The sequence below is a fragment of the Oncorhynchus clarkii genome, chromosome 18, assembly GCF_045791955.1.
Source record: "Oncorhynchus clarkii lewisi isolate Uvic-CL-2024 chromosome 18, UVic_Ocla_1.0, whole genome shotgun sequence".
Lineage (NCBI taxonomy): Eukaryota > Metazoa > Chordata > Actinopteri > Salmoniformes > Salmonidae > Oncorhynchus > Oncorhynchus clarkii.
In genome coordinates this window covers 24,586,401-24,874,758 of record NC_092164.1, presented here as the reverse complement: position 1 = coordinate 24,874,758, position 288,358 = coordinate 24,586,401, and the positions used below count along the sequence as shown (strand labels likewise).

At 43.4% G+C, this 288,358-nt stretch overlaps 8 protein-coding genes and 1 pseudogene across 8 annotated transcripts in view; 5 read left to right on the top strand and 4 right to left on the bottom strand.

The window, feature by feature from the left end:
• LOC139373262 (low-density lipoprotein receptor-related protein 1B-like) overlaps positions 1 to 74,715 on the top strand; it is a 201,461-nt gene extending 126,746 nt beyond the window's left edge. Inside the window, exons 42-90 of the mRNA XM_071113574.1 lie at positions 1,924 to 2,113; positions 2,984 to 3,188; positions 3,679 to 3,871; positions 4,643 to 4,768; positions 5,022 to 5,150; positions 5,379 to 5,498; positions 6,212 to 6,325; positions 6,620 to 6,769; positions 6,937 to 7,062; positions 8,461 to 8,580; positions 9,377 to 9,505; positions 10,483 to 10,605; positions 10,699 to 10,839; positions 13,607 to 13,794; positions 14,625 to 14,808; positions 15,501 to 15,586; positions 15,823 to 15,951; positions 19,204 to 19,385; positions 19,871 to 20,070; positions 28,160 to 28,348; positions 28,584 to 28,732; positions 29,561 to 29,654; positions 30,252 to 30,368; positions 30,586 to 30,705; positions 33,901 to 34,020; positions 42,951 to 43,067; positions 43,511 to 43,753; positions 45,233 to 45,342; positions 46,113 to 46,245; positions 47,743 to 47,988; positions 48,460 to 48,597; positions 49,548 to 49,685; positions 50,101 to 50,220; positions 50,461 to 50,702; positions 56,230 to 56,453; positions 56,697 to 56,803; positions 57,057 to 57,173; positions 59,805 to 59,978; positions 60,729 to 60,854; positions 61,852 to 62,016; positions 63,498 to 63,659; positions 63,888 to 64,062; positions 65,363 to 65,467; positions 68,685 to 68,798; positions 69,887 to 69,963; positions 70,672 to 70,762; positions 72,976 to 73,126; positions 73,364 to 73,459; positions 74,175 to 74,715. Coding sequence (XP_070969675.1) covers positions 1,924 to 2,113; positions 2,984 to 3,188; positions 3,679 to 3,871; positions 4,643 to 4,768; positions 5,022 to 5,150; positions 5,379 to 5,498; positions 6,212 to 6,325; positions 6,620 to 6,769; positions 6,937 to 7,062; positions 8,461 to 8,580; positions 9,377 to 9,505; positions 10,483 to 10,605; positions 10,699 to 10,839; positions 13,607 to 13,794; positions 14,625 to 14,808; positions 15,501 to 15,586; positions 15,823 to 15,951; positions 19,204 to 19,385; positions 19,871 to 20,070; positions 28,160 to 28,348; positions 28,584 to 28,732; positions 29,561 to 29,654; positions 30,252 to 30,368; positions 30,586 to 30,705; positions 33,901 to 34,020; positions 42,951 to 43,067; positions 43,511 to 43,753; positions 45,233 to 45,342; positions 46,113 to 46,245; positions 47,743 to 47,988; positions 48,460 to 48,597; positions 49,548 to 49,685; positions 50,101 to 50,220; positions 50,461 to 50,702; positions 56,230 to 56,453; positions 56,697 to 56,803; positions 57,057 to 57,173; positions 59,805 to 59,978; positions 60,729 to 60,854; positions 61,852 to 62,016; positions 63,498 to 63,659; positions 63,888 to 64,062; positions 65,363 to 65,467; positions 68,685 to 68,798; positions 69,887 to 69,963; positions 70,672 to 70,762; positions 72,976 to 73,126; positions 73,364 to 73,459; positions 74,175 to 74,318 — 7,139 coding nt within the window. The 3' untranslated portion in view covers positions 74,319 to 74,715. The remainder of the gene's footprint in view (positions 1 to 1,923; positions 2,114 to 2,983; positions 3,189 to 3,678; positions 3,872 to 4,642; positions 4,769 to 5,021; positions 5,151 to 5,378; positions 5,499 to 6,211; positions 6,326 to 6,619; positions 6,770 to 6,936; positions 7,063 to 8,460; positions 8,581 to 9,376; positions 9,506 to 10,482; positions 10,606 to 10,698; positions 10,840 to 13,606; positions 13,795 to 14,624; positions 14,809 to 15,500; positions 15,587 to 15,822; positions 15,952 to 19,203; positions 19,386 to 19,870; positions 20,071 to 28,159; positions 28,349 to 28,583; positions 28,733 to 29,560; positions 29,655 to 30,251; positions 30,369 to 30,585; positions 30,706 to 33,900; positions 34,021 to 42,950; positions 43,068 to 43,510; positions 43,754 to 45,232; positions 45,343 to 46,112; positions 46,246 to 47,742; positions 47,989 to 48,459; positions 48,598 to 49,547; positions 49,686 to 50,100; positions 50,221 to 50,460; positions 50,703 to 56,229; positions 56,454 to 56,696; positions 56,804 to 57,056; positions 57,174 to 59,804; positions 59,979 to 60,728; positions 60,855 to 61,851; positions 62,017 to 63,497; positions 63,660 to 63,887; positions 64,063 to 65,362; positions 65,468 to 68,684; positions 68,799 to 69,886; positions 69,964 to 70,671; positions 70,763 to 72,975; positions 73,127 to 73,363; positions 73,460 to 74,174) is intronic.
• An 11,885-nt stretch (positions 74,716 to 86,600) lies between these two features.
• LOC139373256 (von Willebrand factor D and EGF domain-containing protein) lies at positions 86,601 to 135,380 on the top strand. Its single transcript, XM_071113559.1, has 35 exons — positions 86,601 to 86,848; positions 93,942 to 94,126; positions 94,729 to 94,957; positions 95,155 to 95,220; positions 95,322 to 95,557; positions 97,714 to 97,803; positions 98,029 to 98,170; positions 98,652 to 98,881; positions 99,474 to 99,547; positions 100,407 to 100,554; positions 103,756 to 103,896; positions 104,946 to 105,148; positions 105,423 to 105,882; positions 106,011 to 106,289; positions 106,544 to 106,799; positions 107,860 to 107,996; positions 109,094 to 109,258; positions 110,028 to 110,132; positions 111,338 to 111,452; positions 113,101 to 113,366; positions 114,127 to 114,346; positions 116,736 to 116,873; positions 119,416 to 119,673; positions 121,517 to 121,696; positions 124,845 to 125,828; positions 126,408 to 126,503; positions 126,887 to 126,982; positions 127,620 to 127,715; positions 130,420 to 130,515; positions 130,754 to 130,849; positions 131,528 to 131,623; positions 132,238 to 132,333; positions 133,081 to 133,176; positions 134,524 to 134,621; positions 134,839 to 135,380. The coding sequence occupies exons 1-35, from the start codon at positions 86,749 to 86,751 to the stop codon at positions 134,857 to 134,859; spliced, it is 6,294 nt and encodes a 2,097-aa protein (XP_070969660.1). The 5' UTR covers positions 86,601 to 86,748; the 3' UTR covers positions 134,860 to 135,380.
• A 6,986-nt stretch (positions 135,381 to 142,366) lies between these two features.
• On the top strand, positions 142,367 to 144,232 carry LOC139373255 (basic helix-loop-helix transcription factor scleraxis-like). The gene is made up of 2 exons (XM_071113558.1): positions 142,367 to 143,098; positions 143,324 to 144,232. Exons 1-2 carry the CDS (start codon positions 142,598 to 142,600, stop codon positions 143,354 to 143,356), a joined length of 534 nt encoding a protein of 177 aa, XP_070969659.1. The 5' UTR covers positions 142,367 to 142,597; the 3' UTR covers positions 143,357 to 144,232.
• A 1,130-nt stretch (positions 144,233 to 145,362) lies between these two features.
• On the bottom strand, positions 145,363 to 156,735 carry LOC139373254 (eIF5-mimic protein 2-A-like). The gene is made up of 12 exons (XM_071113557.1): positions 156,596 to 156,735; positions 155,751 to 155,824; positions 155,468 to 155,644; positions 155,146 to 155,240; positions 153,568 to 153,633; positions 153,276 to 153,411; positions 152,872 to 152,981; positions 148,532 to 148,702; positions 147,329 to 147,475; positions 146,539 to 146,677; positions 146,228 to 146,350; positions 145,363 to 146,119 (listed from the first exon to the last, which is right to left on the bottom strand). Exons 2-12 carry the CDS (start codon positions 155,812 to 155,814, stop codon positions 146,088 to 146,090), a joined length of 1,260 nt encoding a protein of 419 aa, XP_070969658.1. The 5' UTR covers positions 155,815 to 155,824; positions 156,596 to 156,735; the 3' UTR covers positions 145,363 to 146,087.
• A 255-nt stretch (positions 156,736 to 156,990) lies between these two features.
• LOC139373253 (aldehyde oxidase 5) lies at positions 156,991 to 181,075 on the top strand. The gene is made up of 33 exons (XM_071113556.1): positions 156,991 to 157,044; positions 158,022 to 158,079; positions 158,477 to 158,573; positions 158,780 to 158,888; positions 159,012 to 159,138; positions 159,315 to 159,376; positions 159,515 to 159,607; positions 160,462 to 160,542; positions 160,643 to 160,787; positions 160,967 to 161,059; positions 161,149 to 161,300; positions 161,864 to 161,957; positions 162,105 to 162,217; positions 162,481 to 162,665; positions 174,093 to 174,255; positions 174,444 to 174,533; positions 174,629 to 174,798; positions 175,404 to 175,530; positions 175,728 to 175,947; positions 176,043 to 176,167; positions 176,408 to 176,541; positions 176,989 to 177,076; positions 177,178 to 177,264; positions 177,455 to 177,646; positions 177,764 to 177,994; positions 178,486 to 178,710; positions 178,924 to 178,998; positions 179,105 to 179,157; positions 179,331 to 179,445; positions 179,619 to 179,684; positions 179,820 to 180,008; positions 180,223 to 180,390; positions 180,620 to 181,075. Exons 1-33 carry the CDS (start codon positions 156,991 to 156,993, stop codon positions 180,668 to 180,670), a joined length of 4,032 nt encoding a protein of 1,343 aa, XP_070969657.1. The 3' UTR covers positions 180,671 to 181,075.
• A 297-nt stretch (positions 181,076 to 181,372) lies between these two features.
• Positions 181,373 to 219,121, bottom strand: LOC139372279 (aldehyde oxidase 1-like; annotated as a pseudogene).
• Positions 219,122 to 220,860: 1,739 nt separating this feature from the next.
• On the bottom strand, positions 220,861 to 221,839 carry LOC139372542 (ADP-ribosylation factor-like protein 4C). Its single transcript, XM_071112280.1, has one exon. It carries the CDS (start codon positions 221,489 to 221,491, stop codon positions 220,913 to 220,915), a length of 579 nt encoding a protein of 192 aa, XP_070968381.1. The 5' UTR covers positions 221,492 to 221,839; the 3' UTR covers positions 220,861 to 220,912.
• A 9,952-nt stretch (positions 221,840 to 231,791) lies between these two features.
• LOC139372541 (SH3-domain binding protein 4a) lies at positions 231,792 to 258,869 on the bottom strand. The gene is made up of 5 exons (XM_071112279.1): positions 258,735 to 258,869; positions 245,541 to 245,759; positions 243,001 to 245,408; positions 233,483 to 233,671; positions 231,792 to 233,201 (listed from the first exon to the last, which is right to left on the bottom strand). The coding sequence occupies exons 2-5, from the start codon at positions 245,662 to 245,664 to the stop codon at positions 232,977 to 232,979; spliced, it is 2,946 nt and encodes a 981-aa protein (XP_070968380.1). The 5' UTR covers positions 245,665 to 245,759; positions 258,735 to 258,869; the 3' UTR covers positions 231,792 to 232,976.
• A 19,897-nt stretch (positions 258,870 to 278,766) lies between these two features.
• On the top strand, positions 278,767 to 280,541 carry LOC139372540 (S100 calcium binding protein, beta (neural)). Its single transcript, XM_071112276.1, has 3 exons — positions 278,767 to 278,815; positions 279,368 to 279,523; positions 279,803 to 280,541. The coding sequence occupies exons 2-3, from the start codon at positions 279,386 to 279,388 to the stop codon at positions 279,950 to 279,952; spliced, it is 288 nt and encodes a 95-aa protein (XP_070968377.1). The 5' UTR covers positions 278,767 to 278,815; positions 279,368 to 279,385; the 3' UTR covers positions 279,953 to 280,541.
• Positions 280,542 to 288,358: the final 7,817 nt, after the last annotated feature.

Here is a 288,358-nt window from a genome sequence, read left to right as displayed (position 1 = left end):
AAAATTGGGCGTGCAAAATTATTCAGCCCCCTTAAGTTAATACTTTGTAGCGCCACCTTTTGCTGCGATTACAGCAGTAAGTCGCTTGGGGTATGTCTCTATCAGTTTTGCACATCGAGAGACTGACATTTTTTCCCATTCCTCCTTGCAAAACAGCTCGAGCTCAGTTAGGTTGGATGGAGAGCATTTGTGAACAGTTATTTTCAGTTCTTTCCACAGATTCTCGATTGGATTCAGGTCAGGACTTTGACTTGGCCATTCTAACACCTGGATATGTTTATTTCTGAACCATTCCATTGTAGATTTTGCTTTATGTTTTGGATCATTGTCTTGTTGGAAGACAAATCTCCATCCCAGTCTCAGGTCTTTTGCAGACTCCATCAGGTTTTCTTCCAGAATGGTCCTGTATTTGGCTCCATCCATCTTCCCATCAATTTTAACCATCTTCCCTGTCCCTGCTGAAGAAAAGCAGGCCCAAACCATGATGCTGCCACCACCATGTTTGACAGTGGGGATGGTGTGTTCAGCTGTGTTGCTTTTACGCCAAACATAACGTTTTGCATTGTTGCCAAAAAGTTCAATTTTGGTTTCATCTGACCAGAGCACCTTCTTCCACATGTTTGGTGTGTCTCCCAGGTGGCTTGTGGCAAACTTTAAACAACACTTTTTATGGATATCTTTAAGAAATGGCTTTCTTCTTGCCACTCTTCCATAAAGGCCAGATTTGTGCAATATACGACTGATTGTTGTCCTATGGACAGAGTCTCCCACCTCAGCTGTAGATCTCTGCAGTTCATCCAGAGTGATCATGGGCCTCTTGGCTGCATCTCTGATCAGTCTTCTCCTTGTATGAGCTGAAAGTTTAGAGGGACGGCCAGGTCTTGGTAGATTTGCAGTGGTCTGATACTCCTTCCATTTCAATATTATCGCTTGCACAGTGCTCCTTGGGATGTTTAAAGCTTGGGAAATCTTTTTGTATCCAAATCCGGCTTTAAACTTCTTCACAACAGTATCTCGGACCTGCCTGGTGTGTTCCTTGTTCTTCATGATGCTCTCTGCGCTTTTAACGGACCTCTGAGACTATCACAGTGCAGGTGCATTTATACGGACACTTGATTACACACAGGTGGATTGTATTTATCATCATTAGTCATTTAGGTCAACATTGGATCATTCAGAGATCCTCACTGAACTTCTGGAGAGAGTTTGCTGCACTGAAAGTAAAGGGGCTGAATAATTTTGCACGCCCAATTTTTCAGTTTTTGATTTGTTAAAAAAGTTTGAAATATCCAATAAATGTCGTTCCACTTTATGATTGTGTCCCACTTGTTGTTGATTCTTCAAAAAAAAATACAGTTTTATATCTTTATGTTTGAAGCCTGAAATGTGGCAAAAGGTCGCAAAGTTCAAGGGGGCCGAATACTTTCGCAAGGCACTGTATATATATATATATATATATATATATATATATATATATTCTTTTTTTTTCTTACTTTACCATGAAAGAAAAGACTAATCCGCTCACTGTGTTTGACTGTATCACGTGTGTTTGTTGAGCTCTTCTTACTCAAGCAAAGGTCAGATTAGTGTTATTCAGTATTTGTCAATGTTATATTCAGTGTTATAAACTGGGTGGTAGGAGCCCTGAATGCTGATTGGCTGAAAGCTGTGGTATATTAGACCGTACACTACGGGTATGACAAAAAATAACTTTTAACTGTTTTAATTATGTTGGTAATCAGTGTATAATAGCAATAAGGCACTTCGGGATTTTGGTATATGGCCAATATATCACGGCTAACCACGGCTTACTCCGTGTTGCGTCGTGCCTAAGAACAGCTCTTAGCCATGATATATTGGCAATATATCACACCCCCCCGTGACTTATTGCTTAATTATATCATTGTTATTGTTGCCGTGTAGATGTGGGGTCAGTAGAGGGCCTGGCGTACCATGGAGCCTGGGACTCGCTTTATTGGACCAGCTCCACCACAGCCACCGTCAGCAGGCACAGCCTGGACCAGAGTCTCCCCGGGGCCTTCACCAGAGAGGCTGTGGTCACACTGGCAGAGGAAGACCACCCACATAACCTGGCTCTGGAGGAGTGTCAGAAGTAGGTGTTAAACCTTCACTGCTCCTAATGTCTTACACAGGCCCTTAGTGGCCTACATTAGATGCTCACTTGGGTATATGGTTTGTGTTATGTACTCGGTTAGCAAATCTATTGAAAACTTCTGCTATCAGGGGAATGAGGTTTATAACTGCTCTGGGGGAGTGTCAGAAGTGTTCTATCATCATTCGTTACTGATCCTAATGTCTTACAGTGGATGGTTCTTTTATGTTTTCTTTGCCTCCCTTGTATCCCTTATTTTCCTTACAAGAACATGAGATAGTCTTAAAAACGGCACAAAATTATTTTGCTTTAGAATGTGAGGATGGGAACATGTTCATATCTTTAGAAAATAGAGAAAGAAGAAGTAGATTTGCGTTTCCCTTGAGAATGGAAATAATCATTCAGTGTAGACGTTGGATGTTTACTATACATTTGTAATGAACACGAGGGGAGACAAAGCTGGTTTCAAGTGCAGGGCGCAGCAGGTGTTTATTGCAAAGGACCACAGGAGGAGGCAGGTAGCTGGGTCCAGGGACAGGCAGGGAAAAGGCTAGTAAAGTAGTCCGGGAGATCCGGCAATAGGTAGATAACAGGAAATCCGATAAGCTAAAGTACAGGCAGGGAAGAGTAAATCACGGGGAAAAACAGAGCTCTGAAAGACGTGTGTCACAAAACAAACAATACCTCACAGTGATGGGGTGCAAAGAACTGAACTAAATAGTGTGTGGTAATGGCATACAGGTGTGTGAACAGGTGATTGGGATCTGGAGAGTGAGCTGCGTTCAGGAGATCTAGGTGAGATCTAGGTGTTTGAGAGTGTGAGCTTCTGTGAAAGTCTCAATAGTGTTTTTGTTTTCACTGCTGATGCAGCCTGATGTTCTGGACTAACTGGAATGAACTGCACCCCAGCATTATGAGATCCACCCTGTCAGGAAACAATATCCAGAGTGTCATCACCACAGACATCCTCACACCTAATGGACTCACCATCGACCACACCGCTGAGAAACTCTTCTTCTCCGATGGCAGTCTGGGAAAGATTGAACGATGTGAATATGATGGCTCACACAGATATGTAAGGAGAAATAAATATATACAGTATATTTATATATACACTGTATGTTATTCTGAATAGAATGATTAAGTCACATCTTGTACACTCTTAGCAAAAAAAGGTGCTATCTAGAACCTAAAAGGGTTCTTCGGCGTGTCCCCACAGGAAAACCCCTTGAAGAACCCTTTACAGGTGCTTGTACCCTTTTTGTTCCAGGTAGAACCCTTTTGGGTTCCATGAATAGCCATTTGTACAGACAGTTCTACCTGGAACCAAAAAGGGTTATCCGATGGGGACAGCTGAATAACCCTTTTGGAAACCTTTTCTCTAAGAGTGTACCATCAGATTTAGAAATTATTCCAGCTGTCTCATACCTCTTCTCATGCTTGAGTATGTGACATCCAAGTATCTGTTGATGTATTTCAACCTAAATTAATATGACTAAACAAATGACTAAAACATGAGCATAAAACCAATTTAACACCATTTTCTTCTCACGTTCAATCTGTAGGTAATTATGAAGTCAGGTCCAGGAACCTTCTTTGGGCTGGCTATCTATGGGAACTTCCTGTTCTGGTCTGATTGGGTACGGAGGGCGGTGGTACGCTCCAATAAGTACACAGGTGGCGAAATTAAGGTCCTCAGAGCCGACATCCCCCACCAGCCAATGGGAATTGTTGCAGTTTCGAACAATACCAACAATTGTAAGTGAATTCTATACAGTACATCAAAGCACAACTCACTTGTCAACATGGAATCTTCTATACATTGTCTAAAATATACACACAAAATGTGGTATTTTGTGAGTAGACTATTTTGCAATTGTGTGTGATAAAATGTAACTGCAGCCTGTGATGGTTTGCATGTGGTTACAACCCTGTGTAGCTGAGTTTGACCACATTTGGCATGAACATTATGCAATACTTCCTATAGACCCAGCTACCCTCCCTGATTAATTACCACTCAATGTAAATCTGTTATTGAATAAACAACTCCAAAAATCCCAACCTCCATTGCCACAGGCTATCCCATGTTGTCTGGCCTGTGCTTCAGTGGAGCCCAAGCTTGGCATAGTGCTTCAGCTGAATCTGTACCATTCAAGCAGTGAAATATATATTCTCGCTCTCTCTCTCTCTGGAGTGAGCAGACGTGTGTGTGTACTAAGGGGGCATCATGATGGCATGGTTTATAGCTTACCGCTCCATTCCACTGTTCAAGCCAAACAGAGTTCAAAGATGGTCCCCAACAGAGAAGTCTACCTTTCTACCACAACACTGCCCTTGAAAAGTTTTCAGTGCTTGATTTAGAAAAATGTGGGAGCTGAAACTCTTTATGGGAGGCACTGCAAGTAAGAAATAAAGCATGCCATTTGGATTATAAAAAATGAACAATATATTGTCCTGTTTATTTGGAGGTTGATGTTTGTTTTCTGTAACATGATGTACTACAGTACCCACAATGATCTGTTTTCCCAGGTGAACTGTCCCCTTGCACAGTGCTGAACGGTGGATGTCATGACCTTTGTCTTCTGACCCCTCACGGCACAGTCAACTGTAGCTGCAGAGGAGAGAGACTAATACTGGAAGATAACAGATGTGTATGTAAGTCTAGTACCTTGTCTTTTTCCCTCTAATTCATGGGTAAACAGCATCTGGCTCAAAGGGCCATTTGAATGTCTTGCTAATAGACAAATAGACAATAGGCATCTGATGGTGTTACTGTCAGATGAATCAATGAAGATGGGCATTGAAGAAGGATGTTTGTTGGAGACTGTCTGGGAGGGATATAGCAGAAAGCAGACCCTTCTGTTTGGACAAAGAATCCCCAAAAATTTATTTTCTCTTCTTTTTACAGCTGAAAACTCCTCCTGCAACATCCACACTGAGTTTGAGTGTGTGAACGGGGAGTGTATCGACTATCAGCTGACATGTGACGGAATAGCACACTGCAAAGACAAGTCTGATGAGAAAATGAAATACTGTGGTAAGTACCCACCCAATATGCTTTACTGTACTAGTTCACCAGTCCTCAGATGAAAATCCCTACCCCGCGGGGCTCTTGTCCAGTAGAATGAGTTCAGACTCGCTCACTTCCTGAAATCCATGAAGGAGAAGAGAAACAGTATTCAAGTGAATGTCATGTAATTCCTTTGGTAGAATCTCTTCCTGAAGTGTCTTTGTATCACTTTCGATTTTCCTTCCTCTCTTACAGATAACAGAAACTGTAGACGGGGCTTCAAGAGCTGCTATAACCAGCGCTGTGTGGTCAATAGGCGAGTTTGTGACGGGGTGAACGACTGTGGAGATGATTCCGACGAGGTTTATTGTAACAGTGAGTAATAAGAATCTGATGAGTTTACATGCCCAGTCCAACAGACAACCTAATCTGTACTCTATTATTACTGTATAAACAAATAAATAGCTTTCGGGTGAATTAAATTTCATAGAGGAACATATCTCCAAGCAAGGATAATATTATCTATTCTTTTTATTTTACCCCCTTTTCATGGTATCCAATTGTTAGTAGTTACTATCTTGTCTCATCGCTACAACTCCCGTACGGGATCGGGAGAGACAAAGGTCGAAAGCCATGCGTCCCCCAAAAACCAACCAAGCCCCACTGCTTCTTAACACAACGCGCATCCAACCTGGAAGCCAGCCGCACCAATGTGTTGGAGGAAACACCGTGCACCTGACGACCTGGTTAGCATGCAATGCACCCGGCCCGCCACAGGAGTCGCTAGTGCACGATGAGACAAGTATATCCCTACCAGCCAAACCCTCCCTAACTCGGACGACAATTGTGCGTCGCCCCACGGACCTCCCGGTCGCGGCCGGCTGCGACAGAGCCTGGGCGTGAACCCAGAGTCTCTGGTGGCGCAGCTAGCACTGCCCTAGACTACTGTGCCACCCGGGAGGCCAATGTTACCTATTCTTATCTATCTCTTCACCTGACGACGAACCAAAGAGATGGATTTCAAATACAACATATTTTTACCCCTCGTTTCTTAATCTTTTCATTTCGGACCTGTATTTTCTCTCCAGATTCCTCATGCTCCCCCTCAGACTGGCGTTGTCTGAACGGGGTTTGTATTCCGGCCTCGGCCCGCTGCAATCAGATCATCGACTGTCCCGACGCCTCAGATGAGAAGAACTGCAGTAAGATAAGCCTCTGTTAAAGCGCCATACCGTACCTTTGTTAAGGCGCCACACTACGACATTGCCTTTCCCATGTAGCTTTTCCACGTAGCTGGTCTGTAGTCTAGCCTGGTCATGTGTCTTTTTAATGTTAGATAAAAGAGAAGAAGGAACGTCCGCACCTCGGAATTTGAAGTTATTTTTCATTGTTATATCAGGACACTACGCTATTATGGTTAAAACAATGTGTAGCCAGGAATATCAATCCCTAACCTTAGGCTTTGGACATGCCGGTCGAATGCCCACTTTCTCTAGGCAACACAGGCTGCTTGGGTTACTACATGCTGGGGGTGAAGGAGACGGTGTTCGTCAGCTGCAACTCTACCTCCCTCTGTGTCCACCCCTCCTGGATGTGTGATGGAGCCAACGACTGTGGGGATTATGCAGATGAAACCAACTGCCAGAGTATGTTTTTATCCTTCCTTTTTTTCTCTTCTGTGACACTAGTTCTGTCGGCTACTGTTGATGTGGCCGTGTACCAGACAGACACTAGGCCTAGTGGGATGCATTTTAAGATATTTTGAAATTGTGTTCATGTTCTGAATGTGTCTTGGCTTCTGGTTTCTCCCCAGCTCCTTCCCTCAGAAAGAGATGTGAGGAAGGCCATTTTGCTTGCCCCAGTGGAAACTGCATCCACACTGTCTGGCTGTGTGACGGAGTCAAAGACTGTGAAGACGGAGCAGATGAATTCCAGTGTGGTATGATATCAGAGATATTTACTTACCTAATATTTATTTACATGACATTTATTTCAGCAAGCACATTGCACTGATTTGTAGCCACTGCCATTGATTTGAGAGAGAGTCTAAATTATTCAAATGACTCTGTTTAAAGTAACGGTTGGATCATTATGTTGTAGGGTACATCCTGCATGAAATGCTGACAAAGCTCAAGGTGGCCAAATATAATGGAGAATTTCTAGGTTGAAAGATTTCTCCTCTTGTCCTGTATCCCCTGTTGTGTCTGGTCAATACATTCGGTCAATACGGCCAGATAAGAAGATAAGATAACCCAGTGTTGGTGGTTTGTTCATGTGGGTCATTAAATGACGCAGTGAAGGGGTGTCTCCTGCTGAGCCCAATGCTTCCATTCCTGATTTGATCCCTATGTGAAAATCTCCCACAATCACTGTTCAAAGCCTCCCCTGAGGAATAATGATGGGAGGAGATGCTTCACTCCTGCTGTTGGTTCTTCAGGGCAGAGCAGTAGACTATGCTGTTGTAACCCAAACAGAATAGAAATAGCAAATATCCTATTTATATTTGTTGTGGATTTGCTCATCGTCTGTGTATTTGAATGAGTCCCAGCCAGTAGTGATTGGATGCACACACCGTGTTGTTGGTGCCCTCTGTTTGTGTGGCATAGTTCACACCGTGTTGTTGGTGCCCGCTGTTTGTGTGGCTAGTTCACACTGACCTTGTCCATGTAGCCATACAGTTATTGTTAATGGTTGCTCTCTGGCTACCCAAGGAAGCAGCTCCACAGTGTCATCATAAAATTGATGTGAAATGCTAACAAATAAACAGACATTTCTTTCTCTCTCTTTCTTTATGTCTCTCCCTCTCTCATCTCTCTCTCTTTCATCTACCTCCCTCCTCTCTCTCTCCCTCTTTCTCGCTCTCGCTCTCTCGCTCTCTGCTTGCCAAGGCTGAATCATTTTTTACCTCACTTGGCGCTCCTTTACTCCTTTTGTACATGGTTTGAATGTAAGACAAGCATTACTTTGAAAGTGCTTACGACTGAGGGAATGTTGTTTGTTTGTATCTAATTTCACAGATGACATTGATATAGTGATATCATTTCCCACCTGCATTAGAATAGAGACTCCCTTCAAAATTGTTTACCTTTACCTCTGTATGTGATATTATTTTCTTCACCTTTTCTGTTCAAAACCTACCTACCTTTTATTGTATGTGACTTGACTGCAATTTCATATTACTCTATAACAGTTGAAACCTGGGCCCATTTGGACTTGCACACTACCATACTATAGCATTAATTTATCACTGCTCTCTGCATGGTTAATTGTGAAGATGTTTACATGCTTCCTGTCCCAATGAAATACCATATAATGTGTTATATTTCATTTTGTCTAGACTTATCCTGCCTGTGGAACCAGTTTGCCTGCTCTAAGAACAAGTGCATAGCCAAGCAGTGGCTTTGTGACGGAGAGGACGACTGTGGGGATGGATTGGACGAGAGCGCAGAGATCTGTGGTATAAAAACACGCCTGAATTTATTTACACTATGTTGACTCAAATGTGTCAAACTACAGATCCGGGTTCGATCCCGGGCTGTGTCGCTGCTGGCTGCACCCGGGAGACCCATGAGGCGGCGCACATTTGGCCCAGTGTCGTCTGGGTTAGGGGAGGGTTTGGCCAGCTGGGATGTCCTTGTTCCATCGCGCTCTAGCGACTCCTTGTGGCAGCCCGGCAGTGTTTCCTCCGACACATTGGTGCGGCTGGCTTCCGGGTTAAGCGAGCAGTGTGTCAAGAAGCAGCGCAGCTTGGCGGGGTCATGTTTCGGTGCACACGTGACCTTCGCCTCTACCGAGTCCGTACGGGAGTTGCAGCGATGGGACAAGACTAACTACCAATTGGATATCATGAAATTGGGGAGAAAAAGGGGTAAAAAGTGCAACAAAAAGAAAGGGACAGGGAAAGATTCAGTTAATATATTTGAAATTTTACGAGATACATCCTTGGTGGAGATATATAGATGAGCAATATGCTACAGAGATGTGGATTTCATGTTTTTCAGTAATATTTTCACAGACTGTTCAGAAAGTCTTGTAAATATCTGTATTTCTATTACTGTAATTGTGCAAATTCTGTATCCTGATTGCCAGTCTGTTTTTGCTGTCTTGCCAAATCAGTATCATAGCAAACATGTTTGGCATGGCAATTCCTTAAGGAGTTGGCAAGAGAGCTGAAACAGACTGGCACTCAGGCTACAGATTCTTCAGTTCGGTAAAATAATGTTTTGACCAGGAATCCTATTGTACATATCCAGGTACGGCTACCTGTGGCCCAGGGTTGTTTAGTTGCCCAGAGTCGTACGGCTGCGTCCCCAAACACTGGCTTTGTGATGGGGAGAGGGACTGTCCAGATGGGAGTGATGAGCTCTCTGCTGCTGGCTGTGGTAATAATATTGTTCTCCAACTGAAATCACAGTCATAGTGTAGTCACTCCCTTTTCTAAAGCACATATTATAATGATAATAATAAGGACATGTGTCTAACAGTGTAGTCCAAGTCCCTTGTGTAAAACACAAATGTCTCAATACATGTCTGTCATAGGGTATTGCCTTCTGAAGGCCTCCAGACAGAAAACAAACAGCAGACAATCATAGCGTAGTCCCATTTGTAAAGCAAAAATGTCTCATTACATTTCTGTCATTGTGTATTCAGAATCGCTATTGCAAAGCAAAAATGACTCAATACGTTTCTGTTACAATTTTTTTTTTTTACAGTGCTGTAAAACCATATTTCACCTTGACACACACTCTACATTACCAAAAGTATGTGGACACCAACTTGTCGAACATCTCACTCCAAAATTATGGGCATTAAAATGGAGTTGGTCTCCCCTTTGCTGCTCTTCTGGGAAGGCTTTCCACTAGATGTTGGAACATTGCTGCGGGGACTTGCTTCCATTCAGTCATGAGCATTATTGAGGTCGTGCACTGATGTTGGACGATTAGGCTTGACTCGCAGTCTGCGTTCCAATTCATCCCAAAGCACTTACAGTTGACCGGGGCAGCTCTAGCAGGTCAGAAATTTGACGAACTGACTTGTTGGAAAGGTGGCATCCTGTGACGGTGCCACATTGAAATTCACTGAGCTCTTCAGCAAGGCCATTCTTCTGCGAATGTTTGTCTATGGAGATTGCATGGCGGTGTGCTCGATTTTTATACACATGTCAGCAACGGGTGTGGATGAAACAGCCAAATCCACGAATTTGAAGGGAAGTCCACCTACTTTTGTATATATAGTGTACCTTGTTAACAATGTCCACATTCCTATAGAAGTTCAGATCCTTTTTGAGAGAGGTGTATGATATGAAAAAATCTCAGGTATTTCTTTAACAAATTGTCCCTGCACATATTTCTTATCACAGCCCCCAACAACACGTGCATGGAGGGAATGTTCCAGTGTCGTAATCAGATCTGCATCCCACAGCGGTTCGCTTGTGACCGTGACGATGACTGTGGAGACGGCTCCGATGAGACCCTGGAATGTGGTAAGAATCTCTCTCTCTCTGTCTGTCTGTCTTGTATTTCCTCTTGTTGCGTTCGGACTGCACATCCCACCTCTTGCCTCCTGTGTCCTACAGAGTACGGGTCCTGCAGTCTGGGGGAGTTCCGCTGCACAGATGGCCGCTGTTTACCCAGAGTTCAGTGGGAGTGTGACGGCCATCCCGACTGTCTCGACCAATCAGACGAGCTGCCACACAACCCCAAGTGTTCCGCTGCAGGCAAGCCTTTCATCTGATACAACACAAGTGTGTGTGTGTGTGAGAGAGAACAGACGAGGTACAGACCGCCCCAGTCTCACCATGTTCCGGCTGGTTTTAGCCTATTACAAACACATTTTGTGCTCATAGACCTGCTGGGAACAGACCTTTCAGGGTCCAGGTGATTTATCTTCAATGCTCTTTACAATATAATATTCATAATCTTCTGAATCATGATATATGGGCTGGCTGGCTAGTAGCTTGTGTGGATATTTTTAGTATATGGTTGTTAGATCCGGCAGATCACCTGTGATACAAGTCATTATTCGACGTCCATCCATGTCTGAGGACTTCGGGAGATGCCGTGGAAACCGGCCACTAGGGGCAACAGTGAGCGCTGTTACCTTCAAGTAGGCATAATGGACGTGGATGGCAGATGGGCATAAGCATCCGCCTCTGGTTCCAAAGAGCCCAAAGGATGCATGTTCAAATCCACCGATATGTTGTTTTTCATATTTTTATTTTACGAATTCGGAGTTGATGCCTAAACTTAACCTTGGAACGATACGGAGACGTAATCAAACTCTTCAAAATTTGTTGTTTGGAACAACTTCGAAATTTGACGTTTCAGAAACATGGATGAACGTCTTAACTGCCTCTGTTGCTGCTGCCATGACACTCGTGTGCAACTCCCGACTGAAGAAGGGATGGAGTTGGGTCAGAGGGGTGTAGATGCAGCCGCTCCTCTCTGTCTTTCTGCCTCTCTCTGCTGCACGGAGGTTAACAGCCAACCAGGCAGAATATTGATGATGATGTAAATCAAGTGTTATCAAGTGTTAATCAAATGTTATGCTGCTGTAGCAGTACTGTTGATATTTAAATTAGGTACTGTAGCTTGCGCCTTGTGGTGGAATTATTGTAATCAAAAGGAGAGACTTTTAGATTTCATCCAAACAATCAAACTTTATTGTTTAATTACTGCAGTAATGGAGCTGGTCGGTAATCAACCGTGGGGGTGATCACTGAGAACTCAACAAGCTGGTTTGAGCCACGGCATTTTATAGAAAAGTCCATTCTCCTTCAGTCTTGATGACAAACAACAGATGTATGGAATGGGTCACAAGGTTAAGATTTGTATGAAAGATATGTATAATTCAAAGCAGACAGTATCTGCTGTAAAAACTGTCCTCATTGTGTAGAGACCAGGGTCTGGCCGCCCAACTCGATACTGGAGCCATCTCCCGCTGGTACCCCAGTACAGAAACATTAACCCATGCTCTGGAATGCGGTATCACCTAAAGACATCATAAATCTTCCAGAGGCCCATCCTCAGTAGAACATACACAGATGAGCATTCTAACAACCCCTTATTCTGTTGCAATAAACAACCATTTGATGCAATAACAGCATTATAATATAATCTTGTCATTTCCCCACCATAGCCTCTCAATTGGACACCACAAGATTAGGGAGAGAAAGGGGTAAAAGTATACAAAATTATAATAATAATAATTGGTAGCTTGCTACACACACTCGACCTGTGACTGCGTCTCAAGCCATTGTTGTGTCTTTGGCATCATTAAAGTCAAGACTGTTATTTTATAAAATCAATTCTCTGTACTTATTATTTCATGATTAAACTAATCATGTAAATGTAATTAACTAGGAAGTCGGGGAACCAAGGAAAATCTTCAGATTACAAAGTTATAATTTTCCTCATATAACTATTCAGAAATTTTAATATCTGATCAATTAGTCTTCTAATTCATTAATTATTCTTTACCTCATGTTAGTCTCATTCCAAACGTCGTAAATTGTAAGTTAACTGCACCAAACTCAGCCTTTACTATGACTCATCCATACATCAATTGTCTTAATAATTTATTTACCAACTAACTAAATAATCACAGAAATGCATAAACAAACAAATGGTAGATATGGTTACAAGGAAATGATAGGGGAGGTTCCCTAGTGGGCTAAGCCGATATGACGGCTTGGTGGACAAAGGGAAGTGGGTGTGGACTGAGAATGTCAGGAAAGACAAAAAAAGTCACTACACAGTTGATAATTATATGAATTGAAATGCTAATCCTTTGCACATGAACGCTCACTCATTTTGGGAATAACTGCAATCAACATGTATTTACCCAGTGTGTCGTCGTGATCTCTGATGGAATCGTCAGTCCATCTGTTGGAAAGTTCATCCGAGCGTCTCTCTGCTTCCCTAAAGTCTTACGTGGTTAGAATGGGTCCTTCAGAGTACCATTCAGAAATCCAGAGTACCGTTCAGAATTCCACGATCTATACCCAGAAAGGGCCACATCATGACACCATACATGTTTGGATACTGGGTACGAACTCCATACAGGGCCAACAAACAGGCGCAACCAACCAACTTAGGGTGGCGAACTTGATAACATCACAACGAATTTCAAGCAGTGGGTTCAGAACAACAATGTCAAAAACTGTGTACAAAAATACATACAAATACCACCACCCAAAAGGGTAGTTGTTGAGAGGGAGGGCAATGGGGCAGGTGCTCTGAAACAGAGACCCCTATGTGTACACGTTCCTGGTTGATAGAAATATGTTTATTTGACTGTTTCATTATGTTGGCCGGTTCCCCAGACCCAGATTAAGCCTAGAACTGGACAACAACAAAATATATATATACTGTATATATTTTTTATCTAGGACTAGGCTTAATCTGGTTCTGGGAATACAGAAATCTTGCATTCCTGGCTTTCACAGAAAGTTCAAATCTAACACTTGCCACTTTGTTCTGTAGAAAGCTTGTGCAACGGCTCTTTCTTCATGTGTGTCAACGGCCGCTGTGTCTCGCTGGCCAGCCTGTGTAACAGGAGGGACGACTGTGGGGACGCGTCAGACGAGAGGAACTGTCATGTCAACGAGTGTCTGAACCGCCGAGTCAGTGGATGCACACAGGACTGTGAAGACCTGCCTGTAGGGTACAAGGTAGGAAGGTACCCCTGCTTGCTTTCTCAGAACTGCACGCACACACACACACACACACACACACACACACACACACACACACACACACACACACACACACACACACACACACACACACACACACACACACACACACACACACACACAATCACAAGTCATGAACTGTACAAGGTTATTTTTCTCAGTATCACACACACACACACACACACACGGTATGGTAAGCCCACTAAGCTCTTACAACATAAAACTAAGGCTCAGCCGCTAACTGTTTATTGATGTTTTGCAAATGTCTCTATAATGATAGGATTTCTGTGTGATGTCACCAGGGTTATTACATTACATATATTATCATGTTTAACAATAAAACAAACAGAACCTAAATCAACATACTATGTGGACATGATATTTCTCAGAATGGAAACGGTTCTGTTTTCCAGAACATTTAGCTCCTGGCTAACAATACGCGTTTGTTTGTGCTATTCATACTCAATAACCATGACCCTGGTACATACAGTACAGTATGTATGTTGGGATCTGCCTGGTTGCTGTAAGCTATAGGCTGTCAGAGAAAAATGTATTTAAATCCATACTCTGTAAGATGTTCATACCGTCAAAGAGTGGTTCGCCAACAAAACAAACCATGGATTTTGCGCTCAGAACCTATTAAATCCCTTTGTGTCATAGTATCCCTGTATAGTCCATAGTCACTCCAACCCAATGGCGACAGTACCCCATCACTTTTCCATTGATTGATTCCGTGCCTCAGTGCCCACACATGGATTCTGTCAGAAAAATAATGGCTCTCAATTTCTCCCTCACGTCCGATCCAGTGCAAGTGTTGGCCGGGATTCCGCTTGAAGAACGATGGCCAAACGTGTGTTGACACTGACGAATGTTCATCCGACTTCCCCTGTAGCCAGCTCTGCGTCAACACATACGGATCGTACAAGTGTCTGTGTGCAGACGGTTACGAGGCGCCAACTAAGAACTCGCAGATCTGCAGGTCTCTCTCAGGTATACCTCTTTCTCTACCTGCATCATTTTCTCTTCTGTTATTTTTCTTGTTCTCTCTCTCTCTCTTCTTACTCACCTGTCCTTGTATCTGTGCCTCTGCTGCTTGAGGTACCCCTTTCTCCATCTTATATTCTTCTGTCCTTTCCTTCTCTCTCTCTTCCTTCTTACCCATCTGCCCATGTGTCTGCAACTCTCTCAGCCACCTTACTCTTGATTTCCTTCCTTTTTTTTTTTAAATCAGGGACTTCTGGAAATCACAGGGGAATTACCTTGAATCGGAACGAGGATTCTGATTGGTTAAAAGAGAACACTAGAATATGTCTAAAGTAGAACTACTTGTTCTATCTCCATGGGAATGTACCTGTAGTGAGCCCAGTCAAATAATAGCCTGTGACAGTGATATATATACTAGGGCTTGGAGCTAGGGAGGAAATCAGTGGTTGTATAAGACTGACACCTCCAGAGCCTCTGACTGTAACGTTACTGCCCCTGCAGTACGATAATGAGACGGTGCATTAAAAGTAATGACTTACGAGTAATGATGAGCCATCTCTGAGAGCGTACTGCTACAGCCACCCCTGCATAATCATATGTGACTCTTTAGGACCATCACTATCATCACTTTTTCTGACTATAATGTTAGTCATAGGAGCCATGGTGTATTATAATTTTTGTTCTTGTATTTTCTTCAGCTGAAGAGCCCTTCCTGATTCTGGCCGACCATCATGACATCAGGAAAATAAGCACTGATGGATCCAATTATACTCCTCTAAAACAGGTAAGACACACAAAGGGAAGTGTTCCTTTTTTCTTGAACCAGCTCGATATTTAAGGATGGAGAAGGTTTCTTATGCACAGAATCATTTCATTGGTCATCTCACTTGAGTACATTGAGTATATCCTTTTATATGGCCTGTGTGTCTCTCCCCAACCAATTATGCAAAGCAATTGCTCAATATGTTTTTTTTTTTGTAACAACAATACTACATGTTCCATGATGATTTTGTCCCACAGGGCCTCAGTAACATTATAGCAGTGGACTTTGACTACAGGAAGGAGTTGATCTACTGGATTGACTCAAGCTCTCCTGCTCTAACCCAACGGAGGATAAACAGAATGCGACTGAATGGGAGCGACCTGAAGGTACAGTAGAGCAGCAGCTTACACAGCAGGGTTCATGTAAATTCCAATTGAAGTTAGTCAATTCAGGAAGTGAACAGAGATTCCGATTCGAAAATTGAAAAAGGGCAATGACTTCTCCAAAAAACAGAGTTTTTTCCAAAGTTCTCTCTCTCTCTCTCTCTCTCTCTCTCTCTCTCTCTCTTTTTTCTCCCCCCCCACAGGGCGAGATTATATGGCTGGAGATGAGATGTTGAGGAGGTTTTATAGGTGCTTTATAAATCTATAATTTAACACCATGACTGTGTACCGGTTTAAATGTGACTGAAGGTGACAGTCTTCCCTGGCTGAAGGTTGAGCCGAGGCACATAAAACAATGGCATTTATTCTATATGAGGGTTTATGGCCATGTAGTGCCTAATGCATTCCATTATGTCATAAAATGTGCAATATAGAATGTGAGTGTGTGGATAATTCCTTAGACATCTTTGTTTTCATTATACCTTGGAAATACCTCATTGTTTTGGACCTAAGCCACCTGCTAATAATGCACAGCATTATGTAGTTGATGGCTTACGTGAGTATTAGTTTATGGTGTTTGGCACAGAACAATGGCTGTTGGTTTAGGTGCAGCTGTATTTTATGAAATGTTTTGTTTTTGTCGTACAGTTCAAATAGAGTGTAACTGAACCCTGTTATGATCATGTTATGCACCTTAGATACAGTACAATACTAAATGTTCTTCCTTTTTTATTTTGGGGGGAGGGGGGGGGGTCAATTTTCCACTCCTAAAATCAGTGACATTGGCACACAGAGGCAGATGACACAGTATGTCAAGGATACAGTATCAGTGTGGTTGTATATGCTTGTATTTGCTTCCTTGAACATGGCTGGTCTCCTATCATGGTTCCCCATTTAGCTTTGCAAAGGTCAGAGCCAGAGTCTGGGTGAGGTTAGAGTGCCAACAGAACCTGAGTACCTAAGGGGGCTCCCCTTGGCTCGTTATCATTAATACAGGGATAATGACTCATTATAGCTTTACTGTACCCAGGATCCCTCCCATCTGATTCGTACTTTAGCTCACTGCTGCCAAAACTCTTCAGAGTAGAGACCATTTCTGTAGTTATTAGACCAATGTAATCACTATAAAGGGCGATATTAGAACTGTTGCAGTGCAGACCCAGAGAAGGCTGTTCTGAATCGTAAGGGCTTTTCACAATGTATCTTCTTAATTTGGGGTTAAAATCACACCAGGGCTCGCTTACCCTCCATTCACACGACCAATTGTTAACACTGGGGTAACTGAACCCAACTGTCTGGAGTAGAATGTGAGTGCTCCACATAACCGGTTACAGTGATTTTCTGATTCATCTTGAGTTGCTTTAAAGGCCCAGTGCAGTCGCAAACATGATTTTCCTGTGTCGGTAGCCATGAAGTTCTTTGAAAGGCTGGTCATGGCTAACATCAACAGCATCCTCCCGGATACCCTAGACACACTCCAATTTGCATACTGCCCCAACAGATCCACAGATGACACAATCTCAATTGCACTCCACACTGCCCTTTCCCACCTGGACAAAAGGAACGCCTATGTGAGAGTGCTGTTTATTGACTACAGCTCAGTGTTCAACACCATTGTGCCCACAATGCTTATGACTAAGCTAAGGACTCTGGGACTAAATACCTCCCTCTGCAACTGGATCCTGGACTTCCTGACGGGCCGCCCCCAGGTGGTAAGGATAGGCAACAACACGTCTGTTACGCTGATACTCAACACTGGGACACCTCAGGGGTGTGTCCTTAGTCTCCTCCTGTACTCCCTGTTCACCCACGACTGCGTGGCCAAACGCGAATCCAACACCATCATTAAGTTTGCTGACAACACAACAGTAGTAGGCCTGATCACCGACAACGATGAGACAGCCTATAGGGAGGAGGTCAGAGACAACAAACTCTCCCTCAATGTGAGCAAGACAAATGAGCTGATCGTGGATTTCAGGAAAAGGCGGGCCGAACAGGCCCCATTAACATCGACGGGGCTGTAGTGGAGCGGGTCAAGAGTTTAAAGTTCCTTGGTGTCCACATCACCAACAAACTATAATAGCCCAAATGCACCATGACAGTTGTGAAGAGACTGAGGAGACTCAGGAGACTGAAAAGATTTGGTATGGGTACCCAGATCCTCAAAAAGTTATACAGCTGCACCAACAAGAGCATCCTGACCGGTTGCATCACTGCCTGGTAGGGTAACTGCTCGGCATCTGACTGTAAGGCGCTACAGAGGGTAGTGTGTACGGCCCAGTACATCACTGGGGCCAAGCTAACTGCCATCCAGTACCTATATACTAGGCAGTGTCAGAGGAAGGCCCAAAAAATTGTCAAAGACTCCAGTAACCCAAGTTATAGACTGTTTACACTGCTACCGCACAGCAAGCAGTACCGGAGCGCCAAGTCTAGGACCAAAAGGCTCCTTAACAACTTCTACCCCCAAGCCATAATACTACTGAACAATTAATCAAATGGCTTTCGGATTATTTACATTGACTCCCGTCCCGTCCCCCTCCTCCATTTTGTTTTGTACACTGCTGCTACTCGCTGTTTATTATCTATGCATAGTCACTTCTCCCCACCTACATGTACAAATTACCTCAACTAACCTGTACCCCCGCACATTCACTCGGTCCGGTACCCCCTGTATATAGCCTCGTTATTGTTATTTTATTGTTAGTTTTCATCATTTTTTACTTTAGTTTATTTGGTAAATATTTTCTTAAGACTTTCTTCAACTGTACTTTTTGTTAAGGGCTTGAAAAAGTAATCATTTCACGGCCAGGTCTACACATGTTGTATTCGGCGCATGTGACAAAGTTTGATTTGATTTGTATATATACATCCGCACTGTGAAATTGTGAAAATGATGATGTCCTTTTAGTGTAAGAGCTGTTTAAAAAGACTGGCAGACATTTTAGTCAGTTTTGGTGGGAGGAAGATTTGGCCTGCCCGGTGACTTCACCAGGGCAGTAAATTGGTTAATAGACCAATTAATGTATTTCCTAAGGTTCTGCCAATAACAGCTCAGTTTTCCCCTCCCCACTTCGAACAGCTCCTAGACAGTCCTGGCAAAATTCTTTCTTGAGAAATCGCTCTTTGCTAAGTTTTCTTTTTGCCAAATTGAATTGAAAACAATCACAGTAAGGTACATAATTGTTACCCAGGAAATGATTTGACATTGAGATAAAAATGCCCCCTACCTGTTTCCTCTCCTCTGACCCACAGGTAATCCACAGGATGTCTGCCCCCAGTGCTCTAGCCGTGGACTGGATAGGAAAGAACCTATACTGGTGTGACATAGTGAAGAAGAGTCTGGAGGTGTCCAAGGCTAACGGCCTCTATCCTGTGGTATTGGTCAGCACTGGTCTGGACAACCCTACTGACCTGGCTTTGGATGCTGACACCGGGCATGTACAACACTCCATCTTCTCTGTCTGTCTCTACAACATGCTAGACTCTATATCTGTCACAGTATAATCTGGAGAGGATTCAATCAGAACGGGATTTAGCTATGTCTGTTGAGAGAGACAGTACCACAGACTCTCAAAATAAATACTGGCTAATCAGTATGTTACTGTGTAAGTGTAACTATGCTATTTTGTTTCTGAGGCAGCCAACTTTCTGCTCAGGCTTTGCAGTCTAGTACTCTTTTTGATGTTGAATTTGATATCTCACATAAGCCATCCATAATGGAAAGTAAACACAGTTAAATTTACATGACTTTTGTCATTTAGGAGACACTCTTATCCAGAGCAACTTACAGTTAGTGCATTAACCTTAAGATAGCAAAGTGAGACAACCACAGTTCACAGTTCATATAGCCCATTTGACCAAGGGAGTGGAGAAGTGTAGCTTAAGGTATCTAGCTGAAAACTGTGTCATTCCTCTGTAGTTATGTGTTCTGGATCGACAGTGGAGAGTATCCCCATATTGGGAGGATAGGTTTGGACGGCAGCAGACGGACGCTGATCAGCGATTCAGACATATTCAGCCCTGCAGCTCTCACCATCGACTACACAGCAAAAAGACTTTACTGGGCTGACTCACATCATATTCTCTTCTCAAACATGGACGGTTCAGAAAGACGCAAAGGTAAGTGACAGTGAATTGAGGATGGCCCTTGGTCTCTGTCTGTCTGTCTGTCTGTCTGTCTGTCTGTCTGTCTGTCTGACTGTCTGACTGTCTGTCTGTCTGACTGTCTGTCTGTCTGTCTGTCTGACTGTCTGTCTGTCTGTCTGTCTGTCTGTCTGTCTGTCTGTCTGTCTGTCTGTCTGTCTGTCTGTCTGCCTGTCTGTCTGTCTGTCTGTCTGTCTGTCTGTCTGTCTGACTGTCTGTCTGTCTGTCTGTCTGACTGTCTGTCTGTCTGTCTGTCTGTCTGTCTGTCTGTCTGTCTGTCTGTCTGTCTGTCTGACTGTCTGTCTGTCTGTCTGTCTGACTGTCTGTCTGTCTGTCTGTCTGTCGGGTTCCCTGTCTGTCTGTCTGTCTGTCTGTCTGTCTGACTGTCTGTGTATTTATTTTATTTATTTATTTAACCTTAATTTAACTACACAAGTCAGTTAAGAACAAATTCTTATTTACAATGACGGCCTACCAAATGCAAAAGGCCTCCTGCGGGTACGGGGGCTGGGATTAAAAATAAAAAAACAAAATATAAATATAGGACAAACACACATCATGACAAGAGAGACAACACAACACTACATAAAGAGAGACCTAAGACAACAACATAGCAATGCAGCAACACATGACAACACAGAATGGTACCAACACAACATGACAACAAATGGTAGCAACACAACATGGTAGCAGCACAAAACATGGTACAAACATTTTTGGTCACAGACAACAGCACAAAGGGCAAGAAGGTATAGACAACAATACATCACGGAAAGCAGCCCCAACTGTCAGTAAGAGTGTCCATGATTGAGTCTTTGAATGAAGAGATTGAGATAAAACTGTCCAGTTTGAGTGTTTGTTGCAGCTCGTTCCAGTCGCTAGCTGCAGTGAACTGAAAAGACGAGCGACCCTGGGATATGTGTGCTTTTGGGACCTTTAACAGAATGTGACTGGCAGAACAGGTGTTGAATGTGGAGGATGAGGGCTGCAGTAGATATCTCAGATAGGGGGGGAGTGAGGCCTAAGAGGATTTTACAAATTACCATCAACCAGTGGGTCTTGCGACAGGTATACAGAGATGACCAGTTTACAGAGGAGTATAGAGTGCAGTGATGTGTCCTATAAGGAGCATTGGTGGCAAATCTGATGGCCGAATGGTAAAGAACATCTAGCCACTCGAGAGCACCCTTACCTGGCGATCTATAAATGATGTCTCCATAATCTAGCATAGGAAGGATCATCTGAATCGGGGTTAGTTTGGCAGCTGGGGTGGAAGAGGAGCGATTACGATATAGGAAACCAAGTCTAGATTTAACTTTAGCCTGCAGCTTTGATATGTGCTGAGAGAAGGACAGAGTACCATCTAGACATACTCCCAAGTACTTGTATGAAGTGACTACTTCAAGCTCTAAATCCTTAGAGGTAGTAATCACACCTGTGGGGAGAGGCCTTTGTTTTGGAGGTGTTCAAAACAGGGTTAAGGGTAGAGAAAGCTTGTTGGACACTAAGAAAGCTTTGTTGTAGAGCATTTAAAACAGAATCTGGGGATGGGCTATAAGACTGTATCATCTGCGTATAAATGGATGAGAGAGCTTCCTACTGCCTGAGCTATGTTGTTGACGTAAATTGAGAAGAGCGTGGGGCCTAGGATTGAGCCTTGGTGACAGGCAGTGGCTGAGACAATACATTTTCTGACTTTATAAACTGCACTCTTTGAGAGAGGTAGTTAGCAAACCAGGCCAAAGACCCCTCAGAGACACCAGTACTCCTTAGCCAGCCCACAAGAATGGAATGGTCTACCGTATCTGCTCGGCTACGCATGCCTCTCCCTAATGTCTTGTCCATTGCTGTTTTGGTTAGTGATTATTGTCCTATTTCATTGTATAGCCTCCAGCCATGCTCAGTATGCCTCAGCTAACCCTCTTGTCCCACCTCCCACACATGCGGTGACCTCACCTGGTTTAATTGATGACTCTAGAGACAATACCTGTCTCATCGTCACTCGATGCCTAGGTTTACCTCCACTGTACTCACATCCTACCATACCTTTGTCTGTAAATTATGCAATGAATCTATTCTACCGAGCCCAGAAACCTGCTCCTTTTACTCTTGTTCCAAACGCACTAGACGACCAGTCCTTATAGCCTTTAGCCGTACCCTTATCCTATTCCTCCTCTGCTCCTCTGGTGATGTAGAGGTGAATCCAGGCCCTGCAGTGCCTAGCTCCACTCCCATTCCCAAGGCGCTCTCATTTGTTGACTTCTGTAACCGTAAAAGCCTTGGATTCATGTATGTTAACATTAGAAGCCTCCTCCCTAAGTTTGTTTTATTCACTGCTTTAGCACACTCTGCCAACCCGGATGTCCTAGTCGTGTCTGAATCCTGGATTAGGAAGGCCACCAAAAACCCTTAAACTTCCATCCCTAACTATAACATTTTCCGACAAGATAGAACTGCCAAAAGGGGGCGGAGTTGCAATCTACTGCAGAGTTCTGTCTTAATATCCAGGTCTGTTCCCAAACAATTTGAGCTTCCACTTTTAAAAATACAGCTTTCCAGAACCAAGTCTCTCACCATTGCAGCTTGATATAGACCACCTTCTGCCCTCAGCTGTACTCTGCACACCATATGTGAATTGATTGCCTCCCATCTATCTTCAGAGCTCGTGCTGTTAGGTGACCTAATCTGGGACATGCTTAACACCCAGGCCATCCTACAATCTAAGCTTGATGCCCTCAATCTTACACAAATGATCAATGAACCTACAAGGTACAACCCCAAATCCGTAAACACAGGCACTCTCATAGATATCATCCTAACCAACCTGCCCTCCAAATACACCTCTGCTGTCTTCAACCAGGATCTCAGCAATCACTGCCTCATTGCTTGCATCCGTAATGGGTCTGCGGTCAAACGTCCACGCTCCCTAAAACACTTCTGCGAGCAGGCCTTTCTAATCGACTTGGCCCGGGTATCCTGGAAGAATATTGACCTCATTCCGTCAGAAGAGGATGCCTGGTTATTCTTTAAAAGTGCTTTCCTCACAATCTTAAATAAGCATGCCCCATTTAAAAAATTTAGAACCAGGAACAGATATAGCCCATGGTTCACTCCAGACCTGACTGCCCTTGACCAGCACAAAAACATCCTATGGCGTACTGCAGTAGAATCAAATATCCCCCGTGATATGCAACTTTTCAGGGAAGTTAGGAACCAATAAAGACAGGCAGTTAGGAAAGCAAAGGCTAGCTTTTTCAAACAGAAATTTGCATCCTGCAGCACAAACTCCAAAAGGTTCAGGACATTGTAAAGTCCATGGAGAATAAGAGCACCTCCTCCCAGCTGCCCACTGCACTGAGGCTAGGAAACGCTGTCACCACAGATAAATCCACGATAATTGAGAATTTCAATAAGCATTTTTCCATGTCTGGTCATGCTTCCACCTGGCCACCCTTGCCACCCTTACACTGGTCAACAGCCCTGCACCCCCCACAGCAACTTGCCCAAGCCTCCCCATTTCTCCTTCACCCAAATCCAGATAGCTGATGTTCTGAAAGAGCTGCAAAATCTAGACCCCTACAAATCAGCAGGACTAGACAATCTGGACCCTCTCTTTCTAAATGTATCAGCCGACATTGTTGCAACCTCTCTGAGATCCCCAAAGATTGGAAAGCTGCCAAGGTCATCCCCCTCTTCGAAGGGGGAGACACTCTAGACCCAAACTGCTACAGACCTATATCTATCCTACACTGCCTTTCTAAGGTCTTCGAAGGCCAAGTTAACATCTCTAGGGTATGTGGGATGCTAGCGTCCCACCTAGCCAACATCCAGTGAGATTGCAGAGCGCCAAATTCAAATACAGAAATACTCATTATAAAAATTCAGAAAATATATAACTATTTTACATAGGTTTAAAGATTAACATCTTGTGAATCCAACCATGGTGTCAGATTTAAAAAATGCTTTACGTTGAAAGCATACCTAACAATTATTTGAGAACAAAGCCCAGCAGACAAATCATTACAAACATTAACCAACCAAGTAGAAGAGTTACACAAGTCAGAAATAGAGATAAAATGAATCACTTACCTTTGATGATCTTCATATGGTTGCACTCAGAAGACATTCATTTATTCAATACATTTTCCTTTTGTTCGATAAAGTCTCTCTTTATATCCGAAAACCTCCTTTGTGTTCGTGCGTTTTCTTGAGTAATCCACAGGCTCAAACGCAGTCACAACAGGCAGACAAAAAAATCCAAATTGTATCCGTAAAGTTCATAGAAACATGTCAAACAATGTTTATATTCAATCCTCAGGTTGTTTTTAGCCTAAATAATTGATAATATTTCAACCTGACAATAACGTTGTCAATATAAAAGGTAAACAAGAAAGACACTCTCTCGGTCGTACGCATGAAAAAGCTCTGTGAAACGGCAGGGTCCACTCATTCAGACTGCTCTTACTCCCTCATTTTTAAGAATACAAGCCTGAAACAATTTCTCAAGACGGTTGACATCTAGTAGAAGGCATAGGAACTGCAATTTGAGTCCTAAGTCAATGGATACGGTAATGGCATTGAATAGAAAACTACAACAACAACAGAAAATCCTACTTCCTGAATGGATTTTTCTCAGGTTTTCACCTGCCAAATCAGTTCTGTTATTCTCACAGACACTGTGTTTTGGAAACTTTAGAGGGTTTTCTATCCAATATACCAATTATATGCATATCATATCTACTAGGACTGAGTAGAAGGCAGTTTAATTTGGGCACACTTTTCATGCAAAATTCCAAATGCTGCCCCCTACCCTAGAGAAGTTAACAAACAGATCACCGACCATTTCTAATCCCACCGTACCTTCTCCGCTATGCAATCTGGTTTCAGAGATGGTCGTGGGTGCACCTCAGCCATGCTCGAGGTCCTAAACAATATCATAACCTCCATCGATAAGAGATAACACTGTGCAGATTTATTCATAGACCTGACCAAGGCTTTCAACTCTGTCAATCACCACATTCTTATCAGCAGACTCAACAGCCTTGGTTTCTCAAATGACTGCCTCGCCTGGTTCACCAACTACTTCTCTGATAGAGTTCAGTGTGTCAAATCAGAGGGCCTGTTGTCCGAACCTCTGGCAGTCCCTATGGGGGTGCCACAGGGTTCAATTCTCGGGCCGACTCTTTTCTCTGTATGCATCAATGATGTCGCTGTTGCTGTTGGGGATTCTCTGATCCACCTCTACGCAGACGATACCATTCTGTATACTTCTGGCCCTTCTTTGGACACTGTGTTAACTAACCTCCAGACGAGCTTCAATGCCATACAACTCTCCTTCCGTGGCCTTAAATGCAAGTAAAACTAAATGCATGCTCTTCAAACGATCGCTACCAGCACCTGCCCGCCCGCCCAGCATCACTACTCTGGATAATTCTGACTAAGAATATGTGGACATCTACAAATACCTAGGTGTCTGGTTAGACTCACATTAAGCATCTCCAATCCAAAAATAAATCTAGAATCGGCTTCCAATTTCGCAACAAAGCATCCTTTACTCATGCTGCCAAACCTACCCTCGTAAAACTGACTATCCTACCGATCTATGACTTTGGCGATGTAATTTACAAAATAGCCTCCAACACTCTACTCAGCAAATTGGATGCAGTCTATCACAGTGCCATCCATTTTGTCACCAAAGCCCCATATACTACCCACCACTGCAACCTGTATGCTCTCGTTGGCCGGCCCTCGCTTCATATTCGTCGCCAAACCCACTGGCACAGGTCATCTACAAGTTTTTGCTAGGTAAAGCCTCACCTTATCTCAGCTCACTGGTCACCATAGCAGCACCCACCCGTAGCACGCGCTCAAGCAGGTATATTTCACTGGTCACCCCCAAAGCCAATTCCTCCTTTGGCCACCTTCCAGTTCTCTGCTGCCAATGACTAGAATGGATTGCAAAAATCACTGAAGCTGGAGACTCATATCTCCCTCACTAACTTTAAGCACCATATGTCAGAGCAGCTCACAGATCACTGCACCTGTACATAGCCCATCTGTACAATAGCCCATCCAACTACCTCATCCCCATACTGTTATTTGTTTTATTTTTGCTCCTTTACACCCCAGTATCTCTACTTGCACATTCATCTTCTGCACATCTATCACACCAGTGTTTAATTGCTAAATTGTAATTATTTTGCCACTATGGCCTATTTATTGCCTTACCTCATTTGCACACACTGTATATAGACTTTTTTCTATTGTGTTATTGACTGTATGTTTTGTTTATTCCATGTGTAACTCTGTGTTGTTTGTGTCGCACTGCTTTGCTTAATCTTGGCCAGGTCGCAGTTGTAAATGAGAACTTGTTCTCAACCAGCCTACCTGGTTAAATAAAGGTGAAATAAAAAATGAAAAATTAAATGAATAGCAGCACAACATTGCTTAGAATCAAGGGCAATGGTGACTTCATTGAGGACCTTTAAGGTTGCAGTGACACATCCATAACCTGAGCGGAAAACCAGATTGCATACCATAGACATCAAGAAAGGCAGTCAGTTGATTATTGACAAGTTTTTCCAACACTTTTGATAAACAGGGCAAAATAGAAATAGGCCTGTAACAGTTGGTATCAGCTTGATCTCCCCCTTTAAATAAAGGACAAACTGTGGCTGCCTTCTAAGCAATGGGAACCTCCCCAGAAAGGATGATATGGGCAGCAATCTTAAAGAAGATAAGGTCTAAACCATCTGACCCAGATGTTTTTTTGGGGTCAAGTTTCAGGAGCTCCTTTAGCACCTCGGACTCAGTGACTGCCTGCAGGTTGAAACTTTGTTGCGGGGAGGGGAAAAAGAGGGAGAAGCATCGTTTAGTCGCATTAGAAGGGGTGGGAGATGAGGAAGTGTTGGACGAGCAAGGAGGCATGGCTGAGTCAAATAAGAATCCTGACTTAATGAAAGTGGTGAGTAAAAAGCTCAGTCATGTGTGTCTTGTCAGCAACAACCACATCATCAACTTTAAGGGACATGGGCAGCTGTGAGGAGTAGGGTTTATTCTCCAGGTCTTTTCCAGAATTTCTTGGGGTTAGACCCACAGAGAGAGAACTGCTCCTTAAAGTAACTAACTTTGGCCTTCCGGATAGTCTGAGTGCACTTATTTCTCATTTGCCTGAACGAGAGCCAGTCAGCCTGAGTATGCGTGTGCCGAGCCAAATGCAGTTCGGTCGAACCAGGGGCTGAACTTGATTTTAATTCTAATCTTATTTATGGGGGCGTGTTTGTTAATAATACCACTGAAAATATAAAAAAAGAAGGTCTAAGCTGATTCTATACCATTTTACATTGTATCTATCTCTCTCTGTCAACTCTCAAAATGTGATGGCTCAATTGGCTTTGTAAATAATGGTTGGTGCAGCTTTAAGGTCCGTTTGTCATTGATTGTACTTTTTCAGACTTTAGATACTGTATAAGCCGTGACTTTACTGTGAAAACGTTTGTGCGTGATTGATTCAACTCCATAGAAGCTGAGTGTGAGCCAAGTCATTATTATGCCTGTTCCATACACTTCAAAACAAGGTGTTAATTGAAATGTGTCTCTGTCCATCTCTGGCATTCAACCTGTGAGAAATGAGAGAAATGTTTTTCTCACCTCTTTTATTCATTTGGTCTAACACAATTTCCCCCCCAAAGTACTATTTGGTTGACAGACAAAACATTATGTTATTAAACGAGGCTTGAAGTGAAGTCATGACATTCTCAACCTATTTTTATTGTTAATTTAATTTCAGTTTTTCATCTTCAACAGCCAGTTTGTGATTAGCTGTAATACTTATTATAGTATACTCCTTTCTCTACTAAGCCATGCTGGCAGACAGACAGTCCATTTAGTCACGTCTTTACTCCCATTTACCTGCAATAAAACACCCCAGAACCTGGCAGCTTGTCACAGCAATTACTCAGGGCGAGCTGTGTGTGCGCCTGCATGTGTGTGCGTTCACGCGTGCATGTGTGTGAGATCTGGCTGTGTTCCAGACTCTGATTAATCAGTGTGTATTCCATTCCAGTGCCTAGTCAAGACATCCGGGAGGTGACAGGGTTGACTCTGTTTGAGGATGTCATCTATTGGACGGATGAGAAGTCCAAGTCGCTGAACCGGGCCCACAAGACCTCCGGGGCTCAGGGAACAGAGCTGCTCAGATACTGGAGAGCCATCCACAACATCAAGGTGTACCACCCCCTCCGCCAACCCGATGGTAATCATCTGTGTGTGAGTGTGAGTGTGAGTGTGAGTGTGTGTGTGAGTGTGTGTGTGAGTGTGTGTGAGTGTGTGTGTGTGAGTGTGTGAGTGTGTGAGTGTGTGTGTGAGTGAGTGAGTGTGAGAGAGAGAGAGAGAGAGGTTTCTTTTTAATTGTAATGAGGAAATGTGCCCTCAGACTAATGATGCTCTAGCTGTGGATGTTGGTTTTAGCCTCCCTCTCTTCGCCGCAGTGCCCAAACACCAGTGTCAGGTGACCAACGGAGGCTGCAGCCACCTGTGTCTGCTCTCCCCCGGAGGAAGTTACAGGTGTGCCTGCCCCACCCACTTCTACCTGGCTGCAGACAACAAGACCTGCCTGTCCAACTGCACAGCCAGCCAGGTCAGTGGCACTTTTCTCCTACTGCTTACAAAAATATTTGACATAGTCATTTAGCAGACGCTGTTATCCAGAGTGACTTAATCTTAAGGTAGCTAGGTGGGACAACTACATTTCACATTCATAGTAAGTAAATGTTTCCTTAGAGGAGTGCTTATATTTGACCTGTTACACACTTGCTTATCCCAACTCCCCCTGAGACACCCATAGGGAGTTGGGTCACCATTATCCACCAGTTAAGTGCCTTGCTCAAGGGCATAGCGGCAGATTGTTCACCTTGTTGGATTCAGATTTTCATTATTTTATTTGTTTTACCTTTATTTAACTAGGCAAGTCAGTTAAGAACAAATTCGTATTTTCAATGACAGCCTAGGAACAGTGGGTTAACTGCCTGTTCAGGGGAGAACGACAGATTTGTTTGTACCTTACCTCAGGGGTTTGAACTTGCAACCTTCCGGTTACTAGTCCAACGCTCTAACCACTAGGCTGCCCTGCCGCCCCAAATTCAAACCAATGACCTTTTGTTTACTGGCCCATCTGCCACCCAATAAAGCAGCTACCAGCTAAGTCCATGCCAGTTGGAGGGGAGTGGGGGGGGGGGGGGGGGGGGATAATTCAACATATATTAAAAAGTACCTCTTAAAAATGTATTTTTGGAAAATGGGCATGGACCAGCAGGGGCTTTGACATTAGTATTTGTAGTTTCAAGTAAAGTACTTTAGTTTTCCCACAATCTTCCTGAATGATGATGGCGATGATGATGATGATGATGATGACGACGCTGATGATGATGACGATGATGAAGCTTTCTGCTGTTGTTGTGTCCTATAGTTCCGCTGTGGGACAGATGAGTGCATTCCCTTCTGGTGGAAGTGTGACACGGTGGATGACTGTGGGGACGGGTCGGACGAGCCTCCAGACTGCCGTGAGTCACACACACACACATACACTTGACAAGGTCCCATTAGGGCCTGTACATTTTCTGTACACACCAATTCACAATTACTCAATCAATTCACAGCCCCCTGGTGGAGCAGGACACTAACTGCACAGTACAGTACAGAAAATGTTACAACGATTTTTTATCCATAAAAGGAAGTGGGCAGAAAACAAACCCCTTTTCATATTATTTAAGATAGAATTAAAATATTATTTTGAAATTATCAGTAAATGTAAAAACAAAAAGCAATACGCCCCATAAAAGTATTTAACAAATTGAAAATTCATCTTGATATGTACATCTTGTGTATTTCTGTTTTTTATTTTTTATTTGTTGTGTTCATAATAAAAATGAAAAATAAATTGGAAAAAAATGATAAAAAATATATATATTTTAAAATTAAGAAAATGTTACAACCCTTTTTCCTGGTCTTGTTTACTAGCTTTGTGTGTGTGTGTGTGTGTGTGTGTGTGTGTGTGTGTGTGTGTGTGTGTGTGTGTGTGTGTGTGTGTGTGTGTGTGTGTGTGTGTGTGTGTGTGTGTGTGTGTGTGTGTGTGTGTGTTTTCTGTTCTTTCTTCACAGCTGAGTTTAAATGCCAGCCAGGGAGGTTCCAGTGTGGGACTGGTCTCTGTGCTCTGCCTCCGTTTATCTGTGATGGGGAGAACGACTGTGGGGACAATTCTGATGAAGCCAACTGTGGTAAAGACCTTTTATCATAATATACAAATTTCTTCACATTTCTGGTCGTTATTGTAAAAGACAATGCATACTCATTACTTACCTGGTTAAATAAAGGAAATAAATGACACTCTCCATCCTATTCTGAATCCGCCCCAAAATGTTTCCCACAACTAACAAATACTACATTGTAGACTACCTTGGCTAAGGCTAACACCTTTGTTCATACTATCTACAGAATCCTACATCTGTCTATCTGGACAGTTCAAATGCAGGAAGCGTCAGAAGTGCATCCCACTGAACCTGCGCTGTAACGGACAGGACGACTGTGGAGACGAAGAGGACGAGACAGACTGCCGTAAGAATCAAATCATCTGTAGATGGATCTCTATAGATACGGTCTTAAAGAACAGTGATGAAAGTTTGCCAGCTCTGTATGTTTTATCGGGAGATTTCAATTTCACTTGGCCATGAAAAATGAGCCTGCGCAAGACATAGATAATGAAGTATTGAAAAGACTTTTGTTGTTAGCACTCTGGTCATTTCTTTAGCGGGAGAGACAACCCTTTTGGTGAATGACAAAAAAAAAGAAAGGAACAGTAGAGAGAAACTCAGACCCTGAACGGACAGACTGTGACTTCCCCTCTGATTTTTAAGTCTTGGTCAATGATTCACCCTGTTAACAATTCTCTTTGGATTATAGAAAGCCCCCAGCCTTCTATGTTCATACTGCCATACCTGGTTAATTCTGCTCAAAGACACAAGGAAGGTCCATTATTAATAAAAGCCACATATCCTTGTTATAACACGAAAAGGATGCGCATTTCTTTTCAGTTGACCTAGTTTGACTTCGCTGTGGAGTTTGATTGGAGTTTCATCCCCTGCTTGTTATCCCTCTAGCTTGACATTTTAAAGTTCCGAACTTCTGGATGCTTCTTTCGCTTGTCTGAAATGTACAGTACCAGGTAAAGGTTGAGACAACTCCTCGTGTGTGAGAGAGACAGAAAGAAGGGTCTTAATAAGTACCTGGAATCACACCTGTCTGGTTGTCATCACGAATCAAAGTGACAGCTCTAAGATACACTGGAGCAAGGTCTCAAGACACACACACACACACACACACACACACACACACACACCATCCATGAACACCTTATTAGATCCCAGTGATGGGCTAACGACTCATCTCACAGCTCCAGCCCTAGAAGCAGTCTAATCTCCCTCCCCGCACCCCCTGAGCCCCTGTCTCTGGCTGCAGTCACATCCAGCCCCAGCCTGGCTCAGTGGTTGAGCTGTGTTGCCCTGAGGCCACTGGGAACAGAGTGGGAACATAGAGGAAAACACTGGTAATTGCACCAGCAGGGGGTTGAGCCATGCTGGCAGGCTGGAGGGAGGGAGGGAGGGAGGGGAAGGATGGGGAGGCTGGAGGAATGTACAGCACCAGGTAAAGTGTGTCTCTGTAGGCTCTGTTTGAACAAACCTAGCACAAGTGTAAATCTAAGCGCTGGCGGTAGAGCTGTAGGTTGGGGGGGGTGTCAGAAATATTTGTTGCTATTTTCACAACCAGATTTATGGGCGCAGTTGCTGGCGGTAGCGCGGAAGGGCTGGGTTTTGATTAATAAACAGGTTGAAGGTGTATCGAGACTTGACCTCTCACTGGCCAATCAGAACATGCTCCATGGCTAAATATGTGGTTGCTTCAAGTTGTCAAGAGTTTGGGATTATAAGGTTCTATCTGCAAAAATAGGATTCTGCAATGATTGGCATTAGAATTCCGAACCCGGCGTAAGTTCTTAACCTCTAGCTTCGAGCAATCCCGTATCCGGGAGCGTAATCATTGCCTCCAGCTCATTAGCATAACGCAACGTTAACTATTCATGAAAATCGCAACGGAAATGAAATAAATATATTAGCTCTCAAGCTTAGCCTTTTGTTAACAACACTGTCATCTCAGATTTTCAAAATATGCTTTTCAACCATAGCTACATAAGCATTTGTGTAAGAGTATTGATAGCTAGCATAGCATTAAGCCTAGCATTCAGCAGGCAACATTTTCACAAAAACAAGAAAAGCATTCAAATAAAATCATTTACCTTTGAAGAACTTCAGATGTTTTCAATGAGGAGACTCTCAGTTAGATAGCAAATGTTCAGTTTTTCCAAAAATATTATTTGTGTAGGAGAAATCGCTCCGTTTTGTTCATCACGTTTGGCTAAGAAAAAACCCCGAAAATTCAGTCATTACAATGCCAAACTTTTTTCCAAATTAACTCCATAATATCGACAGAAACATGGCAAACGTTGTTTAGAATCAATCCTCAAGGTGTTTTTCACATATCTATTCGATGATAAATCATTCCTGGCAGTTTGGTTTCTCCTCTGAACCAAATGGGAAAATGCACGCAGCTGGAGATTACGCAATAATTTCGACGGAGGACACCATGCGGGCACCTGGTAAATGTAGTCTCTTATGGTCAATCTTCCAATGATATGCCTACAAATACGTCACAATGCTGCAGACACCTTGGGGAAACGACAGGAAGTGTAGGCTCATTCCTGGCGCATTCACAGCCATATAAGGAGACATTGGAACACAGCGCATTCAAAATCTGGGGTACTTCCTATATGAAATGTAATCTTGGTTTCGCCTGTAGCATTAGTTCTGTGGCACACACAGACAATATATTTGCAGTTTTGGAAACGTCAGTGTTTTCTTTCCAAAGCTGTCAATTATATGCATAGTCGAGCATCTTTTCGTGACAAAATATCTTGTTTAAAACGGGAACGTTTTTTTATCCAAAAATTAAAAGAGCACCCCCTAATGCATAACTGGTTTTAAGGACACACCTCAAATATTTCCACCCCTCCCACCTCAGCGCAAACCAGCTGACATTAGACAGGTAAATGGACAAACCTGGCGTTAGGGCAGGAAAATGCCAGTTCGAAATTATGTTAACTAACGTGCGTTTGACACTTGCGCCTCCTTACCGCCAACCGAAAATAGAGTATCGTGTGTGTTTGCGTGTGAGCGGCAGAGAGACACAGACAGGGTATTCCAGGAGCTGAGTCTCACCCAGGGTGCAGATTAGGGCAGACAGAAGGTGGTTTAGCCTGCGTCTGAGGGGGATGCCTTTCTGAGACAGAGGGAGGTTTAACCAGGGCTAATCATGCTGGGAGGGCTGAGGGTTTAGAGATGCAGCTGGAGCTCTAACCACCTCCATCCCCCTCCTGCTGGGAAAGAGGAAGCTGTGCTCTGGGTGTCAAGGCACTGTGGCATAAGGAGGGGTGCAGAGGAAAAATGAATTTGACTTTCTCTATTGCTCCACGCCCTAGTTTTTGTATGCCACATATAAAACAATTTGTGTGGATTTGATGTACCTACAATACATGTGTATTGCTATTGTTTTTGGTCATGTCTTTATCATCTTGGTACCTTCAGTTGCCGACAAGTTTTGCAATTTTAGAACTGTCCGTTATTGTAAAGCTCGTGATGGCGTCTCTTTTCACCTTTGCCCGCCCTGTTTATCTCCTGTGCCATCGGTTTCCATCCCCAGCCGAGAGCACCTGTTCTGCCAGCCAATTCCAGTGTAAGACCTCCCTGCACTGTATCTCGGCCCTGTGGTTGTGTGACGAGGACCCGGACTGTGCCGATGGATCGGACGAGGCCGACTGTGGTGAGTTATACTGTTCTATGCTATTGTACCTTCAGAAAGTAGGCACACACCCCTTGACCTCCCCACACATTTTGTTGTAGCTTGAATTTAAAATGGTTTAACCTGTTGCGACGAGCAAACCCGGATCCGGGATCCTATTTATAGCCTCAAGCTCATTACCATAACGCAATGTTAACTATTCATGAAAATCGCAAATGAAATGAAATAAATATAGTAGCTCTCAAGCTTAGCCTTTTGTTAACAACACTGTCATCTCAGATTTTCAAAATATGCTTTTGAACCATAGCTAAACAAGCATTTGTGTAAGAGTATTGATAGCTAGCATACCATTAAGCCTAGCATTCAGCATGCAACATTTTCACAAAAACAAGAAAAGCATTCAAATAAAATAATTTACCTTTGAAGAACTTCAGATGTTTTCAATGAGGAGACTCTCAGTTAGATAGCAAATGTTCCGTTTTTCCAAAAATATTATTTGTGTAGGAGAAATCGCTCCGTTTTGTTCTTCACGTTTGGCTGAGAAAAAAACCCGAAAATTCAGTCATAACAACGCAAACCTTTTTCCAAATTAACTCCATAATATCGACAGAAACATGGCAAACGTTGTTTAGAATCAATCCTCAAGGTGTTTTTCACATATCTATTCGATGATAAGTCACTCCTGGCAGTTTGGTTTCTCCTCAAAATGGTTCAAAATGGAAAAAATGCGCACACCTGAAAATTGCGCAATAGTTTCGACGGAGGACACCCAGCGGACACCTGGTAATGTCACGACTTCTACTGGGGGTAACTCCTCTCCCTGTTCGGGCGGCGCTCGGCGCTCGGCGTCGCCGGTCTACTAGCCACTACCGATCCCTTTTTCTTTTTCTGGTTGTTTTGTCTGTGTTTCTTTTCACACCTGGTTTTCAATTGCTTTGATTTCTGTGGGTATATAGGGCAGCTGTTACCTGCCGTAATTCGTGCAGGATTAGACTTGTGTGTATTGCGTTCGATGGTATTTGATGTTTGTTGTTTTTTCGCATTTACGCACGTGTATGTAAAGTGTCGGAACTGTGTTAGTTCCTCCGTGTGTTTGCACGATTATTCGAGAGCGTAGTTTTGGGATTTTTGTTCTGTGCCATTTGCATTGCTGGACTATTATTAAACACGCTCCTCAGACATCCCTGCTCTCCTGCGCCTGACTCCTACACCTCTCACCAAGACGCATGTTATCACAGAATCCTGCACCAATATAATTATGGAGTCAGCAGGAGCGGACGCACTTCCAGGGTCCGTGGAGGAGCGAGTTCAACACCACACGGCAGTGTTACACCGACTGGGGACCGCCATGGATCAGGTGATGGCGACGATGGAGAGATGGGAGAGAGGTGGCCTTCCCACACCGTTATCAGCTACACCCCAACCAGTACCACTACCCTCTCCTTCATTGCCTGAGCACAGTGGAATTCGACTCGCCCTCCCGAGGGAGTATGATGGGACGGCGGCCGGGTGCCAGGGCTTCTTACTCCAGATGGACCTATACCTGGCGACCGTTCGTCCGGCTCCTTCGGGGGGTGAGAGCGTGAACGCCCTCGTCTCCTGCCTCGCAGGTAAAGCCCTGGAGTGGGCCAACGCGGTGTGGAACGATCCTGACTCGGCGAGGGACCACTACCCAGAGTTCACCCGCCGCTTTCGGGCCGTGTTTGATCACCCACCTGAGGGTCGAGCGGCGGGTGAACGGCTGTTCCATCTGAGGCAGGAGAGGAGGAGTGCTCAGGACTTTGCTCTAGAGTTCCGGACCTTGGCCGCTGGCGCGGGATGGAACGACAGGGCCTTGATCGATCACTATAGGTGTAGTTTGCGTGAGGACGTCCGTAGGGAGCTGGCCTGTAGAGACACCACCCTGTCCTTGGACCAATTGATCGACATGTCCATTCGGTTGGACAACTTGCTGGCGACCCGCGGACGTCCAGATCGGGCTCTGTCAGTTCCATCTCCCAGCTCCACCACTCCAACACCCATGGAGCTAGGAGGTGCTTCAGCGAGGGCGACCGGAGGAGGGGGCCTTTCCTGTGCCAGCTGTGGTCGCAGAGGGCACACTGCTGACCGGTGCTGGGGGGGCCCCCCCGGGAGTCGAGACGCCAGGCCGAGCACTGCCCGGACACCTCAGGTGAGTCGGCACCAGGCTCACCCAGAGCCCCCTGTTGGTCACGTGTATGTATGGATTGTTTTTCCTAAATTTTCCCCTCTTTCCCGGCATAAGGCGCTAGTAGATTCAGGCGCGGCGGGGAATTTTATTGACCGCGGTTTAGCGAACAGGTTAGGGATTCCCCTTGTTCAGCTGGATAAACCCTTCCCAGTGCACGCCTTAGATAGCCGACCATTAGGGTCAGGGCTAGTCAGGGAGGCCACGGCTCCACTGGATATGGTTACGCAGGAGGGTCATGAGGAGAGAATTAGTCTCTTCCTCATTGATTCTCCTGCGTTTCCGGTGGTGTTGGGGATCCCCTGGTTGGCCCGTCACAACCCCAGGATTTCGTGGCAACAGAGGGCTCTACAGGGGTGGTCGGAGGAGTGCTCAGGCAGGTGTGTAGGAGTTTCCATCGGTGCTACAACGGTGGAGAGTCCAGACCAAGTCTCAACCGTGCACATTCCATCAGAATATGCCGATTTGGCTATCGCCTTCTGTAAAAAGAAGGCGACCCAATTACCACCTCATCGACGAGGGGATTGTGCGATAAATCTCCTGGTAGGCGCTGCACTTCCCAGGAGTCACGTGTATCCCCTGTCACAGGAGGAGACGGTGGCTATGGAGACATACATATCGGAATCTCTGGGGCAGGGGTTCATTCAGCCCTCCATCTCACCTGCCTCCTCAAGTTTCTTTTTTGTGAAGAAGAAGGAGGGTGGTCTGCGTCCGTGCATTGACTATAGAGGTCTAAATTCCATCACGGTGGGGTATAGTTACCCGCTACCTCTCATTGCCACGGCGATTGAGTCATTTCACGGAGCACGGTTTTTCACAAAACTGGATCTCAGGAGTGCATATAACTTGGTGCGTATCCGGAAGGGAGATGAGTGGAAGACGGCGTTTAGTACCACATCCGGCCATTATGAGTACCTCGTCATGCCGTACGGGTTGAAGAATGCTCCAGCAGTCTTCCAATCTTTTGTGGATGAGATTCTCAGGGATCTGCACAGTCAGGGTGTGGTGGTTTACATTGATGATATTCTGGTCTATTCCGCTACACGGGCCGCGCATGTGTCTCTGGTGCGCAGGGTACTTGGGAGACTGTTGGAGCATGACCTGTACGTCAAGGCTGAGAAATGCTCGTTCTTCCAACAGGCCGTCTCCTTCCTTGGATATCGCATTTCCACATCGGGGTTGGTGATGGAGGATGACCGCATTGCAGCCGTGAGTAATTGGCCGACTCCAACCACGGTAAAGGAGGTGCAGCGGTTCTTAGGGTTTGCCAACTACTACCGGAGGTTTATCCGGGGTTTTGGGCAGGTGGCTGCGCCCATTACGTCACTGCTGAAGGGGGGGCCGACGCGTCTGGGGTGGTCGGCTGAGGCGGACAGGGCTTTTGGTCGCCTGAAGGCTCTTTTTACCTCGGCTCCCGTGCTGGCACATCCGGACCCCTCTTTGGCATTTATAGTGGAGTTGGACGCATCCGAGGCTGGGGTTGGAGCCGTGCTCTCCCAGCGCTCGGGTGCGCCACCGAAGCTCCGCCCCTGTGCTTTCTTTTCTCAGAAGCTCAGCCCGGCGGAGCGAAACTATGACGTGGGGGATCGGGAGCTGCTAGCTGTTGTCAGAGCCCTGAAGGTGTGGAGACATTGGCTTGAGGGGGCCCAGCACCCTTTCCTCATCTGGACTGACCACCGTAATCTAGAGTACATTCGGGCAGCGAGAAGACTGAACCCTCGTCAGGCAAGGTGGGCCATGTTTTTCACCCGATTTAGGTTTACCATCTCCTATAGACCAGGCTCCCAGAACACTAAGGCAGACGCACTGTCCCGACTATATGATACGGAGGAGCGGGCCATTGATCCTGCGCCCATCCTCCCGGCTTCTTGTCTAGTGGCACCTGTAAGGTGGGAGGTGGACGCAGACATTGAGCGAGCATCGCGTGTTGAGCCCACTCCACCACAATGTCCAGCGGGACGGGTGTATGTTCCGCTGGAGGTTAGAGACAGGTTAATTTGGTGGGCTCACACATCCCCCTCCTCTGGTCATCCGGGGATTGGGAGGACGGTGCGATGTCTTAGTGGGAAGTACTGGTGGACCACTTTAGCCAAGGACGTGAGGGTTTATGTGTCCTCCTGCTCAGTGTGCGCTCAGTGCAAGGCTCCTAGGCACCTGCCCAGAGGGAAGTTACAACCCCTTCCCGTTCCACAGCGGCCTTGGTCACACCTGTCGGTTGACTTCTTGACCGATCTGCCACCGTCACAGGGCAACACCACAATCCTGGTCGTTGTGGATCGGTTTTCTAAGTCCTGTCGTCTCCTCCCTTTGCCCGGTCTCCCTACGGCCCTACAGACGGCGGAGGCCCTGTTTACTCACGTCTTCCGGCACTACGGGGTGCCTGAGGATATTGTTTCTGATCGGGGTCCCCAGTTCACGTCCAGGGTGTGGAAGGCTTTCATGGAACGTTTGGGGGTCTCGGTCAGCCTGACCTCTGGGTTTCACCCCGAGAGTAATGGGCAGGTGGAAAGAGTGAACCAGGATGTGGGTAGGTTTCTGCGGTCGTATTGCCAGGACCGGCCAGGGGAGTGGGCGAAGTACATCCCCTGGGCGGAGATGGCCCAGAACTCACTCCCCCACTCCTCTACGAACCTGTCGCCCTTCCAATGTGTGTTGGGCTATCAGCCGGTACTGGTACCATGGCATCAGAGCCAGACCGAGGCTCCTGCGGTGGACGATTGGGTGAAACGCTCAAGGGAAACCTGGGAGGCCGCCCATGGGTACCTTAAACGGGCCGAAGCACGGCAGAAGGCCAGTGCCGACCGCCATCGCAGCGAGGCCCCGGTGTACACACCAGGGGACCGGGTCTGGCTCTCGACCCGAAACCTGCCCCTCCACCTGCCCTGCCGGAAGCTGGGTCCGCGGTTTGTGGGGCCATTCAAAGTCCTGAGGAGAATAAACGAGGTGTGTTATAGGTTACAGCTCCCCCCTTATTACCGTATTAACCCCTCGTTTCATGTGTCTCTCCTCAGGCCGGTGGTGGCTGGTCCGCTTCAAGAAGATGAGGTGCGGGAGGTCCCTCCGCCCCCTTCAGTACCTAGTGGACTGGGAGGGGTACGGTCCGGAGGAGAGATGCTGGGTGCCGGTGGAGGACGTACTGGATCCTCCTATGCTAAGGGAGTTTCACCGCCTCCATCCGGATCGCCCTGCACCTCGTCCTCCGGGTCGTCCTCGAGGCCGGCGTCGACGCGCTGCGGGAGCCGCGCGTCAGGGGGGGGTACTGTCACGACTTCTACCGGGGGTAACTCCTCTCCCTGTTCGGGCGGCGCTCGGCGCTCGGCGTCGCCGGTCTACTAGCCACTACCGATCCCTTTTTCTTTTGTCTGTGTTTCTTTTCACACCTGGTTTTCAATTGCTTTGATTTCTGTGGGTTTATAGGGCAGCTGTTACCTGCCGTAATTCGTGCAGGATTAGACTTGTGTGTATTGCGTTTGATGGTATTTGATGTTTGTTGTTTTTTCGCATTTACGCACGTGTATGTAAAGTGTCGGAACTGTGTTAGTGAGTTAGTTACTGTGATTATTCGAGAGCGTAGTTTTGGGATTTTTGTTCTGTGCCATTTGCATTGCTGGACTATTATTAAACACGCTCCTCAGACATCCCTGCTCTCCTGCGCCTGACTCCTACACCTCTCACCAAGACGCATGTTATCACAGGTAAATGTAGTCTCTTATGGTCAATTTTCCAATGATATGCCTACAAATACGTCACAATGCTCCAAACACCTTGGGGAAACGACAGAAAGTGTAGGCTCTCTCCTTGCGCATTCACAGCCATATAAGGAGACATTGGAACACAGCGCCTCAAAAATCTGGTTTACTTCCTATATGAAATTTCATCTTGGTTTCGCCTGTAGCATTAGTTCTGTGGCACTCACAGACAATATCTTTGCAGTTTTGGAAACGTCAGAGTGTTTTCTTTCCAACGCTGTCAATTATATGCATAGTCGAGCATCTTTTCGTGACAAAATATCTTGTTTAAAATGGGAACCAAAAATGAAATACTGCCCCCAGAGTTTCAAGAGGTTAAATTGAGATTTTGTGTAAATGGCCTGCCTACACACAGTGCCCCGTAATGTCAAAGTGGATTATTATTATGTTTTTTATGTTTACAAATTATTTTTTAAATGAAGAGCTTGAGTCATTAAAGTATTTAACCCCTTTGTTATGGCAAGCCTAAATTAGTTCAGGAGTACAGATTTGCTTAACATGTCACATAAGTTGCATGGACTCACTCTTTGTGCAGTAATGGTGTTTAGCGCGACTTTTGAATAACTCCCTCATCTCTGCACCCCACACATACAATTATCTGTAACGTTCCTCAGTGAATTTCAAACACAGATTCAACCACAAAGACCAGGGAGGTTTTCCAATAGCTCACAAGGAAGGGCAACTATGGGCAAAATAAACAAAACAAGCGGACATTGAATATAGATATTAATTACACTTTTTTATCAATACAACCAGTCACTACATAGATATAGGCGTCCTTCCAATCTCAGTTGCCGGAAAGGAATGAAGGAGCTCAGGGCTTTCACCGTTAGGCCAATGGTGGCTTTGAAACAGCTACATAATTGAATGGCTGTGATAGGAGAAAACTCAGGCTGGATTAACAGCATTAATCTAAATGACGAAGTGAAAAGACGGAAAATATTCCAAAGCATTCATCCTTTTTGCAATAAGGCAGTTCAGTTATACTGCATAAAATGTGGCCAATAAATGTAATTCATGTGCTGAATACAAAGCGTTATGTTTTGGGCAAATCCAACACAACACATCACCGAGTACCACTCTTTATATATTCCATCATGGTGGTGACTGCATCATGTTATGGGTATGCTCATCTGCAAGGATTATGGATTTTTTTTTAGGATAAAAAGAAACAGAATTGAGCTAAGCACAGGCCAAATCCTTGAGGAAAAGCTGGTTCACTCTGCTTTAAACAAGACACTGGGAGAATTCACCTTTCACCAAATTCACCTTTCAGCAGGACAATAACCTAAAACACAAGGCCAGATATACACTGGAGTTGCTTACCAAGACAACGTTGAATGTTCCTGAGTTGCCTAGTTACAGTTTTGACTTAAAATGGTATGAAAAAGTATGGCAACACATGAAAAAATGGCAACTTGACAGAGCTTGAAGATTTTAAAAAATAATAATGTGCAAATATTGTACAATCCCATGTGTGCAAAGCTCTTAGACTTACCCAGAAAGACTCACAGCTGTAATCGCTGCCAATGGCGATTCTAACAAAACATAATACAGCAAAATGTGGAAGAAATCAAGGGGTATGAATACTTTCTGAAGGCAATGTATGTTATATTATATTATATTCTAGTCTACAGTCTACAGGTTCCAAACGGGTTCTTCGGTTGTCCCCATAAGAGAACCCTTTTTGGTTCAAGGTAGAACCCTGTTGGGTTCCATGTAGAATCCCCAAAAGGGTTCTACCTAGAACCAAAGGGGTTTCTTCAAAGGGTTCTCCTATGGGGACAGCCGAAGAATCCTTTTAGGTTCTAGATAGCAACTTTTTTAGTCTAGTCTTTTGTAGTCTAGTCTATTGTAGCAGTTTTTGATCACAATGGAATGGCCTACTCTAAGGGGACATTTGTATCTCGACTTTGTGCCTCATTGCACTACATGCAAGCTTTGGCAGGTAAACGCAAATGTGTAGACTTAAACTGAATGTGATAGATAACGTTATGCAGACATCAACTGACATTTTTTTTACTGGTGACCACCTCATTAATGCTGACTGCTCTTCGATATGCTCATAAAGCACTTGTTAATATGGCCAGCTCCAGAGATTAGCTGGAGGAGGTTAAGTCCTTTCACTGGCTGTTCCTCTCATCAAATGGACTGCTAGGGCTTGACCTTGGCATTTCCACTGCTGCCTGTGCATTTAATGGTGACATTTCGGGAGATCGAGGGGATGACAGTAAGTTCTCTCTGTGATTTGAGTCGTTCTCTCTGGTTTTCAGTCAGTGTTCATTTTTTTTTTTTTTTTACATTTTCTCTATGGGTCATATTTAAAAGGTTTCTTCTCTTACCCATGTTATCCCGACAGATATTAAGCATGAGAGGAGACGTACACACTTACAGAACATATTGTATACACCCACTGGCTTTGACTTACCTTAATCGACGAGAGGCTACAACTTAGAGTATTTTTCTTTCTTAATTCTAGAATGTGATATAAATCTTTCAGGCATGGGAAGGAATGGATTTAGTATTCAACCGCAGCAGTGGGCTCAGGTCAAGTTTGAATTCTGTTAATGTCATACTAAGTTTGGTAATTAGCTCTCAGACATGGTACTGTGTGATTGTCAATTAATAATGCATGATGTATTTATCTATTCTCCCCATAGTTCGATTTAAAAGTCTGACAGGGAGATGAGAGGATATCACTTTGCTGATTTTACAGTGTTGGGACACCATGTAAAGACGGATTACTAGGTTGTTATTTTAGACAGAAAACAGCTCTTCTAGTCTTTCTTGTTGACAGTAGCAGGCGTTTTATATGCAGTATGTAATGTCTTACTCTTCATCGGTCATCGCCTCGTCTTCCTTAGAGGAAACTCAAGGGACCGGCGATCACCATCACACACACCTGGCAATATGCAAAAACGTCAACATGGATCCCGTGTCGGAACACTTTGCTTGTTTTACGCCTTCATGGACTGTCTTGTTGTTTCTGTGCCTAGATGAGAAGACATGCGGTCCTCATGAGTTCCGGTGCCAGAACAACAACTGTGTCCCGGAACACTGGAGGTGTGATGGACAGAGTGACTGTGGCGACAACACAGATGAACAGAACTGCAGTAAGTCCCTCCCTCGTCTTCGGTCTGTTGTTCACGCTGGAAGGAATGACCTTGGAATTAACTTTTGTGTAGTACTATATAACTTGCTCACTCCCTGACACAAGAACTAGAGCCTTGTGTTTTGCGCAATCATGTGACGTAGCAAAAGGCTATCTTGTATGTGAAGCCTTCTCCAGAAATGACAATTGCGCCAAAATTGAAAGCGATTGTCTTGAGTATGATGCTGGATCATCTGAGACACAAAAAAGAAAGGGGAATGTTCAATGAAAACGCTTTAAAGGTTCAAATCCAGGTCAGGTTACATGACTGCGCAAAATACAGCGACCTAATATGACTACCAACAAATACTTCTGCTTGGTATGATGAGGAATGTCCTGGGGAAACATGCCTCACTGTCCTGCGCCTAAAATCCCTGTCATTCCTTATTCCCTTACACCTCTCAGAGCCAGCCACCTGCCCCTCCAGGGACTTTGTGTGTGACAACGGAGAGTGCATCTCGGCTCGTTTCCATTGTGACGGTGACAGGGACTGTGCTGATAACTCTGATGAAAAAGGCTGTGAGACGCGCTCGTGCCCCGCGGACCAGTTCCAGTGTCTCAATCACCTCTGCATCTCCAACAAGTGGCTCTGTGACGGCCAGGAGGACTGTAAGACGGGGGAGGACGAGAGGAACTGCCAAGGACCTGGTATGAGCTCACAGACACGCTCGCACGTACACATGCACACTTGATTACTTACTGCATAGCTGTTGGGTATATGTTGGATAGCTGTTGCTGGCTGCGGCTGTAGGTGGGGACTTGCTTTCACTGTCTCACTCAAAACAACCGTGTTGATACTGCCCTCCGTTGGAAAGCATGCTTGTGTGTCACACATCTTGTGATAGGGGGACTGTTTGTTCGTCTGTGTTTGTTTGTGTTCAGCAACAGTTGCAGTTTTATGATGTCACCAGTAAGCGTAGATACAGTTGGCTTACTGTCTTGACATCTAGAAAATAACCCTTAATGCCTTTAGAAACCAACAGAGGTATTCCCACACGTGGACCAATTCTCCGTCGAACAGCAATTACAGATTTCACTCCACTCTCGTATATCCTGACATTCACATTTATTCGAAGATTCGTAATCCCTTTGTGCTTCATTGCATGAATTGAATGTATGCCAAACTTGAAGTCTTGTGGAGGAATAAATGCAAGGCCAGAGCAGCTTCAAGGCACTTCAAATCTCGAGCAGATGGTTCGATATCAGCAAGCTGGTCTTCTCTCCTTCTCTCCTGCTAACCGAAGGTGTGAAATTAAAATGAGCTTTGTCTCTCTCACCGAGATGCCTCTACCTGTCTGCCTGTCTGCCTGCCTGCCTGCCTGCCTTCCTGCCTGCCTGCCTGCCTGTTTGTCTGTCTGTCTGTCTGTCTGTCTGTCTGTCTGTCTGTCTGTCTGTCTGTCTGCCAATTCAATTGCTTTATTGGCATGATTTAACAATGTACACGTTGCCAAAGCATACTTTGGCAATGGAATGATTCATTAACAACATCATCAAAAATCAACAAGATTGTCACAAAGAGGAAAATCACTAAGAACAATAATCAAGGGTGTGGTGGATGGGGTTGTATGAGAAATATAAATCGCTAAGAAAATAAATTACACGAAGGCATGTGCAGGTTTGTTGGTCTGTCTCTCTCTCTTTCTCATAACAACTCGTTTTTTTACAAATATTTTAGCTGAGTACTTTCTTTATGTATTGATATGGTAAGTACCTGTGGACAGCTGTGGCTGCACTTGCACTGTAAATTCCTCCAATTGGAAGGGCCACACTGTGACATGCATGAAAAAAGCTTTTCCCCCTCTCTCCCAGTGAGTCCAGATGGGAGCGAGACTGAATTGCTTTGATTGGTCCAAAGTGCTCCAAAACATGCTAGGAATAGCACTCAGAATGAACAGTGTTGCACTTGTATACCATGTGGTGTCGTGGCCAGTTGAGAAGTATTTTCAGCACAGGTTTAATGGGGATTGTCTATGTCGTCAGCTTCTTTTGTCTAATGTGGTCCTGCGCGGTTCGGTTGGTAAGAGCGTGGCGCTAGCATCATCAAGGTTGTGGGTTCAATAACTACGCGTAATACGCTCACTGTACTGTAAGTGATTTTGAATAAAAGTGCTATGTTACCTGTTTCAGCGGTCCTTCCGTCCTGCGCCCTGAGTGAGTATGAGTGTGTCGGGGGAGGCTGTGTGTCGGCCCGCCTGAGGTGTGATGGCCAGAGAGACTGCTCAGATGGATCTGATGAGGTGAGTGCTCTCTGATGGAGCCCTGATTGTAGTCGCTGAGCCTCATCTGTGCGATAATGCAGGATACCTTTAATGTCTGTTTGCCTTTAATGTATGCCATTTGTTCTTAAGGTCATCAACATTGGAAAATGTGTCCTAATTATCTTGCGCCATATTTTCATGGAGAATCCCCATGAAATGGTGTTGAATGATGGCTAGCACTACTCATCTTTGTGTAAAATGTAAAGCCTGCTTTTGTCAATCAACATCCTTACATCTCAAATACCTGGATACAGATAGTTTGGTCTTTTTTTTGCCCGTTTCCTCCAAACATCAGGGTCCCTTTAGGAGCTCAGTGTAATTAAAACCATGCTCTTGGTTCAGAGTCAGTAGTTCACGTCCATGCAGTGGCAGCCTACCTTTTTTAATAAGGTCTTTCTCCACAGCCAACAGAGTCCCCCTGGAGAGAGCAACGTCATCCTAGACTCATGCATTATATATTAAAGCAATTTCCCCAAAGGCCAAGTACATGTTGATTAATTCAACCCGTAACTCAGAGTTTGAAACACATCATTCTGTCATGTTTTGTAAAAAATAAAATGAGCATTTGATCTGAAAATGACAATGGTCATTCTTCGTCTTCGTCTTCTTCTTCTACGCATACATCATAATGTAATGTTAAGGCTTGGACAAACCTTTTTGAGACCTGGCAGTGGAATGGCTTGGTGGCAGACAGGGGTGTATGTGTTTGTTGTTCTTGAGGTGTGTGTGTGTGTGTGTTGTGCCGACAGGTAGACTGTGTGAGGGAGTGCAGGGAGGAAGAGTTCCTGTGCCTGAACCGAGCTCACTGCATCCCCAGCCGCTGGCACTGTGATGCCCTGCCTGACTGTGTGGATCACAGTGACGAGCATAACTGTGTCCAGGGTGAGCCTAGAACACACACGCACACACTAACACACACACACACACACACACACAAACACACACACACAATGTTCTTTAAAACATGTGTGATGTATTATTCACTCAGTCTGTATTATGTTAAAACTGTGTGTCCATTGCGGTCTCCCTTCAGTCAGAGTGCTCTCTGTAATTGGGAGGAAAGGTTGATGGGTGCAGTGGCGTAAAAAGTACCCAATTGTCGTACTTGACAAAATGAGTCATGTTAAAGTGAAAGTCACCCAGTAAAATATTGATTGAGTAAAAGTCTAAAAGAATTTGGTTTTAAATATACTTAAGTATCTAAATAAATAATTGCTAAAATATACTTAAATATCAAAAGTAAAAGTATAATTAATTTCAAATACTTTATATTTAGCAAACCAGACAGTACTGATTTCTTGCTTTTTTAAAATGTACGGATAGCCAGGGGCACACTCCAACACTCAGACATTTACAAGCAAAGCACATGTGCTTAGTGAATCTGCCAGTTCAGAGGCAATAGGGAGGGATGCACTTATCTCTTGATAAGTGCATGAACTTTCTATTTTCCTATTCTGCTAAGCATTCAAAATGAGTAATTTGGGGTGTCAAAGACAATGTATGGAGTAAAAAGTACATTATTTTCTTTAAGAATGTAGTGAAATAAATGTACATGTTATCTAAAATATAAAAAGGAAAGTAGAGACCTCCAAAAACGACTTAAGTAGTACTTTGAAGTATTTTCCACCACTGGATGGGTGAGGCAAGTAGAAAGATGGTTGCAGTATTAATCAATATAATGAGAAACAGCTGTTACCACATCTTCTCAGAAAAGCATTCAAGCTCAACATATTGCAGAGGTGTGGACTCAAGTCACATAACTCTGACTCGAGTCTGACTCTAGTCACAAATTTAATGACTTGAGACTTGACTTGATAGAAAATAAAATAACTTGAGACTTGACTTCGACTTGGAGCCTCAAGATTCGGAACTCTGACTTGAGACTGATGACTTTAAATTATCTGGCCAGGTTTGTCAGTCATTTTGAGTCTTAGTGGTTTACTTTCCACGCAGTTAGACACAGTAGTCGCAGCATCGCACTTTCAAAATAAATCAACCGATTGGAACCGATTGGCTGGTGAAACACACACACTGTCCACTGATTGGACCAGCAAACGGTCAATCAACACAGGTTGGATGAGCTAGTGAACAGATTGCTAATTTGCTGTACAGCTATAGGATCGGGTGCAGCGCAGTGTCAAATTGTAGGGGGAGAGGATTGCTATAAATATGCAGCTCCCCAAAAAATTTTGATAATAGAGAATATAAACTGTTTATTGGGCAAGCACACCATCAATGGGGCATCAAGCAACAATTACTAGAATAGGCCTACTGGTCTTTTGGTATGTCAATCATATTTATGGGACACATCTTATTTTTGGTGAAAACTTATTTAGTGGAAAAAACATTTTGTTTCCTACTAAATTGTTTCTCTTGCAGCAGCCCACTCTTGCCGTGCGGATGAGTTTATCTGTACCAACACACTGTGTAAGCTTTACATCTGGGTGTGTGATGGAGAGGATGACTGTGGAGATAACTCTGATGAAGACTCGGACATGTGTGCTAAACTTCCGTGTCCACCGAGCAGACCCTACCGCTGTCGGAACGACAGGGTGTGTCTGCGCTCGGAGCAGGTGTGCAACGGAGTCGACGACTGTGGGGACAACTCCGATGAAGAGGACTGTGGTGAGTTCAATCATATCTGTTCACTTTTGAACTTAATCATTCAGATGATCACAAATTACCCAGGATCACAGAGCTCCTCTGTTTTGTCTACATTTGTCTTTATTTTAGCTGGGAGTCCCTTTTAGACCAATATCTATTTTACAAGGGAGTCCTGTACATACACAATTTACAAATATAACATCATACAAACATACAAGATTACAAATCATACTCAAGAGAAACAATCCCATTTGTTAACAAAGAGGTCCCCAATCAATCGTTTGAACTGCTCGAGAGGCACCATTACATCTAGTTATATAGCTGACTAATAGCTATTGTGTGTGCACGCACAATAGTCCATGTCCATCGTTGTTAGTGTAAAAAATGGATATAGCAATAGCCTAGCTATGGTGTTAAAACATGCCTGTTCTGTCTTTGGCCCCATGGCTGTTACCTTCTCCCCCTGGCTTGTCCTGTATCCTGGATCTGAAGATGTGATGCAGACCCCAAGGCCCTGTGGTAAGGTGGAGTTCACCTGCGGTAACCATCGCTGCATCCCGCAGGAGCTGCAGTGTGACCTGTTCGATGACTGTGGAGACGGGGGCTCGGATGAACAGGACTGTAAAGGTGGTACGTGGCTTCTTAAGTCCCTCGCTCTTCCTTTGTCTCTCTATCACTCTTTCTATCAAAATATCCCTCCCTCGATATCGATCTCGATCTGTCTTTGTCTCTCTCGCTCTTTGTCTCTCTCGCTCTCTGTCTCTCCCCTTCTCTGTATATATCTGTCTCTCTCTCTCTATGCCTGTCTGTCTCTCTCTGCACATTTCAGTTCATGTTCAGTTCATTTCAGTACTCCCAAGAAAGATTGTATAAGGAAAGAAGGCAGGATAAGTCCTACAAAATCTTCCAAATAAATGCTCTCTCCTGGATCGAACATTCTGAAATAAAAACAAAGCTGAAATAAAACCGTAAAATAATGCATTCTAGCCCCTGATTTTGGGCACTGTCAGCATTTGGGGCAGCAGGTAGCCAAGTAGTTAGAGCATTGGGTCAGTAACCGAAAGGTTGCTGGATCGAATCCCCGAGCTGACAAGGTAAACATCTGTTATTCTGAACAAGGCAGTTAACTGTTTCCCAGTAGGCTGTTGTTGTAAATTTGTTCTTAACTAACTTGCCTGGTTAAATAAATAAAAAAATCTGTGCACTCAGAGTATGTTTATTCCCAGCACGTAGAGTACTCTATTTACAAAAGCTGAATGAGAGAGAAAAGGGCTGTGCTAATGGATGTTTTTACTATTCAAATCACCATGTTACACTCTTAGAGAAAAATATATGAAAGGGTTCTTCGGCTGTCCCCATAGGAGAACCCTTTGAAGAACCCTTATTGGTTCCAGGTCGAACCCTTTTGGGTTCCATGTAGAAAACCAAAAACGGCTTTACCTGGAACCAATAAGGGTTCTTCTATGGGAACAGCCGAAGAGCCCTTTTCGGGACCCTTTTTTTCTAAGAGTGCACAAACAGCATCCAATTTACACCATATAATGAATGATGTGTTATTGTGATGTCCGTGTTTCATACAGTGGTTTCCGAGGAAGGAGCATGTGGAGAGAGAGTTGGTCTATGTGGAGATGACGCATTCTGCAATGATACAGGAACCGATTCACTCTGTCAGTGCAAGGCTGGCTTTCAGAGGAGCCAGACGACGAGGGAGTGTGAAGGTACAGTACGGTGATGATGTCGCCTTTGACCTCCTCCGTCCTCGGGTTTTCTTTTGCATTCACTTGCTGCTGAGAGTTTTAAACGTTACGTTGCCTTTCGAAATAGAGAGCAGACAGCGAGAAGGCCACACTTCACAGTACATGTCTGTGGTTATCACTGCAGAAAAGCTCTGATCGCTCCTGTTCACCGGACAACGGCAATGCGCAGCGTAGCTACTCTGCCTTTGCTTTCTTTTTGATAAATGTGTCGGGCGAGTTTCAGATATGAACCATCAGAGATAGAGTTTGTACTACTCGTAAGAGGTTATCCCTGTGTATTGAAGGACAGAGCTCAGACAGAATTATGGCGAAAGCTCTTTTGATTATTTGTGGCTTGATGGGGATTATAGCCTTCGTTCTTTGTCTTTTTCCTCAGAGATCAATGAATGCCTTCAGTTTGGCACGTGCTCTCACTACTGTACAAATACTAAAGGATCCTTCAAATGCACGTGTGACAGTAACTTTAAAGAAATCGATGGTGAATGTATAACCAAAGGTAGGAGCTTACCATTACTATTTTGATTACACATACAGTACATAATCAGATGCATGACAATTTGATGTGCACACATCACATCGAAATTCTACCTAATTATGCGTGACGCATCACAATTATTCTGATTGCTATGATCTGTTTTGATTAAAATATGCTAATTGTGTAGTCTGGAATGTACACTCTTTATTTATATGATTTCCTTTGTGTTTTTTCTTCTACCTTAATGAACTCGACGGGCAGGACCAGAGGATCAAGTGCTCTACGTGGCTAATGACACTGAAATCCAAAGTTTTGTCTATCCGTTTAAGCAGAGCCACGGACAGAAACTGCATCCTCGCATCGAGGACAATGCTAAAATCATTGGGATGGACGCTCTTTTTCACCGACACAAGTTTGTCTGGGCCACACAGTTTAACCCTGGTGGAATGTTTTACAAAGACATCGTAGACAGAAGTCTCACTAAGTCAAATAGCGGAATCATAGTAAGTAAAGGGTTTGAGTGGGCTAGCGGAGGGTTATTACTTAATGTAATCATTGTTATTACTGTATCTGAATGTTTTTGTTTTTGTATCTGTTAATTCACACTCTAAATATGCTCCCAACAATTTAGTTGTACCAGTTAAATTGTTGGGAGCATCATTTAGTATGCGACTTTATTTTTTTATCCAGTTTACCCTCAGTCAGCACCTCTAAACATTTTTGGGTTTGCTTTAACATATTCATCTGTTCCATATTAACAGTGTTGGGATTAGTTACTTGAAAAGGTAATATATTACTTTGTGGAAAGTAAATGCATTATATTACTCGTTATAGTACTTTCATGATACTTTCATGAAAAATATCTCTAACTCTCGCAGTTTGTTTGACAGTCAGAGGGAGCAAGGCGAGCCGTTCTACGTACTACCAAATATAGGCTACTTACTAACTCAGATTTGATCACTAATTTCTCATTTCATCTATGGCGATGCTTTACTTTTTTGTTGTGAACAATAATTATTCTGTTTCTCTTTCAAGTCCTAGACAATTACAGTTTCAAGATACCAAACATACCAATATGTACATACCAATATGTACAGGGGGAAAAGAAACAAACAAGATATACAAATTTTAAAAAACATACAAATAAAAAAGAACAAAACAGATTAAAGACGTGTTTCAGTGTTTACAAATGCAGTCAGTCTATTCATGTTTGATTCTCAAAGGCTACCAACTCAGAGCCACATAGGAAAACAGATTGTTTAAAAAGACAGAGAAGGACAATGCTATCTCCCATCCACAAGACCAAACATTGTTGTTAAATTAGCTCTTGCAAGTGGGACATAGCATGTTACCAATTGACCAGAGTTTCAGGCTTGGCCCCACACAGTCTGGCAGTGGCTCTTTCCAGCTGTGCAATGTCCAACCAAGTACATAAGAAACCAAAATCTGTAAAGGGCAATACCCTGCTCAAACCAATTCCTTAGAATCGTTTTTTTTTTTGCCTGCTGTTTGTTATTGCAGCCATAACAATCCGCCTCTCTTGATAAGATAACGAAATGCTAGGGCTTACAACCAAGCAAGAGGAGGGATGGTATGGCAGGTATGTTCCTGCCTTGAATAACATTTATAATATTAACAACATGAACCCAAAGAGTCTTCTTCACTGGTACACAGCTCCAAAACCTCATGCATATAATTGGCCACCTCAGATTGGGGACATTTATTACCTCAATTATTTCAATAAATAGTGGTAGCCTGGTTTATGGTCCTGTAGGTTTTCAACACTGTACGGAGTCTTAAAGATATTAAATACATTTGGTACCAAACAGTCAATTTGGTATCGGTAGATTATTGTTAATCTAACAGCACTGTCCCATTTACAGTAGCTATGACATTGAAAAAATACCAGGCTATTGTTTGAGGAGAGTGCACTACAAAAATCTTATCACGGCAACTGGTTTGATACTTTCACATCTGAAGGTAAAATAATGTACTTACCTTCAGTAATATTGCTCTGATTTGTCATCCTGAGGGTCCCAGAGATAAAATAAATTGTTATATTCAAATGTAGGAACATGGTTCTACAGTTTGAACCTCTGCTGCCCCCCGATCTAGATGTGTGAAGGTTACTGTCTTTTCTGTAGGCAAGCTAATTATCCATAATTTATTACATTCCTGGGAGTGTGTAAACTGACATGTTTTATTGAATGTTCTCTATAGTTATGTACTTGAAAATGTATCAGTTGACCAATTCGGCACATTTGCGCAGACTTGATACAACATTCTGAACAGTAATGTAATGGTTCATTGGATCAGTCTAAAACTTTTCACGTACACTGCTGCCATCTAGTGTCCAAAATCTAAATTGAGCTTATAGTCTCCTAAGTGATCTAATGGCTTTTCTCTTGCATTTCAAAGATGAGGGAACAAAAAACAAATATTTACAACGCATTTGTTTCTTTCTTTGTATTATCTTTTACCAGATCTAATGTGTTATTCTCCTACATTCATTTCACATTTCCACAAACTACAAAGTGTTTCCTTTTAAATGGTATCAAGAATATGCATATCCTTGCTTCAGGTCCTGAGCTACAGGCAGTTAGATTTGGGTATGTCATTTTAGGCGAAAATTGAAGAAGAAAAAAAGGTCTGATCCTTAAGAGGTTTTTAAGAGAAAGGGAAGGAAGTTCCTAGGAATTTAAAAGGGCAATATCTTCCTATAGTCTTTAGGAAACTCAGAAGTATCCTTCTTTGAATAAAAAGTAGTGAAAGTCTGATTCATTTGGGAGGGTACAAAGTTCACTGTTTATTGTCCCTAATGACATCAATAGATGACAAATGTTTAGTTTGCTTCAGTTTCATTGCCAAGTGCCTACTCAGTCTATTCGCGTTCTCATAGTCATTCTGTCTCGCTTTCAAATGAATAAATTCTGCCCTAGAACTAGTCACCATCTTTTTCTCAGGTTTAAATGGGGTGAGTTATCTCTGCCCATCTTTGTTACTTCCCATAATGTATGTGGGCCTACCCCTGGTTGTGCATTAACCTGTAAGAAATCATTAATGCCAGTCAAAATGTAGTTTAAGAATTACATACCACCATTTCTTAAAACTTGTGAATCCTGGAAAAATCTCAAAATAAATTGATAATGGAGAATGGTCAGATAACAGCATAGCTAAAATCTCTGCATGTGATGTACATTTCAGAAAAACAGGGGAGGTGAAGACATAATCAATTGGTGAGAAAGACTGATGATGGGGAGAAAATAAGATCATCTCTAGTACTAGGATTTCTTAGGGGCCAGGCATCCACTGTGTTCATGTCATCTAAAAAGGTCTTAATATAATTTGAAGGTGCCCAGAGTGCCAAGATATTAGCACTGGTGATATTAATAGTAGGATCTAGAGTCAAGTGAAAATCTCCCCCAAGGATGGTCACTGAGTCTGGGAAGTCTAACAATTTAAGCTTCAGGACTTCATAAAAAGGATTTATCAAAAGCATTTGGTGCGTAAATGGCGGACAAACAACATGTAGTGCCATTAATAGTAACAGAGGTATAACAATACTGTTCATCAATGTCTCCCCCACAGAGACCCCCACCTTCATATTAAGATTCCTCTTAATTACTTCGGTTTTGTTTGGGGCACAAGAGTAGGCTATTATCTTATAAAATATGTTCTGAAGTCTATTGATATCAGTGGCTTTCAAATGGCTCTACTGTAGTAGCCGAAATCAATATTTTTGCATTGTAAGTACTCTAAACAAGTTAAGATGAATCAAATCAATACAAAATGTATTTGTCACATGCACCGAATACAACAGGTGTGTAAACCTTACAGTGAAATGCTTACTTACAAGCCCTTATCCAACAATGCAGTTTTAAGAAAAATAAGTGTTGAGTAAAATTATTATTTTTTTAAATAGTTAAAACAAAATAACAGTAGCGAGGCTATATACAGGGGATACTGGTACAGAGTCAATGTCACAGTTTAGTCTATCCATGAGTCAGCTTGAGATGTAAATACATCCAAGAGCCAGACATTTGAAAACACTTTGCACAGAGTTGAGATAGAAATACTGTTTAGACAGACACATAAATTAAAAACATGGCATAAACCTCTAAATTGATCGTGCAGACTACAATTGTGAATGCATACAATTCTATAGTATTCAAATGTATTTAAATGAAACAACATATTTTTTTTTTGAGAAAAGGCCAGTATGCCAGGAGTAGACCTGACTTGGCAGTCCCTTGGATGCTGACACAATATGTGGACGCCATGTAAACCTTTCCTGTGCTAGTCTACAAGTGTTGCGCTATCATATGGGCTGCTTAATTATCCATATATACTTTAAGCTAAACATCTGTAAAGATTTCCTATCTTTTCATTCAAAATCTTTCTCTCGAGCCACCAGTTCTGGTTATAGATCGCACATAGGCTACACGGACCCATAGAGATGTATTATTGGCGGACGTGCAATCATTGGAAAACAAACTGGACGATCTACGATTAAGACTATCCTACCAACGGGGCCATTAACTGTATTATCTTATATTTCACCGAGACGTGGCTGAACAACGACATGGATAATATAGACCTGGCTAGCTTCTCCGTACATTAACATGACAGAGCAGCTACGTCTGGTAAGACGAGAGGCGTGTTTGTGTGTCTACTTGTCAATAACTGCTGGTGCGCGATGCCAAATATTAAAGAAGTCACGAGGTATTGCTCGCCTGGGGTAAAAGACCTCATGTTAAGTTGTGTACCACACTATCTACCAAGAGAGTTCTCATCTATATTATCCGTAGCCGTCTATTTACAACCACAAACCAATGATGGCACTAAGACCGCACTCATCGAGCTGTATAAGGCCATAAGCAAACAGGAGAATGATCCTCCAGAAGAGGTGACCCTAGTGGCCGGAGACTTTCATGCAGGCAAACTTAAATATATTGTCATAGATTCCAGTCACCCAAGTCATAGACGGTTCTCCCTGCTACCACACCGCAATTGGTACCGGAGCACCAAGTCTAGGACCAAAAAGCTCCTTAACAGTTTCTACCACCAAGCCAAGACTGCTGAACAATTAATCAAATGGCCACCTGGACTATTCATATTGATACCCCCCCCCCCCCCCCCACCCACCCACACCCACCTTTGTTTCTACACTGCTGCTACTCTGTGTTTATTATCTATGCATAGTCACTTTACCCCTACCTACATGTACAAATTACCTCGGCCAACCTGTACCCCCGCACATTGACAAACTTGAATATATTACATTAGTTTTGATGGTAGCTCATACGACAGCCATGAGTGTAGCAAAGCGAGACGATTTCCTCAGTGGGTCTCTATACTCCTTAACTGCTCTGCCTATGAGAACAGAACAGGATCTAACAGCCACTCAATATCTCTGACATTAATTGGTTTGATTTGAGCCCTGGGAAAGGGAGTGAAGGGGACAGAACACAGGAGCCCCCAATGACTTTAAAGAGGACTGTAGCACTGATTTGACACTTGAACTGTAATTACACTATATATACAAAAGTATGTGGACACCCCATCAAATGAGTGGATTTGACTGTTTCAGCCACACCCATTGCTGACCGGTGTATAAAATAGAGCACACAGCTATGCAATCGCCATAGACAAGTATTGGCAGTAGAATGGCCTTACTGAAGAGCTCAGTGACTTTCAACGTGGCACTGTCATAGGATGCCACTTTTCTAACAAGTCAGTTCGTCAAATATCCCCCCCCCCAGTGGAGGCTGTTATAGCAGCAAAGAGGGGGGACCAACTCTATAGTAATGGCCATGATTTTATAATGAGATGTTTGACAAACAGATGTCCACATACTTTTGGTCATGTAGTGTATTTTGACAGCGAGAGAGAGAGAGAGAGAGAGAGAGAGAGAGAAAGGGAGAGAGAATGTGTGTGTTTGCCGGCATGCTCTAAGTTTGTAAATCAATTTCCAGGTAAGGAGTATGAAAGTCATGTCAGTAAATGTGAAAACACATTCTTCTTCTCCAGTGTTCTGACTTCAGAAGGCCCAGGGATATATCTGCAGATTGGGTGACCGGCAACATTTACTGGACAGACCACTCCAGGATGCATTGGTTCAGCTACTACAACGCCCACTGGAGGAGGCTCAGATATTCCATCAACGTGGGCCAGCTGGGAGGGACAAACTGCTCTCGTCTCATCACAGACATCGCCGGGGAGCCTTACTCTATCACTGTTAACCCGGCTCGAGGGTAAGGTTAATCCTTACATTAATTACATGTTAGTCATTTAGCAGATGTTCTTAGCAATTGACAATTAGTGCAATCAACTATAGTTGCTAGGTAAAACAACCACATATCAGATTTGCCCATTTTTGGACTATATTTTTCTCTTTGGGCAGATGCACAACAAATTATGTCTGGCCCTCTGCCCTGTCCTTATTACATGCTATAATTACCTATTCTTCCTTTACTTACTTCCTGTACTTCCTATAGGATGATGTACTGGACAGTGGTAGGAGACCACTCCCTCATTGAGGAGGCTGCCATGGATGGGTCTATGAGGAGAATCTTAGTGGAGAAGAACCTCAGGAGACCCAGTGGTAGGTGCTCTCAAACTTCTGGTCCTGTGACATATAACAAGTGGTGCTTCAGGAAGCACCCACACGCAGGATGTATGGAGCGGTGTACTTGTCTGTTCATTTTCTACACATCATATCTATTCTAATCAATATCCTGTTTCTTTTAGTGTTGAGTGATACATTTTGATAGAAAGCACCACTTGTCAGAAGGAAAGTTTGGCTGCACTTTACAACGGCTCACATAGAGCGACTAGCATGTTTTAAATCTTCACAGGACTTGCCATCGATTATTTCAACCAGCGTCTGTACTGGGCTGATACAGAGTTGTCTGTGATTGGGAGCGTTCGATTCGATGGATCGGACTCTGTGCTGGTGGTGAGCAGTACACATGGTGAGCGAAGCACAGACTAACACAGAAGACATGCATGTCCTTAACCCTTTACACTCGTTGAAATGTGCCTATGTGGATGGGGCTGAATGTAAATGTTTCCTAGAGGAAGAAATATGGAGAGCATATGCGTAACCATGGTAGCAATAAAAAGGGAACAGTTTGGGGATTATGGGGAAATGATTAGACTAATGGTGATGACACAACAGTTCACCTAACACAAGACTGAATCCATTACCCTGTTGAATTTATGTGCATTTTACATTTTTGTTGATAACTAAATCTGAAAATGCTCGGGATACGTTCAGTAACATGATAAGAATATTGGTAGAAAATCTGGGGGTAGGTGCAACATAGGACAAAAAAATGACGGGTTTGAATGAGAGGTCTTACTGGTGTTTCCAAGTGGTCACACACCTCTCCAAAGTGTGCACAGATCCCAAAGTAGTTTCAATGAAGTCAAATAAGGCCTTCAACTATAAGTTACATTTTCTGAGCTCTGCTAGCTGTGCCGTTGAGGAATTAGAGCAAGCACACTTGTAGTTGTTTTGTTGGGAACACAGCCCTGCATCCCCACCTTTACACAATGACTGTTGTTTGCACAATCCAAAAAATTGTCAATTTTATAAATCGTAATCTGAGTCCGTTGGGCATGGCTGGTTGAAAGCTTGTTCTATTGCCAACATGACTAGCTAAATTATAAAATACGAGCGTGCAGTGTTAGGCTTTCTCCAAGGCAATTCAGAGATGCAGGTCATTCATTTTGGCGGGCGTAGAATGGAGTCATGAGTGCATTGAGATGCGTGTGCCGCTGCAAATTCGCCTCACAATGCAACAAACACAGGCTCAATCGATTCAGGACAACCCAGGGTATGATGCCATGTCATCTTGTAACTCTAACGTAGTGATCCTAAACGTTGACAGTGTATATTACATGAGTTTTATGATATGGAAATGTGAAGCTCGCATTTGGACTCGCGGGTGTTTGGCATCAAAGCAGTGTTTTAATCATCCTCAACATCTCGTCTTTCAAACTACATTGAGTCATCTTAACTCATGGCGTTTGCCTCGCTCAGACAGCCAAGAATGTGCTGAAGTTAGCGGGAGGGATGGGGGTGAAATATCGCGTGTGGTGCTCAAGTTTCAGAGTGGCTGTCAGTCAGCCCCCATACAGAGCTCTGATGTCATGTACTGTATAGCATGTTACTGTTACTGTACAGCCTGTATAGCATGTTACTGTTACTGTACAGCCTGTATAGCATGTTACTGTTACTGTACAGCCTGTATAGCATGTTACTGTTACTGTACAGCCTGTATAGCATGTTACTGTTACTGTACAGCCTGTATAGCATGTTAATGTTACTGTACAGCCTGTATAGCATGTTACTGTTACTGTACAGCCTGTATAGCATGTTAGTGTTACTGTACAGCCTGTATAGCATGTTAATGTTACTGTACAGCCTGTATAGCATGTTACTGTTACTGTACAGCCTGTATAGCATGTTAATGTTACTGTACAGCCTGTATAGCATGTTACTGTTACTGTACAGCCTGTATAGTATGTTACTGTATTGCCTGTATAGCATGTTACTGTTACAGGACAGCCTGTATAGCATGTTACTGTTACTGTACAGCCTGTATAGCATGTTACTGTTACTGTACAGCCTGTATAGCATGTTAATGTTACTGTACAGCCTGTATAGAATGTTACTGTACAGCCTGTATAGCATGTTACTGTTACTGTACAGCCTGTATAGCATGTTACTGTTACTGTACAGCCTGTATAGCATGTTACTGTTACTCTACAGCCTGTATAGCATGTTACTGTTACTGTACAGCCTGTATAGCATGTTACTGTTACTGTACAGCCTGTATAGCATGTTACTGTACAGCCTGTATAGCATGTTACTGTTACTGTACATCCTGTATAGCATGTTACTGTTACTGTACAGCCTGTATAGCATGTTACTGTTACTGTACAGCCTGTATAGCATGTTAATGTTACTGTACAGCCTGTATAGAATGTTACTGTACAGCCTGTATAGCATGTTACTGTTACTGTACAGCCTGTATAGCATGTTACTGTTACTGTACAGCCTGTATAGCATGTTACTGTTACTGTACAGCCTGTATAGCATGTTACTGTACAGCCTGTATAGCATGTTACTGTTACTGTACAGCCTGTATAGCATGTTACTGTACAGCCTGTATAGCATGTTACTGTTACTGTACATCCTATATAGCATGTTACTGTTACTGTACAGCCTGTATAGCATGTTACTGTTACTGTACAGCCTGTATAGCATGTTACTGTTACTGTACAGCCTGTATAGCATGTTACTGTACAGCCACTTCTTTCCAATGTAGGCGCTTATCAGAGTCCAAATCTGCCATTTTCAACCCTTACAGGTATGAGGGGATAGGCTGCATCTTCTTTAATTGTCCATTCCCTCAAGTTGTTGTCATTCTTATCAAATGCGCTCGGCTCATCCCTTCAAGGGTGGAGGGTAGAGCAATAGAACATTTAGCTAAATATGGTTTTATATTATTTGGAATTCAGATGAATTATTGAAGGACCCACTTTCTCCCGTACTAGTCTAGTGTTACTGTTGTTACCACTTGTTCTGTCCCAAGGTCTTTCGCAGCCTGTACGGATTGATATCTTTGAGGACTATATCTATGGGATCGGGATGAGGAATGATGTCTTCCGGGTCCATAAGTATGGAAAACAGCCAATGGAACGGCTCCATCTGGGGGTAGAGAGACCCTCCATTATCTTGGTCCTCCATCGATTCAAACAGCAAGACGGTAGGCTTTATCAATCACTTTCTCTTTCCCTATTTTCTCTCTTTCTGTCTCTCTCACTCTCACTCCGTCTGTTTGTGTCTGTCTGTCTGTCTGTCTGTCTGTCTGTCTGTCTGTGTCTCTCGCTCTCTCTCTCTCTTTGTCTCTCTCTTTTTGTCTCTCTCTTTTTGTCTCTCTCTCTCTCTCTCTCTCTCTCTCTCTCTCTCTCTCTCTCTCTCTTTGTCTCTCTCAATATCTCTGGCTCCCTCTCCCTTTCCTCTCCTTTTTCCTCTCTCCAATGACTGCTGGCAGTTGTTTGTTTACTGTCGTCTGGTTCTGCGGGTGCTCTGTGAGAGTTGAATGACAATGTTTGGTGGGAACCGTACTGCATGTCTCTGTATGCCACTCCTAAGGGCCAGTTGAAGCCCTCCCCGATGCATCATTATCCCTAGCTCCAGCTCCAGCCCAGAGGATCACACTGTTATTCTCTCTCAGTTAAACACAATAAAAAAGGATCTCATGTTTGACTTTGAAAAGCTTGAGCCTTTCATAAGCACAGAATATGATTTTCTCTCAGTGTGTGTCATCTTGATATTCATTATTTTGTTGTCTGTGTTACATAGTGTATTGTGTGCTGTCTGTGCATTTCACACCTACTGCAACCAGCCAGGTCCCCACAAACAACACAGTGGTGCGGAGCACAGTCGTCTATGTGCTACACTCCACAAACTCACACATCCTGCTTTCTAACCTTTATCCCATTGGACGTGTCAGTGTCCAATCCGTGCCTAAGGATGGACTGTGATTTCCTGTGTCTGCTCAACCCTGCCGGAGCCAGCTGTTTCTGTCCTGAGGGGACCACGCTAGTAAACAGGACTTGCAGGGACACCAACACATCAGGTACATTAAGACACCAATGTGTTCGGTATAATACTCCTTCCTGTCAACCAGCTAGCTATGCAATGAGAAGGGATACTAACATCTCAGAACAGTAGACTGCAGCGACACTAACATCTCAGAACAGAAGACTGCAGCGACACTAACATCTCAGTACAGTAGGCTGCAGGGACACTAACATCTCAGTACAGTAGGCTGCAGGGACACTAACATCTCAGTACAGTAGGCTGCAGGGACACTAACATCTCAGTACAGTAGGCTGCAGGGACACTAACATCTCAGTACAGTAGGCTGCAGGGACACTAACATCTCAGTACAGTAGGCTGCAGGGACACTAACATCTCAGTACAGTAGGCTGCAGGGACACTAACATCTCAGTACAGTAGGCTGCAGGGACACTAACATCTCAGTACAGTAGGCTGCAAGGACACTAACATCTCAGTACAGTAGGCTGCAAGGACACTAACATCTCAGTACAGTAGGCTGCAGGGGCACTAACATCTCAGTACAGTAGGCTGCAGGGACACTAACATCTCAGTACAGTAGGCTGCAGGGACACTAACATCTCAGTACAGTAGGCTGCAGGGACACTAACATCTCAGTACAGTAGGCTGCAGGGACACTAACATCTCAGTACAGTAGGCTGCAGGGACACTAACATCTCAGTACAGTAGGCTGCAGGGACACTAACATCTCAGTACAGTAGGCTGCAGGGACACTAACATCTCAGTACAGTAGGCCTGGTCACCCTGCAACACTTTAATTTGATCCACCTCCAACTGAGACTGGATCTTTCATATATATCTTTCCTATGCTGAGTAAATTGGAGTGAAAGTGAAGGTACCATGCAAGCAGTCCTGCATAGAACAGTCAGTACAGCCCATTTGAGTTCCAGCCTTTTAGAAAGGTGGATTAATCTACTCGTTAGATATTAATGGGAGCAGGTCAAGGTTGCCATGGTTTTAATCTTAACACGTGGGCCTACATCATTTGCTTTCAGGAGAAATGTGTCACCCTGCCTGCGAGAACGGAGGGCGATGCATCACCAACGAGAAGGGGGAGCTGCGATGTTACTGCTGGCCAAATTTCTCCGGGGAGCGCTGTGAAGTCGACCACTGTAAAGACTACTGTCAGAACGGGGGCACATGCTCAGGCTCTTCCATAGGTAAGCCTCTTCTGCTACGTGTGTGTGTGTGTGTGTGTGCGTGCGTGCTCCCTGCTCTTCCACTGGGACCTCCAGGACAGGAGAGGGCGCTCATCCATCCGTGACTATGGGAAATGAGCGTTGGGACCTGGTTGGGACCAAGGCCCCTGTCCTGTCAGCCAATGAGATCCTTCCCACAGATGCCAGTTCTGCTGTGACAACTTCTGGCTTCATGATTGATAATCTGCTTCTAAATAACTATCGCTCTGCGTCACATGTGTCAAACGTATTCTATGGAGGGCAGAGTGTCTGCAGGTTCACTCCTCTGCTGTACTAGATGGATCAATTAAGGTCACTGATTAGTAAGGAACTCCCCACACCTGGTTGTCTAGACCTTAATTGGACACCAATCTAATGGAAATAACTCAAACCAGCAGACACCCCATTGAATGAGTTTGAATCTCCTGCTTTGTGTAGTTGTTGATGGGACATTAGTGAGCATTTGTGCCAGTGCTTCCCAGTGTCAGGGAGCCATACGAAAGTGCAGTTAAAACCCCTTCGTTTGACTACCCCTGAGAGCAATGCCCCACTTTGGTATTGCATTAGCGAAGACGTCAGTACCACCATGAATATGCACGGCACGCTTCACGTGTGGCATTGCTATCTATTTTTGAACAGTTGTTAAAACACATTCAAGTCCCCAAAGTCCAGGTTCCGTTACAGTAAATGCATAGCAAGGTTTTTTTTTTCTCTCTTCAGAATAAATCATTGAGAGTGGAGATATAAATAAATGGCATGGATCAAGCTTCTCTCTTTTCTTTCTCTTCCGATGACATTTTTTGGGAGGAAATGAGGTGGTCAAATATTTAGGCGTGGAAGAACAGTTCAATGTTAGTGTTGGCATGGCGACATCAGTGACAACTTACCTCTTACTAGACAGATGGAACATCAGGGGAAAGAACTTCAGACACACACAGTAAGTTTCTATTCATCCCAGTCAGGAGCGGGCAGCAGATTGTTGTATTTCAGATGTAAGCTCTCCAAGCGGTCATAGGACCAGTGTGAAACCAGTTCAAATCCTTCCAGTGCAAATAGACATGGCGGTTTAGAAAACATTGGACCTTGGGGGGTCTCATTGTGGACATCACCTTGGATGGGAATTGGTTTTGAATCTCTTATATGAAATGTGAGAGAAATCACATCTGCCTTGTGTTTGCTTGCTTTTCCATTATGACGTTAGACAGAGGACATGCTTGTGATTATATTTATATCAGCTACAGAATTTGGAGCCAATTTCAATAGATTGTCAAATAAATCAAACTACAACCCCCCCCCCTCTCTCTCTTCCTCCCTCCTCCTCATTCTCGCTCTCTCCTCTCTTATTTCCCCCTCCCTCCCTCCCTCCCTCCCTCCCTCCCTCCATCCATCTATGTCTCTCTCTCTCTCTCTCTCTCTCTCTCTCTCTCTCTCTCTCTCTCACTCTCTCTCTCGATATCTCTTAGGGAGGCCTACATGTCGTTGTGCTGTGGGGTTCACAGGGCCGGTCTGTGAGAGGAAGGTGTGTGACAACTACTGTCTGAATGGGGGCACCTGTGACGTCAGCAGGGGGAACCAGCCAGTGTGTCGCTGTATGGCCGAGTACACTGGGGAGCGTTGTCTCCAACGTGAGTCAGATACACACACACACACACACACACTAAGATTGGCCTGTTTTAGGACAAGCAATCAATCCATATTACGTGTTGCATTCAGTCTCACTTCAAAAGCTGCTTGCTTGCAATGGCTCAATATCAAGGGCTGAACAAATAGATTTTGCACTGATTGATACAGTGGAAGGCCAGGAACGTAACACGTGAAATAAATAAGCTTGTTTACCTCCACCTTGGTTCCAGATATCTGCCATCACTACTGTGCCAATTCGAAGGCTTGTACTCTGTCGAGCAAGAGCCACGTGGAGTGTGTGTGTTCAACCAGATATGAGGGAGTGAAGTGTGAAGTGGACAGATGTCTCCAGTGTCGAGGGGCACCGTGTATTGTCAACCCGGAGACAGACAACGTGTCCTGCAAGTGAGTATCATCTGAGTAGAATAGGTCACACTTGATTTAGATAGTCCAGACAGTATGACCATCTGTAAAGACGGACTATCTGTTGATAAGCAACTGCTTGCTAAGGTTAGGGTTAGAACAGGGGTTAGAGTAAGGATTAGTTTAGGGTTAGAACAGGGGTTAGAGTAAGGATTAGTTTGGGGTTAGAACAGGGGTTAGAGTAAGGATTAGTTTAGGGTTAGAACAGTGGTTAGAGTAAGGATTAGTTTAGGGTTAGAACAGGGGTTAGAGTAAGGATTAGTTTAGGGTTAGAACAGGGGTTAGAGTAAGGATTAGTTTAGGGTTAGAACAGGGGTTAGAGTAAGGATTAGTTTAGGGTTAGAACAGGGGTTAGGGTAAAGATTAGTTTAGTGTTAGACAAGGGTTAGAGTAAGGATTAGTTTAGGGTTAGAACAGGGGTTAGAGTAAGGATTAGTTTGGGGTTAGAACAGGGGTTAGGGTAAAGATTAGTTTAGTGTTAGACAAGGGTTAGAGTAAGGATTAGTTTAGGGTTAGAACAGGGGTTAGAGTAAGGATTAGTTTGGGGTTAGAACAGGGGTTAGAGTAAGGATTAGTTTGGGGTTAGAACAGGGGTTAGAGTAAGGATTAGTTTGGGGTTAGAACAGGGGTTAGAGTAAGGATTAGTTTGGGGTTAGAACAGGGGTTAGGGTAAGGATTAGTTTAAGGTTAGAACAGGGGTTAGAGTAAGGATTAGTTTAGGGTTAGACCAGGGGTTAGAGGAAGGATTAGTTTAGGGTTAGAACAGGGGTTAGAGGAAGGATTAGTTTAGGGTTAGAACAGGGGTTAGAGTAAGGATTAGTTTAGGGTTAGAACAGGGGTTAGAGGAAGGATTATTTTAGGGTTAGAACAGGGGTTAGAGTAAGGATTAGTTTAGGGTTAGAACAGGGGTTAGAGGAATGATTAGTTTAGGGTTAGAACAGGGGTTAGAGGAAGGATTAGTTTAGGGTTAGAACAGGGGTTAGGGATTTGATATTTAGTTGAAATGTTACTGATACTCTAGCGATATCTAAATAAAGTGATACCGAATAGAATTACTAGAATGGAACATTTGACTGACACCCATTACAGAACAGTCACTTGAAAGGAATATCCGTTCTAGTAATTATATTTCTGTGGATGCTGCCACATGTCAGCATTCTCCTGTCTCCATGGTTCAGGCCTTACGTCATTAGAAAAATGCACAAGGTTTTATTCATGCGTTATAAATGTGCTTTGCAACACTTTATGAAGTCATTGCCATATTCCTTTCCTGTCCTTACAGCTGCAGTAATGGCAGAGTGGCAGCCACCTGTCAACTGTGTGATGGATACTGTTACAACGGAGGAACCTGTCACCAAGACCCTCAGACCAGCCTGCCGTTCTGCCAGTAAGTCAGCACAATTGTTTTTGTATTTCTGTTGATGATATTTCTTTCAACTGAGTAGGTTGTCATCGTCAGTTGTCATCATCAACTAGTGGCAAAAGATCCGAATTGGACTGCCTGTGTAAACGCAGCCATTGTGTTTTGTCTTCATTCTGCTTTCAGTTGTATCACACACACACAGCACTGATGCAGTACAATTAGTGGTATTGAAAGTGGTTGTGTGGTTTTGCTGTGCGAGACAGAGCGAGTACTGTAGTAGAGACGGGATTAGACCCAGGATACTAAAATGGGAACGTAGTTGAAGACAATGAGGTCTCACCCTGAGGTGGCTTATTTCCACGTTTTTCCCAAGTTTCAGTTTTCCTTTCTCTCTTGCAAATTGTATGATCTCCTACATTCAAGTACACAAAGGCTTTTGGTTGTGTTTGTTTCTGGGGCTGGCATCACTCACAAGAGGCTTTTCAAAGTTGATCAATCCTTAGTTGCGTCATCCATTTTTTTTTTTACTTTTGGAATGAATCATATTCAGTATTATACAGTCTGTATAGCCAAATTAAGAATATATACCCATTGATTCAAGAGGACCACAATGGAAATAAGTCCCGGACTTTATTGTGTGTTATCCTCGATGGTTTTATTCATGTGCATGTATGGCTTTTTCAAGTTTTTTGTGTGCTTGTTTTGTAAAATGGTCGAATTAAGAAACTAAACTCTACCTAAAGATTCTTGAATAATATAACGTATAAATGCCTCATGAGCTTAGTTCAACTGTCCTATCCCATCAGAACCCAAAATGTAATCTTATTTTACTCCGAATGCTTGTAAACAATGTAAATGTAAACAAACACTGTGTATCCTTAAAACATTGTTAAACTATAATTGGGATATCATGGACGGCCAGCCCGTGCATCCGTAGCTCTGTCTATCAATTTGAGAGTGGTTACATTTCTCCAGGCCCACCCCTCAGCCTATTACCAAAACAGAGGTGGGGTGCAGCTTTGTTATTGTTTCAATTAAGGATTCTAGCTTTAAACAGTATGCCTAGATGCTGTTAGATAACACCGCCTCCAATACTACAGCTTTGAATGAGCGGTTTCCCTTTTGGGAAAAAAAATAATTAATAATAATAATAATAATAATGTGTGACCTTGTTTAGTTAGTTTTTTGCTTTTATCTTTGTCATCCAATTGCTTGTTGTATTGGGTTGGTGGTGGAGAAAGACAACACGTACCTAGAGGGCTTTACACTACCGGTCAAAATATTTTAGAACACCTACTCATTCAAGGTTTTTTTCTTCATTTAGACTATTTTCTACATTGTAGAATAATAGTGAAGACATCAAAACTCTGAAATAACACATATGGAGTCGTGTAGTAACCAAACAAAGTGTTAAATAAATCAAAGTATATTTGAGATTCTTCAAATAGCCACCCTTTGCATTGATGACAGCTTTGCACACTCTTGACATTCTCTCAACCAGCTTCATGAGGAATGCTTTTCCAACAGTCTTGAAGGAGTTCCCACATATGCTGAGCACATGTTGGCTGCTTTTCCTTCACTCTGCGGTCTGACTCATACCAAACCATTTCAATTGGGTTGAGGACGGGTGATTGTGGAGGCCAGGTCACTCCATCACTCCCCTTCTTGGTAAAATAGTCCTTACACAGCCTTGAGGTCTGTTGGGTCATTGTCCTGTTGAAAAACAAATTATATTCCCACTAAGCCCTTCAAGATGGGATGGCGAATCGCTGCAGAATGCTGTGGTAGCCATGCTGGTTAAGTGTACCTTGAATTCTAAATAAATCACAGACAGTGTCACCAGCAAAGCACCCCAACACCATCACACCTCCTCCTCCATGCTTTACGGTGGAAAATACACATGCGTAGATCATCCGTTTACCTATATCTCACAAAGATATGGCTGGTGGAACCAAAAATGTCAAATTTGGACTCATCAGACCAAAGGACAGATTTCCACCTGTCTAATGTCGATTGCTTGTGTTTCTTGGCCCAAGAAAGTCTCTTCTTATTATTGGTGTCCTTTAGTAGTGGTTTCTTTGCGGCAATTAGAGCATGAAAGCCTGATTCACTCAGTCTCCTCTGAGCAGTTGATGTTAAGATGTTTCTGTTACTTGAACTCTGTGAAACATTTATTTGGGCTGCAATTTCTGAGACTGGTAACTCTATTGAACTTATCCTCTGCAGCAGAGGGAACTCTGGGTCTTCCTTTCCTATGGAGGTCCTCGTGAGAGCCAGTTCCATCATAGTGCTTGATGTTTTTTGCGACTGCACTTGAAGAAACTTTCAAAGTTCTTGAAATGTTCCGTATTGACTGACCTTCATGTCTTAAAGTATTGCTGGACTGTCATTTATCTTTGCTTATTTGATCCGTTCTTGCCATAATATGGACTTGGTATTTTACCAAAATTTTACCAAATAGGTCTATCTTCTTTATACCTTGTCACAACAGAACTGATTGGCTCAAACGCATTAAGAAGGAAAGAAATACCACAAATTAACTTTTATCAAGGCACACCTGTTAAGTGAAATGTATTCCAGGTGACTACCTCATTAAGCTGGTTGAGAGAATACCAAGAGTGTGCAAAGCTGTCATCAAGGCAAAGTGTGGCTATTTGAAGTGTAAAATGTATTTATATAAAATATATTTAGATTTGCTTAACACTTTTTTGGTTATTACATGATTTGATAGTGTTATTTGATAGTTTTGATGTATTCACTATTATTCTACAATGTAGAAATTAGTAAAAAATAAGGAAAAACCCTTGAACGAGTAGGTGTTCTAAAACATTTGACCGGTAGTGTGTGTCATTCTATAGATCTCAAACAACAATCTGGGGCTATTCCTGCAGTTGAACCTATTTTGCTCCCACTTGGCGTGACATTAGATGGATTGCTTGCCATAATGCTTTGCTTTCTCACCTGAACACGCACACATCCTATGGAAACACTAGGATGAAATAGGGCCTAGCCCCATCTGTTCGATTTCATACTCCGTATCCTCCAATGGCCCGAGCTTGTGGTCTGTGTTGTGCTCCTTCTTTTATCTATGTGTCCAAAATGGCACCCTATTCCATATGTGGGCCCTGGTCAAAAGGAGTGCATTATATAAAGAATAGGGTGCCATTTCAGATGCAGACTTTGTCTCTGTGTTCCTCAATATATGATTCGTTCATGTGGCGATAATTTCTCTGTGCTGCAGCTGCACGCCTGGGTTCTTGAACCAGCGCTGTGACCAGCGGGCCAATCCATGTGATAACTACTGTCAGAATAAAGGGATTTGCACGTTAACCGCCTTAAACAAACCCCAGTGCAAGTAGGTCTGACTTTTACCCCTCCTCTCTTCCCTGGCTCCCTTCCCCTCCTTCCTCCTCTCCTCATCTCCTTCCCTCCCCCTCTCCTGCCATTTCCGAGACCAGCCCTCACTGTCTCACTATCCGGCAGCGTCCACTCTGTACATCACTCCCCGACTCAGAATCTCACCAGTACCTCTGTCTGTCTGTTGTCTAACATATTGTACAATAGAACCCGTTACAACACATGTTCCTCGTTCCCTCATTCACAGCACAGACACGCCTTACGTTTCTCTCTTTGCCCTAGCCTCTCAACGCATGTAGTGAAAACAGGACAATAACGAAGTCTCTAAGTGATCGAGAACAACTTTCTGCAGCTAAGCATATTCCCAAGCAACCAATGGTGTGATTTATATAGGTCAGCTACAAGCTGTCATGCCCTTCAGGACTATGATTCATGTGGTACCTGCAGTGAGCCACAGTCCCTCTAATGAAAGTTTGATTAAATGCTGCTTACAGTCTATTTAATATGAGCTAATATCATTTCATCATCATGCGGTCCCCCTTGTCAGATTACATATAGCGTAATTGCATGTCTTACTCTCCTCTGGGCAAGGGAGGGGAATGAGAAAATGGATCATTGTCTCTGGATTACATCCAAACCTTGATGGGTCCCATATGGCACCCTATTCCTTACATAGTGCGCCACTTTTGACCAGATTCCTATGGTCCCTGGTCAAAAGTAGTGCAGAATCAAGGGGAAAGGGTCCCATTTGGGATGCGGACTTCGTGTGAGATTATGCTTATTTTCTTTAACTCGATGAGGGAATGAATTATGCATGCATGTTCCCTGAGACTTTACCAAATGAGGAGATGAAATTAAGAGATGTGTGTGCGTGTCACAGGAGACTGCTGAGGGGAGGGCGGCTCATAATAAGGGCCGGAACGGCACACCTGGAAACCATGTGTTTGATGTATTTGATACAGTCATTACCACGAGCCCGTCCTCCCTAATTAAGATGGCTATAGTGTGTGTACACCATAGCCTTCTTGTTAAAGAGATTTGGTTAGACCAACAGACAGCTATTCATACTCATTGCGACTTTTCTAGGTGTCCAGCTGATTGGTCAGGTACACAGTGTGAGAGACCTGCCCCCAAGAACAGTCTGTCTGGAAACATCAGCGGGGGTGAGTAGTTATTGGAAAGAGTTGTGAAGAGACTCTCTCTCTCTCGCTTGTTTGCTCGCTCGCTCGCTCTCACAAACATACAGATGTAAAATCTTAATTTGATCACTATTTTGTTGCTTAGAATGTGCAAACTTGTGGTGTATTTGAGTTTAAAAAGGCTTCCGTCCACTACGGAAAATGTATAAACCCCTACAAAAATGTCCATTAATTATAATCCAAGTGATAATTCATATTTCCTGTTGCTGCAGGATTCATTTCCTGTTGTAGCAAACTGGCTCAAATTAAGATCCTGCATCTGTACAGACACACACACATTCACACACACAAACATAGACACAAAATCCTACAAGAAAAATACAGTCCATTTTCACTTCTAAAAGTGCTATTGTCTGGATTTGGAGACCTTTTCAGACTCTTTTAACCACCCTACCCTCCCAGAGATTGGTATTTCATCTTGGTCTGCAGTCTGAAATTTCACTGTCGACTTGCTCTCAAGGCTTAACTGTGCAGACTGAGCCTTTTACCTCCATAGACTGACTTTAACTTTAGCAGAGCCATAGAAATGCAGTCCCCATATGTAGAACCTTGTTGGAAAGTTATTTTTCCAACCCCTGGAGCTTGTTGGATGTTATCATATTGTATTGTTTCACTACAGAGAGGAGGGAAGTATGTTACGTATTGAACATGTGTGTTATCTGTGTGTTACAGGAAGCATGGCCATCATTGTCCCACTAGTTCTGCTGGTGATTCTCATCACTACCATGGCCTTTGGTGTTTTCATATGCAAGAGGAAGCAAAGGTATGTCTTTACTTCTATGTAGACAGATTCCAAAAGATACCCAGTCACTTCATACTACATACAGTGCCTTCGGAAAGTATTCCGACACTTTGACATTTTCCACGTTTTGTTAGGTTACAGCCTTAAATTGATTAAGTCGTTTTTTTCCCCTCATCAATCTACACACAATACCCAATAATGATGAAGCAAAAACAGGTTTTTAGAAGTGTTTGCTAATTCATTTTAAAAACATGTAAAACTGAAATATCACATTTATTTAAGTATTCAGACCCTTTACTCAGAACATTGTTGAAGCACCTTTGGCAGTGATTCAAGCCTCGAGTCTTCTTTGGTATGACGCTACAAGCTTGGAACACTTTGGGAGTATTTTTGGGAGTGTTATTGCACAGCTTTTTTCAGGTCTCTCCAGAGTTGTTCGATCAGATCATAGTCCGGACTCTGGCTGGGCCACACAGGGACATTCAGAGACTTGTCCCGAAGCCTCTCCTGTGTTGTCTTGGCTGTGTGCTTAGGGTCGTTGTCCTGTCTGAGGTCCTGAGCGCTCTGGAGCAGGTTATCATCAAGGATCTCTCTGTACTTTGCTCCTTTCATCTTTGCCTCGATCCTGACTAGTCTCCCAGTCCCTGCCGCTGAAAAACATCCACACAGCATGATGCTGCCACCACCACGTTTCACTGTAGGGAGGGTGCCAGGTTTCCTCCAGACGTGGCATTCAGGCCAAAGAGTTCAATCTTGGTTTCATCAGACCAGAGAATCTTGTTTCTCATGGTCTGAGAGTCTTTAGGTGCCTTTTGACAAACTCCAAGTGGGCTGTCATGTGCCTTTTACTGAGGATTGGCTCCCGTCTGGCCACTCTACCATAAAGGCCTGATTGGTGGATTGCTGCAGAGATGGTTGACCTTCTGGAAGGTTCTCCCATCTCCACAGAGGAACTCTGGAGCTCTGTCAGAGTGACCATCGGGTTCTTGGTCACCTCCCTGACCAAGGCCCTTCTCCCCCGATTGCTCAGTTTGGCCGGGTGGCCAGCTCTAGGAAGAGTCTTGGTGGTTCCAAACTTCTTCCATTTAAGAATGATGGAGGCCACTGTGTTCTTGGAGACCTTCAATGCTACAGAAATGTTTTGTTACCCTTCCCCAGATCTGTGCCTCGACACAATCCCGTCTCGGAGATCTACGGACAATTTCTACGACCTCATGGCTTGGTTATTGCTCTGACATGCACTGTCAACTGTGGGACATTATATAGACGGTTGTGTGCCTTTCCAAATCATGTCCAATCAGTTGAATTTACCATAGGTGGACTCCAATCAAGTTGTAGAAACATCTCAAGGATGATCAATGGAAACAGGATGCACCTGCCCTCAATTTCGTGTCTCATAGCAAAGGGTCTGAATACTTAGGTAAATAAGGTATTTTTGTTTTTTACCAACTTGTTTTCACTTTGTCATTGTGGGTTATTGTGTGTAGATTTCTGAGGATTTTTATTTATTTGAATCCATTGTAGAATAAGACTAACGTAACAAAATGCAGAAAAAGTCAAGAGGTCTGAATACTTTCCGAAGGCACTGTACATGTTCTGTTGTGTGATTTAATGGTCATGCGTATCGTAGTAAGCAGTCATGAAGGTTTATAATGCTCTCCTAACCTCGATCAATGTTATCATTTACAGGGGGAAAATAGTCCAGCGGCAGCCCATGGCGAATGGTGGGCTAAACGTAGTAAGCAGTCATGAAGGTTTATAATGCTATCCTAACCTCCATCAATGTTATCATTTACAGGGGGAAAATAGTCCAGCGGCAGCCCATGGGGAATGGTGGGCTAAACGTAGTAAGCAGTCATTAAGGTTTATAATGCTATCCTAACCTCGATCAATGTTATCATTTACAGGGGGAAAATAGTCCAGCGGCAGCCCATGGGGAATGGTGGGCTAAACGTAGTAAGCAGTCATTAAGGTTTATAATGCTATCCTAACCTCGATCAATGTTATCATTTACAGGGGGAAAATAGTCCAGCGGCAGCCCATGGCGAATGGTGGGCTAAACGTAGTAAGCAGTCATGAAGGTTTATAATGCTCTCCTAACCTCCATCAATGTTATCATTTACAGGGGGAAAATAGTCCAGCGGCAGCCCATGGCGAATGGTGGGCTAAACATAGTAAGCAGTCATGAAGGTTTATAATGCTCTCCTAACCTCGATCAATGTTATCATTTACAGGGGGAAAATAGTCCAGCGGCAGCCCATGGTGAATGGTGGGCTAAACGTAGAGATCGGTAACCCCTCGTACAACATGTATGAGGTGGACCACGACAATCACTCTGATGCTGGGAATCACCTTCAGCCAAGCTTCACCCTGGACCCACACAAGGTCTGGAAATGCTTACTCCTGTATCCTCTCTTTTCCCTGAGTTACTAACAAGGGCTATGCAATACCCACACTGGCGTGCTACATAGAATGCATGCCCAATACATTGATTCAGTGTTGTGCCAGTGTGGATATTGGCATGTAGCCAATAGGCAAAGATTTATTGTACTCTATTCTGGAAGGTTAAACTGTAATGGTTGTGTTGGTGTGTGATGTTAATGTGGTCATTATGTGTTGTAGGGTTGGTGTGTTGGTGTGAGGTCTAGTCACCTGCATACTCTGTCAGTTCACCCTGACAGAGTACATCATCTCCCTAAGGAGATCCTTCCTGGACAGGTAAACTCCTTGTGAATTTACTGTCCTCTCTGGGAGAGATGCTGTATAAAAGCCTACTGTATATTGATACAAAGCCAAGGCCATTGGGTTCCTAGTAGGGTTTATGAGACAATCCAGGATCTCATGTTGTATTCATGAAAGCTACGGTAAAGGCTTCCTCCAGAATGTTTGTAATATGTGTTATAATTAAGCAATATGGCCCGATGGGGTGTGGTACTGCATGTAGACCGTATACCACAAACCCCTGAGGTGCCTTATTGCTGTTATAAACTGATTACCAACGGAATAAGTGCAGTAATAATACATGTTTTGTCATACCCATTGTATATGGTCTGGTATGCCACTGCTGTCAGACAATCAGCATTCAGGGCTCGAACCACCCAGTTTTATAATTGAAAGAAACCATCTGCTGGTGTTCCACATGGCTAGAGCTTGTCTACAGTCACCTGGTGGGATGTCAGCAACAGTGTCCTTGTCTTGCTTGTTAAGCAACAATAGGCTCTGGACTTACTGCAAAATATTTTTATTCACATTAACACTGTCAATTGTTGTTTATACCCAAATAGGCTGGGCATCTGAAAGATATGAGATACTTTAATAAATAATGAATCTAATTGAAATCATGCTGGCCTATGAAATGGTTATTAGCTCATCCGGGCCATGTTTAGTGTAAAAGTAATACTCTCCTTGGGTTTTTGTGCTTTTTTTCCCCCAGGCCATGAACTACTCCAACCCAGTATACGCTAAGTTATACCTTGATCAGGGACAGAACTGTCGGAAGCCCGTCATCAATATTGAAGAGAGAAGAGAGCCACTCCCAAAGAAACTGGAGGCGACTATACGAGAGACAGTTGCATAGCCTTTTACAGTACGCTATTGGGATAATGTTTTATATGAGCTGTATAAAATGTACAAAATGAAAAGAAGGATTTTTATATGTCCATATCACACTAGAATGTTCTGTTTTCATGTTATGTTCGAGGCATCATCAGGCAACACTGCGATGTGTATCTTTTGCATTGCACTGAAAACGACTTTCCCTTCAACACTTTCCTTCAAAGGAAGTAGTACCTGCTATGATGCTTTGAGCTCGCAACTGTTACCAGCTGATCACTAATCAATTGCTAATCAATGTGTCGCAAGGATAGGACAACAAAAAGAAAGTGACTATGGTGTCACAGCCTACATTCATGTATACCGTATTTACCTTCTCAAATGGCGATGAAAAGATGTAACAGACGTTTTATAATTTTATATATGATTTATATATGTCCAGTTTGGCTTGTATTTTCTGACAAGATATTACGCGTCGTACTTTTATACAAAACTGTACAGTGCATCGCTATGTAATAAATGGGGGGTTTCTTGGCCTTTCAAGTACACTACTGCTCATCTATATACATTTATTGTGTTGCTGTTTTTATATAAAAATGTATTGTTGTATGCCTCTGGCTCCCCAATTTGATTGCAAACCTCTTGCTCAGACTTAAAAACATTGCAACTGAGTAAACATGTCTGGGACCAGTTTCCCGAAAGCGTCTTCAGGCTAAGTTCATCGTTAGAACAGTAGCATCTGGGCCCAGGACTGTTCCTTCACCTGCTGATTGTCTTTGGGGGTGGTAATTGTTGGGTCAGTAGGGGGCACTATATGTCTCCTAAGTTTTGCGTCACTGCATTCTTGCAAATGTCCTATCTTTCACAGTTAAGCCACAGCACCAAAACCAGGGATCTGTTGTACATTATCACGTTTTGGGATATGTTTCCATGACCAGATATCTTCAAAAGCAACAGAGAAAAGTAAATGACTTAAACGATAGGATCACTCATGAGATTGTGTGGGGCACCACTATTCAATGTACTGTATATCCTTGTGCTCAGAATGATTTTCAGGCTCTACATGCACATGGATTGTGTTTTCCTTCGGGGAATGAGTCTCACAGCTCCTCTGTCTTCTACTAGGCAGGGTTTAATTCCACTAGCTGCTCCTTATCTGAAAGCACACCTGCCCGCACACACTGCAGAGGGTTGGTTGTGTTGTCAGCCTCCCTGTGATTTCCCCCACCCTCTCTAACCAAGGGCCACGCAGAGTATCCAGATTGAAAAGGTGAGAGAAACTCATGGCTAGCAGACACCTTATTATATAATATACATTGAAAGTAGCTTATTTGCTGGGAGCCCTGTATTGCTGTATGGAATGCTACTCTTGAGTGATGTCTTGATTGTCTTTTCATTGGTTGGTGACGCTCACGGGAGTCAACACTACTTGAAAACTGTCAATCATAGATGGATAGGCTCATCCCTTCCTTTCTAACTAACAAGAAATCCATCAACATGGATTCATCTCTCAATCCACCCATGCCTCTTTGTAAATCACTCAAAACAACAACACTTGCACAATTGGCATCCAGTATGTTGCAAAATGCTGTTATCGACATTCCATTCTTCAGTCCCATGTTTTCTCACAGTAAAAAGCTGTGTGACATCTGGTATTGTTCAAGGTCTAGCGTTAGGCCTGGGAGCTCCGATGTCGTTCTCAGGGAGCGAGAGGACATCAATTGGCTTCTAGATAATGCCTTCTCCCCTGCAAAGTTAGCTTTTAACTACTGTGAGTAGGCTACTACTTTAAGTGCCGCAGTGGAGAGGAACAACGTTTTTCAAAGGCACAGAGAGGGAAGTTAAGTATGATGATACAGGACTTCTCATTGACCGGGTCTATCCCCAATTAGGCTTGTTAACAGCATTTTCTCCTTCTTTTGGCGGCTATGTTTAGGTGCAACAAAAAAATGATTTGAGCAATGCGATGAAACATGGTATTACTAGTGCCTGGCCACAATAGTGTGTGGCTTCACAAGATATCAGCTTTGAAGGACACATTGATTTTGCCTTCTGATGAGAGATAGAGAGAAGGGCGAGGGAGAGACAGGTATTGTTCGAAGACAGGAAAATGATTGCCATTAAATGGTCAATTATATTTCAACGTTTCTTGTAAAGTATCTCTTTAAATGAAAAACCTTACCTACCTACTTGTAGTCAGTCTGAAATAAATAAGCTATTATCACACAAACATGGACGTAAAAGTTTGAATTAAAAGGCTAGGAACACCTGCGTTTTGTCATGGGCCCTGTATTTAGACTAAAGACATCTCTTTTCTAAACCATCCACAACACACCTTATACTTAGTACTATTCTCCTCAGCCAAGCAGGAAGCCTACAATCACTATTTTGCCGTTAAGTGATAATACTTGTTTTGAGAATACGTCTCTCCAGTCTATAACTTCATTTTGATCACTAATGTGGATTAAAAAAGACAGAGCCAGAACCTCCTCTGGAATATATTCTCGGGAACCCAGAACCTGGCCAGCTAAAATGAAAGTTGCAGTCTTTCAAAGATTCTCTTGAATATAACCTTTAGGAATACAAGAAATACACAAAAAAAAAGGATGAAAAAAAAAAAGATCTCCGATATCTGCCTCAGTCGAACATCCTATTCACCTCAGATCACATGGGGTGGCTATGCTGCTCTGCTTCCCGATCCTCTTTCAGAAGACCGTCTCCAGGAATGTGCTCTAGTGTATTATGGAAACATCCGCCCTTGCTGTGTTAATTGGCTGCTGGTATGCAGACTGTAAAATCTTAACCCAGAAGTAAGATCTTGTGCAATTTGGTCAGCTGCGCAGAATCTGTCCACGGGAGATTATGCAGACGGTGAGTAAAATACAGTTACAGTCATGTTCTTTGCAATGATATTTTAGTTCCCTATTATAATGTAATAATTGGAGTGTAAATTGACAAGGCTGGTAAATATTGTATAGGTCACAGTTAGTGAAGATACACCATTAGAGAGCACCAAGTCATAGAAAGCCCAAAAGTGTTACAACCATCCAAGTCTCCCCTACTTAGGCTATGTAACAGGAAAGGTAACTGTCTAAACAAACACTCAAGAATGGACCTCACAAGTGAACTAATGAGGAGGGTACGTTCATTTCTTTGAACACTACAGGAGCTGACACTTTGAAAGGAAGTAGGCACAGAGTGGGCACTGGGTAAAAACCTGCCACAACCTTCTTGTTCTGTTGCTCATTCCAGTGAGAAGTAGCTTTGGCATAAGGTAGGAAGACCCACACAGTAGGCTACAGGAGGAAATCTGCTGGAAATCAGACACCTTCTTTGCTATGAACAATTTATGAAGTTCCTTCTCATGGAAATCCAAAGCAATATCTTCAGAGATGTATGGAGATCTGACAGACAAGGGTCTAATTTGACATTAGCTAGACATCGGTAGAATCCGTGGTTAGGAACTATAGCAGGGTTCCCCAAACGGCAACCTACTGATGATATTATTTGGCCCCAGAAGTGTTCTAAGCAGGTGAAGTCAGAAGTTTACATACACCTTAGCCAAATACATTTAAACTCAGTTTTTCACAATTCCTGACATGTAATCCTAGTAAAAATTCAGTTAGGATCATCACTTTATTTTAAGAATGTGAAATGTCAGAATAATAGTAGAGAGTGATTTACTTCAGCTTTTATTTCGTTCATCACATTCCCAGTGAGTCAGAAGTTTACATACACTCAATAAGCGTTGGTAGCATTGCCTTTAAATTGTTTAACTTGGGTCAAAAGTTTTGGGTAGCCTTCCACAAGCTTCCCACAATAAGTTGTGTGAATTTTGTCCCATTCCTCCTGACAGAGCTGGTGTAACTCAGTCAGGTTTGTAGGCCTCCTTTCTCGCACACGCTTTTTCAGTTCTGCCCACACATTTTCTATGGGATTGAGGTCAGGGCTTTGTGATGGCCACTCCAATACCTTGACTTTGTTGTCCTTAAGCCATTTTGCCACAACTTTGGAAGTGTGCTTGGGGTCATTGTCCATTTGGAAGACCCATTTGCGACCAAGCTTTAACTTCCTGACTGATGTCTTGAGATGTTGCTTCAATATATCGACATGATGCCATCTATTTTGTGAAGTGCACCAGTCCCTCCTGCAGCAAAGCACCCTCACAACATGAATGCTGCCACCCCCGTGCTTCACAGTTGGGATGGTGTTCATAGGCTTACAAGCCTCCCCCTTTTTCCTCCAAACATAACAATGGTCATCATGGCCAAACAGTTCTATTTTTGTTTCATCAGACCAGAGGACATTTCTCCAAAAAGTACCATCTTTGTCCCCATGTGCAGTTGCAAACTGTAGTCTGTATTTTTTATGGTGGTTTTGGAGCAGTGGCTTCTTCCTTGCTGAGCGGCCTTTCAGGTTATGTCGATATAGGACTCGTTTTACTATGGATATAGATACTTTTGTACCTGTTCCCTCCAGCATTTTCACACTGTTGTTCTGGGTTGATTGCACTTTTCGCACCAAAGTAAGTTTATCTCTAGGAGACAGAACTCATCTCGTTCCTGAGCAGTATGATGGCTGTGTGGTCCCATGGTGTTTATACTTGGGAACTACTGTTTGTACAGATGAACGTGGTACCTTCAGGCATTTGGAAATTGCTCCCAAGGATGAACCAGACCAGAATTTTTTTTCTGAGGTCTTGGCTGATTTCTTTTGATTTTCCCATGATGTCAAGCAAAGAGGCACTGAGCTTCAAGGTAGGCCTTGAAATGCATCTACAGGTACAAAGTAGATGTCCTAACCGACTTGCCAAACTATAGTTTGTTAACAAGAAATTTGTGTAGTGGTTGAAAAACAAGTTTTAATGACTCCAACCTAAGTGTATGTAAACTTTCGACTTCCACTGTATGCTGAATATATATATATATATATATATATATATATATATATATATATTTGTAATTTACAGTACCAGTACTAGTTTGGACACTACTCATTAAAGGGTTTTAATTCATTATTACTTTTTTCTACATTGTAGTTTCATATAGTTTCGTTTTTCTGAAAAACTGCTGTACAATGAGTCTACCAAACATTAGGAGCAGGGCACGGACTCTACAAGATGTCGAAAGCGTTCTACAGGGATGCTGGCCCATGTTGACTCCAATGCTTCCCACAGTTGTGTCAATTTGGCTGGATGTACTTTGGGTGGTAGACCGTTCTTGATACACAGGGGAAATTGTTGAGCAAGAAAACCCATCAGACACAAACCAGTGGGCACCTACTACCATATCCCGTTCCAAGGTACTTAAATCTTTTGTCTTGCCCATTCACCTTCTGAATAGCACACATACACCATCCATGTTTTAATTATCTCAAGACTTAAAAATCCTTCTTTAACCTGTCTACTCCCCTTCATCTACACAGAATGAATTGGATTTAACAAGTGATATCCATAAGGGATCATAGCTTTCCCCTGAATCGGAATCCACGCTTCAAGATTGTTTTGATCACACAGACTGCGATATGTTCTGAGTAGCCTCTAAGAATAACATTGACGAATACACTGATACGGTGACTGAGTTTATCAGGAAGTGTATAGGAGATGTAGTATCCAGTGTGACTATTATGATCTACGCTAACCAGATAGCGTGGATAGATGGCAGCATTCGCGCAAAACTGAAAGCACAAACCATCATATTTAACAGTGGCAAGGTGACTGAGAATATGGCCGAATACAGTGTCGTTATCCTCACCATAAGGTAATCAAACAGGCAAAAGTCACAGTGTAGAGACAAAGTGGAGTCGCAATTCAACAGCTCAGACAGGCTCTACAGACAATCATGGACTACAAAGGGAAAACCAGCCATGTGGATAGATGGCAGCAACGACGTTGTCCGGAAGCAACGATGTCTTGCTTCCGGACAAGTTAAACACCTTCTTCGCCCACTTTGAGGATAACACAGAGCCACTGACGTGGCCCACTATCAAGGACTGTGGTCTCTCCTCCATGGCCGACGTAAGACATTTAAGCGTGTTAACCCTCGCAAGGATGCCGACCCAGACGGCATCCCTAGCCGCATCCTCAGAGCATGCACAGACCAGCTGGCTGGAGTGTTAACGGACACATTAAATTTGTCCCTATCCCAGTCTGCTGTCCCCACATCATTGTTCCTGTACCCAAGAAGCAAAGGTAACTGAACTAAATGACTACCGCCCTGTAGCACTCACTTCTGTCATCATGTGTTTTGAGAGACTTGTCAATGATCATATCATCTCTACCTTACCTGACACACTAGACCCACTTCAATTTGCTTACTGCCCCATTAGATCCACAGATGATGCAATCACCATTGCAGGGCACACTGCCCGATCCCATCTGTACAAGAGGAATACCGAAGTAAGAATGCTGTTCATTGACTATAGCTCAGCATTCAACACCATAGTATCCCTCCAAGCTCATCATTAAACACGAGGCCCTGGGTCTGTATCCTGCCCTGTTCAACTGAGTCCTGGACTTCCTGATGGGCCAACCCCAGGTGGTGAAGGTAGGAAACAACACCTCCACTTCGCTGATCCTCAACACTATGGCAACCCACAAGGATGCGTGCTCAGCCCCCTCCTGTACTCCCGGTTCACCCATGACTACGTGGCCACACACGCCTCCAACTCAATCATCAACTTTGCAGACAACACAACAGTAGTAGGCCTGATTACCAACAATGACAAGACAGCGTACAGGGAGGAGGTGAGGGCTCTGGAGAAGGTGGAAAGCTTCAAATTCTGAAATGGTCCACCCACACAGACAGCACCTATTCAACCTCAGGTGGCTGAAGAAATTTGACTTGGCACCTAAAACCCTCACAAACTTTTACAGATGCACAATTGAGAGCATCCTGTCGGGCTGTATCACCGCCTGGTATGGCAACTACACCTCCCGCAACCGCAGGGCTCCCAGAGGGTGGTGCGGTCTGCCCAACTACCTGCCCTCCAGGACAACCTACAGCACATGATGTCACAGGAAGGTCAAAAGATCATCAAGGACAACAACTAACCGAGCCACTGCCTGTTCACCCCACTATCATTCAGAAGGCGAGGTCAGTACAGGTGCATCAAGGCTGGGACCGAGAGACTGAAAAACAGCTTATATCTCAAGGCCATCAGACTGGTAAACACCATCACTAGCATATTAGAGGCTGCTGCCCCATACACATAGACTTGAAATCACTGGCCACTTTAATAATAGAACACTAGTCACTTTTAATAATGTTTACATATTTTGCATTACTTATTTGATATGTATATACTGTATTCTATGATATTCTACTACATTTTAGACTATGATGCTCTGACACTGCTCACCCAAATGTTGATATATTCTTAATTCCATCCCTTTACTTTAGAGTTGTATGTATTGTGTGTTGTGTTGTGAAATTGTTAGATATTACTTGTTAGATATTACTGCACTGATGGAGCTAGAAACACAAGCATTTCGCTATACCCAGAATAACATCTGCTAAACACGTGTATGTGACAAATACACTTTATTGTATTTTATTTGAATTCACCTGATTAGTCTATGTCATTGAAAGAACAGTATTTACTTTTACTATAAGTCCATATAACCTACTATAAGACCAGTGGTGTAAAGTGCTTAAGGAAAAATACTTTAAAGTACTACTTAAGTAGTTTTTGGGAGGTATCTGTACTTTACTTTACAATTAATATGTTTGACTACTTTTACTTTTACTCCACTACATTCCGAAAGAAAATAATGTACTTTTTACTCCATACATTTTCTCTGACATTTTGACAGGAAAATGGTCAAATTCACACGCTTATCAAGAGACCATCCCTGGTCATCCCTACTAGCTCTTATCTGGCGGACTCCCTAAACACAAATCTTAGTTAGTCAATTATGAATGTTGGTGTGTGCCCCTGGCTATCTGTAAATTTAAAAAACAAGAAAAGTGTGCCGTCTGGTTTGCTTAATATAAGTGAAATGATTTATACGTTTACTTTTGATACTTATATTTTCGCAATTATATTTACTTTTGATACTTAAGTATATTTAAGACCAAGTACTTTTAGACTTTTACTCAGGTAGTATTTTACTGGTTGATTTTCACTTTCACCTGAGTCATTTTCTATTAAAGGTATCTTTACTTTATCTTTACTATGTTTTCGTTGCAGGCCGTGTCAGTGGCACTGTATTGTCCTCAAAGCGGGCAAAAAAGTTATTTAGTCTGCCTGGGAGCAGGACATCCTGGTCCGTGACTGGGCTGGATTTCTTCTTGTAGTCCGTGATTGACTGTAGACCCTGCCACATGCCTCTTGTGTCTGAGCCGTTGAATTGAGATTCTACTTTGTCTCCGGTGTGTTTACGGACATATTCAATCAATCCCTATACCAGTCTGCTGTTCCCACATGCTTCAAGAGGGCCACCATTGTTCCTGTTCCCAAGAAAGCTAAGGTAACTGAGCTAAACGACTACCGCCCCGTAGCACTCACTTCCGTCATCATGAAGTGCTTTGAGAGACTAGTCAAGGACCATATCACCTCCACCCTACCCGACACCCTAGACCCACTCCAATTTGCTTACCGCCCAAATAGGTCCACAGACGATGCAATCTCAACCACACTGCACACTGCCCTAACCCATCTTGACAAGAGGAATACCTATGTGAGAATGCTGTTCATCGACTACAGCTCGGCATTCAACACCATAGTACCCTCCAAGCTCGTCATCAAGCTCGAGACCCTGGGTCTCGACCCCGCCCTGTGCAACTGGGTACTGGACTTCCTGACGGGCCGCCCCCAGGTGGTGAGTGTAGGCAACAACATCTCCACCCCGCTGATCCTCAACACTGGGGCCCCACAAGGGTGCGTTCTGAGCCCTCTCCTGTACTCCCTGTTCACCCACGACTGCGTGGCCACGCACGCCTCCAACTCAATCATCAAGTTTGCGGACGACACAACAGTGGTAGGCTTGATTACCAACAACGACGAGACGGCCTACAGCGAGGAGGTGAGGGCCCTCGGAGTGTGGTGTCAGGAAAATAACCTCACACTCAACGTCAACAAAACTAAGGAGATGATTGTGGACTTCAGGAAACAGCAGAGGGAACACCCCCCTATCCACATCGATGGAACAGTAGTGGAGAGGGTTTTAAGTTCCTCGGCATACACATCACAGACAAACTGAATTGGTCCACTCACACAGACAGCATCGTGAAGAAGGCGCAGCAGCGCCTCTTCAACCTCAGGAGGCTGAAGAAATTTGGTTTGTCACCAAAAGCACTCACAAACTTCTACAGATGCACAATCGAGAGCATCCTGGCGGGCTGTATCACCGCCTGGTACGGCAACTGCTCCGCCCACAACCGTAAGGCTCTCCAGAGGGTAGTGAGGTCTGCACAACGCATCACCGGGGGCAAACTACCTGCCCTCCAGGACACCTACACCACCCGATGTTACAGGAAGGCCATAAAGATCATCAAGGACATCAACCACCCGAGCCACTGCCTGTTCACCCCGCTATCATCCAGAAGGCGAGGTCAGTACAGGTGCATCAAAGCTGGGACCGAGAGACTGAAAAACAGCTTCTATCTCAAGGCCATCAGACTGTTAAACAGCCACCACTAACATTGAGTGGCTGCTGCCAACACACTGACACTGACACTGACTCAACTCCAGCCACTTTAATAATGGGAATTGATGGGAAATGATGTAAATATATCACTAGCCACTTTAAACAATGCTACCTTATATAATGTTACTTACCCTACATTATTCATCTCATATGCATACGTATATACTGTACTCTATATCATCGACTGCATCCTTATGTAATACATGTATCACTAGCCACTTTAACTATGCCACTATGTTTACATACTCACCTCATGTATATACAGTACTCGATACCATCTACTGTATCCTGCCTATGCTGCTCCGTACCATCACTCATTCATATATCCTTATGTACATATTCTTTATCCCCTTACACTGTGTATAAGACAGTAGTTTTGGAATTGTTAGTTAGATTACTTGTTGGTTATTACTGCATTGTCGGAACTAGAAGCACAAGCATTTCGCTACACTCGCATTAACATCTGCTAACCATGTGTATGTGACAAATAAAAATTTGATTTGATTTGATTTGACTTTTACTCAAGTATGACAATTTGGTACTTTTTCCACCACTGTATCAGACCATGTTGAACACTGCTTCAATTAACCCATTATTCAAAAACATAAGTTTGTAATCCATTTATTCCATCCTCACTGGCGGACTCAATTCCACAACAGCAGCAGTGAGTATTACCAGACTTGTGAAGTTCACATACAGCAAGAGTAGTAAAGATTAGCAGCAATCCCAGTAAAGCCTGCTCCAGGACAGTAAACTTTCTATTAGCCTTCATCTCGTCTTTGACCCAATGACCTGCTCACATCAGCGTCACATACACAACCAGTCTGACTCAAGGCTTGTGTCTCAAATGGCCTCCTATTTCCTATATAGTGCACTACTTTTGACCAGAGCCCCATGTGCCCTGGTCAAAAGTAGTGCACTATGTAGGGAATAGGGTGCCATTTGGGACGACCCATGGTAGATAGGCTGTTAGGTATATAGTCTGACTCATTGTAGAGCTGTAGAATCCAGGCCTGGGTGAGACAGATAGGAAGGAGGGTGACTCCTGGGTCGCATTTCTTAACAAACAATAATTTTTCTCCCCAATTTCCAATTGGTAGTTACAATCTTGTCCCACCGCTGCAACTCCCGTATGGACTCGGGAGAGGCGAAGCCCGAGAGCCATGCGTCCCCCTCCAAGCCGCACTGCTTCTTGACACAGTGCTCGCCTAGCCTGTATGCCACACCAATATGTCGGAGGAAACACAGTACAGCTGGCGACCAAAGTCACAAGGAGTCACTCGAGCGCGATAGGACAAGGACATCCTGGCCGGTCAAAAACTGTGCGCCGCCTCATGGGTCTCCCGGACGTGGACGGATGTGACACAGCCTGGGATCGAACCGGGTCTGTAGTGACGCCCCTAGCACTGAAATACAACGCCTTAAACCACTGCGCCAACAAACCAATTTTCAACGAAAAAATACATTCTGATTCAGGTAGTCCAACCATGTTTTCGTCCTGTTTCCATCCAGGCCTGGGTCATCCAGAGGCAGACAGGAGCGAAAGTTGGCACCTGCCTTCCAGCTTGTCACCCTTAAGACAGGGCATGTAGCATCTGGCTAAGGGAGACCGCCAGGACACAACTTCAGACTCATGGTAGTCTGTCTGTGGAATTGGATTTGAGGCAGATGGAAGAAGAGGGAGGCACCTGCCCTTCAGTATGTCTCCAACCCCTTTCCCTCCATACTGTATTTGTTCTACGTTTACTGGACAGAGACCGTGTGGGACAGCTGGCTGCGCAGTGACTCCTAGACCACCCTAGGACACTGTCTCCAACCATTAATCCAGGGCATCTGTCTAGGGGAGGCTGGGAGAATACAGAGCCACTGCAGGACCGTAGCAGGGCCATGCCATTCAGCAGAGCCCCAGCTCTACTTCCAGAGCAGGCTAGAATGAGGGCAAGCCAAGTCTAATAGATGGCATCTGGACAAAGCAATAACTTTAAATTGGGACAGAGCCACATTCTGTGGCACAGCATCGACAGTGCGATGACCCTATCTCTCTCTCCAGGCGGCAGAGGGCTTATTCTACTCACATACATTTAGGGGATTACAGTGTTATTGGCTGGTCAGTCAGGGTGAGAATAAACAACATAGCTGTAGCATTCTAAATCAGATGGAAAAGGGAGCATGTGGGAATAGTTCCCAAGACTTATGTTAATTCCCAGAACGAATGTCTAGGCTTTAGCTCAGTGGGCTAAATCAGTTTTGAGATCACACCAACAAGCTGGATTCAATTGACACGATTTGAATGATCATTGAGCTAATGTCATAAATTGGTCAATTATAATTTTGTATATTATAGTATAACCATAATAACTTTTCTATTCACGAAAAAAAGTGTAGATATCCCACAAAAAATATGTGAGGTTTTTGTCCCTGTTGGTCAAGGAGGAGTTGAATTTGCCAAAGACTATTGTTACAGTATGGATTCTTCAAGAGGGTCCACCTACACCCCAGGGGGTGGTATGGAGACTTGAAGGCGGGATGTGCTGTCCTCCCTCCTCCTTGTAAGACTGAGCAACTTGTTGTGTCTTGATTGGAAAAGTTGGTTGAAAAGAAAAGAACGTTCTAAAACTACCCACGGATTCATCCTTAAATACAATCTGAGGAGCCACGGTTCTGAACCGATGCTCCGAAACAACTAAACGATAACTATTTCGTCACTCAAGAACATTTGGAAAACTTTCGAAGATTCTCAAATGGGATCTAACATCTGTGAAAATTTGTGGCATATTTTCCTTCGGTGAAATTGTGAACCGCTACTATGGATTGCGTAGTTTGCAGCCTCTCACAGGCGTCAGTCCCGGGATATCTGCGCATTGTGTTTCTCTGTTTGATGCAGTTGAGAGCGCTTGCCCAGTTAGGTAAGTCGAATAAATCATAACGTTTTAAAAAAGTACAGTAAGACGTGAATGCCTCGACTATTGCCCTTAATAAAAAAGGAAGATATCACAATTTAGTTTAGCGCACAATTGTTGACTGATGAGAGCTTTGCAGTTTGATGATTTATTATGATCCAGGGAATATAACAAAGTGTATTGTCAGTGTTCTTTCACTCCTCCAGATACTTTTTAATAACAAAAATTCACAGATAAGACTTGAGAGGATCAGAACATTTTCCCAAACTTTTCCATTGTCAGACAGCTGCATCAGATTTAAGGCAGTGTGGTATGGCGGTATGGACCATATGGTAAGAAAGCAGCAGTTTATTGGACACATCCGCAGACAATATAGCAGGGCTGAAAATCATTATAGCCTTACATACAGTTACAGTCTGGATTGCTTTTGGGGGAGGTGGAACAAATGTCTCCCTTGGTACCTAAACCAGCCTTTTGTTGTTCTACTTATAAATTAAATACTGTTAAACAATCATAGTATAGAGTGGTATAGCTCTGTATAGGTCTATGGCAAGTGTTGTGCTTTGACACCTTACATAATGATGCACTGGACTCTCTATTATTATAAGTGATCTAGAAATACAACCAGCTGGAGAACTTGGCACTGTGTTGCTTAGGTCTCTTTCTCAACACCTTACAGTAGGCCTATAATGTAAGTTGTATATAATGCATAATACTGTAGGCCTAAGTGTTTTAGAAATGCAAGCTGCTGGAGAACTTGGCACTGTGGCCAGTTGCTGAGGAGGACACAATTAGAGGTTGTGTGGCTGTGTCATTTGGTGTCTAGTTCTAAAGCCGTGCATACCTGTCACTCACCACCAGCCAACAAGTAGATAAGTAGATATGCATAAGGAGTTTTGTCGTGGGCAGCTTTACAGGATTCTAACCATGTTACCAGTAATACAACATTAAAACAATGTCAATACAGAGTTGTAAATATAGCCTATGTGGGACAGTACAGAACAGACAGCACATACAGTACATGTAATGAATGGCATTTTAAACATAGACAATTGTAGACTTGGAGTTGGACGTTTTCTCCCCAACACTGTAAGCCCCAAGGCATTTTTTACTCAAAAACATCTAGTAAATTGAACCCAAAGTAAATTAAAAATCATTATTGTTTAAATTGTTTGTGCGGTACTGATATTCTTTTAAGAAGTTATGACAACAAATGTATTTTTTTCCTTAGCATGCACTACTGGAGGTAGATGTTTGTGTTTTTGCATGGACATTAAGTGATTGATGAAATAATCGTATGCTACACATGCTATTTAATTAGATTTTTTTTGCACCCGTTACTGAAATGGTTGTTTCAGTTTAAATGGCTTAGGTAGTTTCCTCACACTGTTCCTAACCCTGGCAGTCATTATGAATGCAGTTTGTGGGTGAATAAATATTTTAACTGTTGGATATCCTAACTCTGGCTGGATTCCAATAGGAATTACACATCACTTTGCAAGCCAGCATAATGTGACTTGCAGGTAGGGTTGCAAAACTCTGGTAAATTTCAGAGGTTTTCCAGAACTTTGGGTTGGGAGATTCCTGGAAATTCTTCATCCAGGATTTTTTGAAAATCTGGGATTTTTGGGAAAGTTACTGGAATTTTGCAACCCTACTTGCAGGCCTGATGTGGCCTATAAACCATGAGTTTCAGGCCACTGTATTAGGGTAAAAAATAAGGCCATATGAGATTTATACTGAATAGAGTTTAATTATAATGATAACATTTGCCTAGGAACTCACTTGGTGAAGGCCACAGGACTGAAAATGAATGAATTCAGCAGCTATGTCTCTGTCACTAACAAATACAGTCATGGGTGGTAACTCTACAATTCACTCAAAAAGGCAAGGCACACTGGGAAATTATATTAGAGAAGTGGCTTTGTGGGGGCATTACTCAAAATGTTCAAGCTGATAAAAAAAATATATAAAAAATTGGCCAATCAGCATTGAGCTGACCTCAACTGTGGTTTGTCCTGCTGCAGCAAAATGCCCCCAAGGGAGGCCAGTTTGGATTTGGTTTCACACTAATTTGGACTTGTGGTTTTGACTTAATTCTCTGTACAGGCCAATTATTATAACGGAAGTTCTGATCTAACCATAAATGAACATATTGTGCCACTGGCCTGAGACGACTGAAGTTCAATACAGTGTGGCAAAAAAGTATTTAGTCAGCCACCAATTGTGTAAGTTCTCCCACTTAAAAGGATGAGAGAGGCCTGTAATTTTCATCATAGGTACACTTCAATGACAGACAAAATGATAAAAAAAATCCAGAAAATTACATTGTAGGATTTTTTTATTAATTTATTTGCAAATTATTGTGGAAAATAAGTATTTGGTCACCTACAAACAAGCAAGATTTCTGGCTCTCACAGACCTGTAACTTCTTCTTTAAGAGGCTCCTCTGTCCTCCACTTGTTACCTGTATTAATGGCACCTGTTTGAACTTGTTATCAGTATAAAAGACACCTGTCCACAACCTCAAACAGTCACACTCCAAACTCCACTATGGCCAAGACCAAAGAGCTGTCAAAGGACACCAGAAACAAAATTGTAGACCTGCACTAGGCTTGGAAGACTGAATCTGCAATAGGTAAGCAGCTTGGTTTGAAGGAATCAACTGTGGGAGCAATTATTAGGAAATGGAAGACATACGAGACCACTGATAATCTCCCTCGATCTGGGGCTCCACGCAAGATCTCACCCCGTGGAGTCAAAATGATCACAAGAACGGTGAGCAAAAATCCCAAAACCACACGGGGGGGACCTAGTGAATGACCTACAGAGAGCTGGGACCAAACAAACAAAGCCTACCATCAGTAACACACTATGCCGCAAGGGACTCTAATCCTGCAGTGCCAGACGTGTCCCTCTGCTTAAGCCAGTACATGTCCAGGCCCGTCTGAAGTTTGCTAGAGAGCATTTGGATGATCCAGAAGAAGATTGGGAGAATGTCATATGATCAGATGAAACCAAAATAGAACATTTTGGTAAAAACTCAACTCATCGTGTTTGGAGGACAAAGAATGCTGAGTTGCATCCAAAGAACACCATATCTACCGTGAAGCATTGGGGTGGAAACATCATGCTTTGGGGCTGTTTTTCTGCAAAGGGACCAGGACGACTGATCCGTGTAAAGGAAAGAATGAATGGGGCCATGTATTGTGAGATTTTGAGTGAAAACCTCCTTCCATCAGCAAGGGCATTGAAGATGAAACGTGGCTGGGTCTTTCAGCATGACAATGATCCCAAACACACCTCCCGGGCAACGAAGGAGTGGCTTCGTAAGAAGCATTTCAAGGTCCTGGAGTGACCTAGCCAGTCTCCAGATCTCAACCCCATAGAAAATCTTTGGAGGGAGTTGAAAGTCCGTGTTGCCCAGCAACAGCCCCAAAACATCACTGCTCTAGAGGAGATCTGCATGGAGGAATGGGCCAAAATACCAGCAACAGTGTGTGAAAACCTTGTGAAGACTTACAGAAAACGCTTGACCTCTGTCATTGCCAACAAAGGGTATATGACAAAGTATTGAGATAAACTTTTGTTATTGGCCAAATACTTATTTTCCACCATAATTTGCAAATAAATTCATAAAAAATCCTACAATGTGATTTTCTGGATTTTTTTTTTACAGGCCTCTCTCATCTTTTAAAGTGGGAGAACTTGCACAATTGGTGGCTGACTAAATACGTTTTTGCCCCACTGTATATTAAAGGGATACTTTGGGATTTTGGCAATGAGGCCCTTTATATACTTCCTCAGAGTTAGATGAACTTGTAAATACCATTAAATTGACTCTGTGTCAAGTATGAAGGAAATTAGATATATTTTCGCAAGCCAAAGCTAACTAGCATGAGTGCAATGACTGGAAGTCTATGTGTATCTGCTAGCAGATACCATGGACTTATGTGGATCTGCTAGCAGATACCATAGACTTCCAGTAATTATGCTAGCGCTAGTTAGCAATTGCACTACCGCAAGTCAGCAACTTCCTTCAAACTGCCTGTACGCAGAGACATAAAAAATGGTATCCACGAGTTCATCTTACTCTGGGGAAGTTAATAAAGGGCCTCATTGCCACAATTCTGAAGTATCCTTTTAAGTGCAACGGGTTTACTCAAAGGTTTTGAGTAATTGGGTTATACAGTGCAGGGGACTAGTAGATTTATACCATTAGGGGAAGTAAGCACTAGTTCCTTGGTGTTTCTCCTCTCCCACATCCAATTTGCTCCTTCAGCAGAGTTGTCACAACAAATAAATCAAAGAATGGGCCCTGACCCTTCAGTTCACCACAGCACGGCGTGTGTGTTGGTGAGTGCGCACATGTGTGCGTGTGCCTGTATGTGTGTGTGCATTTGTGCATGTGTGTGTGTAGCCAGAGAGTTAAACCACTAAACAACTGCCCTGAGAATGGACTCTGATGGCCATCTCTTCATGAGACAACAAAGCATTCTTTCACTAGCAGCACCATGGTTGGGGTCATAGGTCAGATCATGATGGGGAGCCTGTTGTTGTGTGTCACCCACTCTATGTCTAAAATGGCACCCTATTCTCTATATAATGCACGTGTCTGTAAGGCTCTGGTCAAAAGTATTGCACTATGTAGGGAAAAGGGTGCCATTTTTGATGAAGTCTTAGGTTTTGTGTTATGGCTTTTCAACCTCTGCCATATTGTAGATTCAGAGCTATTTATCTAATAGAACTCAAAGTGTGGTGTACCGCAGGGCAGCTCTCTAGGCCCTCTTTTCTATTTTTGCCAATGACCTGCCACTGGTATTAAACAAAGCATGTGTGTCCATGTATGATGATGATTCAACCATATATGCATCAGCAACCACAGCTAATGAAGTCACGGAAACCCTTAACAAAGAGTTGCAGTCTGTTTTGGAATGGGTGGCCAGTAATAAACTGGTCCTGAACATCTCTAAAACTAAGAGCATTGTATTTGGTACAAATCGTTCCTTAAGTTCTAGACCTCAGCTTAATCTGGTAATGAATATTGTGGCTTTTGAACAAGTTGAGGAGACTAAAATAGTTGGCATTATCTTAGATTGTAAAGTGTCATGGTCAAAACATATAGATTTAATGGTTACAAAGATGGGGAGAGGTCTGTCCGTAATAAAGAGGTGCTCTGATTTTTTGACACCACACTCCAAAAAGCAAGTTCTGCAGGCTCTAGTTTTGTCTAATCTTGATTAATGTCCAGTCATGTGGTCCAGTGCTTCAAGGAAAGACCTAGTTAAGCTGCAACTGGCACAGAAGAGAGAGGCACGTTTTTCTCTTCATTGTAATCAGAGGGCTGATATAAATACTATGCATGCCAGTCTCTCTTAGCTAAGAGTTGAGAAGAGACTGACTGCATCACTTCATTTTATAAGAAACGTTAATGTGTTGGAAATCCCAAATGTTTTGCACAGTCAACTTACACACAGCTCTGACACATACACTTACCCTACCAGACATGCCACTAGGGGTCTTTTCCCAGTCCCCAAACAAATTCAAGTACAGTATTATATAGAGCCCTTGTTGCATGGAACTTCCTTCCATCTCATATTGCTCAAATAAACAGCAAACCTGGTTTAAAAAAACAGATAAAGCAACACCTCACGGCACAACGCCTCTCCCATATTTGACCTAGATAGTTTGTGTGTATGTATTGATATGTAGGCTGCAGTACATGTGCCTTTAAAAAATATATATGTGGTTCTATCCTTGAGCTGTCTATTGATGTTCTGTATTATGTCATGTTTCATGTTTTGTGTGGACCCCAGGAAGAGTAGCTGCTACTTTTGCAATATCTAATGGGGATCCTAATAAAATACCAAATACCAAGTTACTCCATACAGCAGGGGTGTCTAACTCATTTTGCCACATTTAGTCTTCAACAAGGTCCGGAGGGCCGCACTGAAAATGTGTATTATATTTCCTTGCCGTCCAAATGTGTTGTATTTACAAATCCTCTATCTCTCTGCATACACACACCTTGTCTGGAAGCTTTACACCTCGTCTGTGTCTGTGTCTGGGAACTAATTCTCTCCAAGCACTAAGGTCAAAGGTTTTCCAAACAGCCATGTTTTCCAGAGGAGAGGAAAGGAGAGGCTGTTGCTGTTGGGTAAAACCTAGTTAAATTGGCCTTTAACAGAGTTTACAGCGCGGTTGGGAGGTAACCTCATAAATAGTCTCTAGGGAACTCTCACCCCAGGACAAACCTTCATCATTAGCCCAGGGGGGCAGACTGTTGCCGCATCCAAATGATGCGAAATATTTAACGTCATTTGGGGGTACTGTAAGAAATGTGCTACATGCCATGTTTTGTGATTGATCATTCAACATAAATTTCATAATATTGTCACCTAGGTAGGATTTCCAAAGTATGCTCTTCATTAGGTAGAAACGCAGTAAGGCCTTCCTATCCCTCTGTCATAGCTCTGACTGATATCCTGAAGTCCTAGTCGTTTTGACCCATTTTCAATTTACAGACAGGGAAGTGTGATATTGGTGCAGGTTCTTTGACACTTGAATGGACATAGGATGTGAGAGGTCTGACTTTAAAGTCATTTTCTCTCCATTTTTAGCCTTCAGCTGAGAGCTATGTTCAGAATCTGTCATGGATCGCTGGCTTTATTGTCTAACCCTCCAGGGGTGAGTTTAGAAAGGAGGGGAATTAGGTAAATTAATGTGTGTTATTTTTACCTGTTTGAATATACCCTCCTCATCTCTCCCTCTAAACGTTACAGTAATTTAACTCTAGTTCCACCCTTTAAGGAACTGACTGAAGTTATAGAGCCACTGGGATGACATATTTTGCTACCTTTTTTTGGTACCATGCCCTGCTCACTCCCTCCCTCCTTCCAACCCTCCCTTCCTCACTCCCTCCCTCCAACCCTCCCTTCCTCCATCCCTCCCTCCCTTCCTCCCTCCACAGTCCAGGTTGACATCACAGTGACTACCCAGAAAGACTCCTATATTCTAAATACGTTCATCTTAAAAAATAAAATGTATCCTGTGAATGTAACGTGTTTTCTTACGAACTTTGTCCTTCTGCCTCCCCCAGCTCCAGAGTGCTACCCGGGAGGTTACCGCATGTTGAGAAACCCGTATCGCAGCGTGGACTTTGACTCCAGTGACCTGCAGAACACTGCTATACAGGACCTGATCTGTGATCACTCCCTCTCCCCAGGATGGTACCGCTTCAGCATTAACAACAAGCCTGCAGAGATGCCCACCAGCTGTGTGGAAGTAAGCTAAAGCTGTTAAACCATGCCGTCTTGCCCCTAGTGTGTAAAGTGGTTCCACCAGGCTCCATTTTAGGGCCTCTTTTATTTACCATTCACATGAATGATACAGGCAAAACTATGATTAACTCTTCACAGTGCAAGGGATTTTCATTAATTACGTTGTCCACTACAGGAGATAATGTACTTAATCAAGTGGTTTTCTTGATGGAACATGTTGTGCATCCAATATTTAAAGCGTGGTGTATTATGAGAATTATAAAGATTATTCTTTATAAACATCCCAACTGTAGTTACCAATGCAAGGCATGAATTACACAGTTCATTTCCATGTAAGTGAGTCCACACAACTGATCTCATTCAATACAGCTGTGTTTGGTTTTTGCTTATTGTGTTTTTTTTTTACAGTGAAAAGTTGAGTGTAAACTGTATAATGAGTAGCTACAGAACAGGTGAAAGCTTTTTCACAAAGCGTCTCAAAGTAGGAATGTTGATCTAGGATCAGGTCCCCCCTCATACCCATTACAATTTAAAAGGCAAAACTGATCCTCGATCAGCACTTACTCTGAGATGCTTTGTAAATACGGGTCATTGTCTTCTCTCCAGATGAACAGATGTGGCACCCAGGCGCCTGTGTGGCTGTCTCTCACTGATAGCTCATTGCCCCGCCCAGGGGAGGTCCGCCAGCTCTCGGCCTGTGCCACCTGGCAGTTCTTCCACGGGAGCACCAAGGACTGCTGCCTCTTCCGCATCCCCATCTCAGTACGCAACTGTGGGGAGTTTCTCCTGTACTACCTGCAGCCCACCCAGGGGTGTATGGGATATTGTGCCAAAGGTGAATTAGAATGACAGAATCACTGTCCGTTTGGTGTGAATGGAGGTATGGGTGACTGCTTCGCTGGAATTTGGAATTTGTTATTAGCCTTAAGATATGTCTGCTGCTCTATTTGTTCACTCTGATCTAAAGCCTTTTAGTCCTTGAGTGGAATTGAGGAAATAAAATTTGAAAAACTGTGTTTTTCTTGTTTTTAGTCATATCAGAATTTGGACCTAAATTATGCCCCACGGGTGAGGTGGAAGTCAATGGGCAATGCAAAGGTAAACAACCACAACAAGCTCAAATAAATATTATTCACATTTAATCTTTATTTAATCATGTCTGGGTGGTCCTTGATATCAGCTTCTTGTTCATCCCTCAGCAAGTCTCCCTGCATTATCCTACAAGCCTGTGATCATCCCAGAGCTGGTGGGCAGCAGTGTCCACCTGCGATGCACCTTCAGTGGGGTGAAGACCTCGGGACTCCCCTTGGGCTATCTGGTGGTCTGGGCCCGACACCTGGCATCCAATATGAAGGTGGAGATCAGGAAAGATTCTATCATGGAGACCTTCTCATTGGTGGAGATGGACGGAGTCCACTTCAGACTGGGGGAGACGGTAATAATGCCTACCAGACGTGTGTATGTGGATGTGTGTGTGTTACGTGCATGTGTGTGTGTGAGCTTACATGCATGCGTTTGTGTGATGGGGGATTGGGGGTTGACCATCTTTGGTGGCTTAACCAATGGATGGATCCTGTTGACCTCTTGACCTTTCTGACTGGGGTTCAACATGTAGAAAAAAAGAATAGAAGAAGGTGTGTCAGATTGTCAAGGAAGAGAAAGGAGGTCAGTAAGGGTAGAGGAATACATCAGTCTCAGTTTAGGGTTGGTCTTTCTTAATTTTAATTGCTGTGAGTACTCTTTCACATGATTCCCATCAAATGCTTTCTTTGCAATTGGTATGTGGCATTGAGGCTCTTCTTCTAACGCAGATATTAGATATCTTCAACCTGTCCCTGTCACAGGCTGTAGTCACCACTTGCTTCAAGGAGACCACCATAGTCCCAGTGCCCAAGAAAACCAAGATGACATGCCAAATGACTATCGCCCTGTCACACTCACCCCTGTAATCGTAAAGTGCTTCGAAAGGCTGGTCATGGCCCACGTCAAGGCCAGCATGACAGGCACACTGGACCCACTCCAATTTGCCTACCGCTCCAACAGATCCACGGAAGATGCCATTTCCATCGCTATTCAGGCGGCCCTAAGGCATCTGGACTAGAGGAACACCTAAAGTATGTAAGAATGCTGTTCAGTGACTACAGTTCAGCATTCACCACTATTGTTTCCTCCAAGTTCATCACCAAGCTCAGAGCCCTTGGTCTGAACACTACCCTTTGCAACTGGGTCACGGACTTCCTGAAAGGCAGACCACAGGCTGTGAGGATTGGCAACAACACCTCCACCACACTGACTCTTAACACAGGGGCCCCCCAAGGGTGTGTCCTCAGCCCTCTGCTGCACTCCCTGTTCACCCATGTCTGCATGGCTTTGCATGATCCCACTTCCATCATTAAGTTTGCTGATGACACCACGGTTGTAGGCCTGAAAACCAACAACGACGAATCAGCCTCTAGATAGGAGGTAAGTGACCTGGCATTGTGGTGCCAGGAAAACAACCTCTCCCTCAACGTCAGCAAAACAAAGGAGTTGATTGTTTACTTTAGGAAGTAGAGGGAACATGCCCTATCCACATCAGCGGGACTGCAGTAGAGAGAGTCAGCATTTTTAAGTTCCTCAGTGTCCACACCACAGATGAATTCACATGGACCAACAACATCACCCCTGTTGTCAAGAGAGTGCAACAGCGCCTCTACTTCCTAAGGCGGCTTAGGAAATTCGGCCCGTGCAGGAGTGACACACAGGAGGAAGACATTGAATAGGACCACCGCAAGCACACACCTTTGCCTCACACTAGTGCCAACTCCAAAGGTTTCAGACTCCTGACCTCCAACTGTTATCCTACACACACATTATTATTATTATTTACTATTGTTAATACTGCACTATTTAAACAGTTGCCCCCAAATCCACCCCTCCCCAATACACGTGTAAATGTTGGACTATAAATTGTGCCTTCCTGTATTATACTTATGCTTAAATGTTTATTCTATTCTACTCAACCATTTAGTTTATGTTCGTATTCTTATATTTTCTTATTTCTTATTGTTGTTGCATTGTCAAGAAGGAACCTGCAAGTAAGCATTTCATTGGACAGTGTATACCATGTGTATCCTGTATACGACTAATACAACTTGAAACTTCAGATAGCAATTACTGTATTAGCCATTGGAAGCCATGTGTGGATGGATACAACGTGCGATGCTAGTTGTGTGTATCCATGACAAGCTGTGCAGTACAAAGCAGGCCTGGCCTCACTCATCAGGCTCTGTTCCACACATGCTGATGCCACAGCTGGGCTAGATCAGGGGTGACTACTTTACTGAGGATGGAGTTAAACACACAACGGCTCCAGCCCTAGCACATTGCTCATGTAGCCTACAAGCCACATGACTCGGTGAAATGTTTGGATGAATTACACATACAAACACAAATTAGAAAGACCATTTTTATGGCCTTATGCTTTTTTGAAGGGAAAATATTGAAAATGGTGTTTCATTTGTGTCATAGATAGCTTTGTCACTGACTTGCCAGTTGAACACTTGATAGTAGCTACTTGTGTCATTCTTAACGTAGGATTATTTTTTACAGTTCTCCTGCAGTGTTTCCACGTTACTGGGTAACTCCAGCCGGACACAATCTCTGGCCAAAGAGAGTGAGAGCTTCTACGCTGGAATTAAGGTAAACCATCATGACTGATGCAATTTACTAAAACCCTCATCGTTCTGAATGTGTTTGAAGACTGGGATGGTTGTTGGTTGACCTCTAAGTTGTGTATAATCCATTGTTGAGCATTAAACTCCTCCTGAACTGCATCGCGTGCTGTAAATTAAATGAACATTGAGCCCAGTCTGTCCAGGAATCTGTGTCTGTACTCTCGCTCCCTCTCTCTCTCTTTGCCTGCAGTTTGTTCCAGATGTGCTGCACATTGCGGAGGACGGAAAAGAGCATGCTGTGACCATTCGCAGTACAGTGCCTATCCCTTGTTACGGGACAGAGCATGGCCGACCATGTGGAGTCACTCTCACTCTGAGTGTCCGTGACTCAGGTGAGAATTAGAATAGCCTAATTTCCATGACCATGCCATCTCTGTGTTTGTTTTTCTTTCTTTTATTTAACCTTAATTTAACTATGCAAGTCATATTTACAATGACGGCCTAACCTGGCCAAATCCTAACCCGGACGACGTTGGGCCACTTGTGCGCTGCCCTATGGGACTCCCAATCACGGCCGGTTGTTACACAGCCTGGAATCAAACCAGGGTCTGTAGTGATGCCTCTAGCACTGAGATGCAGTGCCTTAGACCACTCGGGAGCCCCACTGTGTGAGCCAGTGCTTACTGTACTAGTGCCAGAGGGGTTTAAAACCAAAAGACTCAACATGTGATTAATTCCTGTTTGTTTACACCCATCCAATCCTTTCTCAGATCTAGGGGCTAGGGGTTGATTTCATATTCAGGCTATCTGTCTTGCAGCTCTGTAGGGGTATTTACTAACCAGACACTGTTATGTGTCCTGTTGCCCTCCCAGACAGCCTGGATCCCAGCGTGGAGGCCCCCAACATGGCCCTGTCTACCTGCCAGGTGGAGCTGCAGCCTACTGCAGCCTGCAGCCGGAGACAGGGGTGTGCCTGGGCCAGCCTCACCCTCACCGCCGTCACAGACTTCACCCGCGACGGCAACCGCCCCAGCCTACTCAGCGCCACGCCACGCTCTGATGCACCCCGCCTCTGGAGGGGATACAGCCCCACACCTCTCAAGGTCCGACCGGGAGACCCATAGAAATATAATTAGAACACATTACAACACTACAATGGAATTAGAATTTTGGAATATTCTAATTAACTTTTTTTTCGCAAACCCCGCCTCCGGATGGGCTATAGCCCAACCCACTCAAGGTCCGAGAGAGAGATGATGTAGCTGTAAGCCTCAGAACAGCTGCTTATAACACTAACAGAACTGCAGTAAATGTCTGCATGACATAGCACCACAGTGTTTACATGGTTAAAGAGAAGGCTGTTATGAACCAACGACAAATCACTCACACTGCTTTTCTACGTGGGCTTCCACTCTTTCCTTTTAAACTAAGTCTTAGCATTACTCATGTAGCAAAACCCGTTGTGTCCTCCTAAACCTCCGACTTCCCCTTTGTTATGTCATCACTCAGTCATGCAGTCAGGCTAGCCACATCTGTGTTTAGTGTTTAAGCCAGTGAGACATGAAAGCATTTCGGCCTGTTTTTCAGACACTAACGCACACGCACACGCACATGAAAACCCTGTGCTGTTGCAGACACTTTAATCAGCACGACCAGAGTGGGTCACGCTAAGCTTTGTTCCTCATACCTCTGCAGGTCACAGTTCAAGATGTTCCCACTGCAAGCTGCTACTCTCTGACTGATCCACACATCATTACGTTGGATGGCAGGTAGGTAACTGGGGCATGTCGCTTGTTAGATTCCCAGGACCACCCATATGTAAATCACTTTGGATTTACGATTTATGTCACTTTGGATAAAAGCATCTGCTAAATGGCATATATTATTATTATATATTAGTGTGTTACATACAGACTTGGAGACGAGTACCGACTTCCGATTTCACATCCCCATTCCCTCCCCCCCCCAATAGACCTTCTTGTACATTTAAATACAGTGTGTTTCAAAATTGTTCTCATTTACTATGCATTTTCCCCCACATTACTTGTTTTGGCCGATTTTAATGATCAAGAAGAGCTATTTAAATCACCACTCCACCTCCTGCTAACTGATTCAGTTCTTTACTGTAATTATTATTATTAACTATCCTCTCAAAGCTGGTACTTGAAAACATTGCAAAAAACACCCACTAATCAGAGATAAATATGTTAAAAATGTTTTTCAGACCGAACAGGTCCGAAGGGGACCAGTCCGTAACCTTCTAAATAGATAGAACATTTTAAATCCTAATTATTTTTAAATAATTGCTTCACCTTCATCGTGCTTATGCAATCTCTAGATCCCATTATCAAAATACCCTTTTTGCTTGATTAGATTGAAAAGTTATTTTTTTTCTATGATAATTATTGGAAACTAGGTCTTACCATTTATTTGAACTTGCCAGTAAAATAACTTTAAGTTGAACTTATTTGATGCACATGTTCAATTCTAACAAATTGCCACAGGCATTTTCACGAGCAAGATGCACAATACATATATGTTGTTTCGGTATTTTCAAGTAAGAACATCACAGCTATGATATCAGTCCAATTTATCACCCCTGTTTTAAGACCAGTTTCTCCCCACCAGACGCTATGAGAACCAACAGACGGGTACCTTCCTCCTCTACAAGAGCCTCCACCGAGCGTTCGAGGTCCAGGCTCGTCAGTGGGACTGTGGCAGCCGCCATTACGCTGTGTCCTGCAACTGTGGAGTGGCGGCCAGGGAGGGAAACGAGGTTGATTGATTCAATTGTTATATTTTACCATTATTTGACAATTTTACAAGAGAGACCTGGCCAAAACGGCAGCACGAGAAGTTGAATACAAAAGACACATTTACAACATCAAACACAAAGCACCACAGTTTAACACGCCCATTTACACATTGATCAGGCAAGATGTTTTGAGGAAATCATTTATTGATTGAATGAATGATTCATAGATTCATTTAATTTATTTGAAAATTAACCCTAGAAGTCGTCAAATGGAGGTCAAATGGAGGGATTAAACGTGAATCACTCTTTTCTATACTAGTGGTGCGTGGCTAAGCTTTAAATGTCTCAAGAGGAAACTTTGTGACAAAAGCACCAAATTTGGCACAGAGGTAGATGTACCCTGAAAATATATAGATTTTCTCATTCTTATCGGCGGGGCTGCAGTGGAGCAGGTTGAGAGCTTCACGTTCCTTGGTGTCCACATCAACAACAAACTAACAGGGTCTAAGCACACCATGACAGCTGTGAAGCGGGCAAGACAAAACCTATTCCCCCTCAGGAGACAGAAAATATTTGGCATGGGTCCTCAGACCCTCAAAAGGTTCTACAGCTGCACCATCGAGAGCATGGTTGCATCACTGTCTGGTATGGCAACTGCTCAGGCTCTGACCGCAAGGCACTACAGAGGGTAGAGCGAATGGCCCAGTGCATCACTGCAAGCTTCCTGCCATCCAGGACCTCTATACTAGGGGGTGTCAGAGGAAGGCCCTAAAATGTGTCAAAGACTCCAGCCACTCTAGTTATAGACTGTTCTCTCTGCTACCACACGGCAAGCAGTACCGGAGCGCCAAGTCTAGGTCCAAAAGGCTTCTTAACAGCTTCTACCCCCAAGCCATAAGACTCCTGAACATCTAGTCAAATGGCTACCCAGACTATTTGCATTGCCCCTCCCCCCTCCCCCTCCCCTCTCCACACCACTGCCAATCTCTGTTGTCATCTATGCGTAGTCACTTTAATTAACTCTACCTACTGTACATGTACATACTACCTCAACTAACCGGTGCCCCCGCACATTGACTCTGTACCGGCATCCCCCCTGTATATATTGTTATTTTTTTACTGCTGCTCTTTAATTACGTCTTACTTGTATCTTTTTTTTATCCGTATTTTTTAAAACTGCAGTGTTCGTTAGGGGCTCGTAAGTAAGCATTTCACTGTAAGGTCTACTTTGTATTTGGCGCATGTGACTAATAAAATTTGATTTGATTTGCTATGGAGCCACCCCAGATTTGGACCCCGGGAGGGTTTGGCAGCCAGTATAAAAAAAAAAAACATAAACGAGCTTTCATTCAATATCTCGATACCAATTGGAGAGTCTCATCTTTGATATGCAAATTGAACTGAGTTGATAGCCCATAGCATTCCAGAGTTAGAGCTAAAAGTCTGATGTAAATGTATGACTTTTTTTATATATGCTTATTTTGGGGAATTTAAACTGTTTACTTGTGTTTCATCGGTTAATAAAACAAAAAGCGGTCCTTGCTGACCGACAGTGTCTCTTTGCAATCATTACCAATTTGGGGTAAAAAAAAACAGACCACAATTGCCGCTTTTAAGCTAAAAATATGTTGCCGCTTTTATGCTTAAAGAAATGTATATATACACTGCTCAAAAAATAAAGGAAACACTTAAACAACACAATGTCAACTCCAAGTCAATCACACTTCTGTGAAATCAAACTGTCCACTTAGGAAGCTACACAGATTGACAATAAATTTCACATGCTGTTGTGCAAATGGAATAGACAACAGGTGGAAAATATAGGCAATTAGCAAGACACCCCCAATAAAGGAGTGGTTCTGCAGGTGGTGACCACAGACAACTTCTCAGTTCCTATTCTTCCTGGCTGATGTTTAGGTCACTTTTGAACTGGCGGTGCTTTCACTCTAGTGGTAGCTCATCCAGGATGGCACATCAATGCGAGCTGTGGCAAGGTTTGCTGTGTCTGTCAGCGTAGTGTCCAGAGCATGGAGGCGCTACCAGGAGACAGGCCAGTACATCAGGAGACGTGGAGGAGGCTGTAGGAGGGCAACAACCCAGCAGCAGGACCGCTACCTCCGCCTTTGTGCAAGGAGGAGCAGGAGGAGCACTGCCAGAGCCCTGCAAAATGACCTCCAGCAGGCCACAAATATGCATGTGTCTGCTCAAACGGTCAGAAACAGACACCAAGAGGGTGGTATGAGGGCCCGACGTCCACAGGTGGGGGTTGGGCTTACAGCCCAACACCGTGCAGGATGTTTGGCATTTGCCAGAGAACACCAAGATTGGCAAATTCACCACTGGTGCCCTGTGCTCTTCGCAGATGAAGAGCACATGTGACAGACGTGACAGAGTCTGGAGGCGCCGTGGAGAACGTTCTGCTGCCTGCAACATCCTCCAGCATGACCGGTTTGGCGGTGGGTCAGTCATGGTATGGGGTGGCATTTCTTTGGGGGGCGCACAACATTAGGTACCGAGATGAGATCCTCAGACCCCTTGTGAGACCATATGCTGGTGTGGTTGGCCCTGGGTTCCTCCTAATGGAAGACAATGTTAACCTCATGTGGCTGGAGTATGTCAGCAGTTCCTGCAAGAGGAAGGCATTGATGCTATAGACTGGCCCGCCCGTTCCCCAGACCTGAATCCAATTGAGCACATCTGGGACATCATGTCTCGCTCCATCCACCAACACCACGTTGCACCACAGACTGTCCAGGAGTTGGTGGATGCTTTAGTCCAGGTCTGGGAGGAGATCCCTTAGGAGACCATCCGCCACCTCATCAGGAGCATGCCCAGGCGTTGTAGGGAGGTCATACAGGCACGTGGAGACCACACACACTACTGAGCCTCATTTTGATTTGTTTTAAGGACATTACATCAAAGTTGGATCAGCCTGTAGTGTGGTTTTCCACTTTAATTTTGAGTGTGACTCCAAATCAAAGACCTCCATGGGTTGATAAATTTGATTTCCATTGCTATTTTTTGTGTGATTTTGTTGTCAGCACATTCAACTTTGTAAAGAAAAAAGTATTTAATAAGAATCATTCATTCAGATCTAGGATGTGTTATTTTAGTGTTCCCTTTATTTTTTTGAGCAGTGTATATACAGCTTGTAAATACAGTAGAAAACTATAAGGATAACACAATACAGTCAATTACTTATTTTATTTTGTGGTCCTTAAGGTGGTCATGCTGGACATGTGTAATGGTCAGCTTCAGGAGACCAGGCCCCAGCTCTCTCTGAAGAACCTGGGAGGATATAACAGAGTCTCCAGTCAGTATCGGATCAAGATCCATGAATCTCACCAGGGGAAGAAAATTACAGTAGGTATTGGTTCATTTAACGGGATTACTTTTACCAAGTAGGTTTACCCATTAAATTGTTGGGAGCATATATCACTTTTTTTTCTCCCCCCCTTTTCCTGGTATCCAGTTGTTAGTCATTACTATCTTGTCTCTTTGCTACAACTCCCGTACGGGCTCGGGAGAGACGAAGGAAAGCCATGCGTCCTCCGAAACACAACCCAACCAAGCCGCACTGCTTCTTAACACAGCGCGCATCCAACCCGGAAGCCAGCCGCACCAATGTGTCAGAGGAAACACCGTGCACCTGGCGACCTTGGTTAGCGCGCACTGCGCCCGGCCCGCCACAGGAGTCGCTGGTGCGAGATGAGACAAGGATATCCCTACCGGCCAAACCCTCCCTAACCCGGACGACGCTAGGCCAATTCTGCGTCGCCCCGCGGACTTCCCGGTCGCGGCTGGCTGCGACAGAGCCTGGGCGCGAACCCAGGGTCTCTGGTGGCACAGCTGGCGCTGCGATGCAGTGACCTAGACCACTGCGCCACCCAGGAGGCGACTTTCTTTATTTTTGTAAAGTTTTTTCTCAGGTAGTCAGCACCTCTACAAGCATTTTTGTGTATGCGTCAGCTCATGCTTTTTTACTAAAGTCATTAAAACCACTTTTATGGGCTGTTTCCTCCCTCACTGTCTAGACAGGTTTTGGGGATGTGTGAGTTTGTGAGCCCAATGAGCCCAATATTGAATGAAACGACTTTTACAAGTCATGGGAAAACACATATCTGCTCGGGGCAATCTGCAACACTGTACGATTGATGTAATATAATGTCCAACACTAGTTCTCCAGATAGAAAGATTTGGAGTTTGATGTTGTTGTTTTGATGAGTCCCGCTATGTACTACACTGATCCACACAAGAAAACAATGAGTGAACTCTTTCTATAATATGCAGTTTGCATTAAGTTCTGTTAGAATTAGCTTCTGGGTGTAATAAAGGTTAACTCTTACTTTTATAATATATAATATAATATGTCAATTAGCAGACGTTTTTATCCCTTCTTATTCCTTTTGTAGTTGATCTTTCCATCTGGGGCCTTTGTAAGGGCGGACATCAGTGATTGGGGGATGAGCCTGTCAATCAGAGCTCCCAGTGTGGACTACAGCAGTACAACGGGACTCTGTGGGACGTTCGACCGGAACGGTCACAACGACTTCCATGGACCTGATGGGACCACCTATGGGAGCACTGAACAAGAACGCTTTGTGGAGGAATGGAGGTAACTATTAATGATTCTATATAGATCTGAGAGTGGTCCCCTGGGCTGGTAACTGTTCAGTGTACATTCCCTCACCCCTTTCCTTTTTTGTCATTTAGTTTGTAAGTGAATTGTTGTTCCGTAATAACCTTGGGTTACCTTTTCTATTTTAGCTGGCATGAGAAAAGAAATCCTTTATCAAATCCTGTGTTATCCCCAAGGCTTACTCTAATTCGGAGTCTGATGAGATAGCTCGTTGTCTGATCCATATCCCTCTGTTTCTTCTTTGTGTCAGGCTAGCCGCGGGGGAGAGCTTATTTGACACCATGCCCCCTGTAATGGAGGTGGAGGAACTACGGCCTTTCTGTCGGTGTCAGGAGGGCTACAGCATGTCTCTGCATTTCACCACGGGCCCCAACGGCGATAGCCACTACAACTTTAACCCCTCGTCACCCCAGCACCAGGCCCAGTGCCAGTCTCATGACAACGTGGATTACACCTCTGTCTTCCCCTGGGTGGACACTACCACTGAGTACATTAGGAGCTCTGAGCCAGAACAAAGTGACCACCAGGGAGTGTCCATCCTGAACGGCCCAGCTCTGCCTATGGAGATACACAAACAGCCGAGTTCCCAGATGGTGGACTATGGTGGGTTTGGGGACCTCGGTGATAAGAGTGAGAGAGAGGTTGACAGGGAACTCAGAAGAGACTTCCTGGTTGCCGTAGACGACAACAGGCCCAAGACAAAGAGACAGGTGCTCATCCTTTGAATTTTTTTCTTCTATTTTGGTTTTTCTTGTTGTATAGTGTCCTTGAGTTTATTTGAATGGCCATTTGTTGTTGTTATTGTCATTATTGCTCTTATTACTATTGTCATTATTAGGCGCTGTACGAGTTCCAGCCCATCTTCACCTCTCAGTCCCTGAGCCAAGCGGACCTGGAGAGCTTAGCCTATTTCTTCCCTGAGGACCACCACCTGTCTGCAGAGCGACCAGTGGCCCAGCCTGTGTGGCCCACCCCGAGTGGGCTTACGTCGGTCAAGGCCCTGGAGGTGTGCCAGCTAGCCCTGGGGAACTCCACGGTGGGAACAGTGTGTAGAGGGCTGCTGGGCCGGAGGCTGGATGAGGCAGTGGACCTGTGCATCCTGGATCTGCAGCTCAAGGTATTTCTGTTTGTGTCTGTGTCTGAAATGACGCTCTATTCCTTATATAGTTCACTACTTTTGACCAGAGCCCATAAGGGCGAGGAAATCTTGTGTCATTTTGGACACTACCGTTGTTGATTTTGTAACTTGTTAGTGTAGGTCTTGTCTGCCCTTTTGTTAAGCCAATTGTACAGTATGCTCATGGATTTCAGTTTCCATTGACTGCAATGTGAGTGCAGTTCAACTTGAACTTACTGAACTTGATGTTGTAGGATGACCTGGCCTGGGAGGAGGCTCTGGTGCACTACCTGGAGAACGAGTGTGAGAGGAGGCTATTGGAGAACCGGACCCAGAGGGTCCTGGAGCTGGGGGAGTCCAGGGCTGGGATGGAGGGGGTTGAGGGGATCATTGGGACGGTACTCACCGCACTGCGCTGCCCCAACTTCTGCAACGGGAACGGGCAGTGCACTGAGTGGGGTTGTCAATGCTATCCTGGTCACAGCTTCTACGACTGCAGCCTGGCTATCAGTGAGTATTCACTTGCAAACTGCTCAGAGATTGGGCATAATTTTGAATCAAAACATCTTATCTTAAAATTGGATTTCACCAGCTTATTGGTCATTTTGTTTGCCACATTAGACTACTGCAGTCTCAAGTTATTTTTAATGTTGGATACAGTGAGTAATCCTAATTCACATCCACTAAGGTCCATATAATTGTAATGTAAAAGACAAAACTGACCCGAGATCAGTACTCCTATTCTGGTATGCTTTGTGAACATAGATCCTGATTGAGAGATGGGAAATAGTAGGATGCTGTTTATCACCAGGTAGCGGTCCGGGCATCCATCCGTGACCTCTCTCTGTGTGTTGTGTGATTTATAGTAGCTGATCTGGGATCAGGGTCCTAGGGGAATTTGGCAGGGCGCGCCAATAAAGCCAGCTAATAGCTCAACTGATCACAGGCGAGCATCAAGTCTCCCCCTGGGCCAGAGCACAGGGGGAGGAGGGGACATTGAAGGGGAATTGTCTCCTCTTTTGTGTTGATCGTTTGTTGTCATTCTCATTCAGGCAAATGCCATCGACTTCAAGAGTTTAATATCACTTATGACATTGTTTTCTGTAGAAAGTAGAATCAAACTAGAATCAAAGGAGGCAGACATACTAGTACTGTACTTTATGCAGACAGAGTCAAAGGGACTCTTTGTTAAACTCACTCTGGCAGGTATTATAAAACAGTGTGTTGCTTCATGACAATGTACTTGAACATGACCTCCCAATTCTATGACTTTGTGTCTGGCTGGTGATGTATTTATTGTGACGGTCCCTGCGAATTTACTAACTGTGTTGTCATGGACAACGTGCCATTTTGTCACATCATACGTAATGTATACTTGAGTGCCCTTGAATTGGTGAATCTTCCATTTTGGTTTGTCAGCGAGTGGGCTTGTATTGCACTAGACTTGCATATTGAGTTTTTCTGTTTTGGCGCTTCCTCACTTACACATATTCCACTCCGTCTTTCCTCAACTCTGATGATCTACCTCTCTTCTCTTCTCCCGTCTCATCCCTTTCTCCTCTCTCCTCAGGTCAGCCCGTGGAGTTGACAGACCTGGAGAACAGTGGTCTGTGTGACATCAGAGCGTTCGACTGTCGCAGCGTCCGGGTCTTTGGCCTCGGCTTCATCGACTCTCCCAACCTGGGCTGCCACCTCACACGACTGATGGTGAGAGAAATACCTCAGACAATCGTCACGGTCATACAAGGACATACCCCAAAGTGTTGCTGCATTAAACAGAGTGGGGAACACAGAAAAAGCAGACAGGATGCTGAAATCTCTCCAAACCAGTATTTTTTCATTGAAAGAGTTCAGCAAAACTATGGTGCTCTAGATTCCCTTTTTCTATCATAGGAGGGGGGCTCATTTCAGTAGGCCTTATAATCATCCCTCAGACAGACTGGTAAACTGCTAGTTTACAACAGGACTCCAATGTCAGCTATGTGAATAGGCAGATGGTGGTGGGAGAATGGGTGTGTCTAACCAACCCAGTATCACAGATTATTGTGAAATAGACATAAATTGCTTATTGGACTGTATATTTTTGTGTGTGCAGTTTACGGTTTTGTATAGAGTGCATTTCAATCACAGATGAGGACAGTGGGTTACTTAAGACAGAAAATATAGGAGGGAGGTTGGTCAGGGAGGATGGGTTGGCATGTAACGTGAACGTCTTGCAACCCAAAGGTTGTGTGTTCAAATCTGATCACAGATAACTTTACCATTTTTGCTAATTAGCTACTTTGCAACTACTTACTACTTTCTAGCTACTTTTCAATTACATGTTAGCTAACCCTTCCCCTAACCTGAACCCTTTATCCTAACTCCTAAATTGAACCTGTTAACTACTTAGCTAGCATGCTAACTAACTTAACCCCTAAACCCCTAACCCTTAACCCCTAGCCTAGCTAACATTAGCCACCTAGCTAGACTACCTAACATTAGCCACAAAAAAATGGAATTTGTGTAATGTACACCAATGCGTTATGAAGAAAGAAAATCATGTAATACACACAAAATGCGTTGTGATGAAAATTGTGCAATACTCTTTTTTTTTTTTTGTGCAAAAACTTTTCCGTGTGCCTGTCACGAATTTCGAATAAGTCATTTGTGTCTATTTCACAATTAAGCTGTGATATTGTGTAGGTCTTAACAAACTACTGCTCTGCAGGACTGGGGTTCAGCCATGATCAACGGTGTAATTACACATTAGACACACAATATTCACATGCTCTGATGGTGATCTATCGATCTATCTCCTCTAGAACCTGAATGGTGAGCGGGTTCCGCGAGAGAAGCAGAGGACCAGAGCTACCTTCCTGAGCTCCAAGGCTTTAGACTGTTCTGTCCCCTCACTGAACAGCATGATGACTATCAACTCTGTAGACTTTATGGTGGATGACAAACCCTATGCTCGCTGGGAAGTCAAGGTAAAGTTATTTACAGTATTATATAGTTATATCAATAAAGTTCATTCGTTGCGTCATTCATTTTACTAAAGCACATGGAAAGTCACCTCGTTTCCTTGTAAGAAACTGTGATTATGGCTCACTTTTTTTTAAAAAGTCAACTTGAAGTCTTCCGCTTTGCCCTATTCCTGACCTTCTCCTTGCCTGTTCTATAGCCTATATATCATGTTCCAGCATGTCCCTGAGTGGTTTGGGATCGCTGTTTGTTTACTGCCGTATTAGAAGACATTAGCATAAATCTCAATGTAGGAGACAGAGCCGTGGGGCCTCTCTCCTCACCCCCAAGGTTAGCCCAAAGTCAGGTCTGTCTGCTGAAGTGGATTATGTGAGCCTGGGTAAGTGGGCTTAGAAGATGAGCCCAATATTACCTACCTTAGCCCTGGCTCTGCCATTAATCTACAAGGTTTAGGGGAGCTTGAGTCACCCATCCCATAGGAGTGTGAGGTACATTTGTATTGGATGCTGTGAAAATGTCTAAGTGTGCATAAGCATGAATTTCAAATCCTAAATCAAATTGTTTTTATATTGTTTTGTTTTTTCACAGTATATGAGCTTCAACCTTCTGAAATCATATTAAATGATTTACTTAGCTAAACCACCAAACCGTTTGACCATCCATACCAAGCTCAAGACACGGAAGCCCTCCTAATTGATATGAATGTCTGAAACTGGTTAGCACTAGAGTGTGTTGTGTATTGGTTGGTTACAGTGTTGTTCCTTCCTGTCTCAGGTGACCAATGACGGCTCTCAGTACAGTGAGCCTAAGTTGCTAACAATCTACGATGGTGTGTGCCAGGTGTGTGAACCAACCCACTCCGGACTCTGTAAGTTAAAGGTAACTACTATACACCACACAAACCCGCGCACACATGCATGCACGACCACACACACACATACGCACACACACACACATTCATATTTCCCCTAAAAGTCGCAGTGTATCTCCTCAAGAACCATGCAGTATTAGGACAACTCTTCACCACTGAGAAAGGCGTAAGATATTCGTATAACGAGAAGAAGTGAAAACCAGGCTGTCTCGTAATGTCTGCAGGGTAGCTGTTGTTGAACATGCTGTGCAACATGTTTAGTGAAGTGTTGTTGTACATCTTTACTCTTGGGTTTACTGTACAGTGGAAACCAGGCTCTGGAATACCGGTTGTCTCTAGGATGACTAAAACAGACACTCACAACATCACTTTCAGAGCTCCCTACGTCCAAGGATGTTTGTTCTACACCACAGATGTTATGAATGTCCTCCCTGCACACCATACAGTACGCACGCACGCACACACACACACGCACGCACGCACGCACGCACCCACACACACACACACACACACACACACAGGGGACTACTGTAGCTGCTCCTGCCAATTATGTTTTAATCAAATTGAGTTACATTTGGAAGAGATGGATTTGTTAGTGTTTGTTTTCTGTTCATTTCCTGCTGTGATTTTCTTCTATGGTCTCCAGAGGGAGGCTCAGACATGTCCTAGTGCTAAACATTGAGAAGATCATATTGCATGACACTTTATCAAAAAATTGTTGCTTCATAAATTTGTACAAGTTCATCTCTGTCACACACTCTTCCTTGAACCTTTTTATTCCTATTTATCATCTCAGTAAATGTAGTAACAGTGAATGTCTTTCTTTCTTCCTTCCTTCCTTCCTTCCTTCCTTCCTTCCTTCCTTCCTTCCTTCCTTCCTTCCTTCCTTCCTTCCTTCCTTCCTTCCTTCCTTCCTTCCTTCCTTCCTTCCTTCCTTCCTTCCTGTCTGTCTGTCTGTCTGTCTGTCTGTCTGTCTGTCTGTCTGTCTTTCGCTCACCTTTCTCTCTCTCGCCTTTCTCTCTCTCTCACCTTTCTCTCTCTCTCTCACCTTTCTCTCTCTCTCACCTTTCTCTCTCTCTCACATTTTTCTCTCTCTCACCTTTCTCTCTCTCTCTCACCTTTCTCTCTCTCTCACCTTTCTCTCTCTCACCCTTCTCTCTCTCGCTTTTTCACTTGTCTCTCTCTCTCTCACCTTTCTCTCTTTCTCTGTCAGGAGAGGACATGCAATATAGATGGAATGTGTTTTGCTAAAGGAGACTCCAATCCTGCCAGCCCCTGCCTCCTCTGTAATCCAAACACATCCAAATTCACATGGTCCGTAAATGAAGGTAAATCAAATCCGTCAAATGGAAATGACTGCTGAATATTGTGGAACAAAATATGCTTGAAAAGTCTCAAACTACACACTGATACAACAGACTGCAAACAGCTATGGTGACCGTGATCGGCATGTAAGGTTTGAAAAAGGATCAACATGTTGTCAATCGGAGAATATCAATTGCATATCCTTGATTCCTTGCGTCCTCTCTCCTTCTTTTCAAAAACCATTCGATGAGAAGGTCAGATCTCCCTCCCCCTCATCCAATGGGTTTCGAGGAGAGAGGACGCGAAGGATCAAAGAAATGCAATTCAAATTCTCGGCAAGGACTAAAGTGGTAGGTGACCGTCTTGAGGAATGAGAGAAGGAAACGATAGATAGCGGTGCTCTTGCCACGGTCATTCATTTTCACTTGCAGGGGGGCTGTCACACTGGTATAGAGAGGAGAGACAATCTCTCTCTTTCTCCATTTTCTCTCCTTTCTTCTCTCTCCTTTTTCTCTCCTTCCTTTACTCTCTCTCTCTCGCTCTCTCTCTCTCTCTCTCTCTCTCTCTCTCTCTCTCTCTCTTCCTCCCCCTCTTTCTACCCCTCCTCAGGTATATTTACAGTCTGCCTGCCGGCTTGCAACACACCCACCCGCCCAGGGCTACAGATGCTTCCTATATCTTTGCGCTGCATGGTTCACTTCATTAACACCGTCTAATAGGGATTAATAATAGACAGTCAGACAAGATTGATCATGATTGGCACAGGGTACATTTGATGGAGTGGAGAACTTTGGAGTTTTATGACTTTTATGACTCAGATGACATGATTCTCTTTTAGTTGAGTTGTAGGTCAGGAAGTTTCATTTATGGGCTTTGAACAGATTTCCCTTTGAAGGTTATATTGTTGGATTATACTTGCAAACACACCCATGCACAGGCACACACACACACACGCGCGCACAGGAACACACACACAAATGAGAAAATAGTCTCTTAGTAGGCCTCGAACAGGCCCTGCCTTTCTCTCTTCTCAGGGGCTGTGTGTTTCTGAAGCAGCCTGTCCCTGTGTTACTGTCTATGTCATTAGGTCTCAGCTCTGAGGAAGATGCCTGGTCCCATTAGCTGTGTCATCAGTCTCTGTCCCAGTGTTAGATCAAAGGAGAGCAGGCCATCTGCAGGGGCTCTGTTTCTTTACCTGTCAGGACCTGTCTAAATGCACTCTGCAATAGAGGAGCCTGTCTTCACATGTCTCTGTGTCCCTGTAGAGAGACTGTACCCCTCCTTCTCTCTCCCACCCTTCACCCCCTCCCTCTTCCTCTCCTCTCCCTCCCGCCATCCCCAACCCTCTCTCTCTCCCTCTATCTCTCTCCCTTTCTCCTTCCCTCCCTTCCTCCATCCCTCCATCCCACCCCTGACACTAACATGTTGTGACAGCCCTTTGGGGCTTCACAGTGTCAGTGATGCTCTCTGTAGTAGACTACAGTACACCAGTTCCCCCTCAATTTCCCTGTGTGCTCGGAACTACCCTCTCAAACAGCTGGAGTACAATAATGAATACCGTCTGTCAACCACAGTGGATAAAAAGAGAATACATTTGACTGTTGTATCTTTTGTCTGTACCTCTATCTTTCTCTCTGTCTCTCTCTCTCTCCCTCTCCCCCCTACCCCCAGTCAACCAGCCCCCCAACCTGCACCAGCCTCAGGGGGGCCTCAGCACCTTCACGGGGGAGAACTTTGTGTTCCAGTTCACGGCGGCGGACCCCGAGGGCTCGGCGCTCCTCTTCCTCCTGGAGCAGGGCCCTCCCGACGCCAGCCTCTCCCCCGCCGGCCTCCTCATCTGGAAAGTCCATCCAGTGGAGACACAGGGGAAGTCTCGGCAGAGCTTCGAGTTCACGCTGTCCGACGAGTGCAATGCCCAGAGCAGCTACACCGTCGAGGTGAGAAAAGGGGGGGGGAGTGACTTGTAAACAGTTTATTCCTACCTTCCTCATTCCCTTCCTCTCTTGGTGTGTGGTGCACCACCGTTTAGCCCCCAAAGCCTGAAAACAGACCTCAGTCAACACATGCATTCATCACCGATGTGTTTCTCTCCACACCATAGCTCCGTACGTGCAAATCCTCTGTTGACGTGATGTCCGTCTGTTTAGAGCTGGAGAGGACTGGAGAGGACACTGGTTACCATGGGATGCGTGCGACAACAAGTTGACAACCCAGGGTTTTGTCATTCCCAGGTTCATGCCCATAGTTGGTTGTGTGGTTATAAAACCGTTTACCCCAAAGCTGTGAGACAACTACAGTATCTGCACCTTACCCTGTGAGCCCAGGTCTGGCTTGGCACGGACAGCGATAAAGAAGGCATTGATATGATGCTGATAATCATGGTATAATGGTATAAAACAGTAATACGAGGATCTCTTTCCGTGATCATAAGAGAGCTGGAAGCAGATGGCGGTTTCCTGTCTGAGGGTATTGTAGAGTCAGAGTGGGTATTCATCTCTTTATTAGCAGTGAGAAGACTTGAGGATCTAGGGAAAGTGAAAACAGCCATACGCTGTGATTAAGCAGACCATATGAATCTATTCTGTTCCTATAACAGGCTGAGGATGATGCCATTTAATTGGCTATGTTGAAAGCTATGTAGGCAACAGCTGTTTGTCTGTCCTTCCGTCTATCCGCCCGTCTGCCTCTTCTCTTCAGGTGGCTGTGAAACCTTGTGGGTGTTTGAACGGCGGGACGTGCGTGACCAACGTGGCCTTCCCGGCGGGCAGCGGAGAATACCTGTGTGCGTGTCCCCAGGGGATAGGAGGGGTCCTGTGTCAGGAGGACTTTGACGCGTGTCTTTCGGCTCCATGCGGTGCCGGGGTGTGTGTTGATACCATTGATGGCTTCCTCTGTGAATGCCCTGCAGGACTGAGAGGTAAGGCTACAGGAACACACACACAGGTGCACACACACAAAGACAGAGAAACACAGAATTGTGTATTGACACTGTTAGAGATCTGATATATTTTCCCCCTCCCCGTTCACCACTAGCAGCAACAAAGAGACCAGAGTCTCAGTGGTGTTTGCGATGTATTCATAACCCCTGGTGAAAACACAGATTTGTGCTGCCGTGGGTTAACAAACAGTGGCAGGCTAGTTCCAAGCATCCTGATCACTCCCTCTAGGCTGTGTGTGTAACTAGTAAGTGTTGAAAGGTCAGGGGTGAGGTGAAGTGGGCGTCGGGAGTAGCTAAGAGCTGAAAACAGTGACGTGCGTTGAGGTCTGACGGCGTGCAGGCACTTTCTATTGAGGCCCCCCCTGGTCCCCGTCACTCACTCACTCACTCATAAAGCGGAATATTGCTACGGTGTTTATCGGTATGACCCGATCACAAAGATAACCATTAAACAACCACAACCATCCATCAAACAGCATCAGGTAGGCGGCTTAACCCTTGGACACACGCCCTCACAGGCACTAATAGGTTGTGCCCCTCTCAACTACTGCCCTGCACAAACAGGCGACTTTCAGCACCACGGACAGCAACCCAAATGCCAGCGAAAAGGCCTACTTGTGACAGCGCTGCAAACGCAACATTGTAGTCCGCACTACCGATTGAGAGAGATATTCTGTCCTCACACAATAGACATGCAATGTAATAGTAGACGGCACTACTGTAAATAAACACTTGCACGTGTAAACGAAGTCCATCCGTCTGTACTTCTGGGTTAAGTCATCAGTGACTGAACTGTAACCCTCGTCCCAGTTGGCCCTCGGTTTTAAAAGTCAGTCTGATGATGGCAATGGTCTTAAGACGTTGGTGGCACCCGTGGGGGAACTGGGTTTGTATCCCGTAGGTTAGACTAGCTCTCGTCTGAACATTGATATTGTCCATTATGTTATAGTAGATTAGCCCCCTCTCTACTCTGATCGACTGTTTACTATGAGTTTTCGCATACCGCCAGGCCCAGTTCATTGCACGATCAAAGTTTTGTCGCTGCCCTTCCAGTGCTTTCGATGTGATTCTGATACTGGTAAAGCAGATACCAATATCCATCACTTTGTTCTGTACGTAGAAAATTCCATCATAGGCTATGAGTAAAGAGCGAACAATTTGGCGGTCTCTAAATGGGTTGCTAACTGTTTAATAGTTCCACATAGGGGCCCCTGGGCCTGTTTGATGAGCTGGCGCTCTCATCGTTGGCACGGAATGCCCACTCCTCCCGAGGTAGCGTGACGCAGCATTGTTTAAGTAGGTCTTTCGAAATCTCCCGGTTCTCTTTTTGTGCACCCTGAACACATCCGTTGTTCATTCATTGCCAAGTGTTTGAAGAACTACCTGGCTTTGGATATGAGACTTAGACTTCTCATGCTTGTTGAGTGCCATGTGCAAGTTGTTCAAGTCGCCGTAACCGGCTCTTGTCTACACGCTGTCGCTGGGGAAGAAGCAGGCAGGGGAAGTAGTCGAGTCGGCTGTTAGCAGCGCAGCCACAGAGTCAGTCTTTCCGTTGACGCCACTCATGTTGAAGTTATTGTGTTGTTTTCTGTGTTGGTCGTCCATCCCTTATCACCCGCTGTTTCGCTAGGAAATTCGACTTTGAAAACAGATGCAATATGTTAGCGATCCCGATCAGCTTACTTTATCTCGCTGTAAAACGAACGGAACTGGCAGATGACGTGTGACGTCCACAGCCGGGAGCTGGCTGTCCCCCTGCCTGTCCCATATAACTCATTTTCACGCCATTATGCCATTATGGGTATTTATTATTGGAGTGCAGTGAAGATGAATGGGACATATTGACACTTGAAAGGCAGCGAAGCTCTCTGCCTGCCTTTTGGCGCCCGTTAGCTGGCAGTATGAGGTAGAAACATGCACGCACAAGTCATGTCAGTGCCTTGCTTTGAGTTTGGAGTTTGGCCTTGTGTCTTTTGTAAGCAGATCACCGCAAGTTTGGAAAGTGCTTGTTCAGAAATTGATTTCATCATGCAGAAAAAAATGAATGACGACAAAATTATTATTGATAAAAATGTATGTTTATTTATTTTTCATTGCAGTTCTTCTTTCATTCATTGTGCCAACCCTGACCGCACGTCACCGGCTGAAAATACGTTAACTCCCTCTTGTTGTATTGGGCTTCCTTGGCTCTATGTCTCTATGTCTGTGAGCTTAACTCAGACCTTGGCTTTTTGTCTCTTTGTCTGTGAGCTTGGCTCAGACCTTGTCGTTCTGTCTTCGTGGGTATAAGGGCTACCTGTTGTAGTAATGGACTTTGGCTGTCTGGCTTTGTGTTGCCTGTTGTAATAATGTCTGTCCGTCTGTGTAGGCGCTACCTGTCAGGAAGATGTGAATGAGTGTGAGAGGACCCCCTGCTTGCCTGGAGTCCAGTGCTTCAACAGCTTCGGCTCCTACAGGTGTGGAGGCTGTCCCCACGGCATGCTGAGAGATGGGACCACCTGCACAAGTAGGCATGGTCAATCAATCAAATGTATTTATCAACACTTTTTACATCAACAGGTAGGCATGGCCAATCAAATCACTAGTGCTACCACACTACTGTATCAGTTAGCCAATTCACTCCCATAGAAACAGACTGTGGGCCTTGTTTGTCAATGTGGAAAAGGGATTGATTTGACATGAATATAAGACATGTTACAAAGACGTTCCAGAGGTACTTGCAACCTTCTCCCACCTGTAATATGGAAGTGGGTGGAAACGTAAAGCTGCATGCACCGGTAACTGTGGGAAGACCAGACCGTCACTGTTATCTTTGACAAGACAAACGGAAACAATACGACATTCCAGCTCAGCATTCCACAATTCCCATATCTGGATAACATTACTCACACAACAATAATGGGAATAATAATTGCCACTGCACTTTGAACCGCTCACATGATAACCAACAGGGATGCATGTCCAATGGAAACCAGAGGGCAGGTGATGAACCGCTCACATGATAACCAACAGGGATGCATGTCCAATGGAAACCAGAGGGCAGGTGATGAACCGCTCACATGATAACTAACAGGGATGCATGTCCAATTGAAACCAGAGGGCAGGTGATGGCTTGCCCCTTCTCTCCCACCTTCCCCTTCCCCCCCATAAATTATTTTTTGGTGTGTTTTCATTTCTTAATTTTTTTTTCGGGGGGGGGGGGGGGGGTCGGGGTTTAGCTGAGTTAATTGGTGAAGCACTTCTTCCCTGAGGGAGAGCAGAGCAGAGTGTATCCTGACACCTGGCCCCAGGCTTAGAGTTCTGCCGCAGCACCTTAGGTGTGACAGCTAACTGACAAAGGCCATTAGAGGTGAAGTGTGGGAACCTGGAAGGGTACAAAGGAGGGAGCAGAGAGTAGGGCTGGGAGGAAGGAGCATGGCAGAAGGCAGTGATTAGGTAAGGGGCCTGGCTAGCAGCAGGGAGATGGAAGAGGAGCATGACCTGGTGGAATGGAGAGTGATCTACCGCCTGGGCCACAGAGCTGAGGCGAGGCAAGGTAATGTAAGGTGAGGGGAGGTGTGGGGCCTGGTTGAATACAGAGTGATCAACAGTACTGCCTGAGCCTAAAGCTGAGGTGAGGAGAAGTGAGGTGCGGTGAGGGGGGAGCGCATGGAAGGAGCATGGCCTAGTTGAATACAGAGTGATCTACCGCCTGGCCGCAGGGCGAGGGGAACAGGGCGAGGGGAACAGGGCTAGGGGAACAGGGCTAGGGGAACAGGGCTAGGGGAACAGGGCTAGGGGAACAGGGCGAGGGGAACAGGGCTAGGGGAACAGGGGCGAGGGGACCAGGGCTAGGGGAACAGGGCAAGGGGAACAGGGCTAAGGGGAGCAGGGGCGAGGGGAACAGGGCTAAGGGGAGCAGGGGCGGGGGGAGCAGGGGCGAGGGGAGCAGGGCTAAGGGGAACAGGGCGAGGGGTTTCTGGGCTAAGGGGAACAGGGCGAGGGGTTTCTGGGCTAAGGAGAACAGGGCGAGGGGTACAGGGCTAAGGGGAACAGGGTGAGGGGTACAGGGCTAAGGGGAGCAGGGGCGAGGGGTACAGTGCTAAGGGGAGCAGGGGCGAGGGGAACAGGGCTAGGGGGAGCAGGGGCGAGGGGAACAGGGCTAGGGGAGCAGGGGCGAGGGGAACAGGGCTAGGGGGAGCAGGGGCGAAGCTGGGGAACCATCCATAAGACACACATACGCACCTAGAGGGAAATCGAATTTTCATTCAGCAGACGTTTGTTTCTGTAGTCCAGTGTAAACCACTTGAATTCTGCAGGAGTGCAGACACACACGTACACACACACACACACACACACACACACACACACACACACACACACACACACACACACACACACACATACACACATACACACATACACTTAGTTACCATTTTGCTACCGAAAAGCCATGCCATGTTTCCACCAACATCCCTCTTTTATTTCCCAAGCATCTTAGTCTTTCTCTCTCCTTGATCTTTTTCTCCCTCTGAGCGATGAGTTTCGACTGAGTGGTCCTCTGCTTTGTTTATTATAGTGCCATGCTGCCTCGACAGGAGTTACACTGCCAGGTTTATTTCACTTGCCATCGCTCCACTCTGCCATCATCAATCGCACAGTCTCTCTCTCTCTCTCTCTCTCTCTCTCTCTCTCTCTCTCTCTCTCTCTCTCCTCCTGCTCTGCTTTTCTTTCTTTTTTAAAAACATATTTTTTTACACAAATCTGCTGCTCGCAGATCTATTGTGGTGCTGTGATTTCTAGCGGTGTAGGTGTGAGATGAAAAGTGTTGTAAAAAAAAAACAGCTGATAAACTGTGGACCAACATTCTTGAATAGAGTGTGAGAAGTTTCTATGGAATGTTTTTAATAAAAACAGTATTGGTTGTGTGACAGCATAAGACAAACATTTGGCTCTGAACCTGAAGTGTCCTCTGTCTATCTCTCTCCCAGCATCATAAAAGCGCTGAGGTGTTACGAAGTCCACCTCTTACTCTCTCCATGTGTCCACATCTGTCTCTAACACAACAGCAGCTGTACGGTCAATCCCCATTGTCCCCAGTATTGGACCCACCACTGTCCCTACCACCACCACCACCTCTAAGTCCTCACCCAACAACAGACCAGACCAACACAATCCACCCAGGATGGACACTGGCCGACCTGGAATCCCACCGACCAATCAGCCTGGACTCCCACAAACCAACATGCCTGGAGTTCCAGAGACCAACACGGCACCTGTCAAGGCCCCAGCTGTACATACACCGTCGGAGAATGGACAAAAAACTGGCAAGTACCCTGAGTACACCAAACATTAGGAACACCTTCCTAATATTGAGTTACACCCCCCCCCCCCCTCCTCCCCTTTTGCCCACAGAACAGTCTCAATTCGTCGGGACATGGACTCTACAAGGTGCCGAAAGCGTTCCACAGGGATGCTGGCCAATGTCGACTCCAATTCTTCCGACATTTGTCAAGTTGTCTGGAAGTTTTTTTTGGGTTGGTGGACCATTCTTGACACGCACGGGAAACTGTTGAGCGTGAACAATCCAGCAGCATTGCAGTTCTTGACACAAACCGGTGCGTCTGGCACCTACTACCATACCCCTCTATTTCCCAAAAGCCCCTGGCTGATACTCTTCAGATCGCCTACAAAAGGCTGTTTAACACCTGGGCTCATATAATAGTTCATCAGGGGTGTCACATTACTCCGCGACTGAGTACCTCATTGGCATTGGCAGCTATAGCCAGCCCAGTTAGCGGCCTTGCAAAATTGCCTGTCATCATCATCACACTAAAGGGCTGGAGATGGGATTGAAAGGCACACAGCGAAATATGTCATCTCCTGTCGACCCCGTCGTTCCGATAAAACCACCCATTGTCTGAGTGGATTCTGCTGCCTAGTCAAAAAATGAGACACAATTCACAGGCGATAAGCCTTAATATGTGGAGTCATAACGCTGATAAATCACTTCCTAATAAAAGACAGATGGTCCATTCTTTTTCCTATTTTGTCACCGTGAAGATGGAACGCTTTATTAGCCTGAGAGGGAGAAGAATCGCTGTGCGGCACGCAAATGGGAAAAAGAGAAGGGTTGCCAGTGTCACGTTTCAAAGCTTCTAACCGCACTGCAATGACAGTCATTCGGTCTCAGTCTGCTCTCTTCCATAGATCCGTCACAGAATAGAGAGATGCTGAGAAACGTGCAAAACCAACGTAACACAGCAGAGTCGAGCCATAATACACTTTTGACGATGTGGTGGTTTGATGTGGTGCCTGTGCAAGGTGCGAAACAAAGGACAAGGACGAAGTTATGGGTCAAACTTGACAGAATCCATCTAAAAGTGCCAATGATACCAGCAGTTTCAGTTCTGAAGTACATAGCTTTGTTTAAGACGAATAGTGCGATTGACATTTTCATCACTCTTCTTTGTGGGTGGGGGTGAGAGGGGAGCCCAGGAGGGGAGTGAAGGCCTATGGGTAGAGGGAAGATGATGCAGCTGGATTGGGGGTGAGGGCAAGGTCTGGAGGTGAAGACACAAGGGGACACAGTCGGGGTCTCACACACACACACATCTCTCTCGCTCACTCCAAGGGGTTTCTGACCTTGATCGCGTATCAATCAATTACTCCGAGACTTTCATCCCGAAGCACCGTAATGAGCCTCCTGCCATCAAAACACAAAGTGCCAACTAAGAGTTTCTCCACAGTCCTAATTTCAGTTATAAAGTACCTTTATATAATTGGTCTTCCCAGACTTTGCATTTTAATCAAAGACATTTGAGCAATTAGCAACTGTAGCAGCTTTGGATTTAACTGCGAGTTCTGCCACATAAAATCTGTCAGGCAGTGTTGAATATATCACCCCGGTAGGCAACTGTACGTCAGTGGTATTTGTGAGCTGTTTACATCTATGTGGCTGCACTGATTTGAATTATGACTAATCATGAAATGTGCAAACGAAGACAGCATGGTGTGGCCGATGCAGAGGCATTGACAGCTGATTACAGCATCCCACTGAGCATAAACAAATGGTGAACATCGCTGTTCATGTGAAGGCTAGGGGGAAGGGAATTCATTGGATAAATATGTACATGTCCTGGGGCTGATGACAGTGATGATGTGTTCCAGGCGTAGGGCTATCATCCCATGCAGGAATCAACAACAATGTGACAGGTACGTGTGCCAGCCGACCGTGCTTCCTGGGGGTCCAGTGCATCGACCGACGTCCACCCTACACGGGCTATGTCTGCGGGCGCTGCCCACCGCCCCTCAATGGCAACGGACGCACCTGCACCAAAACCGCTCGAGGTAAGACTTCGGCTTGAAGTGTTACACCACCTCCCTGGCCATAGTTACTAGCCTGGTCCCAGATCCGTTTGTGCTGTATAGCCAACACCTGTTGTTGCCTATGCCAAGGACCATAGGAATCGGCAAGACAAAAACAGATCTGGCACCAGGCTATCGAAATACATTAGTACTTTCAAAAATATGTAAATAAAAAGTACATGCACCACCATGCATTGGCTTTTAGTATTTATTCTACAGTCACTGTTGGAAAACTATTTGAAAACAATCTGATGTAGTGTGAATGGTCCTCAAGTGCCTCTGTGCCATTACCATCACTATTAAACCTGGTCTCAGGGAAATGTGTAAGATTTGGTTTGTAAACATGTTTCCTCCCTTTAGTGTTGTATATTTAATTATATTAGGTTACATTATGAATGGAATAGTGGTTGTACAATATCGTAATATTTAGGGGACGTATAGCGTCAAACATCTTACCCGGTTGTACAAAAGCATACGAATTGGATGAGTTATCATACATCTTGAAGAACGTATAGTATTATACGTCTTTTTCTGAGACCAGGTTGCCTGTTGCATCCTAACAACCAAGGAGAATGACTTAATTTGTATTAACCCATCCCGCCCTTCAGAGGACACAAAAATATATTTGTATTTTTACAGCTTTTTTGTTATATGTACATACATTTTACATATCACACTTTACATATACATATTTACGTTGTTGCTTAGGAGAACAAACGACAAGGGTTAGGGTAATTTATGTAAAATGTGAACAAAAACAGGTTAGGAGAACTAAGGTTAGGAAAAAGTTAGGGGAAGGGTTAGCTAAAATGCTACAGTTGTCCCCGACACGACTCAAACACGCAACCTTTGGATTGCTAGATGGTCGCGGAATATGCCCACCCATCCTTCCCCACCAACATCCCTACTTTAGTTTCTGTCTAAGGTAACTGGACCAGGGATCTAGGCTGCAGGACAACTTTTTCTTGAGAGGATGGTCGGGGGGCCAGAACGTTATGCTGCAAATTGACCACAAGAAGTCCAAACAGATATTTAATTTCAAGCCTTGCTTATGTTTGTTTACGATGCGTGGGAATACTTGGGAACATGTTTCTTCAATTAAAATCACATGGAGCTGTTTTTACAGTCTATTATGTCCAGCAATAAAATTATAAATTAAATTCAACTGATTTTTTTTTCTCTCAAAAATAAATAAATAAAAAACCCCACTGGCCAAACTCGGGTCGCCAGTTGAGGAACGCTGAACTAGACCATTAGCACATATCATACGTCTTGGAGGTCCATAAAAAGAGGTCCATAAAAATACATATAGCATGCTCCATATGGCTCTGAGGCCAAGCTGCCCTATTAATAAGCTCAATATGCTAATCATCATCACTTTTTTTTGTAGATCAGTGAAATGTGGAGAGCTTTGCACTCTCTCTTCTCCTCTCAGCTTAGTTCTGTTTTATATCCTCCGTAGTTGTCCCTTCCTTCTTTGGACTCCGTCCCTGTGTGTCTACTGTCCACGTCAACCGCAGGCACTTCCAGATGATAAATGAATGTCAGTGGAATGTGCTTTTCTCATGCATTCGTCTTTCATGAGGATGTGAAACATTTAAACACATTTATTTAGAGTGAGAGTTCAAGTATTTCCCATCATTAGTCAGTCCTATTAGTCCTCCAGTCCTGAGGTGCTGACTTGCTGCACCCTCGACCACTACTGTGATTATTATTATTTGACCATGCTGGTCATTTATGAACATTTGAATATCTTGGCCATGTTCTGTTATAATCTCCACCCGGCACAGCCAGAAGAGGACTGGCCACCCCTCATAGCCTGGTTCCTCTCTAGGTTTCTTCCTAGGTTTTGGCCTTTCTAGGGAGTTTTTCCTAGCCACCGTGCTTCTACACCTTGCTGTTTGGGGTTTTTTGGCTGGGTTTCTGTACAGCACTTTGAGATATCAGCTGATGTACGAAGGGCTATATAAATACATTTGATTTGATTTGATTTACTATTGAGGGGCTAGGACCCATAACGGGTTATTTGGAAGAGCACAGACGAGTTTACAGAGTTTCAATATTTTTGGGCAGTGTTTATGTCTTTTGTTTCTTTACCCAGCCAGTGTGATGGCATTTTAGTGCATCTCATAATTTGTGCAGCCACCTTTCTAAATCACAGAAGTGTTTAATACCCAACCCTGTTGGCATGACTTTCTACACAGTCAGTTCCCTTCCTGTGTGTGTGTGTGTGTGTGTGTGTGTGTGTGTGTGTGTGTGTGTGTGTGTGTGTGTGTGTGTGTGTGTGTGTGTGTGTGTGTGTGTGTGTGTGTGTGTGTGTGTGTGTGTGTGTGTGTGTGTGTGTGTGTGTGTGTGTGTGTGGTTTATAATTCCCTCACTGTGTATCAGATTCCTCTATGAAGTGATTTGGACATCTTTTGTGAGGTTTCAATACAGGTGATGTTTCCAGTCAGTCTCAGTTGGGGACAATAAATCAATGAAGCGTTGGGTGGCGTCTCACAATATGTCATTAAAGCTGGTGTCGGGTAATATTTGTCGGGTAACACTTGAATTTAATTTCAATTCGAATTTAAATAACTTTATTGTTCCCATGAGTAGCCCAATGGTCTTGATTCTGTTCCAACCATGTTCTGTGTCAACATCAGTGTTTATAGCAGATGTTAATTAGATTAGAACAGATATTTAACACATCTTTGTTTTCTCTTGCACTGTGTCTGATGACGCAATGACATTTTATACTGCTGTAATACATTCATTTGGAGAGTCCAGCGTGTCTACATTCCAGTTCAATCCTAACCCTCAACCACAACCATAACCTTACACCCTTAGAAAAAAGGTGCTATCTAGAATCGAAAAAGGGTTCTTCAGCTTTCCCCATAGGAGAAACCATTGAAGGACCCTTTTTGGTTCCAGGTAGAACCCTTTTGGTTCCTTTCTGCAGAGCGCTCTACATGGAACCCAAAGGAGTTCTACCTGGACCCAAAAGGGTTCTACCTGGAACTAAAAGGGGTTCTCCTATGGGGACAGGTGAAGATCCCTTTAGGAATCCTTTTTTCTAAGACAATAACCTTATACAGCTGTAGGTATAGAGTTTTTTTGTGTCACATCATTACCTCCCATCTCCCCTCAGGTAACCCTCACCTGACCCAGCAGCAGCTGACAATAGCCAAGAGCAGCAAACTCTACCACCACAGCAACAGTAAAGTGTCCCAACTCCACCTTCCCACCTTGCCCCCCAGGCACGCAGTCAAACACCTCTCCTCCCTCTCCTCGCCAGTCTCCAGAGGAGCCTATCAGAGCCCCCCGCACCTTCCCCTCTCGCCCGCCCGAGGGCCAATCACTGGGTGGAGAGAGGCGGCCACACCCCTATTTCCTAGACACACCCCTATGTCACCTGAAGGTTCCAACAGCCTCACCATGGGCAGGCATCATGCCGTCAGTGCCCTCACTAGGACTCGTGCCAAAACAGGTACCAATGCCAGCGCTACCTCACTCAAGGTGACAACCAGAGAGTCTGTAGCTGTCGTGCGGAGTGCCACCTCTTCCAAGGTTACTCCTCCATACTCCACCTACCCCAAGGTTACTCCACCCCAATCCAAGGTGACTCCACCCCAATCCAAGGTGACTCCACCCCATTCCTCAGCCAGCACAGAGTCCGGGCAGACAACCCAAGGGAAGCTCATAAATGTGGTAGTGGTGCCCACCATGACCAAGCCCTGGACCCTCCCTAAAGCCGTGGCCCCGCTGACCGCAGCCCTCTCCTCCATTACCTACTCCCTCTCTGAGTCCGAGTTCTCCGCCGACGGGGCACTGACGGGGCCTGGCTCAAACCCCTCTGACCTACCTGACCACCCACAGGAACCCCTGGTCTCCCTCGCCCTCACCACCCCTGCCCGGAAGCACCACTACACTCCCCCCCTCCACAGGGCCACGTCTCCCCACCTCCACCGTGGGACCAGGATCAGTAATACTGTGGCAGTGGAGCGGGAGCGGCCTCTGACCTGCGCTGACATGCCGTGTTTCCCAGGGGTCCCCTGTGAACCCACCAGGGACGGGGGCTTCCACTGTGGAAGGTGTCCCCTGGGATACACCGGAGACAGACAAACATGCAGAGGTATTTTTATTGAATTCATTTATTTAAAAACAAAAGAATACAGGAACATGAGAACAAGGAACATGAGAGGTGCAAAAAATGAAGAGGCTTGTGAAGTAGGCCTAAGGTTGATCCCTCTTCTTGAGGAAGAGCTACTGCTGAAGAGCTACTGCTTTGAGAAACACTATCTATTATCACTGTATCACTGCTTGAGAAAGAGCTACTGCTTTGAGAAATGCTATCTATTATCACTGGCCCATTATAGAGGACCCTTACCCTTGCTATTTACCGGCTGTATTGAATACCACCTGTGCATCAATCCTTTTCAATGACTGAAAGTGATGCCTTTCTCTAGCCTCTCCAAAAGGCATCCTAATGATGGTCGTTTTTCAAGATGACTAGCTGAGTGCTCCCTGTACCAGAGCAGCGTGGGTTGGGTTGAGTTGACAGATGTTTCTGTACAGATGCTGTAAGTGAGGTTGGAGTTGGAATAGATGGAAGCAGCTTGTAATTGGCCTATGGTTGTGTGTGTGTGTGTGTGTGTGTGTGTGTGTGTGTGTGTGTGTGTGTGTGTGTCGCCTGCCTGCCTGTTATTTATAGCTGTGTGCAGGCATGCGTGTGGCAGGAACATGGAGTGTGCCGCTCCCAACACATGCCGCTGTAAACCAGGCTACACCGGGACCAACTGTCAAACAGGTGAAACACCGTCTTTCACTCTCTCGCTCTCTCTCTTTCTCTCTCTCCCTTCTCCCTCCCTCTTCTCCCCTCTCTCTCTCTCTCTCTCTCTCTCTCTATTTCTCTCTCTCCCTTATCCCTCCCTCTTCTCCCCCCTCTCTCTCTCTATTTCTCTCTCTCCCTTCTCCCTCCCTCTTCTCCCCTCTCACTCTTTCTCTCTCTCTCCCTCCCTCTTCTCCCCTCTCACTCTTTCTCTCTCTCTCTCTCTCCCTCTTCTCCCCTCTCACTCTCTAGCTCTCTCTTAGCCGCTCAAAATACCACATCATCATTCTGATGTTGTTTTTGATTCCCATGCATTGCCCAACCTTTTGCATCGTTTGATGTCTTTACAATCTTCTCCTCAGCGATCTGTAAACCTGAGTGTAGGAACGGAGGCCAGTGCGTCGCCCCGGGGGCGTGTGAGTGCCTGAAAGGCAACCACGGGGAGACGTGTGAGACAGGTAATTATACCTCTGCCTCCCAAATGGCACATTTGCCCATTGGGATCTGGTCAAAAGTAGTGCGTTATGTAGGGAATAGGGTGCCATATCGGACGCGGCCTATCTGTTCTCGTTAGGGCCAATCAGAACTGTCTCTGTGTGCTGTTTCAGACTACAGACAGGAGCTTGTTGTCGCACAGAGAAAGCAAGCTCATCAGTTAAAAACAGAAAGGCACTGCTGAGAGAAGGCCGGTCCATGTCCGGTACTGTACAGTTGGGTGTGTGCGTGCGTGCGAGTGAGTGCAGATCTAAGGAAGCAGTTGTGAGCATTTGATAAGCCCTCCCTCCTTGAGCTGGTCTGACACATTCCTGACAGAGGCTTGAAACACTACTGCCACCTACAGCTCAAAGTCAGAGTCCACCCCACCAATACAATGGAGATAAGGCTAACCAAGCTGTAGTGAGACACTGGTTCCTAGTCCTAGCTGACTGACGTGGAAATGTGAGGGCAAAGCCTGGCTGCTTATCGTCGTGAATATTTTCCCGTTAACACTTTATTTGAAGGCTACCTACAGAAGAACTTCATAACACATTCATAACCAATGCGTAACACATTCATAACCCATGCATAACACATTCATATCATCTCCACCCACAGCTCTGTGCAGTCTGCCCTGTGAGCATGGAGGAACATGCGTGGGACCCAGAACCTGCTCCTGTCCCTACGGCTTTGTGGGCCCCAGATGTGAGACCAGTGAGTTCAGCACACATCATCACAAATCATTCATCATGCAACTTGAATCTGCCATCACTCACACATTGTTCAAATGATGTAGGACCCACACACATGACTGCTTCTCCACGTACAGAGGGTAGCATGTACAGCCCAATGCATCACTGGGGCCAAGTTCCTGCCATCCAGGACCTGAACTCAGCAAAAAAAAGAAACGTCCTCTCACTGTCAGCTGCGTTTATTTTCAGCAAACTTAACATGTGTAAATATTTGTATGACCATAACAAGATTCAACAACTGAGACATAAACTGAACAAGTTCCACAGACATGTGACTAACAGAAATTGAATAATGTGTCCCTGGATAAAAGGGGGGTCAAAACAATGACATTCCTGTCTTGAAGGAAATCACTCACAGAACGAGCAGTATTGCTGGTGGCATTGTCATGCTGGAGGGTCATGTCAGGATGAGCCTGCGGGAAGGGTACCACATGAGGGAGGAGGATGTCTGCCCTGTAACGCACAGCGTTGAGATTGCCTGCAATGACAACAAGCTCAGTCCGATGATGCTGTGACACACGGCCCCAGACCATGACGTACCCTCCACCTCCAAATCAATCCCGCTCCAGAGTACAGGCCTCGGTGTAAAGCTCATTCCTTCGACGATAAACACGAATCCGACCGTCACCCCTGGTGAGACAAAACCGGGACTCGTCAGTGAAGAGCACTTTTTGCCAGTCCTGTCTGGTTCAGTGACGGTGGGTTTGTGCCCATAGGCGACGTTGTTGCCGGTGATGTCTGGTGAGGACCTGCCTTACAACAGGCCTACAAGGCCTCAGTCCAGCCTCTATCAGCCTATTGCGGACAGTCTGAGCACTGATGGAGGAATTGTGCATTCCTGGTGTAATTCGTGCAGTTGTTGTTGCCATCCTGTACATGTCCCGCAGGTGTGATGTTCAGGTGTACTGATCCTGTGCAGGTATTGTTACACGTGGTCTGCCACTGCGAGGACAATCTGCTGTCCATCCTGTCTCCCTGTAGTACTCTATTAGGCTTCTCACAGTACGGACATAGCAATTTATTGCCCTGGCCACATCTGCAGTAATCATGCATCCTTGCAGCATGCCTAAGGCACGTTCACGCAAATGAGCAGGGACCCTGGGCATCTTTCTTTTGGTGTTTTTCAGAGTCAGTAGAAAGGCCTCTTTAGTGTCCTAAGTTTTAATAACTGTGACCTTAATTGCCTACCGTCTGTAAGCTGTTGTCAATGGTGGGTGTAGCTGGTGCATGGAAGTCAGGCGCAGGAGAGCAGAGATGAAAGGACAAAGCACTTTACTTAGGCAATCATAAAACAGAACGCAACCGCGTCACAACACAAAATGCCCAAAGAACAAGTGAGGCACAAAGCACGGGTAAAATAAAACAAAACCCGGCGCAAACCAGCCGGAAGTGTGCCAACCTTGACAATAAACAATACTCGACACAGACATGGAGGGAACAGAGGGTTAAATACACATGTTAATTAGTAGGAGATGTAAACTAGGTGTGCAGGAAGACAAGACAAAACAAATGGAAAATGAAAGGTGGATCGGCGATGGCTAGAAGACCGGCGACGTCGAGACAGCTCGTGACAGCTGTTAGTGTCTTAACAACCGTTCCACAGGTGCATGTCCATTAATAGTTTATGGTTCATTAAACATGCCTCGGAAACAGTGTTTAAACCCTTTACAATGAAGATCTGTTTAGTTATTTGGATTTTTACAAATTATCTTTGAAAGACAGGGTCCTGAAAAAGGGACGTTTATTTTTTTGCTGAGTTTACATACTAGTCGGTGTCAGAGGAAGGCCCCCAAAAAATGGTCAAAGACCCCAGTCACCCAAGCCATAGACTGTTCTCTCTGCTACCTCACGACAAGCGATACAAGCGGTACCAGAGCGCCAAGTCGAGGTCCAAAAGGCTCCTTAACAGCTTTTACCTTAATCAGATTTTACCATTAATCAAATGGCCACCCGGACTATTTACATTGACAGCCCCCCTTTGTTTTTACACTGCTGCTACTCGCTGTTTATTATCTATGCAGAGTCACTTTCCCCCTACCTACATGTACAAATTACCTCAACTAACCTGTACCCCCGCTCATTGACTCGGTACTGGTACCCCCTATACATAGCCTCATTATTGTTATTTTATTGTGTTCGTTTTATTAAAAAAACTTTTTTTTACTTTGTTGGTTAAAGGGCTTGTAGGTTAGCATTTCACAGTAAGGTCTACAACTGTTGTGTTCGGCGCATGTGACAAAAAACATTTGATATGATTTGATACCTTTAACTAGGCTTTTATTTATCTTTGTCAGGTTACTCACGTTGAAATTGGATTGGATTTGAATGGCAAACCAATGGTGTTCATGCCAATGCTGTGTCTCTCCTCATCGCAGAGAACTGTATTGCTAGAGATAGAAAGGTTTATGACATAAGCCACTCTAGTAATATTGTGACCTTGGAATTATATGGTTTTATCTGCCAAAATATGATTCTGAGATAATTGGCTTTAAAGTTCCCGAACCCTCATTGGTTTGAATGTTTTTTATTTTTTTTAACTTAACATAATTTGGGGTACACTATATACTGTAGGTAGAGAACATTTTACAGAACAATGCTATGTCAATAACTCCAGTTGATATCGTATCTCTGTGTTGCTCACTCTCTCCCATCTATCTGTTCCGTAGTGGTGTGTAACCGCCACTGTCACAACGGAGGAGAGTGTGTGTCTCCTGATGAGTGTTCTTGTCTGCCTGGCTGGACCGGACCCTCCTGTGAGACAGGTACAGCTCTGGTCCTGAACAGGGTTTTTTAAAGTTTATTAGGATCCCCAGTACTGTTGCAGCTACTCTTCCTGGTGTCTTCTGTCCTTCCTGTCCTTCCGCTTGCTCTTTTGGGGGGTTTGAGGTCTGTTTGCAGTAACGCGCTGTGTGACAGCTGCAGACGTACGAAGGGCTTTATTGATTGGTCAGTTGATGTGTTGGTTGATTGATTGATTGGTTGATGTGTCTGTCTGTCTAGCTGTGTGCTTCCCTATGTGTCGGAACGGAGGGACTTGTCTTCGTCCGAACACATGTGGCTGTCCCCGGGGCTTCTACGGCGCCCAGTGTCAAAACGGTAAAACACATTCTTCATTTAATTGTTGCACTTAGGAGACACTTTTATCCAAAGTGCTTTACAGTAAAGTGGCTGCATATAGTGTTAGTGTGTGGTCCCTGCGGGAATTGAATCCACAACCTTGGCATTGCTAGCGTCACACTCTTACCAGCTGAGCCGCACACACACACACACAATTCAGTCCGCCCATGTCCTTGTCCACATACTATCCTGACAACACACAGAGTCATGGGCCCGCTGTGGGAGTTTTAACTTGTGTATTTACTTGTTGAATGAAAGGAAAACTAATCCAATAGATTGACAGGGGTTTAGGTTTGAATTGAAGGAGCCCATCAAGGGCTCTGGCAGAGTTCCACTGTGTCCAATTATCAAGGGATTTCTCTAAGTAACTGTTTACTGGGGACTGTTTTTGTCCCTCATATATCGTGAAGCCTCGGGTTTGGACGGACTACTGTATCGATCAATGGAGTGATGTCTCTGCCTTTTTGAAATGGTGCATCTCTTTCTCTCTCTCTCTCTCTCTCTCTCTCTCTCTCTCTCTCTCTCTCTCTCTCTCTCTCTCTCTCTCTATCTCTCTGTCTCTCTCTCTCTCTCTCTCACCCCCATTGCTCCCCACCTCTCTTTATCTCTCTCTTTCTCCATCTCTCCCCTCTCTCTCAATCCCTTGCTGTTTCCCAGCTGTCTGCAGCCCTGCCTGTAAGAACGGGGGCGTATGCATGAGAAACAGCGTCTGCTCCTGCGCCGAGGGATACACCGGATGGCGCTGTGAAAAAAGTGAGTAAAACCACGCCACCTCCTCCTCCATGGCCCGCCCCTTCCACCTGCTCCTCATCCGCCTCCTCTCTTCCCCCTCTACCCCTTCTCCCCTCCTCCTCCTCCTCATTATCATCATCTATTACCCACCACCATATGGTGCCCCAAGTGCCCTCAAGAGCCTTGTTAATGTACAGCATATTGGCGGGTAAATTGAGCCATATGGATGAGGGAAGCATTTGACGGATGCAACCAGTAAGAGGCTCCGCCCGAGGGAGCAGGAACCAACATTTCAGAGCTTCATGTGGAGACTGGGAATAGTCAGATTGACGCTATGGAGTGCTATTGACTAAGAATAGTGCTGCATGCAGGGGGGTTTGACGTCAAGGTTTTAATTTAGCTATACATTACCAACTTGCTACTAATGGGTTATTAGTGCCGTGACAGCTTCAGCAATGTGCTCATTGTCGAACTGTCTGTCCTCTCCATGGCATTGATTGCGCCTATCAGGTACAGTAAATGCATGGGTCAGTTGAAAATCTCTCTGCCATGTGAGATACTGTGGATAATTATTCTGGTGAATATGTATGAGCTGAGTTGGTAAGTTTGAGTCTCTCCCTCCATCCCCGGTGCAGGTGTGTGTGAGCCCATGTGTATGAACGACGGGCGGTGCGTGGGTCCAGATGTGTGTGACTGTCCATCTGGATGGAGAGGAAAGCGGTGCGATAAACGTAAGTGGGCTAACGTAGGAGTTCCACAGTTGCACCACCACCTGTAAACAGATGCTTCCATTGCTGGCTGTGGAGGCATGTGCATACGGAAACAATTCATCATGGTGCTTGGGATGTGTAGTGGTTCACCGATGGCAGGCTTGTGTCATGCCCTCACAAACAAGCATTTAATGGCAGCAGGTAGTCGCATAGAATGTAAACAGATTGTAAGCCGCTTTATACAAGCCTATTAGCCTATTTATAACACAATATGAACACCATTACAACATACCAAACGATGTTCTGGTAACACTGTGTTTATTTAAATGGTACCTACGCAATACATTTAGAACATTCATGAGCCATACATAACTCATTCATAAGCCATACATAACTCATTCATAAGCCATACATAACTCGTGCATAAGCCATACATAACTCGTGCATAAGCCATACATAACTCGTGCATAAGCCATACATAACTCGTTCATAAGCCATACATAACTCATTCATAAGCCATACATAACTCATTCATAAGCCATACATAACTCATTCATAAGCCATACATAACTTGTGCATAAGCCATACATACCTCATTCATAAGCCATACATAACTCGTGCATAAGCCATACATAACTCATTCATAAGCCATACATAACTCGTGCATAAGCCATACATAACTTGTGCATAAGCCATACATACCTAATAATAATAACATAATAAGCAGTGGTTTGTGAGTTGATTGGTGCTGTGTTTGTCTCGCCCCAGCCACTTGTCTACAGAAGTGTCTGAATGGAGGAGAGTGTGTTGGCCATAACACTTGCCACTGTCCTCCAGGCTGGCAGGGCATGCTATGCCAAGCCCGTAAGTACGCCTACATACGCGAGCCTGCTCGTACACACACACACACACACACACACACACACACACACACACACACACACACACACACACACACACACACACACACACACACACACACTTACCAATGAGAAACTGATTTAGACAGTGGTTATTCCCCCAAAGTTACCGCTGATAAAAATCTTTATTGACGTTTAATTTATTCATGTATTTATTTTCTAAGGGGGAAGATCAGCTTTAATATTGCAGATAGATTGTGGCTTTCATAAATGTAATTGTCTGCATCATTTCCAATCCCCATATATTTTTGGGGAAAATATATATATGAATGTATGTATATATTTTTTCAAAAATATTTTTCTTTATTATTTCCCACAAACCCTACCACCCCTCCCCTAATTGGAGTAAACTAATAAACAATAACACTTAGGCTTCTACTTCCAGCTTTTACATACTATATACATTTTATGGACACAGTATATTTTGCAATAGTTCTCTTTCATTGACGTTTATTGCCAGTTTCATATGTCTCTAAAACGTCCCTCGTCAGCCCACTCCCACCACCACCATGCTTAAGAAGCTCTCCTCGTTAACAACTTTTATCACCTGGTCCACGTTAACCACGTTAAAAATCAGCTGTGTGTTTGTTACACACACACAAACACTAACAGCTACATCCTATCAGAGTGTCACTAATAGTTCCTGCATAAGCTCGTTCACCATCCCAGCATTAACCAGCCAATACGTGACTTTGAAGAATGACCCGGGAGTCATGAGAGAAGTACTTAACTCCCGTTAAAGTGAAGTCGCCGTCCGTAAAGATGAGTCATCATTTCTGTTTACTCTGCCTCGGCCCTATTTATTTTTTCTATCAAACCACTAATAGCTGTAAGTAACTCTCCCAAATATACAGCGCAGTAAAATCTATAAACTCAGAACAAGAAGCAGAGAGAATTCAGTCCACACAGGGGTATTCAAGTGCATAATAAAATCATTTCTGTCATAAATTCCAAGGCAGACTCCGTCACAGTGTACGCATTTAGCTATGCATGGCAATGATTCAGAGGTTTGATGGGATGATTATGGTAACTGTGTTGCCATGGCTCCATTTTGGCCCCTCTCTGGGACTTACCCAGAATCCTCAGGGTGGTAATATGAGCAGAGAGAGATTAGTGTCAGCTCTGTCGTTATGACGGTGTCGTTATTAGGATGCGAGGCTGATTTAGGACTTGTCCCTCACCTGCTGCCTCTCTCTCTCTCTCTCTCTCTCACGTTCTCTCTTCTCTGCATTGTGATTTTCATTTCAAATGTATCATTCCCACATTGTGATTTTCTCTATCCTTTCTACAGCACTCTGTGAACAGAAGTGTCTTTATGGGAGCCGATGTATTCGCCCTAATGTATGTGCCTGCAGGAAAGGGTATTCAGGGGTCCTGTGTTCCCATAAGGTAAGTAGATACATCCCCCCCAGCACTTACTGTGACTGGAATCAAGAGAGGAATTGGGAATATAATTTGAAAGCTGAGCACTAAACTTACACCTGACAGTCAGAAATCTCTTATTGGTGAGGGGCTTTTCCAGCTTTTTGTATTTGCTGGTCCACTTCAAGACTGCGTGGATGCACGGTGGAATAAGTGTGGCCAAAATATGTGTGGTGTTTTTCAGCTCCCAATTCCACGAGGCTAATGGAGGACTGGGAGCTATGTACTGAAGAAGCTGGGCTGAAACAAGACAATGAAACTCCTAATGGAACCACCACACTGACTATTAGGATGCTCAATGCCCACGGCTTTTGTTTCTTCAAAAACAAAATTGTAATATACGGCACAATTCCAAACATTAGGATCTGTACATGACCAATGTATGTATAATATTTGTATACTTTTTTTTCTTAGAACCAATAATACTGTATTTTATCTATTAAAGTCTGGCTTTAAAAAAAAAAAGATTAAAACAAAGCACAACACAGTCCTTTTTACTGTGGAACAAACTCATCAAGTTGGCAGTTTACGATCAAACTAAAAACTCACTTGGAATTGTTATTTATTTGGTTGTCTGATGTTTTCTAATGTCATACTGTTGTAAATATCATCAAAGAGGTTTTGCATTACTCACAAATAAAACCCAGGCAATGTATGATACTAAAGTCCATTTGTTATGTACAATACATAGTCTCGATCCTCATTTTGCATGCAATCATTTCTTAAAATGTGAGAAGAAATGTGCTTTGTGTAATGTTTCTATTATTTAAACAGAGAGTCACCATTGAGATCAGTGTCTCTTTTGCAAAGGAGCCCTGCACATACAATTCATAGACCAAATCAAATGAAAATCGGAAAACAAACGAAAATACAGCACAACAAACAATCAGGAAAACAGCCACATTACTTAGTAAATAGTTCCCCAAATAAATATTTACATTTTCCCAAGCGGCATCAGAGTGTCCAATTGCAGTCTATTTTGCAGTTGGTTCCAGTAATTTTATTTTACCTTTATTTAACTAGGCAAGTCAGTTAAGAACAAATTCTTATTTTCAATGACGGCCTAGGAACAGTGGGTTAACTGCCTGTTCAGGGGCAGAACGACAGATTTATACCTTGTCAGCTCGGGGGTTTGAACTTGCAACCTTTCGGTTACTAGTCCAATGCTCTAACCACTAGGCTACCCTGCCGAGAGGGGTCCAAAATGGAGGTGCATTAAAACTAAAAACCTAATTAAAGCTAAAAACCTCATTCGGTGGAGCCCCGAGGAATCTCAAGGGTTAACTAACCATGTGACCGGGTTATGTATCTCATGTTTAAAAAATTGTTTTTATATACAGTGCCTTGCGAAAGTATTCGGCCCCCTAGAACTTTGCGACCTTTTGCCACATTTCAGGCTTCAAACATAAAGATATAAAACTGTATTTTTTTGTGAAGAATCAACAACAAGTGGGACACAATCATGAAGTGGAACGACATTTATTGGATATTTCAAACTTTTTTAACAAATCAAAAACTGAAAAATTGGGCGTGCAAAATTATTCAGCCCCTTTACTTTCAGTGCAGCAAACTCTCTCCAGAAGTTCAGTGAAGATCTCTGAATGATCCAATGTTGACCTAAATGACTAATGATGATAAATACAATCCACCTGTGTGTAATCAAGTCTCTGTATAAATGCACCTGCACTGTGATAGTCTCAGAGGTCCGTTAAAAGCGCAGAGAGCATCATGAAGAACAAGGAACACACCAGGCAGGTCCGAGATACTGTTGTGAAGAAGTTTCAAGACGGATTTGGATACAAAAAGATTTCCCAAGCTTTAAACATCCCAAGGAGCACTGTGCAAGCGATAATATTGAAATGGAAGGAGTATCAGACCACTGCAAATCTACCAAGACCTGGCCGTCCCTCTAAACTTTCAGCTCATACAAGGAGAAGACTGATCAGAGATGCAGCCAAGAGGCCCATGATCACTCTGGATGAACTGCAGAGATCTACAGCTGAGGTGGGAGACTCTGTCATTAGGACAACAATCAGTCGTATATTGCACAAATCTGGCCTTTATGGAAGAGTGGCAAGAAGAAAGCCATTTCTTAAAGATATCCATAAAAAGTGTCGTTTAAAGTTTGCCACAAGCCACCTGGGAGACACACCAAACATGTGGAAGAAGGTGCTCTGGTCAGATGAAACCAAAATTGAACTTTTTGGCAACAATGCAAAACGTTATGTTTGGTGTGAAAGCGACACAGCTCATCCCTCTGAACACACCATCCCCACTGTCAAACATGATGGTGGCAGCATCATGGTTTGGGCCTGCTTTTCTTCAGCAGGGACAGGGAAGATGGTTAAAATTGATGGGAAGATGGATGGAGCCAAATACAGGACCATTCTGGAAGAAAACCTGATGGAGTCTGCAAAAGACCTGAGACTGGGACAGAGATTTGTCTTCCAACAAGACAATGATCCAAAACATAAAGCAAAATCTACAATGGAATGGTTCAAAAATAAACATATCCAGGTGTTAGAATGGCCAAGTCAAAGTCCAGACCTGAATCCAATCGAGAATCTGTGGAAAGAACTGAAAACTGCTGTTCACAAATGCTCTCCATCCAACCTCACTGAGCTCGAGCTGTTTTGCAAGGAGGAATGGGAAAAAAAATTCAGTCTCTCGATGTGCAAAACTGATAGAGACATACCCCAAGCGACTTACAGCTGTAATCGCAGCAAAAGGTGGCGCTACAAAGTATTAACTTAAGGGGTTGAATAATTTTGCACGCCCAATTTTTCAGTTTTTGATTTGTTAAAAAAGTTTGAAATATCCAATAAATGTCGTTCCACTTCATGGTTGTGTCCCACTTGTTGTTGATTCTTCACAAAAAAATACAGTTTTATATCTTTATGTTTGAAGCCTGAAATGTGGCAAAAGGTCGCAAAGTTCAAAGGGGGCCGAATACTTTCGCAAGGCACTGTAATATATATATACATTAACAACAAAGTTAGGTAAGTTGGAAGCTTGTGTAGTAGGGATTTGAACAAATAGGGAGTAATAAATTGATCTACGGGACTTTAAATGAGGACTAGCCAACCTTTTGCTACAGGATACAGTGGTGAGTATTAAACCTGTCACCATTGATAAAAACAAACGGCGCTGTGGTAGACGACATCCAAAGGTCTAAGAGGAGTGGCTTCTGCAATCTGATAAATGGTGTCATCATAATCAAGAACTGGCAAGAAGGTTGACTGTACAACCTGCTTCCTGCTAGTTAGGGAGAGGCGAGATCTATTTTATAAAAAAGGAGCCCACTTTAAATCTTAGCTTTTTCACGAGCTCGTCCGTCTGTTTTTTTTTTTATAAGCAATAACACTTGGTCAATCCAAATGTCCAGGTATTTGTAGGCGGGAACCCGATCAACGGGAGAACCGTCCAATTAATAAATATGTAGTCCATCTGAAACATTCTTGTGAGAACTAGAGAATAACATATATTTAGTCTTGCCAGCAATAAGTACAAATTTTAAGACAACCAGGTGTTTCTGTAAGGTAACAAGGTCAGATTGCAGCTCTAAGGGAACAAGGTCAGATTGCAGCTCTAACATACAAAAGGTGTGATGGGTCCGCACTTTGCAGCCTTCTTGTACTTACACACTGAAGAAGGCTGTAAAGCCATAATGTCTGTGTAGAATATCCCTGATTCAGTTAAAATAATTCAAGAAATTAAGTAAGCTTTATGCAACATCTTTTTGAGTGCGTACCATCATATCTTTTGCTTGTCTGAATTCACAAGTTTTACTCACCAGCCAAGCTTCTGGGAGAGCGTGATGGTCCCATTTTGCTTTGTGCAGCTCTATCAAAGCCTGGTCAACAGTTGGGGCAATGACGTATAAACTCAGCGAAAAAAGAAATGTCCCTTTTTCAGGACTCTGTCTTGCCTTGCTGGAAGAGTGAGATAACATCTCACAGCAAGAATGAGCAAATCTGGTGCAGTCCATGAGGAGGAGATGCACTGCAGTACTTAATGCAGCTGGTGGCCACACCAGATACTGACTGTTACTTTGGAGGACCTTTGAAGACGTTGAATTTTTTGTTTATAACAGTGTTGTTTACATACAGATTAATATTACAAGTTTTAACAGATATACCATTATTATTTATGTAAATAGTAAAGAGTACATGTCCCAGTACTGACCCTTGTGGTACACCTTTTGTAATATCCATGAAAAATTTATGATCAAATACGTGCATACCAAACCATTTATAAATGAGACCCCTGGTAATTATGCAGTGAAGGAGTTAGGGGGACGGGGGTTAGAGGGATGCCTACCTAGACCAGGGGCCACAGACGTTCACTGTGTGAGTCACTGGAGGTGGAGGATGAGGAGGAAATGGGGATTAACAGATAAAACCATCACCAAACTGCATCACCTCTGAGCCAATTTTGACAGGCTATTCTGCTCTAGCAGCCTTTTGTCTTCGGTTTTCAAATCTCATTAAAATCAGTCTTAGTTGCCCTGTTTGAGCTCAGTAGGATTAGTCTTTTTGCAAGTCAGTTGATGTTTGTGTAGCTTTGTTCTAATCCCCCGTACTCTGCATACGGGCAGCTAATTCTAGTTGAACCCAAGCAAGCAGCCTCTGCTTTTGAAATAGTGTTCTGAATAATTCTGTGGCAACCTCACTAACTCCTGGATGGTAAATATCACGGGAAGGCCTGAGATCCACCCTCAGTGGTTGTCTCTCACGGTCAAAACTTTGAGAAGCGAAACAAACTTTGTTAGGGAAATTACTGTTGTGTTCTCTGCTGTTCATCCCTCAAAGGATGCTGAAAGATATTAGTTTATGGTAATGTGTTTATTTTGGAATAAACGGAATTGCTCACATTAAATAAAAACGCTGTTCATTTTGTCATGGCACTGACAATGTATCTTCCTTTCCGGCAAATTCAGTTACAACCGTCATTTACCTTTCTGTGTCTGTCTGAATGTCTCTGTCAGATCCTCAAAAGCAGCACCATTGAAAGCATCTTGACTGGCTGCATCACCACTCGGTACGACAACTCCAAGGCACCCGACTGCAAGGCACTACAGAGGGTGGTGAGTACGGCCCAGTACAACACTGGGGCTGAGCTCCCTGCCATCCATACCAGGTGCTGTCAGAGGAAGGCCCAAAAAAGTGTCAAAGACTCCAGCCACCCAAGCCATAGACTGTTCTCTCTGCAACCGCACGGCAAGCAATACCAGTGCACCAAGTTTGGAACCAACAGAACCGTGAACAGCTTCTACCCCCAAGCCATAAGACTGCTAAACAAGACTGCTAAATAGCTAATCAAATCGGTGCCTGGACTTTCTGCATTGACCCTATGTACACATACTGGACTCTACCCACACACTCACACATATTTACACTAAAACCCCAACACACACATACACACACACACTACATACGCCCACACACACATAATATGCGTACACATGCATACTGACGCCACACTCACTCACACACACACACACACACTTTCACACTAAACACATATGCTGCTGCTACTGTCTGTTATCTATCCTGTTGCCTTGTCACTTTACCCCTATCTATATATACATAGCTACCTCAATTACCTCTTACCCCTGCACATCGACTCTGTACTGGCACTGCCTGTAAATATCCATGTTATTTTTTACTCGTTATTGTTATTCGTTATTCACTGTGTATATATTCCTTGTCCCACTATTTTAATTTTTTTACGTTTAACTCTGCATTATTGGAAAATGACACGTAAATTAGCATTTCACTGTTAGTCTACACGTTGTTTACGATGCACGTGAAAAATACAAATGTATTTTATTCTCTCTCTCTCTCTTTTCACCCTGTCCTTCGTTAGTCCCCAGGCTCATTGTCTGATCTTTCTAAACCCTCCCTAGTTACCAATAAAATGTGCCTATACACATCTATGGGTGATAATTAAAGTGATTTGGGAGGTTCAAAGTTTCCCAATGTTGCATAATGGTCCAGAAGGCAAGGGGAGAAGCAGCTGCTAATGTTACCCTACTAAATGAAAGAAGAAGCTGAGCTACACCTAACTACACCACTCTTTTAGCACAGACAGACAAGCATGTAGACCTGCACCTTGTTCCTTGAATCTCTCAGCCCCCTCCTCTCCTCTCCTTCTCTTTCTCCTTTTTCCTCCTCTCTTGCTCTCCTCTCGCTCCCACCGATCGTTCCCTCTCCTCTCGCTCTTCTCCCTCTGTCAGCAGTGTCAGTGACAGAGCTGCTACGTCAAACATGTCACCCACTTGTCACTAGTAAGTCTCCAATGTGCTGTCACACACACACAGCCCACACACGGCTGACACAGCTCCGTTCCTGTGGATGTATGCCCGTGCCCACCTACACAAAGAAAGGCTGTCAAAAGTACTTCTGTCAAAATGGCTCATAGTAATTCCACACCAGTGCTATATTGCCATCTAGTGATGACATGCAGTCTATTGCTATATAACCCGTAGTGTAGACCTGAAATACCAAAACAACAACTTGACAACGGACATACAAATCAACTCCCCTTAATGTTTAATATTTTCATTTCCACAATATATGGTTGCGTTGATTAGCTCAGTTGGCCCTTTGAAATCATTCCAACCTATTGATATGCAATTGCTGTGGTTATAATTTTCTTTTCACACAACTTACATTGCTCGCAGGAACACAAACTATTGTTGGTATCATGATGAAAATCTTGGTATGATGATCTGAAATTTGACTGAAGTAACACTATATAAGTGACTTGTACATTCACAGATATTTATATCAAGGCTAAAGATGGCACGAGTTAATGGGGAGACTGCCACGGGGTGGAGGAACAGCTGGAGGGTGACTGATACACCTGGACTACTCACTCACGGTCCTGGTCGGAGAGCACTGAAGCTGGTGTCATGACTCTAAGACCAAGGAGTGATTCCTTCACTGGGGTTTGAACCAAGTTTTGAATTTGAGTTCTGAGAATTGTTGACATGCTGTAACGAAGTAGCACTTCCCCCGAAACACTTCACCAAATAATAGTGACAGGATTTCTAGGAACACACATCCTAATGTGAAACGATGCAATGTGTTCTAAACATCAACCATTTGCCTGACACAGTGGCCTCGCGTAAAACCGGAGGAAGGTTTTCACTATGTCAAGATTAGCATTATCATCTTTTCGTGACCTTTGCATAGCGTGCAATAGACATTTGTGCGATTGTGTGTATGCTGTTGAGGCTAGAGGTAGTTAGACCGGCATTTGAATCAGCAGGGAGAAGATGAAAGACTTCCAGGAAGCAGGAGATAAGAAAATGAAGGTTCGCGATGGAGGGAGTAGAGAGTCACAGCACGACCATGTGTTTACATGGGCTGAGAGTGGGAGAAGGTTAATGTCGTGCATCTGCAGTCACACTGTCACACCCCGACCCCTCAATGCTTGCAGATCTGAAGGGGCTGGATAAGTATAAGCAGTGTAAAGGTCAAGCTTCCACCATATTGCTTCCACCTTCCACAGATCTGCAAACATGGGGTTAGGGGTCAAGGGGCAGGGGTTAGGAGCAAAGTGGGAGTGTGCTGGCTCTCTGTGGGGGGTTATATATATATATATAAACCTCAAGCACCCAAAGAACCACGACCGGTGGATTCTCCTCTCCAGCCTCCACCTGTCTTTCCGTTTCCAGAGGCCACATGCATGGTGACCGGGCCCAGAAAGGATCCGTTATTCAAGAAATGGCATGATGCTCTGCCAAGGGGATGGCGTGAGCCCAGTTAGCGCAGGATCCCCGCACCCCCAGTCACCGGATCACACGGCGGCAGCTGGTCCCAGGTGCTATTTTCACTCTGCATTTATAAAGCAGTCGCCATGAAACAGACACAGGAGCAGAGCCAGTCCCAGATCCCAACTCATTCCCCCGCCTTAGACACCCAGCCAGGTCTACCATGAAGTCCACAGGGAGCGAACAGGGTGCCGCGCCGGACGGTTTCCCCTCCGACTTGGACGAACTGGATAGCGGAAGCGAGGAGAGCTCCGACAACAAGTCGACAGGCAGCGGCTGTAGCCTCCAGGGAGGGGGCCGGGAGGGGGCCAGGCAGAGGGAGAGGGGGTGCAGCAGGCGTCTGCAGGGCGTTAGCAAACAGAGGCAGGCAGCCAATGCGCGGGAGCGGGACCGGACCCACAGCGTGAACACGGCCTTCACCGCGCTGCGCACCCTCATTCCCACAGAACCAGCCGACAGGAAACTGTCCAAGATCGAGACGCTGCGCCTGGCGTCCAGCTACATCTCCCACCTTGCCAACGTGCTGCTGCTGGGGGACGAGTGTTTGGACGGACAGCCCTGTCTCGGGTACCACAGCATCCTGCAGAGCAACACCAACATCAACAGCAGCAGCCCCCCACTCAGGCCCATATGCACTTTCTGTCTCAGTAACCAGAGGAAACTGGTGAGTCCTCAAAATAAATCAGTATATATTGGTTGACAGGCTGTGGGCTATCATAGAAGGCTGCATGTAATCTCATAAAATAAAATGGATGGGATTTGGCTACATTTAGATAATGGGTCAGTACTTTATTTAAGATTGGAGCAATTCCATAACAGCCATCCCAATCAATAGTATTCCAATGGTTTTATTTCAATGTAAACTACTACAATTTCTCTACTCTCACAGCTCAGAGATGGAGGAAAGCACACAGCCATCTGACATGGTCACGCACTACTGTCAAAACAAGGATGCAACAGGGATGCATACATACCAAGTCACACGGATGTTTACATGTACCTAAGAGTGGGGAAAAAAAACTATTTAACTTTGTACATATTTTTGCAAAATCTTAGGACAAAAAATCCCCCACTGAAATGCACTTTCCGTTCACTACATGTGCGTCTTTTCCACCGTGTTTTGGTAAAATTGGAAATCGAGCGCAATGTGTAAGGTTCCACCTGACAGTGGGCTATTTCGGTATCAGAAATAGTAAGCCCTAGTGTCGCGCTCCTAAAAAACAGTCTCCCTCCCCCATGCAGCCAGTCACATGGTTGTAACCCAAGCTTAGGCCTTGCAGCGGTTCATCGGTGGAGTAGCGGACTGGTTAGCTTGTCTCCTGGCTGATTCATCTTTTGCCAACTGAGGAGAGGGTGACGTGCTTGACAATTATGAATTCTAACTGCCATTCAAACTCAATTCAATAGTTCCAAATATATTTTGGTAGCAGTAATATTTAAATTAATCTTAACCAGGATAGTACACTTAATTTAAATAGGGGAGGCAAAACAATATACAAAATGTGCTTGAATGCAAATATGAAGCGTTATATATGTAGGCCCCACCTACTAGCAGAGCAGAAGCAACCAGACTTGGTGTTTAGAAACTTTACCACAACATCAAGTCATATTCCATGTCAAATGTAACATGGTGTAAATCAAAAGAAAACACAACATACATATTAAACACTCATTTTGGGAGCTCAATGCTATACTGTACATTGAGAAATGTTTACTTGCATGTATTGCACAAGCCTTTTCACAATCCACAAACAATAGTTCTGCATATGTTTGTGCAGTATTGGTTGCACATTTGAAGGCCCAATGCAACTGTTTTTATATCATCAAATAATTTATAGTTAACAAAATACCTTACTGTAATATATTCCACACAATTTGAAGAAAAAAAGCTTTTTAGCACAAAACTTTTTCAAGCAAGAATTTTGCTAGGACTGTCTGGGAGTGGTCTGAGTGGGAAGGGTAAACTGACAACTAGCCATTATTGGAAGAGGGGGTTTGGAACTCTTATTGGTCATGGTCTATTAACCAATTAACCACATGGTGATGTCACCATGGAAAGCCAAAACTCACACCCATGGAAACCTGCTGATCAGAAGGGCCTGTGTAGATTGTATTTTCAACCAGAAACTATCAGGAAATAACACTAATCAGATGTTTTCACACTTTTAGTGTTGGTTTCATCAGCCATTTCAACAATATAATTTAAAAGGCAGGAACAGAATTGACTGCACTGATTTGGGTATATAATAAATTACTTAAATCATGCAAAATAAAAATACGATCATATTTGGATGAATTATCCAAAACAAATAACGATGTTGCACACTGACTGCAATACACTTTTACCTCAATGAAGACCTCAATGTATTAACATAATATAATTATAGGCCTACCTCCAAGTCTATTTTAATGTGTAACATTGTTGTAAACATACTTGAATTTCTCCTAACTTATGTAAGACAATTGTCCTCTTCACATAGCAACCAATGAGAAGCTGTTTGAAGGAGAAAAATGCATTTTTGTACAAGAAGTAAACAAATATATTTGACTTGTAAACACAATCATTAAACTACTTTCAAAATAAATATTGGACTGATGAGTTGAATGTGCATGTAAAATACCTTCTTAGGCCAAGTCCAATTCTGAACTTTTCCCACTAACTTGACCAATCAGATCAGCTCTTTAGTCAATAATTGGGCTAAAGATCAGAACGCCTGTGTAAACACAGTCTTAGAAAATCAGTCAAGACCATTTACTGTGGATTGTGTAGTTCATTAAAATCAGGTTTACCCAGTAATAACATTACGCTGTGTGTGCATTTGGGACCTCAGGTGGAGTTGTATTAGTACAGCAGGCACCAAAGTTTAGTAATTGATCGCAATGCTACACACCAAACATACAAGAAATGTATACCATAAATAATCAGAATAAGAATTTTTGTCATCTTTATTTCTTTAAAAAATAATTGGTTTAATCAGATTAAAGAAATTAACCAATATTACTTAGCTGGCATTGCATCTTCCAGAGAGGATGTCAGTCAGGTCAAGAGGTGGTTCTACCAAGATGAGTCACTGCACAACGTTCATCTGATCACCAATTCAACTGTTCATTACAGGTTTGTCCAAAAGGCCAAGGTCAGGAAAGGAGCTAACATGAGGATAGGGCTACCGGGTAAAACCTTTGGCAAGAAGGCAATGACTTGTCATTTTAGGGTGCCTTTAAGTCACATAGCAAGGCGGCGCACTGCTGCAATATTAACAGATACAGCAGTATCAGGGATATCAGACTGGATGCAGCAACATCAATAGAGTATCTTAATCAAGTGGAATGTTCCATTTCCAAAACACAGAAGGCATAATAGTAATACTAATAAAAGGGGGTCATTTCTGCTTCTTTCCAAACAAATCAACACTTCATTTGTTAATCTTATGATTGAGGTTTTAATTCACAATACGTGTGAACCATTAAAGTTTAAAACAAAATGTAATAAGGAGTGTACCGTTCACGTCACAGCCCTCGAATTAAAACGTAAATGTTGAAGTTGGAGAGGGGGTAAAAGAAAACAGGACTGGGAGAGACTAGCACTTCAGTAACAAAAACATTCTACTGCTCCTACTGTGCTGTTTAAAATGCACATGTGGAGGGTTGAGTTCTCAGTTCTCTTCCTCGTCCTCGGACTCAGACTCTGGAAGACAGAAAAGAGTCGAGTCAAATCAGAACATTACAATTTACAGCAACATGAATATTAAGATCATTTTCAAAAAGGGAACTATTAAACACAGTTTCTTTTTACCTTCCTCTGCATTCTTCAGCCACTCAACGAATTTCTTCATCTGCTCGAGGAAAACACTCTTTCCTTTAGCAACGTGGGCCTCTGCATACCACTTAAGAATGGCCTCTTCACTCAAAACATCCGCTGTGTTGGGAGAAGGCGAAACACAGAACATTAGAATGTTCAGATCAATGAGTACACACCATATAGGGCACACCATGGTACCTAAACGACATGTCACATGAGAGCCATTGTGCCCCCCACACACAGGTTGTATCCCAAATGGCACCCTATTCCCTTTATAGTGCACTACTTTCAACCAGGGCCCACACCTTTGTAGAGGAGCACCACAATCTTCTGGAAGGCCTTCATGAAGTGGATGTTGTCATAGCAGTACTCCTGGATTTTCACCAGCAGGATGATCTCAGAGGCTCCCTGGGAGGTGAATGCCTTCAGGAGAGGACTGTATTGCTGTGGAGAAGAGAGAAAGATGGGGGGGTTAGGGTACAGGAGGGTTAGAGACTAGATGATCTCAGAGGCTCCTTGGGAGGTGAACACCGTCAGGAGAGGACTATTGCTGTGGTGGAGAGAGGACCAATTAGTTCCCATTCATCCAATCTGTTTTTATTAATAGGCAAGTCAATTAACAGATTCTTAGTTGCAATGACACAATGTCAGGGGCAAGCAAAGCAGCAATATAAGCACCTACATTTGAGTCATTTAGCAGATGCTCTTATCCAGAGCAATTTACAGGAGCAATTAGGGTTAAGTGCCTTCCTTAAGGGCATATCAACAGTATTTTCACCTAGTCGTCTTGCGGATTTGAACCAGCACACTTCCAGTTATTGGCCCAACACTCTTAAATTGCTATACGGGGGGGGGGGGGGGGGGGGGGGGGCACAAGGTGGTTGACTGGACTAAAACCAGCCAACTAAAACCTAATCATGCTTCAATCTGGCCTATATTAGTACCGCTCCATCCTCCTCTTCCAATACTATACAGTTCCAAAAAAAGCTAATCTGAAGTTAATTTAGCAGCAACTAATTTAACCTTCATCTAGGTTTGTCTCATTGATAAATCTTTTTGGCAAGAGACCGGTTCAAGATCGCAGAAGACATTTACCTTCAAGTGTTTGATAGATTGTTCGCAGACCAGCTCTTCCTTCTTGTTCCATTCCACACAGCTCATGACACTGGACCACACAATGCCGATCATCAGTTGTTCAGAGATGCTGGTCTTCTTCATCTCCTCCCTGACGTAGGCAATTATCTAAACACAGCAGGGAACACATCAATGAACAATGCCCAGCTATCAAGCATATGTACACTGAACAAAAATATAAAACGCAACATGTAAAGTGTTGGTCCCATGTTTCATGAGCCAGAAATAAAAAATCCCAGATATTCTCCAAACGCACCAAAACACATGAATTTGTTTACTTCCCTGTTAGTGAGCATTTCTCCTTTGCCAATGTAATCCATCTACCTGACAGGTGTGGGCATATCAAGAAGCTGATTAAACATTACACAGGTGCACCGTGTGCTGAGGACAAAAGGCCACTAAGATGTGCAGTTGTGTCACACAACGTCCCAGTTGTCTCAAGTTGAGGGAGCGTGCAATTCGCATGCAGACTAGAGGTAGGTCCACCAGAGCTGTTGCCAGAGAATTGAAAATGAATTTCCCTACCATAAGTCTTTTTATAGAATTTTGCAGTACTTCCAGCAGTTTCTCTGTCTATAATAAAGTCGTTTTGTGGAGAAAGACTCATTCTGATTGGCTGGGTCTGGCTCCCCATGGGTGTGCCTGGCTCCCAAGTGGGTGGGCTGATGCCCTCCCAGGGCCACCCATGGCTGCGCACCTAGTCATGTGAAATCCATAGATTAGCCTAAAATGTATTTCAGTTGACTGATTTCCTTACATGAACTGTACAGTGCAAAACTGGTTACTAGACCATTTACTCAGTACTTTGTTGAAGCACCTTCAGTAGCGATTACAGCCTCTAGTCTTCTTGGGTATTACACTACAATCATTGCATGCAAGGAATACGGGACCAAATACTAAATGGTTGACTACTTTAATACACAAGTGGATTTGTTTCAATACTTTGTCCCATAAAAAAAACATGGGGACTATGTACAAAAAGTGCTGTAATTTCTCAAATGGTTCACCCGATCTATGAAAACACCCTCAAATGAAAGTGGACAGTCTGCACTTGAACCTGTCATTGTAATTCAAATACCAAGTGCTGCATGCAGTAGAGTCAAAACAACACAAATGTGTCACTGTCCCAATATTTTGAACCCACGGTATAAGAATAAGTCTCACATCTTTGAAGTTGTCCCCACGGGCCATCATCTCTTGGAGCTCTTTCTGCAGCTCCTTACGGGACCCGATGGCCTCCTGGTTCCTGGCAAAGTCTGACAGCTCTTTCAGTCCCGCGTCAGTGAAGTACTTAGAAAAATGCTCACAGCTCCGCTTGTTGGCAGGAAAGAGTTCCTGTGACAGATATTGATACAAGTAATTAGTTCCCATTCAATATGTATTTTGTTTTAAAACTAAAGGCCAATATAAAAACTTAAGCTGGTTTAACAGACAATCGCCATGGAATATGTTTTTTAGACTATGACTAGTCTTGAAGGGAGAGTTCACCCAAATTACAAAAGTATACTTGCTTCCTTACCCTGTAAGCAGTCTACGGATAAGGTATGACAGAAATCCATGCTTTGGTGAAGTATCCCTCGCACCATGCTATCGTTTCAGCATTAAAAAGTAATGGGACCGATTAGCATTCGTCGCACATCATGTCCAAATCATCCAAAAGTATCTAAAATCGATTGTGAAGCACAAAGTCACTTATAGATAATTTGAAAATGGTGTGAAATGTTAATATCGGTCCCATGACTAATGGGATGTGCCACAAATTTTAAAAATGTTATCGTATGGAAACAGTGCCAGGGATACCAAAGCATAGACTGCATACAGCAGGTGTCAAACTCATTCCATGGAGGGCCTAGTACCTGCTGTTTTTTCCTTTAAATTAAGACCTAGACAAGCAGGCGAGGGGAGTGCCTTACTAATTAGTGACCTTAAATCAATCAAGCACAACGGAGGGGCGAAAGGCTGAGTGTCTGCGGGTGTCCGTGGAATTAGTATTCCACAGATGGCTTACAAATAACATTTTATTTGTCACATGCACCAAATACAACAGGTATAGATAGACCTTACAGTGAAACGCTTACTTACAAGCCCTTAACCAACAATGCAGTTAAAATAAAATAAATACAAGTAAGAAATAATTAAAGAGCAGCAGTAAAATAACAATAGTGAGGTTATATACAGGGGGTACCGGTACAGAGTCAATGTGCGTGGGCACCGGTTAGTCGAGATAATATGTATATGTAGGTAGAGTTAAAGTGCCTATGCATAGATAATAAGTAGCAGCAGCGTGGGAGGGGGCAACACATATAGTCTGGGTAGTCATTTGATTAGATGTTCATGAGTCTTATGGTTTTGGGGGGGTGGAAGCGGTTTGGAAGCCTGGGCCATACGCACTACCCTCCGTAGTGCCTTGCGGTTGGAGGCCGAGCAGTTGCCATACCAGGCAGTGACGCAACCAGTCAGAATGCTCTCGATGGTGCAGCTGTAGAACCTTTTGAGGATCTGAGGACCCATGCCAAATCTTTTCAGTCTCCTGAGGGGGAATAGAGTTTGTCGTGGCCTATTCACAACTGTCTTGGTGTGCTTGGATCATGTTAGTTTGTTGGTGATGTGGATGCCAAGGAACTTGAAGCGCTCAACCTGCTCCACTACAGCCCTGTCAATCAGGGCGTGCTCAGTCCTCCTTTTCCTATAGTCCACAATCATCTCCTTTGTCTTGATCACATTGAAGGAGAGGTTGTTGTCCTTGCACCACACGGTCAGGTCTCTAACCTCCTCCCTATAGGCCGTCTCGTCGTTATCAGTGATCTGGCCTACCACCGTTGTGTCATCGGAAAACTTAATGGTGTTGGAGTCGTGCCTGGACATGCAGTCATGAGTGAACAGGGAGTACAGGAGGGGACTGAGCATGCACCCGAGGGGCCCCCGTGTTGAGGATGTGTTGTTACCTACCCTTACCACTTGGGGGCGGCCCATCAGGAAGTCCAAGATCCAGTTGCAGAGGGAGGTGTTTAGTCCCAGGGTCCTTAGCTTAGTGATGAGCATTGATGGCACTATGGTGTTGAACACTGAGCTGTAGTCAATGAATAGCATTCTCACGTAGGTGTTCCTTTTGTCCATGTGTGAAAGGGCAGTGTGGAGTGCAATAGAGATTGCATCATCTGTGGATCTGTTGGGGTGGTATGCAAATTGGAGTGGGTTTAGGGTTTCTGGGATAATGGTGATGTGAGCCATGACCAGCTTTTCAAAGCACTTTATGGCTACTAATGTGAGTGCTATGGGTCCGTAGTCATTTAGGCAGGTTACCTTCTTGGGCACAGGGACTATGGTGGTCTGCTTAAAACATGTTGGTATTACAGACTCAGACAGGGAGAGGTTGAAAATGTCAGTGAAGACACTTGCCAGTTGGTCAGCGCATGCTCGGAGAATGCTTACGTCCTGGTAATCCGTTTGGCCCTGCGGCCTTGTGAATGTTTAAAGGTCTTACTCACATCGACTGCGGAGAGAGTGATCAGTCATCCAGAACAGATGATGCCCTCATGCATGTTTCAGTGTCACTTTCCTCAAAGCGAGCATAGAAGTTATTTAGCTCGTCTGGTAGGCTCGTGTGACTGGGCAGCTCTCAGTTGTGCTTCCCTTTGTAGTCTAATAGTTTGCGAGCCCTGCCACATCCGACGAGCGTTGGTGCAGTACGATTCGATCTTAGTCCTGTATTGATGCTTTGCCTGTTTGATGGTTTGTTGGAGGGCATAGCGGGATTTCTTATAAGCTTCAAGGTTAGTCCCACTCCTTGAATGCAGCAGATCTACCGTTTACCTCAGTGATGATGTTGCCTGTAATCCATGGCTTCTGGTTGGGATATGTACGTAGTCACTGTGGGGACGATGTCGTCGATGCACTTATTGATGAAGCCAGTGACCGATATGGTGTACTCATCAATGCAATTGGAAGAATCACAGAACATATCCCAGTCTGTGCAAGCAAAACAGTCCTGAAGTTTAGCATCTGACCACTTTTTTTATTGACCGGGTAACTGGTGGTTACTGCTTAATTTTTGCTTGTAAGCGGGAATCAGGAGGATAGAATTCTCTCTGGTTGCACATCTAGCATGCTGAAAGAAATTAGGTAAAACTGATTTGTTTCCCTACATTAAAGTCCCCGGCAGGAGGAGCACCGCCTCTGGATGAGCATTTTTCTGTTTGCTTATGGGGTATACAGTTCATTGAGTGCTGTCTTAGTGCCAGCATTGGTCTGTGGTGGTATGCAGGCTATGAAAAATACAGATAAACTCTAGGTCGATAGTGTGGTTTACAGCTTATCATGAGATACTCTACCTCAGGCAAGCAAAACCTTGAGACTTCCTTAGACATCGTGCACCAGCTGTTGTTTACAAATATACATAGACCGCTACCATTGTCTTAAAACTTCTTAAAGCTAGGGGGCAGAATTGTCACTTCTGGATAAATAGCGGGCCCAAGTTCAACTTCCTGCTACTCATGCCAAGAATATAAGATATGCATATTATTCATATATTTGGATAGAAAACACTGAAGTTTCTAAAACTGTTTGAAACCCAGATAAAAATCCAACCAGGAAGTGCCGCATTTTTTGAAACCGCCTCATGCCAATGACTCCTTATATGGCTGTGAATGAGCTACGAATGAGCTTAAGTTTTCCACGTATTCCCCAAGGTGTCTACAGCATTGTGACGCCTTTTTACGCATTTCCATTGAAGAATAGCCGTAAGGGAGCATATTTAGTAAGTGGTCACATGGTGTCTCCCCAAGAAAATCTTGCATAAAATACTGAGGTAGCCATTTTTCCAATCGCTTCTTATGAGAAACCAATTGCCTCGACGGATATATTATCGAATATACATGTTAAAAACACCTTGAGGATGGATCCTAAACAACGTTTGCCGTGTTTCTGTCGATATTATGGAGTTAATTTTGAAAAAAGTTTGCCGTTGTACTGGTAGCATTTTCCGGTCGATTTCTCAGCCAAGTATGATGAACAAACGGGAGCTATTTCACCTACAAAAATAATATTTTTGGATAAAAGGAACATTTGCTATCTAACTGGGAGTCTGAGTGAAAGCATCCGAAGTTCTTCAAAGGTAAATTATTTAATTTGGTTGCTTTTCTTATTTTCGTGAAAATGTTGCCTGCTGCCAGCAGAGCTAGCATAGCATTATGCCATGATAAACTTACAAATGCTTGTCTAGCGTTGGCTGTAACGCATGTTTTGAAATTCTGAGATGACAGTGTTGTTAACAAAAGGCTAAGCTTGTGTTTGAATATATTTATTTCATTTCATTTGCGATTTTCATGAATAGGAAAAGTATTTATGTCCGCTGCGTTATGCAAATTCGTTTGAGGCTATGATTACGCTCCCGGATCCGGGATTGCTCATAATCTGTGTTGAGGAAACCACCCCTTACTCTTCTATATGTACTGGTATCCTTGGAGGGGGGGGGGGATATATAAAGTAAGGAATTGTTGCTTTACCATCAGCCTGTTGTCCATGCTGACTTTGCGGAGAGCGACAGCAACAGCATTGATGTCCCTTTCGTAGATCCAGGACTTGAACAGTTTGACAGCGAAGGCTGCAGATACTCCTGCAAACAGTCATAAAGCAACAGTCAAAGCAGCAGGTACCCTGCAATGAATAACACTCAAATCACTATTTTGTATAAACTAAAAACATGATCATTTCAATGATATTGGGTTCATACAATGTGCCTGAATACTGTGTCCATTTCAGAGACCATTTAACAAAAAGTTTCCAGTGAAGAGGGCCATGTTCATTTGGGGCCACCGTAACCAAACATTTGGGAAAAATTAAAATGAAAACAAGCAGCTCTTATTGGACAGGTCCAGGTAAAAATAGTGGTGGGCTGGCAAACACTCACCCTCTTTGACCACGTTCTCGTTGAAGAGACTTCCAATGACGGCAGCTGATATGTTTCCATTGGCCAACAGAATGCCAGTGAGCATGGCTAGCTTGTTGCGCTCTGATTCGGTGAACCCTTTTAAAAACAGCAGCAACTGCGGAGTGGATAAAATAATGAGCCTGCAGGGTAAATGTTTTAGTTCTTTGTTGTGAAAATAAAATATGCCATTCAAATAATCCATGCAGGTTCCATTGTGTGTAACATTCATCAGTGCCAACTGCCAAGCAGGAGTTCAAACCAACTGTCTCACCTTCTTGATCTCCTCCTCAAACCCTTTCTCCAGGTACTTGTAACGCCGGATCAGCTTGTTAAAAACCTACAGGTTCAAAACAAAGTAAGATGTGACACTGTGGTAAATGTGTTATTATACAGCATTGATATAGATACATGCTTTTGTCACTTCTAGGTTAGACTACTGCAATGCTCTACTTTCCGGCTACCCGGATAAAGCCCTAAATAAACTTCAGTTAGTGCTAAATACGGCTGCTAGAATCCTGACAAGAACCAAAAAATTTGTTTAGATTACTCCAGTGCTAGCCTCTCTACACTGGCTTCCTGTCAAAGCAAGGGCTGATTTCAAGGTTTTACTGCTAACCTACAAAGCATTACATGGGCTTGCTCCTACCTATCTCTCTGATTTGGTCCTGCCGTACATACCTACACGTACGCTACGGTCACAAGACGCAGGCCTCCTAATTGTCCCTAGAATTTCTAAGCAAACAGCTGGAGGCAGGGCTTTCTCCTATAGAGCTCAATTTTTATGGAATGGTCTGCCTAACCATGTGAGAGACGCAGACTCGGTCTCGAAGTCTTTACTGAAGACTCATCTCTTCAGTGGGTCATATGATTGTGTGTAGTCTGGCCCAGGAGTGGGAAGGTGAACGGAAAGGCTCTGGAGCAACGAACCGCCCTTGCTGTCTCTGCCTGGCCGGTTCCCCTCTTTCCACTGGGATTCTCCGCCTCTAACCCTATTACACTGGCTTACTGGGGCTCTCTCATGCCGTCCCTGGAGGGGGTGCGTCACCTGAGTGGGTTGATTCACTGATGTGGTCATCCTGTCTGGGTTGGCGCCCCCCCTTGGGTTGTGCCGTGGCGGAGGTCTTTGTGGGCTATATTCAGCCTTGTCTCAGGATGGTAAGTTGGTGGTTGAAGATATCCCTCTAGTGGTGTGGGGGCTGTGCTTTGGCAAAGTGGGTGGGGTTATATCCTTCCTGTTTGGCCCTGTCCGGGGGTGTCCTCGGATGGGGCCACAGTGTCTCCTGACCCGTCCTGTCTCAGCCTCCAGTATTTATGCTGCAGTAGTTTATGTGTCGGGGGCTAGGGTCAGTTTGTTATATCTGGAGTACTTCTCCTGTCCTATTCGGTGTTCTGTGTGAATCTAAGTGTGCGTTCTCTAATTCTCTCCTTCTCTCGGAGGACCTGAGCCCTAGGACCATGCCCCAGGACTACCTGACATGATGACTCCTTGCTGTCCCCAGTCCACCTGGCCGTGCTGCTGCTCCAGTTTCAACTGTTCTGCCTTATTATTATTCGACCATGCTGGTCATTTATGAACATCTTGGCCATGTTCTGTTATAATCTCCACCCGGCACAGCCAGAAGAGGACTGGCCACCCCACATAGCCTGGTTCCTCTCTAGGTTTCTTCCTAGGTTTTGCCCTTTCTAGGGAGTTTTTCCTAGCCACCGTGCTTCTACACCTGCATTGCTTGCTGTTTGGGGTTTTAGGCTGGGTTTCTGTACAGCACTTTGAGATATCAGCTGATGTACGAAGGGCTATATAAATAAATTTGATACTTTGCAGTAATAAATTATTTCCACATCCTCTTACCTGAGCATATGCTTGCATTGTCTCAAGGTCCTCTTGTGCAGTGAAGAGGCAGAACTCTGTGCGGGTCAGGTCATCAGATATACTCCCTCCTGGGGCTGCAGACAGGTGAAGGGGGAGAAAGAGAGTCAAGTGCGCTAATCTGGACAACAGCAGCTTTCCAAATGGAATGGAAACTGACATCCAACACTACACTTTCTCTAAAACTTCCCTAGAATCCTCTTTCCTCCTCAAAGCCCATTGTAGAAGAAGGTCAAATGGGTGGGACTTTGGAAGGAGGCAAGGGACCCCTGAAAGCTACTGACTTTCAAAGATCTGTACTCACCAAGCATTCCGCCAGCCACCAGGATGTCAAAGAGTGTCTCTGCATACCGGCGGTAGTCAAGCTTGGCGCCAGAGGCATCAAGGAATTTTGCAACAGCTTCCAAATCAGATCCAGTTTGATTCAAGCCTTGTACGATACTTTCTTGAAACTGAGTAGGGTCAAATCTCTCCTTTTCATCTGTTGAAAAACATGTCATAATTTCACCGCCGGTACCATGTTGACACAGCTAGGTGAACCAAACAAGTAGAGGCAAATTGGTCGACAATGAAGATGACCAACTTACCTCTTTTCCTCGTTTTGAAACGCTGGCCGGTTAGCGTTGGCTTTTGCTGCTTTTGATTATTCATAAAAGACACTCTGGATGAGAAAAGTTGAACATTAACGTCTGATTGCGCACCGTCAAGATAATTAGTCAACATTAGCAGGCTATGTATAGCTAGTTGGGAACGTGCTCTGCCCAACAGGATTTCTGTAACGTTAGGCCCATGCGAGAGCTATGCTATGCTATGCTTGTTCTGGCTATATTTTAGCTAGCCAATTAGCAAGCCACACCTGGTAATTTGGAGAATTTTCAAAGTTGACATTGTAACCTGGCTTTGTCATGATGAATATAAAATACAATCAACATGTAGTTAGGTGAAGTTAGTTAGCTAGCCTGCTTAGTTGCCCTCCAATATGGTAGGCTTTAGTATGAGCACCGGGACCTTCCGACAATGCGCCCGTTCAGACAGGCCTTGCTTGTTCGAGTGGCACCTGCGAAACTCCCATAGCAGCTAACTTTAGCTAACAAGCCACAATTTCCTGTAATGCTAACAAAACTTGGAACAAAGGACGTCGATATTCACATCTGATTATCAAATATCACGGGCAACTAAGTGGCTCTACAGTGGGCAGATAAATAAAGCCTGTGTTTCAACGTGCCATATCTACAAAGTCAGTTCTTCCGACATGATAGCCAACGTTATGTTAGCTATTTAGTTTGTTAGGTAGCGAAGTTGTGCTTGCTAGCTAACAATGCAGGAAAAATAACTCTAGATACAATTATTTACTAGCTAGCCAATGTTAGTTTAAACAGACACGTGTAGATTACATTGTCAACCGAATGTGCAAAGTATGCAGGTCACCTACCGAAATGTATGCAGATAAAAAAACGGTTAGAGAAAGAACAAATTCAAAACACCCGAATTCAGTCCTATCGACCTAACAAAAATACCCTTTCCAGAACCAACTAGCGACCGGTTTTCGCAAGTACGCATGCGTATTTAAATATGGCTCTATGGTGTCACTTTATCTGGTCGGGAGAGCTGACTTTGCGTGGGTGCGTGGGTGCGTGGGTGGGTGGGTGCGTGGGTGGGTGGGTGGGGGGATATATGTAATGTTTCTTTGTCATGATATAATTTTGTTGATAATGTGTGTAAAGCTCAAGCCATGTGACGTTGGTCAATCCCAAAGGTATTTAAACTGCCACATATGATAATTCAGAGACAGAGTTTCAGATTGCTGCTTTTGAGTAAACATCAATGATGTCCTCTCCCAACAGTTGCAGTGAATTGATTTTCTATGTAAATGGACAAAAGGTAAGAAATATTTTTTTTCTAATATGTGACTATGGCTGTGTTCACACAGGTAGCCCAATTTTGATCTTTTGCCCTATTATTGGTCTTTTGACCAACCAAATTGGCTCCCGAGTAGTGCAGCAGTCTAAGACCCCTGCATCTTGCTTGAGGCATCACTACAGACACCCTGGTTCGAATCCAGGCTGTATCACAACCAGCCGTGATTGGGAGTCCCATTGGGCGGTGCGCAATTGGCCCAGCGTCGGCTGGTGTAGGCCTTCACTGTAAATTATTATTTTTTATCAGATCTTTTGCCAGTAATGGAGCAAAAGATCCAGACTATGCTTAATCATATTGGATCAACACATTATTTAGTCTCTATTAGATGTTGGTTTGACCATTTATACTGTACTGGTCTTTTGGAATAACATTAGGCCACATTTTCAAACTGCAGAGGACAGTATATTTTCCTTTTGCTGAGCAGCTCAATTGACATTAGTTCCAAATGCAATTGAATAATAATTGTAATTTACGCAATGCAGTTGTCTGGTAAATGTCTATTGTGTTTGTGATACTTTCTATTATTTATATGGTTAGTATGAGGAAGTCATATCACTTCAACACTGTAAGAAAATATTAAACAAAAGGCTGCTTTCTAAAATGTTTAATCTACAGTTTTTCTGCATCTGAAATATTTTCTTATACAGTATTCAATATATTGATACAGATTCCTCCAGTCCTCCCACCTCATAATGTAAAGCACATGATTGTCAGCAGACTGACACACCAATGTCCTGATTATAGTCACAGATAACACTATAGATTAGATGCAGAGCTTATGGCATTCTCAAGCCACCCGTGATATCATTTTGACTCTCCAGAGTGTTTCCTGTCGCCTGGTGTAGATATGCCTTGTTACTGTTTTTTCACAGACAGAGGCTTGGTTGTCTTTAGAATAGATTGTGACCTCTGTCTGTGTGCGTGTCTGTGTGTTTCAGATCTTAGAGAGGAATGCCGATCCAGAGGAGGTGCTCCTCAAATTCCTCAGAAGGAAAGGTACTTTTCCTCAACAAAATTACAACACCTTTTTGCATGTAAATAACAGCACATAATGTCTATGTTCATCAAATCAAATTTTATTGGTCACATACACATATTAAGCAGATGTTGTAGCGAAATGCCAACAGTGCAGTTTTGGACGAGCAATGACGTAGTGGCATTGACTAAATACAGTAGAATAGAATAAAGTATATACTGTACGTATGAGATGAGTAAGCAGTATGTAAACATTATTAAAGTAACTAGTGTTCCATTATTAAAGTGGCCAGTGATTCCATGTCTATATATACAGGACAGCAGCCTCTAAGGTGCAGGGTTGAGTAGCAGTGGTCATTTCAAGGTAATTTCAAAATACTTAGCCAAAATCATCTACATGTGTCTCTTCTCTATATAGTGCTTCTAACTGGGACTAAGTATGGTTGTGGAGGGGGTGGATGTGGGGCCTGCACGGTCATGGTGTCCAAATATGACCAACTCAACAACAGAGTTCTGTATCCTTTCTTTCTAATAGTGCCCTCACAACCATATGTGGGAAGCAAACCATTTAATTTAATATTTTACTAAATAACACGGTCACAAAATATAATGACTGAGAAATATAGTTTTGGAGTAAAATGACTGGAATCTTCTTCAGTTTGCATCACACTATTCTATTCGACACGGCACTGCTTGTTATATCCTTGACCACTGATCCTAGCCACTACACTGTTAACGCCTGTCTGCAGCCCATCTGCACACTGCATGGAGCTGCTGTGGTAACAGTGGAGGGTATTGGCAGCACAAAGACCAAACTGCATCCGGTTCAAGTAGGTCCTACTATACGGTTATATAGGGTTTTGTGATCCTAAATCCTACAAGTGGAGCTCACCATTCATTGTGGCTGGATGATATTTTTTGTAAGGAAAACTGATATGCCTACGTTCTTGCAGGAGCGTATAGCCAAGGCCCATGGCTCTCAATGTGGTTTCTGTACTCCAGGCATGGTGATGTCCATGTACACTTTACTGAGGAACAAACCACATCCTACCATGGAAGACATCAGAGAGGCTCTAGGAGGTCATTCATTTATATTTTATAGATTTAAAAAAATTAAACATACTCTATTTCTTCTTATTATAATTTTTTTTATCATCTTTAGTAGTCCAAAGGTCTCCACAAAAACATTGGCTGTAGGTTCATCGCTAGCTTTTTTCAAACGTCATTGACAGTTTTTTTTGACCCCATTCTCAAAGGAAACCTCTGCCGCTGTACTGGCTACAGGCCGATCATTGACGGGTTCAAAACTTTCTGTGATGTGAGTAATGCCTTTAACCTATTTCCACAAGCTAGTTGTTTGATTCAAAGCACATGTCTCTTAACCAAAATGCACATGTTTTCTCTTTTGATTACTTCGAAACATGTTCTGTAAAATGCATGTGTTACATATCACTAGGCATCAGAGAATGGAGAGGGATGTTGCCAGAATGGAGAATCTGGGGGAAAGTGCTGTATAGAGAATGGAACTAAGCAACACAAGGATAGTGATGTGAGTTAAATACTTAACATTTTCACCGAATGAATTCCAACCTTGTACATGCGCAAGATGCGTTAGGGAACGGTATAGTCCCTTTAACCCAACGAGTCCCACCGTAACGCCGGCGTGTTTTGGACTTTTAATACCTTTTAAACATTGTTTTTTTTAGCTACAGACTTCTGGTGTGAACCATTGGCTTTTATATTTCTTCTGCGTCCATGAGTCTGTGTGATTAATGGGGCTGAGCTAGAGTGGTGTTTGTGAGACAAGGGCGGATCCCGAAGGGGCGCGAGGCACGGTCTTTTACAAAAATGTCTTTAGAGTTTGAATGGTTTCAGCTACAAACTATTAAAAGCTGTCAATGAAAAGCTGAGACTCACAGATATGCACCTTTTGTGTCTATTGTGGCATGGTGTCTATAATACGCTCACATAGTTGCTGTCACAAACTCCACAAAGGTGTCATTGACTAGTTGGTTATTCATTTCCCATTAAGCAAACTATTTCTGTACTAACAGCATTCATATAAATACATTTTTGCTTTGTCCAGGCCTTGTTTTATGTCAATAAAAGTCATGAATGCAACTGTTTATATCTCATTGTTTTGTGTGGTACTCTACTTGTAGCCCTGGTTGTCGTGAAAATGAAATGGTAAAACATTTTATTGTCAGGCTAAATATGAGTGCTTGACATGCAGATAAAGGAAAGTCCAAAGAATACCGTAACAGTACTTCATGTAAATGTAATCACAGCACATAACTACGGTGGCCCAAGAGGCAAAGTAGCTTTTTCAATTGAGGGGTAGTTGAAATGATGACACCAGGAAAGAATGATTGTGTTCTAAATAAATATTTGATACCTTGTCAGATCTCAGAGGAGCTGTTCCATATGGACAATGTTCTCCCGCTTGACCCATCCCAGGACCTCATTTTCCCTCCAGAACTCATGGTACGTTAGAGTCCGTCTTCACTCTAAAGAGACTTGTCTATTGTCAACTCAAACAGAACTAACTTGCAGAGAACTTTGATTTCACTCTTCTCTATACCAGATTATGGGAAAGAAACGTGCCTGTGGCAGTCTGTGTTTCCAAGGCGATAGGTTGAAGTTGATATCTCCAGTAGATCTGACCAATCTGCTTGAGTTGAAAACAGAATATCCTGAAGCCCCTGTGGTGGTTGGCAACACAACTATAGGTATTAACCTTTTGTTGTGCCATCTTGCTTTTGTGTTTCAGAACTGCTTTCACTCAAACCCAAAATATTTTCCCCCCATTACAAAATAGACCCATACGTTGTACACGGTACAACAAATATTCATCCTGACGACTGCTCAGCCACATTGTATCTATTATGTGTTTATTTATTTTGAGCAGGACCAAATATGCAAGTGAAAGGAGTCCATCATCCTCTCACCATCTACGCCGGGAGAGTTTCAGATTTACATACTGTGACGTGGGGGAAGGATGGTAGGTTTAGAAGTGTATTCATTGTCCGTTCCTTGAAATAACTTTTCAGCTTTTCGTCATCTACTTGTTGTGTGTTCATGTCCATGCAGGTGTGAGTATGGGGGCAGTCTGCACCCTGTCCAGTCTGAAGGAGGAGATGGAGAGGGCTGTGAGGGAGATGGAGGCAGAGAGAACCAGGGGGTACCAGGCCCTGCTACAGACCCTACGGTGTCTAGCAGGGAAACAGATCCGCAACATGGCTGTAAGCCCTATAACTATTACCCACAGATACAGATGTTCTATCATAATTTGACCCGTATCTCAAAGTAATCCTGCAGCAACAGTACACTTTAATCATTATGTGGATTATAATTAATGGACATTTTTGTATCGGCTGATACATTTTTAGTTAGGATAAATCAAGTCTGACTTTTTAAATTACCAACTTTAGAAGCCTTTTTAAACCTTGAATACACTAGAATTTGCATTTCCTCCTGCACAAGAGGAACCTCCTGCATTTCCTCCTGCACATTCTCTGTGACAACAGAATTATCAAATTATGATAGCACACCTGTATGTACCCAACAAACTTAACTGTGTTGGCTCAGATATTTTCTCCTCGCGTTGTCCTTTTCAGCATGGTTCCAGAAACTATGGTCAATGCGTAACCAGGCAAGCACAGACAGTACAGCTTGGCTTGGCTATGTAGTGTGAAAAGGGTGTCGCTGGGCCATTGTCGTTATTGTTGACTACTGCATTACTCTTGCCTGAAAGCCTTATTGATGTGTTTTATTTGATCGGTTTTATGATGTCCCATGTCTACAGACCATTGGCGGCAATATCCTCAGTGCCAACCCAAAGTATGATCTCAATAGTGTTCTAGCTGCCTTGGACTGCACGCTGCAGGTCATGTCTAAAGGTACTGTTGGCCAAAGCATTGATTCTTCTTGATTTGATCCTTTTCTTTCAGTTCGTGATCATGCAATATCGCATGACCTAAATGGGAAGGACATAGTTGATTGAGTGATGCCTAGATTCATAGTATGAAACTGTCTTTTTGTTGTAGAAAATGGGACAAGGGCGATCACTCTGAATGAAGAACTCTTCACTGGCTTTGGCAAGACAGTGCTTAGACCAGATGAAGTCCTCCTGTCCATTGACATCCCCTACTCCAAACCAGTGAGGAATAACTGTTTTAATCTCTCATACAAATACCTCTCTGGATATTGATGATGACCTTAGTTTAACTCATAACTCCAACCTCTTTCAAGCTTTGGGTGCTGAGGATTTGGTTAATTGGTAAGTAAACATGAATAATCTGTTGCGAGGTTTTCAGGTTAGAGAAATGGTCTGTTGACTGTATTGAGGATGACTGTTGATTATTGACTGTATTATGTTTGTTGATTGTAGTACAGTATTTATTTTTACTTTGATCTCTGCAGTGGGAGTTTGTGTCCGCCTTCCGTCAGGCCCAGAGGAGGGAGTTTGCCTTCTCCATTGTCAACGCTGGGATGAAGGTGCTCTTCAGGGAGGGCACTAACATAGTGGAGTCTCTCAACATCTACTACGGGGGAGTGGGACCCACACTGGTCAAGGTTGGACGCACATGCCAGAAGCTTGTTGGACGGTATGTAGACTGACAACAACCTACTTTACAGACATTGCAGACCTGGGTTCAAATATTTGATTATGTAAATGCTTATTTTCTGTGTATTTGATTATTTTCAAATAATGTGGCTCAAATTATCTGCAATTTCCTATAAATAGCCTACTATTTTAAAGTTTTTTTTCAAATACTTATTTAAAATACAATTTTCCAAATGCCTGGGTTAAATGTATGGGGGGAGTGTATTTCAGTCAGTGTATTTGAGTATTTTCAAATACATGCCAATAGTTTCAACCTGGAATCCGGGGTAGACGTAACATAGTAAATCCTGGATACTCCAATTAGCAGAGGTGGGACCAAGTCATTGTTTTACAAGTCACAACTAAGTCTCAAGTCTTAGCACTCAAGTCCCAAGTCAAGTCCCAAGTCAAGACAGGCAAGTTCGAGTCAAATCTCAAGTCAAGACCATCAAGTCAAGTCTCAAGTCCTAAACTTTGAGGTTCGAGTCCTAAACAAGTCATATAATACCGTTTCATATTTTTAACAACAGTAATAGTTAGTATATTACATTTACGCAAATCATTAATGCTTTTAAAAATATCTATATATTTATTATTTTCCAAATAAACGTTATATTTCCAAGGAAATACATGGGTAGCCATGAGAAAGACCCCCCCCCCCCCCCCCCCCCCAACAGTGATCAACTATTGAGGATGGCCATGGGGCGCAATCGGCCGATGTAGACTTGTACACAATCACCCAACCTTAACACACACACACACACGCGCTCGGTTTTTAGGAACAGCAGTAACATCAGGCAGGATTTAGGCTACCAACTGCCTAGCCATTTATAGCTCAATCTTGGGTGCAATGATCACGTTCCCGCACTGACTGACTGTGTGGAGACTCATTGATTTAACGTTGCGTTAGCCTACATGATACACTAGTAAAATAATAAAATATATAGCTGTCGGCTATATTAGCCATGACTTACCCTTCTTTGTGCAGCTTCAAATGTCGAACAAAGTTGGAAATTGTTGCGTCTCCGTCTGTAATTTTCTTCCCACACGTTTTGCAAGTTGCAATCCGTTTTTTTTTGTTGATACAGAGTCGTCTTTATATCTAAAAATAAATCATTTTGGGTATCATCTTTCCAAGGGCTCCATCTGAATTAACCCCCCGACGTTCCTCTGCACTGCCACGCACAACTTTTTCTCAGCTGGCACAATTTGATTGGCTGCTGTCCGATTCAAACTGTAATCAGTTAAATGCGCTGCACACTTTGTTTAATAGCATAATTTTTAATATTTGGGCTTGGGGAGGGTATCAAGTCAGGTCGAGTCATAAGGTCCAAGTCAAGTCACGAGTCATTGGTGTTTGGTGACTCGAGTCCAAGTCATGTGACTCAAGTCCACACCTCTGCCAATTAGTATGATATGTTATGTTTTGTATGGTATTTATTACATTTTGGAATTCCATAATCCATTTTGTATGATATTTTACAATTTGTATGATATGTAACGAATTTTAATTCGTACTGTTAGGTTCTAATTTTTCAGAGTAAATAACTCACACACACTAGAAAAGCTTAACTAAGTTTAATTCTTTCCAAAGACTCGACACAGCTGTATTCAGATAAAGACATGTTTCCACCACTACAAGTATATATACTCCACTTTAGGAACCCCTCCTTCTCTCCAATCCTTACATCTTATGGTTCGACAGGAAGACGAAGTGAAAGAACCGTTTATTACTCTGTCTCCCTTAAGGTGACCTGAACTGACCTCAACCCCCTTGATGTCTAATCCAATGCTCTCCACCCGTATCACCTATTGCACTTCCATGACTCCCTCCCATCCACCCAGCACATTCCACAGCCACTCTGTCTTTCTACAGAGAACCATTAACTTCTAACATAAAAACCAGTCTCTTTCACTCGTTTATATTCCATGCTTCTGATCTATCATGACTTTAGTATATCAATGTTCAAAGTTTACCCCGAATCCAACAGTCCCTCCTCCTCTAATGTTCAATTTACATAAACTTGGAAATTACTTATAAATGGACAAACGATGATAATAAAACATGAATAAAAAAAACGAACAAATGATTATAAATTAACGCACAATGATAAAAAAAAAACAAATAATTATAAATGAACAAACAATGATAACAAAACATTCACCGTGAGTTTTACAAACTCAGAGACTTATGGCCTCTGTTCTGTGATCACACCATACACAATTTTATTTTATACATCTCTCATCACACAACAAAATGCCATTCCAGCTCAATCTGTCTTGTCTTGTTCCATGTCAGCTGGAACACTTTTTGTTTCTCCACTCTCTCCATCTGGTTCCTAAGAAAGTGATAGCATAAGACTTGGAAAGCAACAAAAAAAGACACACAACGTAACAGTATTAACAATGTGATAACCTATGCATAAAATTATACACTGCTCAAAAAAATAAAGGGAACACTTAAACAACACAATGTAACTCCAAGTCAATCACACTTCTGTGAAATCAAACTGTCCACTTAGGAAGCAATGCTGATTGACAATAAATTTCACATGCTGTTGTGCAAATGGAATAGACAACAGGTAGAAATTATAGGCAATTAGCAAGACACCCCCAATAAAGGAGCGGTTCTGCAGGTGGTGACCACAGACCACTTCTCAGTTCCTATGCTTCCTGGCTGATGTTTTGGTCACTTTTGAATGCTGGCGGTGCTTTCACTCTAGTGGTAGCATGAGACAGAGTCTACAACCCACACAAGTGGCTCAGGTAGTGCAGCTCATCCAGGATGGCACATCAATGCGAGCTGTGGCAAGAAAGTTTGCTGTGTCTGTCAGCGTAGTGTCCAGAGCATGGAGGTGCTACCAGGAGACAGGCCAGTACATCAGGAGACGTGGAGGAGGCCGTAGGAGGGCAACAACCCAGCAGCAGGGCCGCTACCTCTGCCTTTGTGCAAGAAGGAGCAGGAGGAGCACTGCCAGAGCCCTGCAAAATGACCTCCAGCAGGCCACAAATGTGCATGTGTCTGCTCAAACGGTCAGAAACAGACTCCATGAGGGTGATATGAGGGCCCGACGTCCACAGGTGGGGGTTGTGCTTACAGCCCAACACCGTGCAGGACGTTTGGCATTTGCCAGAGAACACCAAGATTGGCAAATTCGCCACTGGCGCCCTGTGCTCTTCACAGATGAAAGCAGGTTCACACTGAGCACATGTGACAGACGTGACAGAGTCTGGAGACGCCGTGGAGAATGTTCTGCTGCCTGCAACATCCTCCAGCATGACCGGTTTGGCGGTGGGTCAGTCATGGTGTGGGGTGGCATTTCTTTGGGGGGCGCACAGCCCTCCATGTGCTCGCCCGAGGTAGCCTGACTGCCATTAGGTACCGAGATGAGATCCTCAGACCCCTTGTGAGACCATATGCTGGTGCGGTTGGCCCTGGATTCCTCCTAATGCAAGACAATTCTAGACCGCATGTGGCTGGAGTGTGTCAGCAGTTCCTGCAAGAGGAAGGCATTGATGCTATGGACTGGCATTGATGCTATGGATTCCCCAGACCTGAATCCAATTGAGCACATCTGGGACATCATGTCTCGCTCCATCCACCAACGCCACGTTGCACCACAGACTGTCCAGTTGGCGGATGCTTTAGTCCAGGTCTGGGAGGAGATCCCTCAGGAGACCATCCTCCACCTCATCAGGAGCATGCCCAGGCGTTGTAGGGAGGTCATACAGGCATGCGGACGCCACACACACTACTGAGCCTCATTTTGACTTGTTTTAAGGACATTACATCAAAGTTGGATCAGCCTGTAGTGTGGTTTTCCACTTTAATTTTGAGTGTGACTCCAAATCCAGACCTCCATGGGTTGATAAATTTGATTTCCATTGATAATTTTTGTGTGGTTTTGTTGTCAGCACATTCAACTATGTAAAGAAAAAAGTATTTAATAAGAATATTTAATTCATTCAGATCTAGGGTGTGTTATTTTAGTGTTCCCTTTATTTTTTTGAGCAGTGTATATGCATGGAAATCAAAGTCTGAGACCATGACAAATCCCCCTTTCTCTTCACCTAATCACTTCCTAGTCACTTCTCCTAATGCATTTCTACAGTTATAAACATACTAAAACATTATCAAATCAATTAGTCAATATACATCAATGTTCAAAGTTTACCCTGAATCCAACAGTACAATATATTACAGATTGCAATTCGTACAACATGTTACAAATTTGCAAACGTATGATATGTTATGAATTCCAATTTGTTGTGGCTAACGCTAGGTTAAGGGGGTTATTTTTACATTTGAAATATATATATATATATATATATACTGTGTATATGTATATATATATATATATATATATATATATATATATATATATATATATATATATATATATATATACTGTGTATATATATATATATATATATATATATATATATATATATATAAAAATGTTTTTTTATTTAACCTTTATTTATCTAGGCAAGTCAGTTAAGAACAAATTACTCTTTACAATGATACAATGATGGCCTAACCTAATTAACAATAGGTTAATTGCCTTGTTCAGGGGATTCGCGTGGGGATTCGATCCAGCAACCTTTCGGTTACTAGCCCAACATGCTAAGTAATTGGAAAGCTGCTAAAATGCTAAAGTTGTCCGTGATGAGATTTGAACACACAACCTTTAGGTTGCTAGACTTTGCTTTATACGCCTGACCCAGCACCCCGCTGTTGTGGAAATTCATCACTAAGGACTCAAATTCAAAGTAAATTAAGTAATCTTAATTATCACTGCTTGGGTAAAAACTCTGAAAACGGTGTTCCCTTTCAGTCCTTATAAATTGCTACACAAACAAATCATATAAGCATGATTTACATTATTTATTATAAAACTTGGTTCCTGAATTTGACTGACTGATACCTCACGAGGCTTCTTCTCTCAAAGATGAGACCTTGAAACTGAGATACTCCTTTTGGTTCCCAGAGCAATGTTCTGGGCGTACTGCCAAATTGCTTATCTTCTAATGGCTGGGGGTAGTATTGAGTAGCTTGGCTGAATAAGGTGCCCAGAGGTGCCCAGAGTTAACTGCCCGCTACTCAGTCCCAGTTGCTAATATATGCCTATTATTAGTATATTTGGATAGAAACCACTCTGAAGTTTCTAAAACTGTTTGAATGATGTCTGTGAGTATAACGGAACTCATATGGCAGGAAAAAACCTGAGAAAAAATCCAACCAGGAAGTGGGAAATCTGAGGTTAGTCATTTTTCAACTCATTCCCTATTGAAGATACAGTGGATATTGGTCATGTTGCACTTACTGAGGCTTCCGCTAGATGTTAACAGTCTTTAGAACCTAGTTTGATGCTTCTACTGTAAAGTGGGGGCGAATGAGAGGGGAATGAGTCAGAGGTCTGGCAGAATGCTTTGAGCTCGTGACGCTCATTCACGTGAGAACAAGCTCTGTTCCATCGCAATTCTACAGACAATGGAATTCTCCGGTTGGAACATTATTGAAGATTTATGTTAAAAACATCCTAAAGATTGATTCTATACATCGTTTGACATGTTTCTACGGACTGTAATGGAACTTTTTGACATTTCGTCTGCTCCTAGTGAACGTGCTTCGTGACTTTGGATTTGTTTACAAAACGCGCTAACAAAAGTAGCTATTTGGACATAAATGATGGACATTATCGAACAAAACAAACATTTAATGTGGAACTGGGATTCCTGGGAGTGCATTTTGATGAAGATCATTAAAGGTAAGTGAATATTTCTAATAGTTGCAGAATTTGAACAAAATAGTTGCTGAGACCTGTGAGACAAAAGAAGAGCACAGAGCCTTACAACATGAAATCAGTGTTATCACATACAAGGACATACTCCCAACATGGCCCATTTTGCAAAGTTCACAGACTATGATTCAAACATATCTGGCAGCCAAGCTGTCACCTCCAACTTGTTATCTTTATTGTCAGAGTAGCTTCTAGCGGTTTCTGATAATGACTCTATACCTTCAGGAATACTGTACTGCTGGGGTCCCAAACAAATGGAGTCTGTAAAAAAACATCAACTCGTGCTTTTTTACCCAGGAACACCAGTTAGGCAGCATGTTTTACAAGCAGTATTCCGACACCATATCACGCTCACTTCGCCCTTTTTTTGCATGCTATGGCGGTCAACTAGTATAATTATTGTTCTACCAAACAAGCCCTCCCTCCTGAGTCTAGGATGTACAATGAATCTCTGTGGCTAGGCAGGTGTTGTTATCTTCCCAGCCCAGTTCAGTTCAGTACTCCCAGTCTTCTTATCAGTCAGGAAAAGCCTTGGGATTAGGAAGTGTACATTCATGCAGCCTGCCGCAGTCAACTAAATTCAGAGGCTGGACCCCTTTGTACTTTGTTTCCTGCGACAAATATATTTGCACAAAAATCATTCCATCTAACCCATAACATGCTAAACACTACTGCTAGGTCACTTACAGTGCATTTGGAAAGTAATCAGACCCTTGGACTTTTTCCACATTTTGTTCCGTTACAGCCTAATTCTAAAATGGATTAAATATATGTTTTTCCTCATAAAACTACACACAATACCCTATAATGGCAAAACGAAAACAGGTTTTTATAAATGTTTGCAAAAAACAGAAATACCTTATTTACATAACTATTCAGACCCTCGAAAATTGAGCTCAGGTGCATCTCATTGATCATCCTTAAGATGTTTCTACAACTTGATTGGAATCTACCTGTGGTAAATTCAATTGATTGGAAATTATTTGGAAAGGCACACACCTGTCTATATAGTCTATATATATAAGGTCCCACAGTTGACAGTGCATGTCAGAGCAAAAACCAAGCCATGATGTTGAAGGAATTGTGCTTATAGCTCTAAGACAGGATTGTGTCGGGGTACAGATCTGGGGAAGAGTACAAAAACATGTCTACAGCATTGAAGGTCCCAAGAATAAAGTGTCCTCCATCATTCTTAAATGGAAAAAGTTTGGAACCACCAAGAATCGTCCTAGAGCTGGCCGCCCGGCCAAGCTGAGCAATCAGCCTTTGTCAGGGAGGTCACTCTGACAGAGCTCTAGAGTTCCTCTTTGGAGATGGGAGAACCTTCCTGAAGGACAACCATCTCTGCAGCACTCCACCAATCAGGCCTTTATGGTAGAGTGGCCAGACGGAAGCCACTACTCAGTAAAAGGCACATGACAGCCCGCTTGGAGTTTGCCAAAAAGCACCTAAGGACTCTCAGACCATGAGAATGGAGATTCTCTGGTCTGATGAAACCAAGATTGAACTCTTGGCCTGAATACCAAGCGTCACTTCTGGAGGAAACCAGGCACCATCCCTACAGTCACGGATCCCTTCGGAACGTTCAGTACGCACACCTAACCCCTATTTCCCACTGATTGGTACTTGTATAAGTGTGCCCTTTGGTTTCCATCGGGCTGTCGATTATTGTTACAATGTCTGTTGGTGTGTGTGATTACCTGTGCTGTGTGTTTTATGCTTTCGTACCCTTGTGGATTTCGCAGATGATTACGGGTCTGATTACGGGTTATTTATTCAAGGCAATCCTCGCGCTTTTGTTTGGGATTCAACCCTGTGTTTTTGTTACGCGTTTGTTTGGTCTAGCGTCATACGCAAGAAGACTGTAATCGCTGCCGAAGGTGGTTCAACAAAGTACTAAGTAAAGAGTCTGAATACTTACAGTACCAGTCAAGTTTGGACACACCTACTCATTCAAGGTTTTTTATTTATTTGTACTTTTCTACATTGTAGAATAATAGTGAATACATTAAAACGAAAATGAAATAGCACATATAGAATCATGTAGTAACCATAAAAGTGTTAAGCAAGTCTAAATATATTTGAGATTCTTAAAAGTAGCCACCCTTTGCCTTGATGACAGCTTTGCACACACTTGCCATTCTCTCAACCTGGCTTCATGAGGTAGTCACCTGGAATGCCTTTCAATTAACAGGTGTGCCCTGTTAATCAGTTGTCACACCAGCCTTCGCTTTGCTCCTCCTCTTGTCCAGCTCAGGCATTCGGCGTCGCCAGCCTTCCAACTGCTGCCAAACCTACTGTTGGGAAACACCCTTCACTCATCAACCCCGGACTTGTCTCGACATCATTACACACACCTGGTTCCAATCCCTACTCTATCACTGTATATATACTCTCTCTGCCATTTGTCTTTGTTTTTTGTTTTCCTGAGAGGAATCTCTCTGACATTTTCTTGAGTACTTTATATTTTGCACTTTGGGTTCACCCTGTGCCATTTTGTTTATAAAGATATATTTAGAGCACAACAGCGTTTGGGTTACGCCTCGCTTTGATCTATGGTGCTTAAATAAATTCAATAGTTGTAAACCTGCGACTGCCTCCTGCCTACTCCTTTCTACACCAGTGACAGAATGACAAACCCAAGAAAACAGCGAAGCTCCGCCACCACAACTCGTGCCTGGAGCGCCTTGGGACTGCATTGGACAAGGTGCTCCGGGCCGTACACCAACTGCAGGCTACACCAGCACCTTCCCAGCTCCCCGCGTCATTCCAGCCACCCCACCACCATCTACATCAAATCTACAAAATTCTACAAATGTTACATTTCAAGAACTCAACTGCAGCCGCAAAAACCATCAAGCAATTTGATGGAACTGGCTCTCATGATGACCGCCACAGGAAAGGAAGACCCAGAGTTACCTCTGCTGCAGAGGATAAGTTCATTACAGTTAACTGCACCTCAGAAATTGCAGCCCAAATAAATGCTTCACAGAGTTCAAGTAACAGACACATCTCAACATCAACTGCTCAAATGAGACGGCATGAATCAGGCCTTCATCGCCAAATTGCTGCAAAGAAACCACTACTAAAGGACATCAATAATAAGAAGAGACTAGCTTGAGCCAAGAAACAAGAGAAATGGATATTAGACAGGTGAAAATGATTTTAGATTTTTGGTTCCAACCGCTGTCTTTGTGAGACGCAGAGTAGGTGAACAAATGGTCTCCGCATGTGTGGTTCCCATCGTGAAGCATGGAGGATGAGGTGTGATGGTGCTTTGCTGGTGACACTGTTTAGAATTAAAGGCACACTTAACCAGCATGACTACTACGGCATTCTGCAGCGATACATCATCCCATATGGTTTGCGCTTAGTGGGACTATCATTTGTTTTTCAACCGGATAATGACCTTTAACACACCTCTAGTCTGTGTAAGGGCTATTTGACCAAGGAGAGTGATGGAGTGCTGCATCAGATGACCTGTCATCCACAATCATCCGACCTCAACCCAATTGAGATGGTTTGGGATGAGTTGTACCACAGAGTTAAAGAAATGCAGCCAACAAGTTCTCAGCGTATGTGGGAACTCCTTCAAGACTGTTGGAAAAGCATTCCTCATGAAGCTGGTTGAGTAGACCTATTGGTAAATTATCCAAAACAAATTTAGAATTTAGAATTTAGTCCGTAATGCTTTGCGTTGCTCCTATCACTCGGCACTCATTCTTATGGTGTTTCTTCATTTGCTTCTTCAGATAGCTTTACAGTTCATCCTCCCAATGGCACACATGTAACTCATGCATGTCAAGGTGAATGGCCCTTGATAATGTCCCGATTTCAATATCTGTGGAAAAATCTGATTTTCCCAAACAGACGAATGTCTCACTTGAGCCGCCACCACCATCCTTTACGGTCAATTCTGTCTTGTCCATTTTCAAACTAGTACACCAGCAGAATGAGAGAAGTTTAGACGTGATCTATCTCCATGCTCACTCCACATGGACGGTCTCCGGACTCATGCTGTACTCCTGAGAGAAAAGGCCATAGTGAACGCCATTGTTGCCATTACTTCAGCCAGTTAGAGGGGAAGGGGCTCACACTGTTCTCGGTCTAATTATCCCTTCCATGCATCTAGATACCATCTGTGGTCCCCTTCACCATAAGCTTGAGAGAGGACAGACCAGAACAAAAGGGCATGTATGATTCAGGAAATCCAGACAAACTATTCACTGTATGACAAATTATTACATTCCCAATATTCTTAATATTCTTAATAAGACAAATGTCAAAGAGAATAAAAACACACTGTTGAAACCATTTTCAAATTGGCTTATACTCCTTTATCATCAATCAATCAATCAATCCAATTTCTTTATAAATCCCTTCTTACATCAGCTGTTGTCACAAAGTGCTGTACAGAAACCCAGCCTAAAACCCCAAACAGCAGGCAATGCAGGTGTAGAAGCACGGTGGCTAGGAAAAACTGCCTTGAAAGGCCAAAACCTAGGAAGAAACCTAGAGAGGAACCAGGCTATGAGGGGTGGCCAGTCCTCTTCTGGCTGTGCCGGGTGGAGATTATAACAGAACATGGCCAAGATTTTCAAATGTTCATAGATGACCAGCAGGGTCAAATAATAATAATCACAGTGGTTGTAGAGGGTGCAACCGGTCAGCACCTCAGGAGTAAATGTCAGTTGGCTTTTCATAGCCGATCATTCAGAGTATCTCTACCACTCCTGCTGTCTCTAGAGAGTTGAAAACAGCAGGTCTGGGACAGGTAAGCACGTCCGGTGAAAAGGTCAGGGTTCCAGACACGGAATTAACACCACTAACAAATATGTGGGTTAACAGGTGGGTTGTGTTTTTGCCATGCCTTACTTAATTGGGAGCTGGGTACCTTTATACTTAATAGAACAGCAGAATTTCACTAACTGCTCTCCCAAGGCAACCCGGCCTCCGGAAACATTTCAAATGATGAGATAGGGACACCCCATCCTCTCCTGAAAGAGAAAATAAACATTTTGTTAGTTTTCACCCTGCCAAATCTTAAATTAGCAACAAAAATGTTTTAATTACAGACAAAACAAAACATGATAACTTCTGGCCACTGTCCTCCCTCCACTCTTTAATCATTTGTGTTTTAATCCACCCCAATGTTTACTGGTAATATACTATTACCAATCTCTGTTGGATATTCATTACTTGCTTCATAGTCATTGTCTACTATTCTAAAATGAATATGCACTAAATGGAGACAGATCTACTTTTTAACAATTTTAAAGGTAATTGTAGGTTTGGTAACCCTAATGCTGGTGCTTTTTTATACCTCTACAATTGCAATTGTTTATTTCACTCTACAAACACTTCCTCACAATATTACTCCTTTATAATTCTGGTTGTTTCTTTATAATACAGGAGTTGAGATATTCATTCTTCACAAACTCCTCCTTCACACTAGTGTTCTATTCATACAACATATTCGGTAATAGTGATCTCTCCTTTCCTATCATCACACACACATCACATCCAACAGAATTAAATGAACCAAACTGAACTGAACTGGTGAACTTAACCGGTGATCTGGTGAACTTGTGAATTGCAATTGAAGTGTTGGTTGATTGGCTCAGGTCCTGGGGGGAGGAGCTTCTGGCTGATGCCTGCAGGCTTTTGGAGGAGGAGGTGGAGCTATCTGACTCTGCCCACGGAGGGAAGGTGGAGTATCGCAAGACCCTTACCACCAGCTTCTTCTTCAAATTCTACATGCAGGTCCTCCAGGAGCTCAGAGAGAGGGTACATATACAGGACAGGCACAATCCTTAATTATTTTTCAGCGAAACATCAAATCTGCCACTTGTTTTGCTGAATCTGAGGGATGTGACAATATTTGTGAGTAGCAATATTACATTGGCTCTCTAAAAGGTGTTTTACAATCATTTTTATTATGCTTCATGTTTCTTGATTTCTACCCAATTGTGCAGAATGTGAACGTGTGTCTTCTACCCCTTGAGTACCTCAGTGCTCTCAAGCCTTTCAAAAACGAAGTGCCCCAGGGACATCACTCTTTCCAGGTTTGCGATCAACAATGGCTTATATGTAAAAGGTTACAACTTACTCCGATGGATGATGGTTGTATCCCCATAGTGTCTGTCTCTTTCCTCTGCAGCTTGTGTCCAATGCCCAGTCCTCCCAGGACCCTGTGGGCCATCCCATGATGCATCAAGCAGCCTTCCATCAGGCTACAGGAGAGGCCCAGTATTACGATGACATACCAGCTCTCCAGGGAGAACTCTTTGTCTACATGGTGACCAGCACCAGAGCGCATGCCAAGATCATGTGAGTCTATGTTAGTGGGTCATTATTTGACTGTTTTTGGATTGGCCATACAAACTTCTACAATTGGATCTCTATGATAAGATAATCACCTAAATCCAGACTCGTCTTTTTGAAATTGCATGTAGGTTTTCTTCTTCTTATAATTTTTTTCTCCCCAATTTCGTGATATCCAATTGGTAGTTACAGTCTTGTCCCATCGCTGAATCTCCCGTACGGACTCAGGAGAGGCTAAGGTTGAGAGCCATGCGTCCTCCGAAACACGCTTAACCAGGAAGCCAGCCGCACCAATGTGTCGGAGAAAACACCGTACAACTGGGAACCGTGTCAGCGTGCATGAGCCCAGCCCTCCACAGGAGTTGCTAGAGCGCGATAGGACAAGGACATCCCGTCCGACCAAACTCTCCCCTAATCCGGACGACGCTGCGACAATTGTGTGCCGCCTCATGGATCGCCCGGTCGCGGCCAGCTGCGACACAGCCCGGGATCGAATCCGGGTCTGTAGTGATGCCTCAAGCACTGTGATGCAGTGCCTTAGACCGCTGTGCCACTCAGGAGACCGCATGTAGGTTTTCTGATCATGTGTCTTTATTCCACTTCAAAACCAGCAACATTGACCCATCTGAAGCACTTGGCATGACTGGGGTAGTCACGTTCCTATCAGCTGGGGACGTCCCTGGTCAGAACCGACGGATGTTGTTCAATAACCCAGAGGAACTCTTTGCTGAGGAGGAGGTAGGCTATCATACTGTCCCCTCTCACTACCATTCCCAGTCTGTAGCACCGTACCATAGACAGAAAGTATGACCATGGCAATGACCGTTCTAATGGCATTTCTAATTATGAGAGGTCTAATATATTGTATATTGGCTTACCATGGTGGTTTTTGATTGATTGAATGATTGGTTTGTTGATTGGTTGTTCCTGTGCAGGTGTCTTGTGTGGGGCAGATCATTGGGGCTGTGGTAGCAGAGAGCAGAGAGCAGGCCAGGAGAGCAGCTCAAATGGTAAAGGTCACCTACCAGGATCTACTTCCTGTCTTCTTCACAATAGAAGAGGCCATCCAGCATCAGTCCTTCTTTGACCCAAAGAGGAAGCTGGAGAGAGGAGACATGGACAAAGCCTTTGAGACAGTGGATCAGATTCTGGAGGGTAAAACGCAATGGTTTACGTCTGTGCATCTCCTTCTTCTAATGCAAGTTCATGTCTTCAAATGTCTTGATGATATGTGATTGTGTTGTGAGCAGATGAGATCTACTTGGGAGGTCAGGAGCATTTCTACATGGAGACTCAGGGCCTTATTGCAGTGCCCAAAGGAGAGAATGGAGAACTGGAACTGTTTGTGGCCAGCCAGCATTCAGCATACACTCAGGTTAGACACACATAAACTATCTATGTTTTAGTTTTCTCCTCTGTTATGTAGCTAGCTACATTGGATATTGGACTCTTGTTAACCCTTTCCCGCCAATCAGAATCTTTGATTTTTGACACACGACAACCATCAGTGCCCCAATGCTGGTTGATTGACATGATCAGAAAAAAAGTATTCCAATCGAAAAGTTATTCCAATTTGTTATTTGAATGTCCTTTTGTTTTGTCCCTGCAACCCCAGGAAGTGGTAGGAATCACTCTGGGCATCGACTCCAACAAGATCACATGTCACGTGAGGAGGTTGGGGGGAGCGTTCGGTGGCAAAGTCATGAAGATTGCCTCCCTCTCTGCTATCACTGCCACAGCTGCAGTCAAGTAAGAGCTTTCAACAGAGTGTTGATAACACACATTAGTGGAATATAATACATTTAATAATACCTTGAATACATATAATACCTTGAATACATATAATACCTTGAATACATACAATACCTTGAATACAAATAGTACACTGAGTACATACAGTATAATACCTTGAATACATGTAATACCTTGAATACATGTAATACCTTGAATACATATAATACCTTGAATACATATAATACCTTGAATACATATAATACCTTGAATACATACAATACCTTGAATACAAATAGTACATTGAGTACATACAGTATAATACCTTGAATACATGTAATACCTTGAATACATGTAATACCTTGAATACATGTAATACCTTGAATACATATAATACCTTGAATACATGTAATACATATAATACCTTGAATACTTAGAGTAAATATGCCTATGTTTTCATTGTAGGACAGGGCGACCAGTACGCTGTGTCCTGGAACGTGGAGATGACATGCTGATCACCAGTGGCAGACACCCCTTCCTAGGAAAATATAAGGTATTGTAGAGTAGCCCTCTCAGATGAGCATCATCAACAACAACTGTATGATCAGTGGAATTTTTACCTCAGCATTTCTAACGACCTGTTTTTTTCCTCAGGTGGGATACAACAACGATGGAACCATCATGGCAGCGGACATCACCTACTACAGTAACGGGGGGTGCACCCTGAATGAATCATTAGCTGTAAGCTTGTTAAGAGCTTTGAATTCAATACTGTATATGACTCAATGGTTATCTGCGATTGTCCAATATATTGCTTGATATCAATTGAAAAGTCCTCGACAACAGGGACTGAGGATTCTCACCACGTTTAAAAATGGACAGCAGAAACATAAGACACATTTTCATTTCCCTGTAATGTGCTGTGATTCAGATCATGGAGAAAGCCCTGCTTCACATGGACAATGGCTACAAGATCCCTAACCTGCGTGGGCGTGGATTGGTGTGTAAGACCTACCTGCCCTCCTACACAGCGTTCCGAGGCTTCGGAGGACCCCAGGGACTCATGGTGATGGAGAGCGTGCTGCACGAGGTGGCTGTCAAATGTGGCCTCCCTCCACAGAAGGTTAGTGAGAGGTTACTGGAGGATTCAGGGTCATGTTTAGTTAGTTAATTACCCATCTTTTATCCATCCATTCAATCTTCCTACTGATGATGAATGTGGCCTGGTGTGTCTCTGCAGGTGAGGGAGATCAACATGTACCGGGAGGAGGAGTGCTATACCCACTACAAGCAGCTCTTCTCCCCCCGCGACATGCTCCGTTGCTGGGACGAGTGTCTAGACAAGGCTGGGTACCACGATCGCCTCCAGGCCATCCAGCAGTTCAACACCTCCAACCGCTGGAAGAAGAGGGGCATCTCTGCTGTGCCTATGAAGTTTGGCGTCGGCTTCTCCAAAGGCTTCTTCAACCAGGTGAGGATGAAGAACTCCCTTTAAACACATGTTAAATTTAGAATGCCCCATGTTCATTTTTCCACTGTGCTAGGAAGATGCTTTGGCAAAGGACATTGTTGACTGAAAGGTTAGCTATTTTAACACTGTAACTTGTGTCTGATTCGGGTGTGCAGATACTTATTTGCATAGCTGTAAGCACTTGTAAGTTACTGTGGAGAAATAACTTTTTACATTTAAATGTAACCTTTGTTTAAACTAGGCAAGTCAGTTAAGAACCAATTCTTATTTACGATGACGGCCAATTGTGCGCTGCCCTATGGGACTCCTAATCACGGCCGGTTGTGATACAGCCTGGATTCGAACCAGGGTGTCTGTAGTGACGCCTCTAGCACTGAGATGCAATACCTTAGACCGCTGCGCCACTCAGGAGCCCACAGTATAAACTGTGTTCATCCCCATAGAGACACAATATAACAGTTGTTCATTATCTGGTTCCACCTCTGCTCAAGGGTGCAGCTCTGGTGAACATCTACAAGGATGGCTCTGTGTTGGTGGCACACGGAGGCACAGAGATGGGCCAGGGAATCAACACAAAAGCCCTCCAGATTGCCAGTCGTATCCTGAAGGTGCCCATGTCCTCAATCCACATCAAAGAGACCTGTACGGGCAACGTTCCCAATGCTGCACCCTCAGCAGCCTCCTTTGGCACGGACGCAGTGGGCATGGCAGTCAAGGTATTTCAACGAAGCCTGGCCTCCGATCTGTTTGTGTTGTCACGCCAACTGCCTTGGACAATGACCATAGGAGTTGGCAAGACTACACAAACAGATCTGGTACCAGGCTAGCTCCAATGTTCTGTTATCACAGGCTTCTCATAGGCTTATAAAGACATATGGTATCGATGTGTTTATTGTACTGTTACCAAATGTTACTGTGTATGATTTTAGGATGCTTGTGAGAAACTGATGCGGCGCTTGAAGCCATTCATGGAAAATCACCCCAAATATACATGGCAACAATGGGTAATCAACCAACATCCACCAGGCTATAATAAAGTCAATATAATGATGTTATTGTGTCTATCTCCATAATGGCATAGCATGCAATGACTTGTGTTCTTTCCCACAGATTTTTGAGGCTTATTGCCAGAAGGTCAGCTTATCTGCAACTGGCTTCTTCATGTACGTACCCTGTCAATACTGTAGACTGTAGTGTGTAATGAAGCAATGCGGCGTCTCACTCACTGACTGTTATAAGACCGTGATAACTGCAATGGCGCGATTTACGGCGCTCATATTGGGAACGTCTCGGTCACAAGTAGGCTATCCTAATGCGGTCACCGTATGGGTTCCAGGGGACCTCACACGGATATGGACTGGGAGAACAGCGAGGGTCCAGCCTACTATTACTTCACCTTTGGGGCCTGCTGCTCAGAAGTGGAGATTGACTGTCTCACTGGAGATCACAAAGTACAGTAGTATTACCCTTGGTCTAAATCTGTGAAATGTTCATTAACACTACTTCATACTGTGCCTGCAGGCATCCCCTAGAACTTGCAATGAGCATGTATGAGCCTTTGTTTTATATGTTATGTCTTAAGGGCGTCATTGGCTTTATACAATTAGCGGTGTGTTTGTTGCAGAATCTCAGAACAGATATCGTGATGGATGTCGGGAGGAGCCTCAACCCAGCTATAGATATAGGACAGGTAAAGTACTGTCTAACACTCACAGGTCTAGTGCCTCTACATTTCTACAGTATTATGGATCAATATAGGACATCTTCAGTAGCATACATTCCAATATGACTTGAGACAAAGTTAACATGGTGCTATATATTCCAGATCGAGGGAGGCTTCGTCCAGGGCATAGGTCTGTACACCATAGAGGAGCTGCAGTTCTCTCTCGAGGGGGTTCTGATGACCAGGGGTCCGTCCCAGTACAAGATTCCTGCCCTCTGTGACGTCCCTCCTCAGTTTAACGTCCACCTGCTGGCCAACGCACAGAACCCACATGCCATCTACAGGTCCAAGGCAAGTCAAACGACATGACATCACGCGGCACATCCATAAAGGCATCAATTAGGCCTAAATACAGAGCATTGTTTTGGACTGAACAATTTTCACCATGCCAAATTGTCAAGTTCCAAGTTGATTTGTCGTATAATACACGATAAAATGCTTTCACTCAAGGTTCCTGAGGATTCACTTCCTAAGTGGTAATTGATGGTCGGCCATGTTGTTACAGGGTATAGGCGAGCCTCCAGTGTTCTTGGCCAGCACCATCTTCTTTGCTATAAAGGAGGCAGTTGCTGCAGCCCGTAGAGAGAGGGGGCTAGGGGACAGCTTCCCTCTTAGTTCCCCTGCTACTGCGGAGAGGATACGCATGGCCTGTGAGGACCAGTTCACTGAGATGGTAACATTTCTTCATATCAAAAGGACTGTTTTTCCAGAGGACACAGATCAAGCCTAGTTCCAGACTAAAAAGTTGTTTGATGAAAATGCTCCATTGAAAGTGCTTTTTTAGTTCAGGACTAGGCTTAATCTGAGTCCACTAACTGGCCCATGTCTACCATTTTGGTCTCACCAATACCCTTTCTCCAACAACATTAGTTTAACGGCATTATATATATTTTTTCCTCAAGGCTCCATCTCCAGAGAAAGGAACATTCAAACCATGGAGTATCAACATATGAGCCAACTGAATATAACTCGGCAGCCTCGTCAGACCTGGACTTGGCTCCAACTATTAATCATTCACCCCATCGTAATGTATTGTTCGGTGTTGGTGGGATGCTTGCAGATTGTGTGCTTTCTGGATGACTTGGAAATGTGTCTAGAGTATGTGCTTGACGCTGTTGCTTGAAATTTCTACTTTTGTCCTAGGGTAAGATAAATACACCATCTGGTGTTGGGTCGTGTATGTTTTGGGCTGTTTGTTAAAACTTGAACAACCTGCATCTGTGACCTACAGCCAAGTGCAGTCAACATACAGAACTCAGATGAACCTAAAAATTAGAACTGAACTTTGAGCGTTGGTTTAATTCTGTGCCCTAAAGCCTTCTGATGTCTAACTGACTAATAAAGGATGCATTTTTGAAGCATGTATTTTCGTATATTCAAGTTGAGACACATGCAATTTATTGAAAGTGAAATAAGGCATACATGACATTGGATGGATTCACAGGGTGGACACACAATTGGACAACCCTATAGGTTGACAGCAAAAGTGTAGGCTTATTCTGTCATTTGATATTTAAAGTAGTGCAGTCAGTGTTATTTATCCTTATTCAGCTAAATATAGAATTACTATGTTAGTAACATTTTAGGGTTAGGTATTATTCCTTATGGCAGTGATCAATACCTCATTGATTGACAAATCATAATGTTATTTTAATTCAGGGAATATTCAAAACCTATGGTTGGAATGATCCTGGTTTGCTGGCTGGAATCTGGAAAAGAACAATCGTTGACATTACTCTTGAGCAGTAAGTTGGATTTCAAACAGTCAAGGCTCCCGTGTGAATAAGATACATTACATTGAACTGGTGACTTCCCGGTTCCATTTCACTCCCTACCCCTTCTCCTTGTCTCTAACTCTTTTATGGAAGCAGTATGAGAACTCCTTATTCAAATTGGCAAATAGTGATGGGTTAGGGTCAAGCATTATGGGTTGGGGTAGGGAGCGAATTGAGACCGGCTGGTGGTATCGCCTTACCTTCTGAGTAAAGGGGGTGTTACAGGCCAGACAGGTCCTCTCTGGGGTAGCAGGGCTGTCCAGTGTAAAGGGCCCCACTATACCAGCCTCTACCCGGGCTGCTGCCACTGCCTCTTTAATGGCGAAGAACACAGTTCTACCCAGGAACAACACTGGCTTTCCGATGCCCTGTAGAGAAGAAGATTTACTTTACCGTCAATTGAACTCGACAGAACAATCTTTACGGACTACTGTAGACACCAAAGGTCTTGGTTAGACTTGGTTAAAGGCTATAACTAGTTTGACTATAGTTTTTCCAGGTCACACACACACACACACCCTTCTCTCACCTTAGATGAGTAGATGGCATGTGGGTTGTCAGAGCCTGAAAGCAGGTAGACGTTGAACTGCAGTGGTGAGTCACAGACAGCGGGGATCTTGTACTGGGACGGGCCACGTGTGTACAACACTCCAGAGGGAGAGAACCTCAGCTCCTCCATGGTGTACAGACCCAAACCCTGGATGCCTTCAATCTGGCCAATGTCTACAGATGGGTTGATGCTCCTTCCAATAACCATAACAATGTCTGTCCTCACAGTCTAGAAATGGGCAGAAGAAAACGTCAAATTCTGCATATTTAATAGTATAAAACGGTGAATATGTCCATCTGACTAGTGCTGAAGATAAAAGGTCAAGTGTGTAACAATAGTAAATGCATGCAAGAGATACTGGTTGTGTAAGTGAGGTTACCCTGTAGTCTCCAGTGAGACAGTCGACCTCCACCTCACTGCAGCGGGCACCGTAGGTGTAGTAGGCACACGGCTGACCCTCCTGCTTCTCCCAGTCCAACATTAACATCAGCCGTTTATGTTGTTATACAGTACATACACACACAATGATATCTACTGTAAATATATACATTAAAGATTTGTGTATCTTCCACATTAGGTAACAGTAGCCATATGTTACACATAGGCCCTACAGTCCTAAAAGTCAATGGTTTTGTATCTGCAATAGTGAAATAAAAGACCGTATGTAAACTCATACGTGTTAGTTCTGTATGGAAATCTCTGTAGTATCCAGTAGCTGACAGACTGATCTTTTGGATGAATGCTTAGTTCACCTATTTTTCAGAACACAAACAGGTCATTTAGGACCATGTCGATATTCATGACCTGATTTATATCCCTCTGTTCTACTTAAATACATTTTGTCATGGGAAGTGGACATCAATAGGAAATACCCAGGTCTGCCATGTGCCTTCTGGGTTCAGTTTCCTGACAGGTTCCAGTCTTTGGAACAGGGTCTCACAGGCATCCTTTAGGGACGAAACGAAAAATGAAAAAAACATACCGGTTGAACATGACTGAATGATTGGTTGAATATCCATACTAACAGGCCAACAGGAAAATATCCACATCAGCACCAACTGATCTGGGATCAGGCTAGCTGGGGAGAAAGTATTGTACCTTCCTGTTGCATTTTAGGGTGTATTCCCTGGCCCATCTCTGTTCCACAATGACTGACTAAAACAGAACCATCCTTGTAGATGTGTACCAGAGATGCAGCCTGTCTCACAAACACACACACACAAAAAATATAAAACCTTTATTTTATTGATTAATTATGTACAGTTGAAGTCGGAAGTTTACATACACTTAGATTGGAGTCATTAAAACTCGTTTTTCAACCACTCCACAAATGTCTTGTTAACAAAGTATAGTTTTGGCAAGTTGGTTAGGACATCTACTTTGTGCATGACACAAGTCACTTTTCCAACAATTGTTAAGACAGATTATTTCACTTATAATTCACTGCATCACAATTCCAGTGGGTCAGAAGTTTACATACACTAAGTTGACATAACCTGAAAGGCCGCTCAGCAAGGAAAAAGACACTGCTCCAAAACCGGCATAAAAAAGCCAGACTACGGTTTGCAACTGCACATGGGGATCGTACTTTTTGGAAAAATGTCCTCTGGTCTGATGAAACAAAAATAGAACTGTTTGGCCATGATGACCATTGTTGTTTGGAGGAAAAAGGGAGAGGCTTGTAAACCTATGAACACCATCCCAACTGTGAAGCACGGGCGTGGCAGCATTCATGTTGTGAGGGTGCTTTGCTGCAGGAGGGACTGGTGCACTTCACAAAATAGATGGCATCATGTCGATATATTGAAGCAACATCTCAAGACATCAGTCAGAAAGTTAAAGCTTGGCCACAAATGGGTCTTCCAAATGGACAAGGACCCCAAGCATACTTCCAAAGTTGTGTCAAAATGGCTTAAGAACAACCAAGTCAAGGTATTGGAGTGGCCATCACAAAGCCCTGACCTCAATCTTATAGAAAATTTGTGGGCAGAACTGAAAAAGCGTGAGCGAGCAAGAAGGCCTACAAACCTGACTCAGTTACACCAGCTCTGTCAGGAGGAATGGGCCAAAATTCACCCAACGTATTGTGGGAAGCTTGTGGAAGGATACCCAAAACATTTGACCTAAGTTAAACAATTTAAAGGCCATGCTACCAAATACTAATTGAGTGTATGTAAACTTCTGACCCACTGGGAATGTGATGAAAGAAATAAAAGCTGAAATAAATCATTCTCTCTACTATTATTTTGACATTTCAAATTATTTTAATAAAGTGGTGACCTAAGACAGGGAATTTTTACTGATTTGACAGTGCAAGGCAAAGCTTACCTGGTTAAGGAAGCCGACTGAGAATGCGATGCCATAGTTATGGGTATCGTGGCCATGCCTCTCTTCTTCCAGCGGTTCTGCTGGTTAAAATGGCCGATGGATTTCCGTCTGCTGCAGTAGTCAGACTTCTCCCTGCATTCGTCCTAGCAACGCAGGAGGTTCTTAGGATCAAACTCAAACGTGTAATGTGTCAGGGACACCTCCTTGTACATGTTTATCTCACGGATCTGCACAAGAAGGAGAAAATATTTAAGGAGAACTGTGTTATAAAGTGTATACAGTACTTGAAATCTACAGTATAATCTATAAGGTATTTAAAGCACATTGATTTTATAGCATATTCAGCTATTCATCCATTTTAATAATCTCCGACGTCATAAGTTTTTGAATTGACTATGTCTGTCATGAGACTACCCACTTTGAGAGATTTTTTTTTATATCAATTAGATTCCTCAGTATAAGGCACTGGTACCACCCATTCTATTATCATAGAAATATAATTAACTAGATCCTATTCATATGGCTTTCCTCCCTGTCCCCATTATCCTCCCTGACCCCTAACACTTGAACCCTTCAGCATTGCAGCCCAACTTCATGGCAACGTAATGTTTTATTTTACCTTTATTTAACTAGTCAAGTCAGTTAAGAACAAATTCTTATTTTCAATGATGGCCTAGGAACAGTGAGTTAACTGCCTTGTTCAGGGGCAGAACGACAGATTTTTACCTTGTCAGCTGGGGGATTCGATCTTGCAACCTTTCTGTTACTAGTCCAACGCTCTAACCACTAGACTCCCTGCCGTGTCATTGATCATGTTCTCAGTGACCAGCATGCTATGGAGCACGCTGAAGGCTCGCAACGCCGTGTTGGGGGGCAGGTTGGTTTTACACGCCACCGAGCGACCGCGAAGGTTGGGCATGTTGTACGCGTTGTCCAGGTGAAGGAGAATCTTCTCTATTACCTGGAGAAAGGGAGGGGGCAAAGAGCTCAGACACTGCCTATGACAAGCATAGAGACAGCGTCTGGTAATAGATTTCAAGGATGACTTGGGACTTGGGGTTAAGAATTGAATGGTGAAAGGCAAAAGAAGAGTGACTCACCAACAAAGACTCATCTGCAGTGTTTCCAGAGTTGGCATAATATTGTAGGTCAGCAGCCATTATCCTCCCATCGTTCATAAAGCCCTCCTGGAGACATTAACACATTATCAGTCAAATCTACAGTACCACTTAGAGATCCCTCAAATGCTCTGACAGTCAGTCACATCACAAAGCCTTAAGAGGGGGGGGCACCTTGTGTTTGCCCAGGACAGGGTGGCGGGCCCCAGTGATCAGTACTTCCTCTCCTCTCCCCCGACAACGCACAGCCCGACCAGTCCTGGGTAGAGAGATCAGAACAGGCTGGGATTCAAACAAACACATCAATGATGGTTTGGATTCACAGAGTACCATTGCATTTGGGTTAAATATGTAATATATCATTAGATCAAGTCATACACTGGGGCAGAAAGAAGGACTGTTTCTCAATAGCCTTCTCAACAGTTAACACTAGGCCTGGCAGATCCTCATTGCCGATCTTCACTACAGCCGCCCCTCTCTTAGCCTGCTTCCTGGTGTCAGCCACCACTGCACACACCATGTGGCCCACGCATGACACCTGAGAAACAGAGACGTACATAAATCTGGCAATAACATTTGTGAACATAGTATTAACTAACAGGCATGCATCTGTGCCTTCAAACAAGACCAAACATATGTGGACACCTGCTCGTCGAACATCTCATTCCAAAATCATGGGCATTAATATGGAGTTGGTCCTCCCCTTTGCTCATATAACAGCCTCCACTCTTCTGGGAAGGCTTTCCACTAGATGTTGGAACATTGCTGCGGGGACTTGCTTCCATTCAGCCACAAGATAATTAGTGAGGTCGGGCACTGATGTTCGGCGATTAGGTCTGGCTCGCAGTCGGCGTTCCAATTTATCCCAAAGGTTTTTGATGAGGTCAGGGCTCTGTGCAGGCCAGTCAAGTTCTTCCACACAGATCTCGACAAACCATTTATGTGCAGACCTTGCTTTGTGCACAGTGGCATTGTCATGCTGAAACAGGAAAGGGCCAACCCAAACTGTTGCCACAAAGTTGGAAGCACAGAATCTTTACAGTTAGCATTCTCCTGGCATCCACCAAATCCAGATTAGTTCGTTGGACTGCCAGATTGTGAAGCGTGATTCATCACTCCAGAGAAGGACTCTACAACAGTCCCCTAAACCAGTTGATAATTACTGATTTTAAATCAATACGATAGTCAGAGGAGAGAGTACATTTGGGGTGCATTGCCTACTGTAACTTCCACCTCCCAATGTTAATGTTGTGTAACAACTGCACTCTTAATTCAATCAACACCAACCGATACAGTGCCGATAAAGGATTAATACATTTCGATGAATGACAACATCTTGGTATCGTATCGTGCCCTAAATGGAAAAATAACCTATTAAATGTTATTTTGTTTGTATAACTTTGACCAAATAGAATGAAACTATGCACTTCTAACCAGAGGGTGGCACTATAACCTTACCTACCTAAATCCTCTCAACAAAATCATTGCCAATCACTCGTTAGGCGACCACATTGATTGATATAGAAAGCTTCCATTTATAATATACAACAATTGCCCTTTGAGCAATTTTCTTTCTGAGACCGTGCCAAATCATAATGTGATGAGCAGTAAAATAAGTAGAATAAATATTTTCCAATATCGTGACGTTGTTTGTGGAGTGTTGTTTTGATTTCATAGATATGTAACCGATGTCAAATGGCTAGCTAGTCAGCGGTGGTGCGAGCTAACAGCGTTTCAATCTGTGACGTTGAAGTAGTTGTTCCCCTCGTAGCGTGGTGGGTAACGGTGCTTCGAGGGTGGCAATTGTTGATGTGTGCAGAGGGTCCCTGGTTCGAGGAGAGGGACGGAAGCTATACTCTTACAGATACATGGTTAAGGTTAAATGTGTTCTGCCCATGTGCACTAAATTCCACACTCCCAGAGGAAGACTGATAGACATCGTTTTTGGGTGTTTGCAGGTCACCTTGTTCTCTATGTCTCTCTCTCTCTCTCTCTCTCTCTCTCTCTGTGTCTCTTCAGCAGCACATTGTCTCCCAGTCAGACAGGCTGACCTAGACTGTGCTTCCTGTCTGTGGGCTGTTGTTCCGTTGCCAGGTCCCTCTCTTCTCTGCTGCTCTGTAGGACAGGTCTGTCCCAGGGGACTGAGAATGAGGAATGCACTGAGAGCACTTTCACAAGTAAATTGTGTCTAACAATTCTGTATGACGAGACACAAAAAAATAGTTTTAATGAATTAATCTATTCATTTGTTAAAGTGACCCCATCGAGTTTGTGACTTCGTGTACCAGGTGTTGCTATAGATAAGCCCCAAACCATACATACAATTAGCATGTCAGCTGAAAATGAGCTTCTTCTAGGTTATTTGTGTGAATAGGAAGAGAGAAAAATGTTATGGTAAGCTAGGTACCACATCAATGTTCTATTCCTTTTTTCCCTAAGGGGTTCACAATGATATTATTCCTTTAATCTGATACTGGGTGTACCCTACCTAAAACAACATCAGTGAACATACAGTACAGTCTAGTTTCTGTTTTCGGTTACTCAGCTAGGAGATCTGAGCGATTTCAGCCGTGCTGCTGTGTCCAATGTGGTGTCTTACATGCTGTTTCAACAGTAAACTTTGAAGATAGGATCAGGACTGCAGAACACAGTTACATAATGCTCAGACGACGAGAGCACAGTCGGACGGTTCTCAGCTTGTTTCCAATTCAGTCTGACTTCACCGAGAGGTTGAGTGGAGAACACGACTCTGAATTTGACTTGAAAACCTCTTTCCTTCATTTCTTTCCTTCACTTAAGAAGCAAAACCTCTCAGGAATCCAGACGGGGGAATTTAACCCAGTGGTGTTACTACTCAGCCAAACTCTGGAATTGAAATGAAGGGGAAACATGATTTAAATGAAGGGGAGACTTACATCAAAATAGCCCTTAAATCAATGTTAAGTGGTGAAGGACAGGGCAGACACTTTTGGGTGCTGAGTGAGTAGTGGTGGTGGGCCACCACCATGGATGCCCAGTGGGACTAGGCTTAATGTTTATGCATGAGCCCCAGACTGCAACTGGCTCCCTGCTGGCCCCCTGCTGGGGAATGATCATGGGCAGCGTGCCTCCTGGAGCGCTCATCACAGTGCTGCTAATGCATGGTGCTGTAAGGCTGTGGAAGGCTTCTCTCCTCTGGGATGACTGGGATTAGCCTAGCACACATAGGCATATTGAGATTAGTAGTCGACTGCTCATGTTGTGTCTCGCCCACTGTGTCCATTGTGTCTCTCTCAACCCCAGTTCAAACATCTACTTTTCATCTACTTTTCTAAACTGTATACACAGTTTCTCTCAGGCTGGCAGTGTTGTTCAAGTGTATGGCATAGCGTAACAAGGTCCCTGTATTGTAGGCATGCCCCTATGGGCCAGTGTCCCTGAAACGTTACAATCTATCACCCTGGCATAGTTGTTTCCTCCTTCCATTAGCCCATCACTCCTTCCAAATCCCATCTGCTTCCCATTCCACCACATATTTATGTATGTATGGTCTTAGCTTTTCTCCCAGGGTGAAACAGCTGCAAATCCAACAAGACACAGATCTGGGCTGCGTTCAGTACGCAAACACTTAGTGGAACGTTCAAATAAAATGAAACAGTGTTGTACTGAATGACCAGTTGAAAAACTGGGAGGTGTTGTGTTGTGTTGGGTTGGGTTGTGTTGGGCTGGGTTGGGGGTTCAAAATGCACTGCTGCCCGTTAAATACATCACTCATTGTTTCAAGCCACACCCGCCTCACCCACCAAATGGAGCAAATGTACCTCAAAGTCTGTTCAAGAAAGTGCAAGAGTGTTTTGGGGAAACGTGTCATTCAGTACAAATCGTTACGCAATGTAGCAAACATTCAATCAAACTGAAGGCACCTCAGATCTGCATTACTTACTAATTAAAGCTCTTGCATGTGGCTAGCTAGAGAGCATTCCCTTCCCCGCCCTCACTCAAATCTAACTTATAAATCTTCAGCTGAGGCGAAGGCTGTTAGAATTAACTTTTTATTTTCAAAGCGTGACAAACAGTGAGACAAAACAGAGGCTTCAGTTGTGGCATTTACAATCACAGAGTCTTTGCGCAGTGCTCAACTACTCGCTCTCTCTTGCTCTTTCTCTCAAACTGTCCCTAGTATTCTCAGTTATGAAGTCTAGGATTCAAGGCTGCAAACAGAAAGTCTACTCTGATTTATTGAGTCAGAAAGGGAATGAAAATATTGTAACGTGAGAGAAAGTAGCAAGAGGCAAAACGGTCACTGCCAGGGACCATTTGTAATTAATTTAGCTCAGAGGAGAATAGCTTAATGGCAGCAGCCAGCCAGTGTATAAGCATGTTAAATAATAACTGAAGTGCCCTGAGGATGTGCACTGTACACAGTGTAATCTCACATGCAGGCAAGAGACCGCTTACACAGTCTGAGATAGAGAAGAGAAGAGAGAGAAAGAGCGAGAGAGAGGATGGCGAAAAAAAGTACCAGTGCTTTAAGACCCTGATCAGACAAGACAGAGAAAGAGAGCGAGTGGTAAATATTTCTTAATCACAGGCTTTTTTCCAGATTTATTCAAAGAGCTCAGAGTTTGTGATGTAAAAATAAGAGGAAAGCCTGCATGGGCATTGGGGGTATTGGCATGGATATTTCTTTGAAGATTTAATATACTATGAAAAGATCAAAACTACAAAGAAACTCAAGAAACCTGGCAGTCCAGAGTATCTGGTAGAACCCAGCTGCCATAGGTGTACATACAGTGTCAGTTCCATGCGAGACAACGTTTGATATACAGTATGTATACAAAATTCCCTCACATTGACAATCTGTTCGTGGAACATGTTTGGAACGTGCAAAGTCATCAACAGTTCTTGCGGATACTTTTTGTGTACCGAAGGAGTGCCTATCATACTGCTACATACTGTAGTTCTACTCTGAGCTACGGCTCTTGTTCTACCTGCCCAACCCAAGCCTTTGGTCTCGAGAAGTAACATCTCACCTTGGGAAAGCCTCGAAGCTACATGATCAGAGGGTGAAGTGAATAACAGGGGGGACCAGTAGCAAAGCCCATTAGACCTATAGGATCAGAGTGATCTAGTAATCTAGTCCAGACTTTGCCCTCAGGCTTTCCCAGTTCTCAGGTCCTTCTCATGGGCCGTCCTATGAGTGTTGCTGTTTGATGTAGGGCTGCAGGTGTTTGCACAGCCTGGTCCTGTGAGCTGTGGGTAGGGCTGGCCTGCAGGGTCTGAGTGGCTCCAGCTGCAGTAGGTACAATAGCTATCCAGGGTCGTGTTCATTAGGGTACGTTGAAAACGAAAACAAGTGTTTCTTATTGGACAAGTTCACATAGTCCCTCCCGGTTTCAGTCGGTTTTGATGCCTAATGAATGCACTCCAGCTCTCCATCATCTCAGAGTTTACAGCCCAAACTTTCTGTTTACACATATTAAAGGGGCTTTGGATGGAGGCTTTAAGGCTCAGCCGCATCAGACGTGGTCACGACAGGGCAGCACTGAAAGCTACTTGGGGGTTGGTTGGTTTTGATAAACACTTCTGTGATTGTGGAACACGAACCACCATCCCCATTCTTCATTGTGCAGTGCTCTATCCAGAGAGGTAATGCTTAATGATAATAGTTCACGGGGGTATGGGGTACTGTCTCGTCTCACACTACTAGAGTCAGTCACTATTTCATCTCTCTCTCACAGCCTCTCTCCAACCCCTCTGGGACTCGTGTTGAGTGTGAGTGCACCCAAATCTAGACACACTACCCTCTGAATTACTGTCCTCTGCTGTACAATTTCATCTGGGGGAATTCAGCGGTGGTGAGGCTTCGGGCTTGTAGGATGTAAATGACATGCTTTTCACCCCTCCACAGCAACATGGTGTCGTTAATAAGCCGCAGAGAGGGAAGGTTTTGCCAAAATGTAGGCATCACGATGACAGACGATAACACGTTCAAGTCTTTCATTTACATAAAGCTCTGCCCTGATGTATGACGCTAGTCGACTACATTCAAGATACGGTACTTTGCTTTGTTTACTTAACATAGCTCTGTTATCTCTCAGTTTTTAATTATTTATTTTTTTACGAAAGATACACAATTGTGCCCTTCAGACAGAAAAGGGAATTGGCCAAAGAACACTTTAGGGCATTGTGTTGTTGTGACTGCATGCCAGACATGGAATTTGACACATACCTTAACATCTTGTCTGGGAATGAAAATCCACAAACAATAATGGCTAGAGTGATATTAAACGTACCTAAGATACCATCTGCTAAATGACAACCACCGTGAAATATAGGAAGCATTACATCCATATAGATTGGAAAGGGTTAATAAGAAGCTCCTGTGTGCTCACTTGTTTCATGTCACTCAATGGAATGATCAGCATTAGGATGAAGGGGACCAACAGAAAAGACTGACAGAACATTGAGGATCAAAAGCTTATAGGCCTACCAGAAGACCACATTGCACCCATATGCAAACATATACACTCTGGATCTGCAGTCAATCAGTTATCATTGGATCACACCTCTCTGCATATGGTGAGCTTATGGTGGTTGCTGAGGTTACACTCCCTTCCCGGTTCCCTTACCTCAGCCCTCAGAGCTGGTTGCTGTAATAGTATCATTCCAACTGTGTTGGTGTGAAGGGGAAGCATATCCCAGACTCCTCTCTGCCTACGTAAAGGCATTTGGTGGCGGCAAACAGGGGTGTGTTCGTGTGTGCCTGTGCGTGCCTGTGTGTGTGTGTGTGTGTGTAGTCTAACCCAGGGGGCTCATTCATTTTCTGAAGGGATGCCAGTCTCTCTCATTATCCTGCAGCTCTCTGCCTGCTGAATACCTGTAATTGAATTTACCTTTGGGCAGCAAAGCCCAGCAGCTGTTGTTTATCTGACGCTGTAGATCCCCCGTTTACATTGACTTACTGCTCGGCGTGTTCCTGCAGAGAGGTGGGCGTGCTGCACCCTCAGGGATCCTTCTACTGCTGTGTGTGTGTGTGTGTGTGTGTGTGTGTGTGTGTGTGTGTGTGTGTGTGTGTGCGTGCGTGCGTGCGTGCGTGCGTGCGTGCGTGTGCGTGTATTCTCTTCCAATCCACTTGTCTTCGATTTCAATGATGTAAAAGGATCACGGGCCTCCCTCCCAACTTCCACATTTCTCATGTTTCTGTGTCGTCTTATGAACGGCTGCCCTTTTTTGAGCGACTATTGCATTCCATCCCTGCAAATCGGATTTCCGTTCCGCATACGTCTGCATGCAAAGCTCCTCATTATTCATCCCTGGCCTTCCTTTAGTGTCACATCAGAAATAATTGACAAAGACAGGGAGCGAGAGAGGGAGAGAAACAGGCTACCACCTACGCAGCAGTGGCAATAAACACATCTTAAGCTCTTCCTGTTGATGGATTTCTTTTCTCCCTTTCATGTGAGAGAGGAGGATAGAGATGCATCTACAGCATAGCATACAGTCAGGTCCATAAATATTTGGACATTGACCAAGTTATTATTATTTTAGCTGTCTACCACAGCATTTGCGAGAACAACATATTGAAATTAGGCCATGAGAAAGTGCAGACTTTCAGCGTTAATTTGAGGGTATTTGCATCCAAATTGGGTGAACGGTGTAGAAATTACAGCACTTTGTATATGTGCCTCCCCCCTTTTTAAGGGACAAAAATTAATTGGACAATTGGCTGCTCAGCTGTTCCATGGCCAGGTGTGTGTTATTCCCTCATTAGTTAATTTACAAGTAAGCAGATTAAAGGTCTAGAGTTGGCTTCAAGTGTGGCATTTGCATTTGGAATCTGTTGCTGTTAACCCTCAATATGAAGTCCAAAGAGCTGTCACTGCCAGTGACGCAAGCCTTCATTAGGCTGAAAAATCAAAAAAACTCATCAGAGAGATAGCAAAAACATTACATTTGGGTACATTCTTATAAAGAAAGAACGCGCTGGTGAACCCAGGAACACGGGCTGTAAGACCACGGAAAACAACTGAGGTGAATGATAAAAAAAAAAAAACTTCACAACAGTTGTCCAGATCAAGAACACCCTCCAGGAGGTAGGCATATCTGTATCAAAGACAACATGTTTTTATTTCACCTTTATTTAACCAGGTAAGCTAGTTGAGAACAAGTTCTCATTTACAACTGCGACCTGGCCAAGATAAAGCAAAGCAAGAGAAGACTTCACCAGAGTAAATACAGAGGGTTTACCACAAGATGTAAACCATTGGTAAGCCTCAAAAACAGGAAGTTCAGATTAGAGTTTGCCAAAAAAACATCTAAAAAAAAATCTTGTACAGTTCTGGAACAACATCCTATGGACAGATGAGACAAAGATCAACTTGTACCAGAATGATGAGAAGAGTATGGAGAAGGGGAGGAACTGCTCATGATCCGAAGCACACCACCTCCTCTGTGAAACATGGTGGAGGTAGGGTTATGGCGTGGTCATGTAAAAAAGTATTGGGTTACTTTCTCAGTATGCTTCGGGTCATTGTCACAGCAGAATTCATCTGCTGCCAATGGAACTGGTTCAGGACAGGACAAGAGCAGCAGGATGAATTCTGAAGTGTTAACGGCTATATTATCTGCTCAGATTCAGCCAAATGTTTAAAAACTCTTTGAATGGTGCTTCACAGTGCAGATGGACAATGACCCGAAGCATACTGCAAAAGTAACCCAATACTTTTTTAAGGCAAATTAGTGGAATGTTATGCAATGGCCAAGTCAATCACCTGACCTGAATCCAATTGAGCATTTCATTTCACTTGCTGAAGGCAAAACTGAAGGCAAAATGCCCCAACAACAAGCAGGAACTGAAGACAGCTGCAGTAAAGGCCTGGCAGAGCATCACCAGGGAAGAAACACAGCATCTGGTGATGTCTATGGGTTCCATACATCAGGCAGTCTATGTGTTCCATGCATCAGGCAGTCAAGGATTTCCAACCAAGTATTAAAACTCACAATTTTATGATTGTTAGTTTGTCCAATTACTTTTGAGCCCTTAAAATTGGGGGACTGTGTATAACAATGGTTGTAATTCCTACAGGGTTCATACAATAATTTTGACAAAACCTTTAAATGAAAGATGAAAGTCTACACTTAAAGCACATCTTGATTGTTTCCTTTCAAATCCATTGTGGTAGCGCACAGAGCCAAAATTATGCAAATTGTGTCACTGTCCAAGCACTTGGACCTGATTGTATATTACATTGAGTGTACAAAACATTAGGAACACATGCTCTTTCCCATGACAGACTGACCAGGTGAATCCAGGTGAAAGCTATGATTCATTACTGAGGTCACATGTTAAATCCACTTCAATCAGTGTAGATGGAGGGGAGGAGACAGGTTAAAGAAGCCTTCAGACAATTGATGGATTGTGTGTGTGCCATTCAGAGGGTGAATGGGCAAGACAAAGTGCCTTTGAACAGGGTATGGTGGTAGGTGCACCGGTTTGAGTGTGTCAAGAACTGCAACGCTACTGGGTTTTTCATGCTCAACAGTTTTCTGTGTGTTTCATGACTTGTCCACCACCCAAAGGACATCCAGTCAACTTGGCACAACTGTGGGAAGCAATGCGGTCAACATGGGCCAGCATCCCTGTGGAATGCTTTTGACACTTTGTGAAGTCCATGCCCCCACGGATTCAGGTTGTTCTGAGGGCGCAAGGTGGTGCAACTCTTGATTGAGGAACGAACTGCTCTCATTATGTAAAAAAATATATATTAAAAAAGATTGACTTAAGCTCAACAATCATCCATGCTGTTGACAGGGAGCCAAGGGGTTAGCTCTGCGCTCACATCTTACATTCCTGCCAAATGACTAGTTAATGCTGGGACCACTGAGACTGAGAGGGGGCATTATATTGACACCTTCCTCCTCTCCTTGCAAAGTCTGATCCACCTGCCTCTAAACATGATATCTGTAAGAAGAGAAAAGAGAGCTTAATTCTGAGTCACTTGCCCCCGTGTTCAGTCACGAAGGTAGATGTTACACCAGCCTTTGCTTTGGCTCCCCAGCCTGTCCAGCTCAGGCGTTCGGCGTCACCGGCCCTATAGCTGCTGCCGCACCCTTCACTCATCAACCCCGGACTTGTCTCGTCATCATTACACACACACCTGGTCCAATCCCCACTCTCTTTATACACTCCATCTGTCATTTGTCGGTCATTGTAAATGTTGCTGTAATGAACACGAGGGAGACAGAGAGCTGGTTTCTAGCACAGAGAGCAGCAGGTGTTTAATGAAAGGGACCATGGGAGGAGGCAGGTAGCTGGGTCCAGGGGCAGACAGAAGGTCATACACGGTAGGTCCAAAAATGGCAACAGTACGGGCAGGGAATAGGCCAAGGGCGTCGTGAGTGAGGCAGTCAAAAACATACATGGGAGGAGAGAAGGATGGGGAAAAAACAGAGCTCTGAAAAAGTGTGTCTGAAAACAAACAATACCTTACAGTGATGGGGTGCAAGGAACTGAACTAAATAGTGTGGGATGATGACATGCAGGTGTGTGAACAGGTGATTAGAATTCCAGTGATTGAGATCTGGAGAGTGAGCTGGAAAGTGGGCTGCGTTCCGGGGATCTAAGTGTTTGGGAGTGTGAGTTGGACGTAGACGTTACAGTTGCTTGTTTTCCCGAGAGGAATCTCTCCTACTATTTCCTGAGTACTTTATTATTTTGCACTTTGGGTTTCGTCCCGCTTTTATATATATATATATATATATATATATATATATATATATAGTGTTTTAATAAACTCAGTAGTTCTAAACCTGTGACTGCCTCTTGCCTACTCCTGACTACACTTGTGACAGTAGAGAGCTTTTGCAAGTGCAGCTGCATTATGGTGGCATGGATCTAGGTCTAGGATATGAACTTTCATGCCAGGGACGTTCTGAGAGCAAGCTTTCCTCCGTCCCATTCCATTTACAATACACTCACCCAACAGCTGACCTAGACCTAGAGGAACGAACTACTCTATTATTATGTAAAAAAAATAAAAAAATAAAAAAATGAAAGAGATTGACTTAAACTCAACAATCAACCCATGATTACCATTCCTTAGTATGTGCAGAACCAAAACAGCTCAAAACACTGTATTGTCTAAACTAGGAAGAGTTGAAAGCTTAAACACCTGAGGGATAACTACCTCAAGGGTCAGATCCTTGCAATACTGCAAATTGTCTGCGGTGGATGGAGTGAAACAACTGGTGGGGTATACACCAAAGCAGGATCAATGAATGAGCCAGCCAACTAAATATTCTGAAATAACTTTATGTTTTAGAAAGATAAGCTTGAAATGAGCATGGTCTAATTGACTCAACAACCCCCCCCCCCCCCCCCAAAAAAAAAAACATATCTACATTTACCTTTCTTAATGAACCAGGAAATCTATAGTTATACCTGATTATTCCTCATTGATCCTGCTTTGTAGTATACCCCTTTGATGAAGTGCAAAGCCCAGTAAACCACTGTAGGATTCTGAGTATCTCTTTTACCCATGCAGTAACCTCCAAAATCTCCTCTTTTGGAGGTTACAGAACAGCCAGTGCTTTCACCAGGCTCCACCTGGAGTGTGTGTGTGTGTGTGTGTGGTGGGATTGGTCTATCCTACTGTTGACAGGGAGCCAAGGGGGTAGCTCTGCTCTGCGCTCACATCTCACATTCCTGCCAAATGACTAGTTAATACTGGGAGCACTGAGACAGAGAGGGGGCATTGTACTGACGCCTTCCTGCTCTCCTTGCGAAGTCTGATCCACCTGCCTCTAAACGTGATATCTGTAAGAGGAGAAAAAGAGAGCTTCATTCTGAGTCACTTGCCTCTGTGTTCTGTCATAAAGGGCAGAGGGCTTTTGCAAGTTCAGCTGCATTATGATGGCATGGATCTAGGATATGAACTTTCATGTCTGGGGACGTTCTGAGAGAAGGCTTTCCTCTGACCCATTCCATTTACAATACGCTCACCCAGCTGCTGACCTCGACAGATATTGGAGACCATTTGAACGATATATCTTGTACACAAAAGCAATTATGACACACTACTACTGTCTTCTGTAACTCATCAAGCATAAAACAAACTAGGAGGTTGAGTTTTGAGTTTTTCTGGATGATTTCAGCTGAGCTCAGAGAAAAATCAACCCAATCCCAAACAATCATCTGATCATGTCATATACACTCATGACGTGACAGGGCTCTTGGGGGTGAAGGTGACAGGTGAAATACCTTATTTAACTCATCCTGGCCTTTACAGAATGGGGCCTGAAATGACTTAGTAATGCATGTGTTGTGAGTAAGATTAATGGCATCTTGTGAAGGAGAGTTATGAGACTCTCCTCTCTCCTTAGGACTCTTACTGCATTCACTCCCATATGCAGCAAGATTGATGGGTGAATTTGTGGCAGTGAATCAAAGATCAGAAACTGCTATGCATATCACGATAGAACATGTACAGTATGCACAAAATGAGTGTCTTGAGGCAGCCTGGCATCAGTTTGAGTCAGATTCATGAATGTAGCCTTATGCTATTAGACCCTGGTGCTGCTGATACTGTATAAATGTAGTGGCTACATGGGAAAATGATAACCCGAACTGGCACTAACCAGGGAATACCTAGATGTCAGAGAATAACAGCTGAAGAGGAGGACTGAGCCCCAAATGGCACCCTATTCCCGGCACCCTATTCCCTATATAGTGCACCACTTTTGTTCAGAGCCCAATGGGGCATGGTCGCACTATATAGGGAATAGGGTGTCATTTGGTATTCAAACGAGGTCTCTCTTGTTTCCGTTTTCTGTAAACGGCAGATCCTGCAGAACTAAAACCTCTAACCTGCACCAGTCACATAGAGCTAACGGGGCCATACTACAAAACAATTGAGGTAACCAACGTGTGGTATCAGCACGTTTCAACCAGATGACATTGGCCTAGACCATATGTCAAACTCCAGTCCCCAAGGGCTGTGTGTCTGTGGGTTTTCACTCCTCCCTTGTATTTGACTGATCATTTAAGGTCATTGACTAATTAGGAACTCCCCTCACCTGGTTGTGTAGGTCTTAATTGGACCCAAATTGAAAGTACAGGGGCTTGTGAAAGTATTCACCCCCTTGGCATTTTTCCTTTTTTGTTGCCTTACAACCTGGAATTAAAATATATTTTTTTGGGGGGGTTGTATCATTTGATTTACACAGCATGCCTACCACTTTGAATATGCAAAATAATTTTTATTGTGAAACAAACAAGAAATAAGACAAAAAAATAACTGAAAACCTGAGCGTGCATAACTATTCACCCCCCAAAGTCAATACTTTGTAGAGCCACCTTTTGCAGCAATTACAGCTGAAAGTCTCTTGGGGTATGTATCTATAAGGTTGGCACATCTAGGCACTGGGATTTTTGCCCATTCTTCAAGGCATAAGTGTTCCAGCTCCTTCAAGTTGGATGGGTTCTGCTGGTGTACAGCAATTTTTAAGACATACCACAGATTCTCACTTGGATGAACATCTGGGTTTTGACTAGGCCATTCCAAGACATTAAAATGTTTCCCCTTAAACCACTCGAGTGCCACTTTAGCAGTATGTTTAGGGTCATTGCCCTGCTGGAAGGTGAACCTCAAATCTTCAAATCTCTGGAAGACTGAAACAGGTTTCCCTCAATAATTTCCCTGTATTTAGCGCCATCCATCATTCCTTCAATTCTGACCAGTTTCCCAGTCCCTGCCGATGAAAAACATCCCCACAGAATGATGCTGCCACCACCATGCTTCACTTTGGGGATGTTGTTCTTGGGGTGATGAGAGGTGTTGAGTTTGCGCCAGACATAGCATTTTCCTTGATGGTCAAAAAGTTCAATTTTAGTCTCATCTGACCAGAGTACCTGCTTCTGTATGTGTGGGGAGTCTCCCACATGCCTTTTGGCGAACATCAAACGTGTTTGCTTATTTTTCTTTAAACAATGGCTTTTTTTCTGGCCACTTTTCCATAAAACCCAGCTCTGTGGAGTGTACGACTTAAAGTGGTCCTATGGGCAGATATTCCAATCTCCGCTGTGGAGCATTGCAGCTCCTTCAGGGTTATCTTTGATCTCTTTGTTGCCTCTCTGATTAATGCCATCCTTTCCTGGTCCATGGGTTTTGGTGGGCGGCCCTCTCTTGGCAGGTTTGTTGTGGTGCCATATATTCTTTCAATTTTTTTACGAATGGATTTAATGGTGCTCCGTGGGATGTTCAAAGTTTCTGATATTTTTTTAGAACCCAACCCTGATCTGTACTTCTCCACAACTTTGTCCCTGACCTGTTTGGAGATCTCCTTCGTCTTCACTGTGCCGATTGCTTGGTGGTGCCCCTTGCTTAGTGGTGTTGCAGACTCTGGGGCCTTTCAGAACAGGTGTATAAATACTGAGATCATGTGGCACTTGGATTGCATACCGGTGGTATCATTGGTTGCACCAGATCGTATTTAGGAGCTTCATAGCAAAGGGGGTGAATACATATGCACACACCACTTTTCTGTTTTTATTTTTTTTGCATTTTTTTAAACAAGTAATTTTTTCATTTCACTTCAACAATTTGGGCTATTTTGTGTATGCCCATTACATGAAATCCAAATAAAAATCTATTTCAATTACAGGTTGCAATGCAACAAAATAGGAAAAATACCAAGGGGGATGAATACTTTTGCAAGGCACTGCAAATAATAAAAACCAGCATACACACAGCCTTCCTTCAATTGAGTTTTGACACCCCTGCGGCTTAGACGATACATCTGACAATAGAACTCATGCTAAGATACTTGTTGGGTCTGTAAAGCATGTGCAATTGTCCATCGGATACATCACAAGACAAAACTGTCACAACAGAGCAGAGTACACATTGACTTGGAAATCACATGGACTTCATCACTGATTCTTCAGTCACACTTTTTAGCTTGTTTTTCTCGCTCTCCCTTCTCGCATGTCTTTAATCGCTGCCTCTGAAAAGAGGATTTGCAGCCTTCACCACTAACTACCACTTAACTGAAGCCTCTGTGAAGGATCGTCTCCGTCTCCATTCCCATCTCTGTCTCTGCTACGCCAATAATTCAAATTATAATGAGACATTTTTATAGCTCCGGATAGCATGCAAATGAGGCCCTGTCTCTCTCTCTCTCTCTCTTTCTGGCTGTCTCTTTGTCCCTCTCTCTGGCTGTCTCATGCTCTCTCTCTGTCTCTCTCCCTCTCTCTCTCTCTCTCTCTCTCTCTCTCTATCTCACTCTCAGTCTGTCTGTCTCGCTCTCTCTGACTCAAACGATGCCACTCCGTCTCCCCGGCAAACTAAACTCCTCACAACTGCTGCTTCTCAGAGAGGATCAACAGAGAAACAATAAATACCCCAGCAGCGGGTTACCCTGTGTCTGGACTCTGATTCATCTAGCTTTCAACAGAATTATAGATGAGAATATTAATCAGAGTGATTACCACCAGAGCCTACTGTGATGTTCAACAAACCCTGGTTCGATCCCGGGCTGTAGCATAACCGGCTGTGATCGGGAGTCCCATAGGGTGGCACACAATTGGCCCAGCGTCTTCCAGGTTAGGGAAGGGTTTGGCCGTGGTAGGCCGTCATTGTAAAATTAGAATTTGTTCTTAACTGACTTGCCTAGTTAAATAAAGGTTAAACAAGAAATTAAATAAATACATTATTTAGTGAATTGTTTGTTTCTGCACGTGGATCCCTGTTATGCCATAGTATGCTCTGAAGTGCATGGGCAAGATCTGGCTTCATCAGAAAGCCGTGAGAGTCTTTGTCTTTCCTCACTTCAACAGTCTTTCCTCACTTTTCTTGCATATGTAACCTACCGTGGCTGTCAAAGCAGACAGTAGCTCCACATAAAAGTGGTTGTTCTTCTCTTTGTGTTAACCCACGCTCCAGAGAGAGACAGCCAGGGTTTGGATTCAGTCTGACTGAGCCTCCACAGACAGATGCCATTAAGTCTCCCCCCCCCCCTCTCTCTCCCTCTCCTCTCGATAATCTGTTGAGCTGTTGTGGGGAATTCGACAGAGGACTGGCCATAGATCATATTCTTCTCTCAGACTTTAGTTGTTACAGCTTGTTTATTATGTTAAAACTCGTAAAAGTGTTTCGTAATATAATTATAGCATTCTTCTGTCCCCCTTCGAAACAGTCTGCTTCATCAAATGGCTGTCTTACATCATGTAATTATTTATGAAGGAGGAAGTCTCAGTTATTTTTCGTCCAGCAATGCTCACCTCTATGACCCTCTACAATCCTCTATGAACCCTCTATAAACCTGTATAACCTTTTATGCCTCCCTATGAACTCTTAGTTCATGACAATGGACATGCTGTCCTCAAACACCCTGCTTGTTGATATGTCACATCCTTAGGGTTTGTCACAAGGCAGTTACTCAAAATGTACTTAGCTTACATAACACTGCAGTTGATTTCTATCCTGTCTAAATGGCAAATGGGATTTCATTACTTTCCTCATCTCTCAATGGTGTATGTGTCTGAAACCCTCTGGCAAACATGTGAAAATGTTAAGTTCAACTCCGTGACCGGTAATGGAACTTACATAACATGGAAAAATACATAATAAAACATATTGGAAAGGACTTTACATTATTTTATGCAAAGTCTCAAAAGAACGGGGGTCAGAATAGTTTCGAGCATTAGGGCCCTTTAATTAGTATATAGTTTATATTGGGTCATAACAAGTTAACCAAGTGAAAGGGACTTTAACAAAGTCCAAGTGTCCCCTCTGGCTCTTTTTCCTTACACTTTGATCAGCAAATGATTAATGGCTAGTGTGAAGATTAAGACTTATGGTTTGGTTTGAGAGATAAAAGAGGAGAGGAATGAGGGGATGAGTGTGGTGTTCTATTTGAACAGAGGAATAACGGAATGATCAGGTCCCGAGATGGACAACACATGTGCAGCCCAAGTGACTATAAAGCTAGCACATGTTCACTTAAAAAAAAAGATTTGCTGACTTAACGTGTACAACCTGCGTGTCAGAACGGCCACCGTGCTCTCCAAGTGACTCTGAAGCTTGCACATGGTCGCTGAATGATGTCCTGGCAAAACTGTGCGCAATATGCTCGTCACAACTATGCCATTATGGTGTCTTCCTAATCGCTGGGCCACATGGAAAGGAGAGGCTTAAGCACATTCCCATCCCCATCATCATTGTTTGTGGAGAACAAAGCAGCCTCAAGCTCGGCGGAGGAAAAAAAAGCACAGTCTCTTCTCTTTTCGGGAACGAGCTAGGACTGATGTCGCTGGAGATGAAAGTCAATGGGTTAATCTACTGAAGAAGAAAAAAAACCCGGAGAGATTTAAATCCCCCACATTCATTCATGACCACCGACATAATCCATAAGAACAGGGGGCTGAAAAAGCAAGGATATTCAATATTTAAGACCTGGATGGATAAACAAAAGAGAGAGTACAGTATATAAATGTGGATAAGTAGGTCTGTGTTTTACAGTAGGTCGGGGATGAATGAGTGAGAGAGAGAAACGGTAAAAGGGCAAGAGTTTTACATGTGAGTGGGCGGGAAATGATGCAGGGAAAACTAGGGCAACAAAATAACACATTCAATTGGAATTCTCTTTTTCTGTAGCTCCCCCTGTCTGCCTCTGCTTGAGTCAGAGAGAAAGAAGCGAGGAAATGTTTTAACGTGAGTTTTTGTGGCTCTCACTGGAGATACCTGAGGAGGCCGTTTAATAAAGTGCCGCTTTTTGCCAGCCGTGTAGTTGAATATATAGAGAAACATAAAGTATATACAATGATACTCCTATGGAGTCACTATAAATAATTACCACTTGAAGTAGACCTTATAGAGAAATCGAGCTATTTACATCTACTAGGAAATTCAGTTAAAGATGGAGAAGTAGAAGAAGAGAAAAGGGGCATCGAGGGCAGAAACTAGTACTCAACTCCAACTTCTAACAGGCTCCTTATAGCAGAATAACATCACTCTCTCTGCAAACATACCTCTAGGGCCTTTCACTCCTCACTCCTGAAAGTGAGTGCATCTCCTCTACATGCCCCCATAGATACATGTGTTCACTGACATCCCCAAGCCTACCAAGGGGAAATGTTATGGCCGGGATGGAGGATGGAGTCTGTGTGTGTGTGTGTGTGTGTGTGTTAGGAGATGAGAGTTAAAAGCCTCTGTGAGAGGCACTGAAGAGAGTATGGATGACAGGTGAACGGATGTGAGAGGAGACAGGAGCAGAGTGTGTGCACTTCAGGATGAGTTTGTGAGAGAGAGAAGAGAGAGAGAGCAAGAGAGAGAGTGAAAAGGGTGGGGGGTGGCTGTCAAAAATGTGCACTAGAGGGATGCCTTCACACCACACTCACACAGGTAGGAGTGTAGCAAAGTTGTGTGAGGGAATGTGAGGGAAGAGATATCTCCTGAATATTTCAGGAAGTGAGAATGAATGACTGAATCCAATCCCTAGCTGGTTTGTGTCCCAAATGGCACCCTATTCACTATATAGTGCACTACTTCTGATCAGAGCCCTATGGGTCCTGGTCAAAAGCAGTGCACTAAATAGGCAATAGGGTGCAATTTGGGACTCAGACCTGGTATCCTACAGTAGTTTATCCTAGAGGAACTACTACTTTAGAGATCCAGAATTCCCTTTCATGTTGTATTTAATTGGCTGTGATGTCTTACTTTAGACAGTAACCCAATAGCTACAGTCCAGGAGGAATAAGCATTTAGTACACTAATGTTATGGTTGTATATCGCTTTTAATAGATTTATTGTGATTGCTATGCCAAATGACAAGCACTGTGTTTTTCAATTGGCATGCACGATTATGGAGGAAAACGTGTTATTACATTGCTATTTCAATCTAGAAACTTAATAACCCATTGTAAACAACAGCTTCACAACCCAAATGTATATATGAAATTTGAAGATGACAAAAGGGGTTTTAAATGCTGTTTGTGCAAGACCTTGCATTACCACCACAATAATAGTGGATATCACTGTGACTGTAATCTTGTAGTATAATGACAAACAAAAAACAATATCTTGTTTGTTTGCAAAAGAACACATAATAGTGTTGACTAAGTCCGGTTAAGAAAGTTATATTTCCTCCCTTTGCAACCTGCACTGTACAAAAATGTCCTGTTCTTTTTACGGTAACTTACTGGCAGCCAGTTGCATGTAAGTTACCGTAAAAAAGGTACTGTATGTTACCATACCATATTTTACACTATCCCTACTGTTTCTGTAATTGATTTACGGTACCAATAATTCTATTGTAGTCGCTTTACGTTAACAAATACTCTTATGGTAATCTTTGGTACCGTTGTTTTACTTTAAGTGCCAGAAAGTTACAGTAAAATGTACTGTATTATACTGTAAAAATGTAAATTCTACTTTAATTGTAATGAATGAATGAATGAATGGATGAATTAATTAAATTCATTGAGGGGAGGTCATGCTTGTTTTTTACATTATTTTACTGTAATTACTTGGATTGGTGCAAGCAGGTTGGCTGCTAGCTAATGTGTTTTCATATTACAGCATACAAATATATATTAGTGTCACGCCCTGACCATAGAGAGATTCTTATTCTCTATGTTGGTTGGGGCATGATAGTGACTAGGGTGGGTCCTCTAGGTGATTAATTAATGGTTTATGTTGGCCTGGTATGGTTCCCAATCAGAGACAGCTGGTTATCGTTGTCTCTGATTGGGGATATGATTGGGGATCATATTTAGGTGGCCATTTCCTTATTGTGCTTTGTGGGATCTTGTCTACAGTTAGTTGCCCGTGTGCACACCAGTAGCTTCACGTTTCGTTTGTGCTTTATTGTTTTGTTTGGTGAGTTTCGATTTATTAAAATATGTGGAACTCTACACACACTGCGCCTTGGTCTACTCGTTATGACGAACGTGACAATTAGGGCTGTCAAATGATAAAACCATGTGATCAAGTTAATCGCAGGATTTGCTGTGATTAATCGTGATTAATTGCAAATTCAGAAATTGTTCAAAATGAGCTATAATTTAAGATTTTTTATACAAAAAACATGAGAAGAATATTGATGTCTTTTTAAACATTTTGTCTGAAGTAACAGTTTGTAAATCGAGGAAGAATTATTTATTTAACCTCAACCTTGTTTTTACATGGCATTATAGATTAATTATGTTTTCAGTGTATTTTCAACGATTTCAGACAACGCAATTCATTAAAAGGTGCACTAAAATGACACAACCTCCCAAGGGATGATGCCAACAGGCTGAACAAAATCATCAAGAAGGCTGGATCTATCATCAGCACTCACTAGGAAAATCTAGAGCCCATCCTGGATAATTGGATCCTCAAGAAGCTCAGGCAAAGCGTCAATACAGGACTAAGATCGGATGTGGCAGGGCTCGCAAACTATTCCGGACAACTGTGTGTTCACACTCGCCGCAGCTGATGTGAGTAAGTCCTTTAAACAGGTCAACATTCACAAGGCCGCAGGGCCAGACGGATTACCAGGACGAGTTTTATGAGCATGCGCTGACCAACTGGCAAGTGTCTTCACTGACATTTTCAACCTCTCCCTGTCTGAGTCTGTAATACCAACATGTTTCAAGCAGACCACCATAGTCGTAGCACTCACGTCTGTAGCTATGAAGTGCTTTGAAAGGCTGGTCACATCAACACCATTAGCCCAGAAACCCTAGACCCACTCCAACCCTAGACCCACTCCAACAGATCCACAGACGATGCAATCTCTATTGCACTCCACACTGCCCTTTCACACCCGGACAAAAGGAACACCTATGTGAAAATGCAATTCATTGACTACAGCTCAGCAGCGTTCAACATTATAGTGCCCTCAAAGCTCATCACTAAGCTAAGCACCCTAGAACTAAACACCTCCCTCTGCAACTGGATCCTGGACTTCCTGATGGGCATCTGCCATGTGGTAAGGGTAGGTAACAACACATCCGCCACGCTGATCCTCAACACGGGGGCCCCTCAGGGGTGTATGCTCAGTCCCCTCCTGTACTCCCTGTTCACTCATGACTGCACAGCCAGGCATGATTCCAACACCATCATTAAGTTTGCTGATGTGTGAAAAACCCAGCAGCGTCTCAGTTCTTGAAACACTCAAACTGCTGTGCCTGGCACCTATTACCATACCCTGTTCAAAGACAGTTAAATATTTAGCCTTGCCCATTCACCATCTGAATGGCACACATACACAATCCATGTCTCAATTGTCTCAAAGCTTCTCTAACCTGTCTCCCCCTGTTCATCTACACTGATTGAAGTGGATTTAACAAGTGACATCAATAATGGATCATAGCTTTCATGGATTCCCCTGGTCAGTCCATGTCATGGAAAGAGCAGGTGTTCCTAATGTTTTGTGCACTCAGTGTATATACTATATAGTGCCTTTGGAAAGTATTCAGCCCCCTTGACTTTTTCCACATTTTGTTAGATTACAGCCGTATTCTAAAATTGATCAAATAGTTTTTTCGCCTCATCAATCTAAAGACAAAATCCCATAATGACAAAGCAAAAATAGGTTTTTATTTTTGTGTGCAAAATTAGAAAAATGCATAATATCACATTTACATAAGTATTCACACCCTTTACTCAGTACTTTGTTGAAGCACCTTTGGCAGTGATTACTGCCTCGAGTAGGGTATGATGCTACAAGCTTGACACACCTGTATTTGGGGAGTTTCTCCCATTCTTCTCTGCAGATCCTTTCAAGCTCTGTCAGGTTGGGTGGGGAACAACACTGCGCATCTATTTTCAGGTTTGTCCAGAGATGTTCGATTGGGTTCAAGTCCTGGCTCTGGCTGGGCCACTCAAGGACATTCAGAGATGTGTCCCGTAGCCACTCCTGTGTTGTCTTGGCTGTGTGCTTAGGGTCGTTGTCCTGTTGGAAAGTGAACCTTCGCTCTAGTCCGAGGTCCTGAGCGCTCTGGAGCAGGTTTTCATCAAGGATCTCTCTGTACTTTGCTCAGTTCATTTTTCCCTTGATCATGACTAGACTCTGAGTCCCTGCTGCTGAAAAACATCCCCACAGCATGATGCTGTCACCATCCTGCTTCACTGTAGGGATGGTGCCAGGTTTCCTCCAGACGTGACGCTTGGTATTTAGGCCAAAGAGTTCAATCTTGGTTTCATCAGACCAGAGAATTTTGTTTCTCATGGTCCGAGAGACCTTTAGATACCTTTTGACAAACTCCAAGTGGGCTGTCATGTGCATTTTTACTGAGGAGTGGCTTCCGTCTGGCCACTCTACAATAAAGGCCTGATTTGTAGAGTGCTGCAGAGATGGTTGTCCTTCCGGAAGGTTCTCCCATCTCCACAGTGGAACTCTGGAGCTCTGTCAGAGTGACCATCAGGTTCTTGGTCACCTCCCTGACCAAGGCCATTCTCCCCCGATTGCTCAGTTTGGCAGGGCGGCCAGCTCTAGGAAGAGTCTTGATGGTTCCAAACTTCTTCCATTTAAGAATGATGAAGGCCACTGTGTTCTTGGGGACCTTCATTGCTGTTTTGATACCCTTCCCCAGATCTGTGCCTCGACACAATCCTGTCTAGGAGCTCTACAGACAATTCCATGGCTTTGGTTTTCGCTTTGACATGGACTGTCAACTGTGGGAACTTATATAAACAGGTGTGTGCCTTTCCAAATCATATCCAATAAGTTGAATTTAACACAGGTGGACTCCAGTAAAGTTGTAGAAACATCTCAAGGATGATCAATGGAAACAGGATGCACCTGACCTCAGTTTTGTGTGTCATAGCAAATAGTCTGAATACTTATGTAAATAAGGTATTTCTGTTTTAATTTTGTATAAATTAGCAAATGTTTATAAAACCTGTTTTGGCATTATGGGGTATTGTGTGTAGATTGATGAGGATTTTCTTTTTCTTAATCCATTTTAGAATAAGGCTGTAATGTAACAAAATGTGGAAAAAGTCAAGGGGTCTGAATACTTTCCGAATGTACAGTATATACGGAATTCTTGGATCCCTTGATAAAGATTAGCAAAAAAGGCTGTATAAAAGAAATAATACAAATACTCAGTTTTATTGTATGCAAAAAAATATATATGTTTTACTATACCAATACAATTGCTCAGAGAGACAGATGTTGTATAACAAGTAATACAAATATCTTTAGACCATTCCTCCATACAGAATCTTTACAGATCCTTGATATCCTTCGTCTGCTCTTATGGAATGCCCTCGTCAATTCAAACAACAGGTTATCAATGGGGTTCAAGTCTGCAGACTGAGATGGCCATTGCAAAATGTTGGATTTTGTGGTCAATTAACCATTTCTTTGTAGCATTTGATGTGTGCTTGGGGTTATTGTCTTGCTGGAAGATCCAAGTGTCAGCCTCCTGGCAGAGGCAACCAGGTTTTTAGCTAAAATGTGATAGTACTTGGTCAAGTTCATGATGTTGTTGACCTTAACGTCTTTCTTTCAACGCCAAACCTACCACTGGTGTTCATGGCCAAAGAGCTCTATTTGCATGTCATCTGACCATAGCACAGGTTCCATTCCAAGTGCCAGTGCTGTTTAGCAAACTTCAGGAATTTACATACGTCTATGTAGATATTCCATAGTAAATCATCTGTGTCACGTTCTGACCCTAGTTCTTGTGATATTTGTTTGTTTTAGTTGGTCAGGACGTGAGTTGGGTGGGCATTCTATGTTTTGTGTTTCTAGGTTGGTTTTCTGTGTTCGGCCTAGTATGGTTCTCAATCAGAGGCAGGTGTCGTTAGTTGTCTCTGATTGAGAATCATACTTAGGTAGCCTGGGTTTCACTGTTGTTTTGTGGGTGATTGTTTCCGTGTCTGTGTTTGTTCGCCACACGGTATTGTGGTATTTGTTCACGTTTATTGTTTTGTATTCATTGAGTGTTCAGTTTATGTTTTTAAATAAACAACCATGGACACTTCCCCGCCGCATCTTGGTCCGATCCTTGCTACACCTCCTCTTCAGATGAAGAGGAGGAAACCCTTTACAATCTGTTTCCAGCTACAATTTTCCAGCTGTTCAATTTTATGTTATTTTAATGGACAACAAATTTGCTTTTCTTTCAAAAACAAGGACATTTCTAAGTGACCCCAAACTTTTGAACGGTAGTGTAAATAAAATATTTATGAATATCATATCATATTTTTAGAGGCCTTATCAAAGGATTCCAAACTAGCAATGACTACAGTGCAAAACAGTAGTGATGGGTCGTTACCGAACTAGTCCGCTCTAAGAGCCGGCTCTTGTAGGTGAACATTGGGAGCCGGCTCGCATATCAAAAGAGCCAAATCTTAAATAAAAAAAAATCTAGATATGAATAATCAAAAGATTTAAATTAATCGAATTAACTATGAACGAAAAGAACGAAAAGAGAAATAAAATAATATAGGCCTAAATCCTCAAGCGCACACACATTTGTTCTGACTGTCTGCTCAGACTAACAGCCTCACCTGTTGTTCCTGTCAATCAGACATGCAGTGTCAATCAATGAACCAAAGATGCGTGAGGGAGGACCGAGCCAACTCACTCACAGTCACACACTTAGCAGCAAAGGAGATAGATGAAGGACAGCTGTGAAAACAACAGCTAGAAAATGAGTCAGAAGTACAGTAGCATTTGGATGCATTTTAATAATGTAGATAATGTTAGAACACAGTGTAGAATTTGCCAAAACAAAATCGCATATAAGGCCGGGTCCTACGCACAACCTACACGGCATATGCAAATTGTGCACCCACCTGTGAAGTTAGCTGTAGCGGAGCTTCGAGAAACTAGCTGGCCTGCTAGTGATAGTGGTGGAGCCAGCACCTCCACACGTGGAGATGTATCCCCTCAGTCAAGTAGGCCTACTCCACGACCCACAGCAACGCAGGCTTCTATGTACCAGTTTATGCCAAAGTCTATGTCTGTAGCAAAACAAGGCCAAATTGATATTGCATTGGCTAAAATGATTGCCACCGATTTCCAGCCATTTTCGATAGTGGAGGACAGAGGTTTTAGAAAACCTAGCAATAGTCTAAATCCAATGTACACAATTCCATGCAGGAAAACCCTTTCAAAATCACTTGTTCCACAACTGTACGAGAGCACACAGGCTTCAGTGTGGGAAAGAGTCTAAAAAGCAACTGCAGTTTGCCTTACCACTGCTGAACATCAAGGGAAACCACTTCTTACATGTCGGTTACATGTCACTTCATTGAAGATTTTTCGATGTCTAGCTGTCTTCTGGACTGCTTTGAGTTCAGTAACAGACACACCTCAGAGAACTTGGCAGAGGAACTGTTGAGAGTGGCCAGAGAATGGCAAGTAGATGGAAAAGTGGTCTGTTGCGACAATGCAGCTAACATAACCAAAGCCATGAAAATGTTAAAATGGACCCATCATCCATGTCTTGCCCACACAATCAACTTGATTGTAAGATATGCTCTGAAGGTGATGAAGCAAAAGTGGACAAAGTGAAAGCAGCTGTGGAATACTTCCACAGGAGCACAGTAGGTGCTGAAAAACTAAAGTCTACACAACGCCAGATGGGGATGCCTGAGCTGAGGCCTAAACAAGACTGCACTATGTGTTGAAGCGGTTTCTTGAGTCAAATGATGCCATCATCTCTACCCTGGCCATTGTCAATGCACCTGTTGATGCACCTCTGACCCAAGAGGAATGGGAGGTGGTGGAGGAAGTGTGCAGAGTCCTGGAACCCTTTGAACAGGTCACTTTGGAAATCAGTGGGGAGAGGTACAGTAAGCAGTTATTACTACATCATTATTTAATCCAGTATTATATATGCATATAAGCAGTAGTTGAGAATGTAGTATCAGTGGACAAAACATGAACCTGAACTAATAAGTTACTGTTCTCTCTTTTCAGCTATGTGACAGCCTCAAAAATGATACTCCCGTGTAAGGGTCTGCAGCGAATCACAGCCAGACTCCAGAGAGAAGCAAATGTAACCACAGGACATGTGACAGACTTGATGGACACCCTATGTTCATCAATGGACAGAAAGTTCCACAGAATGGAATATAATCACGTGCTATCAGAAACCGCCGCACTTGACCCCAGGTTTAAGAAGTTAGCCTTCAGTGATGTTTGAGCGATTGATGAGGCTCTTCAAAGAATAACCTCAGCAGCAGGGAGGGACAGCCCCAGCAGTCAGCTAGCTCAGGCACGAGGGCAACAGAAAGAAGAAGGAGCAGATTGAGCAGAAGCACCAGCAGTTGTGCCACAAACGTCTGCTGTTTGGATTCTGTTTGACGAGAGAGCAACTAGGGATGCAGCACGAAGGAATCCCTCAGCAGATTTCAAAACGGAGGTCCGATCCTATTTGGAGGAGCCCCTCTGCAGATCCTCTGAGCTGGTGGAAGAACAAGGCCTCTGTCTACCCACAGCTTACTAAAGTCATAACAGGGAGACTACATAGTGGCCTCATTCGATCCCTCTGAGAGGGTCTTCTCGAAAACGGGACAAATATTTACTGAGAGAAGAAACCGCATCAGCCCTTCGAAAGTGAGGCAGCTTGCATTTCTGAATGCAAATCTCTCATAAAAGCAAAATATGGTCAGCATTGCTGTGTGCTGCTGGTTATAACATGGCAATAAAGAAGAGAGAGAAAAGAGGGACCAGTTTAATGTTTTAAGTGGGATGCTGCAGTTTTGCACATTGTTATTTATTTTTCTTTGATATGGTACAATATGCTATTATTATGTTGTTCAGATTGTATTAATTTAGAATTGTTACATTTATATGTACTTTGTTTATATACATAAAAAAAGTTGCACTTTAAATGCAAATGTTTAATAGCATTCTTTTTCATAACAAACCAATGCATTTTTAAACACATTGTGGTTAAGGTAGAGTATGATTTCATTTAATAATTTAATTAGAATTGTTTTAACACCAATCATAGTCAAACTATCACAAGCTGTTTGACTTGAAAAAATACAAAACATGTTTGGGAGCCAAAAGAGCAGGCTCTTTTTGGTGAGCTGAGGTGAATGAGCCGGGAATGCCCATCACTACAAAACAGATCAAAGGACATGGCAAATACTCAATCATTACTTACTGACACTCCAAGCTGTCCTCTATACACATTAAATTGTTTGTACACTACTTAAGTACCACATATCAATGAAATGGGTATATCACTCTCACTAACGGGTGCAACCCTCTTACAAGGCACGCCTGAAAATATGTTAATGAGCCAGAAACAACAATACCATGCACCCACTAGCGGACAAAATATTTTAGGTGCTCTAAAAATACAGTAGGGTACTGTATTCTGTGGAGTGAAATTACAGGACCATTCGAAATACAACACGTCTTTACAGTCATTTACTGTTAAACTACTACTGTTCTTTGGCATTTTTTGTATATTTCAGCAGTTATGCCTAAAACCAGAGTCCATTGTGATTTACGGTAATTTACTGTTAATAATTAATACTTTACTGTTCGGTTTATTCAGTGGCGAACAGTGACTATTAGAGCTAGGCCCTCAGTTACGGAAAAAGATCTGACATCATACATATAGATGGACGACTCGCATGCTTGTGTATTTCAGAGCATGACTTGAGACCTTTCTTTTGCAGACCTACATAGGAGAAGCAATTCTTTCATGACAGAATCAAACGGTCCTAAGCCACGCCTCGGCTGTGGCTCACAGAAGCAGCACACGTACACAAAGGTTGCAAATATTGATAGCAGGAACCACGTTAGGCGAAAATACGGTTGCGTCATTTCAAAGAAACATTTGCCAAAACAAACAGTCACTCAAAGAGTGGCGGAATAAATTCAACCACACAACTACTCACATTGTTTCAAGACCACTGACAGTATATGCTGTAAGAGAGAAATATGTAGCGCTGTATTCGATGTTCTATCTCCAGCATGCAACAATAAAAAAAAAATGCACCACAACACGAAATGTTATGCACCTAGTACTTCCAATTGCAACGTCATTACCGTTGTTGCAATTCAAAATGATATGAACGAAATAGCAACAAAAAGCAAGCTGCAGATGTAAACAAAAAGTCCACTCACCATTATAATTACCATTTAAAAACAAAGTCCATTCTCCTGTCCTTCTTTATGAAATGGGCAATGGCAGGTTCATATAGCTTGTCTTTTGGTTTTAAATCCGAAATAAGTTATTTTTCGATTGAGATCAAAGCCAGGGCTGACAGTTGGGCCTGTCCAGTGGTGTTCCTGGAATATGTCTTGATCCTTTTTAGTGAAGAAAATGTTATTTCTACTGATGCATTGGACACTGGAATGGTCAAAACTAGACAGGTAAGCAGATACAATTGGTGCATACTCTCAATTGGTCTCTTCTGCTGGAGAAAGTGGAGCAGATCAGCCGGGCTCTTACCCTCAAAGTCAGAGATTGGGTACATAATGGTGAGTTCTGTTTTAAGCCATGGAAAATCTAAATTAGGGCCACAGCTTTCCTCGAGACTTGAGAATGCAGCGTTTGGAAAGTTGGGCGTTTCCCTATATATTGGGAACTAAGTCAAGGAGGGCAAGGAACATGAGCCTTTCATGGTCATTGAACCTGTTCCTTAGCTGAGTGACAATGTTGTCGATGATCACTCAGTGTAGCTGTTGGTACTGGCCGTGAACGTCTCCTTGCGTATGTGTCCTGCGCCCCCTTGGTACTCCGGTCTCACTCACGGTGTCCTCGTAGATGGAATCGAATGTTCCTTTTTCCCCTCTCTGTGGTGTTGCAGAAGTCGTCCACCCTGGACAAGCAGAACTGCATGTCAAACTCCCTGTTCTGCAATATTCCAAACAGCACGTCGGAGTATGCAAATACGGATTAGAACGCGGATAGCAGGAAGCACCACTCAAAGCTTGTCAGGTGCGTCATGTGTCCATCTGTCCTGTGAACCGTGTCTTCATCAGAGTCATCGTGATGGTCCACTATATATTCAAAGAGTTCAACGAGTTCCGCCTTTTTTTTTTTCATACACAGCGCAAACTAAGCATGAGGAGAAGTTCCACCGTGTTGGCGCCACTCTGGGTCATCTTCGCTGGCATATTTCATCCAGTATTTTTGTTCGTTTGACAGATCTTGAGAAAAAACACTGCTAACCCCTACAAGATGAGAAAAAAAAATCTTGCATTCTTTTAATTTACCAGCACCTTGTGACATCAACAGATTGAGAGTGTGCGCATAGCAATGACTGAACAGAGCTTGTGGGATAGTTTCTTTCACCTTGGCTTGTACTCCGTTTATACCAGAGGCCATGACTGCGGCCCCATCTTAACACTGTGCCGCAACTTTGGCCGTGCATTCACACTCCTCTAAAAAGCTGATAATTCAGGCAGCAACTGTTTAATCCTCAGTTACATCCTCAAATTTGAAAAACCTTTCCTTCACACCACCATTGGTAGTGTAACGCAACACATGATACATTTGGTTCTACATTGCTGATGTCTGTCTTCTCGTCAACCATAATGGTTACAAATGGGGTTTTCTTCAATTCTTCCTTCATGACATCGGTCATTACATTCACTACCGCGTGTATCAGGTCATTTTGGATTTCGCTGGAAGTGCCTGTGAACACGGTAGCCATAGCCAAATGGCAGTTTAACGTGCTGTCATACTCAGCCAAGAAATCCAGTATTTCCGAGCAGTTTCCCTTATTAGCTGATTCTTTACCCTCATCATGTCCTCTGAATGCTAATTCTTGCTTGCCTAAAAACACAACCGTATGAATAAGGCGCTTTAGAATCTCCCTGTTGTGCCTGACTTTATCATTGTGAGCAAGTGTCTCATTACGCCGCTGCTCGTTAAGAAGGTCTACTCTTGTTTCCCCAAATGTTTTTAAACTTACTGTGCTGACGAAGTGCTGGCTTTGTCAAACAGGCTAAATCTTTGAAACCAATTGTACAAGTTGAGCTATTATCAGTGCTGAAGAGTAGGCAATTCCAATAGTAAAGCCTGTTTGTCAGCTCACAGCCGGTTATCCACGGATAGCGCTCATAATTATTAACTTGAAAATGCCTTTCAAAACTCTTTTCTCGTTGCACCAAATCAGGCAGTGCAGGAGTTGGTCTCCCGGTCTGTACAAGATTAAACTTTTCATTAAAAGTTGAAAAGGGCGATGCTAACAATTTAGGCACCACATCATCCTCAATTACTCTCTCTGCAGTTGCCATCACCATCGTTACATACACTCACTGTAAAAAGATAAGGCTCGCTATTGGCTCTGAATTAGTGACGTATACTTAGGCCCTCTAGAGGGCCTTTAGGCATCATTCAATTGTCCCACCTATTACATGACAATTTGTGATTGGTTGATTCTACTGTCATTCCAAAATGCTGCTCTAATTGAATTCAATTTTAATGACTTTGGCTGGTGTCTTCCATTCAAAGCCTGAGGGCCTACCTAGAGACTACCAAAGAAAAATTCTGATTAGATATTTTTTCTCTTGGATATTAACCCTTCTTTTTCCAACACAAACTGAAGAAATTCAATAGGAAGATCAATACAATTAAGACAAAAAAAAATGTTAAATCAATGAAAATAAAATGACAAATTATAGTATATAAAAATATATACAGATTTGTGTCTATCCTTAGGCCCTCTCTGAGGGCGTAGAGGGCCCTGACAGTTCCCCACTCGGTTTGTTGTATAATACTGAAAATAATAAATACAAAAATCATGGTGTGATGTATTTTTGTGTCCCTCTTTTTAAATGCCCCTTTCTTTGAAGGGTAAAGTGTGTGGTTGGTTAGCATGAACTGGTCTGGGATGTCAAATCAAATCAAATCAAATCAAATTTTATTTGTCACATACACATGGTTAGCAGATGTTAATGCGAGTGTAGCGAAATGCTTGTGCTTCTAGTTCCGACAATGCAGTAATAACCAACAAGTAATCTAACTAACAATTCCAAAACTACTGTCTTGTACACAGTGTGAGGGGATAAAGAATATGTACATAAGGATATATGAATGAGTGATGGTACAGAGCAGCATAGGCAGATACAGTAGATGGTATCGAGTACAGTATATACATATGAGATGAGTATGTAAACAAAGTGGCATAGTTAAAGTGGCTAGTGATACATGTATTACATAAGGATACAGTCGATGATATAGAGTACAGTATATACGTATGCATATGAGATTAATAATGTAGGGTAAGTAACATTATATAAGGTAGCATTGTTTAAAGTGGCTAGTGATATATTTACATAATTTCCCATCAATTCCCATTATTAAAGTGGCTGGAGTTGAGTCAGTGTCAGTGTGTTGGCAGCAGCCACTCAATGTTAGTGGTGGCTGTTTAACAGTCTGATAGCCTTGAGATAGAAGCTGTTTTTCAGTCTCTCGGTCCCAGCTTTGATGCACCTGTACTGACCTCGCCTTCTGGATGATAGCGGGGTGAACAGGCAGTGGCTCGGGTGGTTGATGTCCTTGATGATCTTTATGGCCTTCCTGTGACATCGGGTGGTGTAGGTGTCCTGGAGGGCAGGTAGTTTGCCCCCGGTGATGCGTTGTGCAGACCTCACTACCCTCTGGAGAGCCTTACGGTTGAGGGCGGAGCAGTTGCCGTACCAGGCGGTGATACAGCCCGCCAGGATGCTCTCGATTGTGCATCTGTAGAAGTTTGTGAGTGCTTTTGGTGACAAGCCAAATTTCTTCAGCCTCCTGAGGTTGAAGAGGCGCTGCTGCGCCTTCTTCACAATGCTGTCTGTGTGAGTGGACCAATTCAGTTTGTCTGTGATGTGTATGCCGAGGAACTTAAAACTTGCTACCCTCTCCACTACTGTTCCATCGATGTGGATAGGGGGGTGTTCCCTCTGCTGTTTCCTGAAGTCCACAATCATCTCCTTAGTTTTGTTGACGTTGAGTGTGAGGTTATTTTCCTGACACCACACTCCGAGGGCCCTCACCTCCTCCCTGTAGGCCGTCTCGTCGTTGTTGGTAATCAAGCCTACCACTGTTGTGTCGTCCGCAAACTTGATGATTGAGTTGGAGGCGTGCGTGGCCACGCAGTCGTGGGTGAACAGGGAGTACAGGAGAGGGCTCAGAACGCACCCTTGTGGGGCCCCAGTGTTGAGGATCAGCGGGGAGGAGATGTTGTTGCCTACCCTCACCACCTGGGGGCGGCCCGTCAGGAAGTCCAATACCCAGTTGCACAGGGCGGGGTCGAGACCCAGGGTCTCGAGCTTGATGACGAGCTTGGCGGGTACTATGGTGTTGAATGCCGAGCTGTAGTCAATGAACAGCATTCTCACATAGGTATTCCTCTTGTCCAGATGGGTTAGGGCAGTGTGCAGTGTGGTTGAGATTGCATCGTCTGTGGACCTATTTGGGCGGTAAGCAAATTGGAGTGGGTCTAGGGTGTCAGGTAGGGTGGAGGTGATATGGTCCTTGACTAGTCTCTCAAAGCACTTCATGATGACGGAAGTGAGTGCTACGGGGCGGTAGTCGTTTAGCTCAGTTACCTTAGCTTTCTTGGGAACAGGAACAATGGTGGCCCTCTTGAAGCATGTGGGAACAGCAGACTGGTATAGGGATTGATTGAATATGTCCGTAAACACACCGGCCAGCTGGTCTGCGCATGCTCTGAGGGCGCGGCTGGGGATGCCGTCTGGGCCTGCAGCCTTGCGAGGGTTAACACGTTTAAATGTCTTACTCACCTCGGCTGCAGTGAAGGAGAGACCGCAAGTTTCCGTTGCAGGCCGTGTCAGTGTCCCATCCTCACCAGTTCCCGAGTGGCGCAGCAGTCTAGAGGCATCACTACAGACACCCTGGTTCGAATACAGGCTCTATCACAACCTGACCGTAATTGGGAGTCCCATAGGGCAGCATGCAATTGGCCCAGCGTCGTCCGAGTTTTGCCGGTGTAGGCCGTCATTGTAAATAAGAATTTGTTCTTAACTGACTTGCCTAGTTAAATAAAGGTAAAACCTAAAAATAATCTGCCTAAATTCATTAGCCTCTATACCTGAGATGTGACTGTGCGCACACATTTTTGTCACACTGTACAAGCAGTTTGTAAATTTAAGAATTAATAATTTATGTTGGTATAGCTCTTCATTTTTTAAAATATTCTACCTCCTACTAGAAAATATACTGTTATAACACAGTTGTAAAGATATACTCAGATAAAAACCATTTCAACACAAATCCTTCTGCATTGGACAAACAGACGACAATCTCCACATTTAAATTGAGTAAACATTTTAGTAAAATAAAATTACCTCCACACTTATTAGCATACCATTAAGTGTCAATACCTCTCAGGAAAGTAAATAAAAGTACACAAGTTTTGTTGACAAACATTTTAATTTTGGAAAAAAATGGTTTGTCTTACTGTACATACAGTTTGTTTTTTCTATTGTTGGCTAGCTTTAATTCTCCAATAATAATACAAAAAAAACAGTACATTTAGTTTTTTTATTTTTATGTATGGAACCTTTATTTAACTACTACCAATGTAGCCGAGGAAGTAGCAATAAGAACGGGGCTGAGTATCACACTATTGAAGTTAGAACACATAGGTTGCAGTCCAAACACTTAAAAAAGACACATCCTTGTCCACTTACCCTCCCCTTCTGCCCTTGCGGAATCCCCGTCGCCATATTGGAGGGTGGTTAAAATGATTAGCCAAGCAAGGGAAGTTTACAACGTAATCCCCTCAGCCCCTGTTTTTAGTCGGCTTTGAGAGTCTACAATTATGTTCACTCTGGGGCCTGAAACTCCCCATAATTCAATTAGTGACGATTGTACATCCGCTAAGAAAAGTCCGCAAAAACTTAAAAACAGCATCAATGGAGAAGTCAACAAACAAGTGTAAGTAAAAACTAATGCAAATAAGTTAGAAATTGTGCTACTAATGCACACGACGGCACAAACACATATTGTAAAATTTAAATATGTTTTTGTTTGGTTATCTTTTGGAAATTGTAGAAGTAAAACATTTTCCTCCTTCAGAAGTTTCAGCTAGGCAGGCTAACGTTAGTAAGCTAATTAATTTGCTAGCTATCATACAGTAGACTAATAATTAGATATTTAATATAAGTAGACATGCACTCATGATTGACTGTAGCGCATATATGAAAACACAATCATCGCAGGATGAACGAGTGATGAATATCCGGCCATGGGTGGTCCATTTAAAAATCATTCCTTCCACCCTTGCCCCTTTTCCTGCAAGTGTATACTTGTCAGACGTCATGAAACATCATCAGAAGTGTCCACTTATTTTGAGGGCTGAGGGGATCGGGTGTGTCTTTTAAATGTTTGGATTTCAACCATAATGTCTCATGGGGTTGCACCTCCATCATGTCGTTACCATTGTTATCAACGTTCTACAGATACCGCAGCATATTGATGTCAGACTGATTTAATGCTCAGTCTTTCTGAACGGGGGCTAATGGCTGTTTCGTTAAAATTACACTATCGTGGCCTGGAAATGCGATGATATTGCTAAAGAAGACAAATAATTAGTAGAAAACAACTTTGTCGTGAGATAGCAAAGTTTGTCAAGAAATAGGTAACAACGCTAACGTTAGCTAGCAAAACAAATGTTTGCGCTCCCTTCAATCTTAGCTAGCTAGCTAAAGTTATACTGCATCTAAAGTCAATCTGGATACATAACAATAATGACAAAAGCTTGTACTAATTATTTGCTTCCTTTCGGAATGTCATCGCGTTTCCATGCCACAGTAATGCACTTCAGACTAAATCTTCCTTGGCACTTACTGACACTGCATTGAGTAGAATGCTCAGCTGGGTATCAGTCATAAAACAAACATTCAAAACAATATTGTGATGAAACGTGCAAATTATGAATAGCCTTCTTTATTTGAAAGACACATTAAACCCAATATAGGCTATTGTATTCTACTATAAAACAGCACTGTTTGCCCAGTTTTCAAAGGAGTAGGGGAAATATTAGAACGAAATGGACGGTCTCTCTAAATGTGTTAGTGACATAAACAGAGCATGCAAAGTGGAAAAATTATAAGCATATTGATTAATGATGTTCATTCCAATCTGGAAATAATGTTTGCTACTCCAGTCTGTCAAAAATGGCTGTGTAGGGCATTCACTTTCCAGGGGAAAAAACTATTGACAAGAAAATACTGTGAAGCAGCAACAAACAGGTACCAGCCTGTCAAGGACATTTCTGATAGCAAGAGGCAAATTTTTTTTTTCCTCCCTATGTGTGATTGAATGTAACAGCACAGCTAAAAGTGACTAACTTCACCAATAACCCCAAAGCTATACAGTGTATATTTAAAAAAAAAAACACTGCAAGTGTAACCTTCTGCATAACAAGAATCACCTGACATACCTACAACTGCAAAAGTCATGGTACAGTAGCAGGCAGCACAGAAGATAGGGGTCAACTTTACAGTAATGAGTCTTTATCTCTTTTTCTTTTGTTTCAGTGATTTCCTTCGTTTCACAATCATTTCATACAGTTGATCCATGCCTTCATGCAGCCCTTCACCTATGATGGCACATGCAGGCTGGACATGGTAAGTGGTAGAAGGGCTGAGCTCATGCAGTGCCAGTTGCTTCTCAATCTCATGGACAGATAGAGACTTGGGCAAGTCCTGCTTATTGGCTATCACCAGTAGTGGAGTCCCTTGGTTTTCTGCGAATTTGGTAACTTTATGCAGTTCTGTTTTGGCTTCCTCTAGTCTGTCCACGTCCACTGAGTCCACTACGTAAATAATGCCATCCGTGCACCGACTGTACGATTTCCATAACGGTCTTAGCTTCTCCTGTCCCCCGACGTCCCAAAAATGACAACTGATCCCTTTGGCGGTACCGTTACTTAGTTTTATCCTCTCGGTGTTAAATCCGATTGTGGGAACAGTGTTCACAAATTCGTTGAATTTCAGGCGGTACAGGACAGTCGTTTTACCGGCGGAATCTAAACCCAGTAAGACAATATGCAGGGACTGAAAAGCAGCTATGTTAGAAAAACTGTTACCCATTTTACGCACTGGTGAATGAGAAGTCAAATAAGAGGCACCTGCTTTATGCTAAGCATACATATGGGCTATATCTTAGATCTCCGTGAAAAAAAGTAATTGTTGTTCCATCATCTGCTATTGCATTCTGCAAGCACGCATTTCTCAAAGTAGATAACCTGTATGGATTGGAGAAGAGCGCACGGTCACAATTCAATACTATCCGAAATTGTTATTGTCATCAGTCCCCTTGGTGTATAAAAGCTGCGATGGATGCAGTCACCTCTGGCACGTTGGCTCCCGACGCATACAGCTGCAGCAACAAATAATCGGATGCTGCCCAACAATCCACCACGAGTTGTTGTATTAACATCTCATCTTGAAGTTAATTAATATGCAAATGCTGACCTTCTCTGAAGAGGCCAGGTAGCCGAAATTCAGAACATCTCTGTTATCAGCGAAGCGCTGTGGAGAGACTGTTGGTTCACAAGGTTGCCACAGTGGTTACCATTCAGCCTTGCGCACACATATTAGTATACTACACTAGGAGACTCCGCCTTCGCGCAGCAGACAAATCAGGAATGTTATAGAGTTCAGCATGGAGGGGCGAAACTTCACATTACCGGTGCCACATGTGCATAGCGGCAAGCAACCTGCACCAAGGTTCTTAGGCAAAACTTTGTACAGTGTTACATTTATTTATTCATTAATGTATTTATTAAAATACATTCCTAGCACCTTTGTAGGCTATGACATACAGATACAAATAAAGATTTTAAAAAATGAAGAATATGTAGGCCTATGACATGAGTACTGCATCCATAATTGAGGAGGTGGAGTTTAGACACACATTTTTGCCAGGTGTTTTTATTTTTGTTGTTGCCAGGTATGCCTATTGCCTTTTTTTATGACCCATGGGCAAGTTCTATTGAATCACCCGTGGCACGTAGGCCTACATTTACAGCACATTACAAAAAAATGCATGTGTTGAAAATATTCACCACTAGATGTCAGGACAACTCCTCAGTAGGCTTCCAGTTCCATCCTTCAGCTTTATAGCTAACTAAGTGGCAGGGCTGCCGTTTTATTGTTTTTCAAATTAAGGAGTGGGCCTTTAATGTACAGCCTGCCTCATGGGTTATTATCTAAGCACCTAATATTTTCTCCATTTATCACAGTTCAGCCAGCGCTGCATTTTATTTTCGGATCAGCCTTTCCTAATCATATATGAGACAATTTAGGGTATGACTATTAGTGTATGCCTATGCTTTGTAACTAAATAGTTTATGCATAAATACACACACTGCAACATATTGACTTTTTGGCTAATAGGCTATATATTTTGTTTCTTCATACAAAAACGTTTTATCCCAAAAAAAGGCAAACTAATTATACAGCTCATCTCAAGGGGGGAGAGAGAGAGAAAAGAATGATGCTCTCATTAGGATGCAGTCAAGGGAGGCCTTTCTAACTGTGTGCAACCTGACTCAACAGGGCTGTGTTCCCCACTAATTGCTTTCTATCCTTGAATGGCTCATTGATGCAGCATGTGGTGGGAGCTGGGATCAATAAAATTAAGAAAGCTGAGACTTCACAAATCAACACATTGCAAATCATGTTGCCTTATCCAGCTCCCTATAGGAAGACAATAGGAGTCTCTTTCTCTCGCGCTCTCTCTCTCTAGCTCTCTCTCTCTCTAGCTCGCTCTCTCTCTCTCTCTCTCTCTCTAGCTCTCTCTCTCTCTAGCTCTCTCTCTCCATGTGAAATGTCACTTCTTCTTTATTGGTGTTTAACCAGTCCTTCTGCCTGACACCTGAGACACCCTTCCAGCCAGGCCGGCTCATGCATTTTACAGTAGCTCTAATGTAAAGGGCTTCAGTGGCAAAAGGAGGCAGCAGCAACATTGATTTCCTTCCAGTTCTCTCAGTTTGTGTCTCAACTGGCAGTCTTTTCCCTATGTAGTGCACACATTTTTCCCAGAGCCATTGGATGTTGTCAAAAGTAGTGCACTATGTAGGGAATAGGGTGCCATTTTGGGACACAGGTGTTACTGTCGTTTTGATGGGGCAAATAATGACACAGGCCAAGTCTGCTTGGCGTTCTTGGAGGCTTGTAACATTTCTGACAATACCGCAATCATTACTTTGTAGCCCAAATCTTATCTTACTATGTAATGTAGTTGTAATATCTGGTGTAACTTTCAAGGTTCCAGAACTATCTTTTAGTTCATGTTGTACATTGTTAGTTTTAAAAGAACATTTGGTGCCAAACAAAGGAATTTTAATAGCCTACGGTTTCTGTATATTATACCTGAAAGCCTGATTAACAGCTAAATGAGGATACACTTTATGTTCTAACTTCTGCTCTATCTAGTTCTACGTTCAGCGAGGTTTGACAAATTTCCTTATCTGAAATCGACAACACACACTCAGAAGTCCCTTGACTTTGTCTTCCACTCCATTTCCAGTGTAACTGGTACTGCCTCTGCTATGGTCCAGTGGACACAGCCTGCCTGCAGAGGAGAGGGTACACTACAGGTGGAGGGAGAAACAGTGCTGAAACACGGCCTCTTTTTTCAGTAGGGAGTAAAATGGAGACTACACACACGCACATGCACAGACCCATTCGCAAACATACAGTCGTGGCCAAAAGTTTTGAGAATGACACAAATATAAATTTTCACAAAGTTTGCAGCTTCAGTGTCTTTAGATATTGTTGTCAGATGTTACTATGGAATACTGAAGTATAATTACAAGCATTTCATACGTGTCAAAGGCTTTATTGACAATTACATGAAGTTGATGCAAAGAGTCATTATTTGCAGTGTTGACCCTTCTTTTTCAAGACCTCTGCAATCTGCCCTGGCATGCTGTCAATTAACTTCTGGGCCACATCCTGACTGATGGCAGCCCATTCTTGAATAATCAATGCTTGGAGTTTGTCAGAATTTGTGGGGTTTTGTTTGTCCACCCGCCTCTTGAGGATTGACCACAAGTTCTCAATGGGATTAAGGTCTGGGGAGTTTCCTGGCCATGAACCCAAAATATCGATATTTTGTTCCCCGAGCCACTTAGTTATCACTGTTGCCTTATGGCAAGGTGCTCCATCATGCTGGAAAAGGCATTGTTTGTCACCAAATTGTTCCTGGATGGTTGGGAGAAGTTGCTCTCGGAGGATGTGTTGGTACCATTCTTTATTCGTGGCTGTGTTCTAAGGCAAAATTGTTAGTGAGCCCACTCCCTTGGCTGAGAAGCAACCCCACACATGAATGGTCTCAGGATGCTTTACTGTTGGCATGACACAGGACTGATGGTAGCGCTCACCTTGTCTTCTCCGGACAAGCTTTTTTCCGGATGCTCCAAACAATCAGAAAGGGGATTCATCAGAGAAGATGACTTTACCCCAGTCCTCAGCAGTCCAATCCCTGTACCTTTTACAGAATATCAGTCTGTCCCTGATGTTTTTCCTGGAGAGAAGTGGCTTCTTTGCTGCCCTTCTTGACACCAGGCCATCCTCCAAAAGTCTTCGCCTCACTGTGTGTGCAGATGCACTCACACTTGCCTGCTGCCATTCCTGAACAAGCTCTGTACTGCTGGTGCCCCGATCCCGCAGCTGAATCAACTTCAGGAGATGGTCCTGGCGCTTGCTGGATTTTCTTGGGCACTTTCTTCACAACAATTGAACCGCTCTCCTGGAAGTTCTTGATGATCCGATAAATGGTTGATTTAGACGCAATCTTACTGGCAGCAATATCCTTGCCTGTGAAGCCCTTTTTGTGCAAAGCAATGATGACAGCACTTGTTTCCTTGCAGGTAACCATGGTTGACAGAGGAAGAACAATTATTCCAAGCACCACCCTCCTTTTTGAAGCATCCAGTCTGTTATTCAAACTCAATCAGCATGACAGAGTGACCTCCAGCCTTGTCCTCGTCAACACTCACAACTGTGTTAACGAGAGAATCACTGACATGATGTCAGCTGGTCCTTTGTGGAAGGGCTGAAATGCAGTGGAGATTTTTTGAGGATTCAGTTAATTTGCATGGCAAAGAGGGACTTTGCAATTAATTGCAATTCATCTGATCATTTCATAACATTCTGGAGTATATGCAAATTGCCATCATACAAACTGAGGCAGCAGACTTTGTGAAAATGTATATTTGTGTCATTCTCAAATCTTTTGGCCACGACTGTACACACACACGCATGCATCTACAGAAACACATACACACACGCAAGCTGTTGTGAAGCAGGATTTGCATATCGTCTTTAAACAAACAAAAAAAAAAAATGTTTATTCTATACTATTCTATTAAATTATATTTATTTATAGATTAAATCAAACGTGGCAGCCTGTCACATACTCACAATTTCTTATAGGAGCTTGAAATTATGTGTGGATTAGAATAACATACATATTGAAATGGAAAAGCAGACCACTCAACACATCTGAACACATTGGACCCATTCTGTTGCTAGGCACTGGCCATTTCAAGAGCCTTGACGTGTTCCTGAGACGAAAGGAAACGTTTCAAGGTATAGACACAACAAGGATGCATTCAATGGAGAATAGCAACACCCAGTAGACTTAGTTTTGAGCTCAGACTTAAGCAACGATGAAGGTTACAACCGTAGAAATACAATGCAATACAATAGAATACTATTTCATTCTGTGGCTAAAACACAGAACAGCCTATTTAGAATGACTGTATGGCAGAAATCTACTGTAGGCTAAATGGAACTCCAGTCTTGTGTTAAGAAACAATTACTGCAGCACTCCTGGTATAATAATTAGAGGTCAATTGATTAATCGGAATGGCCGATTAATTAGGGCCGATTTCAAGTTTTCATAACAATCGGAAATCTGTAAAAAAAAATTATACCTTTATTTAACTAGGCAAGTCAGTTAAGAACACATTATTATTTTCAATGACGGCCTAGGAACGGTGGGTTAACTGCCTTGTTCAGGGGCAGTACGACAGATGTTACGCGAATGCAGTAAGCCAAGTTAAGTTGCTAGCTAGCATTAAACTTATCTTATAAAAAACAATCAATCATAATCAATAGTTAACTACACATGGTTGATGATATTTCTAGATATTATATAGCGTGTCCTGCGTTGCATATAATCTGACTAAGCATACAAGTATGTAAGTATCTGACTGAGCGGTGGTAGGCAGAAGCAGGCGCGTAACCATTCATTCAAACAGCACTTTCGTGCGTTTTGCCTGTAGCTCCTCGTTGTGCGTCAAGCATTGCGCTGTTTATGACTTCAAGCCTATCAACTCCCGAGATGAGGCTGGTGTAACCGAAGTGAAATGACTAGCTAGTTAGCGCGCGCTAATAGCATTTCAAACGTCACTCACTCTGAGCCTTCTAGTAGTTGTTCCCCTTGCTCTGCATGGGTAACGCTGCTTCGATGGTGGCTGTTGTCGTTGTGTTTCTGGTTCGAGCCCAGGGAGGAGCGAGGAGAGGGACGGAAGCTATACTGTTACACTGGCAATACTAAAGTGCCTATAAGAACATCCAATAGTCAAAGGTTAATGAAATACAAATGGTATAGAGGAAAATAACCTCACACTCAACGTCAACAAATCTAAGGAGATGATTGTGGACTTCAGGAAACAGCAGAGGGAGCACCCCCCTATCCACATCGATGGGACAGTAGTGGAGAAGGTAGTAAGTTTTAAGTTCCTCGGCGTACACATCACAGACAAACTGAATTGGTCCACCCACACAAACAGCATCGTGAAGAAGGCGCAGCAGCGCCTCTTCAACCTCAGGAGGCTGAAGAAATTTGGCTTGTCACCAAAAACACTCACAAACTTCTACAGATGCACACTCGAGAGCATCCTGTCGGGCTGTATCACCGCCTGGTACGGCAACTGCTCCGCCCACAACCGTAAGGCTCTCCAGAGGGTAGTGAGGTCTGCACAACGCATCACCGGGGGCAAACTACCTGCCCTCCAGGACACCTACACCACCCGATGTCACAGGAAGGCCATAAAGATCATCAAGGACAACACCCACCCGAGCCACTGCCTGTTCACCCCGCTATCATCCAGAAGGCGAGGTCAGTACAGGTGCATCAAAGCTGGGACCGAGAGACTGAAAAACAGCTTCTATCTCAAGGCCATCAGACTGTTAAACAGCCACCACTAACATTGAGTGGCTGCTGCCAACACACTGACTCAACTCCAGCCACTTTAATAATGGGAATTGATGGAAATTGATGTAAAATATATCACTAGCCACTTTAAACAATGCTACTTAATATAATGTTTACATACCCTACATTATTCATCTCATATGTATATGTATATACTGTACTCTATCATCTACTGCATCTTTATGTAATACATGTATCACTAGCCACTTTGTTTACATACCCTACATTACTCATCTCATATGTATATACTGTACTCGATACCATCTACTGCATCTTGCCTATGCCGTTCTGTACCATCACTCATTCATATATCTTTATGTACATATTCTTTATCCCTTTACACTTGTGTGTATATGGTAGTAGTTTTGGAATTGTTAGGTTAGATTACTCGTTGGTTATTACTGCATTGTCGGAACTAGAAGCACAAGCATTTCGCTACACTCGCATTAACATCTGCTAACCATGTGTATGTGACAAATACATTTTATTTGATTTTGATTTATAATTCCTATATTAACTACAACCTAAAACTTCTTACCTGGGAATATTGAAGACTCATGTTAAAAGGAACCACCAGATTTCATATGTTCTTATGTTCTGAGCAAGGAACTGAAACGTTAGTTTTCTTACATAGCACATATTGCACTTTTACTTTCTTCTCCAACACTTTGTTTTTGCATTATTTACACCAAGTTGAACATGGTTCATTATTTACTTGAGGCTAAATTTATTTTATTGGTGTATTATATTAAGTTAAAATAAGTGATCATTCAGTATTGTTGTAATTGTCATTATTACAAATACATTTAAAAAATTGGCCGATCTAATCGGTATCAGCTTTTTTGGTCCTCCAATATTCAGTATCGGCGTTGAAAAATCATAATCGGTCGACCTCTAATAATAATCACCTTCTCATTTGGAGAGGTTAGAAGAGGGGATGGTCTAATAACTTCCTATTGATTATAAAACATGTAACCATTATTTAACAAGGCAAGTCAGTTAAGAACAAACTCTTATTTACAATGACGGCCCACCCCGGCCAAACCCAGACGACACTGGGCCAATTGTGCGCCACCCTATATGGGACTCCCAATCCCAGGCGGATGGGATGCAGCCTGGATTGGAGAGATAAAGAGAGAGAGAGAGAGAGAGAGAGAGAGTGCCATTAACCCTTCGCTGCTGAACCAGTGAGACCTTTACGCCCTCCTGTCCTGTCCTCCTCCCGTCCTCCTGACAGTAAGCTTACTCTCGTGTGCTGACACCTGACAGTATGATATACAGTAATCTACAAGACTCCATGGGACGTTAGTGAGAAGGTGAACATGAAAAGTAAAAACAAGGCCATTTGGTATACTGCTTGGGACAGCATTTTTATATGGCCAGGCCTAGAGAGTAAGACAACTGTAACTAGCCTACACTGGTTTCTGAAACTAGGTTAGCAGGCTTTTGTTGCCCGGTTCGGTTATTCATTTTTCACAGATAAAATATTGTTGAATATTGTAGAAACATTAAATTGAAATTAACAGGATTTAAGATGATTACTGTGTGTAGTGTTGTAGAGTGTGTAGCCCTCCCCCTCTCTCTCCCTCAGTGTCAGGCTGTTGGCAGTAGAAGCTCAAGTGCTTTCCCCCTCTTCTCAGACAGAGGCAAGCTCACTCCCTTGGCAAGCGTTTATATGGAGAGGTTACCATGGAGACAGCAAATCATCAATGCAGCACATTCAGCCAATATGTTCTCCCTCCCTATAAAGTCACATACACACGCACATACGCACACACACACACAAGGAGTCAGGGACAGAGGTGATTATCATGATCCCAGGGAGACAGGATATGAAATCTAACAACATTTAGTAAATGGGACAGGCATCGCCCTCAGGTCACAACATCTTCCATCGTTAGACGAATGATCACATCATCATTACCTCAAAAGGGCGTCCTACGTTATAAAACCCACTAGCCTAGGCACCTCTTTTGCCAATAACAGTTCATTTACAGTTTGAGAAATTAAAGAACACATTAGGTGAAACATGGGCCTGGGAAACTAAACCCCTGCCCTGTCCCAAGCTGAGGAATTGAAGCTTATCTGAGAAAGTGATGATTGTAGGCCTGCTTTGCATTTGTACTTTGCATTTGCATGAGGATTTCTTTCACAGCCATCCTCAATGTTCCAATACGCTGTGTATGGTCTGGGCTGCTTAGTGTCTCATGGGCATTCATTGGTTTATGCATGATTCACAAGCAGAGGGTCGAACCCCAGACAATGGCGTGACCCTCTCTCTGAGCACGCACGATGAAGGCCATTGAGCTGTAACCAGGCGACGGGCAGGAAGGAATGTTCATCGCCATGGCGACTCATATGGAAGCAGGAAGAAGGGAACTGAAGGTGCCCCTCCGTCACCATGGGGAGTCTGTCTCCGTTAGGGAGGAATAATTATCATAGACTTAGTTTAATGAATTAACCCCATTATTATTATAAAAAGGTGCGACAGGACACAGTTACACAATAATAGACGTGATCTATACGTTTAGGAATGCAATGGTGTCTGGCCACTCTTCTCCTTCTCTTTTTTGCTCCCCCTCTTTCTCTTTCATCCTCCTCTCTTTTGATTGATGGGGTGGCACATTTAGATCAGAGCTATGGAAATGACATTGATTCAACTGCTGCAGTGCCCTTTGCTAGGCTCTAATGAGAGCTCTACCTTCAATATTGGGTACCGAGAAAGTGTCATATATTTAAACATCCTTCTACTTAACTATGTGTAATGCCTTGGCTTCGGTAGCCACTCTCATATCGCTTGAACTCAGATAAACCAAGGCATCTCATGAACTCAAACAACTAGTGACGCAGGGCCTAATCCAAGCACTAGTCATATCCTGTCTGGACTACTGCAACTATCTGTTGAATGGGCTCCCCACTTGTGCCATCAAACTCCTGCAACTTATCCAGAATGCCACAGGCCATCTGTTTTTCAACCTTCCCAAGTTTTCCCATGTCACCACTCCACTGGCTTCCAGTCGAAGCTGCATCCACTACAAGACCGTGGTGCTTGCCTACTGAGCAGCATGGGGAACTGCCCTTCCTTCAGGCTCTGGTCAAAACTTACATCCCAACTTGGCTCTCCAACCCCTCAGCCCAGTCAAAGTTCTTCCATGTCCTGGCACCCCAATGGTGGAACCAGCTTCCCCCTGGTGCTAGGACACCAGAGTCCCCGTCCATCTTTCGAAAATGTCTGAAACCCTACACTTAAAAATAAAAAGTTGCTATCTAGAACCTAAAAGGATTCTTCGGCTGTTTCCATTGGGGAACCCTTTGAAGAATCCTTCTGGTTCCAAATAGAACCCTTTATTGTTCCACGTATAACCCTTGTTCCACAGGGTTTCTACATGAAACCCAAAATAATTCTACCTGGAACCAAACGGGGGTCTCTAATGGGGACGGGCCAAGAACACTTATTGAACCCTTTTTTTTTTTTTTTGCACTGGTCTTACTAGCGCTGTCTTTGCTCATAACTTCTTTATTGAGGAAGAATTAACTTACTACGACTGATATGTGGTCGTCTCACCTTGCTATCTTAAGATGAATGCACCAACTGTAAGTTGCTCTGGATAAGAGCGTCTGCAACCCAATCTCACTTTTTGACGGCATAATTTGACGTTTGACTGCAGCCTCGCAATTAGACCTTGGCGCAAGTTGGACGAACGTCAAGACTGGAAATTAGTTTGTGAGATCCTGTTGCATACAGTATTTAATCCATCCATATATTACTGTGATTTGTTGTTCATTATAATATCTTTTTGTTTTCATTAATTCCAGAATTGTTTTAGCTTAATTCATTAATCAGTTACCTCATTAAAAGTCCATCTTTTTATGGAAATGCAACAAAAAAAATGGATTCCTTTTGCAAGTCTACAATTAATTGTGTTATTTATCTACAGTATGAGATTGATCTCATGAATCAGCCTGATGCAAATGCTTAGGAATGCTTTAAATTAGCAAACAAGCCAACTGGCCACTAGCCCAAGAGTCCAATACCTCCTCCCCAGAAAACACTGTAGCCTAGGCTACTCTTTCACTGTGCTCGTTTGTGTAGGGCCATACTGAGACAAATTATGTTTAATAATGTCTGTGAATGTAGAATCACGGAACACAAATTCCGACCATGAAAGCTGCACACTGCCTGACAGAGGCACTTTAGAATTGTCAGCCATTTTATTGAGTTAATATGAACCAACAGGTAAAAACAACAACTAATAGAGGCATCGAAGTGCAGAACTTGTCAATCTGTACCGTCACAGACCAGTGTGACCATTTAACTATGCAAATAATACTATTAACATTTCATCTGCATTCACAAAACATACCAAACCATTTAAACCATCACATCTAATTGAATTCCTCAAAAGAATTGCTCATTCCGTTACTGCTGGTTAAAACAAATGAAATAAAGAGACCATATCGTGAGGTAATTCTGCATTTACATTTTCAGAAAACAAAGAGGAAAGATCCTTGCTGGATACATTATGTAATTATTCTTCAGATTTTTGTGGCACGCATTTTGTCCTAAAGTGAACATAGAGGAAACTAACCAAAGGGGGTTTATTCTGAAATGATGATACTTTTGTGTAGAACAATAAACTGATCTAGGCTAGCACCTAACTGTTTTGGCAAGCAAAAAGTACAAAGAGCAGTCAAAAAGAGATTTTCAGCACAGAAACACATAAGGGGGATAGAAATAGAAATCAGAAGTGATTGCGTATAATGCACTTCATAAATCAAGTTTCTGTATATTTTTCATTTGAAATATATATTTAGTGAAAAAAAGCCATAAAAATGAGTGCTATGCCACATTTTGTAGAAAAAAAATGTGTAGCAAAAGACAATACAGATTAAAAACCACCCTTTAGAAATTGATTGAAACATCAACCATTATGAAATCACATCAATATTGTGGCTTAATAATAATCTACTGTAAATTCCAATGAGAGTGTTTAACCCGCCAGAGAAATGGACCTACAGTAACATGTGCTCTGTGTGAAGTGGTGGTTACTGGTTACAAACCATTGTAGTCCTGTGCAAGAGGATGGGAGCAGGGTCAGAGTTGAAAGTTCCTGGTATAACAGCGATGGTAAAGGTGTGATTGCTGATTCGTCATCCTGAGGGCTGGAGGAGACCAGTAGTAGTCCTGCTGGATCCATAGTGCCAAGCTCCAGAGACTCAGTGTGCATCCTAAATAGCACACTATTCGCTATATATCGCACTACTTTTGACCAGGTTCTTGCAAAAACTAGTGCACTACTATGTAGGGAATAGGATGCCTTTTCAGATGTAGATGGGTACAGATCAAATGGCATAGTCCCCCTGTCCTACAGGGCTGAAGGCAGAGCTGCGTAACGTATCTAGGCTGTTGACCAGAATGAGCGTTCCGGTGAGGTGCTTCCAGCGCTTGGTTATGGGATTCTTCATTCGGTCCAGGCCCAGGTGCAGCTCCTGGATCACGTCCCGGTAGCTGTCCCCAATTTGGGCCGCCCAGGTCAGCAGGAAGTCGTAGGCTGGCTTCCACATTGACTGTCAACATAGAATCAATCAATCGACTGTTATAGAACAACCGATCAATCAATCCAAAGTACTCATAAAACCCTTCAAGATCAACAGAGGGGACAGAGAATCATTCCAAATGCTTCTAAGGTCAAGTCTGACTGGCTGATATAAAAGAACATTGCACACAAGAAACTGATAGCAGGGTTAGCATTTTCTCACGTCCATTTTATTACAGGTCTGAGGCAGCCAACACCAGTCAAACCCAGTAAACGTTACAGTATCTAGATGTAATGGGCTGATAATCTCACCTCATTGTCCACCAGGCCGTTCTTGTCCCTGTGCGGAGCATCGTATTGCTCCATCTGCTGCTTGTTCACCCGGGCCAGCTTCTCCGCCAGCTCCCTCCAGCGCGGGGCCACCTCCACGGCCGTGGTCAGCAGGACAAAGTCCATGATCAGCCTGGCCACCAGACCTTGGCAGTCCATCTTCAACAGGGCCTAGAAGAAAGGCCACATAAAGACAACTTGATTTACTAATTCAAGCTTTTTATTCCTCCTGGAGCATAGGTCGTCGACAGAAGACGACATTTCAACAACACACCCCATGGATCAGCAATGACACACCATTGTGTCACATCGTGTTCACCATTAAAGGGGTGTGAAGACATGACTCTCTAGACATAGTGAAAGGAGTGGGGAGGAACAGCATTAGGGGGCCAGGGTATTGTCTTGATACAATACATTTGCGTCTCTAACTACGGCTACACTATCCCTCCCTATTCTTTAACAAAGCCTGCTGTGAAGTCTGAGGATGAATTATAGCATGATTCAGAAGAGCCTCTCTGGGTCTTACCACACAGACACACATATGTGTTGAATGACAATAAAACCAGGAGGCCAGGGAAAATACACTAGTAATCCACTCCTCTCTCTACCAGAAACACCACAGACGAACAGGGGATGAAAGAAAGGGAGACTGCAAATCAAGCCTATCAGGATCCCATGAGGAGGTGGGCTGCCATACAGCATGTCTAGGCTACAACCCATGAGGGCTATATAATATCAAAGGAAAATGGAAAGTACAACCCAATAAAAACAATATGTTTTATGTACAGGAACTCATGTTTTGAAGTCAGAGCCAACCAGTTAAGCCCGCCAATAAGAGACGGCATATGTTTCCCCACTATAGCTTACAAAACAGTTAATACATAAAAGTTTTTTTTCCACTTCAAAGTCTCTTTGGAGAGTTTGCCTGCAACTTGACAGGATCTGCTGAGGCAGGCACACTATCTATATTTTGCACAGTACTGTATCTAAATAGAAGAGCCAGCATGTGTTTGCTTCGCAGAAAGAGAATGAGGCATGTGGAGCTCATACCACTCAAATCCATATGTTGGTCTGTCAAACTGGGAGCTGAGTGACTTCTGCATCCCAAATGGCACCCTATTCCCTATATCGGTGTTTCTCCAGTCCTCCAGTACCCCCAACAGCGTATATTTATGTTGTAGCCCCGGACTCATTTAGGGCTGGAATCAGGTGTGCTTGTCCAGGGTTACAATAACAACGAGTTATGTTGGGGTACTCGAGGCCTCAAGTTGGGAAACACTGCCCTATATAGTCCCCTATGGGCCGTGGTCAAAAGGAGGGCACTAAATAGGGAATAGGGTGCTTACCGGGACACACACACTGTCTTCAAAGAATTTCAGTGCTACTCCAGTCACCTTGGCCACCTGGCCCGACTCTGAACAGCACTGTTTTAATGAGCTGGCCTCTGTCCTGCGCTGACTGCTGTATCAGGACTCACATTTCTGTCAAAGTTACTCAAACAGGACTGCAGCATAACGTCCACCATCACCACCATCTGTCTGGCTACTGGGCCGGCTTCTACCTCCGTCTGCCAACAATGCCAACTGAGTCAACTGTGAGTGACACAATGGAGTGGCTCAGTTCAGTCATAGACCTAATGCTGTGTCATTCACAACATCTGGCACCGGTCTGGCAGGGCCAAGGAGTCAACATGGTAGCGTAGTTACTAGTGTGGGTCCCAAATGGCACCCTATACCATATATCATGGGTATTCAACTCTTACCCTACGAGGTTCAGAGCCTACTGGTTTTCTGTTCTATCTGATAATGAATTGTACACACCTGGTGTCCCAGATCTAAATCAGTTCCTGATTAGAGGGGATTTTTTTTTTTTTTAATGGTGTGGAACTGGCTTCGAGGTCCAGAGTTGAGTTTTAGGGCCCTATATAGTGCACTACTTTTGACCAGACCCCTATGGAGTGACATTTGGAGTGCAACTCTAGTTACCATGTCACAGTTATGACATATAGCCTTCAACCAGCAGGAAGATTAGTTGAATCTCTCTCTTAAAACCTCTTACCTCAACATCTATCCTCTTAATCCTTCAATCACTTCCTGTCATTAAAACCTCAAACCAAATGACATGTCATTTTCCCATACAGTGCTGAGGAGTTGGGTCATGTATTCCATGGCAGCAGATAAACAACGCTTAAATGCTGCTTAAGGTATATCCCATAACATGAGTAAAACCAAAAACGTTGTGATAATGTACTATGGTTCATGCAGAACTCTTTCATGAAACCAATAGCTAATAATGTCATATTCCAATATCTTTATCTTCAGAGAGGAACTGTATAAAAATAAATCCAGCTCTTTTGAATGACCTCCTGCACAGTTCAGTGAGTGATCTCGTTTATTTTTCAAACATTCCAGAGTGCAATGGATCCTTATAAAACCTTCCAATTCCAAAAGGTCTCATGCCATTCACGTTTACCTCTCGTTTCAACTCTCAATCTAAACCTATGATAAAACTACGTAACTAGCTGACATTTTCTGAAGTGTATCCTGTGTGTGTGTGTACATGCCTGCGCACACGCACACTCAGACAGTTTCCCATCCAATCAGAGAATGGCACCTGAATGCCAGTGGTAGGCAGGCTGATGAAAATGAGGAAGCTTTAGGGACATCCTTCGAAAATGTGGGTGCGGAGGCTTACTCCTTCTCTGACTTGATCCACATGTCCACTGGGGGAAAGCCCTGACAGACATGACTGACAGCTCAAATTTACCATGTGCCTCAGAGCTCTCAGAGGCAGTTATCTCTCTAAGCGTCATTCCAAATGAGCCTGTCTGGCTCTTCTCCCTGCATTTAAAAGGCAGGGAAAGGAGCGTATATATATACACACACACACACACACACACACACACACACACACACACACACACACACACACACACACACAGGCAAGCACCAAATGCATACACACACACACACACACACACACACACACACACACAGTGTCCCTGAGACTAACAGCAGGGGAGGGGAGAGAGGAGAGGGAAGAACAAAGTAACAAGGACTCAACCTGCTCATTAAAGTCAACCAGGGACTTTATATGTGAGGAAAAAGTTTCTACATCAGCAGTGTATAAACTTCTCTCTAGTTTGAAATGGGGAAAGTAGACACAGCGGTGACTTTCAGTCATTATATTTAATGGTGTGTACAGTACATAGGATGATGGCAGTAGTGACTAAAATCATTGCCGTGTCTATTTGTCAAAAGTGTCTGTACAAAGTCAGTGTCTTACTACACACACAATTTATGAAAAGTATTTATTGTTTAATTTTGTATTTATTTATGACATTTTTCATGTTTAAAGATTAACTACATTTCATATTGAAAGATGATTTTACATTTTTTTAATTTTTTAATAGAAATAGCTTCTTAGCAAAGAGCAATTTATCCAGCAAGAATTTAGCTTGGACTGAAATACCTGGGTCTTAATATGACACCCTGTGTAAATAAAGGTTAAAATAAGAAATTAGAGGTTGACCGATTTAATTGGAATGGGCGATTTATTTAGGGCCGATTTCAAGTTTTCATAACAATCGGTAATTTTGGACGCCGATTTTGCAAAAAAAAAGACACCTTTTTATTTAATCTTTATTTAACTAGGCAAGTCCGTTAAGAACACATTCTTATTTTCAATGACGGCCTAGGAACGGTGGGTTAAATGCCTTGTTCAGGGGCAGAACGACAGATTTTTACCTTGTCAGCTCAGGGATTCAATCTTGCAACCTTACGGTTGGTTAACTGCCTTGTTCAGGGGCAGAATGACAGATTTTTACCTTGTCAGCTCCGTGATTCAATCTTGCAACCTTACGGTTAACTAGTCCAACGCTCTAACCACCTGCCTCACGAGGAGCCTGCCTGTTACGCGAATGCAGTAAGAAGCCAAGGTAAGATGCTAGCTAGCATTAAACTTCATCAATCATAATCACTAGTTATAACGACAAATGGTTGATGATGTTACTAGTTTATCTAGCGTGTCCTGCGTTGCATATAATCGATGCAGTGTGCATTCGCGAAAAAGGACTGTCGTTGCTCCAACGTGTACCTAACCATAAACACCAATGCCTTTCTTAAAATCAATACACAGAAGTATATATTTTTTAAACCTGCATATTTAGCTAAAAGAAACCCAGGTTAGCAGGCAATATTAACCAGGTGAAATTGTGTCACTTCTCTTGCGTTCATTGCACGCAGAGTCAGGCTATATGCAACAGTTTGTGCCGCCTGGCTCATTGCAAACTAATTTGCCAGAATTTTACATAATTATGACATAACATTGAAGGTTGTGCAATGTAACAGGAATATTTAGACTGATGGATGCCACCCGTTAGATAAAACACAGAACGGTTCCGTATTTCACTGAAAGAATAAACGTCTTGTTTTCGAGATGATAGTTTCTGGATTCGACCATATTAATGACCTAACGCTCAAATTTCTGTGTGTTATTATATTATAATTAAGTCTATGATTTGATAGAGCAGTCTGACTGAGTGATGGTAGTTACCAGCAGGCTCATAAGCATTCATTCAAACAGCACTTTCATGCGTTTTGCCAGCAGCTCTGCTGTTTATGACTTCAAGCCTATCAACTCCCGAGATTAGGCTGGTGTAACGATGTGATGTGAAATGGCTAGCTAGTTAGGAGAGGTACGGAAGCTATACTGTTACACTGGCAATACTAAAGTGCCTATAAGAACATCCAATAGTCAAAGGTATATGAAATACAAATGGTATAGAGAGAAATAGTCCTATAATTCCTATAATAACTACAACCTAAAACTTCTTACCTGGGAATATTGAAGACTCATGTTAAAAGGAACCACCATCTTTCATATGTTCTCATGTTCTGAGCAAGGAACTTAAACGTTAGCTTTCCTTACATGGCACATATTGCACTTTTACTTTCTTCTCCAACACTTTGTTTTTGCATTATTTAAACCAAATTGAACATGTTTCATTATTTATTTGAAGCTAAATTGATTTTGATGTATTATATTAAGTTAAAATAAGTATTTATTCACTATTGTTGTAATTGTCATTATTACAAATACATTTAAAAAATCGGCCGACGAATCAGCATCGGCTTTTTTGTCCTCCAATAATCGGTATCGGCGTTGAAAAATCATAATCTGTCGACCTCTAAAGAAATAAAGAATCTGCAGGTGTCTCTCTCGGTCTTTCTGGTTGGCCATTGGGAACAATCTCAGTGATGAGCAGTGGGATGGCATTTCAATTGTCTGCTACCTGAGCAACACCATCCATCACTTTGAGAATTCTTAGTGGGTGTCAGTTTGCGTTGGTCTCTTCCCCCCCCCCCGGCCTGCTATCTCGCCTGACCAATGTCTCCTTTCCTCTCCTCACATTTCAACTGACGACACCTGTCAGACCATGCTAGCGACTCAGAAAAAAAGGGAAGGCAGGGTGTTAAAGCCCATACATAGAGCACAGCGTTGTGTAGGCTAGACAGAGCTATGCATGTGGTGGTCACACTTGTGAATTAACGTTTTGTGAGTAATTTGAATCATAGGCCACTTAACTTGAAGTGCTAATCTCGGTTATCTTTTATTTAGCGACTTTTATATAATAATCAGCTACACTATATATACCAAACTATGTGTACACCCCTTCATATTTGTGAATTCGGCTATTTCAGCCACACCCGTTGCTGACGGGTTTATAAAATCGAGCATACATCCATGCAATCTCCATACACACACATTGTCAGTAGAATGGCCCGTACTGAATAGCTCAGCGACTTTCAATGTGGCCCCGTCATAGGATGTCACTTTTCCAATAAGTCAGTTTGTCAAATTTCTGCCCTGCTGGAGCTTTCCACGTTGGCTGTAGGTGCTGTTATTGTGAAGTGGATACGTTTACAAGCAACAACGGCTCAGCCGCAAAGAGGTAGGCCACACAAGCTCACAGAATGGGACCTCAGAGTCCTGAAGCGTACAGTGCGTAAAAATCATGTCCTCGGTTAAAACACTCACTACCAAGTCCAAACTGCCTCTGGAAGAACGTCAGCACAAGAGCTGTTCATCGGGAGCTTCATGAAATGGGTTTCCTGGGCCGAGCAGCTGCACACAGCCTAAGATCACCAGTGGTGTAAAGCTCGCCACCATGCTTCACCATCTGGCAGTCCAACGGGCAAATCTGGGTATGGCGGATGCCAGGAGAACACTACCTGCCCGAGTGCATAGTGCCAACTGTAAAGTTTGGTGGAGGAGGAATAATGCTCTGGGGCTGTTTTTCATGGTTCAGGCTAGGCCATTTAGTTCAATTGAAGGGAAATCTTAACGCCACAGCATGCAATGACATTCTAGATGATTCTGTGCTTCCAACTTTGGCAACAGTTTGGGGAAGCCTTAGGTCATTAATATGGTCAAATCCGGAAACAATTATCTCGAAAACAAGACGTTTATTCTTTCAGTGAAATACCGTTCTGTATTTTATCTAACGGGTGGCATCCATCAGTCTAAATATTCCTGTTACATTGCACAACCTTCAATGTTATGTCATAATTACGTAAAATTCTGGGATATTAGTTCGCAATGAGCCAGGCGGCCCAAACTGTTGCATATACCCTGACTCTGCGTGCAATGAACGCAAGAGAAGTGACACAATTTCACCTGGTTAATATTGCCTGCTAACCTGGATTTCCTTTAGCTAAATATGCAGGTTTAAGAAAGGCATTGGTATTTATGGTTAGGTACACGTTGGAGCAACGACAGTCCTTTTTCGCGAATGCGCACTGCATCGATTACATGCAACGCAGGACACGCTAGATAAACTAGTAATATCATCAACCATATGTAGTTATAACTAGTGATTATGATTGATTAGGTTTAATGCTAGCTAGCATCTTACCTTGGCTTCTTACTGCATTCGCGTAACAGGCGGGCTCCTCGTGAGGCAGGTGGTTAGAGCGTTGGACTAGTTAACCGTAAGGTTGCAAGATTGAATCCCTGAGCTGACAAGGTAAAAATCTGTCATTCTGCCCCTGAACAAGGCAGTTAACCCACCGTTCCTAGGCAGTCATTGAAAATAAGAATGTGTTCTTAAATGACTTGCCTAGTTAAATAAAGATTAAATAAAGGTGTAATAAAAAAAATTACATTGGCAAAATCGGCGTCCAAAATTACCGATTTCCGATTGTTATGAAAACTAGAAATCGGTCCTAATTAATCGGCCATTCCAATTAATCAGTCGACCTCTAGTTCCAACATCAGGTGGAAAGCCTTCCCAGAAGAGTGGAGGCTGTTATAGCAGCAAAGGGGGGGGGGGCTACTCCATATTAATACCCATGATTTTGGAATGAGATGTTTGACGAGCAGATGTCCACATACTTTTGGTCATGTAGTGTATTTTTGGTTTGTGTTAATTCAGACATGCATATGACCTAACCATGGTTATGTTCTGTCTAACAATGCCTACTACCTGAGCTTTAAAGCTTCTTAGTTTAGGTTTTGCACAAACTTTTTGATTAAAAGTTTTAGTCCAGATAATTAATTAATACTGTGTGAGATTAAGGTCACCAAAAGGGCAAATTACTAAATTTGAGGAAAAGCTACAGAACCACAGAACAGAAAGACCACAGAACTCTCACCATAGACTCTCACTATAATGACATAAAGTGCTGCAATATTGTCACACCTTTATACAACCATCCCCCCCACACAAACCTTTATACAACCATCTCCCCCCACACAAACCTTTATACAACCATCTCACCCCACACAAACCTTTATACAACCATCTCCCCCCACACAAACCTATATCCCCCCACACAAACCTATATACAGATTCCATATCTTAACTTGAGCCAGTTTCGCACCGCAGATAAATAATCTTGTAGCAACAGGAAATGTGAATTGTTATGTGGAATATAATTAATGGGAAAAATGCAGAACGGTTGATACATTTTTTGGGTTTAGGGCAAATCAAGGAAATGACAAGCTTTTTAAAACCTTGAATACATTACTTCTTGCTGTGCGGGAAAATTCCTGCAACAACCGGAGGATCAACGTAAGACGCAGCATATTATGTAGACTGCAGCGCAGCAATATCAATGGTCCTCAAGATCCTGCTCGAATGTACCAGTATGGACCAACAGTTGTGTCACTGATGTTTATATCTGGTGTTTCTTGGCCTGATCAGGATCGGCAACAACACTCTCTGTTTCTACTTTGGCTTGCATGCTATCAAGACTGGCTGGAATCAAAAGATAAGACATGGATCTATTTCAGGCACTGCCTCCAGGACACCATTAGCAGAGTTGCCAACAGCCAGGTGCCTCTAGGTTTCAGGGATCCAGCTCATTCAATCATTCAACTTCCTCTTCCACTGAAAACCGGATGTGGGAACTCCACTCAGGTGTTTTCTTTTATGCCCGCTATGTTAGGTTACTCCCAGGCTAGGGGCACAGTAAACCGATCTGTGTGTCCACCATAAATAGTGTGTGTGTGTGAGGGGTAGTATGAGGGCTTTGGGCATGGATCATTGTTATCAGAGACCAATCCATCCTCATCCCTTTGTCTACTGTATGTACAGTAGCCAGCAGTGGCAATATTTGCACAAACCTAAAGCCTAACATCAGCTTATCATGCCTGTTGGCAGAAAAAAATGTTTGCTTGTTTGAATTCTAGCCTGCCTTTGATCAAAATACCATTGTTGGCATAAACAACTGTTATATTTCATACCAAAATAAACTGATATATGCTAGCTCTGACTGATAAGAGGCTTGCATAAGCAAGCATTGTGAAAAAGACATCAACCTCACTTTCCCAGACAGATCCAATTTCTCCACAGATCCAAAATTCAAACAACTGTTGCCTGTTTGTGACTGTTGCAATGCGGGGTATAGTTACATTACCAAGCACTTCTGTCTAAAACTTGAAAAGGGTGACTGGAGAGGAAGTGGGAGGCATGTTGAGTCAACACTTTTGGTCACAACAGCAACCCTGCCTGCTTTGAGGAGAATCTCTCAGGATATTGTCGTCTCTGTTTGTGTCTCAGTCTCAGGAGTTGCACTGAAGGAGGTGATGTAGCTGTGTTTTTGTGCATTGTAAGTCACAGCACACTTATTCTCCCAACAAGTAGGCCTACTCCTAAGGCACATGTAACTGAATAACCTGAGTACAGTAAAATATCAGCCCCCCCCCATCTCACAGTACATCACAGCCCATTGCCTCCATTGCCTCCACACCATGTCAACATCTGCTGCTGATGGAAAATAGGGAATAAACACAGAAGCGCTACCCATTTCCAGAGAAAGTGGAATTTCTTATTTCTTTACCTTTTTGATATGGTTTCTGTATTGAACCATACATTTGAATAGCTTCTACAGCCTAAGAGGTACAACGTGCATGACAAGCGGTTTCCAAACACACATACACACGCATCAGAGAGAGAGAGAGACAAACACACAATACACACACACACACAAACGTACTGTCATGAGTTCCTTCTGGAAGGTCTTTCTCTCCTTGATGTCCATGTTAGTGCAGTCCTCCTTGAGCTTCTCCAAAACCGAGGCAACCTTCTCAGGCTCGTTGTCCAGTTCAGTCCGACAGAAACAAGACAAAGGTAAGTTCCCATATCCCAGTGCGTCTGCAAAGGTCTTCCAGTTCCCTATATTTTCCATGAGTACTGTCCTCACAGAGGCGTAGATGTATGTGAGGAATTTGCAAGGCTTCAAAATCTGCTCCACTAGCATGGTTGTTGTGAGGTCCGGACCACAGAAATAAATAGGCTTGACTTTCCCCAAAACCAGAACGTTTTTCGCGTGAACAAGACCGGTCTTTCCCTGATAATATCCAATATACCACTCTTTGGTCCACAGTTGTCCTCGTAGTTTGATTTTCTCCTCGCTCAGCAAGGCGATCACATCTCCCTTCTTGTATTCCAACAGGTATGTGCTCTTGTTTTGCCTGATCACAGATTTGAGCAACTTGCCAAACTTCAGGTTGGTGATGCAGCGCTCCTGAAACTGTGGATATTTGGCAGTGATGGCCAGAGGTGACAGAAGAATCTTACCCACCACCTCTTTCTTCTTCAGGAACCGCCTGTGGCCAGTGTTCCGCGCTCCACTCTTCGGAGGAGGTTGCGGTGTTTGGACGCAGAACTGAGCCAGGATACAATCCAGGCCGTCTTTGACCTGGACCTGCAAGGTGAAGTCTGATATGTCCTCAGGGTTGTTGGATGTGATCATGTAAATGAGTCGGCTAACCTTCCCCAGTTTGACCTGGAAGGCCCGAATCATCCTGGTTTGCTCATTAGCCTTAATCATATAGTTAGACATGTTGGAGTATAGGCCAACCTGAAGGTCCTGGGGCCTACCCAGGACAAACTGATGCTTCCCCCACAGCGTGAGCGCCACTGGAGGGGAGGAGTGGGCCTGCTTCCCCACCTCACTCACCAGTAGGGTATTAGGGGCACAGTCATGCCCAAATAGGGCCACGACTGTCTTAAATGAAGGATGGATGTGCTTGGGCCCATAGACACCCAGGGTGACTTTCTTCAACACATTGTCCCATACAGTTGTATTAAGGTTGAGGTGCTGGGCCTGCACCACTACCACCACGTACATACACGGCTCCAAGTTATCCAACTGGACTTGTACTGTGTCCTTGTATAGGTAAGCATGTGGGATGATTATATAGGGTCCCTCCTTGCAGTCACTCCGGACGCAGAGCACCTCAGCTACCTGACCACTGTCTTTCTTCACCGTCACGGACACGGTCATCTCCAGAGTGATGAAGGACTTGGTCTCCATGTTGGACACTTTGATTTCCACCACTGGGCTGACTGTGGAGCAGTGGTCATTGTTCAGCTCCAGTGGAGGGTCCAGTAGGGCCTTCATGGAGATCTGCTGGCTGTCTCCAGGATCCACGTGTCCTTCAGGGACATGGACGCTGATTTGGGTTTCTGGGAGCTGAACGGCCCCTCCACGACTGTCTAGTTTACAGACAATGTTGGTCTCCACCGGCTGAGTCTGTCCCCAACCAGGGCTCTGCCCCAGAGAGTCCAGATCATGGCAAGATCTGGCCAGCTTCCGATGGTTTAGCCACGCAGTCCTGAAGTCCTCCCTGCTCTGAAACTGCTCTGGCGAGGGAGCCTTGAGGCCGGTGAAGAACCCGGAAGAAGGCAAGGGGGGGTTGGATTGTGTCTGTAGGATGGACAACTCCGATAAACTGTACGATCGCTTGCTCCTGAAGAATGGGTTATCCCTTCGCAGTGTCTGTAAAACCTGTAAGTCCTGGTTGGGGCTGGTGGCTGACATCATGTCAAATATGTTGCAGCTACTGAAGCCATTGATCATGGTGGTCCTGGAGGTAGAGTTAGGTCCCGAAGGGGAGACTGGGGAGGCCAGGGAGTCAAAGACTAACAGGTCCGTGGACCTTCCCCTCTCATTACAGTTCTGGTCCAGAGAACCATGTAGATGACCACTGTTGATGAAGGGGTTGGTGGAGGAGGTATGGAGGGAGAAGGGATTGCTGTTAAAATAAGGCGAATAAGGAGTGGTCTTAACTGACACCCCTGTCCACTCCCCTAGGAGATCCAATTCCTTAGCCCCTTCCTCTGTACACTCCCCTAGATTGTCTATCATGCCACTATCACTGAGCGATGAGTTCCTACAGTTGATGGGCTGGACGTATGCTGAGGGGATGTAGCCCATCTCTGTGTTGTTGTGGGCATACCACCACTCTCCACCCGACGTGTCCATCACATAAAGCCGGTCACCTTTGGAAAACTTTAAAGTGGTAAAGCTAGATGGGCAGTAATCCTTGATGGCGACTACTTCATGAGCAGTTACAAAGGAAGCTGAATTGTCCAGCCGTAAGGCACTGGAAGAAGGCACTGCATGAAAAGAAAAGGAAGAGCAGAAATTCATATAAACATCCTCAATTCATCCTCAATTTGCATTCAAATCAATATATATTTAAATGGCTGAATAACTGTCTGGTACATTAATCAGTATTGAATCCTCACCTTTGACATCTGTGAGGCTAGCCTCAGAGAGCCCTTCGTTGAGATCAATGAGCGTGCCCTCCGATTTGCAGCGAGGGAGAACATGGTTACTGTTGGTCACTCTGATGATCCGGTGGGCCGCCATTTTGGTGCGAATTGCCCGAGTTGCAGTCGCACTACTACTCTTCCATTTCTCCAATTATGATATTCAGTCTTTGGCAGCTCTCCATTGTATCTAGACTAAAGGAAACAAAAATGAGATTATCTTCATTAGCTGTGATTGAGCCATTCCTGTAAGAGCCATAAATGATTCAATCATCACAATGTACAACATGGTTTGATTCAGTAGGAAGTGGGGACAGTCTTGGCTACGGACAAAAAATGAATAGATTCTAGCAGATGCCAAATAATATCCTGTGAAGAGAATAAACATTTTGAGCAGTGCACCCCGCCATGGGACAGTTTAACTGGGCACCCACTGGTTGAGTCAATATGATTTCAAAGTCATTTCAATGAAATTACATTGAACTAATGTGGAATAGACGTTGAATTGACGTCTGTGCCCAGTCGGTCTTCTGCTATCTTAACACCTTTCCAATTACTTTACAGTCATAGGTGTCCTCAATATGCCTGCACTTGCTAATTCTGTGTTCTGTATCTCAGTGCGCAGTTGTAGATGATAATTGCATATTTTCCATCTCATTCTGAGAAAGCAATAAAGCCTCAGGGAGGGACAGTGAATCACTTGGGGTATAGACATACAGGAAATCATGGGACATTCCCTTCTTAAACCCTCTCAGATGTACAATGTTCAGTAAAAATGTAAGCGCAGACTAGATAGGTCAGATAGGTTTCTTCCTTGACATAGCTATTGTCTTGACAATAATTTGGACATGACTTAGTGTAATTTCACTTTATATCACATGTAACATTTCAAATGTATGCAATGTGTATAGAGCAAGCAAATATCGCAGTACCATGTGCCATGTCACACAGCTTCCCCTATTTACAACAAACTAGCTCAAAGACCTCTCTCGTGATTTCACATTTAGCCAATCCATAATTCAAAACACACTGTCAGTTGAGCTCAGGACGAGAGCACTTTCATATGAGTGAGACCATATTCTTGATTCCAGCATTTTCTCTCGCACAGGAAGCAGGAGGGGTAGCGTGCTACACTACACCTCATTGCAGTGAACCTTACAGCCCTGGCCTAAAAGCTAAAAGGTTTTGTTCAGAGACACTAAAGTCCCCAGAGATGTCAGGGAGAGATTTCACTCCCACTCTCAATCCATGAGGAAAATATGTGGCTCAATGTCACCTGTTTGTTTCTCCTTCCCCTTGCCAGGGAGCTAGCTAGGCTCGGGGGACAGTGACAGTCCATGGATGTGAGGATCAATAAAGCTCGACTGACAAAAAAAGACTGTCATCCACTTTGATGCAACACCCGGGTCAGATTGCTCGTCGATGTTCTGCACCAAGATAAATAGCAGACGCTGGCTGTGAGATCCTTTCTGAGATGAATCCACAGATACCACAGCCAGACATGATGAATTGGAACCAGAAGCCACTTGTCACTTGTCACTGAGTCTCTGCAGATGCTTTCCATAGTTCACTGGAAAGTTTCACATCTTTATTTCAATCTTATTTCAATGTTCGTAAGATCGAGATCTCTCGAGATGCTTTCACAATCTTCAATTCAGTTCATGGCTGTGCAGCATTATCTTTCCCCACCAAGCTGACTACGTTGTCAAAAGTAAGGCTGTTAATCACAATCCAAAATGCAATCAAATATCATCATTATTTATGAGACACACCGAGTTCTCCCGTCAATACATTCTGAAAGGCCTCATTTCCATCAATACATTTTGAAGGTCCTCATCTAATCTAGCCGACAAAGCGGGAAGGGGGTATATTGTTTCAGCAAACCGTTCCGTAAACACACGCGAGGGAGCAGGGACTTTAACACACTTTAATTAAATCCACAGCAGTGTTCTCTAATCCCTGACCGACTTGCTACTTTAATTACCTTTTTTGAGTATTTTCTCAAAGATTCTCTGGCCCCCATTTTTATAGCAATATCATTAAGCATATGCCTACAACTTTGGCTCCTAGAAATATTTCTGGTCATTATAGGAATGAGAAGCCTGTCAAAAAGACAGTCTATGTAAAAACAACCAGGCCTTCTCAATAACAGTTACAGTACACACTATTTCAAATGATGTGTAACAACTGTTTATAACTCATCTATAAACAAACATTAATGCTTTCTAAACTATTTATAACCTCTTTTAACATTTTGTAAGTATACCTTCACCTTAATGATTCGTGCCAATATCATTATTCTGTCCTGCTTCACTGACAAGCTAATTACTTTGTCAAAAGTAAGGCTGTTAATCACTATACAAAAAGTAATACATTTTCAGAATTATTTACAAGACTCTTAGACGATGTGAATGATAAGTCTGTAGGTTCCTTTAATTTGAGACCACAGAAAGCTAATTGTTGAAGTAAATCAGAATTGGGTTTAGTTCCTAACAGAGGGATATGAGTATACTGCAGTAAAACAGTAAGGACTTATACTTCATTCACCATTAGACCTTAGTCAGCATAGACCTACTATTCTAATGTTAAAACCAACAGTACTATGTTATTGCTATCCACCCGAGACTTTGGTGTAGAGAAGTTCTCTGCACAAGAAGACATGGGTATGGTAGTTAACCGCTAAATAATTTGCATTCATTAGCATTAGTTCATTAATTAATTTTCTCCCTGGAAACAACTAATAAGAGAACTATAGGAGTCTGATATTGAAGTCATGCCTTAGGCGAGGGAAGGATAAATGAGCTCTTTAAGAAAGCAGCCTTCCAGGAAGCTCAAACACCGATTATTAAATGTCTTTCCAACACAGTGACACAACATCATAATTAACTAAAGTTGTTTCACAGCTAATGGAACTATCTGACACCTAATGGGCTTCAGACTGTTTCACTTGGTGGGTGGGTGGGTGGGTGTGTGTGTGAGAGAGAGAGAGAGAGAGAGAACAAGGGAGCAAGAGAAAAAGAGCAAGAGAGAGATGAGCAAGAGAACGAGCAAGAGAGCAAGAGAACGAGCAAGAGAACAAGCAAGAGAGAGAGAGAGAGAACGAGCAAGAGAGAGCGAGGGGAAGAGCAAAAGAGCGAGAGCGAGAGCAAGAGCGAGCAAGAGAGAGCGAGAGAACGAGCGAGAGAACGAGAGAACGAGCAAGAGAGAGCGAGAGCACGAGCAACAGAGCGAGAGCACGAGCAACAGAGCGAGAGCACGAGCAACAGAGCGAAAGAACGAGAATGAGAAAGAGAGAACGAGAACAAGCAAGAGAGCAAGAGCAAAAGCGAGATGAGCAAGAGAGCGAGAGGACGAGCAAGAGAGCGAGAGGAAGAGAAAAAGAGCAAGAGAGCAAGAGAACGAGCAAGAGAGCAAGAGAACGAGCAAGAGAGCGAGAGAACGAGCAAGAGAGAGGACAAGCAAGAGAGCGAGAGCTAGGGAGCAAGAGCAAAAGAGAGATGAGCAAGAGAGCAAGAGAACGAGCAAGAGAACAAGCAAGAGAGAGAGAGAGAACGAGCAAGAGAGAGCGAGGGGAAGAGCAAAAGAGCGAGAGGAAGAGCGAGCAAGAGAGAACGAGAGAGCGAGAGCACGAGCAACAGAGCGAGAGCACGAGCAACAGAGCGAGAGCACAAGCAACAGAGCAAGAGCACGAGCAACAGAGCACGAGCAACCGAGCGAGAGCACGAGCAACCGAGCGAGAGCACGAGCAACCGAGCGAGAGCACGAGCAACAGAGCGAGAGAATGAGCAACAGAGCGAGAGAACGAGAATGAGAAAGAGAGAGAATGAGCAAGAGAGCAAGAGCAAAAGAGAGATGCGCAAGAGAGCAAGAGGACGAGCAAGAGAGCAAGAGAGAGAGTGAGAGGAAGAGCAAAAGAGCGAGAGAACGAGCAAGAGAGAGCGAGAGAGAGCGAGAGAATGAGCGAGAGAACGAGCAAGAGCAAAAGAATGAGCAAGAGAGCGAGAGAATGAGAACGAGCAAGAGAGAGCAAAAGAACGAGCAACAGAGCGAGAGAACGAGCAACAGAGCGAGACAGCGAGAGAATGAGCAAGAGAGAGCGAGCGAGCGAGAGAATGAGCAAGTGTGAGAGCAAGAGAGAGCGAGAGAGAGCAAAACAGCGAGAGAATGAGCAAGAGAGTGAGAGAGCGAGAACGAGCAAGAGTGCGAGAGAATGAGCAAGAAAATTAGCTCTAGTTAGAGCAAGAGAGAGCGAGAGAACGAGCAACAGAGCGAGACAGCGAGAGAATGAGCAAGAAAGAGAGTGAGCAAGAGACAGCAAGAGAACGAGCAAGAGAGAGCGAGATAATGAGCAAGTGTGAGAGCAAGAGAGAGCGAGAGAGAGCAAAACAGCGAGAGAATGAGCAAGAGAGTGAGAGAGCGAGAACGAGCAAGAGTGCAAGAGAATGAGCAAGAAAATGAGCTCTAGTTAGAGCAAGAGAGAGCGAGAGAACGAGCAAGAGAGCAAGAGAGAGCGAGAGAATGAGCAAGAGAGCAAGAGAGAGCGAGAGAATGAGCAAGAGAGCAAGCAAAAGAGCGAGAGAGCGAGAGAACGAGAAACAGACCAAGAGAACGAGTAAGAGAGCGAGAGAATGAGCAAGAGAGTGAGAGAATGAGCAAGAGAGAGAGAATGATCAAGAGAGCGAGAAAGAGCAAGAGAACGAGCAAAAGAGTGAGAGCGAGAAAGAGCAAGCAAGAGAACGAGCAAGAATGAGAGCGAGAGAGCGAACAAGAGAGCGAGAGGACGAGCAAGAGAGCAAAAGAACGAGCAAGAGAGAGTGAGCAAGAAAGCAAGAGAGAGTGAGCAAGAAAGCAAGAGAGAGCGAGAGAATGAGCAAGAGAGTGAGAGAAAGCGAGAGAACGAGCAAGAGAATGAGTTCGAGAGAGCTAGAGAGTGAGAGAATGAGCAAGAGAGCAAGAGAATGAGCAAGAGAGCAGCAAGAGAACGAGAGAACGAGCAAGAGAGAGAGCGAGAGATTGAGCAAGAGAGCAAGAGAATGAGCTCAAGAGAGCTAGAGAGCGAGAGAATGAGCAAGAGAGCAAGAGAATGAGCAAGAGAGCAAGAGAACGAGAGAATGAGCGAGAGAGCAAGAGAATGAGCAAGAGAGCAAGCAAGAGAGCGAGAAACCGAGCAAGAGAGCGAGAGGACGAGCAAGAGAGCAAAAGAACGAGCAAGAGAGAGTGAGCAAGAAAGCAAGAGAGAGTGAGCAAGAAAGCAAGAGAGAGCGAGAGAATGAGCAAGAGAGTGAGAGAAAGCGAGAGAACGAGCAAGAGAATGAGTTCGAGAGAGCTAGAGAGTGAGAGAATGAGCAAGAGAGCAGCACGAGAACAAGAGAACGAGCAAGAGAGAGAGCGAGAGATTGAGCAAGAGAGCAAGAGAATGAGCTCAAGAAAGCTAGAGAGCGAGAGAATGAGCAAGAGAGCAAGAGAATGAGCAAGAGAGCAAGAGAACGAGAATGAGCGAGAGAGCAAGAGAATGAGCAAGAGAGCGAGAAACCGAGCAAGAGAGCGAGAAACCGAGCAAGAGAGCAAGAAACCGAGCAAGAGAGCGAGAGAACGAGTAAGAGAGCGAGAGTGAGAGAGAGCGAGAGATTGAGCAAGAGAGCAAGAGAATGAGCAAGAGAGAGCTAGAGAGCGAGAGAATGAGCAAGAGAGCAAGAGAACGAGAGAATGAGCGAGAGAGCAAGAGAACGAGCAAGAAAACCGAGAGAACGCGCAAGAGAGCGAGAGAACGAGCAAGAGAGCGAGAATGAGCAAGAGAGCGAGAAACCGAGCAAGAGAGCGAGAGAACGAGTAAGAGAGCGAGAGAACGAGCAAGAGTGAGAGAGAGCGAGAGATTGAGCAACAGAGCAAGAGAATGAGCAAGAGAGAGCTAGAGAGCGAGAGAATGAGCAAGAGAGCAAGAGAACGAGAGAATGAGCGAGAGAGCAAGAGAACGAGCAAGAAAACCGAGAGAACGCGCAAGAGAGAGAGAGAACGAGCAAGAGAGCGAGAATGAGCAAGAGAGCGAGAGCAAGAGAGCGAGAAAAAGCAAGCAAGATAACGAGCAAGAGAGTGAGAGAATGTGCAAGAGAGCGAGAATGAGCAAGAGAGCGAGAAAAAGCAAGCAAGATAACGAGCAAGAAAACCGAGAGAACGCGCAAGAGAGCGAGAGAACGAGCAAGAGAGCGAGAATGAGCAAGAGAGCGAGAAAAAGCAAGCAAGATAACGAGCAAGAGAGCGAGAGGACGAGCATGAGAGCGAGCAAGAAAGAGCAAAAGAACGAGCAAGAGAGAGCGAGAAAACGAGGTGACAAGCAAAAGAGCGAGAGAACAAGCAAGAGAGCGAGAATGAGCAAGAGAGCGAGAGCAAGAGAGCGAGAAAAAGCAAGCAAGAGAACGAGCAAGAAAACCGAGAGAACGCGCAAGAGAGCGAGAGAACGAGCAAGAGAGCGAGCAAGAGAGCGAGAATAACGAGCAAGAGAGCGAGAGGACGAGCATAGCAAGAGAGCAAAAGAACGAGCAAGAGAGAGCGAGAAAACGAGGTGACAAGCAAAAGAGCGAGCGAAACAAGATAACGAGCAAGAGAGCGAGAGGACGAGCATGAGAGCGAGCAAGAAAGAGCAAAAGAACGAGCAAGAGAGAGCGAGAAAACGAGGTGACAAGCAAAAGAGCGAGCGAACGAGCAAGAGAGCGAGAGAACAAGCAAGAGAGTGAGAGAGAGCGAGCAAGAGCGATAGAATGAGCAAGAGAGAGAGAATGAGCAAGAGAGCGAGAGCAAGAGAGCGAGAGGACGAGCATGAGAGCGAGCAAGAAAGAGCAAAAGAACGAGCAAGAGAGAGCGAGAAAACGAGGTGACAAGCAAAAGAGCGAGAGAACAAGCAAGAGAGCGAGAATGAGCAAGAGAGCGAGAGCAAGAGAGAGCAAGATAATGAGCAAGTGTGAGAGCAAGAGAGAGCGAGAGAGAGCAAAACAGCGAGAGAATGAGCAAGAGAGTGAGAGAGCGAGAACGAGCAAGAGTGCAAGAGAATGAGCAAGAAAATGAGCTCTAGTTAGAGCAAGAGAGAGCGAGAGAACGAGCAAGAGAGCAAGAGAGAGCGAGAGAATGAGCAAGAGAGCAAGAGAGAGCGAGAGAATGAGCAAGAGAGCAAGCAAAAGAGCGAGAGAGCGAGAGAACGAGAAACAGACCAAGAGAACGAGTAAGAGAGCGAGAGAATGAGCAAGAGAGTGAGAGAATGAGCAAGAGAGAGAGAATGATCAAGAGAGCGAGAAAGAGCAAGAGAACGAGCAAAAGAGTGAGAGCGAGAAAGAGCAAGCAAGAGAACGAGCAAGAATGAGAGCGAGAGAGCGAACAAGAGAGCGAGAGGACGAGCAAGAGAGCAAAATAACGAGCAAGAGAGAGTGAGCAAGAAAGCAAGAGAGAGTGAGCAAGAAAGCAAGAGAGAGCGAGAGAATGAGCAAGAGAGTGAGAGAAAGCGAGAGAACGAGCAAGAGAATGAGTTCGAGAGAGCTAGAGAGTGAGAGAATGAGCAAGAGAGCAAGAGAATGAGCAAGAGAGCAGCAAGAGAACGAGAGAACGAGCAAGAGAGAGAGCGAGAGATTGAGCAAGAGAGCAAGAGAATGAGCTCAAGAGAGCTAGAGAGCGAGAGAATGAGCAAGAGAGCAAGAGAATGAGCAAGAGAGCAAGAGAACGAGAGAATGAGCGAGAGAGCAAGAGAATGAGCAAGAGAGCAAGCAAGAGAGCGAGAAACCGAGCAAGAGAGCGAGAGGACGAGCAAGAGAGCAAAAGAACGAGCAAGAGAGAGTGAGCAAGAAAGCAAGAGAGAGTGAGCAAGAAAGCAAGAGAGAGCGAGAGAATGAGCAAGAGAGTGAGAGAAAGCGAGAGAACGAGCAAGAGAATGAGTTCGAGAGAGCTAGAGAGTGAGAGAATGAGCAAGAGAGCAGCACGAGAACAAGAGAACGAGCAAGAGAGAGAGCGAGAGATTGAGCAAGAGAGCAAGAGAATGAGCTCAAGAGAGCTAGAGAGCGAGAGAATGAGCAAGAGAGCAAGAGAATGAGCAAGAGAGCAAGAGAACGAGAATGAGCGAGAGAGCAAGAGAATGAGCAAGAGAGCGAGAAACCGAGCAAGAGAGCGAGAAACCGAGCAAGAGAGCAAGAAACCGAGCAAGAGAGCGAGAGAACGAGTAAGAGAGCGAGAGTGAGAGAGAGCGAGAGATTGAGCAAGAGAGCAAGAGAATGAGCAAGAGAGAGCTAGAGAGCGAGCGAGAGAATGAGCAAGAGAGCAAGAGAACGAGAGAATGAGCGAGAGAGCAAGAGAACGAGCAAGAAAACCGAGAGAACGCGCAAGAGAGCGAGAGAACGAGCAAGAGAGCGAGAATGAGCAAGAGAGCGAGAAACCGAGCAAGAGAGCGAGAGAACGAGTAAGAGAGCGAGAAACCGAACGAGAGAACGAGCAAGAGTGAGAGAGAGCGAGAGATTGAGCAACAGAGCAAGAGAATGAGCAAGAGAGAGCTAGAGAGCGAGAGAATGAGCAAGAGAGCAAGAGAACGAGAGAATGAGCGAGAGAGCAAGAGAACGAGCAAGAAAACCGAGAGAACGCGCAAGAGAGAGAGAGAACGAGCAAGAGAGCGAGAATGAGCAAGAGAGCGAGAGCAAGAGAGCGAGAAAAAGCAAGCAAGATAACGAGCAAGAGAGTGAGAGAATGTGCAAGAGAGCGAGAATGAGCAAGAGAGCGAGAAAAAGCAAGCAAGATAACGAGCAAGAAAACCGAGAGAACGCGCAAGAGAGCGAGAGAACGAGCAAGAGAGCGAGAATGAGCAAGAGAGCGAGAAAAAGCAAGCAAGATAACGAGCAAGAGAGCGAGAGGACGAGCATGAGAGCGAGCAAGAAAGAGCAAAAGAACGAGCAAGAGAGAGCGAGAAAACGAGGTGACAAGCAAAAGAGCGAGAGAACAAGCAAGAGAGCGAGAATGAGCAAGAGAGCGAGAGCAAGAGAGCGAGAAAAAGCAAGCAAGAGAACGAGCAAGAAAACCGAGAGAACGCGCAAGAGAGCGAGAGAACGAGCAAGAGAGCGAGAATTAGCAAGAGAGCGAGAAAAAGCAAACAAGATAACGAGCAAGAGAGCGAGAGGACGAGCATGAGAGCGAGCAAGAAAGAGCAAAAGAACGAGCAAGAGAGAGCGAGAAAACGAGGTGACAAGCAAAAGAGCGAGCGAACGAGCAAGAGAGCGAGAGAACAAGCAAGAGAGTGAGAGAGAGCGAGCAAGAGCGATAGAATGAGCAAGAGAGAGAGAATGAGCAAGAGAGCGAGAGCAAGAGAGCGAGAAAAAGCAAGCAAGATAACGAGCAAGAGAGTGAGAGCGAGAGGACGAGCATGAGAGCGAGCAAGAAAGAGCAAGAGAGAGCGAGAAAACGAGGTGACAAGCAAAAGAGCGAGAGAACGAGCAAGAGAGTGAGAGAATGAGCAAGAGAGCGAGAGAATAAGCAAGAGAACGAGCAAGAGAGTGAGAGAGAGCGAGCAAGATCAAGCAAGAGAACGAGCAAGAGAGTGAGAAAGAGCGAGCAAGAGAGCGAGAGGACGAGCAAGAAAGAGCAAGAGAGAGCGAGAAAACGAGGTGACAAGCAAAAGAGCGAGAGAACGAGCAAGAGAGAGTGAGAGAACGAGCAAGAGAGCGAGAGAACAAGCAAGAGAAGAGCAAGAGAGTGAGAGAGAGCGAGCAAGAGCAAGCAAGAGAACGAGCAAGAGAGTGAGAAAGAGCAAGCAAGAAAACGAGCAAGAGTAAGAGCAAGAGAGCGAGAGGACGAGCAAGAGAGCGAGCAAGAGAGAGCAAAAGCCCAAACCTCTCCCTCAATTATATTTTACTCTGTGTACCAAACATTGAAAATCATGTAGATGTTTATTTAGAGGTTATTGTGCTATAGCCTGGTAAATAATAAGTAGTGATGGGGGAAAAATCTATGCAGTTATATATTGGGATATTATTTATATCGTATGGTATTGTTTGGACAATATCGCAATATTATTTTTGCGCTAGTTGGCTGTACCTGTCCTGCACCCAAAAATATTTCATTCATAGCTTGTTCTCCATCTTCTTTTTAAACAGGAAGACCATTTGTTTTCAGCACTTATATTGCCATGACAGTTCAAAACTTGCTTTCTCATGGCTCTCTCTTGTCCCTCTGCAACAGACATGTGTTTGGAACATCGAATCGCAATACAATCATAGTATCAAATCACAACACATATAGAATCACAATACATATCTTGTCGGCACCAAAGTATTCTGTTAATATCATATTGCGAGGTCCCAAGCCTCTCCCAGCCCTAATAATAAAAATATATATTGGTCTTGTTTCACACATGTACAAGTGTGTATTATACACATGTGACATTTTATTTTTGCATATCTCAACTCCCCCTGAGAGTGGGTCAGCCAGGGTCAGCCATTATCAACAGCCCCTGAAACAATTAGGATTAAGTGCGTTGCTCAAGGGGAACATCAACAGATTTTTCACCTTGGGCATTCAAATCAGCTACCTTTCGCTTACCAGCCAAACGCTCTAACCGCTAGGCTACCTGTAGCCTTTAATGGGAAGGCTGGATTGAGGGTATTGAGGACTATGACACTGTTTGCTCTTTACAGCTCTGAGAAGGCAGGAGAAAAAGTGAAGAGGAGAAGAGGAAGATCATTTGAATGTTAAAATCACCTATATTGGGAGGTCAAACTCCCTACCGACTGTTCCAATTTATTTATTTTTACGCGCTAGGATATTTTGTCATACCATGTCCCTGAGAGTAGCAAAACGAGACCTGACCAAGGCCCCTTTCACCCTCTCATATAGGAATAACCCCAGTTTATGTGTTTTGTTCTGTAAAGTTCTGTCCAGACCAGGGTCATTCTGAGTGAGCAGTTTTAGCGCAATAGAGTTTATATCCTGCTCAAGTGCTCTGATAGTTTCTGTTTACATACAGACTGTACGTAAGGGTAAATCAACGAGGGGCTATGAGAAAATAATAACCGACGTGGAAGGTGTTTTGCACGACGCGCTAGGAAGTTGCATTATTTTCCAGAGGACGCTAAAAATGTGTTCATTTGTGGGTACAAATGGATTCAACATCCACTGAAATAGCTGGCAAGTTTACAAGATAGCTATAGTAGTTGTTTTGGTAACCAAACAGATAGACTTGCTAGAAAAACGATATTAAGCTTTTTCTCTCTTATTACTTCTGAAACCAAAACCCTCGTATTCCTCTTTCTCGCCGCATTAATTAAGAAGATGAGGAAGAGAAGAAAACAGGAAGGAAGAGATGCAGTGAAGAAGAAGAGAAGAAGAGAGGAGGACAAGACGAGAGGAAATGCTTCTCTGATGGGAAACAGACCAATAACAGGCAGGTCTCCGGTCTCCTACAGCAGAGTACCTCTCAGCTCACATTCCTGCTGTAACTTAGAATCCCCCGAACCCTCTGGCTTAAATCATCTCAACCAGGAAATGAAACGGTGTCTGATGTCACACAGCAAGACGGCAGAGCTAAGCTGCACACTGTAGCATTCAACTGCCTTTAATAAAGTCATGAGAGTCAAAGGTGCCGTTACTATGTTATTGTGATCATTTATTTTTGCACCCGTCACAGGTTTATCAACAAGGATTTTGAATCGCTTTGATATAATGGGGTGCAAGGTATTTCATTTCCTGTAATAATAACTATGCTTGGGAAGGACCGGCATATGACAGTCTGATACATTCATTTGAGTCAAAGGCCCACAATGTTGAGTGACAACAGTAAAGGGTAAGCGTGACGGGCATGTCAAATGTGAGTGAGCGCTGCATGTTCTCCCAACACCTCCTGAGCCTTTGGCATGAATCCCGAATGGCACCCTATTCCCGATGAAGTGCACAGTCAAAAGTAGTGCACTATATAGGGTGCTATTTGGGATGCATCCCTTGTGAATAAGGTCATCTGATAAGCCTAAAATCCTCTCACTACCCAGGCAGGCAGCTACCCACGTTCCCGTCTCAGTCCCAAGCCCTGATCCACTTCTAATGCAGTCTGGGAGGAAGGCAATAAGGGCCTCCCAAGAACAACAACAATGCTGTTCTGCTGCCACACACAAAACACACTATGAATATGTAATTACCAAAATAATACTGAAGACAAATGGCCTGGCTTCAAAACCATTTTCTGTCAAACAAATAAGCCCTTTCCTGCAGTCAAATGACCAGTGGCCTCATGGGTGAAATGTTATAAATATTTTTCATAATTTCATAATTAATAAACTTTTTTTTTTTAAACTGCTGGAAATCTAGCATTTTTATGTCAAACGTTTTGTTATGTTTCAGTCTTCTGTGATGTATATAAAGTGTAATATTGGGATGCAAAATCTAAATTCAATACATTTCAACTCTATATCTGACATGGTACAGGTGTCTTCTTTTTTAAGCCCATAACCATGTGTGTGAGGTGTACATCTTTGTTTCAAAGTAGATTTGTTTAAGACTACCGACCCTGATTTAGCCCACTGCAGTAAAGGGTTAATGAATGTTATAAGATGGAATATCTCATCATTCATTACTTTCTATTTCTCCTTGAATTGAATGAGTGTTATTTAGGAGCATATCCCTTCATTATTACAACAAACATGATATATGTTCTGCTAATAAAGAATGGAGGAAGAGGAGAATATGTAACAAGAGAAAGATGATGGTTTCTATAGTTCTATATTTGTATACTATGTTATAGTAGTAATATTATATAGGTGATGTTAATTGCGATGATGCTGTTGATGAAAATGAATGATTTGGCAACACTCCAAACATTACAGGGAACCCCACATTGTTTCACAGCATGAGCTCTTGTGGTAGGAGGCAACACATGGTCAACGGTGAGGTATGAGGTGTCAGTTAGGACTTTTTGCGATATTCAAACAACAGTTTCATAAAATACTATTCAGCAGTATGGTAAATACTTCTAAATTAATTTCACATGAATACAACCATTTGCACATTATGTAATGGATACGACAAGTAAGTCATGACTTCAGAAAGTATCGGAAACCCAATACGATGACTTGTGTGCTTCATCAATTAATGGGTTATCGGCCTACTGTATCTTGGCATCTCGTTTAACGAAACGTAAAATAGTTAAGAAGCTTGACATACCTTACAAGGGCTTGTGAACACCTAATCAAAATGTTGAAAACCTAACAAAAATGTTGACCACGTCCCAAAACGTATCCGAAACTTCGGGAACTGGCTTCGGACGTTGCTCTTTTACAGCTCCCTTACAAGAGTGCTCGCTCTGTAAAGTGCTCTGCTCAAACTGGGGCTTGGAGATTGCCGACGTCATCAAGGGGGAGGACACTGGAAACGGAGGCTAAACGAATTAATCAACATTTAATCGTATAGTCTCTGAATCTGTAATGATGCTGATTGGAGCTATAAATAAGTTACTATTTAATAGTATGTTCAATGTCATCATTGATCCTAATATCGTTATTGTTGTGTAATTATTTTTTGTGTAACAACTTTATAGTAACTCATTGTTCCTACGAGGCTACAAGAGAGAGAGAGAGAGAGACAGACAGTGTGTGGTTTTGGTGGTTGATAATCCCTATTGATTTCAGTGTTGTATACCTTTGAGCCAGTAGTTCTGAAGGTAGTGCTCACGAGTAAAAAGCAGAAAATGGCCTACTACGTCACATACAGTGCCTTTCAGAAAGTATTCATACACCTTGGCTTATTCCACATGTTGTTGTGTTGCAGCTTGAATTTAAAATGGATTAAATTACAATACCAAAAAATGTCAAATAGAAAACATGTTTTTATTTACATAAGTATTCACACCCCTGAGTCAATCAATACATGTAAGAACCACCTTTGGCAGCGATTAAGTCTTTAAGAGCTTTGAACACCTGGATTGTACAATATTTTCACACTACTATTTAAAATGTTTTTTTTTTAATTACTATTTCACTGCTAGACAGCCATTTTCAAGTCTTCGCATAGATTTTCAAGTCGATTTAAGTCGAAACTGTAACTAGGCCACTCAGAAACATTCAACGCTGTCTTGGTAAGCAACCCCAGTAGATATTGGGCCTTGAGTTTTGTCCTGCTTGTCCTGCTGAAAGGGGAATTTGTCTCCCAGTGTCTGTTGGAAAGCAGACTGAATAAGGTTTTCCTCTATGATTCTGCCTGTTCTTAGCTTTATTTATTGTATTTTTATCCCTAGACCTTGCCTGTCACGATCGTCATAAGAAGCGGACCAAAATGCAGCGTGGTATGTGTTCATGATGTTTTAATTAAAGAAAGCACTGAACACGGAATACAAAACACTAAACGAATAACGACCGTGAAGCTATAATAAGAACTGTGCTGACACAAGCAACTAACATAGACATAGACAATCACCCACAAAGTACCCACATAATATGGCTGCCTAAATATGATTCCCAATCAGAGACAACGATAGACTAATTGAGAACCAATCTAGGCAACCATAGACATACAATTTACCTAGAAAGGAAACAGCCCCATAAACATATAAAACCCCTAGACAAAGAAAAACACATACATCACCCATGTCACACCCTGACCTAACCAAAATAACAAGGAAAACAAAGAATACTAAGGTCAGGGTGTGACAGTACCCCCCCCCCAGGGTCTGGGTGGGCGTCTGTCCATGGTGGCAGCTCTGGCGCTGGACGTGGACCCCACTCCACCATAGTCTTAGTCCGCTTTTGTGGTCTCCTAGGAACGGCGACCCTCGTCGCCAACCTAGGACTGGCAACCCTACTAAAGGGCCCCACTGGACTGAGGGGCAGCTCCGGACTGAGGGGCAGCTCCGGACTGAAGGGCCGCTCCGGACTGAAGGGCAACTCTGGACTGGCTGACGACTCTGGCAGCTCAGGACAGACGGGAGACTCTGGCAGTGCTGGAGAGGAGGAAGGCTCTAGCAGCGCTGGACAGGCGGGAACACCTGTAGGTAGAAGAGGAGGAGGGGGGCTGCCACAGGAGGGCTGGTGCGTGGAGGTGGCACTGGGTAGACTGGACCGTGCAGGCGCACTGGAGCTCTTGAGCACCGAGCCTGCCCAACCTTACCTGGTTGAATGCTCCCCGTAGCCAGGCCAGTGCGGCGAGGTGGAATAGCCCGCACTGGGCTGTGCTGGCGAACCAGGGACACCATGCGTAAGGCTGGTCGGTGTCGCATAACACGGTGCCTGCCAGGTCCCTCTCTCTTTCCGGTAAGCACGGGAAGTTGGCGCAGGTCTCCTACCTTGCTTCGCCACACTCCCCGTGTGCCTCCCCCCCAATAATTTTTTGGGGCTGCCTCTCGGGCTTCCAGCCGCGCTAGCTCCTCATAATGCCGCCTCTCTGCTTTCGCTGCCTCCAGCTCTGCTTTGGGGCGGCGATATTCCCCTGGCTGTTCCCAGGGTCCTTTACCATCCAGAATCTCCTCCCAAGTCCATCTCTCCAGGTATCGCTGCCTCTCCTGCTGCTGCTGCCTGTTACCACGCTGCTTGATCCTTTGTTGGTGGGTGTTTCTGTAACGGCATTCCTCCTCCTCTTCTGAGGAGGAGTAGCGAGAATGATCGGAGGACCGATGCGCAGCGTGGTAAGTGTCCATAACGTTTATTTTAAGATATAAACAGAACACTATGAAATACAAAACAATAAACGCGAACATGAACAAAACCCGAAACAGTACCGTGTGGCAACAAACACACACACGGAAACAAACACCCACAACTCAACAGTGAAACCCAGGCTACCTAAGTATGATTCTCAATCAGAGACAACTAACAACACCTGCCTCTGATTGAGAACCATACTAGGCCGAAACAGAAACCAAACATAGAAAAACAAACATAGACTGCCCACCCCAACTCACGCCCTGACCATACTAAATAAAGACAAAACAAAGGAAATAAAGGTCAGACCCTGACACAGAGACATTCAATGGTGGAGGTAATTTGACATTCATTACAACACAGCAATACCTGGGAGAACTAATAATGAGCAGCAAACAGACACAACCTGTGCATTCACTTTTAATTGACGACACCACTGTTCGCGCTCTGTTGCTGGTGAGATCAGTCAAAGACATGGAATAGCTGTCTGAGCCTCACACTAGGGAAAGGGGGATAACTAGTCAGTTGCACAAGTGAATGCATTCGATCGAAATGTGTCTTTCGCGTTAAACCCGACCCCTCTGAATCAGAGAGGTGCAGGCGTGTTCGGCGTCAACGTCTCGGGTACGCTAACAGCATAACAAACAAGATAACATCTTGGAATATATGCATTTATTGGCGACATCACACAATAGAGTAGATTCACCAAGTGTGAATGCTGAGTGCTGAGTCCTATTCCCTATGTAGCGCACTACTTTTGACCGAGGCTCATAGAGCTATCAATTAGGGTTCACTCCATGGTATTCATCATACGTAGGACAATGACAAAACACAGCTTATTTGCTCAAGTGGACAAGATGGAGCATGTGCATGGAGTCATTTAATCAGCGGACTTGCCCTCTGGCATGGACACGCACGCACACACATTTATGTATTTATTTATTTTTATTTAAACTTTATTTAACCAGGTAGGCAAGTTGAGGACAAGTTCTCATTTACAACTGAGACCTGACCAAGATAAAGCAAAGCAGTTCGACGCATACAACAACACAGAGTTACACACAGAGTAAAACAAAAATACAGTCAATAATACAGTAGAAAAATAAGTCTATATACGATGTGAGAAAATGAGGTGAGATAAGGGAGGTAAAGGCAAAAAAAGGCCATGGTGTCGAAGTAAAGGCCATGGTGGCGAAGTAAATACAATATAGCAAGTAAAACACTGGAATAGTAGATTTGCAGTGTAAGAATGTGCAAAGTATAAAGAAAAATAATGGGATGAAAAGGAGGAAAATAAATAAATACAGTAGTGGAAGAGGTAGTTGTTTGGGCTAAATTATAGATGGGCTGTGTACAGGTGCAGTAATCTGTGAGCTGCTCTGACAGCTGGTGCTTAAAGCTAGTGAGGGAGATAAGTGTTTCCAGTTTCAGAGATTCTTGTGGTTCGTTCCAGTCATTGGCAGCAGAGAATTGGAAGGAGAGGCGGCCAAAGGAAGAATTGGTTTTGGGGGTGACCAGAGAGATATACCTGCTGGAGCGCGTGCTACAGGTGGGTGCTGCTATGGTGACCAGCGAGCTGAGATAAGGGGGGACTTTACCTAGCAGGGCCTTGTAGATGACCTGGAGCCAGTGGGTTTGGCGACGAGTATGAAGCAAGGGCCAGCCAACGAGAGCGCACGTACACAAACACACGCATGCACAGGTTAAAAGATAAAATGTAAGGAGATAGGGCTTCCACTTTTGGATTTAACCCACATCATTCAATTTAGACTGAGTGCAAACTTTCAACGAGTGAGCTGCATTAAGTGTCTGCCTAGAGCCGGGGGCCGGCAGGTAGCCTAGTGGTTAGAGCATTGGGCCAGTAACTGAAAGGTTGCTAGATTGAATCCCCGAGCTGACAAGGTAAACATCTGTTGTTCTTCCCCTGAACAAGGCAGTTCCTAGGCCGTCACTGTTCCTAGGCCGTCATTGTAAATAAGAATTTGTTCTTAACTGACTTGACAAGTAAAATTTAAAAAAGAGTCGCAATTATGTCTCTCATTCCAAATGCTACCACTTTTACTGCAGAGAGGACTGCTATGATTTGATGAGCTGTGCTGACTCATTAGACAATACAAAAAATACATATTTTATAGCTGGGAGAAAAGTCAGCTCTTCTTTTTAATCTACCGACAGAATAAAGTTCTTGTTAATATCATCACGCATAATAATATTGCAGTGTTCATATCAGAGAAAATGTTCAGTGGCAGGACTGATCGGAAGATCTGTTAAAGGGAAGTCAATTCTGTAGGTACATTTCCTAGTCTGTATCTGTGCAATGCCCCACTAATCGAATCCCTAATCCACAGATAACCATCTGCCTTTGTTGCATTATTCTTTTAGAAAGAAAAGGCTAAAGTGCTAGGAAGTGCTACAAGTCAACCCTACTAACGACACACAACATTTTCACAACATTGCAAATAGGTGGTGAGAAGGTCATGACCATTACAGTGTGGCAACGTTGGAGCAACCTAACATTGTTATAAGGTACTTTAGCTGGAAATCATAAGGCCCAGATTCAGATATACTCTGATTACCTAGAGGTCACAGCGTTTGGCACCCTCTATCTCCATGGCAACCCACCTGGCCAATTGAATGATTCTGGGATTACGCCCTCTTCACCCTTCCCCCGGATATGCTGCAGGTACCTTGGAGACGATAAACGTATCAATTAGGATATTTATAGTGTCACTGGAGATGTACAATCTGTTTTACATGGTAAACGAATAAAGATTAAGAGGAAGGTATATCTAGCTAAATAGATTCACGTTCAGCCCTTCATCATGTGAAAATAAAACTGGGTGTTGAATAATACATTCATGTGTCCAGAAGTTTATGATCTAAATTGGTTACTGAATGATATTAAAGTTTGTCCCCATACATCTGCACTTAACACATAATTTAACATTAAATCTAAAGGGCAGGTTGATTGATGTCCTCTAATTCCCACTGATGGAATAAACACCCAGCCTAGTCATGGTCCATGTGCTGGGGCTGCATGCACTCCCATGGCACTGACTCTCTAGTGGCAGCGGTGAGTAATGTGTTATCTTAGTGAGAGGTCAGCTGGACAGATACTCCTTTGTGTGTGTCTGTGTGTGTGCGTGCATGTGTGTGTGTGCACCTCCCCATCCCCAGAGTGTGTGTGTGTGTGTGTGTGTGTGTGTGTGTGTGTGTGTGTGTGTGTGTGTGTGTGTGTGTGTGTGTGTGTGTGTGTGTGTGTGTGTGTGTGTGTGTGTGTGTGTGTGTGTGTGTGAGTGAGACAACAGTACACCTACCCATCCCAGGAGGATATTTACATCTTATGTGTCTGGAGATTTGGCTCTGGCCGATGCCCTTCAAGAATGATCATCCCTAATTAATGAAGTTGGCAGGATACAGAGGTGTAGGTTTTATAATCAAGGCAAATGTTTTCAGTTTGCTCTCCGGTCTGAATTCATCTAGAGGGACAGAATTTATCCCATAGCTAGACTCTGCAGTCAATCAATAAATCAATCAAATGTATTTCTAAAGCCCTTTTTACGTTGGTACAACGTGCATATACAGAAACCCAGCCTAAAACCCCAAAGAGCAAGTAATCCAGATGTAGAAGCATGGTGGCTAGGAAAAACTCCCTAGAAAGGCACAAACCGAGGTAGAAACCAAGAGAGGAACCAGGCTCTGAGGGGTGGCCAGGCTCTTTTGGCTGTGCCAGGTGGAGATTATAAGAGTACCTGGCCATTAATGACAGATCGTTCTTTAAGATGTTCAAACATTCATAGATGAACAGGGTAAAGTAATAATCACAGTGCTTACAGAGGGTGCAACAGGTCAACCCTTTTACGAGTAAATGTCAGTTGGCTTTACATAGCAGAGCATTTAGAGGTTGAGACAGCATGTGCGGTACAGACAGAGACAGAGAGACAGAGAGAGAGAGAAGCAGCAGGTTATCGGACACATACATTGCCGTTCAAAAGTTTGGGGGTCACTTAGAAATGTCCTTGTTTTCCATGAAAACATACATGAAATGAGTTGCAAAATGAATAGGAAATATATGAAGGTTATTTAATTTAATTGAAATAATAATTGTGATCTTAAAACGTTGCTTTCGTCAAAGAATCCTCCATTTGCAGCAATTACAGCCTTGCAGACCTTTGGCATTCTAGTTGTCAATTTGTTGAGGTAAACTGAAGAGATTTCACCCCATGCTTCCTGAAGCACCTCCCACAAGTTGGATTGGCTTGATGGGCACTTACATACCATACGGTCAAGCTGCTCCCACAACAGCTCAAAAGGGTTGAGATCCGGTGACTGTGCTGGCCACACCATTATAGACAGAATACCAGCTGACTGCTTCTTTCCTAAGTAGTTCTTGCATAGTTTGGAGCTGTGCTTTGGGTCATTGTCCTGTTGTAGGAGGAAATTGGAAACCCTCCAATTAAGCACCGTCCACAGTGCATGGCATGGCGTTGGAGTGATTGCCTTCCTTAATTCAACATCTCCCACTTTACCACCACCAAAGCACCCCCAGACCATAACATTGCCTCCACCATGTTTGACAGATGGCGTCCAGCACTCCTTCATCTTTTCATTTTTTCTGCGTCTCACGAATGTTCTTCTTTGTGATCCGAACACTACAAACTTAGATTAGTATTTTTCCAAACTTCCTCTGTCCAGTGTCTGTGTTCTTTTACCCATCATAATGTTAGAATAGCTGCCACGACTTCCAGCGAAGGTGGCTCCTCTCCCTGTTCGGGCGGTGCTCGGCGGTCGTCGTCGCCGGCAACCCAGCTGCCACAGATCCATTTTTCCTTTTTGTTTGTGTCTGTCTGTTTTTCTTATCACCTGTGTCTGATTAGTTAATTTCGGTGGGTTTATTAAACCTCCGCTGCCTGCTAGTCTTTGTGCGGGATTATTTTGGCTGTGTTAGCTCTGTTAGGGGTGCGTGTTTGCGCCACAGGTTTTTTTTCCTCACTGTCGTTGTACTGTTGGTACTGTGTTAGGAGTAGAGGTTTCTCCTCCGTGTGTTTCGTGATTTTCCCCGCTTGTTTTTGGTAGGTTGGGACTTATAATAAACGACTGTGCAAACTGGATATCCTTGCTCTCCTGCTCCTGACTCCTGCACCTACCTCTTCTTAGGAGGCACCTAACAATAGCCTTCATTTCTCAGAACAAGAATAGACTGACGAGTTTCAGAAGAAAGTTATTTGTTTCTGGCCATTTTGAGCCTGTAATCGAACCCACAAATGCTGATGCTCCAGATACTGAACTTGTCTAAAGAAGGCCAGTTTATTTTGCTTCTTTAATCACCACAAGAGTTTTCAGCTGTGCTGACATATTTGCAAAATGGTTTACTAATTATCAATTAGCCTTTTAAAATGATAAACTTGGATTAGCTAACACAATGTACCATTGTGTACAATGTACAATGTACCACAGGAATGATGGTTGCTGATAATGGGCCTCTGTACGCCGATGTAGATATTCCATTAAAAAAGTATCTGTTTCCAGCTACAATAGTCAATTTACAACATGAACAATGTCTACACTGTATTTCTGATCAATTTGATGTTATTTTAATGGACAAAAAAAATTGCTTTTCTTTCAAAAACAAGGACATTTCTAAGTGACCCCAAACTTTTGAACGGTAGTGTGTATGAACAGACATTTGAACAACTCACATGTGAAAAATATATATATAAAAAAAGTATTCACATGAGTCAGACATGTGGTTTTCAGACACTTGTGATTATTCTCAAAAAGATTGTCAAATGACTCAGACATGTGGTTCAATAACATTTCACTACTTTTGTAACTAGTAGGATTAGAACTCAGGTCTCAGACTATTGACTGTTCAATTAAAAAAAAGGGCTGTCAAACGCTTACATTTTTTTTTGTTAATTAAAGGATTTGCTGTGATTGATCACGATTAATCGCAAATTCAGAAAATGCTCAAATGGAGCTGTAATTTAAGATTTTTTTTTTAATATAAAAAGGATTGTAAGAAAATGTATGTCTTGATTTTGTCCATAGTAATGGTTATCAAGATAAGGTAAATTGATGAAGCACACTTTTTTTTTACCTTAATGTCAATTTGTATTTTGGATGTTTAATGTATTTCGAATGCTTTCAGAATATGCAATTAATAACTCAATAAATAAATGTGCACAAACATTTAAAGAGGTTAACTCTGACAGCCCTATTTCAAAAGCATGTTTTTGTAGAAAGTTATATTTTTTTACATTCATTCCAGTGGCAAACACGTTCACACATTTTCAAGTACAAAATAATCCCTTTTAGGTCTGTTTATTAAATGTAACAAAAACCAATGGACAGCAGACAATAACAGATGCTAAAAATATCTGTGAAAAAATGGAAGGCTAGTGTCACGATCGTGGTATTGAGTGGTGTGGTGTGAATGCATACTTTAGTGAATGGACGAAAAAACACGAAGTACACTAAACAAACAAAACAAACTAACCAGACGAACGTGACCGCTATAGAAACTCTGCTAACATGCAACATCACATAGACAATAACCCACAAAATACCCAAAGAAGATGGCTGCCTAAATATGGTTCCCAATCAGAGACAACGATAAACAGCTGCCTCTAATTGAGAACCAATCTAGGCAGCCATAGACATACATAAACACCTAGATGGCAAACAACCCCATAAACCTACAAAAAACCCTAGACAGTACAAAAACACATACATCACCCATGTCACACCCTGACCTAACCAAAATATATAAAGAAAAAAAAGAATACTCAGGTCAGGGCGTGACAGCTAGCTATCGTCTGTCACTAAGCAATCTAGCAGTTAGCAATTATGCGATCAGTAGATACAAATTTCATTAAAAGTTACCTTCTAAAATACATATCATTATCATGGTTCATATTTACACATGTACATACACTCATATAAAAGTGAGCAAGCTAGCTACTTGTCAATGGGAAAATCTCACTTGTGTTTCAATCGGTCAAAACAATTAAATTATGCATCCAAATGACCAGAAAAGTGAACACAGTATATTTAAACATGATACCTCTCGATATGAAAATGATTACAAACCGGTACACAGGATAAATATAGAATATATTATAGAATATATATAATATATTTTCACTGGGCTCCTTCCAACGGTCACGGAACATTGTCGAAGAAGAGCCTGCAGCAGAAGCACTCCGAAAGCCTTTCCTAGTGGTAGCGCTACGTACTGTAAACATGTAGACAGTGCATTCAGAAAGTATTCAGACCCCTTTTACTTTTTTCACATTTTGTTATGTTACAGCCTCATTCTAAAATGTCTAAAAATGGTTTGTTTTCTCATCAATCTACACACAATACCCCATAATGACAACACCAAAACAGGTTTTTAGAAATATTGGCAAAATATATTTAAAAAAACAGAAATAACTTATTTACATAAAAATTCAGATCCTTTGCTATGATACTGAAAATTGAGCTCAGGTGCATCCTGTTTCTATGAATCACCTTTAAGCTGTTTCTACATCTTGATTGGAGTCCACCTGTGGTAAATTCAATTGATTGGACATAATTTGGAAAGGCACACACTTGTCTATATAAGGTCCCACAGTTGACAACATGTCAGAGAAAAAAAGCCATGAGGTCAAAGGAATTGTCTGTAGAGCTCCGAGACAGAATTGTGTTGAGAGACAGATCTGGGGAAGGGTACCAAAACATTTCTGCAGCATTGAAGGTCCCCAAGAACACAGTGACCTTCATCATTTTTAAATGGAAGAAGTTTGGAACCACCAAGACTCTTCCTAGAGCTGGCCAATCAGGGGAAAAGGGCCTTGGTCAGGGATGTGACCAAGAACTCGATGGTCACTCTGACAGAGCTCCAGAGTTCCTCTGTGGAGATGGGGGAAACTTCAAGAAAGACAACCATCTCTGCAGAACTCCACCAATCAGGCCTTTATGGTAGAGTGACCAGACAGAAGTCACTCCTCAGTAAAAGGCACATGACAGCCCGCTTGAAGTTTAGCAAAAGGCACCTAAAGGACTCTCAGACCATGAGAAACAAGATTCTCTGGTCTGATAAAACCAATATTGAACTCTTTGGCCTGAATGCCAAGCGTCACGTCTGGAGGACACCTGGCATGGTGGTGGCAGCATCATGCTGTGGGGATATTTTTCAGTGGCAGGGACTCAGAGACTAGTCAGGATTGAGTGAAAGATGAATGGAGCGAAGTGCAGAGAGATCCTTGATGGAAACATGCTCCAGAGCGCTCTGGACCTCAGACTGGGGTGAAGGTTCACCTTCCAACAGGACAAAGACCCAAAGCACACAGCCAAGACAATGCAGGAGTGACTTTGGGACAAGTCTCTGAATGTCTTTGAGTGGCCCAGCCAGATCCCGGACATGAAACCGATCTAACATCTCTGGAGAGACATGAAAATAGCTGTGCAGTGACGCTCCCCATCCAACCTGACAGATCTTGAGAGGATTTGCAGAGAAGAATGGGAGAAACTCCCCAAATACAGGTGTGCCAAGCTTGTAGCGTCATACCCAAGAAGACTCGAGGCTGTAATCACTGCCAAAGGTGCTGCAACAAAGTACTGAGAAAAGGGTCTGAATACTTATGTAAATGTGATATGAAAAACCATCTAAATAGTTTTTTGCTTTGTCATTACGGGGTATTGTGTGTAAATTGACGAGGGAAAAACGATTTAATCCATTTTACAATAAGGCTGTAACGTAACAAAATGTGGAAAAATTCAAGGGGTCTGAATCATTTCTGAATGCGCTGTATCACATTGGAGGACTACAATAATTAATAAATCATTATTTTTAACACACTTTAATTATTATACTCAGGTAGGCTAAGTAGCCTTTTTTACAGAATGGCATTACATAATTTGCAATTCCACATGTGGAAACATTGCTACTGCAAGATGTTAACAAGCTTGTCACATGTGAGGAGAATAACACTATTTCACCCCCACATCTGAACTTGCAATGTCACATGTGAAACTGCGATTTTCACATGTTAATTTTCATATGTGAAATTGCAATTCACATGTGAGGTGAAAACATGTTATCCTCCCACATGAGAAAAGGTGGTGTTAACATGTGAACTCTAAATTTAATACATGTGAAAATGTGATTTCACATGTGAAATCTAAGCCATTTCACTTTTGAAAATGGGCTTGTCACATGTGAAACTACACATTTCACTCGTCTTTTTCGAAAGTGGGGTGCTCTCACTCTCTGCATGCTACGATACTGGACCAGGCCATTAAACTAACATTAAAGCAAGGAGTTGCTTCATAAAGCTAGATAAATCTGTCCTCTAGCAGATCTAGTGGACTTTACAGACTTATTATAGAGACTAAAGTGATGCCAAGTGAGAACTACCACACCCTTTAAAAATGCTACATGGCCATTTCCTCCCGTCCAATTGCTCAGCTCAAAAATGTGTGTGTGTGTGTGTGTGTGTCCAACATGATTGGAGTGTAGTAGAGAGAGGCTAGTAATGAATTGTACTGTATAATAAGCTACAGAGTTACTGTAGGGGTACCACCACCATACGTTACTATGAAATATGTTCCCTCATATGGTTCAGAATGGAAAGCAGTTCTAGCAGCTATTGAGCTCTGTAGATCTGCACAGAATGGCATAACATTCCTCCCCGATAAGCTTTGACTAAGCACAATTTTTAAGCTAAATTGATGCTGAATTGATAGTAATTTATCAGGCGTCAATTGTAAATAAGATAAAAAATCTTAACTAACTTGCCCTAGTTTAAAAAATGTAAAAAAAGATAACATGGCAATTCTTGGCATATCTATTGTGTAACAAAGCCAAGCAATTCTACCTTTTAGATTTTTGGCTTTCGGCACTGTAGCTGTACTGGAATGAATTCAAAACCATTTCAGAGAGGCTTCTGGCTGTTGGTAATAGTGAAATTAATCAAGGTGCTCTTTGATTTATCAGTAGCACCCTTAAACACCCTACCTCTTTAAGCCAATTCCTATGACCATAATCAGATGCCCAGTTCTATTACAAACCCTTTCTGAATAGCTGCGTACCTGGATCTAAGGAAGAAAGAAGGTCTGCAAGGCTCTACTCGTGAAGGCTGTTCACATTGCTACCTGAGGCTGCTATCGTTTTAATCACAGTATGATAATGAGACCTTATCTTCTCCTAATCAGCCTCCGCCTCTAGGTGTAAGACCATGGATGAAATCACTTATCACAGTAGATATTCTTCTGGTGTTGTGCAAAGAATTTACAACAAGTCAGGACTTGTTCCCAAGTCTCAGCTGCCCCGTGTAGTTCTGGTAATTCTCTTCGCTAAGCCTTAGAGCTACGTGGCCTGATGTCATGTGACCTCCGTTTCTTCCACAGTAGGAATTGGCTTAAAGATCTAACTGTAAATGGTTTTGTTTGTTTGTCTCTTCTGCTGGAGTCTCTTCCGGCAGAGACCGGATACCCACATATGGTGTTAGGCCTGGCCGACTTTAACTGTCTGTCTCACTGAGGCAGTTGGCAGAGTTAGTAGAGAGTGTGAATGACAGGATTAGCCAACACATACACACACACAAGCAGGCACCCACGCAAGCACACACACACACACACACACACACACACACACACACACACACACACACACACACACACACACACACACACACACACACACACACACACACACACACACACACACACACACACACACACTTCTCATCCCCAGCCCTGCCCAGCCCTGCTAGTACACTGACCCATAATCTAACTAGGTGTGTAGATGTTGCTATTCCTGTCCCTGGTCACTTCTAGAAGTCTCCTGACTGAGCTACTTCATTTGCAAGTGTATACAAATAGAGGAGCACTACTGTTGCCAAGTCTGAATTACAACTGAGCTGAGCTTCAATCTGCATGTTCTCCAATCAACAATTAAACCCCCTCTAAATTGGCCCATTGTTGCTTTCTTTGCTATATGGAAATATTCATAGTTAAGGACTAGTTAACATTTCACTATGTGTTTCTTGCATTAAAAAATTTGCCCATGCAGGTAGTGTACTATCAGACTAAAGTACACAGGAAATAGAGCTGTAGTACACAGGAAAGTATACTTAAAAATCAAATCAAATCAAATTTGATTTGTCACATACACATGGTTAGCAGATGTTAATGCGAGTGTAGCGAAATGCTTGTGCTTCTAGTTCCGACAATGCAGTAATAACCAACGAGTAATCTAACAATTCCAAAACTACTCCCTTATACACACAGGTGTAAAGGGATCAAGAATATGTACATAAAGATATGTGAATGAGTGATGGTACAGAACGGCATAGGCAAGATGCAGTAGATGGTATCGAGTGCAGTATATACATATGAGATGAGTATGTAAACAAAGTGGCATAGTTTAAAGTGGCTAGTGATACATGTATTACATAAAGATGCAGTAGATGATATAGAGTACAGTATATACGTAGACATATGAGATTAATAATGTAGGGTATGTAAACATTATATTAAGTAGCATTGTTTAAAGTGGCTAGTGATATATTTTACATCAATTCCCATTATTAAAGTGGCTGGAGTTGAGTCAGTGTGTTGGCAGCAGCCACTCAATGTTAGTGGTGGCTGTTTAACAGTCTGATGGGTTAGAACCTGTTTTTCAGTCTCTCGGTCCCAGCTTTGATGCACCTGTACTGACCTCGCCTTCTGGATGATAGCGGGGTGAACAGGCAGTGGCTCGGTGGTTGTTGTCCTTGATGATCTTTATGGCCTTCCTGTGACATTGGGTGGTGTAGGTGTCCTGGAGGGCAGGTAGTTTGCACCCGGTGATGCGTTGTGCGGACCTCACTACCCTCTGGAGAGCCTTACGGTTGAGGGCCAATACAGCCCGACAGGATGCTCTCGATTGTACATCTGTAGAAGTTTGTGAGTGCTTTTGGTGACAAGCCGTAGTCGTTTAGCTTAGTTACCTTAGCTTTCTTGGGAACAGGAACAATGGTGGCCCTCTTGAAGCATGTGGGAACAGCAGACTGGGATAGGGATTGATTGAATATGTCCGTAAACACACCAGCCAGCTGGTCTGCGCATGCTCTGAGGGCGCAGCTGGGGATGCCGTCTGGGCCTGCAGCCTTGCGAGGGTTAACACGTTTAAATGTTTTACTCACCTCGGCTGCAGTGAAGGAGAGTCCGCATGTTTTGGTTGCGGGCTGTGTCAGTGGCACTGTATTGTCCTCAAAGTGGGCAAAAAAGTTATTTAGTCTGCCTGGGAGCAAGGCATCCTGGTCCGTGACTGGGCTGGTTTTCTTTTTGTAATCCGTGATTGACTGTAGACCCTGCCACATACCTCTTGTGTCTGAGCCATTGAATTGCGACTCTACTTTGTCTCTATACTGACTCTTAGCTTGTTTGATTGCCTTGCGGAAGGAAGAGCTACACTGTTTGTATTCGGTCATGTTTCCGGTCACCTTGCCCTGATTAAAAGCAGTGGTTCGAGCTTTCAGTTTCACACGAATGCTGCCATCAATCCACGGTTTCTGGTTTGGGAATGTTTTAATCGTTGCTATGGGAACAACATCTTCAACGCACGTTCTAATGAACTCGCTCACCGAATCAGCGTATTCGTCAATGTTGTTGTCTGACGCAATACGAAACATAGTCTTGGAGTGTGGAATCAGATTGGTCAGACCAGCGTTGAACAGACCTCAGCGCGGGAGCTTCTTGTTTTAGTTTCTGTTTGTAGACAGGGAGCAACAAAATGGAGTCGTGGTCAGCTTTTCCGAAAGGAGAGCGGGAGAGGGCCTTATATGCGTCGCGGAAGTTAGAATATCAATGATCCAAGGTTTTGTAGCCCTGGTTGCGCAATCGATATGCTGATACAATTTAGGGAGTCTTGTTTTCAGATTAGCCTTGTTAAAATCCCCAGCTACAATGAATGCAGCCTCAGGATATGTGGATTCCAGTTTGCAAAGAGTCAAATAAATGTAGTACACTTACAATGTTGGCCAACAGGGATGTCTGTCCATCTGGGTGTTTTCTTTGTGTGGGGATGAAGATGAAGCAGATTGTGGGTGGGGATTGTATCCCCTGACCCCTGTCCTACTTTCAGTGAGAGTTGCATTGGATCACACACATAGGATTGGTGGATATAGGCTCTCTCATGATTACTCTGTGATGTATTGAGAGGCACTCAGGAAGAAGGCCAATTACCAGTTCGTAGCTAATTCAGAGTGTGGGTGTCATCGGCCAATCCTCAGACAACTGCCAAGGTGGATAGAGTGTCAGTATGGCCCGGTATTTGTCTCATATAGTCACAGTGATGATGACTACCAGTCAATGGGTCAGTGGCAGTGCAAGTGGTCCTGTGTGGCTTAGTCGGCAGAGCATGGTGCAAGGGTTAAGAGCACGCCAAGGGTTAAGAGCACGCCAAGGGTTAAGAGCACGCCAAGGGTTAAGAGCACGCCAAGGGTTAAGAGCACGCCAAGGGTTAAGAGCACGCCAAGGGTTAAGAGCACGCCAAGGGTTAAGAGCACGCCAAGGGTTAAGAGCACGCCAAGGGTTAAGGGGTTTGATTCCCGCTGGGGCTACCATATGTTAAAATGTATGTGAGCGTGACAGTGAGAAAAGAGTCTGCCAAATGGAATATTATATCTCAAGATTGAAGACTCCAAGTTGGCCCACAGTTATCTCATCATAAGGACAACTTGTGACATTGAGAAGATGGTGGGTGTGTCTCTCTGCCCAGGCGTTGCAGACGCATGCTAGATCTTACCATGCCTGGATAAGGTATTTTACGTTTCAGCTAATCACATCATATTTTATCGCAATCTGGTGCCCGATTGAACAGTCGATGATGTGGCACGTGACCATTGACTGATGCATGCAACATCTGAGTTGGCGGAAAGTGACTGGTCGCGTTGATAGGTAAAATGCCTATCCAGGCATTTGTAAGATCTGGCATGCGACAGCGACACATGTGCAGAGGAACGCGCTCTATGGCATGCATCTCGATCTGATTGGCTGTCACAAACCTTCTGAGATGGGTTGTAAAAGAGCCTACTACCAGTCAATGGGTGTTCTGTACGTGGGTATGCCAAGCATTCAAGAGCTGAAGTCACAACTTCTTTACCAAATAAAGTGTTAAGTTACTTCCCTCTAGTGGTGAATACCATAACATTATTATCATTATCTAACTCTCATCCAGCTCCTATCATATAATGAATGGACCAATCCCAGATATCTATTTACTTCTATTTATTGTTCTGGGAGTTGCTGCTGGCAAATTCCCTCACCATATTCAGTTAATTACTTTGCAGAATGGATCGTCCATAACCTTCCTCAACCTTTTCGCATCTCAATTCCAGTGAAACGCAGCACTTATCTGTGCAAACGCTGGCGCTGGGACTTGATGATAACCTGTCGAACACATCAAATATGTTAATGCAATGTAATTAGAAGAGGTTGATGAGGAGTGGTGTCCCTGAACACAGATTGGATCCGGAGGAAAATGAAGTGTCTTTGTGTGTTGAACGAAACATTACACTTCCTTCTCATAAAAGCAGTGTTCCCTGCAGGATGTGACTTTCTCTCCTCACCCTTATCATAACCAGTGCGTTTCAAAAAAAATCTGATAGTCTTTTCAATCTGATGGGTATTACATGATGACTGAAACTGATCACTTTTTTGTGTGTCTTTTGAAACTTGAAACTTGTCCTCTATGTACAGCATGAGTGCCACCTTGTGGCAACGAGCCCAACATTACATTTCTGTAGAGCTTTTAAATGGTAAGCTAAGGGGATCAATGGAATAACTTGTTAACCTAAAGCCCCGCGCTAATACATGACTTACAAGCAATATACATATATCCCAGTTGAAGTAGAAATCTACCAATTTGAGAAGGAAAGAGAACGGAAGAGAAGGAGAGAAGAGAGAAAAGTGGAGATACGGGGACAGAATAAGAAAGAAGGAGAGAGAAGGGTAGAGAACGGTAGAGAAGGGGAGAGAAGGAGAGAGAAGGGTAGAGAAGGGGAGAGAAGGAGAGAGAAGGAGAGAGATGGGTAGAGAAGGGGAGAGAAGTGGAGAGAAGGGGAGAGAAGGAGAGAGAAGGAGAGAGACGAGAACATACTGAGATTACCAAACACTAGAGACGAGAACATACTGAGATTACCAAACCTCAGTGTTGTTTTCTTAGTTCTACCCCTGGTTACTCCCCCAGTCAGTGTCCAGACCACTAGAGCTCCCTACACTCCAGGGATGAGTCAGCCACTTGGCAAACCTTTTCAACTCAGCGAGAGGCTCTGACCTGTAGCCATGGTTACAGCAAAACACAGGGAGACCGCATTATCTCACTCTACAAAAGGTGACATCTCTCTTTTGGAGAGTTACAGTGAGACAATGTTTTTATAAACATTTTAAGAGTTATTTAACTTGTAAGATGTAAAAAAAAATATAAAAAAATAAAAAAAAGCTTTTTCCATAATAGAGGTGGGGTGAGCACTTTCTTATTGTTTCAATGAAGGACTTTTGCTTTAAGCCACAAGTATAACAAATCTGTCTACCAACATCTCCAAGCCATATAATCCAGTTTTGGGGTTAGGTTAACACCAGTATCAATAGTAATATTAAAGACATTGATGGATAGCTAGCCAATGTGGACAAGGAATGACAGCCATACTCACATCCTGGTACTACAACTCCTGCCCTGAGATGACTAGTCAATGGGAGCACGTGATTGGTTGCTTGGCTAGTCTTTGCAGAGCCCTGTCTGTTGTGTCTTCACTACTATCCCAGCATCCCCCACCACCGTGGCTCATCATATGCATCTCTTCAAGATGGGAAGTCACAAGTCCATCAGACCCAATAGGAACACAACACTCTTCATCTTGATCTGTATGAATCCTCTTACTTGACACGTGATACACTGAAATAATCATGCATTCATCATTACACCGATTTGTTTGTGCTCAAAGGATCGAGAGAGAGAGAGAGAGAGAGAGAGAGAGAGAGAGAGAGAGAGAGAGAGAGAGAGAGAGAGAGAGAGAGAGAGAGAGAGAGAGAGAGAGAGAGAGAGAGAGCGAGAGAGAGAGAGAGATATTATTCTCAGCTCGGCGTCACGTCGACAACTCTATCACCTACCTGCCCAACAGTCCTGTCAGGTCATTGGATAGAGTGCATATGATATGATCAGATGATTGTTCGGTATTGGGTGGATTTTTCTCTGAGCTCAGCTGAAATCATCTAGAAAAACTCAACCTCCTACCAATAGCATTTTCCAGAGCGTAGTTTGTTTTATGCTTAATTAATGAGTTAGAGAGAGAAGAGGTATGAAAATGATAGATCATGGATTTGACTGGATCAGTTTATATAATCATCTGACTACAATGACTATAGACAGTCTTTCAAAGCAAGCAACGCTGCTTTCTTCACACAAGAACAACTGTTTTCAGTGGACAATGGTCAACTGTTGTCAGAAGCATGTGAAATATATTTCGGAAGAGACAAAGAAACATTTATCATGAAGCAAAAAGCACTTTCTCCCGAACGCTTCCTGAGAAGAATGCAAAACAGATGCTGGCCAGAGAGTTGAGGGAGTTCGTGGGAGGGTGAAGACAGTAGAACAGGAATTCAATGTGTTCTGGAACTTGATCAAAACATTTTTCAACCTCTTTTAATGAAATGGTAAGGGATTATGTTGTTACTGTAGGTTAAGCTTTTTGTAGTTTATGCATACCTACACTTTGGACACCTCACATTTGGAAGTCTTAGCTCAATAGTAAATCAACTAAATCCGAGCCCTCCTATTTCTGCTCTAGTTAACTGTAACACTTATCATTCCTACAGTTCAGGCATCTATTCATAATGGTGAAACACGACGGCATATTTCACTTCTTTTTTTTTTTTTTTAACATGAGTTTGACATGAATGGCTGTGCCTACTTAGTAGTCAGGGGGTGTATAGGGCACACGTCTGGCCAACTCCACAAGTGAAAAGAAATGTGTTCATTAACATGCACAACCATCCATTTCCTCTGAAACAGGCCATTGTCTCAGACAAAACGTTGGTGGGGATTGTGGCAACCAGAAGGTCCTAAAGTCTAAGAGATCAATACAAATGGCCATGCATGGAAAATCCTCTTCACAATCACAGGTAAAGAGGTTAGGAAGGCGCATAGGGGGAGAGGGTGAAAGTCCTCTTTGTTTTTTTTGCCTAATTCGTTGGACAATGCTTTCAAAGCCTATTATAATATAGTGCAATCTAGTGATATCCCTTTCTTACACATCAGTTGTAAACCTGGAAGCTCAAATCCACAAATTCAGCTCAATGTCATAATGTCATACAAAAGAATGGTATTCAAACAATACTGTAAATTGACCATTATAACATGGTAAAAGACTGGCATAGCCATCAATGGTGAATTCTGTGTGAGAATACAGTGGAGTGAGAGGGTGAAAAAGAGCCTATTGGTCAGTGTGCTGGACTGGCAGGGTGGTTGACCAGAGGCACTAGGCCCTCCCCACACCAACTATAAAAGCCTATACTCTTTGTCCCTCCACAGCCACTACTCACTCTCATCCGCAAATAACCTTTGTTCCAGTCCGAGACTCACTGGTAAGTCAAGATGTTCTACTGTATCTGCTGTTGGGAGGCATTCGTTCATGGACTTTGATTTGGGGATTTGTATAGTGTAATGACAGGCTTAAAAGGTTATTTTAAATTGTACGAGTATCTTCATTACTCCCCGCTAATCACTGTCCTTTTTTGTTGTTGTTGTTGAGAGAGAGGTCTGAGAGATAGAATGTCATCATCTGATGTATTTAAGTTACATGACTGCTTACAGGTGTAGGATCTTCATGTTTTATCACCCTGTTTGCAGGTTCCTCCAACGAAGGAAACGTCAAACTTGCAGTATATTTGAGGTTTAAAAATACTTCGGAAGTTTATCATTTCCACTTTGAAATTTCAGACTTGATTTTCCCTGATGAGAAATGTTTCAAACCCTACAAAAAAATGTCCATTTGGTTATTATCCCCATAATAATTCATATTTCCTGTTGCTGCAGGACTATTTCCCTGCTGTAGCAAACTCAAATGAATTACGACCCTGTTGTTTATGTCACATGCTAGGCCTAGAGATGAAATGCTTTTTTGCTCTACGTTGTAGATCGCATTACAAACCACAATGACTGATCTGGAGAGTTCACTGGCCACCATCATGGAGGTGTTCCATAAGTATGCAGAGAAAGAAGGGGACAAGCACAAACTGAAGAAAAGTGAACTGAAAGACTTGATCAATGAGGAGCTACCAGCCCTTACAGGAGTGAGTATATCACTACCACATTTTCACTACAATATTTAATACGTTGTTGTTTAAATTGAACATGCGGTTTGGATCTAGGCTATGTTTACAGCGTATGTGCATTTATCAATAAATCACAAGTCATTTTACAGACTTTGTTGCACTAAGCTCATGAGGCCTTCGTACATTATTATTCTAGAATCAATGGGTGAAATGACCATAAACCAGCCGTAAATATTGCAGAATGCACCTTTAGCCAATCAAATATGACCATATCTTATCTACTGTTTTTGCCCTCAGCAAGTGAAGGACCAGGCCACTATGGACAGTTTGATGGAGAGCCTGGACACGGATGGAGACTCGGAATTGGACTTCCAAGAGTTCATGACATTTATCACCATGGTAACTGTCTGTTGCCATGATTTCTGCGAGCACCATGAGGACGAGTAGCTAGGCACCAGTTAAACAAGAGAGAGAGAGGAAAAGCGAGTAAATTATGAAGTAGGAACTTTAGATTGATCAAAAAAACTTAAATGTCAATGAAAACGTTGTATTTTTCCTGTTGGTTCCATTTAGTTTCAATAGGTTTCTTATACCCTGTTTGCCTACAAAGGGTTAAGGCACTTTGTTTCATTGCCTGTGTCTTGTCAGAGTTGACAAAACCAAATTGTTTTAGTACTGAAACTTCATAGAATAGCTTTTGCCAACAAAGCATAGAGCACTTTCCTTGTTATACTGTAAAGCTAAGACCCAAGGTAATAGACTCATGCATTTCTGCGGCTCTAAATTGGTTAAATTGTTATCACTAACAATGCATGTATAATCAGCTACATTGGACATGGTTTGGCAAGTAAAACAAGTATTCTCCAGTTTGATTTTGAACCCAAGAAATGTTGACGAATTCCAGCCAATATCTTGAATTGAATTCTGTTTTTATGAAAGTTGTTTTCAAATTGAACTGTGCTTTGTGAGATGCTATTAAAAGTATAACATAGAGAATCAATAAAGTTGATCCAATGAATACAAGGACATACTTTTCACCAGTTACACCATGTCCTTTTTCACTTCAGATTCATACCATTCATATTTCTGTCTCCTGTAGAAAAGTTGTGATGTGTGCCCCTGAGTGGCAGTGTTGCTCCATGACAAAAGCATTGGCACCTACTGGACGTATTGAATCAGTGACACAGAGAATGTATAAATCTCCCTGATGCATCCTCAGTAAACATCTCCATACTATCATGACCACGTGCCATACGTGCTACCTCTTGATGTCTGTTACCAATTCAGTGTTTCAACTGTGCTGGGAATGAAGAGACAGTGAAAGCAATAAACGGAGTGGTCCACTGAGCCAATGGCAACGCTCTCCTGGGAGACCATGTTCTCAGAAAGTATACACACAACGGCTGACACAAGATGAGATTTTTCTCTCTGAAAAAAAATGGGGTTGTTCGCAGGGGTGCTAGGCTCCCCGTCCGTAAGTAAGAGAATTTCACTTTAAAAAAAAAAAAACCTGAAACAGCATTCTCCTGTAATCTAGAGCCATAATCATTACGCTTGGTTCTATGTCAAAAAGTACATGTTTATTTTTATGCACGTCTAAGCATACCTCTTGAGCTGTCTGTGTCCCTCTGAATGGTGGTTCATTTTTAAAAGAAACAAACTGCTAAAAAGCTGAGTAAAAAATGTGAGTCCTATTCAGTACGTTTAGTTATTGCCTGCTTTTCTAAAGTCTACCAACATTGCCAGCTAAGAGAGTCAAACGAGCTAGTCTGAAATGGCTTCTTCCTATGGACATGACACCGCTGGGGACAGTATACGTATTGTGGATGTAAAATGTCAAAAAGTATTTACGCACACGGGACATAAAAGCCTCATTTAAACACCCTTCAACACAGGCTGCTGCATCTGGTGCTGAAACATAACGTAATGGTCTGGAGAGCTGCCTCAGCCCCCAGTGTGAGACCAGGAAATAAAGTGGATGGGCAGTGCTCCAAAACTCTGAGGGAACATTGTGAGTTGGCAAATAGCTTATTTTTACTCCTCAACAGAGACAGACGTTAATGGCATTTGCGGAAAAGTTTTAATTGGACTATCAATCTCTGACGCACTTCCTTGATGGATTCCTGGTCCTTTTGACGCGACTAGGCAACTAGGCGAGATGTATGTGTTGCGTTTGAGAATAGACAGCAGAATGTTACCATGCATCTGTTAAAACATGCATGCACCTGAGTGCATGATCAGATAATGCATCCTTCTTACTGGTTGTGGCCATCTCAATTGGCAGGGCCTCATTGGATGGTGGCCTGTGGTACATCCCTGCTACCCTTTGAGCGCAAATGGAGAGATCTAGGGATGTGGTCCTGTCGTCTCCTCTGTCAAAGGCTTAATAAACTGCCTATGAGAGATTCTCTCCAAGGTGCACTGTCGTGCACCTTATTCAAAAAGCTAAATAACCTTTGAACCAGGAATGCAACAGTATGTGTGCTCCTATGTTGTTCAGATCTGCCTGTGGTGGTCACACCAACAAAAAAAACGTCTGCTTGGCCACGGTGTCAAATGAGTCGGTCCAACTTGGAACATATTGCTCAACATAAATGGCAATGATAAGAATCATGAAGCTGCATCATCAGTCCCATCAGACCCTTTAACACATCCCAAGGAGCTGCAGGTAACAGCTGGGCTTAAATATTGTATAGTGGACGTGTTGTGGAAATGGAATGTTGAGACATCAACAGATGGTCCAAAAAGCTGTTTCATTACTTAAGTGGACTGTAAATAGACCTTATTCACATGGGATATTCCCACTGGAATCAGATCATATATATCTTGGCTCCATCCACTTAGACATTAGCTGGAACGTAGAGATGGGACCTCCTTTTAATCTTTCCATAATTCTTTGCAATCTAGATTACATTATGCTACTCTTGGTAAACAAAGGGATTAGTAACTGTACAGGTGTTTTTTTGCGCTGGACAGGATCATTATATGCCTTCAATTCCTGTTCTATTCAAAGATGACAAAGCATAAATTTGCAGATAATTCTTTGGGTTTATTTACTATATATGAACTGCTGGTGCATTGTGTGTGTGTGTGTGTGTGTGTGTGTGTGTGTGTGTGTGTGTGTGTGTGTGTGTGTGTGTGTGTGTGTGTGTGTGTGTGTGTGTGTGTGTGTGTGTGTGTGTGTTGAGCAATACTGTTCCTGATCCAACAATGCACCTAGCCGGACAATAAATTGAGTTCCACTGCAATTCATTCTGGGAGTTGATCTAGGAGAGCTGTGATGGGGACTGTGGGGTAAATTGAATGCCATTTAAATTCCCATCAACCCATCTGTTCTGTTTATTACCCCCTGTTGAAGTTTGGACATTGGACGTGACGTTTCAACGCTGAAATACTCTGGAAAAACCATCTCTGTAGGAGCTACCTATGAATATGACACACTGTGGGATCAAATGATGCAATGACAATATTCCCTGTGTTAATAGGTTATTAATGGGCTATCAGCATGTCGCAGTATCAGTCTTCTCTCTTTACCTGTGTCCCAAATAGCACCCTATTCCATATTTAGAGCACTGATTTTGACCAGGGCCCATAGGGTAGTGCACAAAAGAAGTGCAATATGTAGGGAATAGGGTACCATTTGGGACATATCCATTGTGTCTCTGCAAAACATTGTCGTGGCATGACAGTGCATCTCCCCTGTTGGGACCAGCAAGGTCTAAAGTGGAAATGAGGAGCATTGTCACTCTGGTGGGTCGATTGCTTGTTCCTTTTCCCATAGTCACCAACTGAGGAACCGTCTGTTTCATGGAACTAGATAGGTTACCACAATGGGACTCAATGACAATTACTGACATAGACTGACGTAGACTGACTGACTGTGGAACTTTAATTAATGACAGTCAGGCACCAATGGCGACTTTCCTTTCAGTATATGTAAAAATGTTAATATTTTTAATATTATGTTAATAATATTATGTTAATGGTAATATTATATTGCTGTTACCATGCGAGAAATGGTAACAGCGATCCTAAGGAACCAAGGGCATAAAAAAAAATCCTTGGCATCTCCATTGGGCGATGGTATTGTCAGCCACGGGTGGTTTTTGGCTGACTGTCACAGATTGGCATTTATTGTCATGAATCTTGACCTGGAGGCAGCTCTGCAGAGTTGTCACTAGCTAGCACAGCCACAAAGTATCACAATTAAGAACAAAAAAACATTTTTACAATATAGACAATTTTGACTTTGCAGCTGGCCCATCTAGTGTAAATCACTCAGGTCTGCCTCCAGGGAAGATTAGTGACAATAAACGTCAAGCTTCCTGTGGGTCCGGCCGTGGAGGATTGGGAAAATGTCAGTGACAACTTGTTACTTTTTTACTCTGGACAAGTCCCCCACTTTATCATCACCACAAAGGTAAAGATTTGTGTTCTGCGAGTGTTGCAGGTAAACCGTCAGATTAATTGAATTAATGAGTGACTGAGAGATTAAGAAAACATCGCCCCAGGGCAAGCATAACAGTATTTCCAGTCCGTCCACCCCTGAGACAATATTATCAAGTTTCAAATATTTTAAGATCTATTCTACAGGGAGAAGAAAATAAATCTAAATCTATTAAATCAAGTGAACATGAACCTGGTTCCCCGTGGGCAAAACTGGTTGGAATGACAACCAGGCTTCTATTAGCTTTTAATCCACAAAAAGTGAAGCTTTTGCAAAAAGATAAGAATCATGGGTAATGCCCACTAATCAATTGCATTCAATGTACAGAGCAATTGTGTTGTCACACCCTGACCTTAGAGATCCTTTAAATTCTCTATTTGGTAGGTCAGGGTGTGACTAGGGTGGGAAATCTATGTTTATATTTCTTTGTTGGCGGAGTATGGTTCCCAATCAGAGGCAGCTGTCTATCGTTGTCTCTGATTGGAGATCATACTTAGGCAGCTCTTTTTCCCACCTTCTGTTGTGGGATATTGTCTTTGTGTGTTGCATGTGTTTGGACTCCTAGCTTTACGTTCGTTGAGCTGTTTATTGTTTTTGGTGGAACATTTAAAATGAAATGAAAATGTACGCCCACCACGCTGCACATTGGTCTCCTTTTAACGACGGACGTGACATGCGTCAACATCGATACGCATTTGAAATGAATCAACAGGTTTCTGGTTTTAATGACATTGAATAGTTTTGCACAATGGATTGGAGGAAATATTTCCCTTTCAGCGCCAATTGGTATCTGTTTTTTAGTAAGGAAGAAAAGGAAGTTTCATTCCAAATCGCTATATATCCATTTTCAGAAATGTTGGTAAATGAACTTTTATTGTTTAAAAGGATCTGACCCTTTGTTACTTACGTGCATTCATTTTACAATAGCTACTGCTAGTTTTTACACAGTCAAATGTAACAAATAAATACATGTTTTTATAAAGAAATGTACAAATGATACATTTGTGAAATATAAAAAGAACACCTCATTCCAGCTAAATAATAGATAAATAGCATTTTACAAAAATAATTCTGAAATGTAAGAATAAAAAAATCTGAGAACAGTAATATTTTACACACACATGAAGGTAATCATTTCTGATGAAAAAACACAAATGTGAAACATTTTTGGATATAGTGTTTAGGAAACAAACTAAATATACTATACTATAAATCCTGCTGGTTCAGTGATAAATTACCCGTATCATCTATCAGCCATGCAGATAGATCTCCAGTGATCTGTAGTGGCCTTGTAAACAGTGCAGCAGATGCAGATGTGGGCCAGAGGACAGTGACAGCCCCAGGTATGAAAGCCACATGGACATTTAAATCCATAAGCCTCTAAATCCCTCTATAGGGAGTGACTTCCACAGCGGGGTGGGACTCAAGGATGATCTCTCGTCTTCTGTTTCCAAGGATAATTAATAAAAAGTACTAAGTCTGGCCGAGGTACAAGGATAAGCATACGATAAACATACATCAGGCCGATCTGCACCAGATAAGACTACTACTGGGGTGAAAAGGTGTTTTTTTTTGTCCAGGGATATGCTTAATCTGGGTCTGGTAAACTCCTAACCAACATTGTTTTCCTGGTGTTTCTGGTACCATTGGAGCTGTTTTGAGAATGATTATAGCCCCTGACAGGAGAGCTATATTTATGTCATTATATTAATACCATAAAATCATGCATGTGGGTCAGGGTTGTCATCTGGGGACCATGAAGACTAATCATCAAGTTATCGCTGCATTTACTGTAAAGCACTTTTTTTTTGTGACGATAAACCTTTGCTTAGAGGAGTCATCATGGTTTCATTATGTTGGCATGGCCAGATGACTCTTGGCTCCTGGAATAATCTACCTTTAACATTTTTGTAATGGCATTTTGATGAAAGCTGCAGCAACATTGGTCATTGTCCTAGTTGTGGATCATTAGGATAATATCACTATCATGATGCCACTACAGGCATACAGATCTACAGATCATAGACTGGTTTTTTACAGGTCGAGAGGACTATATTCTACTTGTTAAACTCAGATCCATAATCTGAGATCTTGAATTTGAAGTGCACACTGCAAAGCTTCCAAAGTCTGTGTTTAGCCCCACAAACACTTCCTTTCAAGTTAAAACTCTGTAGACACATAAACTAATGACTTACATTTCTGAGAGCACAGTTGTACCCTTGGATTTCAAACGTCAACAACATAGACAAACTCGGGTAGACGTTTACCCTTACACAATGCAATCTGCTCAAATGTTCCTGTGAAGTTGCAGAGCAGGTGGAATGTTGAAGAGTTATGGGGATAGCTTGGCTTCTCTGTGACATTCGTTAATGTAACTGGCATCCCCCGGGTTTACATCCAATCTGCAGGTACCAGCCTGAGGCAATAAAGTCCATTTAGACTAAAAGTAGGCTAAAGTTATCTGGACTGAAATTTCAAATTAATAAAACATTAATGACAATATGATTTATCCAAGGTTGGATGTTCAGACTTTAATCAGATAGCGGGTCTTACGAAGGGTCATATTACGTATTATTAATAGAATGTCTATTGAATGGCATGTGTAATGATGATATCGGGGATATGACCTGCCATTATATGATATCCATACATGGAATCAGGCTATTTGACCTCTATTATAACGGTTTCTCTATATTTAAAATGAATTGAACACTTAGGCAGTGAATGTCTTTGCCACAAGTCCATCAACAGGTTCCTTCCACATCTCCAATATTTGGAGAAACTGTTAGAGGGCCTGGTTGTTGGTTGTACCATCTCATGTATAACCGACCCATTGGCACATCATGCCTGGCTGTGTCTAAACGAATGCAACCAAACTGATTGATCAACCGTCCAAATGAAATAATACTGTCTGCTGCTGCTGCTGCTGGGCAGGGTAGTGGGCAGTTGGGCACTGAAACTGTCTCATGCCCAGAGCAGATGATCACTCATGGCCAGATCATTTCCCCCCTCGCCTCAACGGACAGCTTTTTAGGAACCCAGCCATATTTTACATTACAGCAATGAAATAGTGAAATATAATATATAATCTGACATAGACAAGTGGACATTCACGGGAAGCACACACACACACGCACACACACACACACACACACACACACACACACACACACACACACACACACACACACACACACACACACACACACACACACACACACAACTTCCCTAAAGCTAATACCCACACACAGATTTGTTTGAGGACACAATCCTGGTGTCTCTGGAACGCTGTATCCTGCCCTCCCCTGGGCATCCCCTTCCATCATGCTCTCTCAGTCCTTGGATAAACAGACATCCCGCCAGGACCGCCTGAAATTGATTGTGCGTTTGCTGAGATTAAAGTGCTGTCTGGGAACACGGCGTGGGGAGGCTATTGAAAACTGGTAATGAAATTAATGGAAGCATGAACATGCACTGTAACAGAAAACTGTCATTTAAGGTATAATCAACAGTAAAAAAAAAAAACGTTTAAATGTTTTACTATTTACTGCACACTGTAAATTATGTTGCATTGTGGGGAAATTGCTGTATTTCAAATGGTACTGTAGTTCCACCCCACAGAATACAGTACCGTATCTGTAGAAGGCAAAAACATTTTGACCGCTAGTGGGTGCATGGTATTGTTGTTTCTGTTTGATTAACACATTTTGAGGTATGCCTTGTAAGAGTCTATATTTGTTGCACCCGTGAGTGAGAATGCTGTAACCAATTTAACTCATATGTGGTTATAGTGCCCCATCAATTTAATATGTATACCGGACAGAGTGGAGTGGCAGCAAGTCATTAAATGGTTGAGTATTGTAATGTGTATGCTGGGAGTGGGGAAGCAAGTAAGTACAAGGAGCGCAAATGTAATAATACATAGAACATAGTACGAAACACGAAAAGCGTACAGTCATGAAAGAGAAACAGAGTCGATAACGCCTCAGGAAAGAACCAAGGGGAGTGACAGATATAGAGGAGGTAATCAGGAAGGTGATGGAGTCCAGGTGAGTGTCATGAGGTGCAGATGGTGGCAAGTGTCACGTAATGATGAGACAACTGGCGACGTTGAGCGCCGGAGAGGGGGAGCGGGACTAAACGTGACAAGCATTTTGCCATGTCCTTTTGGTCTGTTTTGCCCTGTAGCCGCTGCCAGTTTGGAAACCTTTTTTCAAAGGCCTCTAGAAGTGCAAGTTATATAAAACACCAAATATGCATTTAAATGCTGCAATGTGTTAACACTATACCTAGCAGCCAACCTGCATGCACCACTCCCTTGTAATTACAGTAAAATACTGTGAAATACAAACTCCTCCCTAAATCAATTTCATTAATTCATCCATTCATTAATTTATTCATTCATT

What these genes read in the sequence shown, in the direction of transcription:
- LOC139373256 (XM_071113559.1), top strand. Translation starts at nt 86,749, where the DNA reads ATGGATTGCGTAGTTTGCAGCCTCTCACAGGCGTCAGTCCCGGGATAT. An exon ending in AGTCAATGGGCAATGCAAAG is followed by an intron (nt 95,221 to 95,321) that starts GTAAACAACCAC and finishes TTCATCCCTCAG; the next exon opens with CAAGTCTCCCTGCATTATCC. An exon ending in CTGCACCAAAACCGCTCGAG is followed by an intron (nt 121,697 to 124,844) that starts GTAAGACTTCGG and finishes ATCTCCCCTCAG; the next exon opens with GTAACCCTCACCTGACCCAG.
- LOC139372540 (XM_071112276.1), top strand. Translation starts at nt 279,386, where the DNA reads ATGACTGATCTGGAGAGTTCACTGGCCACCATCATGGAGGTGTTCCAT. An exon ending in AGCTACCAGCCCTTACAGGA is followed by an intron (nt 279,524 to 279,802) that starts GTGAGTATATCA and finishes TTTTGCCCTCAG; the next exon opens with CAAGTGAAGGACCAGGCCAC.
- LOC139372541 (XM_071112279.1), bottom strand. Translation starts at nt 245,664, where the DNA reads ATGGCGGCCCACCGGATCATCAGAGTGACCAACAGTAACCATGTTCTC. An exon ending in TAGCCTCACAGATGTCAAAG is followed by an intron (nt 245,409 to 245,540) that starts GTGAGGATTCAA and finishes CTTTTCATGCAG; the next exon opens with TGCCTTCTTCCAGTGCCTTA. An exon ending in ACGGCCTGGTGGACAATGAG is followed by an intron (nt 233,202 to 233,482) that starts GTGAGATTATCA and finishes CTATGTTGACAG; the next exon opens with TCAATGTGGAAGCCAGCCTA.
- LOC139373253 (XM_071113556.1), top strand. Translation starts at nt 156,991, where the DNA reads ATGTCCTCTCCCAACAGTTGCAGTGAATTGATTTTCTATGTAAATGGA. An exon ending in AGGGACATCACTCTTTCCAG is followed by an intron (nt 174,534 to 174,628) that starts GTTTGCGATCAA and finishes TTTCCTCTGCAG; the next exon opens with CTTGTGTCCAATGCCCAGTC. An exon ending in ACTGCCACAGCTGCAGTCAA is followed by an intron (nt 176,542 to 176,988) that starts GTAAGAGCTTTC and finishes TTTTCATTGTAG; the next exon opens with GACAGGGCGACCAGTACGCT.
- LOC139373254 (XM_071113557.1), bottom strand. Translation starts at nt 155,814, where the DNA reads ATGAATAATCAAAAGCAGCAAAAGCCAACGCTAACCGGCCAGCGTTTC. An exon ending in GGTGGCTGGCGGAATGCTTG is followed by an intron (nt 155,241 to 155,467) that starts GTGAGTACAGAT and finishes ACCTGTCTGCAG; the next exon opens with CCCCAGGAGGGAGTATATCT. An exon ending in CGAGAACGTGGTCAAAGAGG is followed by an intron (nt 152,982 to 153,275) that starts GTGAGTGTTTGC and finishes GACTGTTTGCAG; the next exon opens with GAGTATCTGCAGCCTTCGCT.
- LOC139373255 (XM_071113558.1), top strand. Translation starts at nt 142,598, where the DNA reads ATGAAGTCCACAGGGAGCGAACAGGGTGCCGCGCCGGACGGTTTCCCC. An exon ending in TCAGTAACCAGAGGAAACTG is followed by an intron (nt 143,099 to 143,323) that starts GTGAGTCCTCAA and finishes CTACTCTCACAG; the next exon opens with CTCAGAGATGGAGGAAAGCA.
- LOC139372542 (XM_071112280.1), bottom strand. Translation starts at nt 221,491, where the DNA reads ATGGGTAACAGTTTTTCTAACATAGCTGCTTTTCAGTCCCTGCATATT.